The following is a 287,348-nucleotide window of genomic DNA, read 5'->3' on the forward strand; positions in this document are numbered from 1 at the left end:
TGCGGTGGCTCAAGCCTGTAATCCCAGCACTTTGGGAGGCCGAGGCGGGTGGATCACCAGGTCAAGAGATCGAGACCATCCTGGTCAACATGGTGAAACCCTGTCTCTACTAAAAATACAAAACATTAGCTGGGCATGGTGGCGCGTGCCTGTATTCCCAGCTACTCAGGAGGCTGAGGCAGGAGAATTGCCTGAACCCAGGAGGCGGAGGTTGCGGTGAGCCGAGATCGTGCCATTGCACTCCAGCCTGGGTGACAAGAGTGAAACTCTGTCTCAAAAAAAAAAAAAACAAAAAAAGAAGAAAGAAAGAAAGAAAGGATGGAAGGAAGGAAGGAAGGAAGGAAGGAAGGAAGGAAGGAAGGAAGAAAGGAAGGAAGGAAGGAAGGAAAGAAGGAAGAAAGGAAGGAAGGAAAGAAAGAAGGAAGGAAAGAAGGAAAGAAAGAAAGAAAAAGAAAGAAAGAAAGGAAGAAAGAGAGAAAGAAACAGTCCCTGAATCAGAAGACAAAGAGATTTAACCCATGCCTTTTGTTTCTGAAATTCCTGTTTGGTAAGATCCAAACCTAAACAAAAGACATCACTAATGAAATGGAGGGACCAAAATGATCAAAGAATATACCTACACCACCCCAGGACTGAAGAACATGAGCTTGAGACCAAAATTTCCCCAAAAAGAGGCTTATCAAAGCACACTGCTGTGCAATTTCAGAACAGACAGCATGATCCCAAATTTCAGAGAGAACAGACTTTATATGTATACTGGAAACAGAATCCTATCAGCCTTCTCAAAAGTAATACTAAAAGCTTTGAAGCCAAACAACGGCTTCAAAATTCTGAGCAGAAAATGATTTTCAACACAGAATTTCATACCTACCACATTAACAGAGCAATAGTGTTGACCTTGGTCAACTATATTCTTAACCAAACGTGAGGGCAGACATGCAAGGGCTCAAGACATTTATATTCTTTTTTTTTTTTTTTTTGGTATGAGGTTGCGATGGAGGTAGTAGTGAGCTTTTTATTTATTCTTTTTTGAGACACAGTCTCACTCTGTTGCCCAGGCTGGAGTGCAATGGGACGACTTCAGCTCACTATGGCCTCTGCCTCTTGGGTGCAAGCAATTCTCATGCCTCAGCCTCCAAAGTAGCTGGGATTATAGGAGTATCCCACTATGTCTGGTTAATTTCTGTATTTTTAGTAGAGATAGGGGTTTCGCCATGTTGGCCAGGCTGGTCTTGAACTCCTGGCCTCAAGTGATGTGCCCACTTCGGCCTCCCAAAGTGCTGACATTACAGGCATGAACCACTGCACCAGGCCCATCTTTTCTTGGGAAGTTCTTAGAGAAAATGTACTAAAGAAAAAACAGCACAGGCTCTTGGATACAGGGAACCCAATACTGGAAAGTCCCAAGGTTCAACAGGCTTAAAGAGCAACCTGTACAGATGGAGCAGGATAATGCAGAGGGTAGAGGTGGGAGTAAGGGTGCTTACAAACAAATAGAATAAAATTCTATGAGTGTGAGAAATTTAGAATAAAAGATTGATAACATTATGAAAAACCTGTTGGAATAAAATTAAGGCTAGGGAGATTTTCTTTAACGGAAAAAAAATTGAGGAAATCATTAATGCCAGGAAAAATTAAAAACTGTAGAAAAAAAGGGAGTTAATCATACTTTATCACTTTACCCATCAGTGAAAATATGTATATGAACATAAAGAATGCAAATAGTAACTACTGATTTTACTAAAAACTACGTGGAAAAGATATTAAGAAGGATGGAGGTGTGATAAAGCAAGTGTAACAAAATGTTAACTGTGTGATCTAGGTGGTGGATATATAGGGTTTACTTAAAACTCAACTTTTCTGTGTTTAAAATTCTTCATATCAATGTGTCAAGATACAAATGTTAAGGTATCAGGAGGTAGGGAAGTTGAAATGAGTGGGATGATACAAAAAAGTTAAATTCAGATCTACCATAACAGTTAATAACTGTTAAATTCACAAATCAAGAAAGCAGTATACATAGATATTATTTAGAAATATGAAAGAAACAAAAAAACTCAAAAGTGGTTGCCTCTGAGACAAGTGACTTTATTTTTAGGGCTTTTATTAGAACTATGATTTTGTTTAAAAAAGCTAAGTATATCTACTACTGATTAAAAATAATTTTAAAAGTGAGAGTTAAATAAAATATAATACAGGTGGTAAGGAATCTGCAAAAATTGTGAAGGTGGTATCTGGATGATAAAAATTGGAAATACCACAGCAGAACAACTATCTTCTTTTGAACCAAAAGGATACTGTCTTAATAAAAAAGAAAATGTTTTTGCAGTCTGGTGATAGCTAAATACCCATACAATCTGTTACCACTGTTCACTGAGTGAGTACTATACACCAGGCACTATAGTTGGTAATAGGGATAAAAAGTAAATATAAAAAGTAGAGTTCGCCGGGCGCGGTGGCTCAAGCCTGTAATCCCAGCACTTTGGGAGGCCGAGGCGGGTGGATCACGAGGTTAAGAGATCGAGACCATCCTGGTCAACATAGTGAAACCTCGTCTCTAATAAAAATACAAAAAATTAGCTAGGCATGGTGGCACATGCCTGTAATCCCAGCTACTCAGGAGGCTGAGGCAGGAGAATTGCCTGAACCCAGGAGGCGGAGGTTGCGGTGAGCCGAGATCGCGCCATTGCACTCCAGCCTGGGTAACGAGCGAAAACTCCGTCTCAAAAAAAAAAAAAAAAAAAAAAAAAAGTAGAGTTCTAGGGCTGGATGTGGTGGCTCAAGACTGTAATCCCAGCAATCTGGGAGGCTGAGGTGGGTGTACTGCTTGAAGCCAGGAGTAGAGACCAGTCTGGCCAATATGTTGAAACCCTGTCCCTATTAAAAATACAAAAGTAGCAGGCATGGTGGCACGCACCTGTAATCTCAGCTACTCAGGAGTCTAAGACATGAGAATTGCTTGAACCCGGGAGGCAGAGGTTACAGTGAGCTGAGAATGCATCACTGCATTCCAGCCTGGGTGAAAGAGCAAGATACACTGTCTCAAAAAGAAAAAGAAAAAAAATAGAAAAGTAGAGGGGCTGGGCGCAGTGGCTCACACCTATAATCCCAGCACTTTGGGAGGCCGAGGCGGGTGGATCACGAGGTCAAGAGATCGAGACCATCCTGGGCAACATGGTGAAACCCCGTCTCTACTAAAAATACAAAACATTAGCTGGGCATGGTGGCACGTGCCTGTAATCCCAGCTACTCAGGAGGCTGAGGCAGGAGAATTGCCTGAACCCAGGAGGTGGAGGTTGCAGTGAGCCGAGATCACGCCATTGCACTCCAGCCTGGGTAACAAGAGTGGAACTCCGTCTCAAAAAAAAAAAGTAGAGAATTAGACTATAAAAGCTGAGTAAGCAACATTTACAAATAAAAATCTCAATCTACCTGAGCATTTATTTCCATCTAACTCTTTCTGCTCAGCATTGTTAAAAGGTTTCTTGGCCAGGTGCAGTGACTCACACCTGTAATCTTACCACTTTGGGATGCCAAGGTGGGCAGACTGCTTAAGCCCATGAGTTTGAGACCAGCCTAAGACAATATAATGGAACCCTGTCTCCACGAAAAATACAAAAAAGAATTGGCCAGGTGTTGTGGCATGCACCTGTGGTCCTAGTTATTTGGGCGTCTGGGGAGGTTGAGGCTGTAAGTGAGATGTGATTGTGCCACTGCAAACCAGACCAGTCTCAGCAAGAGAGTGAAACTCTCTCTCCAAAAAAAAAAAAAGAAGTTTCTCTATCCCACTCCAGAGCTGTTAAGGGCTGAGTGCAAGTTGAGGTAATCCACCGTCTGAATGAAATAACAGGAAATGCCTATACAGCTAGCTTTCCATATCTTTGGATTCAACTGAGTATTGAAAGTTAAAACGGCCAAACATTTTTCCATATTATTATCCCCTAAAAAATAAATATGTTATTTACAGAGCACTTACACTGTCTTAGGTATTATAAGTAATCTAGAGATCAAAAATAATGAGAGGATATACATAGGCTATGCAAATCTGATGCCATTTTTTATCAAGAACTTGAGCATTCTTTGATTTAGGTATCTAGGTATATCCTGGAACCAATTACCGACAGATACTGATGGGAGACGGAATTAATTTTTTTTTTTTTAAGAAATTGGATTTCTTTTGCTATGTTGCCCAGGCTAATCTTGAACTCCTGATGCAATCCTTCCACCTTAGCCTCTGGAGTAGTTGGGATTTTACAGGCATAAGCTACTACATATTTTTCTTTCCTGAGCCACAGAAGACAGCTGCTGAATCTTTTGAGAACAACCCAGAACATGAAAGCAAGCCACCATAAAAATCTGCAAAGAGCCAGAAAGCTCCACTCAAGAGAAGCACTGACACTTTAATTCATTAGTTTCTTCAAAGGCATAAAGTTTCTTTTGGAGTCAGTCTTCCACATCCCAATCCAGACAGGTGGTTTAGAGTCACATGAATATGAGTATATGAATGTGAGTATTCCTTCTGAAAACAAATGCTTTTTGACATTTTACGGAATTCTTTGAGATAAAAGGCAGATGAATGAAGTCAAGGTCCACTCATAGCAGGATGTCCCAACAGGTAGGTCTCAAATGATAAAGTGATATGCCCGGATATTGTACCCCTCAGCCCTCAAAGCAGCTGCAAACCTGGGATGGTAGATAACCTCTTTTGTTTCTCCCAATGAGCAGCACTAATCATACTACTTGGTTAAAAATAATCATAATCATGAAAAGGCTGGCAATTCCTGAATAAGGATCTAGTAAGCATTAAGAGGACAAAGAAACATGCGGCCCACTTACACAATCCACCAGTACTGCCTAGGATATTCTGATAAGGTGCAGAAATCCTTTCTGCTCTTACCAGCTCTAACTTAAAAACTAAGAGACAAGACTGGATCTAGAATTAAACCTCCAAGAGTCATAAAACAGTAGTATATTCTAGTCACTACTAAAGGTCTGTTGATTTTTGACTGACTCCATTTTCCTATCTCTAAAATGACACGATTCACTCAGATATAAGGCTTAATATTTTAGAAATTTCTATTCAGTTAAAAGTGCATGATAACGGCAATTGCTTTTAGGGCATAAGTCTTGAAAATTATAATTAAGAAATAATTTTATTTACAGTAGTCTCAAAATATGTACCCAACTGAAAATTAACTTGCAAAGAGGTAAGGTTAGCTCCTACTCCTTTTTTATTTTCCTACTCTTATTTTAAACAAAGGAAAGAAAAAGGTTAGTAGCTTATCCATTCTCTATAACCCTGCGTACTTGTATTTGGAGTGCTGGGACTACCAGGTACAACCACTACAGCTTTTAAGGGCTTATAATCAAGAGTATCTGAAATTAAAAAGTGAGTGTGGAGCCCAAATCATTCTTTAGTTAATTTTAGTCATAACAGGGATTTTTTTAAAAGATGGAAGCTGACAGCACAAGGCTTGGGATTCTTTTTTTTTTTTTTTTTTTTAATTTAAGAGACAAGGTCTCAAAAAAAAAAAAAAGACAAGGTCTCATCCAGGCTTGAGTGCAATGGCGCAGTCACAGCTCACTGCAGCCTCAAACTCTTGGGTTCCAGGGATCCTTCTGCCTCAGCATTCCGAGTAGCTGGGACTACAGGCGCAGACCACCATGCCTGGCTAATCTGTTTATTTGTTTGTTCTTTTTTTGTAGAGATGGGGGGGTCTCATCATCTTACCCATGCTGGTCTTGAACTCCTGGCCTCAAGTGCTTGCATTATTCCAGGCATGAGCCACTGTACCCAGCCAAGCTTGGAATTTTTACCATTAACTTCAAGTTATTCTATTTCAATCCCAGTTTTCTTATTAAAAAAGGAAAAGGCATAAAAGAGAAAAAAGTTATACAACACACCTATATATCCCACAATGTTTCTGCTACATCCAGGAGGATAAGAAACCAGATTTATCCCAGAAAACTACTATCCCTGATTAAGTACATCAGAATGAAAGCACTGTAGGGTGAAGACTGCATACACAAAGAACTTTACAGGTGGGTTCTGGACATATTAACACAAAAGCAGAAAGTCTTATTCATAATAGCCACAGATTTTGTTAACTGGTACATAACTTTATTTACACCATCAGTGTCTTAGCAGTATCTAACATTTTCCCAAGATGATGTCACTAAGGTAATAAGAGGGCCAAAATAAATTTTAATGATTTTTGAAAAACAAAACAAACAAAAACAACAAAAATGGTGGGTGGGGAATAACATGCGTGGATTTAAAGACTATTGTTTTGGTTTTTTTTTTTTGAGACGGAGTTTCGCTCTTGTTACCCAGGCTGGAGTGCAATGGTGCGATCTCAGCTCACCGCAACCTCCGCCTCATGGGTTCGAGCAATTCTCCTGCCTCAGCCTCCTGAGTAGCTGGGACTACAGGCACTCACCACCATGCCCAGCTAATTTTTTGTATTTTTAGTAGAGACGGGGTTTCACCATCTTGACCAGGATGGTCTCGATCTCTTGACCTCGTGAGCCACCGCGCCCGGCCAAGACGATCGTTTTACATTAGGTTTGGCAATATATTTTCAGGCCACAGTTAATTGTCATGTAGAATTTAGAGCCACACATTAGCTTTCACGAATGGTATAGAGAGAATGAAATTATTTGATGAATCTGAATCACTGGGACTAGAAATAATTTTATATCAAAGGTGTATAGTTTCAGAGTTTATGGTTAGAAAAGAGGGTTTCAGATTTTTAGTACTTACTGATCATTAGAAAGTATCAAGGTTTTAAAATGTTCTTCTAACATAGATCATGTTTGAATAATAATATGACAGTGAGACAAGCTGTAAAAAATCATTTGGTGGAAATTAATTAAAAAGTTTAAAAACTAGGCCGGGCGTGGTAGCTCACGCCTGCAATCCCCGCATTTTGGGAGGCCCAGGAGGCGGATCAAGAGGTCAGGAGATCGAGACCATCCCGGTCAAAATGGTGAAACCCCGTCTCTACTAAAAATTCAAAATTTAGCTGGGCGTGGTGGCGCATGCCTGTAGTCCCAGCTACTCTGGAGGCTGAGGCAGGAGAATTGCTTGTACCTGGGAGGCGGAGGTTGCAGTGAGCCGAGACGGCGCCAGTGCACTCCAGCCTGGGCAACAAGGGCGAAACTCCGTTTCAAAAAAAAAAAAAAAATTAAAAATTAAAACGTTCAGCATTCATCTAGCATTGAGTTCTTATTTTTGCTTTTCATAAAATATAACTGAGAATCCTTTTTATTTTCAATTATCTAATGTATTTAGCCTCAAAAGATGAAACATGCACAGGCACCTTTAATATGAATGGCAAGGAAATAACCAATTTCAACGACTTGGTTTTAGTAGAGGATCAGTTTCAACCATAACTTACAAAGCTGAAATGAAAACTGATCATTTTTCTCAAAATGTTTTTCAGGTTTAATTTAAAAAAAATCTTTATTAGCTGTATCTTCCCTTGATGACAGGATTCAGAGGCAGGACTTAAGCTAGTCAACTCAGACTGCATCACAGAATGCAACCCGATGCTTGCTCAAATTAATACCATAAAAATGTTTAAACTGTGGGCATTTTTAAAGCAGCAAAACTGCCTAATCTTTAAAAAACTGAGAACTGCCACAGCTCTTTTTCTGAACACGTGCCCCGGATACGCAACCAAGGAACTAATAAGGTTTTAGGCATCGTTTTGTTTTGGTATTACTTTTGTCTGCAGGCTTTCAGCGTTAGGTCTCTCTTTCTAACCCACACCAGGGCCTAGAACTGGAGGCGGTTGCGCGTGAGCAGTATTTCTTTTTTTAACTCCAGCAAAAGCCCCGCAAACGATAAAGGCTGAGTCCGATTTGCATCCTCCTTGCCCTTCCATCTCTCCTTTACGAAGACGGTTATTATTCTGGCGGGACCAGGGGTGGAATATTGTGGTTCCGGAGGGACACAGCGAGTGCGTGGGTGCGTGGGAACACCGCAGGAGGGGGCAGCAAGACGTGACCACGGAGTAGGAGGGAAGGATGTTGCCTCTTCTAGGGCGGGAAGAGACTGCGAGAGGTGCTGTTATGCATGATCAAGGCTGGCACGCGGGGTGGACGGTGACGGCCGCAGAACAGGGTGAATGCGGGGGATTCCCTGTTACGGGGCAGCGTTCGTGGCCGCCTCCCGTGAACGATTCGGGAGCAACGAAAAGGGGGAGACACTGAACCCAGGAATTCCTGACCGAAAAAGAAAAAAGGGCGCCGAGAAACAGGGTTATTATGGGATGGCTGAGGGGGCTCCCTAGGAAAAATTACGGGATCTTCCTCACCCGCCAATTGCTGTACAGTCTCTTCACTCGCCGATAATAAGCGTCTTTGTCCAGAGTCACAGCCATAGCCCCGGACGCCGCTTCTCCTCGGGTTCCGAGAATCACGCGAGGTCCCGGCTCCGCCACCCGCTCTCGGCCCAGGAATCCCGCACTCTCCCAGTGACCCGGAAGTATCGACCTCAAAGGTGCCCTTTCCGCTTCCGGGTCCCGACGGCGTTAGGGATTTTTTTTTTTTTTTTTTTTTTTTTTTAAATTCTCTCTCGGATGAGTAGGGGGCGGAGAGAAAGAAAAACGGGGGGAAATCAGCAAAATGTGCAATGCAAAGAGTCGATTTTCGCGGGGTTTTGTCGACTTCGCCACTGTTGCACGCGAATCGATATCGTCACGTGACGGTCTGCCTCCGCCCTTAACTCTCAGCCCAGCCGCGGTTTCCAGGACCTCAGACTTTTTGCCGAGGCGGCAGCCACTAGGCGAAGCGAAGGCGGTGCTTGCGCAGCCCCACAAGAGCTGCTGCGCGCGGGCGTAATAGCTCCACCCCATCAGCAAAGGAAGTGGAGCGGAAAGAGCGGGATAGCGTGGGATAAAAGTAGAAATACTACAGTGTAAACAGTGTAACTGGGCACGGGCCCCTCCTGGAAACGATGGGGATGCGAAAGCCTTTAACTGCTCCAGGGCCAGAGGAATCCTTGGTGCCAGGATGCTGGGTCAAGCGGTCCGCCGGGACAGAGATCTCATACCAGGGAAATGGAGCCCAGCCTCGCGATAAACTACGACCCAAGCTATGGGAAGGAACCTAGCCTTCGAAAGGAAAATTATATGCCCAGGCTTCATCTGAGCAGTGGGATGGTACAAGTCAGAGGAAACAAATGACTTGCGGAGCTTCACAAACCTTTAGTTCCTTCCCATAACTCCAATCCCTTGAGCACACGTCATGGCAGCATCCTTCCAGTCAGCCAGTCCCCTTGCTGCAGTTCATGAAAAGTAATACTATTCTATGCCTTCCCCCAAAGAACCGTTACTTAAGTGAATTAGAAATAAAATGTACATGGTTCCTGATGAAATCCTTACTTCCTGTTTCTTCTAAAAACTTGGGAGTTTGAATCCAGAAGTTTGCCTTTTACCTTAAATAATTCCCTTGCCATTAGCCAGCTGGACAGTCTACATTTACATATACCCTTTAGAGAAGTACAAATGACTTAATCTTTTAGTATGAATAGTACTGAACTTCAGGAAAGTGGTGCTGCAATTACCCACCTCCCAAAATCAATACTCACATTGGGTTTGAGCAAATAGAGAACAAAGGAAGAGTGGAAAAGGATTAACTTAAATTTATTAATGCCAAGGGGAAGGAAGGTAACAGTTCCTGACCCTCCAGCTGTATCCACAGTTCGGCCAGGAACAGGCTCTGCCAGAGGCTAGGGCCAGCGCTACATAGTCTGTGGTTAATGGAGGTGACTAGGGAGGGGTGAGCGCAACAGCTGCTCTAGTCTCCTTTCCTTCCCCAGAAATGAGGAAGTGGTCATGTATTATTTTAGGAGTTCCCCTGCCCACCCAATCCTCTCGTAAGTGGGAGCAATCAGGTACTTTTTTTTTTCCTTTTCACCTCCTGGAGTCCTGGACTTCCTCACATCTCCCCTGCCCCTCCCACGTTTCCATAGTCCAAGGGCCAGAGTAAATGAAAATACAGCAGCCGCCCAAGCAATGGGGTCCATGCTGGGGCTTCAGTCATCAGCATCTTCACTGGAGTCTGAGTTGGCTGGCATCATAGGATCATCAATGAGTGAGAAGTCCCTTTCTGAGCTATCATAGCCCTGAGATAAATCGTCATCATCTTCTTCATCCTCATCGTCATCCTCCTCAGGTTGCAGTGATGGCAACCGCAAGGTAGTACCAGAGGCGGTAGTCGCTGGTGAAGAGGGGTAGCCAGGGGCTCTCAGGCCTGGATGGTGATGGTGGTGATGGTGGGGGTGGGGGTGGTGGTGGTGGTGATGAAGCATGGTGCTGGAGTCTACATGAGGGGATGATGCTGCACCACCCATCACAAATGGCATAAAAGGCAAAGATGCAGAAGTGGCACTGCTGTGACCCAAAGATGACACAGACTGTAGGCCACTACTGCTGTGTTGGAACGTGTTATGCAGAGATAGAGACCCAGTGCTTCCACCCTGCATGAGGGCCATCATCTTAGAAAGGTCTGGTCGCATTCTACGGGCCCGCTTCTTGCTGCTCTCTGGTGGAATAGGCCCGGGCAAAACCCGGTTGAACACCGTTTCAGTGTGATGACCCTGGAAGGAGGGAATAGAATAAGATAATAAAAAGAAAGAAAGGGGAAAAAGGAAAAGAAACCAAAGCCAACAGAGCCCTAGCTTAAAATGCTTTTTTACTGAATGCACCTTAGAACAGGCAAAACAAGTACAGCCATCCTAGGCTTGATTGGTGGTAATGAGAAGGAGAAAATGCTGGGTTTAGCTGGTTGAAACATTCTGATATTGAAGTTAAGATCAATGATTTGGTACTGAAACTCATATGAGCTAGTTTTTGCTTGAGTACATTGTTATCTTCACTGAAGTCAATCATTTTACAAACGCTTACCTTTGTTATGAAGGGGTCTGGGTAAGACAATGAATGAATTAGTAAATGCACATAAAAAATTCACTGAAGTATCTACTGATGTCAGGTTGTTCACTTTTTCTTATTATGTGAAGTGCAGCACAACTATATTGACATTTATAATAATATCCTCTATTATCACATCAAAGCAGGGTAAATTCAAGACAGGTCAGAAAAAGACTTCTAGATGTCTAGAGCACCAAAAAAAAACAACAACAAACAACAACAATAACAACAGAAACTCCTCAACAAATTTAATAAAATAATTTTTGTTCCACATTGATAAAAAACATGTATCTGAATTTTTAATGGCCTCTCTAGATGTTCTGACTAAAAAATTCTGATTACGTTCATTGAAGCTAGAAGTTATTCCTGTGGGTCCCAGGAATAATGTAGTGCTAGATTCACTACCGATTCTATGTTAAGAATCTGGACTGGGCGCAGTGGCTTATGCCTGTAATCCCAGCACTTTGGAAGGCTGAGGCAGGTAGATCACTTGAGGTCAGGAGTTCGAGACCAGCCTGACCAACATGGAGAAACCCTGTCTCTACTAAAGATACAAAAAATTAGCCAGGCATGGTGGCACATGCCTGTAATCCCAGTTACTCAAGAGGCTGAGGCCAGAGAATTGCTTGAACCCAGGAGGCAGAGGTCGCAGTGAGCTAAGATCATGCCATTGTACTCCAGCCTGGGCAACAAGAGCGAAACTTCATCTCAAACAAAAAAAGAGCTGGGTGTGATGGTACAAGCCTGCAATCCCAGTTACTCAGGCAGCTGAGGCAGGAGAATCGCTTGAACCCAGGAGGCAGAGGCTGCAGTGAGCTGAGATCATGCCACTGCACTCCATTCTTGGTGACAGTGGGAGATTCTATCTCAAAAAAAAAAAGAAAAAATGAAAAAGAAAAAAGAATTCTGTACTAGTCATATTAGGATTTTTCTGTGATTTTCTGATATTTCTCAAGAGTTTCAATTGACTATAGGGAGTAGCAGAAATACTTGGGATAAAAATAAGTAAAAGTGAAGGAAATGCCCTTCTAGTAGGCTGCTCTGCAATGTTAAATTCAAGACAGAGATGGCATTAGCCTTCTAGCCACCGGCCTTTCCCATATCAACCATTCTGTTTATTGCACTCTTGTTCTCCTTGAGGATAACGGGGAAAACAGACACATTCTTCCATAGTAACCCTTCCATCAATATAAAAATAAGCCTCGTAAAGCTACATGTATTATGTGTTTCAAATTTGTTAAATGCATAATTTACTTTAAAATTTTGTTATTTTGCAAATATGCATTGATTGGGAGAAAAAAATTAATTTTGTTAAAAGATATTCCATGTGGTTATATAGACACATAAATACATGTATGCACACAGCCTTCCATATCCATGGATTCAACCATCTGTGGATTGAAAATATTTGAAAACAAAAAAACTAAAAAATAACAATACAACAATAAAAAATAATACAAAATTTAGAACAATACAGTATAATAACTATTTGCATAGCATTTATATTGCATTAGGTTTTTGGGTTTTTTTTTTGTTTTTGTTTTTTTGTTTTTTTTTGACACAGAGTCTCGCCCTGTTGTCCAGGCTGGAGTACAATGGTGTGATCTTGGCTCACTGCAACCTCCGTCTACTTGGTTCAAACAATTCTCCTGCCTCAGCCTTCCAAGTAGCTGGGATTATAGATGTCTGCCATTACACCCAGCTAATTTTTTGTATTTTTGGTAGAAACAGGGTTTCACCATGTTGGCCAGGCTGGTCTCAGACTCCTGACCTCGTGAACCACCTGCCTCAGCCGGTGGTTCACTCCCAAAGCGCTGGGATTACAAGCATGAGCCACCATAACCAGCCTTATATTTGGTATTGTAAGTAATCAAGAGATTAAAGTATATCAAAGGAGGTGTGTAAGTTACATGGAAATACTACATGATTTTGTTTTTTTGTTGTTTCTTTGAGACAGGGTCTCAGATTCCATTGCCCAGGCTGGAGTGCATGATCACAACTCACTGCAGCCTCAGCCTCTGGGCTCAAGCTTCCTCATAACTGAGACTACAGGAATGCACCACCATGCCCAGCTAATTTTTTTTATTTTTTATTTTTTGTAGATCTAAGGTCCCACTGTGTTGCCCAGGCTGGTCTTGAGCTCCTAGGCACAAGTGATCCTCTTGCCTCAGCCTTGCAAAGTGCTGGGATTACAGGTAAGAGCCACAGCATCTAGCCTTACACCATTTTATATATAAAGGACTCGAGCATCCATGGACTTTGGTATCTGCAGGGGTCTTGGAACCAATCTCTCACAGATACCAAGGGATGACTATATATATACAAAGATTTCTATGGAAGATTAAATGAAGGAATGATTAGGTAAGTCAAGTACACACAAGTGCTAATCCATTTTAAATGACTCTACTGAACAATGATTTATGTATGCTTTAAAAATATAACTATTGGCTGGGCATGGTGGCTCATGCCTATAAGCCCAGTACTTTGGGAGGCTGGGGCAGGTGGATCACCTAAGGTTGGGAGTTTGAGACCAGTCTGGCCAACATGGCAAAACCTTCTTTTGTTTTTTTTTAACCTGATTTATTATTATTTTTTAATTAATTAATTAATTAGTTAATTTTTTGAGACGGAGTTTCGCTGTTGTTACTCAGGCTGGATTGCAATGGCGTGATCTCGGCTCACCGCAACCTCCACCTCCTGGGTTCAGGCAATTCTCCTGCCTCAGCCTCCTAAGTAGCTGGGACTACAGGCATGCGCCACCATGCCCAGCTAATTTTTTGTATTTTTAGTAGAGACAGCTTTTCACCATGTTGACCAGGATGGTCTCGATCTGTTGACCTCGTGATCCACCCGCCTCGGCCTCCCAAAGTGGTGGGATTATAGGCGTGAGCCACAGCGCCCGGCGGCAAAACCTTGTTTCTAATAAAAATACAAAAATTCAGCTGGGCGCAGTGGCTCACCCCTGTAATCCCAGCACTTTGGGAGGCTGAGGCTGGCGGATCACCTGAGGTCGGGAGTTTGAGACCAGCCTGACTAACATGGAGAAACCCTGTCTCTACTAATAATGCAAAATTAGCCAGGCGTGGTGGCACACACCTGTAAAACGAGCTACTCGGGAGGCTGAGGCAGGAGAATCACTTGAATCTGGGAGGCGGAGGTTGCAATGAGCCGGTATCATGCCACTGCACTCCATCCTGTACAACAAGAGTGAAACTCCATCTCAGAAAAAACCCACCAAAAACACAAAACAAAAATTAGCCAGGCATGGTAGAATGCACTGGAGGTCCCAGCTACTCGGGAGGCTGAAGCAGGAGAATCACTTGAACTGGGGATGCAGAGGTTGCAGTGAGCTGAGATTGTGCCACTGCACTCCAGCCTGGGCAACAGAGCAAGACTCTGTCTCAAAAAAAAATTAAAAAAATACATATTGCAGAATAGTAAGAAAATAACTATTGCAGAAAGTAAGGTAAGTATAGCCAATAGAAACTTCTGCAGTTATAATTTGCTGGAAACAAGAAATTATGGTTACTTAATCCACCAAATGTCCTATCAACCATCATAAAAGTGTAAGTAAATTTGAAAATATAGAATAACTTAATGGCCAAATTTATTATTATGAATTATAAAACATAGTTTCCTCTGCTTTTTCCATTACTGACATATTATTAGTGATTTTCAACTTTTTATATATTGAGAAATCTCATGACTATTTTCCTTAGTAGACCTCTCCAAACACTTCTGAAATATACAGAATTTGAAAACTAAAGGCTGGGTGCAGTGGCTCACGCCTGTAATCCCATCATTTTGGGAGATCAAGGTGGGTGGATCACCTGAGGCCAGGGGTTCCAGAGCAGCCTGACCAACATTAGGTGAAACCTCGTCCCTAACAAAAATACAAAAAATTAGCCCAGCCTGGTGGCACACGCTGCAATCCCAGCTACTTGAGAGGCTGGGCAGGAGAATGGCTTGAACCAGGGGAGGCAGAAGTTGCAGTGAGCTGAGATCGTGCCACTGCACTCCAGCCTTGGTGACAGAATGAGACCATGTCTCAAAAAAAGAAAAACAGAAAACTTAAGAAATTGCTTTAAAACCCATAATTTTCAGGAAATAAAAACTGAAAAGATTAAATGATTTGTCCAAAATCCCTTAGTTATTCAACAGAACAGAGTTAGCCCTTAATGTTCTAACACATCTTACTAATTCTTATATTTTCATATGCATAAAGTACTAAAGTGGGTTTTTAGTATTTTATGCTCTTCTAGAGACGACGATAGCACAGGACTGCAAAAATACTGATAAAAATACTCTGGGCTAGGTGTGATGGTTTATGCCTCTTGTAATCCCAGCACTTTGGGAGCCCAAGGTGGGTGGATCACAAGGTGAGGAGTTCAAGAGCAGCCTGGCCAAGATGGTAACACCCTGTCTCCACTAAAAATGCTGGGTGCAGTGGCAGGCACCTGTTATCCTTGCTACTTGGGAGGCTGACACAAGAGAATCACTTGAACCTGGGAGGGCGGAGATTGCAGTGAGTCGAGATTGTACCACTGCATTGGGTAACACAGTGAGACTCCATCTCAAAAAAACAAAAACAAAAACAAAAACTCTGGTTTCCTTATAGATGAACTGAAGATAATTCTTCACAGTAACATACATAGGAAAAAAGATAAATAACATTAGTCACAATCATCACTGAAAGCCTTGAAATGTCACATCTAGTATGGGAACAGAGTGGTAATGCTTCAGTTTCTCACCTTTTTCCCATTCCTAGAGTTAGCTGTTTGTACTGGTTCTATTCCCAAACAGTTCAATTCTGCCTTATTATTTTTTTTACATCTTTGCCACTTCTGTTTTCTGCGATCTTCCATATACTGTAATAGAAAAAAAAAAAAATCAGTTATCCTAGAGGAAATCTTCTCTGGAGTAATTATTAGTACTAGTGTCTTTTGTTTGATAATAAATGCTTGTTGCATAAAGGATTAATCCTTGTGGAAAACTGCCATTAATTGGGATCTCTTCATAAAATATTAAGTGGTTTACATAATAGTTCAATAGTAAACATTTGCCTAGCACTTAGTTTAAGTACTTCAACATTATTTTATTTTGGGCATCACAACTGTGAGGTTGGAAGACTGGGCATTATTAATTATTACCCTTATTTTGCAGATACAGAAACAATGATATAATATGTCATGCTTTCTCTTTCTCATGCAGCTTAAGTACCAATGGAATGACTTTAAATCTTGCTGGATGGGACTGCCACTCACCGCTAAAAATCGGGGATCGACAGCAAACTCTGGATGACCCTGTAACCACATCTCCAGTTCAGCCCGGCGAGGGGCATCCTCACCCACCAGCAAAGTACCATCCACCTTATTGATGACAGGGATCCGGGTCTCCAGGTCCACATCAAGGTGATTAGGCTCTTCCATGCACTCCACCTCCAGCTGCAAACCCAGAATCCACCCCCATAAGCACATACTCTTCTTTGAGGGAGGAAGGAAGGGGGAGCAGAGCCAATGGTAGTCACGAAATAGCTCTAGTATCTTTCATCCCCTCAATCCCAAATGCCTTCATCAATTATTAGGAATAAAAAGACAATTTAATTATCACATTAAAAATTTTCTTTACCACTCACCTCTACTAGCTTCTTTCTGTTCCCCTTCTTCTTATGAAACAGTGGATGTCCATCTCCCATTACCCCATTCGCCATCAACTTGTGCTTCTGGAATGTTAACTTCAATCCTTCCTCCTAGGAAGACAACCCACCCGCCCAAGACATCATATGGTACATGTTTTTTAAAAGTAAAGATTAAACTTTGAGGGATGCAGGCTATGGGTCATCCTCTTGCCCAATGATAGCGAGAAGGCCATCTGACTAAAGGGTAAAATTAGAAATACAAGAAAACATATACAATTTTTCCTTAGAAAGATTTCACTTCTTTACCTAGTGCCCCTCAGGATTTACAAAAAAGAGTTTATTTCAACAACACCTAATGTAGGGTAAAACTCCCTAACTGGTGTCTCTGTATTAGCATGACAACTCATCACAGGGGCAAAATCTTCCTATTCCTATGCATACTAATTTAAGAAACTTCTCTTTTTTGATTATTAATAGAATTAATAGTCAATAGCGTTCAATAAGGAAAACCAGGAAAAATGACTCTTCCTAAATGGATCTTTGTAAGCTCTAATAAAAGTTTACTCATTTTTAAAATTAGCTAACCAAATGAGTTTAGTAACCTATTAGTAAAATTAGTTACAGCAAGATTACAGCCTCCTTCCCCACTACCCAATGCCCAAATGCCAAACATACATCTTTGATTTGAACTGTAAACTCCTTTTCATCCATGCCTCGGCGAAGTTTGGTGAACTGGGCTGCTGCTGTGGTGACTGCAGATGCTTCCTCCTCTGCCATGGAAGCTGCACTACTACTTCGTGGTGTGGGGACTGGAGAGTCACCATATTCTCCAGGAGTCAATGAGGGACTGTCTAGCAAGTGGTTGCCTGGCCCCAAAATTCCTCCTGTTATCATTTCCTGGCTCCTACGGCTAGAAGGCCACTTCCCTGAGAGTACAGCCTGGCAGACGAGGTCAATACGGTTTATCAGGACACGATCCTGAATGGGGAAAGAAATAAATACCATTTTTAGGGTCTGTGTGATCCTGTGATACTCAATAGTGCCATCACTACCAGGATGGGTAAAAATCATAAGGCAGAAAGGAGAAAGGTAATACTATTAAGATTCCTAAGTCGACTGGGAAGTTTCCTGAAAAAACATGCAGCAATAAACACAATTTAAAAAAACCAAAACCATATGTTCCTTGTTCCCTGTATATAATGTTACACTGTATTTCTGGACTCTACATGTCCAGAGATGAGGCTGTTTCTTACCTTTGGCCACTCAGAGGCTCTTTGTCTTTCCTGCAGTAGCAGAAGCTCAGGGGTCATTTGTTCTCCGTCTTCATTTGGGAATCCATCTTGGGACATAGTGAGGGACAGGAGACTCTCTTCATCATAGAGTTTTGAGTGGGACTGGTCAGCTGGTAAGAGATCCCATAGAATGTGTGAGAAAAGATGGAAGAATAATGTCATATGGTAATGGTATCATATGAGCTTTGAATAAAGGCCCAAAGAATAACAGGTCTCTTTTGACATTTTATCAAATCAAAATCCAGATCTCTCTCAAGAGGATGCATTTAGAAAAGGGAAAGAGAAGAGACGGGAGAAATAGGAAACAGGGCCAAGAGCCTGTCACATGCACTCACTTAGCTTCTCTTCCTTCTCGTCCTCACTCTCATCAGTGCTGGAGCTGGAGCTGGATGAGGATGAAGAAGAAGAGGATGATGGTGACAGCTTGCTCAAGTCCAGCTCAGAGTCTGAATCATCCTCATCCTCCAGCTTGACTGGTGGAACACTCCGGGAAACCAGAGGGGTAGTATCAGAAGGGGCTATTCGCATCTCATAGTCTTGTGGGGTTGGTCGGCTCCTGGCCACCACCTCATGCTCTAGCTTTAAAGTCAGACTCTCCAGACTGGGGACCTGGGCAGCTGTCTCCTCAGGTGACTTTTCAACAGCAGCATCTGGGCGCAGGGGCAATGGTGAGGCAGTGCGTGAGGTATACTGCTGGTGCAGCAGTGGAGTAGAGCAGCGTGACAAGGATGGAGCTGGTGCTCCTGCTTGATGGTTCTGCATATAATTCATACGGGCAGCCAGAAAAGAGAAGTCTGGGTCCTGCATGATGTTGCAGTCTGTTTGGCTCACCCCATGGCGGGCTGCCCCTCGTAGAAGCTCCCCATCATGCCGAACAGGCTCCCACCATTTGGGCAATTCAGGACCTGGAGGCTGACACAATGCCAGCCGATCTTCCAAAAGGGGGTGGCATAAAACTTGTTCCCTTAAGCGCCGAAGCAATTCGATTCGGTAGAGAGTCCGTGAGGCTCTCTCCTCAGTGATGGGCTCAATGAACAGATTAGGGTCTGGGGGTTCTGCAAGAGACAGGAATAGAAGAAGAAATTAACAGAGTTGGTCCTTTTGGCATGCATCCCCAGCCACTCTGCAATCTTGCTTACCATCTCCAGCTGCTGGGGGAAGGCGGCATACTTGGCGGCACATGGCCACAAAGCCATGGAAGTACTTGGTAAGGCTTTCATCTGTTTTTTTGTCTAGTCGAGCAAAAGTGCGGAAGCGATCCCAATGGAACTGCATGGTGTCAGGGTCATATTCCACACCAAAGGTAGATACCACTCGATAAAAATCAGTTTGTTCACGCCTTGTCCATCTACAAAAGGAAAAGTAGGGCAACAATAATCAGAAGAACACGAGAAAACTGGTTACATTTTAATATGTTTTAGAACATCTGAAAACACAAAAACTTAAAGTAGAGGCAAAAAAAAAAAACGAGGCCGGGCGCGGTGGCTCAAGCCTGTAATCCCAGCACTTTGGGAGGCCGAGGCGGGTGGATCACGAGGTCGAGAGATCGAGACCATCCTGGTCAACATGGTGAAACCCCGTCTCTACTAAAAATACAAAAAATTAGCTGGGCATGGTGGCACATGCCTGTAATCCCAGCTACTCAGGAGGCTGAGGCGGGAGAATTGCTTGAACCCAGGAGGCGGAGGTTGCGGTGAGCCGAGATCGCGCCATTGCACTCCAGCCTGGGTAACAAGAGCGGAACTCCGTCTCAAAAAAAAAAAAAAAAAAAAAAAAAAAAAAAAAAACGAAAGGCCGAGAAGAGGTAGTGAGAGGTTCTCTGTAATGAGGAAGAATTACAGAGCTAAGGGGGAAAATGACACAGGCAAAAACATAAATGAGAATGTCTACACAGGAGACCTGCTTGAGAGTTAATGATTATTGCACACAAGTGAGGTTTTAATTTCTACAGGTTTAACCACCAAGGTAGAAAAGATGGTTCCTCTGCAGAGAATTCCAAATAAATCCTTCCTGAGATGGCTTTCAGCATAGGGACCGTAATTACAGACACAGATCAGCACAGGTTCCCAGCTATGATTTACCGTTGTTGTTTCTCCCGCCGTGCAATTTCTTTCAGCTTGAAGGCTGCTTCACAACGCCGCCTTCGCCGGTCCCCACGTTCTGCAGCCTCTATCTTCATCTGTTCTCTCTTGTAGCTGCGCTGATATGCTGTTACAAGGCGCCGAAGCCTAGCTGTTAGGGCAGAGCCTGGGGGCCAGAATAAATGCCCTGGCTGTTGGGTCACCTGGGCTGTGAAAAACAAAGTGGAATGAATAGGAAGTATAGCAAGGGTAGTAGAGATAATACTAGTATTTAAACCCACCCAAAGGCAAAGCACTTAGAAATCCCAAGACAGGACAGAATTCAGTGAATAATTCCCCAACCCACCACCCCACACAGAATTATACTAGTTGACCTAGAAGTTTACCTTCATCTCCATCAATCACTGAGATCTCCTCATCCATCATCATCAAGGGATCACCCTAGAGAAGGAGATCCACCCCATAGGATGGAGCGGGGAGGGAAAGGGGGGGAAGTTGGCACTCTGAAATCACTTTCTTATACGTGTCCTTCTACAGCACCAAGGGATCAAGAAAAATTTCGAAAGAAAGGAGCCCTCACAAAAACTGGGAAACAACCAACTAAAAGAACAAGAGAGTAGAACCTGAAAGGTCAGTTCTTATTAATGACTTGAAAATAATGCAACTCAGGAATTTATTAGTCAAATAATATCTTTCAATGTCCAGCTAGGGTGCCACCTCCTCCACAAAGTCATCCCTGATCTCCCCAAGCTGCAATTCAATCCTTTCCATTAATACTTTATATACTCAAATGGTATAATTCATTTTCCATTTGTATTACAAATTAACCAATATACTTCAAGATTCAGAGAATGGGAGAAGACTTAAAACCATTTAAGAAGAGAGAAAAGTGAGACTCAAATGAGAATTCCTTACCTCATCATCTTGGTCCTTTGGGGGACCCTGGAGTGGTTTATATTCAGGATCTTCACAATCTTTATCAAAGTCAACCCTAAAATTATCCAGAGGCACAAGAAAGTGTTAATAACATATCTTCTATCACTAAGAGGACCTAGGATGACAATCTAGCCACACACATATCTGGCATGAAATAGTCTTTGTTACTATTATTTCTGGGACAGGGTCTCTCTCTGTCACCCAGGCTGGAGTGTCATGGCCCTATCGTGGCTCACCACAGCCTCAACCTCCTGGACTCAAGTGATCCTCCTCCCTCAGCGTCCTGAGTAGCTGGGACTACAGGTGTGCGCCACCACACCCAGCTAACTTTTATATTTTTTGTAGAAGTGGGGTTTTGCTATGTTGCCCACGCTGATCTCAAACTTCTGGGCTCAAGTGATCCACCCACTATGGCCTCCCAAAGTGCTGGGATTCCAGGTGTGAGCCACAGTGCCTGGCCTAGTTTTTATTTTTTATTTTATTTTTATTTATTTATTTATTTATTTTTTTTTTTTTTTTTGAGGAGGAGTTTCGCTCTTGTTACCCAGCCTGGAGTGCAATGGCATGATCTCAGCTCACCGCAACCTCCACCTCCTGGGTTCAGGCAATTCTCCTGCCTCAGCCTCCTGAGTAGCTGGGATTACAGGCACGCACCGCCATGCCCAGCTAATTTTTTGTATTTTTAGTAGAGACGGGGTTTCACCATGTTGACCAGGATGGTCTCGATCTCTTGACCTTGTGATCCACCCGCCTCGGCCTCCCAAAGTGCTGGGATTACAGGCTTGAGCCACCGCGCCCGGCTATTTATTTTTTTTAAGATGGGGTTTCACCATGTTAGTCAGGCTGGTCTTGAACTCCCGACCTCAGGTGATCCGCCCGCCTTGGCCTCCAAAGTGCTTGGATTATAGGCGTGAGCCACCACGCCCAACCTATTTTTATTTTTTGAGACGGAGTCTTGCTCCATCACCCAGGCTGGAGTGCAGTGTCTCGACCTTGGCTCACTGAAACCTCCGCCTTCCAGGTTCAAGCAATTCTCCAACCTCAGCCTCCTGAGTAGCTGGTATTAGAGGCATGCACCACAATTCCCGGCTACTTTTTAAAAATATTTTTAGTAGAGATGGGGTTTCACCATATTGGCCAGGCTGGTCTCAAACTCCTGACCTCATGATCTGCCTGCCTCGTCCTCCCAAAGTGCTGGGATTACAGGTGTGAACCACCATGCCCAGCCATATATATATACATATGTATGTATTTTTATATGTTTTTTTTTTCTTTTCTTTTCTTTTTTTTTTTTTTTTTGGGACGAACTCTCGCTCTGTCGCCCAGGCTGGATTGCAGTAGCACAATCTTGGCTTACTGCAACCTGTGCCTCCCGGGTTCAAGCAATTCTCCTGCCTCAGCCTCATGAGTAGGTGGGACCTACAGGTGCCTGCCACCACACCAGGCTAATTTTTTGTATTTTTAGTAGAGATGGGGTTTCGCCACATTGCTCAAGTTGGTCTCAAACCCCTAGGCTCAAGTGATCCACCCACCTTGGCCTCCCAAAAACTCCTGGGCTCAAGTGATCCACCCACCTTGGCCTCCTAAAGTGCTGGGATTACAGGAATGAGCCACAGTGCCTGGCCTAGTCTTTAATTTCATGTTCACAGGAATGGCAGGCCAGGTGCTAAACTTTGGGTCAGTCTGGTATAGCGTCCAATGGAATAAAAATAATTACAAGAAATTGACAATGTACCATTCGTAACTGCTTGAATTTGAAACACTTTGATCAACACAGTTCCTTTTTCTTGACAGCCTTTATTATGTAACTCTTCCTCCTCCCCAACTATTTACTTATTATTTCATTTTAATAGTTTATGCTTTTTTGTTTTTATTACTTTGTTCTTTTGAGCAGACAGGTGGCATAATAATGGATTTGCAATGAATAAATAACCCAATTTCCTTTGAGGGTCCTACACTAGGCAAACTGAGGGTGTGTGATCATTAAAGAGAAATCTGTCAGTCATAATGGAATGGGTAGGCATTCATTAATTAAGCCAACTATTTCACATGCCCCTCAGGTATTCATGTGAGAAGTTTTGTTAAACTCACTGGCACCCAAACTAGGGCAACACTGCCCTACCTGGTGGCTCAGTATTAGCATGGCAACTCATCATTGGGACATGTATTCAGGCAAAATGAATGCCTTTATGTACAAGGTACCATTGGGAGATGATAAACCAGGGCTGAAAGTGCCTAAGGCTCTACCACAGAAGCAACATATGAGAGCTGCTGGCTGTTATCTTTCAAGAGACCAGTTATCCTCTTCACTACTGTAGCTGTACATAAGAGTATTGTAAACCAAATCAAACAGAACATCAAGTAAGCCATTTGCAAGTTAACATTCATTTTCACCCTCAGTTGTATCTTATGGCAACATGTGGTTTAGGCAGTTACGGAGTCCTTTCTGCTGGTCCAATTTTTTGCTAAGGATTTATCACTTATGAGTATAATTACAATTAAGAATCCCATTGCGTTGAGTCAAGGCTAGAGTTATGTTATCTCACAGCACAAGTTAGAGCTTTAAAAGAATAAATACTAATGCTTACCCTTCTACTATGTCAGAGAAGTTATCCAACACTCGGTGTTCTGCTGCAATTGCTTTGTCATCTGGTCGGCCAGCCTTTTCTAGGAAACATAAGGCTGGGTCTGCCCTCATAGTATTATATTTCTCATAGCCTAGAAGAAAAAGGGTCATAGCTGAAGAAAATGAGAGATTTGTTTTGCCTTTATGTTTACTTTCTATATTGCTTATAATGCAAAACATAGTTGCAATGTTACCGTGGACAATTACTGGGTTATTATTATTTTGGAGGGGTTAATTATATTTAATATTTTTATAGCAATTTAGGGTCATGGAGAGGTTTTTTTTTTTTTTTTGGAGACGGAGTTTCGCTCTTGTTGCCCAGGCTGGAGTGCAATGACAAGCTCTTGGCTCACTGCAACCTCCACCTCCTGGGTTCAAGCAATTCTCCTGCCTCAGCCTCCCGAGTAGCTGGGATTATAGGCATGCATCACCATGCCCAGCTAATTTTTTTTTTTTTTTTTTGTATTTTTTTAGTAGAGATGGGGTTTCTCCATGTTAGTCAGGCTGGTCTCAAACTCCTGACCTCGCCATTCTCCTGCCTCATCCTCCCAAAGTGCTGGGATTACAGGTGTGAGCCACGGTACCTGGCCAGGAAGTTTTTAAGTAGTGATTGATAGTCTTAGTCTCCCAAACTGTTGGGATTCCAGGTGTGAGCCACCACGCGTTGCCTGCAGTTTTATTTATCCCATTAAAAGTCTCAAAAAAGATGTAGTTTAAGTGCCATTACTTTTTTTTTTTTTTTTTTTTTTTTTTTGAGACGGAGTTTCGCTCTTGTTACCCAGGCTGGAGTGCAATGGCGTGATCTCGGCTCACCGCAACCTCCGCCTCCTGGGTTCAGGCAATTCTCCTGCCTCAGCCTCCTGAGTAGCTGGGATTACAGGCACGCGCCACCATGCCCAGCTAATGTTTTGTATTTTTAGTAGAGATGGGGTTTCACCATGTTGACCAGGATGGTCTCGATCTCCTGACCTCGTGATCCACCCGCCTCGGCCTCCCAAAGTGCTGGGATTACAGGCTTGAGCCACCGTGCCCGGCTACTTTTATTTTATAGAAAATAAAAATATTCTTTTTTAAAAAAGACATTCTTTAAAAAAAAAAAAAAAAGACATTCTAATTCACGAAGTCATTTCGCTAAAAGTTAACGCTCACTGCTTTTTCGTGCCTGGGACTTGTTTATTTGGCAAAATGGCAAAAAGAATAAGGAAATATTCCTACCCCTCACTGCATTTTTTGTTTTGGCTAGTCACTCTCCCTTCTTATACGCTTTATTTCACTCAAACACTGCTGCTCATACCTACAGGAGAGTGAATGCTAAACATTTAGGCAAACAGGACATTTACGCAAATAGATTTTTCAGCTTTCTCTTCAGTGAGGTGGCCGAAGCTGACACAGAGATGCAGATCTCTACAAAGACCCTCACAGGCAAAACTATCACCCTTGAGGGCCAGCCCAGTGACACCAATGAAAATGTCAAAGCCAAGATCTAAGACAAGGAGGGCATCCCACCTGACCAACAGCATCTGATATTTGTGGGCAGACGGTTGGAGGATGGCCGCACTCTTTCAGAGTATAACATCGAGGAAGAGTCCACCTTGCAGATGCTGCTTCGCCTCTGAGATGGCATTATTAAGCCTTCCCTCTGCCTACCCGCCCAGAAATACAACTGCAGCAAGATGATCTGCTGCAATTGTTATGCTAGCCTGGACCAAGAGGAAAGCCATACAAATTAAGTGTGGTTATTATTAACAATAGTGGGGGTATATTACCTGCCCTGATTTGTGGAACAGTGATTAGAGAACAGATGGGAGGCTCCCTACGTTGAGATTTACATATCCAGCTGGTCCTTCTTGAACATCTATTTATAGGAACTAACTGCTCTGGATATTTAAGAACTACTTTCCTACTCAAATTTACTGAAGATCAATCAGGTAACTCAGTTATTTCTCATGAGCATTTTGCTAAATGTTCCATCTGTGAACACAAATCTTCAGTAGAAAAGGAATAGAATAGGAAAAGGTACATACCATGTTTAAAGACTCCAATTAGCAATGACTTGTCAGCCTCACTGTCCCACCATGTTGTTGGAACCTCCAGCTGATCCACTACTGGGAACCATATGTCAATCTCACTGAAGGTATAAAAGGCAGATTTAGCATACAAATGCAGGAAATTAAAGTGAGAATCCTTGCAAAGGTTATTATAGGTATCTTCCTGTATCCATCAATTTAAATACTCATGCATCTACCCTATTTCCTTCTGTTAGTGTCAAGGATAGAATTAAATGCCTGATATATAGATTTAAATTAGATATCCCAAAGATAGCATAAAATGAAATAAGCAAACTCATATTTCCTCAAATAAGGCAGGGCATAAATCAAAAAAACATAGCAGAACTTTACCTGGCAATGGCACCCCCTAACACCTTCTCTGCTTGGTCTCCAATAACCTCCTGCCTCAGGTAGTATAGCATTCGTACCCGCAACAGTACCCTAGAAGGGACAGAGGAAGAGCTGGCTCAGCAACAGTGTAGAAAGTTTGAGGTGGAAAATGTCGTTGCTAAATTCTATCCTTACTTGTTACACTGATGTTTCAAGTGCTTCTTATAACTTTCATCTTGGAACAGAGTGTCAGGATTATATTTCCGGATCCAATCTGCCTTATGGATATCAAAAGTACTTTGTGACTTTACTTTTTTTCCCTTGCGTCCACGAGGCACAGGGATAGATAGACCTGGGAAAGGGGAGACATCAAAGACTTGGATTGAGAAAAACCCTTGGACCTGAAAAGGATTAGATAACCTATAGAGAAACATAAAGGAAAGAGTTGATAATAACCTGAATGATTCTGCAATTCTTTTGTCTTGCCATTTTCAGCTGGGCTAATCAAGTCCCAGATAAAGCCTTTAATATTTTCATCCCCACGGTAATGTAGAAGACAGTACACGAGAATAGCCCGGCAAATTGTCTCCACATCTCGTTCAGTCATACGTCGTTTGAAGCGTCCATGAGATAAAATATCTCGCCATCGTCCCCAACTAAAAAACAGAAAAGGAAATTATATTAACATTTTTCTGGGAAATGATGGTCTCTTGTCCCTCAGAATCACGTCTCTGGAAATGTGTGAAACAGAGGTCTTAAAAAACACAGCAACAGGCCGGGCGCGGTGGCTCAAGCCTGTAATCTCAGCACTTTGGGAGGCCGAGGCGGGTGGATCACGAGGTCAAGAGATCGAGACCATCCTGGTCAACATGGTGAAACCCCGTCTCTACTAAAAATACAAAAAAATTAGCTGGGCGTGGTGGCGCGTGCCTGTAATCCCAGCTACTCAGGAGGCTGAGGCAGGAGAATTGCCTGAACCCAGGAGGCAGAGGTTGCGGTGAGCCGAGATCGCGCCATTGCACTCCAGCCTGGGTAACAAGAGCAAAAGTCCGTCTCAAAAAAAAAAAAAAAAAACACAGCAACAGAATAAACAGAACAAACTCCCTCCAAGGCAAATATTGTTTCACATTATCTCTTCTTTGATCATAGCTCCCAGTTTAAAAGGCAAAGAGTATCTATCAGGATGGAGATGCACTATGCACTACCTCTCATGGCAAGTTGGGCTCTTACCCATATACCAGGAGATGCTTTTCCACCCGAAAGCAGTCAGTGCGCCCATAGGCATGATGACGGTCATGTCTGCGGGAGCGTGGCCGCTCGTCGTCCTCACTTTCCAAATCAGAGAATTCCACCAGATCATCATCTTTCAGAGTGCTGAAGTGGCGTGTCTGTTTTCGTACTCTAGGTGTGTCAATTACCAAATTATTCTATGAAGAGAACAGAAGGAGAAGTAATTCTCTTCCTGATTTGTTCATGGGAAAAGAATAAGACAATTATGGATTACAATGGCCTTGGATGTAACATGTGTAGATACCCAGAGATTTTTTAAATGACATGTAATATAATCTACAGAAAGTAAAATTAGGTGGGAGATACCCAATTATTTTTCTGGGGCCTCTTAGGTAGAACATATCCACAACAGCCGTTGTATACAATACACCATCATAAACCACAATTAGCATCAAATAATCAGAGTAGCTATAAAGACTCCTGAAAGTAGTGTGGTCTTCTGCAATACTTCGTCCCTAAAGTTAGAAGAAACTCACCTTACTATTGAGCAGATCCATGTCTAGGTCTGCCTTTTTGGCCCACTTTTGCCAAAAGTTGGGGTCATCCAAAGAAATATCTGTCCTGTTTTCAGAGGCAACAAAGCTTGCCTAGCGAAAAACAAATGCAGAGGTAAAGCTGACATTTTTTTTTTTAAAGTGGTAAAATTCAGCAACTATATTTTTTAAACTTTTTTTTTTTTTTTGAGATGGAGTCTCACTCTGTTACCCAGGCTGAAGTGCAGTGGCACAATCTCAGCTCACTGCAACCTCTACCTCCCGGGCTCAAGTGGTTCTCCTGCCTCAGCCTCCGAGCAGCTGGGAACACAGGCGTATGCCACAACTCCAGGCTAATTTTCGTATTTTTAGTAGAGAAGGGGTTTTACCATGTTGGTTGGGCTGGTCTTGAACTCCTGACCTCAACTGATCCACCCACTTTAGTCTCCCAAAGTGCTGGGGTTACAGGCATGAGCCACTGTGCCCAGCATAAAAACATAATTAAATCCTAGAGACTCAGGTCTCTATCTCTGCTTTTCTAGCCTCTGGCACAGATAGAACATACCTTGGCAAAGGTAGAACCTTTTCCTTCAGATTCAATGGTGATGGTTGTAGTTCGTCTTAACAAGATCTGATCGATGTCCTCTTCACAAAACTTGGAACCTTCATCATCTTCCTCCATGATGGCTGCGTATGCTCCTTTTCTTAAAAGATCTTCAATCTCTTTCTTAGAGAACTGTTGGATCTATAAAAACCAATAGACAGATGAAAAGACTATCAAGAGAATATTAACTAACTATGCTATAATATTTTAGCTATTATATTTTAAGAATAATTGAGAATCCAAACAAGGTAGTCAAATTCCTGTGTAAAAATAGCTTTTGTTTCCCTCTATCACAATGACTCACTACAAACTTATCTATAAACTAAGACTCACTCCAGTAATGTTGCCATCCCGACCACTCATGGACTGAAGCACAGCCTTATCCAATCCTAACTTGAGGCTGGCCTTATCAAACATCTCTCTCTCATAGGAATTACGAGTGATGAGGCGGTACACCTTCACAGCTTTGCTCTGCCCAATTCGATGACATCGTGCCTGGGCCTGGTTTAAAAAAATAAAAATGAAAGGAGAAACATAACACAAAATTAGCAAGGGAAAGGATACAAAATACCAATTTATGATCCTCTCACTTCCATAGAGCAGCCATGAGAAAAACTCAAAACCAAGAGTCAATTTCAAGATGAAATGATCACGCAATCATGTAGACCAGGGGTCAGCAAACTAAATTCGGTATGGACATCTATTTTTTATAAATAAAGTTCAATGTGGACACAATACTACTCATTCATTTACATATTATCTATGGCTGCTTTAGTGTTGAAGGACTTGGAGGTGAGACAGAGACTTGATAGCTCACAAAGGCTAAAACATTTACTATCCTGTCCTTTACAGAAAACATTTGCTGATTCCCTGACCTAACTGCCACCCTTAACTAAGGAAACAATTCCAAATTCTCTGAAAGTTCTTTCTAAAAGATCCTATTCTTACTAAAAAATCTCACAAGTTAGGTAGTTAGTTCCTAAGACAATGAATTCCTTTACCTGCAGGTCATTTTGTGGATTCCAGTCTGAATCAAAGATAATGCAGGTATCAGCAGCTGTAAGATTAATACCAAGTCCACCAGCCCGGGTACATAGTAAGAAGACAAAGCGGTCTGAGTCAGGTTTGCTGAAGCGGTCAATGGCAGCCTGTCGAAGGTTCCCTCTAACTCGCCCATCAATACGTTCATATAAGTACCTGTATGGGAGTCACAGAAAAAAATGTAAGAGGCCAAGCAGAAGTGAAGACCAAAAAAGCAAGCTAGGATCAATACCAGTACTTCCATATTGAAGCTGGTCAAAAACCAAGTTGAGAGTGAGAATCTTAAAAACTTCTTTTACTGCAATTGGTCAACTCTAATTGGTCAACCCAGGCCCTCCTACTTTTTGCTGCTTTATGAGGATAGAGTAACCACAGGCTGGGATGACTCTTTTCTTACCTCCTCTGGATTAAATAATCCTCTAGGATGTCTAGGCAGCGTACCATCTGAGAAAAGATCAGAACTTTATGGCCACCAGCTTTAAGCTTTGGAAGTAACTTGTCAATAAGGACCAGTTTGCCAGCTGAACGAACCATGGCCTGCAGATGGAAGTCATGAGGTATAATATGGCAAGCTTCACGGAATTCTGTTAGGATTTTTTCTTCCGCACCTACCAAAAGAAAAATCAAATTATGTTAAGATTCAGTGAAACGTATTAGGGTTGTAGACTATTTAATTAAGAAAGCAAAGGGAAAAAAATGTAATTTTACTTAAGACCAACATTTCATACACACAGAATTTCAGCACCAAAAAATCTTAAATCATTTGGGCACGGTGGCTCATGCCTGTAATCCCAGCACTTTGGGAAGACCATGAGGGTGGATCACCTGAGGTCAGGGGTTCGACACCAGTCTTGCCAACATGGTGAAATGCTGTCTTTACTAAAAACACAAAAATTAGCTTTGCGTGGTGGCACGGGCCTGTAGTTCCAGCTACTCAGGAGGCTGAGCAGGAGAATCGCTTGAACCCAGGAGGTGGTGATTGCTGTGAGCTAAGATCGTGCCACTGCACGCCAGTCTGGGTGATGGAGCAAGACTGTCTTAAAAACGAAAAACAGAAATAAACGGCCTAGAATGGTGGCTCACGCCTATAATCCCAGCACTTTGGGAGGCCGAGGCAAGTGGATCACCTGAGGCTGGGAGTTTGAGACCAGCCTGCCAAACATGCTGAAACACCATCTCTAATAAAAATACAAAAATTAGCCAGGCCAGGTGGCAGGTGCCTATAATTCCAGCTACTTGGGAGGCTGAGGCAGGAGAAGAGCTTAAATACAGGAGGTGGAGGTTGCAGTGAGCTGAGACCACGCCACTGTACTCTAGCCTAGGCAACAGAGCAAGACTGTCTCAAAAAAACAAAAAAATAACTGGGCGCGGTGGTGGGTACCTGCAAACCCAGCTACTTGGTAGGCTGAGGCAGGATAATCACTTGAACCTGGGAGGTCGAGGTTGCAGTGAGCTGAGATGACACCACTGCACTCCAGACTGGGTGACAAGAGCGAAACTCCATCTCAAAGAAAAAAAAAGAAACTTAAATCATCCTCAGTTGTGTCATACAAAATATTCCAAGTAAGGCAGGCCTATGATAACCGGGTAAAAAAAGATGTAAATATGTGGACAAAGACTAAGTAAGATGAACACTATCAGCACCCAAAAAAGAGACAGACACAACAAAATGGAGTGTTGATAAGGACATTTATCCAGGGAACAGAATCACCTGAGAATTTTTTTTTTCTTTTTGAGATAGGGATAGCTTCAAACTCATGGGCTCAAATGATCCTCCAGCCTCAGCCTCCTAAGTAGCTGGGACTACAGGTACATGCCACTGTGCCTGGCTAATCTGAGTTCTTATTCATGAAATTCTAAACAGCAAATCTTAATTTTGGAGATTATGCAGGATCAAAGGGGTAGAAAGAACTAGAGGAGACAGGGTCTCACTCTGTCACCCAGGCTGAAGTGCAGCGGTGCGATCTCAGCTCACTGCAATCTCTACCTCTTGGGTTCAAGCAATCCTCCCACCTCAGTCTCCCGAGTAGCTGGGACCACAGGTGCGTGCCATCATACCTAGCTAATTTTTGTATTTTTTTGTAGAGGTGGGGTTTCATCATGTTGCCCAGGCTTAGAATCTCTTTTGTAAAAGGAGAACCACTTCTCATTCCTCAGTCCCCACCCCCAAATTTGGTTGGATCAGTCAATGCATCCATTGTCCCCAAGGAGTATCATCTGGAAGGTAAACACACGTACTACAGAAGTTCAGGTGTATACCAAGAATTCCCTCACCATTGATGAGATATGGGTGGTTGCAGCACTTGCGCAACTCCATCATTGTGTTAAGTAGATTAGGCATGTTGGTATGACCTGCTCCTTTGGAAAGGAAGGAGAAATTCTTCTCCAAAATAGCCCGATAATATTTCTTCTGGATGTTAGTCAGCTCTACTTCAATAATAGTTTCCTGTTTGGGTGCCAAGTTTTTTTCAACATCCTCTTTGAGTCTTCTCAGCATCATTGGCTTAAGAATGGCCTGTAGCTTTTGAACCTGTGGTCCATTACAGAGAGAAAAAGAAATCAGTAACATGAGGACAAACATTCTCACATTATGTGGAAACATGGAAAATTAGAGTTTTCCACTACTAAGAAATGTACGCTTTGATGCCACAAATGATGTAGGCACAAGAATATAAGTTCAGAAGGGCTCTTGAGAGCCCAATGACAACAGATGTCTGCCATGTACAAACTTCATCTTTTTTTTTTTTTTTTTTTGAGACGGAGTTTCGCTCTTGTCACCCAGGCTGGAGTGCAATGGCGCGATCTCGGCTCACTGCAACCTCCGTCTCCTGGGCTCAGGCAATTCTCCTGCCTCAGCCTCCTGAGTAGCTGGGATTACAGGCGTGCGCCACCATGCCCAGCTGATTTTTTGTATTTTTAGTAGAGACGGGGTTTCACCATGTCGACCAGGATGGTCTCGATCTCTCGACCTCGTGATCCACCCGCCTCGGCCTCCCAAAGTGCTGGGATTACAGGCTTGAGCCACCGCGCCCGGCAAACTTCATCTTTTTTGTCCTGAGTTAGTACCTCATCAGATAGATTGCCTTACCTGTTCCTCTGTCTTTAGATCCCCAAAGTCCTTGAGAAACTCTGATTCTGAGGGAAACTGTGACGGTTCTAAGAAATGAAGCAAGCTAAACAGTTCTTCTACAGTATTTTGCAATGGTGTTCCTGTGAGTAACACTTTGTGTTCCTAGAAACGGAGGAAACAAAAGAATAACAAAATTAAAAAATATAAAGGACTTTTGAGGTTTTCTATCAAGTATATAATCTTTAAATTATATAACCTTTAATTTCTTTATGTATAAAATTATGAGAATGGACAAGATCACTGGTCCATTAACTTTTCTTCCACACCCTTTCGATAAACACAAAACATTCAAGAAATCCCTCTGACATTAATGTACTGAAATAACATAAATATTGTAATAAGCAAATCAAAAAACAATAATTCAGATTATGTTTATTCCAATTACATATGTCTCTCCATATTCAACTCCCCACAGATATCCTAAAATCTGCTGTCATCTAGGGAATGTAACTGAGCTGGATTAAATACGGCGATTAATTTTTTGTTGTTCCACCTATCGAGGTTCATCCCGTGAATCTAGGCTTGCCTTGTTACTTACAAGAACAAGAATGTAGCAGAAGTGACACTGTGAGCTTCAGAACCTATCTCAAAGGTTGCTGTTTCTACTTTTGCCCTCTTGGAATACTGCCCTGAGACTACCATGCAAAGAAACCCACTCTGGCCTACGGAGGATGAGAGGCCATGTGGAGGTGCTCCAGATAAAAACCAGCATCAACTGCCAGTTGTAGCAATATTGACTCCAGGCAAGATCATCATAAGAACCAACCAGCTGAGCACAGCCTAAGTGGTTGAGCTAGAAAATCATGAAAAATATAGTTACTGTAGGATACTAAGTTTCGGAGTATTTTGTTATGCAGTAATAGGTAACCAGTGTAGTTTCCTACCTCTTCTTCTGGTTGAGAATCACTAAACTTCCCAGTTCTAAAATTTATGACTTTCAGGTTACCATATCCACAAGCCAGCCCCACTGTTCAATACCATGATTCAGACTTTTTTTCTTCTCTGCTAAACTAGGGTTATTTTAATTCCACAGGGAATTAGGGTTGATTCCAGGTGTTTCAGCCCACAAGTCAGTGTGGAACTCACCAGGTCCATGTGCTTAAGACTATCGAGCAGCTTGCAATTACGATTTTTCAGTCGATGGGCCTCATCAATGATGACACAACGCCATTCAATTTCACGAAGCTCAGGACAGTCTGACAAAATCATCTCAAAAGTGGTGATCAGGGCGTCAAACTTGTATGCACCTGGGATGAGGCGTCCCTAAGCATGAAGGCAGCAAAGTCAAAAAAAGAAAAAATACTACAATGTACCTAATCGAGGAGCTTTTCTGAATTACTTGGCTACTATATGTATTAAGACATATTTAACAGGAAATAGAAACTGTACCACCACCCACCTCCACCGTTGTTTATTCTTCCCGAAAAATAGTGCTGTATCACTGAATCTAAGATATACTGCTTCCTCAACATATTCAGCTTTTTGGGAAAACGACAGACCTCACTGAATGAGAGGCTAGACATTTTTTACTCTGCTGTATGCCTAGCTCATATATCTCTGCCCTAGATATTTTGTTGAGTAACAATGAAATCCACAACTGCTGGACAATGACAAAACATACAAGACAATAAAAATGAAAACAGATAATACAGAATATAATATTGGCTGATGTCTAAAAATTGACAAAAGAATAACATCATTTTTACAAAATTAAGAGCTGCAGGCTGGGCGTGGTGGCTCATGCCTGTAATCCTAGCACTTTGGGAGGCTGAGGTGGGCAGATCACAAGGTCAGGAGATCGAGATTATCCTGGCCAAAATGGTAAAATCCCGTCTCTACTGAAAATACAAAAATTAGCTGGGTGTGGTGGCATGTGTCTGTAATCTCAGCTACTTAGGAGGCTGACGCAGGAGAATCACTTGACTCCAGGAGGTGGAGGTTGTAATTAACCCAGATCGTGCCATTGCACTCCAGCCTGGTGACAGGGCAGGACTCCGTCTCAAAAAAAAAAAAAAAAAAGAGCTATAAATAAAATATGACAGGAAGATCTGATTTGGTAGAAATAAAAAGAAAACTAATAGAAAAACAATAAAATTCATGTTAATACATGATGGATAATTTCAATTTTGTTTTCAAATTTACATAGAAAAAGAAATTTGATTTTTTTTTTTTTGAGATGGAGTCTTGCTCTGTGACCAGGCTGCAGCGCAGTGGCCTGATCTTGGCTCCTCACAACCTCCACCTCCTGGTTCAAATGATTTCCTGCCTCAGCCTCCCGAGTAGCTGGGACTATAGGCGTGTGCTACCATGCTTGGTTAATTTTTGTATTTTTAGTAAAAATGGGGTTTTACTATGTTGGCCAGGCTGTTCTCGAATTCCTGACCTCATGATCTCCCCCAGCCTCCCAAACTCCTGGGATTACAGGTGTGAGCCACTGCTCTTGGCCTTTTCTTTTTTTGAGACAAAGTCTTGCTCTGTCATCCAGGCTGGAATCCAACGATACAAGGCTATTTTAGAAATTTATATTAAGTTAAAAGTGCATGATAATTACAATTGTTTTTAGGATATAAGTTATGAAAGTTATAATTAAGAAACAATGTATTTTATTTGCAGTAGCCTCAAAATATGCACCTAACTGAAAATTAACTTGCAGATAGGTAAGGTTCACTGCAGCCTTCACCTCTTGGGTTCAAGCGATACTGCCTCAACCTCCTGTGTAGCTGGGATTACAGGTGCCCACCACTGCACCCAGCTAATTTTTATATCTTTAGTAGAGATGGGCTTTCACCATGTTGACCAGGCTGGTCTCGAATTCCTGACCTCAGGTAATAAGCCCACCTTGGGCTCCCAAAGTGCTGGGATTACACGCATGAGCCACTATACCTGGCCATTTAGAAAAAGAAACTGATCATGATGAAAATTTCAGTAGACTAAAAAGAGCGAAAGAAATAACCACAGTGGCTGGGCACGATGGCTCATGCCTGTAATCCCAGCACTTTGGGAGGCCAAGGCAGGTGGATCACCTGAGGTCAGGAGTTTGAGACCAGTCTGTCCAATATGGTGAAACCCCACCTCTACTAAAAATATAAAAAATTAACTGGGCATGGTGGCAGGCACCTGTAATCTCAGCTAATCGGGAGGCTGAGGCAGGAGAATTGCTTGAACTCAGGAAGTGAATGTTGCAGTGAGCCAAGATCACGCCATTGTACTCCAGCCTGGGTGACAGAGCAAGACTCTGTCTTTAAAAACAAAAAAAAACCGGGCGCGGTGGCTCAAGCCTGTAACCCCAGAACTTTGGGAGGCCGAGGCAGGTGGATCACGAGGTCAAGAGATTGAGACCATCCTGGTCAACATAGTGAAACCCCGTCTCTACTAAAAATACAAAAAATCAGCTGGGCATGGTGGTGCGTGCCTGTAATCCCAGCTATTCAGGAGGCTGAGGCAGGAGAAATGCCTGAACCCAGGAGGCAGAGGTTGTGGTGAGCCAAGATCATGCCATTGCACTCTAGCCTGGGTAACAAGAGCGAAACTCCGTCTCAAAAAAAAAAAAAAGAAAGAAAGAAGCTCACCACCATATGGATTAAGTGGCTAAAAGAATTTCATTTCTGGAAAATACTGTGATTAAAATTCATTGATGCTGGCAAAATTCTACTTAAAATGTATGTGTTCATTAATAAAATCAGAACTTCTACTGGATCAAATGTCTACTGGGCAAAAAAATAGCAAAGTCAAAAAAAGACATGCATACTGCTATACAAAAATCCCTAAAGCCATAGACATTTTTGCATAAGCATACTGAAGCCTTTCAATAAAAGTCTTCTATTCATATACAGCGCCTAAAATACCAGGTACCTTGTCCAACTTTCTCTAAGCCATAGTATTCCCAAGACATGTAACTCACCCGTGAATCTTTGCAGTACATTTCATATTGTTGAATCATCTGCCTGCTGGCCAGGCTGCCATGGTACACAATAGTGTTCATTTCTGTCCATGTATTAAATTCTCGCTCCCAGTTAGTAATTGTGGACAATGGGGCAATGACCAAGAAGGGGCCATGGATGCCCACATTATATACTTCCTGCAAGAAGGCAATGGACTGAATAGTTTTGCCCAGTCCCATCTCATCAGCCAGGATGCAGTTCTGCCTGCAGATTTACCATGGGGGAAAAAAAATGTTAAAAGATACTATCTTTAAAAAATAATAGAGTATGTAGGAAGAAATTATTTCAATAGAAAACAAACAAAAATAATCCCAAAACTAAGCTTACATCTTACGGGCCCATTCTTTTTTTTTACCTGTTATACCAATTAAACAGCAGCCAATTGACCCCTTCCAACTGATACTCCCGTAACTGGTTTCTGTTTTTATATTCATGTGATAGCTCCAATTTCTTCCAGGCACTTGCCTGCGGACGATTCTAAAAAACACGACATTTGAATAAATGTAGTGGAGACATTAACAAAAAGACTTACTAGGTAAGTTCTAATAGTTAAAGTCAATTCAAAACAACATTGGTTTGGATTAAAACAGGTCAAATATGTTTAAATTCATGAGTTCACAATGTTACTTAAAAAAAAAAAATAAAGAAGAAAAACTCTCGTCACTTTTGGAGAATTTAAGAGAACTACATCATTATTTTGGAACTAGGAAATACAGGAAAATAATAAAGTACTTATCTTTTCTATATGATCTCTACCTTAAGGAAACCAAAGAGTAAGTGAAACAAATTTCTTTTTATAGAAGAATCTGGCTAATAAATGCAGAAATGGTAGAATTAAAATATCACCACTTTCAAATACTTAAAGTATGGATCCAGAATGACAACAAATGACTGACAACATCACAAAACACAACCTGATGTAAGTACACACCACCATCTATGAAGCAGAGTTACTGGCTTCCCTCTCCCATCTGATCAAGCCTGTAGAACAGTGATGTCTAACAGAGCTTTCTACAATGTTAAAAAAAAAAAAAACCACACAAAAAACACATGGCTAGTGACTACTGTATTGAACAGCACAGCTCTAAAATGTTTTATTGGACAGCATTGCTCTAACCTAAGCATTCATGTGAAATATTAGGGACAGAGAACATGTAAAAAGGTACCAAGGGTAATATAATTAGCAAACTTCAGCCTATGGAAAACTCTACAAATCAACTGATTTCTTCAAGAGAAAATTATAAGGCAGGGAGATGAGATCAAGTGGAAAGTTAAAAGAAACTTGAGACGTATGAACTGATAGCAATATATGGACCTTACTGAGAACCAAATTTAAATGATTTAACAAAAATTAAAAGATGATGCAATGATTGGTACCAACTATCTGATGATATTAAAGAATGATTAAATTTTTCAGGTGTAATAATTTTTTTTTAGACACAAACACTGTAATATTTACAGATGAAATAAATGAATCTGGGATTTGATTTAAAATAACCTGGGTAACAGGAATTAATGGGTAGGAAAATATATGACATAAGACTGGATGTGTACTGCTAATTGTTAAGTGGATAATGGGTACATTATACCATTTCTTCAATTTTTATATGTTTGAAATTTCCATAATAAAAAGTTAAAACAACAAAAACTTCCATGGGGGAAAAAATTAAATCATTTCTTACATAGGCCTTTATACTCTAATGCAAACGTACTTACCACCCTTTTGAGTTCTGGGTGCCTTGACTGAATCCGTTTAAATTCGCGAATCTTGCCCTCATCAACATCCTCTTTTAGCTCCCAAGTGCTATCTTCATAGGGCAGAGAGCACCATTTCACCAGGTAGTAAATAACAGGCTAGGAGAGAAGAAACCAAAGTCTTAAGAAACTTATTCTGTGTTCTCTGTTGTGGTTAAAGAATAAGAATTTTGGTGGGGCACAGTGGCCCACGCCTATAATCCCAGGACTTTAGGAGGCCGAGGAGGGCAGATCCCAAAGTTAAGAGATCGAGACCATCCTGGCCAGCATGGTGAAAGCCTGTCTCTACTAAAAACACAAAAAAAATTAGCCAGGCCTGGTGGTGCGTGCCTGTAGTCCCAGCTACTCAGGAGGCTGAGGCAGGAGAATTTGCTTGAAACTGGAAAACAAAAGTCACAGTGAGCCCAGATTGTGCCACTGCACTCCAGCCTGGTGACAGAGTGAGATTCTGTCTCAACAACAACAAAAAAGAATAAGAATTTGATTGTAAAATCGGATCACAAAATATCAATATCTAAAAGGTGTTGAAAAAGGCCAAACACACCGACCAATGGTTCACCTTCTGATGCACTATTCGTGGCTTTGATCATTCTTCAAAGTAATTTATCAGAATCTGTTCTAAAAGGAAAATTTCTACCCAGTAGTTTCTAAAGCACTAAGCACTAAAACATTATGCTCATCAACTACACAGATAAAAAAAAAAAAAAAAAAAAGAGCAATCTTTTCCTATACCATGTTGAAATTAAAAAGACGTGTTTCTGTGCCATACTATTCTCCTGGCACCAAATCTGACACATTGGCCGCTAGGCTATCTTTAGGACGAGGACCACCAGCATATACTGGCTTCTGAGCTCCTAGAGCTCAGTGTAAACGCACCTCAAGAGCACTTACATGGTGGTAAAGAAATGTCCTTGTGAGTCCCAGGAGGCTAGAAGCTAATAAGAAGTTATCAACAAAGGTAATAAGAGTAAAGAAGACCAAATGCTAAAAATTTCAACTACAGTAAGTACTAGTCTAGGTAGGTATACTCTGAAAATGAGAGGGCAGTGATCAATAGCAAATGGCTCCTATTTTCACTATTCAAGATGATCATTGCACTTACTGCATCTCCATTTTTGGCTTATTAAGTATAAAGCATGGATTAGACTGGGTCTAGTGTAATCAACAAGGATCTCTAATTATCAAATAGAAAACTCCTTAAAATAGCCAACAAAATGTGTGAAAGTGCCTCAACATAGTCACAGATGTCGAATCTCTGGAATTGATCCAGCTGCTCTTTTATCTTTTTCTTTATCATAGTAACTCAGGTCATTCTCTATATAAAGCCATTTGTCCAGGTCACACATTTCCAGCATAATATTTACTGTAATATTTATTTCCACTATTAGGTAGTTAATATAAAATGGATCACAAATTGGGCTGGGCACAGTGGTTCACACCTGTAATCCCAGCAGTTTGGGAGGCCGAGGCTGGCAGATTGCGAGGTCAGAAGATTGAGACCATCCTGGTCAACACGGTGAAACCCTGTCTCTACTAAAAACACACGAAAAAATTATTTGGGCATGGTGGCGGACACCTGTAGTCCCAGCTACTGGGGAGTCTAAGCAGGAAAATTGAACCCAGGCAGTGGAGATTGCAGTGAGCTGAGATGGCGCCACTGCACTACAGCCTGGGTGACAGTATGAGACTCCATCTCAAAAAAAAAGGATGACAAATTAAACTTATTTTAGGATAGTATTAGTCAATATTGGGAGCATAAATTATAGTATTAGAGTATGAAAATGTTATCACCTGTCATATCATTTGCAAGACATTCCAAAGGGACCTAACCAAAGGCCAATTGCTTTTAGAAGGGTAAGTATGGTAAAAAGCGTAAGATTGTCAAGGCTGGAAAGGTTGAGATCCTGAAAAATGATGAGAATTTCAGAGTAGCTAACAAACTGCCCTAATAACCGGCCCATTCTCCACTCAATTCCCACAAACGAACACACAATACTACCACCCTCAACCTCAAAAGCAAAATATGTTATCTGAAGCATGTTGTTAAGATTTAAAGACAATAAAGTATACTGGGTCCTGGATATCTAAGATTCTGACTATCTGAGTGAACCTGAAGGCTTATAAAGTAGAGTAAACTTTGGAATTTTATAGAGGAAAGAATTTGACTCAGAGGTCCTGTTATAATGATGTATGGGAGGAGCAAGTCACTTATCTCATGAATAAACCCAGCTCGCCCACCCAGCACTAACATCATAAAAAGGTTCTGCTGTTCTCTACTGGTCACTGTATAAAAAGTGTCAGACAGGCCGGGCGCGGTGGCTCAAGCCTGTAATCCCAGCACTTAAGGAGGCCGAGGCAGGTGGATCACGAGGTCAGGAGATCAAGACCATCCTGGTCAACATGGTGAAACCCCGTCTCTACTAAAAATACAAAAAATCAGCTGGGCATGGTGGCGCGTGCCTGTAATCCCAGCTACTCAGGAGGCTGAGGCAGGAGAATTGCCTGAACCCAGGAGACGGAGGTTGCGGTGAGCCGAGATCGCGCCATTGCACTCCAGCCTGGGTAACAACAGCGAAACTCCGTCTCAAAAAAAAAAAAAAAAAGTGTCAGATGTGATAAAAATGTTCTTTATGTCCCTGCAAAGCTAAACCAAAAAGTGTTACTTGAAGTAAAAATAAACTGACGCAATCTACGAAAATGATGTTTTATAGAGTCAAAAAAATTATAAGTAAATTTAAAAGAAAGTTGAATTCACTGGTGACTAAACACAGATGAATATTTGAAAATGAAGATTATGCTAGGTATGGAGGCTCACGCCTTCAATGCCAGCACTTTGGGAAGCTGAGGAAAGCAGATCACTTGAAGTAGGAGTTCGAGACCAACCTGGCCAACACACTGAAACTTTGTCTCTACTAAAAATATAAGAACTAGCCAGACGTGATGGTGTACACCTGTAGTTCTACCTACTCAGGAGGCTGAGACATGAGAATCACTTGAACCTTGGAGGTGGACGTTACAATGAGCCAAGACCACACCACTGCACCACAACCTGGGTGACAAGAGTGAAGATAGTCTCAAGAAAATTTTTTTTAAATTAAAAAAAAAAAAATTAAAATACATATTCAAATGTAGCAGACTGTTTTTTTTTTGTTTTTTTTTTTTTGTTTTTTTTTTTTGCTGCAGTGGTGCAATCTCAGCTCATCACAACCTCTACCACCTGGGTTCAAGAGATTTTCCTGCCGTGGCCTCCCGAGCAGCTGGAACTACAGGCACATGCCACCATGCCTGGCTAAATTTTGTATTTTTAGTAGAGACGGTGTTTCACTATGTTGGCCAGGATGGTCTCAAACTCCTGACCTCGTGTTCCATCCACCTCAGCCTCCCAAAGTGCTGGGATTACAGGTGTGAGCCACTGCGCCAGCCAGCAGATCTGTTTTAATGACAAATGAAGAGACATTTAATTAATGGTGAGTGCAGGAAGTAGCCCATAGAAGCACTTTTATATTCATAAATTTAAGAATTTGGAATTTTAGCCGGGCGCGGTGGCTCAAGCCTGTAATCCCAGCACTTTGGGAGGCCGAGGCGGGTGGATCACGAGGTCGAGAGATCGAGACCATCCTGGTCAACATGGTGAAACCCCGTCTCTACTAAAAATACAAAAAATTAGCTGGGCATGGTGGCGCGTGCCTGTAATCCCAGCTACTCAGGAGGCTGAGGCAGGAGAATTGCCTGAACCCAGGAGGCAGAGGTTGCGGTGAGCCGAGATCGTGCCATTGCACTCCAGCCTGGGTAACAAGAGTGAAACTCCGTCTCAAAAAAAAAAAAAGAATTTGGAATTTTAGAGAGGAAAGAATTTGACTTGGAGGTGCTGTTATAAAGTATCCCTTTCCCCTGCCCCACACTCTACCTGCAACTTTATGTCAACAGACTATGATTTAAAATCTGAGGAAAACTGAAACCTAGATGAATGACTTTTCAGTACTTAGCTTCTACATGTTGGACTTTACAAAATCTTTCCTTTTAGCATCTCTCTCTACTTCCTTACCTCCCATTATCTAGGGATTCCACAGAAAAATTCAGAAATACCTTTTCAGTCCAAAGGATTTTGCAGCTATACCTGAAAGAGAAAAGACTGGCAAACCAACCTGCAGAAATCTAAGAGGATGTTCATGTTATTTGATGCTTTGACAACTCACCTCCCCATTGTCCTTGTCAATACTGTGAGACTCATCCAATATCCTATCCACCTCTACGTAGTCTGGATTAAAGGGCTCTTCATCCTAGATGAGTTATGAAACCAAACAATAAGACCAAAAGATCACTGTCCAATAAACCCACTTCTCTACCTCACCTTTAGCAGAGAATCCTATTTCGAAATTTTTAAAGAAATTAGAAGCTATCTGATGGGAGTTTTCCTTTTTCATAACATTAAATCCTACAAATGTACCTGGGTCTGTACCCAACTTCTCACTGCTGCCAGTGAGTGTCTCTTTCTCTCTAACAGAGGTCATTCTCTCCATAAAGGCTCTGGTGTCCACTGCTTCTTGCATTCTTAGGAATCCTTCTACTGAGTCATTGCCATAAATACACACGTTTCACATTTCACATTTTTAAAAAAGACCTCCTTTGACTCTACATCCCCTGCAACTATTTTTCTGTTCTGCTTCATACCTAAAGGTGCTTTTTTTTTTTTGAGGAAGAGATTCCCTCTGTTGCCCAAGCTGGAGTGGTGCAGTGGCACAATCTTGGCTCACTGCAACCTCTATCTCCTAGGTTCAAGTGATTCTCCTGTCTCAGCCTCCCAAGTAGCTGGGATTACAGGTGCCCGCCACCACACCTGGCTAATTTTTGTATTTTTAGTAGAGACAGGGATACACCATGTTGGCCAGGCTGGTCTCAAACACCGGAACTCAAGTGATCTGCCCACCTTGGCCTCCTGCAGTGCTGGGGTTACAGGCATGAGCCACTGTGCCTGGCCCATACCTAAACTTTTTCAAGGGTTTAAACATAGGCTATTTCCATTCCTTCGTCTCCTTTACTTGTCCATCCATTCCACTTTTTCTTCTACTTGCAACACACAACCAAACTACTCTTACTGAGGATAAATGTTGCAAATATAACACATATTTCTTCACTCATCTTGCTCCAGTGTTTACCAGTAAACCTGGATATTGGAATTTCAAGCTGCTTTATCCCTATTTCTAGTCATACTGGATTAGAAATTTGAGAAAATAAATGTTCTCTCTTAATATGTCTACAGAGACCATCAATAGCTAAAGAGAGACATTAGAGGAAGAAGAATGCCTCAAGTGGACCAGCAGTCAGTTTATCATCAGTTTTGAAAATACTTCATGTGTATTTAGGAAATCAATTTCAAAATACCCTATAACTAATAAATGAACCATATTTAAACCTAAGAAAAGAAAGCATGGGGCAATTAAGTAAGAAAAGTCAATGGCCAAAATTAAAACTTTATAACCATATGTACAAACCAACTATAAATATTTTGAAGAATCAGCCAAGACTAACAACCCCAGTAATTTCTGCTTCTATGAAAGAAATAATAGGCAATACCTATTCCTAATTACCTCATGGAAGAAGTGTCTCATCTGAGCCATTTTGGTTTTGAAGCGCTTTAATTTTTGATGGATCCTCTTATCCTTCTCTAGTTGGGAGATAGTAGCCCATTCACAGTGCAGATAGGAACTAAGAGGGATGGAAAAAAAGCAGTCATGGTGCAAGTAAAAGAAGGTGGCAGGCTGCTGTCTGAAATTTTGGGATTAGCCGGAAGCAGACATAACAAATACGTGCTTAAACTGGAAGACAGTCTCTTAGGTCACTACTTCTGAAACTCTAATTTGTATACAAACCACCTGGTATGGGATGTGCTTGAAAGCCCACATTTCTAAAAAGTATCCAAGTAATGCTAATTCTGCTGGTCCATGGACCATATTTTGAGTAGCAAGATCTTAGAGCTAGACTAAGGTAAAGAGAATCAAAAGAAATTTCGTCAGGAACCATCTTCACCCCACTTACCTACAAGGAAATACTAAGAGTCATGTCAGTTCCTGAATTTCTCTCTGAATAGCCACTTTCCCAATTAAAAACAGTAATCTGGGCTAGAATACTATAAAAAAGGGACACATTCCCACCCAGCATACTCTACACAGGAGAATTTTTTACCACCCTGTGGAATTTGGGGTGACAAGTTTTTTGCACAGATCACGTACTAGTTCTTGTACTTGACAAAGAATTCTTCTGCTTCAGTATATTGTCCAGAAGGAAGCTGAGAAAAAAGAAAGAAATTAGTCACCAGTTCCTTAATTGCAAAAGAAAGAACTTTTTAATTTTAACCACACATTGCACAACTTCACACCAGTAATCACTGAATATATTAATGATGCAGGGATTAAGGAACTAGCCTGGTACTCCAATAATAGAGGCCTGATAGCTGGAAGAAATAAGCCTTTACCCACTCTATAAACATATAAGTAAAAGCAGCAGCAGTAAAGCAGTTCCTATTTTCTAGCTAACTTTCCTCCATCATCTCTCACAACTTCACTCTAGCAATACATCTGACAGCCAAAGGTGTTCATTAAATAAAGCCTGTGAACATAGCATTACAGGCTAATATTAAGACAGTGAAAAGTCAGGTGCAGTGGTACACAATGGTAGTCCCAGATAGGAGGCTGAGGCAGAAGGACAGCTCAAGCCCAGAAGTTCATAGTGCGCTATAACCACACCTATGAATAGCCACTGCACTTTAGCCTGGGTAACATAGTGAAACCCTGCCTATTTTTTAAAAATTTAAAAAGTCCTCACCTCCTTCTTCACAACCCGCATAGAAAGCACTTTGTCTACAATGGCTGCATCTTCTTCACTGGGATTCTCCTGCAGCAAAAGATGCAGTCAGTCAAGAGATGATTGGAACTAGCAGGCAATCCTCCCAAACTGCTTGAGTTCACAGCTTACCACAAAGAACTGCATGGAAGGCAAAGTCTCGCCATCTGGTTCTTGCACTGGTTCAGGGAGAATAGGCTCAGGTTTTATTGGACCAGTTACATCCACCTCTTCTTCTTCTTCATCATCTGTGATCTTTATATCCAGGTCCTCTGTATATTTTTTTCGTTTAACTTGGCGGTTTGAGCGTCTCTTCTGTAGAGCAAAAAGTAGTAGAGTCACTCATTAGGTCTCTCACAAAGAAGAGTTTTAAAATTATTTGCCCATGGTCATATACTTAGATTTTACTCCAAAATTTTGATGAAAAACAAACTAAAAATGATAGATTATTTGTCAAACAATGTGATTTATTCTATGAATTGATCATATATCAATTGGCTTAACTGCTTTATAAAAGGCCAAGAATCCACTTAGAAAAACCTCTACACTAGTGGCAAGAAGCTCTGGGAAATCCAAACAAGATTCTCAGGCTGCAGAGTGCAATATAATTCACACTAGAAGCAACCATGAAGGGCAAAGGTGCAAGAACATTTCGTTCTAATTTTGCTTTTTTTGTCTTAGTTCTAAAGGTTTTCTTTCTTTTAATAAACAGAATCATACTATGGGTACTGTTCTGCCACTTACTTTTTTACTTAAATGTGGGTGGTGCTGGGCAAAGGCATGCAGCTACAGCACGACCTCCCAGCAGCACACTCTTCACCATCACCCTGGGAGGTACCAGGAACATCTACAACCAGAAATTCCTGATGGAGTGTTGGAACTCAACCATGACCAAAACATCCCCAAGGAAGTAACGCACCCACCCATGACCAAAACACCCCCGAGGGATCTGCACACCATTTCTGGGGTCACCAGCCCTGCCAGTGAGGAGCCCCCAAAGGAAGCCAGCCAGAGCCACTTGTGCAACAGTTCAGAAGATAAGTGGGTGAGCGGTGAAGAATAACAATCTGAGATGGGCATTTAAAGGATCAGCCATCAGATCTCGCATTGCCCACGGGCCCCTCTGGGCCTTCCTGGGAGGAATTACACCAGCCAGGCTTTATGAAAGTTATTACACTGGGCAGGCGTGGGGTGTGGAGTTGGCCACCCCAGCTTTCTCTCCCTTACTCAGGGCACCTGCCCCGTCCTCTTTGTGAAAACCAGCAGATATCTCCTAGTGTGCCTCCACTGATGGGGGAGCTGCTGTCTCAAGGGGAGTGATACCTGCCAGCATACGCTGCAGCACAGTGCCAGGAAGTGGACAAGAATGAGCCCTTCCTTCTGAATAATCCAATGATCCGCTCTTCTATCCCTGTGCTCTAGGGGCACAGCCAACCCTTCTTTAGGTTGATGTGCCTGGGAAAGCTCTCCTCCCCCTCCTTCCACAAGAGAGGAAATAAAAGCCACTTTCATCCTAGAGCCAAGAGTTGGGCCCTGTCTGAAAAATAAAATAAAAGGTGGGCAGGACTAGAGTGGGAGGAAGGACAGGGGGGACTGGGGAGGGGGCCATCTGCTGATAAATACTAAAGTGGGAGAATGGGAATATGTGACTTCATTAAAAACCTACTTTTGTGTATACCTAAAATTTTCCAAATAAAAAAGGAAAATAGAGGAGAAAAATGGGTAGATCTATCTTTTCCACTAAAGAACAACCTCCAAGACACATCATTAGGGAAAACACATAGTAGAGAAGAGTAGGTATGGAATACTAATATTTAGTGGAAGTAGAAGTAGAGTGTTCATGGAAGTAAGAAATATTTCTAGAAGGATATACAAGAAATTGGTAACAGAGGCTACCTCTGGGGAGAACTGGGAGACTGCGAAGCTGGAGTCTGGGAAACATTTTAGTGTCTATCTACTTTATTGCACTGTTATAATTCTTCTCATATATGTATTTTTAAACTAAAAAATGAAACGGCAAATGGTCAAGTTAAAAAAATTTCACACAAAGCCAAAGGATAAAAAACTAAAGTACAATAATCATGACCCACTTACCAACCCTTCTCTTCAAAGTTACATATTCTTATCCATTTCTTGTATATCCTTCCAGGAAAAAATTGATGCATATATATATATGAACACACACAGACACACATACATACTTTAAACATCATAAAGATACTATATAGACCTTTTTTCATTAATAGTAAGTCTTCCTTATTAGCACATCCCAACCTACTTCACTGTTTTTAACTGCCATCTAGTATTCTACTGCATGAGTATTGCCAATTTTACTTAACTATTTCTCCACCAATGGACACCTAATTTTTGGACATTTTTGCTATTGCAAATATTGCTATATCTATCACTGCATTCTTTTTTTCTTTTCTTTTTTTTTCTTGAGCCAGAGCCTCTCTCTGTTGTCAGGCGGCTAGAGTGCAATCGCACGATCTTGGCTCACTGCAACCTCCACTTCCTGGGTTCAAGAGATTCTCCTGCCTCAGCCTCCCAAGTACCTAGGACTACAGAAGTGTGCCACCATGCCCAGCTAATTTTTGGTAGAGACGGGTTTCACCGTGTTGGCTAGGATGGTCACAATCTCTTGACCTTGTGATCTGCCTGACTCAGCCTCCCAAAATGCTGGGATTACAGGCATGAGCCACTGCATCCGGCTCATCACCATCATTGTATTCTTTTGCGAACATATTCATAAGGTAATTTCCTAGGTTGAGGATCACTGAGTGAAATAAAATTAACATTCTAAATTCTGCTATATGTTGAAACACTGACTTGCCAAAAAGATTGTCCCAATCAACACTCCCATCAACCGTGTTAAGTGTCTGTTCCTTAACTGCCAATATTGTCATCCTCACTAGTCACAGGCTGAATTGTACCCCCACCCCAACAAATCTGTATGTTAAACCCCCAACCCCCAATACCTCAGAATGTGAATGTATTTGGAAATTGGAAACAGGGCTTTCAAACAGTCATCAAGTTAAAATGAGGCCACAAGGGTGAGCCCTAATCCAATCTTACAAAAAAAGAAATTTGGACACACAAAAAGACACCAGTGATGTGTACCAACAGGGGAAAGACCACATGAGGACACAATGAGAAGGTGGCCTTCTGCAAGCCAAGAAAATCCTCAGGAGAAAACTTGCAGACCATTTGATCTTGGACTTCTGGCCGCCAGAACTGTAAGGAAATAAATGTCCAGGCCGGGTGCGGTGGCTCACACCTGTAATCCCAGCACTTTTGGGAGGACAAGGCAGGTGAATCACCTAACATCAGGAGGTCAAGATCAGCCTGGCCAACATGGTGAAACTCTGACTCTATTAAAAATAGAAAAATTAGCTAGGTGTCATGGCACATGCCTGTAATCCCAATCACTCAGGAGGCTGAGGCAGGAGAATCACTTGAACCCAGGAGGCAGAGGTTGCAGTGAGCCGAGATCACACCACTGCACTCCAGCCTGGGTAACACAGCAAAACTCTGTCTCAAAAAAAAAACAAAAGAAAGAAAATAAATGTCCCTAGCTTAAGCCACCTAGTCTGGGGTATTGTGTTATGCTGGTCTTAGTAAACTAACAGACCACTTTCTAAATTTTACTAATCTCTGTGTTTTGTATTATGAAAATTTTCCTTCATGTTTTTGTTTAACAAATACTTTATTTGTATAACCCTTTAACCCTTATTTAACCTTTAGTTAAAAAAACATGTTGTTGCAACAAAACATGTCCATTTTGTATTGCTGTAACAGAATACTAGAGACTGGGTAATTTATTTTGAATAGTAAAAAAATGGGCTGGGCATGGTGGCTCACACCTGTAATCCTAGCACTTTGGGAGGCTGAGGCAGGTGGATCACCTGAGGTCGGGAGTTTGAGACTAGCCTGACCAACACAGAGAAACCCCATCTCTACTAAAAATATAAAAAATTAGCTGGGCTTGGTGGTGCATGCCTGTAATCTCAGCTACTCGGGAGGCTGAGGCAGAAGAATCGCTTGAACCTGGGAGGCAGAGGTTGCAGTGAGCCCAGATTGCGCCATTGCACTCCAGCCTGGGTAACAAGAGTGAAACTCCATTCCGCGCCCCCAGTACGAAAAAAAGAAATGTAGTGAGGCACAGTGGCTCCTGCCTATAATCCCAGCACTTTGGAAGGCTGAGGTGGGTGGACCACTTGAGGCCAGGAGTTCAACCATCTAGCCAACATGGTGAAACCCTGTCTCTACTAAAAAATACAAAAATTAGCTGGGAGTGGTGGTGCATACCTGTAATCCCAGGTACTCAGGAGGCTGAGCTGGGACAATCATTTGAACCTGGGAGGCAGATGTTTCAGTGGGCCAAGATTGCACCACTGCACCCCAACCTGGGAAATAGCAAGACTCTGTCTCAGGAAAAAAAAAAAAAAGAAAGAAAGAAAAGAAAAATAAGGCCAGCCACAGTGGCTCACACATTTTGGGAGGCCGAGGTAGGCCTCCCAACTCCTGAGGTCAGTTGTTCAAGACCAGCCAGGCCAGCATGGCGAAACTCCATCTCTACTAAAAATGTAAAAATTAGCCAGGCGTAGTGGGGCCACCTGCAATCCCAGCTACTCAGGAGACTGAGGCAGGAGAATCACGTGAATTGGGAGGCAGAGGTTGCACTGGGCCGAGATCGGGCCATTGTACTCCAGCTAGGGCAAGAGAGCAAGACTCCATCTCGAAAAATTTAAAAAAAAAAGAAAAAGAAATGTATTTCTCACATTTCTGAAGGCTTGTAAGTCCAATATGAAGCTGCCCACATTTGTTGAGGACGTTCTTGCTGCATCACCCCACAGCAGGAAGGTAAGAGGTGAGAGCACAAGCAAGAGGAAGCAAGAGAGGGCCCAATTTGATTTTATAACAAACACACGTTCTCAATGACATTTATCTATTCATGAGGGTAATACCTTCATGACCTAATTGTCTCTTAAGGGTCCCCATCTCAACACTATTGCACTGGGGATTTAGCTTCCAATCCGTGAACGTTGTGGAGTATTTTTGGGGGGCGGGGTAGGGAGATAGTGTCTCATTCTGCTGCCCAGGCTGGATTGTAGTGGCATGATCACAGCTCACTGCAGCCTCAACTTCCTGGGCTCAAGGAATCCTCCTGCCTCAGCCTCCCAAAGTGCTGGGATTACAGGTATAAGCCAGCATGCCTGGCTAACTCATGAATTTGGAGAGCACATTCAATCAACAGCATATGCATATAGGTCCTAATATGTGTTCTTAGTATGATCCAAACACTGTTATATGTGCTTTATAAATGTGTACATGTAATCCTTGTAACAACTCTATTTGATAAGTACTATTACCTACATTTTAGAGGTGAGGAAATTGAGGCACCAAGAGGCTAAGTAACTCATTCAGAGTGACAGTGCTAGTAAATGGTAGAGTTAAGAAAAGAACCTAAGAAATCTGGTTCCAGAGTCTGTGCTCTCAACCACTACATTGTTCATGGAATTTATTTGTTGTTATACCATACATAAATTTTATATTGTCAAGCGTACCAATATTTTCCTTTATGACTTCTGATTTTTAAAATCCTCTTCACAAAGATTACTTGATAATTACTTTAAAATGTATTCATGCCTCTAGAAAGTTCATAAATTTCATCTTTTATATTTACAGCTTTAATTCAGTTGGAATTTATTTTTCAGAAAGCAAAAAATCCAGCTTTCCTAAATGGTTAGCCAGTTGTCCAAATGTACTGAATAATCTTTTTCCCTGTTGATTTAAAATGGTGTTTTAATCATATACAGTAAATTTCCACAACTATTTGAGTTGATTTCTAATGTCTACTGTGTTTTATTAATCTGTTTTTTCTTCTCCAATTTCAAAGTCTTAGTAATCATTCTTTCATAATATATTCTAAAAAAATTTGTTTGGCCTCATTTTCCTTTTTAAAACTTTCTTGGCTATTCTCACATAGTAATTTCCCCCAGAACAACCCAAGCAACAGTTTGTCAATGTACTGAATGTATATTATGAAAGAGGAGAGGCACTTATAAATATTAATAGAGAAACATTTAGGTTCATTTAATCCAAACCTCCATTTACAGATGAGAAATTGAGACTCAAGTACGTTAAATAAGTTGGCCAGACCACAGAGCTACTCAGAAGCACTTATGGGTCTCCTGAATCAGGTTTTCTCTATGGTTAGAAATTAGAGCCAAAGACGAAACCATAAGGCAACAAACCAGAGATGGAAGACTACAGTCTGGTCTGGTTTCTTTTGGTGTCTTCCAATGTCCCTCATCTTCAAAATGAAGGAGAAACTTTGTGCCTAACTACCCTAGTTCATAGAGTCAGAATCCTGAAGTGTGGACAAGGTAAGGCAAAACGGATTCTTGGAGTTCTAAGAGAAAGCCAAGTTCTGACACAGCCAGAAAAGCAATCATGCAGCATGATTTCACATGATTTGTCTAGTATTTGAAACACTGAAATTTTAAAAAATGAGTATTGCTTTTTTTTTTTTTGAGATGGAGTCTCACTCTATCGCCCAGGCTGGATTGCAATGGTACGATCTCAGCTCACAGCAACCTCTGCCTCCTGGGTTCAATAGATTCTCCTGCCTCAGCTTCCCAAGTAGCTGGGATTACAGGCGTGCACTACCATGCCCAGTTAATCTTTGTATGTTTAGCAGAGATGGTGTTTCACCACGTTGGCCAAGCTGGTCTCAATCTCCTGACCTCAGGTGAACCACCCATCTCAGCCTCCCAAAGTGCTGGAATTATAGGCGTGTGCCACCACACTCAGCTAAGTATCACTATTTTTATAGTAATATGCTTTTTGCCTAAGAAGACAAAAACTTTAAAGACATTGACCAGTGGGAGGCCGAGGTAAGTGGATCACTTGAGGTCTTGAGGTCAGCAGTTTGAGACTAGCATGGTCAACATGGTGAAATCCGGTCTCTATTTAAAAAATACAAAAATTAGCTGGGTGTGGTGGTGCATGCCTATAAACCCAGCACTTAGGAGGCTTAAGGCAGGAGAATCATTTTAAACTGGGAGGCAGAGGTTGCAGTAAGCTGAGATCATGCCACTGCACTCCAGACCAGGCAACAGAGTGAGACTGCCTCAAGAAAAAAGGAAAAAAAAAAAAAAAAAAGACATTAACCAGGTGTATTCACCTTTTAGGCCTACGTCCAGTTTAGCAACACTGAAGAAATGTGTATAGACTTATAGTCTCTCAGTATCTTCTTGGCTTGGTTAGCCATAATTAAACATGATTTTCTTCTACTAAATTCTTTTGGGATCCTTTTACCTGAATGCTGCTTTCTTCATCTTCCCGAGGTGATTGTGCAGGCATGACTTCCACATCTGAATTATCAGATGAGGTATTACGTTTTCTCTTCTTACCCACTACAGGAGTGATGGTGCTAAAAAGGAAAAATTAAATTCATTTTCAGTGAAGGCAAAGAAAATTTAGGGGTAAAAAAACATAATTAATCTAAACTATCACATACAAAACTTCCAGAGGGAAGTTTTTAGATAATCAGTCTATGGAACACACAGCTATTAAATAGGGTGTTTGAAAAAAAGAAGATATTAGAATTTGTAAACCACTGACTGACTCTTATAACATACCATATTTGACAAATCCTTGCTACTACTGTGTTCACAAATACCTAAAGGAAAGTAGCACAAGTTAGGAGAATAAATACTAGATTAAGTATTAGAACACCTTGTTGCAATTCCACTTCTGTCACTACAAGGGCATTAATTTCATTATTTGTAAACATTAGAGATAATACCTGTCCTGAGAGTTACTGATGCTTGAATAAAAAATATAAAACCATCTTTTAAAAGCTGAAAAATCTTATACAAATATAAAACATTGTTATAATTGTACCACAAAGCCTGAAGAATCCCAGGGAGTTAAAGCTAGTGAAAAAGAAGATAGAAGGCATGGAAGGGAAAGAGAACACTCAATTATGACAAGAATTATGTAGCAAGCCATCATTTTTCTGTCAACGCTGCTTAAAGCTAACAGTAGATACTGAAATCTCCATTCACAGATGAGATGCAAGAACAGGGCAGCTATGTCTCCAGCAGTTCTCTTTTTACTGATGTGGGTGGTAGCGGGTAGTGAGAAATCTTTCACACTACAGTAATACAAAATCAGGACAAATATCTGAATGCAGAGTCACAGCTTTTAAAGGTAACTCCCAACCCAGTGACTATCTTTCCAGTCCCTTCATGTTTTCCTCTCAAAATATGCTAATTTCAATTTTCCATTTAACAAATCCTGTATGCATTAGGACAGAAAAAAGAAAGGCCTTATTATTTTCTACGTAGATCACCTTGAACTATGTAGCTGATAAATACATCTAAGTTCCTCAACACTTTTTAGAAATGATTATTCTGCCCTCAAATACCCCATCAAAATAGCAAGGAGGACTCACTTTAGCTTACTCTTGCCCTTTGTTTTGGAGGTACCAGATGTTTTGTTCTTCTTTGGCTTTTCCTCTTTCAGCCTCTCCCCAGTGCTCTTCTTCCTGCGTTTCTTCTCACCTTCCTCCTCTGGCCGAACGCTGGGCAACTCATCCTCATTCAAGACTCGAGGTATGTTCTGCTCACCCCGGGCACGGGCCCTTGCAATGGCCTCTGCCACAATCCGATTTGCTTTCTCTTGCTTCTTCTGGTGTTCCAATCTGCGGTTTTCCTCCATTCCTGTCTTTCCCCCAGAATGAGGAGCAGAGCTTGCTGGTGATGACAAAGCTGCCACTTCACTGGCACTTAAAACTTTAACTACAGAGAGCCCAGAAGAGGCCCCTTGGGAAGAGCCAGCCTACAGAAATAAAGACACTAAAATTTCAACTTGCTTGTAGTTAAATGGCCTAAATAAAATCCAGCTCTGAAGCAGGGGTACTAGGGGGTCAGAAACTAGTCCTCAAGAACTAAGCTCAATCTAAATCTTATTGAACCTACACATACTTTTAAAAATTTATTCTTTTAGTGGGAAAGGGGTGAGAAAAAGCAAGAATTCTGCCAAAATAAACTTCAGTATTTTTTACTATGCTTTCATATCAATACACATCTCCATTATTTCAGAAAAATTACAACTAACATAGCCAATATTTGTCTCTGGCCTAACAGTAAAAAAGTTCAAATTCTACTCTTGGCCTATGTTTTATCTGTCTGCAGCGGTGTGAGGAAGACTGGTCACTTGACTATTTCTTTATAACATTTCTGAAATATCATTTAAAGGATGTTACCAATCATTTTTATTTCACAGTAATATTAGGAAAGGATTGTAAATAAAACAATTCAAATACTAAATAATCCCGTATCCCAAACCCAACAATAATTCTCTAATCTTTTAATAACATAATTAAAATAAGGTTTGCATGGATGAAAGAATTAAGTCTACATCTCAGTTTAGAGACAGAAATCTAGAATGGCCCCACATTCAAGAATAAGTGGTTACTGAGGGCAGCAGCAATGGACTAAGTATTTTCGTTTTATTCCTTTTCCTTACTATGTAAGTCTCTCACCTGTGGCTGCAGTACCACCTTGACTGGTACTGAAAGTCTTTGTCCTGGGCTTTGTCCTGGTCCCATTATCTGAGCCTGCTGTACAGAGGATAGAGTCACTGGCTGGGTTGACGGTGGCTGCTGGGGCTGGGGCTGCGATGACGGTGGTTGTGGTACAATCTGGATTTTTTGCTGTGGCTGCTGCACCTGCAGCTGGATAGTTACTACTTTGGCAGGCTGCCCCTGAGCATTCTTGGCTTGAGTCAGGGCTGCCAGCTGGTTGCCCTGTAACACTATCTTGCCTGGTAGACTCCCTAGCACAACATGCCGATGTCCTTGGGGACCTCCAGACTGTGGCTGCTGGAGGACCAGGGTGATGCGTTTCGATTCACCCTAGAATGAAGAAAGGAAATTGCGAGAGGAGTAGAACATTAAAGAATGGTATACTCTGGAATATTTATACCAGTTTTCTTCATGCTAGAATCATAAAAACTGCGCATCAGAAGACACAGTACAATTCACTTTGTTCATCATCCTATCTGTCTTGATAGAATCTTTTTTATTTTTAGAGACAGGGTCTCGCTGTATTGCCCAGGCTACAATGCAGTGGTTATTCACAGGTGCAACCCCACTGCTTATCAGCAAGGGAGTACTGCCCTGTTCCGTTTCCAACCTGGGCCAATTCATCCCTCCTTAGGCAACCTGGTGGTCCCTTGCTCCTGGGAGGCCACCATACTGATGAAAAACTTAGTGCAGACACCTGATGGGCATAGGACACCACAGCCCATAACTCCTGGGCTCAAGTGATCCTCCTGCTTCAGCCTCCTGAGTAGCTGGTACTAAAGGTACATGCCACCATGCCCAGCTAATTTTTGTTTTTTGTAGAGATGAGGTCTATGTTTCTCAGGCTGGTCTCGAACTCCTGGCCTCAAGTGATCCTCCGGCCTCAGCCTCTCAAAGCGCTGGGACTATCAGCAGGCACCACCACACCCAGCTGTCCTGATAGAATCTTTTCTATAATGCTTCTGCTCAGTAGGTATCAATCTATGTTTTAAAAACTCCTGATGAAAGGCTATCTTCTAATGCAGGCAGTCCATTTCTGGAAACCTATTAATACAAAATTCCTTATAATGAATCGAAATCTGCCTCCTTGTAGCTTCTTCCTACTATTCCTACTTCTTTTAGAGATGGGATTTTGCTATGTTGCTCAGGCTCATCTTGAACTCCTGGCCTCAAGCAATCCTCCTGCCTCAGCCTCCTGAGTAGCTGTGATTGCAGGTGAGAGACACTGTGCCTGGCTGGTCCTACTTCTCTCAGTGCTGCCCCACTACCCCCACTAACTCTTTTGGTCCTGTATTCAGATGCTAGAGCCTCTACCTTCTTACTAGAAACTAACCCTTTCACTGAGCAAAGTAGGAGGTGGACAATCTTAGTAATAAGAATACAAGAGAGATATAAATAGCTTTTACAAGTCTTGCAAATATAAAGATAACTCCTCAAAGATGTTTCTTTGTTCCCATAGCATCCCATATTTCTCTTTATATTACACAATGATTGTGAATTCTTGCTTAATATCTTTCCTGGCAGACTGTGAGCTCTGTAAGGTCAGGAACTATGTTTGTCTTATTAGTACCAGCTAGGTACAATGTAAATATATAGTAAGAGCTAACTCAAAAAATGTTAACATTAACTGCTTCCACCCAGCAAGTACTAAGTATGTGGCTGTCACACTAACTTGATAAAAAGCAAAGACGGAATTTAAATAGGCTTTCCCAGAGACAGCTCTCATGCGCTCGCTCTCTCTCTCAAAAAGTTGCTGGGCCCTCTATGAAACCAAAATTCACCTCCCCCTTTCACTCAAGTCACCTGGGTAGGTGTAGAGGTCAGTGTAACTGCAGGCTTCAGTGGGGGCCCTGTGGCCCCAGGGTTTCCAGCAGGAGCTGAACCCTTAACTGGCTGGAGGACCAGCTGCTTTACTGGTCGGTTGGGCTGGACAATGCGCTGAACAGCAGCCTGGTTCCCAGGGACCTTGGCGGCCAACACTGTATTACCAGAGACAATGGAAACACCTGGTCGAAGGGGCGTGCCGGTTAGCACTTTGGTAAAAGTGACTTTTCCACCATTGGCTGTGCCTGCCATCAGGGGCTGAGCTGTGCTGGTGATACCTTGGGCCTGAATTTGTGCCACATGGGCACCAGTGACTGAGGAGCTTGGTGGGGCCTTAAGGATAACAATCTTAGGGGCTGATTGAGGTGGCTGCCCTCCAGCACTACTAGAGGAGACAGCTGTGGCAGAGACACCCATGAAAGGATTCCCTTGGCTCAGGATCTCCTGGTTCTTGGAGACCTGCAAAAGTCCTGATGTTGGCGTCGATGTCTGTAAGACAGGTTGGGCTGGCTGCTCCTGGCTGGCAGGCTGAGTGGTATAATCATGCAAGGTTATGGATTCTGGAGCTGGAGTTGTGGATTCTTTGGGAAGTTCTGTGGGAGCTGTTTCCTCTGGTGGGGGCACCAGGTCACTTGCTGATGAATTCCCCACATCACCACCTCCGCCATCCTGGTTCATCTGATCCAAGGAGTCCAGAGAGCTTGGCAGTCCAAGGGCTTCCTCAATGGGGTCTTGTGTGACCTGGTTAAAGCTGTCATCAGTCAGAGAGTCCAGGCCAAATAAATTTGGGTCATCGAACAGATCCATGATGGGGTCTGCCATCTTGGGAAAGTAATGGAGGGTATTTCTCCAAGGTCTAGGGAGGGAAGGGGAGGGGGGGTACTGGCTCTCCCCTCCCCTCCCCTATTATGAAAAAAATGTACACAATGGAAGAGGATTACTCTTCAAGTATAGAGGCAAGAAACAAGTGCATGTCAGATTGTCCTGACCTTCATGGAGCAAGATGGCTAGGTCTTCAGAAGAAGATGGTGGAACTCCTGTTGTAGGAATACAAATACAAATGAAAAATAAGCAAAGTTGGTGATCTCAGAGAAAATTTTTCTTTCTTAGGTACTGTTCTTAATAACAAATAGCATGAATACAAGAGAATAAGGAAATGTGAGGAAATCTGAGGACAGACATACAGCAGAAAGAAAACTCATATTTCTGCTTCAAAACTGAAAGAGAAAAGAAAACAATGACCCCCTCTTGGGCTCTTACATCTAGAAACTTCAAAGATTCTGTCTGTCAAGAGCATTTGGCTGTCTCTGCCCATTTCTTTTAACGACTACTATTCATTGGTAAAGATCAAAAATTTAATATTCATTTACCTTCTATTTTCAGTTTTTAAGTTAGTAGAACTCAAAAATATGCCACAAGAATTTCAGTGAGTCTATAGATAAATGTTTCTGGATACATTCTATTTTATCAACTTTTCTTGTATATTATATATTTTTACTATTAGCAAAAATAACCACCTTTAACCAAGGATCATAGTACAATCTCACCAAGCTGATCATACAGTTTTACCCAGAAAACTTTATTCTAGTTAACATATTAATCTATAATAGGATTTTTGTTCTGAAGTCCACTCTCAAGAAACCTTTTTAAGATAAAAAATGTCATTTGCAAGGGATTCAACATTTTGTTTCCAATTTATATTCCCAACTTCCTCTCTTACTATCTCTTACAGATGTTACATTCCAGTCCAACTACACTACACAATTCCCTCAATGTGATTCCTACCTGTGTGACTTTGCTTATGATGCTATACTTTCTGCCTGGAACACCTCCTCTCCATCTCAATCACAATAATCTCTCACAGCTAAAATCCTACCAACCCTGAAAGGTCTTCTGCTCCATTAAGTGAGCCCTGAACCTCTGACCCTTTAACAACTGAGCAACTTGTGATGCTTGATCCCTCTACTTCCTTTAAAGACCCACACCATTGTTTATACCTGATTTAAAGCACTTATATTTAATATTTTATTATATTTACCTAAGTCTGTCTATATCCTCTGAAGGCCCAAATAGTTCCTTTGTACAAATTACGAAAAGTTGCCTACTTCTCAAGATGCTTGTCTGTCATCTGCTGGAAAACTGCCATACTAAACATATAAAATTGACTATGAATGTATGCAATGTACACCCTATGCAACCCTATACCATGGCCCAGCTCCTCTTTTTTTGGGAGAAAGTTCTTGGATGGTGGGGACTATGTCTTATTTGTCTGTGGATCCCTCAAGAACCAGTAGGACATAGCACACATAGTAGCTAATCAAAAAAACAGTTAATGAGGCCGGGTGTACTGGCTCATGCCTATAATCCCAACACTTTGGGAAGCTGAGAGGCAGGCGGATCATGAGGTTAGGAGTTCGAGACCAGCCTGACCAACATTCTGAAACCCCGTTTCTACTAAAAATACCAAAATCAGACAAGTGTGGTGGCGCGAGCCTGTAATCCCAGCTACTTGGGAGGCTGAGGCAGGAGAATGGCTTGAACCTGGGAGGTAGAGGTTGCCATGAGCCAAAATCGTGCCAATGCACTCCAGCCTGAGTGACAGAGCGAGACTCCCATCTCAAAACAACAACAACAAAAACAGTTAATGAATTATACTTGCTTACATTTTCTGGACAAAACCATTTGATCCTTACAGAAACTAGATGGCATTCTTTGATTCCAACGTGAGACGGTAGAAAGCTTCCTATCTTGAAAACCTGTCTTACGAATGGCTGAAAGTAGGTTTACAAAATATACGCTTAGGGTTTTAAGTTCATGAAACTAGCGCAAAAAGGAAAAATTATCAAAGACAGGGAATTATATCACCATATAACCCAAATATATGAAAAAAATATATGTTCTTTGTATGTGATGACAATATTTGACAATAGAGGAAAGTCTTGCTTGGTAAGACCATGTCTCCTAACTTTTGGAAGATATCAGATAAGAAATTCATCAGGGGCACAGCAAAGACTTGACTGAAGGAGACTTTTCCATATAACCCCCATGCTATGTTTTTTTCCTTTCCAACCCATCTCACTCTTATCCTTATAAAACAATGTAATATGGGTAAATAACTCAGATACTCCAACACAAACAGAACGAACATGGAATCAAAATTACAAAGTATACATAGTATCTCCAACAATGTTAAACAAGATCTTCCTTGTTTTAGTAACTGTATACTTTTCATATCTCAACCCAAGATCCATACCATTTCCCATTCCTGGCTAGCCTATTCCACCAGCTCATTCCAGCCTCTTGTATCTAACCATTTGCCTCTAAATTACTCAAAATGGCAATCAGAAAAGTTATGTTTCCTGATTTAATGAAAACCTACTCAATAACTTGATATTAATAAATTTCCTTCTCCATTATCATCAATTTTTTTCCAGTATACCTACTTTGACACCAATTATCTTTCATCCTTTATTTACCATCAGAAGTTAAAGTATCTACAGCTAGGAGTAATAAATAAACAACAGTGAAAGTTTCTACTAAATAGAAGGTTATGTTGCAAATAGTTCATAGCCTGACTCTTCTTCCATGGAGTATTTTGTCCCTTCCATGATTCCTTGCTATTTGTTGATTCTAATGCTCTTCTTTCACTCCATAATGATCCAATCTTAGGCACAGTTTTGTTTTTGTTTTTGTTTTTTAAATAGGAGAAACAAGGCTAATGGTTTCTGATGAATTTCCTTACCCTTATATAACTTAAGTATAAGCTTTTTAAAGGTCAAAGCATTATCATTTATTGCTCCTTTCCCAAATTTTCAACCAAATTTCTGCTTCTCCTGGGTCAGTCTATGCCTAATAATTCAAAAATCTTGCCACCATCATTACTTCTCAGTCCCATCATCTCACCTATATTGACCCAATTTATCTCATATTTTTATCCTAGTCTCCTACTGCTTTTCCAGCTCCCATCTTTAAACTGTCCTTGATTCTTACAAGATTAAACCTTTTCCCAACATACATCTCACTTTTTTAAACCCTCCTTCTACTACTACTGTGGGCCACCCTGGCTATATAGACATATGGCCTATTTATTCTACCAAGCTCATCCATCTCATGAATCCTCTCATCCATCTCATGAATTCTTTCCTTGATTCAAACCCTAGTAGAAAAATAAACAGAAGTTAAGTGGGTTTTAAGGCAAAGTAACTGCCTAGACAAAGAAGTCATACCAACTTTTATTATAGTAAGAATGAAAAGCCAGTCTTGGCCCACTATTCCCCAAAAGAGAAAGACATGTATATGCTCAAAAGTAAAGACAAAATTTAGTGGTTGTACTTAGTCACTTTCCATAATTACAAACTAATGACTAGAATCATGTCAGAATCTTGGAGGGCATGTGCAGGGTGAGGGATGGCAGTGGAAGGGAAAAGCAACAAACTAGTCAGTTAAGGTTAAAATCAAAGTCCACCCATCTATAATCTCCAAATAACAATCCAGTTACCTGTATAAAAATACTTCATTATAAATGCCAGTATAGCCCTTCACTTCATCTACTTCTTAAAGGTGAAACTACTGCTTCCCCTTGAGGCAGGTACAAACTGATGTTCTTCTGCAGCTTTACCACCTTTAATATAATTGTTGATTTTTTTTTGGAAATCTAGAATCCCAACTCTCTTGTTCTTATTTTACCTTATTCCTCACCCTTGCCTATTTCTATAATAAACTGCCTGTCCTATGATAAAGAATTTTGTTTTAATTCTACCCTATATTTCTCCATCTCAATCTCTCCATACCTTTTAAGAAAGCCATGATTCTCAACCAGGGTATGGAGACTAGGGCCCTTAAGAAGGGTTTCAGGGAACTGAGGGTGGACATAAATGTGTAGTTCTTAAAAGTGTGTTCAATATTATAATTTTATATTTATCAAATGAAAAAAAAAACACATCTCATTGTTTAGATTATTTGTATTTATTAACACTGGACAAAACATTCTTGGCCAGTGAAGATCCGTAAAAGACACATGTGAGGAATAAGGGGCAGAGAAAGAAACATTTCTTGCTTGGCAGAGTTACCAGTATCTCTGGGATGGGATAAGATTTCCTGTAGTCTCTCAAAAGGAGTTTATCATAATTTACTGTTTATGATGGATGAGAAATACTGCAAGAGGTTACTTCAGTTGTCTAACAGAGAAAATTATGTAAAATGAGCTACAGATTTCTATTGCCCACTTACAGATTTTTCTGTAGTGACATCCTCTTAGAAGACAATGAACGAATGCCGTATTGAGCAATGCTGACCTCTTTCTGTAATATGTACTTTTAGAAAGTACCACTCATGACCACTTAACCTCTAGCTGCTCAGAGGTTCAGTAAAGAAAAGAACTATTTTATTAACTTCAAAGTATAAATCTTGTTGTTGGAAACTGCAGCCTTTCAATAAGATCAGTTGCAGATAGACATAAACACATGTTATTGAAACACAAGATGAGTAGAAGCAGCTTAATTTAAATGAGAAATCTCTTGAAAATAAAATAATCCAAAGGGCTAAAATGAAAATCACTAACATAATTTTAAAAGGGGATTATTTTAAAACTGTATCATAGAGACATTTGTGAGACACAAAGGGTCTCAAATCTTATACAGAAATGAAAAATAAACATCCAAAGTGAATGCAATCACAATTTAGGGTCAGCAAAGGATCAAGATGGAACGACATAGGATCAAATTGGAGCCACTCAGATTTCCTAAGAAGATCAAGATCCTAGGCCATTTTCTTTATCTTCACCATTCTCATTGCCAAATGTGTGGCTACTCTGTTTCTGTTTTCCAATTACTGAAAGAGAAAGCACTCACACCTCAATCAAGGGTATGGACATTTGGGGGAAAATAAGGCTGGTAAAGTAAGACCTTATGAATAAATCGGAAAAGCAAAATAGGCAACTACGAAAGCTAAAGATATATATTCTCATGGGGTAAAGAAGAAACTACAGAGATTCTGTACTCATATGAAAAAAGGGAAAGGGCGAGGTGAGGAAGTAAGGGGTTGATGGAGAGGAAAACGCGACTGGGGGTGGGGGTGGGGGGGACCCGGGTACATTACCTGCTCATACTGCCGGGGTTGGTGCCAGTAAGGTCCATACAGCAGAGGCGGGAGATTTCTGGCAACTGGAGACCCCAAAATGGAAATGAGGTACATGCACTTGAGGAAAGGAGCTAGCAGGGGTGCCCTCCAGGGTGGGGATGGCCAAGACGGGAAGATGAGGGGGGTGGGGGGTGTGGATGCCCGGGGTAGGAGCAATGTTAGGGCGGAAGCTGCAGGCTGAGAGGCCCGACGGTCCCTGAAGGAGAAAAGGAGCTGTACCTCACCCCAGTGGAGGAGAGAGGTGGCTTTACCTGCAGCGGCTGTGGGGGCGGGGGGCCGGTTCGCCCCTCTCCCTGTCTCTCCAGCACCAGTTCCCCCTCCTCCTGCGCAACCTAACTTGATGCTCCCGCCCGCCCCACACCCTCATTGGCTAAAGCCCACTGCCACTCAAGAGAGGCGAAAAGACGCAAAACAGCGTAAGAGGTGGGACTAGAAGGACCTCCCTTCCCACCCCCGTCCCCCGCAGGTTAGGTTGAGAGCGCACGGAGAGGCCTATCCGGTTTCTAGGGCCCAGGCGAAGCCTGCAGCTTGCTTGAAGAAAGAGGGCTGGCCAGAGGAACAGTCTCATAGTGGGCGAAACCAGTACTGGGGGTTAAATTCACTACCGTCTACACTGTATTCTCCACCCTAAAGAGTATAAACTTGGGAGGGAGGGTTCCGCACTAGGCCAGCTCCGCCTCCCTCTGGATCCCCGGCCTTCCAGCAGCCCTGTCAACCCCTCTCCTCTAGTGACTACACCATATCCCACTACTCAATAAAAGGGGCCAAATCTTCCCTCCATCGTGGGAGTCAGCCCAGTTGGAATATGGGGTCTTTTAAAGCACTCTTTTGCCACAACATATAAGACTGCTGTGCATTTTTGACACTCCGACCCTTCGATACGAATATGGCTTTTTAGACACTAACTCCTGGGGCCCTCTAACAATCCCCGACCCTTAATCTGTCCAGAACAAACACTCTTCACCCTCTAAACTGGGTTTCCTGTTCTCCCATCTCTTGAAACTCAGCCCATTTGACATTTTAATCACTGTCCACTTTGCAATGTCACTTGAGATCACGCTTATTCCCAGCGAGACTAGTCAACTCCAGAATGATGGTATGCAAGCTGAAATCAACCAACTATTTTTCTTTCTTTCTTTCTTTTTTTTTGAGACAGAGTCTTGCTCTGTCGCCCAGGATGGAGTGTAGTGGTGCAATCTTGGCTCACTCCAACATCTGCCTCCCGTTCAAGCTATTCTCCTGCCTTACCCTCCTGAGTAGTGGGATTACAAGCACTCACCACCACACCCAGCTAATTTTTGTATTTTTAGTAGAGTTGGGTTTTCACTATATTGGTTAGGCTAGTCTCAAACTCCTGACCTCAAGTGATCCGCCCGCCTTGGCCTCCCAAAATGCTGGGATTGCAGGCATGAACGCCTGTCCCACTGTTATTAAAAACAGCAGTTTAGGCTGGGTGTGATGGTGGCTCATGCCTGCAATGCCAGCACTTTGGGAGGTCGAGGTGGGCAGCTCGCTTGTACCCAGTCTCTTAAAAGAACAAAAGGAAAAGAAAAAGGCCAGGCACAGTGGCTCACCTGTATAATCTCAGCATTTTGGGAGGCCAAGGCAGGCAGATCACTTGAGGCCAGGTGTTTGAGACCAGCCTGGCCAACATGGTGAAATCCTATCTCTACCAAAAATACAAAAACTAGCCAGGAGTGGTGGTACCTGCCTGTAGTCCCAGCTACTGGGGAGGGTGAGGAATGAGAATCACTTGAACTCAGCAGGTGGAGCTGACACTGAGCCAAGATCATGCCACTGAACTCCAGCCTGAGCAACAGAGTGAGACTCTGTCACCAAAAAAAAAAAAAAAAAAAAGCAGCTTATCTCCTTACCATTAATTTCCTCTGAAAGTATCCTCAACATTGAAATCCTATTTTCTTATACTCTAAGGACACAAATCAGAAAAATCAACTTGGCTTTAGATCTCCCATTTTTAAAGATCTTAGCATTACCACTGTTGCTAAAAACACCTAATTACTACTATTGTAAACAGCAATACTGTTTCCCCATTCACTATGGCTCAAAACCTCAATAGTCTCTAAAACCTCCTCCTGTAGCCATCATTCAATCATTTGCCAAGTGTCATTGATTCTCTTGCAATATATAACAAAGACTTGGGAGCTACCAAAGACTCTGTCCACCTTCTTATTGTACAAATGAGAAAACTGAGGCTGAGAGAGTTGAATATTTGACTATGAAACTAAGTGGCAAGTTAGGATTCATATATCTGACTCCTATTTCTGCTCCCATCTCCCTTACTTATGTAGTTGGATTGTGAAAGAGAAAGAAGCCTCATAAATGATCTCTCTACTCAGCCTACTAATCCATTCTGCTACCAGATTAATATCCTGAAACACAGTATGGCCAAATCAGATTTGTGCTTGACAACTTTCAAAGGCTCCCAATTACTTAAGACATAAATCTTAAGACAATATCTTACCTTTCCAGTCTTAGTTTCCACTATTTGTCTACATATACTTGCTAGCCAAAAAATATGACTATTGTCATATTTTTTCTAATCTGAGCCTAATATTGCTGCCTTCAAATTATACACATCTTTAATTTCTTTCTTTGCATTACCAAATCTTACTTATTATCCTCTAAGATAAATCAAATGCCTCCTAATTTATTGCTTCAATATGTATTGAGTATATAATATAGCAAGTAATTTGCTAGTATTAGGGATCCCAAAACAAGTAAGACATAATCCCTACCCTCAACTCACAGAAAGTAAGAGTGCATTTGTGCATGTATGTGGGAAGAGGGTAAAGAGTAGGCAGTATGACAACAGTGACAAATGTAAACAATTACAATACAAGGTGATACATTAAGTAAGACCAGCGGGGGCTTAGGAGGACATCAAGAAAGTAGTTTCCTTTTTTTTTTTTTTTTTTTTGAGACAGAGTCTTGCTCTGTCGCCCAGTCTGGAGTGCAGTGGCACAATCTCAGCTCACCACAACCTCCGCCTACCAGGTTCAAGCCACCACGCCTGGCTAATTTTTGTAATTTTAGTAGAGATGAGCTATCACTGTGTTGGTCAGGCTGGTCTCAAACTCCTGACCTCAAATGATCTGCCTGCCTTGGCCTCCCAAAGTGCTGGGATTACAGGTGTTAGCCACCACGCCCATCCAAGAAAGTAGTTTCTTTTTTGAGACGGAGTCTCCTTTTGTCACTCAGGCTGGAGTGCAATGGTGTGGTCTCAGCTCACTGCAACCTCTGCCTCCCAGGTTCAAGAGATTCTCCTACCTCACCCTCCTGAGTAGCTGGGATTACAGATGCATGCCACCACATCAGGCTAAATTTTTGTGTTTTTAGTACAGACAGGGTTTCACTGTGTTGGCCAGGCTGGTCTCAAACTCCTGACCTCCTGATCTGCCTGCCTCAGCCTCCCAAAGTGCTGGGATTATAGGCATGAGCCACTGTGCCCACCCAAAAGTCGTTTCTTAAACAATGAGGAAGAGTTACCAGGTGGGAAGGAAACCACGTGGGAAGGCTGTAAGAAACTGATATTCAGGCGGCAGGGACAGTAAGAGGAAGGGCAAAACAAAGCATAGCAATGAAAAACAGCATGAAACATGTAGAGGAAACTCTAAGTAGTTCTGTAGTTTAGCCTTGCTAAAGTGTAAATTGCAAAGAAGGAACTGGATGGGGAAGAAGCTGAAGGGACAGGTAAGGGCCAGAGGAGGAAGAGCCTTGAGTAACATATTAAGACATTATCTTACAGGTGGATGAGGAGCCACTGAAACATGAAATAACATAATCAGAATTACATTTTGGTTAGCTAGCTCTGGCTTTAGAGTGTAAGAGGACAGAGGACACAGAAGTAGTTACGAGGCTGCTGTGAGAGATCAGAAAAGAGTTGTATAGTGAATATTTGCTGATTTTTTTTTCTGCTCAGCAACCAAAAGGCCCCTTTCTATATTTTCTATGGAAACCTAGATCTTATCTCCCCATATGGATCCTGGGGAGATTAGGACTCAATCACCTCTTCCCCTTCCTAGCAAAGAGGAAGTATGCACATGACCTAGGCTAGTTTAAGTGGATACTCCTGCTGGGTAAGTCTTGACTTTGCAGGGGTAATGCAAAGACCCAGGACCGAACAGTTAGACAATATCTAGCAATGGCAGACACTAGAGTCCAACTGTAGCATCCTCTACAGACTGATCAGTGGTGTGACCCTGACCTTCTCTTCAGTCTTGCCTCCTTTTGATTTCATACCATTCTCTAAACCAGTTTCTCTAACATTCCCATTACTTGTTTGAGCCATCCAATCTCCTTCCAATAAATTTTCTTTCTGCTTAAGTTAGCCAAAGGATGATTCCTGTTGTTTGCAACCAAGAATCCTAACACAATGATTAGGGCCTAAACTATAGCAATATGATTCAAAGAATAGTGATGGAATTGTTTCTTGGCCTTCTGGCTAAGATTAAGTTTAAAAAACCGTAACGGGAAGGAAAGGACAGAGCCAGAAACACTTAGGGGATAAAAACCAGTAGAACCTGGAGTTCAGAGGGGACGATGAATAGCTTAGCTATACTGAAAATGAGCTGCCTATAGTATATTCAGTAGTGGCATTCAATAGGAGGTTGGCTGTATGAGTCTAAAAGTCTGGCTTGGAGATAGATTTTTGAGAGTTATTAGCAACTAAGTGGTAGCAGTATAAGTGGAGATGACCCGGGGAATGTGAAAAACAGACCAAGGATAAGAAAAACTGCGAGACTGGGAGGCTAAGGCGGGAGAACTGCTTGAGCCTAGGAGTTTGAGATCAGCCTGGGTAACAAAGGGAAACTGTTCTACAAACAAATTTAAAGTTAGGCTGGTGTAGTGGCTCATGGCTGCAATCCCAGTGCTGCGAGGCAGAGGCAGGCGGATTGCTTGAGCCCAAGAGTTCAAGACTAGCCTGGGCAACATGGCAAAACCCTGTCGCTACAAAAATACAAAAATCAGGCAGGCGTGTGGCACATGCCCATAGACCCAGCTGCTTTGAGGGCTGAGGGGCAGGAGGATTCCCTGAGCCCAGGAAGTTGAGGTTGCTGCAAGCCAAGACTGTGCCACTGCACTTTAGCCTGGGCAACAGAGTTTGACCCTGTCTCAAAATAAAAAAATTAGCCAGGCATGGTGGTGCATGCCTGTGGTCTCAGCTACTTGGGAGGCTAAGGCAGGAGGATTGCTTAAGGCTGCAGCGAGCCTTGTTCATGCCACTGCACTACAGCCTGGTGACAGAGACTCTGTCAGAAAAGAAAACAAGGAAGGGAAGAGAAGAGGGAAGGGGAGGGGTGGGGAAGGGGAAAGGAGGGTAGAGGAGGGGACGAAAGAAAGAATGGAAGAAAGAGAAAAACTGCATAAATACTGTTGGGAGAGGCAAGAGAATGTTAATGTCTGTGAAGAACTGGAGAACCCATATCCATTCCAAAGAATGTAGCTGCGATTCACCTCCAATTAATTCCTGTCAAATGGAAACATACATCCAAGGTTGAAAGAAAACTTGATTTTTCAAAAGACGGAAATGCAGAGTTTTATGTAAAAATCTTTTAGATTTTTTTTTTTTTCCAAGACAGAGTCTTACTCTGTCGCCAGGCTGAAGTGCACTGGCATGATCTTGGCTCACTGCAATCTCGCCTCCCAGGCTCAAGCGATTCTCTTGCCTCAGCCTCCCAAGTAGCTGGGACTACAGGCGCATGCCACCACGCCCAGCAAATTTTTGTATTTATAGTAGAGATGGGGTTTCACCATGTTGGCCAGGATGGTCTCTATCTCTTGACCTCATGATCCCATCTGCCCGCCTCGGCCTCCCAAGGTGTGAGCCACCACACCTGGCCAGATAAATAAAACACTTAGCTGGAGACCCAATTGAGATTTTTAGTGAGGTGAGAAAAGCTAAGGAGGAACCCAGGAGAACATCAGAATTTAAGAATCAGAATAATGCCTTTGTAAGCAGGTAGAGAAGAAATAGAGAAGCAAGACAGTGCAGTGTCACAAAGGGAGAGAGAGTAGAGATTTGCAGGAGAAAAGAGTGATCAATTACATCAAACAAAGTAAAAATGTCCAGCAACATAAGAACTTTATTTAATTTTTTGAGACAGAGTTTTGCTCTTGTTGCCCAGGCTGGAGTGCAATGGCGCAATCTTGGCTCACTGCAACCTCTGCCTCACGCGTTCAAGCCATTCTCCTGTCTCAGCATCCTGAGTAAATGAGGTTACAGGTGTGCACCACCAAGCCTGGCTAGTTTTTTGCATTTTTACAAAATACAAAATGATGACTGGGTTTCATCATATTGATCAGGCTGGTGATCTGATCAAACTCCTGACCTCAGGTGATCCGCCTGCCTCAGCCTCCCAAAGTGCTGGGATCACAGGCGTGTGCCACCATGCCCAGCCTACAATATAAGAACTTTAAAATGGCCATTGGATGTAATAATTGAAAGCCTTTCTGATACCTACTTTCCACTGTCAAACCAGAAGTAATCTGTCCATGTGAGTTTTCGTAGCATTTTGTGTGGACCTCTGTTAGGATAATTATCTTTCACTTTATATTTTACCTATATTTGAACCTGGAAATATAATGAGCTTTGAAGTCCAAGGGAGCTGGGTTCAAATTTCTGTCCCATGAAGAAAATTAAACTTATTGGCCGGACATGGTGGCTCATGCCTGTAATCCCAGCACTTTGGGAGGCCAAGGTGGGCGGATCACCAGGTCAAGAGATCAAGACCATCCTGGCTAACATGGTGAAACCCCGTCTCTAAAAAAAAAAAGAAAAAAAAAAAAACAAAAAAAAAAAGAAAGAAAGAAAATTAAACTTTCTGAGTCTAGCTCATTCCTCTATAGAAAGGGGATAACACTATTAAGTTTCAGGGACATTTATGAGGATTAACGAAACAACTGGCACAATACTTGACACATAATAGCTAAGTCCTTGCAGGTACTCGACAAATGATGTTGGATAGATTGGGGAAAGAATTGTTTTTGCCAATATCTGTACCTAGGATAGTAATCAGCCTGATAGAGGATTGCTACCCAGATTAATGGCCTCCAATAGTTTTAGTTGGCTAATACCTATAAGCTTGAGTGCACATTCTAACTCTCTCTACCTTTACATGAAATCTAATTTGAGGTGAACAGGAATAGCTACATTCTAGATTCTAGAGTCTGCAGATCATGTTCAACTAAATGGCTTTGCTCAACCTAAGCCTGCTCTGGATGTTCTATGTCACTAGAACTCAATTTTGAGTGGTAAGACTTCAGACTCTCCCTAAGGATCCAAGGAAGGGTCATAAAAATTGCAAAATCGCCACTCCCACCCTCAAACACATTTTATTCCCATGGCTTACAGGATACCACACTTTTCAAGTTTTCCTTCAACCTTAGTACTTTTTTTTTTTCACCACTTCTTTGCTACTATTTTCCTATACCACCCCTTTAATTGAAGTTCACTTTGGTCCTAGGCCTTCTTGTCTTTTCATTCTATACCATCTTTTCAAGGATGTCTAATTCCAATATATCACTTCAATTATTATTCTTTCTTTTCTTCAATAAATTATATGCTTATATCTCATTTACATCTCAGGGCAAGATGTCACCTCTGAACTCTAGATCTGTATATCTCTCTGCTTACTCCATAGCTTTTCTTGGTAGACTCTCCAGTTCCCCCATCCTCATCCCACCAGCACATGTGTACATACACAAACTGGTCATCATTCTCCAGCATCTCCTATTCAGTCATGGTTACGCAGACCAGAAACCTACTTTACTACCCACATCCAGTATTTTAAATTTCCATCTTTACCTCCTAAATATCCCTCAAATCCATCTATTTCCGCCTTTATTATCCTTTGGCTCAAAAGATGGCTCAATTTACCATCTTCATATCCCTGGACTATTGCAATTACCTTCTAACTGGTTCTCTTCCATTCTGCCAATTTAATTCTTACTTATCCTTCAAGGCTCATTTCAACAAAAAGTTTTCCTTGATCTCCCAGACTAGTAACAACTAAAATTGCTGAATGTACATTACATGCCAAGCACTCTTCTAAGCAATGAAAATGTATGAAAATATTTAATTTTCTTTCTTTTCTTCTTTCTTTTCTTTCTTTTTTTGAGACAGGGTCTCATTCTGTCACCCAAGTTGGAGTGCAGTGGCATGATCTTGGCTCACTGCAACCTCTGCCTCCCAGGCTCAAGCTTTAGCCTCCCAAGCAGCTGGGGCTACAGGCACACTCCAGCAGCTGGGACTACAGGCACACTCCACTGCCCTCAGCTAATTTTTTTTTTTTTTTTTTTGGTGCATTTTTGGTGGAGACGAGGTTTTGCCATGTTGCCCGGCTGGTCTGGAACTCCTGGCCTCAAGTGATCAGCCTGCCTCAGCCTCCCAAAGTGCTGGGATTACAGGCGTGAGCCACCGGGCCTGGCCTCTTATTTTTCTTAACAAGACTAAAATAACTATCTCTATTTCAGATGTGAAAACTGAGGCACAAAGGGATAATACCTTGCCCAACATCCTGCAGCTAGTGAAATGTAGTACCAGATTCAAATTTAGGCACCGTAGCTCCAGAAGATACATTCTTAACCATCTTACTATACTATGCTCTAGGTTACATGCCCCATTATAAATTCTCTTATATAACATCCAGTACTTCCCCTTTGTTGTAGAGATTGAATAACTTATTATAATTAATTGTTTGATGTCTACTCCCTCTCCCCCATTAGAATGCAAGTTCCACAAGGGTAAGGGCTTGTGTATGACTTGTCCATTAAAGTATTCCTTTTGCTTCTCGGGTGGTAATGGGCATTCAGTGTACTTTTGTTGAAGGAATGCACTGAACTTCCAGCTGAAGGTGTGTGGGAGACAGGTTTCTGAGCCAAAGCAATGGCTTCCCTCATTCAGACAGCATGACAGCAAATGGGCAGTAGCAGAGTTTCCTACCAGAAACATTCAGAAAAAGTATTATAAACTCATAAGGCACCTTTACCTTTTAGTAGCTGTAGCAGTCACAGCTTTTACATATAGCTAAAAGGGCTGTAAGGAACTATACATAAAAGACTGTTTCTGCCGGGCGCGGTGGCTCAAGCCTGTAATCCCAGCACTTTGGGAGGCCGAGGCGGGTGGATCACAAGGTCAAGAGATCGAGACCAACCTGGTCAACATGGTGAAACCCCATCTCTACTAAAAATACAAAAAATTAGCTGGGCATGGTGGCGCGTGCCTGTAATCCCAGCTACTCAGGAGGCTGAGGCAGGAGAATTGCCTGAACCCAGGAGGCGGAGGTTGCAGTGAGCCGAGATCGCGCCATTGCACTCCAGCCTGGGTAACAAGAGGGAAACTCCGTCTCAAAAAAAAAAAAAAAAAAAAAAAAGACTGTTTCTTAGAGTGATGTAATTACTATTGACAGTAATAAAATATTAGTTACCCCTTTAAGTTTAGGACCATAATGCCTCAGTGGTGACCAATTCAACCTGTGGCAAGAAGTGAATGGATGATACTATACCCTTTATTTTTTTTTTTCAGGGACAGTTCTCCCTCTGTTGCCCAGGCTGGAATGCAGTTGGTTGCAGTGAGCACGATCTCAACTCACTGCAATCTCGCCTCCCAGTTCAAGCAGTTCTCCTGGGTTCAAGCAATTCTCCTGCCTCAGCTTCCTGAGTAGCTAGGACTACAGGTATGTGCCACCACACTTGGCTAATTTTTGTATTTTTTGTAGAGATGGGGTTTCACCATATTGGTCAGGTTGGTCTCAAACTCCCAACCTCAGGTGATCTGCTTGCTTCAACCTCCCAAAGTGTTAGGATTGCAGGCGTGAGCCACCGTGCCTGGACGGATGACACTATATCCTTATGACTCAAAAACAGAGCATGGCTTATTTTTCTTTGTTTGTTTGTTTTAAGTCAACCTCATTGTAGATTTTTTTTTATCCCAGTAAAACCCTCAAGTTTTTTGTGGCCTAAGTCTGAAGACAGAAAATAAGAGCCTAATCTTTAGGGAACATTAGACGTAGGTCAAGTTTGGACTGTATCTGGAGAAACTGCTCTTCACTGGCTCATGGTCACTAAGGTGAAAATAATACTCTTGTGTTCTAGATGAGAAATCTCTAACTGGGCCAATGTTCATCTTATACTACCACTTCTAGGGATCCAACATAAGTAACAATATATATTAATTTAGGTAACAGATTCCTGTCCTCTTCATGCTCCCTCACATACATTCCTGCATGCTGTCTGTTAAATGAGCCAAGTACATGTAAATGTATTCAGACTAATAGAAAAATACAAATGTTTACTTAATTCGACTAGAGGCTATAAGGGATTGTTTTCATTGCAACAATTATGCTAAAAAAAGTATGTGTGGGAGGAGAAACATCATAAAGCAGTGTGATTATCAGACTTGTGCCTAAAAACTGACCCCAGTGACATGGAATTCATTAAATTTTAATGAACTAAATTGACTTGCATTGGCTGTAAAAGTGAGTTACATGCAAGACTGACCAAGTGATTTTCTCCTCTACAGCTTAAAGTATCTCACATAATCTTTTCTTCAAAATAACTAAGGTAAAAGAAACAAACTATTTATTCTTTTTCCTTTTAACAGAGATAAAAAGACAAAAAGACGGCCGGGCGCGGTGGCTCAAGCCTGTAATCCCAGCACTTTGGGAGGCCGAGGCGGGTGGATCACAAGGTCAAGAGATCGAGACCAACCTTGGTCAACAAGGTGAAACCCCGTCTCTACTAAAAATACAAAAAATTAGCTGGGCATGGTGGTGCATGCCTGTAATCCCAGCTACTCAGGAGGCTGAGGCAGGAGAATTGCCTGAACCCAGGAGGCGGAGGTTGCAGTGAGCCGAGATCGCACCATTGCACTCCAGCCTGGGTAACAAGAGCGAAACTCCATCTCAAAAAAAAAAAAAAAAAAAAAAAAGACAAAAAGAAATGTCACATTCTCAAGGTTCTACAGTTGTTAAAGGCACAGCTTTTTTTTTTTTTTTTTGAGATGGAGTTTCACTCTTGTTACCCAGGCTGGAGTGCAATGGCGCGATCTCGGCTCACCGCAACCTCCGCCTCCTGGGTTCAGGCAATTCTCCTGCCTCAGCCTCCTGAGTAGCTGGGATTACAGGCATGGGCCACCATGCCCAGCTAATTTTTTGTATTTTTAGTAGAGACGGGGTTTCACCATGTTAACCAGGATGGTCTCGATCTCTTGACCTCGTGATCCACCCGCCTCCGCCTCCCAAAGTGCTGGGATTACAGGCTTGAGCCACCGCGCCCAGCAAAGGCACAGTTTTAACAGGCTACTGAATGCCTACCTGTCTAGTGCTGTGGTCAAAGACAGTTCACACACAGGAGTCAGCACTGAAAATTTCTTTTGAGATAAGAGTCTCGTTCTGTCACCCAGGATGGAGTGCAGTGGTTCAATCTCGACTCACTGCAACGCCCACTTCCTGGGTTCAAGCAATTCTCCTGCCTCAGCCTCCCTAGTAGCTGAGGCTACAAGCGTGTGCCACCCCACCCAGTTAAATTTTTTTTTTTTTTTGTATTTTTAGTAGAGACTAAACCTGTATTGGTCAGGCTGCTCTCGAACTCCTGACCTTGTGATCCACCTGCCTTGGCTTCCCAAAGTGCTAAAACTACAGGTGTAGGCCACAGCGTCCAGCCCAGCACTGAACGTTTAAAAGGAGGGAGGCTGGATAATAACTGGGGCTTTGAAATCAGACCAGAGCTCCTCCTATTCTTGATTGTGTTACCTAACCTCACATTAATTTTCCTTGTAAAATGAAACTAGCCACCACATACATTTCAGGGTTACTCTAAATATTAAAAGATAACATACAATGCTTGGCACATAGTAGGCAAATAAAAAGGAATTTATTATTCCCCATCCAGTATTTTAAAACAGTACCACTAAAGGCTTCTCTCAAAGCAAAATTACTCCTCAGAGACTTGGCAGAGCTGATCTGTTAGGCTTAGAATGGAGGGATACCGAAATAGATGTAAAAGTTTCACAATTAGAATAGCAGGACTGCTGAGCAGGATGAAAGGACTCCAGTACTACCGTGCTGAGAAAGCAGTACAAGTCCTTAACATCATAACCATGGAAAAGATTTCAACCAGCACTTATGATGTAGAGTAACATCCCAGGTAATTCAACTAATCACTTTTATGTTTGTAGGAATATGCCAGTGTCTACTTCATAAGTATTTCATTTACTTCAAAATACCTGCCTGTGGTAACTTTTCGTTTCCAACTGACTAGACTGTCCCTTGGTAGTCCACATGACTGGATCCAGCTTACTTAGCTTGTGACTCCCATGACTTTCGGGGGCCAGTGAAAGGAAGTAGTCATTGCCTACACCATATATTTAAAACTTCATTTAAAAAAGGTCCCAACAGGAGGTATATTTGAAAAACAGGCAAAAGCACTACATTTTGTAGGAGAATTGATATGTAAATTAAGGAGGAACTGACTAATGTGCCCCACACCCAGGAAAGGGGGGAAAAAAGAACGACTAGGTACTGAGTAGAAGAAATGAAAAATAAAATACTGAGTAAAAATTCAATGTTCATGCAACTAGCTAACCCCTATTCAAAAATCCATTAATTTGTGCAGCAGCAATACAACATGAAAAAAAAAAAAAAGATTAAAAAAATTAAAAATCCAGAAACATCTTACCATTAATGCTGTTTACTCTGGTAGATGTATATCTGATAAAATCATGTTCCATACACGAAATTCTGCTATGATTTGGGTCTATCTAAATAGGCAAACAAACTACAGAAATCATTAGTTTATTCTAGAACCAACCAAAAAGAAATTTCCAGGCCGGGCACGGTGGCTCAAGCCTGTAATCCCAGCACTTTGGGAGGCCGAGGCGGGTGGATCACAAGGTCAAGAAATCGAGACCATCCTGGTCAACATGGTGAAACCCCATCTCTACTAAAAATACAAAAAAAAATTAGCTGGGCATGGTGGTGCGTGCCTGTAATCCCAGCTACTCAGGAGGCTGAGGCAGGAGAATTGCCTGAACCCAGGAGGCGGAGGTTGCAGTGAGCTGAGATCGCACCATTGCACTCCAGCCTGGGTAACAACAGCGAAACTCCATCTCAAAAAAAAAAAAAAAAAAAGAAAGAAAAGAAAAGAAATTTCCATATCACTAATATGACAATGTACTTCTGAATAACCATGTTCCAAAGAAATAATCCCCAAAGATACAGTGCATCCCCAAAGTACGTAGTGGAAGAAAAAAAGAAAACAGGAAGTTTCGAAGATTTGTATAATGACACAAGAGAAAATCTGACAAACCTTATAGATTTTGAAACTCTCAGCTGAGCACTGTGATATGGGCCAGCCTGTAATCCCAGCTATTTGGGAGGCTGAGACAGGAGGACTACTTGGGCCAAGGAGTTTGAGGTTGCAGTGAGCTATAATTGCATCACTGTGCGCCAACCCTGGGTAATAGAGTAACATCCTGTTTCAGAAAAAAAAAAAAAAGAAAGAAAAGAAAAGGAAAAAAAAGTGTAAGACCTTACAGCTGTTGAGTATCTTTCTCAAACAAAATTAAGAATTCAGTTACTGCCGGGCGCCGTGGCTCAAGCGGGTAATCCCAGCACTTTGGGAGGCCAAGGCGGGTGGATCACGAGGTCAGGAGATCGAGACCATCCTGGTCAACATGGTGAAACCCCGTCTCTACTAAAAATACAAAAAAATTAGCTGGGCATGGTGGCGCGTGCCTGTAATCCCAGCTACTCAGGAGGCTGAGGCAGGAGAAGTGCCTGAACCCAGGAGGCGGAGGTTGTGGTGAGCCAAGATCGCGCCATTGCACTCCAGCCTGGGTAACAAGAGCGAAACTCCGTCTCAAATAAAAAAAAATAAAAAAAATAAAGAATTCAGTTACTATATATTTTTTATTGGAAAGCTACTGACATAGTCTTAGAGGAATTACAGACTCTAAAACCAAAAAGGTGCTTTTAGGAAATTACTAACCACTGGAATATTGAGACAGTACCCAACGGATTGGCACTATCGCATTTAAGGTGCTAACATACAAAGGAGCAATGAAGCACAGTCCTGGAAATTATCTGGTCATTTCAGTAGCATGCCATTTAATTATCTTTTTAAAATTAAATAAACTACAAATAAAATGAAGTCATATAAATTAAATATATATGGAAATATTAATATACAAAGAAAATAAAATCAAGGCTATTTCACTCCTTAAATGACAAGGTCAGCCCTTTCTTAATAATTACACATAACTGTAAATCATTGTTCTAGAAACTCTTTCCAAACAAACTAGTGAGAATAAATTACAGAAGACTCTGAATTTGAAGAGATTAGAATTTGAAGAGATTAGAATGTTGTCTTAAATTCCCTACACTGCTCGACTGCTTGAAATATATTCCTGGATCCTTCCTTCCTGAAGGCTAATGTAAAAGTAATTATTGGCCGGGTGTGGAGCCTCATGCCAGTAATCTGTAATCCCAGCAGCACTTTGGGAGGCTGAGGCGGGTGGATCATGAGGTCAGGAGTTCAAGACCTGCCTGGCCAACGTAGTGAAACCCTGTCTCCAGTAAAAATACAAAAATTAGCTGGCATGGTGCTACGTGCCTGTAGTCCCAGCTACTCAGGAGACCGAGGCAGGAGAACGGCTTGAACACGGGAGGTGGAGGTTGTGGTGAGCTGAGATTGCACCACTGCACTACAACCTGGGCAACAGCGAGAGACTTTGTCAAAAAAAAAAAAAAAAAAGTAATTCTCTCTTCCAGGCTAATTTCTATCTATGCCTTATGCCTGCTGGAATTTTTATTATAGTACACCATACAATTAATTGGTAGAGATTAAGTGTTTTATGTCTCCTGCTGCAATCTGAAGGCAACAAATAAGTATTTTGGAAGTTGACCATTTTGCTTCAGGTGACATTAACAAACTAAGGGCCTAGTGAAGGATGGAAACTACATAACTAATAACAAAACAACAAAAGAAATGTTACCTACAGAACAGCTTAATGAGAAACCTCGGAGATTAAGATACTTTGTAGTTTAAATGTAAAACATTAAGTAACTAAAAGAGGTGGACTTATTTTACAATACAAATACAATGAAAACTTTAAAGTTTCATTTGAAGTTTACTCACAAAACAAAACTGAGAGGTTAAAGGAAAAAAGTTATCCAGGACAAAATACCTACCTAAAACGCAGTAAATTTTTTTTTTTTTTTTTTGAGACGGAGTTTCGCTCTTGTTACCCAGGCTGGAGTGCAATGGCGCGATCTCGGCTCACCACAACCTCCGCCTCCTGGGTTCAGGCAATTCTCCTGCCTCAGCCTCCTGAGTAGCTGGGATTACCGGCACGTGCCACCATGCCCAGCTAATTTTTTGTATTTTTAGTAGAGACGGGGTTTCACCATGTTGACCAGGATGGTCTCGATCTCTCGACCTCGTGATCCACCCGCCTCGGCCTCCCAAAGTGCTGGGATTACAAGCTTGAGCCACCGTGCCCGGCCAATTTTTTTTTTTTTTTTTAAGAGGGAGTCTCCCTCTGTTGGAGTGCAGTGCACCATCTCGGGCTCACTGCAACCTTTGCCTCCTATTCAAGTGATTCTCCTGCCTCAGCCTCCAGAGTAGCTGGGACTACAGGTACAAACCACCACACCCAGCTAATTTTTCTATTTTTTTTTTTAGTAGAGACGGGGTTTCACCATGTTGGCCAGGATGGTCTCAATCTCTTGACCTCACAATCTGCCCACCTCAGCCACCCAAAGTGCTGGGATTACAGGCATGAGCCACCATGCCCAGCCAGAATCCAGTAAATGTTAAATAAACTTTCAGGTAGCTGGGCGCGGTGGCTCAAGCCTGTAATCCCAGCACTTTGGGAGGCCGAGGTGGGTGGATCACGAGGTCAAGAGATCGAGACCATCCTGGTCAACATGGTGAAACCCCGTCTCTACTAAAAATACTAAAAATTAGCTGGGCATGGTGGCTCGTGCCTGTAATCCCAGCTACTCAGGAGGCTGAGGCAGGAGAATTGCCTGAACCCAGGAGGCGGAGGTTGCGGTGAGCCGAGATCGCGCCATTGCACTCCAGCCTGGGTAACAAGAGCGAAACTCCGTCTCAAAAAAAAAAAAAAAAAAGAATAAAAGAGCATGAAAGAGGATATAAAAAGTTAAAGTAAGATAGAAAAAAAACATGATAGTCTATCCATGAATCAAATGCTAAAGATAAAATAGTAAATATACCACAATGGTCACAGTAATGTAAGGGCAGGTAATGCAAAGACCTGCAGATCAAGGACTTGCTCAAATGCAACTCCAGAAATAGAGTGACTTCTAGAGGTGAAAGTGGAGACTCGAATAAAATGTTTGCCTTCTGTTTTCCTCCCAAGTAATAGGCTCAATGTAAGCTCAGAAGATAGCTTAACTCTTCCAGAGCTGTAGACAGTTCACTAAAGCATTTCGCATTCGTCTGAATGTTATAGTCCTTTCGCAGATGAGAATATCAAATCTCATTCCTTCAGTAAGTAAACAGTTTTGACACCCACAAATTAATCTTAAGTGGTAGTTTTGCTTAGAAAGCCTCACCCTTTTCAAAGGAGATATGTACAATGGTGTGTTTTTTTGTTTGTTTGTTTTGAGTGGGAGACTCACTGTGTCACCAGGCTGGAGTGCAACGGCTCGATCTCAGCTCACAGCAACCTCCACCTCCCAGATTCAAGGGATTCTCCTGCCTCAGCCTCTTGAGTAGCTGGGATTACAGGCGCCTGCCACCATGCCCGGCAAATTTTTTTTGGTATTTTTTTGTACTTTTAGAGATGGGGTTTCACCATGTTGGCCAGGTTGGTCTCAAACTCCTGACCTGAAGTGATCCGCCTGCCTCCACCTCCCAAAGTGCTGAGATTACCAGCGTGAGCCACCACGACTGGCCCACTTACTTCAGTATTAAACCTTCTCCTAAGCCTGTCTCTTCACATTTTCCTACCCTCTCTTTGGCCAATGTCTTTCACTTGCCTTTATATCCACTGGCATGCCTTTCTTGCAACAGAAGGCGTTCTTAAATGGAAAATGTTTTTTATCATAACTCTTTTTTTAAGGGTTGGGATAATTCCAAAGTACTTGAAATAAGTTTCTCACATCTCGCTCTATGAAGTTGACTACGATTTGTTATGAAACTATTGGGTGACCAATACAAAAGAAACTCCTAAGCACAAGACCTGATCTAATTAACTAACAGAGGACACTATCCAAATAAAAAACTCACTTTCAATGTGTAACGTGTCCCACACCAGACGACTTCAGCAGATGCTAAAGATAACCTAGGCTGAAAATCCTTGACTGAGTCGACAAACTCAGAAAAGCATGGAGATGAAACGATGTGTGGACGGGTATGATGGTGGGATGCAGCAGGCACTGATAAGGCAGCTCCCTTGGCTTGTGTTTAGGGCGCTCCGCTATGTCTATTCTTTAACAGAAAAAGAGTTCTAAATCTTTGACTTCTGGCTCACTTTGCTCAGTCCATACCAGAGACTGATCCACTATATATTTCTTCTGTGAAGACCCTAATCGCTTCAAGACTGTCCCTTAAAAGGTAAGAGACTGCTGCATTTCCACAGCTGCTGCAGGGAAATTCCCTGCGACACTAGAGACAGGTAAATAAAGAAACTGCATTCGCTCCAAAGCAGGGGGAGGGGTCTTCTATCACTGAAGAGTTTACATAATGCAACGGAAGACCAGTGAGCTCTGCAGACCTGTCAAGAGAGACGGAAGGTTTGAGCCTCTCTCTTCCCGTCATCTCTAAACATTCTCCAACGGCCTGCTCTTCACTCCCAGGAGACCCACAGAACTTACACCTGAGAATGAGTAACAATCCGCATACGCTTACCCCTTGCTTTCCTGCCCACCTTCATTATTGAAATACAGAAGAAAAAAGAAAAATAAAAAGAAGTAGAAAACCCTAACCTCCTATTTCTGAGTCCAAAGTATGGAGTAACGAAACGGGGCCGGGGAGTTTTCCCTTCTGCTAAGAGAGGAGAACAAGGCGCCGCCTCCAATCTACACTACGCCCAGTAATGCAATGACAAGCCCTAAAAACTCCACAGCGTCCCAGGCAGTCCCTTGCGGCTCGGCCCGGCAGCCGCCCTCTCCCCCGGCCTCTCACAAAGGAGACTGGTTCAGTCCGGAGCATCACCCCGCACCTGATCCCTCACAACTGGGGGGCGAGCAAGGGGTGGAAGAGAGAGTGGGAGGAGGAGTTACTGAAATCAAATCTCTGAGAGCCTCAGCTTTTGCTGACTCCTGGCCCAGCACTGCGGAGCGGGTGTGAGCGGGAAGCCTACCTGTACAAGTCCTGGTGCTTCCTTTCCAGGCAGCGTTTCAACTCACCCTCTCCGAGAACAAGGCGCCTTCCGGCGGAGCATGGCCAGCCCTCGCCTCAATCTAGCTTGCTAGTAGTCCATTCTCCCTAGGCTCCGCCCCCCTGCACTCCGATGCGCCAATGGCAGCACCGAAGCCCGGCCTCTTCCAGAGAGCTAGTGTGAGCGCCATCCAGGAAGTCTCTTGCGGGTGGAGGGTCCTAGGAGGATGAGAAGGGAACGTAGGCGACCACAAATATGCCGGATTGAAAATAAAATCTGGCGGCAGCTCGCCTCTGACGGCTCAGTTCACAGGCGGCCAGGCCCTTCGGCATCTTTTTTTTGACCCCCACCATTGGGGGCGCTCTGAACTAAAACAACGCTTAGTTACCTACTTCTGGGAAGCCATCTTGGCTCGGACTGGTGCCTTGGAGGCGGGGACCCGGTGAGACTGCTTAAAGAATCCGAAGCCCCCGTCGGCGTTCTGTCCGGCTATCTAGGTCCCGCCCGAACGTACTCTCCTGCATGCACTGCGGGTGGCCCTCAGTCACCATGTGAAACCCTGGAATAATGCCGTGTGTGGTTACGGGTAACCACCACCGTCTCACTTAACTGTACGAGTAAAGCAGTTTTAACAAACCGAATAAGCAAAAATTAATTCTTCGAATGAGAGTTAAAGCTACACGTTCCTAGGGTAATCCTTTATGGACGCCTTACTCAAAATATCAGGATATGTATCTACTATGTGCTTCTAATCTTTACGATTCACTTGCAGATTTTCCAGAAGGAGCACTCTGAATCAGTTGGAAATAAAAAACAGGACTTAGGGAGGAATTCCTTTTCTTTTTTTTTTTAAGGCCTAAATTTCATCAACATATCAAAACTACAGATATATCTACGCAAATAATAGAGGCCTTAGAGGAGAAATTATATTTAAGGAGAAGGAAGGCCGTTAGGGAGCAGCCCAGGGGAAGAGTAATTTTCTTCCGTATTTAAATTGGAAAGGAAATAATTTCATTATAAGTGAAATTCTCTTGCACTCAACGAGAAAGGTTTTCCTGTACTTCATAGTTTAAATCTCTACTGCTATTACAACTTACTACAAGAATTTTTTGTTGTTGTTGTTGTTGGCATAGTCCCTCAGTCACCCAGGCTGTAGTGCAGTGGGGTGATCCCAGCTCACTGCAATCTCTGCCTCCCAGGTTCAAGCAAGTCTCGTGCCTCAGCCTCCCAAGTAGCTCAGACTACAGGCATCCGCCACCAAACCCGGCTAATTTTTGTATTTTTAGTAGAGACCGGGTTTCGCCATTCGCCATGTTGGTCAGCCTAGTTTCAAACTCCCGACCTCAAGTGATCCGCCCACCTTGGCCTCCCAAAGTGCTGGAATTACAGACATGAGCCACCACTCCCAGCCAAGAAATCTTTTTTTTTTTTTTTTTTTTTTTTTTTTTTTTTTTTTTTAGACGGAGTTTCGCTCTTGTTACCCAGACTGGAGTGCAATGGCGCGATCTCGGCTCACCGCAACCTCCGCCTCCTGGATTCAGGCAATTCTCCTGCCTCGGCCTCCTGAGTAGCTGGGATTACAGGTACGCGCCACCATGCCCAGCTAATTTTTTGTATTTTTAGAAGAGACGGGGTTTCACCATGTTGACCAGGATGGTCTCGATCTCTCGACCTCGTGATCCACCCGCCTCGGCCTCCCAAAGTGCTGGGATTACAGGCTTGAGCCACCGCGCCCGGCCAAGAAATCTTTTTTTTAAAGTTAGGAGTGAGGAAATCCTTCCAGATCATCAAAGGAATTTCTCAAGGAGTAACAATTGCATTGTCTTACATGGTGGGAGCTCAGACACATTAAGGAGTCATATGAGTGATAAGTCTTGGCCAAATACGTTTCCCTGTGTTATCAAAACCTGTCAGCAAAAATTTCACTTGGCTACTGCTGCTATTACATCAATTTGGATTTTAGTATTAAGATTTAGCGGGCCGGGCGCGGTGGCTCAGGCCTGTAATTCCAGCACCGTGGGAGGCCAAGGCGGGCGGATCACAAGGTCGAGAGATCGAGACCATCCTGGCCAACATGGTGAAACCCCGTCTCTACTAAAAATACAAAAAAGTTAGCTGGGCATGTTGGCGCGCGCCTGTAGTCCTAGCTGTTTGGGAGGCCGAGGCAGGAGAACTGCTTGAAGCCAGGAGGCGGAGGTGGCAGGGAGCCGAGGTCGCGCCACTGCACTCCAGCCTGGCGCCTGGTGACGGAGTGAAACTGCCTCAAAAAAAGGAAAAAAAACCTTTGCTCAAAATATTAAAATGATATCCTTTATTGTCTCTGAAAGCAGTAGCTATAGGCAGAATGCTGTCTTTCTTTTGAGACAGAGTCTTGCTCCGTTGCCAGGCTGGAGCACAATGGTACAGTCTTCGCTCACTGCAACCTCCGCCTCCCGGGTTCAAGCGATTCTTCCGCCTCAGCCTCCCAAGTAGCTGGGACTACAGGCGCATGCCAAACGCCCGGCTAATTTTTGTATTTTTAGTGGAGACGGGGTTTCACCATGTTGGCCAGGATGGTCTCCATCTCTTGACCTTGTGATCCACCCGCCTCAGCCTCCCAAAGTGCTGGGATTACAGGCGTGAGCCACTGCACCCGGCCCGCAGAATGCTGTCTTTCATCAATCCTCTAATGCTTCTCAATTGCTGAAGAATTTTTGGGGTGGGAAAAAATAAAAACCTTCCATACAGAAACTACAGTTTTTATCTTTAGTTTTGTCTCAGATGTAAGAGAGCAGTCTAACTCCAAATTCAACAGCTTCAAATCCTTTCTGGAATCGGGTAGGATTTTAAAAAACAAAACATCTGGACGTGGTGGCTCACACCTGTAATCCCAGCACTTTGGGAGGCTGAGGTGGGTGAATCATCTGAGATCAGGAGTTCAAGACCAGCCTGGCCAACATGGTGAAACCCCATCTCTACTAAAATACAAAAATTAGCTGGGCGTGGTGGCGTGCTCCTGTAATCCCAGCTACTCAGGAGGCTGAGACAGGAGAATCACTTGAACCTGGGAGGCAGAGGTTGCAGTGAGCCAAGATTGTGCCACTGCACTCCAGCCTGGTTGACAGAGTGACTCTATCTCAAAAAAACCCAAAAAACAAAAAGCAAACAAACAAACCCCAATACCCCAAATGTCTTCCAACTTCCTGTGGTGCACTGTTAACTATTACTACTACTACTAGGGTCAGAATCCAGTATAAAATTAATCCCAAAGAGGTTTCTTCATTATCTTTGATACAACTGCCTAAGAGGAGAGTATCTACTCATGTTTAGGATACAATCAGAAATGACACATGGAGTATGAACAGCTTTAATACATGCATATATTTAATAATGAAACAATTCATCAACAGCAAAAAGAAAGTAGAAAAATTCATGAGACCTCAGAGCTGTGGAAGAGAATGGGACATCAAGCAAGAAAGATATATATAGCAACTGACCCAGAAGGCTGCATGATGAGTGAAGCAAAGGCAAATTTGGCTAAGATAGTATTAAATGCTCTGAAAAGAGAACAGCTGGATAGGCACTCACTTATCTGACTGCTTGGTAGCAGGCAGCCTTACTGTATGCTGCATGGCATGGAGGCAAAGAGACAAGGAAAGGTGGGAGAGGTGGGAGAGGGGAAGGAAAAGAACAGTATAGAACCCCAGGGTAAACAAATGGGAGGGGCAGAATTACAAAGAGATGACTCTAAAGTCTTTTGTTTCCTATAAAGTGCAAAATAAACCTTAAGTTTTTAAGTATGTCAGTCAAATTCAATGAACACATAATGAGTAGCACTAGGTACAGGAATGGTGGAGGGAGTGATTTATAGAAATAAAGGAATGACACAGATCCTGCTCTCAAGGAGCTTACAACTAACATGGAAAGAAAAGATTCCACACAAAAACAATTGCAAAACATATTTACATAGCAACATACATAAAAATAAATATACATATAAATATACATATGAATAACCAACATATGAAAACTAAGGGATATTGTGTTAATAATTGCTTCAAAGTCCCTAAGTCTGTTACAAAAGAAAAAATTTTTGAACTTTTAAGTATGTAGTTAGTGGAGAGTAGGGCATGTGCAAAGGTATGAAACTAGGAGTAAATATGTCACGTTCAGTAAGTAGATTAGCTTGATTGGAGTAGAAAGTCTAGGTCTATTTAAGAAGTGAGTTTGATGAAACAATAGAAGTCTGTCTGGTAAAAGACACTATAATGTTAGATCTGGTCCCTAAAATAAAATGAACAGGGAACAAATGTTTTCTTTAGGTAATAAGTGGTCACCTGTCCCTGACCAACTCCACTGCTTTCAAAAGTTTTGAAGTTACACTAAGAGATAGAAGCTAACAATAGGATAGTAGAGAAGTACTCAGTGTTCTTGTCCAAGTAGAAGGAACCACCTTCTACAAGAATTCTTAGGAAGTGGCAAGTAGACCCCCAAAGGCAAGGAATTTAAAAACTCAATGAAATTCCTAGGCAGAGGATCTATCATCCAAAGGCCAACCAGATCCTGGTAACTGTAAGTGTTCAAGCAGAATGTCCCTGACCCTAATTCTTAGTGGGGAGTGGATTGTATATGCTTATGAAATAATTTATTTTTTAACTATTGTGATAACCAGCTTTGATCCTAACATTTTAGAAATTAGTACAGGAGGATAAGAAGAGCCCTAATCTATAGGGAATGCTCATGTCCCAGAAGGAGGACAGGTCAGTAAGGGCCCAAGTCCTCCCCTGGTCTTTAGGAGGAAAGGCAAAACATCACACCTTAAAAGAGGTTCCTCTCAGCCAAAGCAAGAAAGACCTCTTTCATTAAGCCTATTGATCTGAAGCTATTCCAGAAAGGAAAAAAAGAGTTCGAGCCAGATGTTCAGCAGCAGCCAGAGTTGGACCCTATGTCACGAGAGTTCCGCTGGGAGGCACTGGGTCCCACTGATGTTGAAATTGACTGTTGGGGCCCAATCTTGATGCCATTGGCCTGTAAAAGAAAAGAGGCAATAGTTCCCACCTCAGTGTTAAAGTAAATGAGAGAGAGGAGGGGGCTATTTCTGCTTGTATCCCAGGGTAGAAAAGAAAAAAGGGGAGAAAGGAGAAATCATTAATTATATCTTCTAAAAGCAGGTTTGACCTCAACAAGTAACCATGTGCCCTAGCCAGAGTACTTTGGAACAATAGTCTATGACAGTAAGAATAAGATGACGGCCGGGCGCGGTGGCTCAAGCCTGTAATCCCAGCACTTTGGGAGGCCGAGGCGGGTGGATCACAAGGTCGAGAGATCGAGACCAACCTGGTCAACATGGTGAAACCCCGTCTCTACTAAAAATACAAAAAATTAGCTGGGCATGGTGGCGCGTGCCTATAATCCCAGCTACTCAGGAGGCTGAGGCAGGAGAATATCCTGAACCCAGGAGGCGGAGGTTGCGGTGAGCCGAGATCGCGCCATTGCACTCCAGCCTGGGTAACAAGAGCGAAACTCCATCTCAAAAAAAAAAAAAAAAAAAAAAAAAAAAAAAAAAAAAAAGAATAAGATGACTACCTGTGGTCTAAATAACGTAGTTGACTAGAAGTGGCTTTTCTGTATTTTTTTTTCCTTGAAGAAACGAGGTCTCGCTATGTGGCCTAGGCTACAGTGCAGTGGCTATTCATAGTTATGATTGTCGTGCACTATTGCCTCAAACTTCTGGCCTCAAATGATCCTGCCTCAGCCTCCCAAGGAGCTGAGACTACAGGTATGCCACTGCACCCCTGTGCTCATTAAAAAAAATTTTTTTTTGAGATGGAGTTTCACTCTTTCACCCAGGCTGGGGTGCAGTGGCGTGATTTTGGCTCACTGCAACCTCTGCCTCCTGGGTTCAAGCAGCTCTCCTGCCTCAACCTCCTGAGTAGCTGTGATTACAGGCATGTGCCATCACGCTCGACTAATTTTCGTATTTTTAGTAGAGACAGTTTTACCATGTTGGTCAGGCTGGTCTCGAACTACTGACCTCGTGATCTGCCCGCTTCAGCCTCCCAAAGTGCTGGGATTATTGGTGTGAGCCACCATGCCTGGCTAATTTTTTAATTTTTTTTTTGTAGAGACAGGGGTCTCTCTTTGTTGCCCAGGCTGGTCTAAAACTCCTGGCTCGGAGCAATCTTCCCAGCTCAGCCTCTCAAAGTGCTAGGATTATAAGAATGAGCCACCACACCTGGCCCCTGTGCTCATTTTTAAGGTACACTATTACACTTTAATGTCATAGCTATGTGCAGAATTAGGGTGTGATTAGGTAAGAGTGGAGGAGGCAAAAAGCAGAAGTAGCATATGATTCTTTTCGTTTTGTTCCAGAAGTTGCTTTATAGAAATGACTCTTCTAAGCAACTATGAATTATACCTCCCTTATGCACTAGAATAGTAAAAAACTAAGGTTGAGAAGAAAATTTTCCATATTGTATAAGTCTTTTAGATCATGAATAGTCTCTTTCAGCATCCTGGGTGTCAGACGAGGAAAACAGAAAATGATGGCAGGTCTCTGTGTACTTACATTAAAAATTAAAAGAAAAAGTTCGGCAGAGCTTTTAAATAGTATAATGATGGAGGGGGAACATAAGGATTCCATTCTAGGGAACCTCTAGTCCTATTCAGAACAAACCAAAGTTAACTGCCAGCACTTCTACTCTTTCTTACCTCATTGTGGACATCAAATAAACCCTGCTGGATCTTCCTATATATTTCTTTGGCTGTGTTAATGAAAGCCTGAAAGAGACATAAATCATAACTTCAGTTTCAAGTTCAGGTAGAGAAATTAAGGAAACAGAATATTAATTATTATTCATAATTGAATTTCTAAAGTGAATTAGGAACCAGTAGAAAGCAGTAAAAAATACAAGTCAGCCAGGCATGGTGGCTCACACTTATAATTCCAGCACTTTGGGAGAACGAGGTGGGCAGACCACTTGAGGTCAGGAGTTCAAGACCAGCCTGGCCAACATGGTGAAACCCCGTCTCTGTTAAAAATAGTGGCACATGCCTGTAATCCCAGTTACTTGGGAGGTGGAGGCACAAAAATCACTTGAACCCAGGAGGGGCAGGTTCCAGTGAGCTGAGATCGTGCCACTGTACTCCAGCCTGGGTGACGGAACAAGACACAGTCTCAAGAAAATGCGCAAACAAGAAGAAGGTCTCCCAAAAGCCATGAAGAGTAGTTAAAAATAAACAAAAGGGATTATGTAACATTCTGGTACTGACCCAAGATGTTCCTAGGTTGGTACCTTCCACAAATAAAACAAACATGCTCTATTCTCCACTAGTTACTGAAGACACCATCAACAGCAGGCCTAGGAATGACTACAGTAGAATCCATTAGACATTCCAACCAGAGTGATTTAGTGATTTACTAGTAACAAGTGTGGTGTCTAATCTTGCCAACTAATATCACCCAAAGCAAAAGTAAAACCTTGGAAATCAAGGTAAAAGAAAATTGGATGATTCCTTTTTTTTTTTTTTTTTTTTTTTTGAGACAGAGTTTCGCTCTTGTTACCCAGGCTGGAGTGCAATGGCGCGATCTCGGCTCACCGCAACCTCCGCCTCCTGGGTTCAGGCAATTCTCCTGCCTCAGCCTCCTAAGTAGCTGGGATTACAGGCACGCGCCACCACGCCCAGCTAGTTTTTTGTATTTTTAGTAGAGACGGGGTTTCACCATGTTGACCACGATGGTCTCGATCTCTTGACCTCATGATCCACCCGCCTCGGCCTCCCAAAGTGCTGGGATTACAGGCTTGAGCCACCACGCCCGGCCCCAAATGATTCCTTTATAAGGAATGACAGATGTGGTCACTATGACCACAAGACTTCCTTTCTTTACCTATTTCTTATAGGAGAAGAGAATTCTGAATAAAACGACAAAGATAATCGTGTAATCTCTTTTTTTTTTTTTTTTTTTTTTTTTTTTTTGAGACGGAGTTTCATTCCGTTACCCAGCCTATTACCCAGGCTGGAGTGCAATGGCGTGATCTTGGCTCACCACAACCTCCGCCTCCTGGGTTCAGGCAATTCTCCTGCCTCAGCCTCCTGAGTAGCTGGGATTACAGGCACGTGCCACCAAGCCCAGCTAATGTTTTATATTTTTAGTAGAGACGGGGTTTCACCGTGTTGACCAGGATGGTCTCGATCTCTTGACCTCGTGATCCACCCACCTCGGCCTCCTAAAGTGCTGGGATTACAGGCTTGAGCCACCGCGCCCGGCAATCTTGTAATCTCTAAAGAGCTTTCCCCACTGTTTTCCAAATAGTACCTCTTCAACATTGCAGGCTGTTTTGGCTGAAGTTTCCATGAATATAAGTCCATGCTCCCTAGCAAAGGCCTCTCCTTCTTCTCTCTTCACATCCCTGCGGGACTCTAGGTCACTGCAAGAGATTAATTCAGGAGAAAACTAAGAAAAGAACCAAGTGAAAGAGGAAACTCTGTTTCTAAAAGAAACTCATCATGGTTTCAACGGTTAGTTATTCCATAAAGAACGTAGACCCTACAAGATACTCTCATATAGAGTTACTGATTTCTGTAGCCCCTTGGAAAATATTCTTCATATTTAGGACAGCTGCCTCATAGTTAAAAGATAATACCTCACTCTATTACAGAGAAAAAAGCTTATCAAGGGTTAGGCTAGTCCCCAGAGTTACACAAAGCTTATGCCCTACTGTTTTTTTTTTTTTTTTTTTTTTTGAGACAGAGTTTCACTCTTGTTACCCAGGCTGGAGTGCAATGGCACGATCTTGGCTCACCGCAACCTCTGCCTCCTGGGTTCCAGCAGTTCTCCTGCCTCAGCCTCCTGAGTAGCTGGGATTACAGGCACGTGCCACCATGACCAGCTAATTGTTTTGTATTTTTAGTAGAGACGGGGTTTCACCATGTTGACCAGGATGGTCTCTATCTCTCGACCTCGTGATCCACCCGCCTTGGCCTCCCAAAGTGCTGGGATTACAGGCGTGAGCCACCGCGCCCGGCCTACTGTTTGTTTTTCTAATGGGATCAAAGAAAGCAAAGTATAGATGATGAAAGGAAAACTTGGCAGGGCACAGTGGCTCACGCTTTTAATCTGAGCACTTTCGGAGGCCAAGGTGGGCAGATCATGAGGTCAGGAGTTTGGGACCAGCCTGGACAACACAGTGAAACCCTGTCTCTATTAAAAACACAAAAATTAGCCAGGTGTGGTGGCAGGCGCCTGTAATCCCAGCTACTCAGGAGGCTGAGGCAGGAGAATGTCTTGAACCCAAGAGATTCCTTGAACCCAAAGTTGCAGTGAGCCAAGATTGTGCCACTGCACTCCAGCCTAGGTGACGGAACTAGACTCTGTCTCAATAAAAAGAAAGCAAGGAAAACTCAGCCAGGTGTGGTAGCTCAAGCCTGTAATCTCAGATTTTTGGGCTGGGCACAGTGGCTCACACCTGTAATCTCAGCACTTTGGGAGGCCGAGGCGGGCGGCTCACCTGAGGTCAGGAGTTCAAGACCAGCCTGGCCAACATGATGAAACCCTGTCTTTTTTTTTTTTTGAGACGGAGTTTCGCTCTTGTTACTCAGGCTGGAGTGCAATGGCGCAATCTCGGCTCACTGCAACCTCCACCTCCTGGGTTCAGGCAATTCTCCTGCCTCAGCCTCCTGAGTAGCTGGGATCACAGGCACGCGCCACCATGCCCAGCTAATTTTTTGTATTTTTAGTAGAAACGGGGTTTCACCATGTTGACCAGGATGGTCTCGATCTCTTGACCTCGTGATCCATCCGCCTCGGCCTCCCAAAGTGCTGGGATTACAGGCATGAGCCACTGTGCCTGGCTGAAACCCCGTCTTTAAAAAAATTAAAATCCCAGAATTTTGGGAGGCCGAGGAGGACAGATCACAAGATCAGGAGTTCAAGACCAGCCTGATCAACTTGGTGAAAACCCGTCTCTACTAAAGATACAAAAATGAGCCAGGTGTGGTGGCATGCACCTGTAATCTCCGCTACTTGGGAGGCTGAGGGTAGGAGAATTGCTTGAACCCAGGAGGCAAAGGTTGCAGTGACCCGAGATCATGCCACTGCACTCCAGCCTGGGTGACAGAGCAAGACTCTGTCTCAAAAAAAAAACAAAGAACAAAAACAAAAAACAAAAAACAAAACAAAAGAAAAACTCTAGTTACTAGAAAGTAGAAAAGTCATAAGATGTCTCATCCAGCAGTGATAAGCATCTTCCTTTTTTTTTTTACACAAGAGTTTCACTCCTATTGCCCAGGCTAGAGTGCAGTGGCATGATCTTGGCTCACTCCCACCTCCGCCTCCCAGGTTCAAGTGATTTTCCTGTTTCAGCCTCCGGAGTAGCAGTGAGCCACTGTGCCCAGTCACATCTTCCTTTTTACTAGAATCAAGACACAAGAAAAGAATGAAGCAGGAATAAGGAAAATGCAGTTGTCTTAATTCTCAGTAGTTTTACCAGTGCATAGAAAAGCAGCTTGCCACCAGGGAATTCAGAGAAAGTGACATTATAAAATCAGGTGATATGGCCAGGTGTGGTGGCTCATGCCTGTAATCCCAGCACTTTGGGAGGCTGAGGTACGCGGATCATGAGGTCAGGAGTTTGAGACCAGCATGGCCAGTATGGTGAAATCTGTTCTCTACAAAAAATATAAAAATTAGCCAGGCATGGTGGTGTGCACCTGCAATCCCAGCTACCTGGGAGGCTGAGGCAGGAGAATCGCTTGAATCCAGGAGGTGGAGGTTGAAGTGACCCGAGACCACGCCACTGCACTCCAGCCTGGGCAACAGAGTGAGACTCCGTCTCAAAAAAAAAAAAAAAATTAGGTGATATGGGGGAAAAAAGATAGAGCTAAGGACTGAGAAAGGGAATAAAGGCCGGGCGTGGTGGCTCAAGCCTGTAATCCCAGCACTTTGGGAGGCTGAGGCGGGTGGATCACGAGGTCAAGAGATCGAGACCATCCTGGTCAACATGGTGAAACCCCGTCTCTACTAAAAAGATACAAAAAATTAGCTGGGCATGGTGGCACGTGCCTGTAATCCCAGCTACTCAGGAGGCTGAGGCAGGAGAATTTCCTGAAGCCAGGAGGCGGAGGTTGCGGTGAGCCGAGATCGCGCCATTGCACTCCAGCCTGGGTAACAAGAGCGAAACTCCGTCTCAAAAAAAAATAAATTAATTAAAAAAATAAATAAATGAAAGAAAGGGAATAAAAACAGCATCAAAAGACCTTATGAAAAACATGATAAAAGGCTGAAGAGTTGGGTGTGGTGGCTCATGCCTGTAATCCCAGCACTGCCAGAGACTGAGGCAGGAGGATCACTGGAGCCCAGGAGTTTAAGACCAGCCTGCACAATACAGTGAGACCCTGCCTTTACAAAAAATTTAAAAATCAGCAGAGCGGCCGGGCGCGGTGGCTCAAGCCTGTAATCCCAGCACTTTGGGAGGCCAAGGCGGGTGGATCACGAGGTCAAGAGATCGAGATCATCCTGGTCAACATGGTGAAACCCCGTCTCTACTAAAAATACAAAAATTAGCTGGGCATGGTGGCGCACGCCTGTAGTCCCAGCTACTAGGGAGGCTGAGGCAGGAGAACTGCTTGAATCCAGGAGGCGGAGGTTGCGGTGAGCCGAGATCGCGCCATTGCACTCCAGCCTGGGTAACAAGAGCCAAACTCCGTCTCAAAAAAAAAAAAAAAAAAAAAAATCAGCAGAGCATGGTGACAGACGCCTGTAGTCCCAGGTACTTAAGAGGGTGAGGTGAGAGGATCTCTTGAGCCCTGGAAGCAGAGGTTGCAGTGAGCTGAGCATGTCACTGTACTCCAGCCTGGGCAACAACAGCGTGATACCTTGTCTCAAAAACAACAACAACAACAACAACAACAACAACAAATCAAAAACAAACAAACAGACAAAAAACCCTGAAGAATAAGGCAAGGTTGGGCTGTTTGTGATTTTTATTTTTCAATTTGAAAATTTTTATTTGGAAGGTTTCCAGTTTTTCAACTCCTTGAAAAAAAAGTGTAAGACTATTAAAGAACAACAAATCAACAATATTTTAATTTATTATACATCAGCTGTGTGAAGACCGGGGAAGAACTATCTAAATGCCAACCCTCCCAAATTTGTACCTCTAGCCCAGATGCTCCACTAAGCACCAGATTTATACATTTGTGAATTCTTCATTTCCACACAGATACATAAAATGCCCTTCAAACTTAGCACATCGAAATGGAACTTATTTTCCCCCAACCTGTGTTTGCTCCAGGCTTCTGTATCTCAGTAAATGGCATAAGCCAAAAACCAAAGTGTTATTGATACCCTTTCCTCCCTACTCCAAATATCAAATCCATCCCAAAGTAAAGTACTTCCAAAATGTACCTTAAAATCATCCTTTTCACTATCTTCCCAGGGTTACTTTCTAGACCAAGCCACCATTCTTTCTCACCTGGACAATTGCAGCTAGGATCCTACTTCGGCCCTTGTTCCCCTCCAGAGTGATCTTTTAAAATCTGATCAAGCCACTTCTCTACTTACAACTTTAAAATGCTTCTAATGTATTTATTTATTATTATTTTTTAATACCCCATCTCCCAAACTTCAATTTCCATGTATTTAGAATAAAATCCAAAACCCTTGCTCAAGCCTGTAAGAGGATGAAATCTGGTCCCTACTTTTCCAACCTCATCTTGCACTATTCCCTCTTGATCGAGTCCAACCCTACTAGGTTTCTTTCCATAACGGTGTCAAGTTTCTTCCAAGTTCAAGGCATTCATATGTTTGTTCCCCCTAAGTAATACCCTTTAAAAAAATCTTTGCCCAGCAAGTTCCTGCCCATCCTTCAGATTCCAGTTTAATATCACTCCTAATCAAAAGTAGATCCCGTTACTCTTTCATAGCACTCCTTTTTTCCTCCAATGCATTTATCACAATTTAAAATTTGATACAAATAATTTTATATTTAACATCTATGCCCCCATTAGACTGTAAGCTCCATGAGAGCAAGGGCATGACTTTTTCCCACCTTGCAAACTCAGAGTCTGGCACAGTAGTTTTCAATAAATTGATTGATCCAATAAAAATAATTAGCCTAGGCTGAGCATGGTGACTCATGCCTATAATCCCAACACTTTAGAGGCCAAGGTGGGCAGATCATGAGGTCAGGAGATCGAGACCATCCTGGCTAACATGCTGAAATCCTATCTCTACTAAAAATACTAAAAATTAGCTAGGGTGTGGTGGTGTGCACCAGTAGTCCCAGCTACCCAGGAGGCTGAGGCAGGAGAATCACTTGAACCCGGGAGAGGTGGAGGTTACAGTGAGCCGAGATCGTGCCACTGCACTCCAGCCTGGGCAACAGAGCGAGACTCCGTCTGAAAACAAAAACAAATAAACAAAAATTAGCCTGTGGCCACAGTTCTCAAATAATGCAGTCTGTGCATTACTACAAACTCACAAGGGTGCCATGGGATACTTTAAACTTCTGAGGAAAACACAGCAACACTCAACAGAAGGATACTATACGAATTACAAACTTAAGATAGTTTGCTGTGTCAGCATCAGGTTATGATAAAATCTGTTCAATATCTTCATATCTCTGAGAAGCTGTTTTTGGCAGTTGCTGTTACAAAAAAGTAAGCAGTACACAAAAATCAGTATGGAATGGAAATCAGAGTAGCAGTGTGCAATTGTGATTCCATGGTTTGAGAAGCCACACAGTGCCCAACAGACACACACAGGTCTTTAGCAGGTAACTGTTGCTATTTAAGAATGAAATACAAATATTTTTTCTTTTTTTTATACAGGGTCTCACTCCTATTGCTGAGGTAGGAGTGAAGTGTACAATTACGGCTTCATTGCAGCCTCAACCTCACAGGCCCAAGTGATCCTCCCACCTCACTTTTAAATTTTTTTGTAGAAACAAGGTCTTACTATGTTGCCCAGACTGGTCTTGAACTTCTGGGCTCCAGCAATCTGCCCAGTGCTAGGATTACAGGCACATGCCACTGCACCTGGCCTTTTTCATTTTCAAATAGTTACTACGTAGTTATAAAAAATACTCATGTTGTTTGGAAATAACTATTTAATAAAACTATTAGGTATTTCTTTTGTCCTATGGGTGTCAAGAACAATTTACTGAGAATAACAAGTGTTGTTAAGGATGTGGAGAAACTGGAATCCTTGTGTCCTGCTGGTAAGAATGTAAAATGAAATAGCTGCTATGGAAAATGGCAGTTCCTCAGAAAATAAAAGACAGAATTGCCATATGATCCAGAAATCCCACTTCTGGGCATATACCCAAAAGAATTCAGAGCCGGGGCTTGAACAGATCCATGTTCATAGCAGCATTATTCACAATAGCCAAAGGATGGCAGCAACCCAAGTATCCATGGACAGATGGATAAACAAAATATGGTATATGCATACAATGAATATTACTCATCCTTAAAAAGGAAGGAAATTCTGACACATGCTATAATATGGATAAACCTTGAAGACATTATGCTAAGTGAAATAAGCCAGTCACAAAAGCACAAATATTACAAGTCCATTTATATGAGGTATCAATAGCAGTCAAATTCATAGAGAAAAACAGGTTGAGTGCGGTGGCTCACACCTCTAATCTTAGCATTTTGGGAGGCCGAGGTGGGTGGATCACCTGAGGTCGGGAGCTCAAGACCAGTCTGAGCAACATGGAGAAACCCCATCTCAACTAAAAATACAAAATTAGTGCGCCGGGCGCGGTGGCTCAAGCCTGTAATCCCAGCACTTTGGGAGGCCGAGGCGGGTGGATCACGAGGTCAAGAGATCGAGACCATCGTGGTCAACATGGTGAAACCCCGTCTCTACCAAAAATACAAAAAATTAGCTGGGCATAGTGGTGCGTGCCTGTAATCCCAGCTACTCAGGAGGCTGAGGCAGGAGAATTGCCTGACCCCAGGAGGTGGAGGTTGCGGTGAGCCGAGATCGCGCCATTGCACTCCAGCCTGGGTAACAAGGGCGAAACTCCGTCTCAAAAAAAAAAAAAAAAAAAAAAAAAAAAATTAGCCAGGTGTGGTGGTGCATGCCTGTAATCCCAGCTACTTGGGAGGCTGAGGCAGGAGAATCACTTGAACCCGGGAGGCAAGAGGTTGTGGTGAGCTCAGAGCATGCCATTGCACTCCAGCCTGGCCAACAAGAGTAAAACTTCCATCTCAAAAAAAAAAAAAAAAAAAAAACAAAGCAACCAAGAAAGTAGAATGATGGTTGTCAGGGACTAGGGGATGAAGGGAATAAGGGAGGAAAGATGGGGAGTTAGTACTGAATGGGTAGAGTTTGAGAAGATGAAAAAGTTCTGGTGAGGGATAGTGATTGTTGCAGAACAATGAATATTCTTAATACTACAGAACTGTACACTTAAAAATAGTTAAGATGGTAAATTTTTTTTTTTTTTTTTTTTTTTTTTTTTTTTTTTTTTGAGACAGGGTTTCGCTCTTGTTACCCAGGCTGGAGTGCAATGGCGCGATCTCGGCTCACCGCAACCTCCGCCTCCTGGGTTCAGGCAATTCTCCTGCCTCAGCCTCCTGAGTAGCTGGGATTACAGGCACGCGCCACCATGTCCAGCTAATTTTTTGCACCTTTAGTAGAGACGGGGTTTCACCATGTTGACCAGGATGGTCTCGATCTCTTGACCTTGTGATCCACCCGCCTCGGCCTCCCAAAGTGCTGGGATTACAGGCTTGAGCCACCGCGCCCGGCTAAGATGGTAAATTTTATGTCATATATATTTGATCACAATAAAACTTTTTTTTTTTTGAGATCGAGTCTCGCTCTGTTGCCCAGGCCGGAATGCAGTGGCGCGATCTAGGCTCACTGCAAACTCTACCTCCTGGGTTCAAGCAATTCTCCTGCCTCAGGCTCCCGAGTAGCTGAGATTACAGGCAACTGCCACCATGTCCAGCTAATTTTTGTATTTTTAGCAGAGGCAGGGTTTCACCATGTTGGTCAGGCTGGTCTCCCAAAGTGCTGGGATTACAGGTGTGAGCCACCGTGCCTGGCCAACATTTTTTTAATGAAACACTATAACCACCATAAACTGAGAAAGTTTGGGACTCAGGATATCAACATCCATAGAGTACCTAGATGAGTCCTGTTAACTATTATTCACATGGATACAATTTTACCTCTTATTCCCAATGAGCATGATAACCATGTTGGAACTAGAGTGCTGCCGGGCATCCTCTAACCATGAGGTCAGGTGATTGAAGGTTTCACGCCTACAGCAGAAAAATTTAGAATATGCGTCAGACACACATTTCAAAAGGCCAAAACAACTCCAAGTGTATAGGAAAAGAGGAGAAGCCATATGTGTAAAGAAAAATATTAGAGAGGCCATTCCTAGTTAACATCCTTGACAGAATCAGTAGATAGAGAAAAAAAAAAACTTTAGAGAATGTAGGGAAGAATCTCCCTCCCATGCACCACGTCTGGCTCACCTTGTAATGTCGTACACCAGCAGTGCTCCAGCTGCTCCCCTGTAGTAGGAACGGGTGATAGAACGGAAGGATTCTTGCCCAGCCTTTCCCACCAACATGGCAACAAAAAATCCCAACAAAACTAGGTTATTTCTGCAGAACTGACTTGATCACATGCCACCCTAATACAAAGAACTTAACTAAAAAAGGAACTTCTATTAAGAAAAGAGAATTAGGGAAAGAAAACATGCCTGCCCGAGAAGAAGCCTAGGGGGAAAATCAGTATTTTTCTATGGGAATGCATTGATATTTTAGGCAAGTCACTCTTCCTAAGAGACTGTCCATCAGATTACTGGATGTTTAGCATCCCTGGATCCCCATCACTAAATACCCATGGCACCCCACAGTCAGCATGATAAAGAGATTTGCATATGTTTTCCAGTATCCTCATGAAAGAACAACTGGAAATAGGACTCGAAACTGAGCGTATGTCATTTTTTCAATCCCAAATATGATGTTGAACCCATCACATTTGGTCTAATAGAAGTTTCATTCCAATGAATCAGTGTAAAAATTAGATTAAAAGCACTTAAACTGAGTATCTTCTAACTGACCTTTAGTGTTCCACTGATACTGTAAGACTACCTAGATGTCTCTTTCTGGGCTCCTGTCATAGGAAACAGGAATAAGGAACAGAGAAAGAAGCCCAGGGCCCAGAAAAGAGCTTTCCTAGAAAAATCCAAATGTTCACACTCTAATCTCATTTCCAGTTGGACAAAGATATTAAGTTCTATCTAAAACTGAGTTATTTATGACCCCATAATACTGGGTCCTTTTGCTTTCTTGATGGAATAGTTCTTTTTTTTTCCTTTATGGAAAACAAAAACATCTTTTAAATTATATGAATACCCTCTACATTGACTCTATCCTATTAAGAAAGTTTTCACATTCTTGAAATAATTCATCCTTATATCCCTACATAAAAGAAGGTAAGACTATGATTTATATTTTACAAGTGGGAGAATCATGATTGAGGACATGGGAAGATGAACAGCTTTCTCATAGTATAATACCACTAATAGTGGTAATACTAATTATAACACTGTAATAGTACTATAAATTGTTTTTTGGCATATACAATGTGTTAAGAAATATGAGACAATTAATATATTATTTTATTCACTTCTCTTAGCAACCCTGGGGCAGATATTATTATTCCTCCCATCTTTTGTTTTTTGTTTTTGTTTTTTAATTTTTTTGAGATGGAGTCTAGCACTATTGCCTAGGCTGGAGTGTAGTGGTGCAATCTTGGTTCACTGCAACCTCTGCCTCCCAGGTTCAAGCAATTCTCCTTGCCTCAGCCTCCCAAGAGGCTGAGATTATAGGTGCCCACCACCATGCCTGGCTAATTTTTAGTAGAGATGGAGTTTCACTATGTTAGCCAGGCTGGTCTCAAACTCCTGGACCTTGTGATCTACCTGCCTCGGCCTCCCAAAGTGCTGGAATTACAGGTGAACCACCATGCCCAGACTATTATCCCCTTTTAAAAATGGGAAAAATGAGTCTCACGCAAGTTTAATAAGTGGTCCAAAATCATAAAGCTTATTAAGTGCTAGAGCCATAATTTAAACTTAGGTCCTTAGTACTTCCTAGGACAAAAGCTTGTCCTCTTAGTCACTATATCATATAACCTAAATTGAGGTTTGTAGGTGAGAAGAGAATTTCAGTATACAAACTCTAAAGTTACTTTTTCAACAACAGAAGAATCTCTTCCTACAAAAACCATAGAAACATGTCAGTGAGTTGCATAGCTGTTAGTGGATCAGAATCCAAAAATAAAAAATAATTCTAAAGTCCTTTGTCATAATACCAATAACATTTTAAGATTAAAAAAATACTTAAAGTTTTATATTACTCCCTAATGTCTTACATTTGGCCTTGTTTTCCTTTTAGCGCTTACTTTTTCTCCTCTCCTGCTATGGTTGAAAGCCTCCCTCTACTTCCCTCACAGCCCTCCAAGAAATAAAAGGAAATGTTTGAGGGAGGCCCACATGATGGTTCAATCACATGGCAGCATTTAACTTTAGCAGGTGAAAATGCTATCAGTGGGTCACGAGAAAACCTTTTAAAATCCAATCACTTGGCTGGGCGCGGTGGCTCAAGCCTGTAATCCCAGCATTTTGGGAGTCCGAGGCGGGTGGATCATGAGGTCAAGAGATCAAGACCATCCTGGTCAACATGGTGAAACCCTGTTTCTACTAAAAATACAAAAAAATTAGCTGGGCATGGTGGCGCGTGCCTGTGATCCCAGCTGCTCAGGCGGCTGAGGCAGGAGAATTGCCTGAACCCAGGAGGTGGAGGTTGCGGTGAGCCGAGATCACGCCATTGCACTCCAGCCTGGGTAACAAGAGGGAAACTCCGTCTCAAAAAAAAAAAAAAAAAAAAAAAAAAAATCCAATCACTCTACTTCATCTCAATCTAGTTCATGAACCAAAGTTTGTGAACTAGTAAGCTAGAAAGAGTGAGCAGTTCAACTTGGGCTTCTCTGAATCAGTCTCAGGCATCCTTGTCCATCCCCAGTAAAATAATCTGAAGCAGCAGGCCGGGCACTGTGGCTCATGCCTACTATCCCAGCACTCTGGGAGGCCAAGGTGGGCAGATCACTTGAGTTCAGGAGTTCGAGACCAGCCTAGGCAACACACTGAAACCTTGTCTCTACAAAAAATTAGCTAGGTGTGATTGGTGCACACCTATAGTCCCAGTCACTTGTCGGGGCTGAGGTGGGAGGATGGCTTGAGCCGCGGAGGTTGATGGTGCAGTGAGTGGAGATTGTGCCACTGCACTCCAGCTTGGGTGGACAGCGAGACCCTATCTCAAAAAAAAAAAAAAATGCAGCAGCAAAGAAGGTTTGATGAGAGAATTAATAGCTTTCTAATCTCTCCCAAGTGCAAGCATCATACTATACTGCTTAAGATATACCGTTTGAAGTATCAACTCCTAGAAAGTCAGATACACTATTTTCCTAATGCATTCCTTCCAATGAAGGGTTGTTCAGGGGGAAAAAATTTTTTTAATGCATTCCAAAGTAAAATTAATTTGATATTTGATCAGTATTTTATATTAATTACAGTACAATATCTACCTCTTCTTTAGCATTATTTAGGAATACGTATACATACACACATACATATATAAAATATTTTTTAAAATATCCTCCTCTAAATCCATATAAATGCCCGAATAAAGACAACAAAAACCTTTGGACAACCTGATCTCTTTAAAATACCTATAATGGTAATCCTCCCTTAACCTTTTCATATAGGATGGCTTTGGAATTAAGTGAGAGAATGGGTCAATAAGGTGGGAAGCTAAGATGGGTAAACAATGGGCAGGAAATCAGGGTTGACAAGGGAGACATGAACAAGCTTACCCAAAAGGCGGCAGACTAGATGGACACAATGTTATAGGTATAAATCTTTTAAAATTTTCAAAATAGCCGGGCGCGGTGGCTCAAGCCTGTAATCCCAGCACTTTGGGAGGCCAAGGCGGGTGGATCACGAGGTCAAGAGATCGAGACCATCCTGGTCAACATGGTGAAACCCCGTCTCTACTAAAAATACAAAAAAATTAGCTGGGCATGGTGGCGTGTGCCTGTAATCCCAGCTACTCAGGAGCCTGAGGCAGGAGAACTGCCTGAACCCAGGAGGCGGAGGTTGCGGTGAGCCGAGATCGCGCCATTGCACTCCAGCCTGGGTAACAAGAGTGAAACTCCGTCTCAAAAAAAAAAAAAAAAAAAAATCAAAATAAATAGAAAACCACAGTATTCTAAAACTGGTTCCTTTTTATGATTTAGCAAATATTAATATCAAAACAATTTTAAGAGGAAAGAGAAAAGAACTAGGCCAGTTGGGTGAACATGTAGTACTTAAGGATTCTGTCCAAAGTAGTGGCTCTCAACTTTCTTTTATTGTTTTTCTTTTCATGCTCTCTCTCAGCAGAATCAAGCTCCCAACTTTCTTACTTTCATTTTCCATCCATGTCTCATATGAGCAATTAAAAGAGAAGGAAAGAAAAAAACCCATTGCCGTGACCATACTACTAAATGGCACTTACTGGGTTTTTTTCCTGGCATCAAAACATTCCATTTTGGCCAGGCACCAAGCTTCATTCCTGTAATCCCAACACTTTGGGAGGCTGAGGAGGGTGGATCGCTTGAGTCCAGGAGTTCAAGACCAGCCTGGAAAACATGCTGAAACCCCCATCTCTACAAAAATTCCCTAGTTGGGGTGGAGAGAGTGGGGAATGTATCTATAGATACAGCTAGCTAGCCAGATAGACACAGACAGACTTAAGCTTCAACTACTTTTTTTTTTGAGACGGAGTTTCGCTCTTGTTACCCAGGCTGGAGTGCAATGGCACGATCTCGGCTCACAGCAACCTCTGCCTCCTGGGTTCAGGCAATTCTCCTGCCTCAGCCTCCTGAGTAGCTGGGATTACAGGCATGAGCCGCCATGCCCAGCTAATTTTTTGTATTTTTAGTAGAGACGGGGTTTCACCATGTTGACCAGGATGGTCTCAATCTCTTGACCTCGTGATCCACCCACCTCTGCCTCCCAAGCCTGGGATTACAGGCTTGAGCCACCGTGCCCAGCCCTCAACTACTTTTAAGACAAACACTTGGGTGTGGTGGAGTGCTGGGGAGAGAAGAAAGAAGGGAAAGAGAGAAAATGAAAAAATAATTTGTGCACTGATGGTAGATATAATGGCTTTAACTCTCAGTTCAGAGAAGAAACAGAATCACATAGTAAGAAGTAGGCAAAAAAATTAAGAGATTTTAGTTGAATATTACAAACTATTTGCTAGCTCCCTTTATCTAGAACGAAGACTAAGGTATTATTTTACTTAGGGGGAAAAAGGTACAAATCAAGTGAGATAATACACATGAAAGCAATTTATCTGGATAGGGCAAAATTACACTAAGCCAAGCTAAATTTTGGCATTACCACATGTATCAAATTTGAAAATATGTACAAGCTTTTGACAGAATTTCCATTTCTGGGAAGACAGTCCACAAACATTCTCAAACATTTGCATAAAGATTTTAGGAAATAAGAATGTTCAGGCCAGGCTCAGTGGCTTACACCTGTAATCCCAGCACTTTGAGTGGCCGAGGTGGGTGGATCACCTGAGGTCAGGAGTTTGATACTAGCCTGGCTAACATGTCAAAACCCCGTCTCTAATAAAAATAAAAAAGAAATTAGGCAGGTGTGGTGGTGGACGCCTGTAATCCCAGCTACTTGGGAAACTAAGGCTGGAGAATCACTTGAACCCAGGAGGTAGAGGTTGCAGTGAGCCAAGATCACACCATGGTATTCCAGCCTAGGGGACAAGAGGAAAACTTTTTCTTAAAAAAAAAAAAGAATATTCAATGAAATTTTACAGCGGGGCATGGTGGCTCACGCCTGTAATCCCAGCACTTTGGGAGGCCGAGGCAGGTGGATCACAAGGTCTAGAGATTGAGCCCACCCTGGCCAACATGGTAAAACCCCGTCGCTACTAAAGATACAAAAATTAGCTGGGCGTGATGGTACATGCCTGTAATCCCAGGTACTTGGGAGGCTGATCATGCCTGTAATCCCAGCTACTTGGGAGGCTGAGGCAGGAGAATCGTTTGAACTTGGGAGACAGAGGTTGAAGTGAGCCTAGATCGTGCCACTGTACTCCAGCCTGAGGGCAGAGCAAGACTCCATCTCAAAAAAATTAAAATAAAAATAAAAATTTTACAATAATGAAAAATTGGAAAACAACCCAAATTTCCATCAATGGGAGGATAGTTAAGTAAATTATGCTACTGACATTCCATGACTATGCAGTGGTTAAAAGGAATGAAGTAGATCGATGTGTATTGATATGGCAAGGTCTCCACAACATAGAGATTGTTTAATATACACTCCAAGTCACACAACTACGTCTACTCTGTCACAATTCTATACATATAAACACTAATAAAAACAAAACTATTACCATATATTTCATTGTGTTTATATTTATGTATCTAAATGCATAGAAAAAGTCTGAAAGCATACACATGGTATCATCAGTAATGATTCCCCTGCAAAAGTAGCAACCAAGAAGGGGAGGGAGAAAGGGTTTATGTATAAAAAGGGGACATTTACTTTCTATTCTATATACTTATATTGTTTGATTTTATTTTTACTAGAATAGATTAATACATTACTTGGATAGTTTACAAGACAAAGATACAGCATTCAGAATTTGTAACTGTTACGGAATCAAAAGCTTCTCTTTGATTTCACCTTTCCCCTACTTCATCCCCACCATTAGTCCCACCCTTAACCACCCTTTTGTTTGTATCAGCTTTTCTTGTTATACTTGGATGTTGGTCAGAGACTAAATTATTTTGTACTCTCACCGTATCCCAGATCTGCAGTTTGATTTGTTTTCCATCAATGTTGACCATACGAGCTCCAAACTCCACACCTGTCAGTAAAGACAGAGAGAAAGAATGTGATGCTCATGAACAGCAGTCATGTGGAGTGGGAGGTTCCTGCTTTTCCTCTATGTGTTATAACCCAGCCTTTGTCTGAACTCAGCCACTAATCCCATTATTGCTGCCTATTTGCTCCAATTAATTTTGTGTTTCTTAAGGTTCTTCATTTCCCTTCTAGAACTTAAAAAATTGTGCTCTAATGGCCTCAGGAATATCCCAAAAAGCAGACATAGGAAAATAAAACGAATTAAGAAGTCAAATTTTAAAAGGTGAATAATTTTTTAGCAATGTTAGTTAATGCTTAAATTTGATTAGGTAACATTTAGTTTTGTAGTGTTTCCAAAGAACTCCTAAAAATTCTGGAAATATTTCCTGACAATTTCTCAGTCACTCTCTGGTCTCTGTTTAAAACAATATTTATTTTTTTGCAATTCCAGGTTTTTTTTTTTTAAGAAAGCCTAAGAGTGCCAGGCGCGGTGGCTCAAGCCTGTAATCCCAGCACTTTGGGAGGCCAAGGCGGGTGGATCACAAGGTCAAGCAATCAAGACCATCCTGGTCAACATGGTGAAACCCCGTCTCTACTAAAAATACAAAAAATTAGCTGGGCATGGTGGCGCGTGCCTGTAATCCCAGCTACTCAGGAGGCTGAGGCAGGAGAATTGCCTGAACCCAGGAGGCGGAGGTTGAGGTGAGCCGAGATCGCGCCACTGCACACTCCAGCCTGGGTAACAAGAGCGAAACTCCGTCTCAAAAAAAAAAAAAAGAAAGAAAGAAAGAAAGCCTAAGAAATAGGTTTTCAAAAACAATACTTTTTTTTTTTTTTTGAGATGGAGTCTTGCTCTGTCACCAATGCTGGAGTGCAGTAACACAATCTCAGCTCACTGTAGCCTCTGCCTCCCGGAATCAAGTGATTCTCCTGCCTTAGCCTCCCAAGTAGCTAGGATTACAGGCATGCACCACAATGCCCAGCTAATTTTTTTTAACAATACATTTTATATCTCCAATAATTTCGAGAGGCACAATTAAGCATTGTTGCCTTGTTAAGCATGTATCATTGGCCCTATCACAAAGTGAGAATTCGCTCAATATTCTCTTTAAAATACTTTTCGGTTGATACTGCCCTCTAAATCCTTTTATGAACCCATCAATTATTTGACTCTAGATAAATTCGTTAGGAACAGTGGTAGCTTCAGATTTCCATACCGGTGGGACTTGGGAGTCGAAATATGCTAAGTGTGGGGATGTAGGGGTTTTATTTAGGAACGCCATTATTTGCATGGCAAGACAGCTAGTTTTGTGTATTTTGTTGATTTGGACTGGGCTTATGAAGATAACGGAGAGGGGGTAGTTAAAAGCCCCTTCAGGTCATGCCTTATCACAAATGTGTGGGAAATGTTAATATTTTCCAGGATTACCAGTGCGTTTGAGGAACTCTAACAGAGTCTTCTATTTAAAAGGAGAGGTTTTAGTTTTATTTGCCTTTTAATTCTAAAGCACGGATGACTCTTCAATTTGCTTCTTCACCAATATAAAAAATGTCCATGTATTGGTGTTTACTTTTTAAAAGTAAGGTTAGTATTAATTTACTGCAAAGCACAGATAAATTTATGAATAGCAGTTACTCTTTCGTGGGACTTTCCATAAACATACAAATTGTATTTGAAAAAAATTCTATGATAACGGGTCTATTCCTCACACTTTAAAAAGTTACCTTTCAACTATATACTCTCCCTTACACTACTCCCCACGTGTCAACGTTTGATTAGTCACTTCATTAACATAACTTTGGACTAGTTTAAAGCAGTGAGGGGTAACTTTTTCGAACACTGAAGGCTGCTAACTTTCCACTTTAGCAATTTAGATTTTATCATCTGTTCTGGAACAAGTGGATGCACTTACCTATTGTGAGGTCGTGAACAGGCTGGAACCGCTTATCTGTAAACTGCAGGAGGAGACATGACTTCCCCACACCTGAAAGAGAAAGAAGCACGCTCTGGGAGTCACGCAACCCTGCAACACCTTCCAGTCTGGACTTCCCAGACCAGGGAAGGGGGCTCCCCGAGCCCCGCCCCTTGCCGCCCCGAACCGCCCAGCCCACTAAGTGAGCCCCGCCCCCGCCACCCAATTAGAGAGCTTCAGATTCCCGCCCCAGCCTTGAAGGCGAACCACCTGCGGGTTACCTGTGTCTCCGATGATGATGTACTTGAAGAGATAAGCATAAGTCATGGTCTCGATTCCTCTGGGTTCCGGGTCCGCCCGAAATCTACAGCCACTTACCTCCGACCTCTCTAGCCACTCAATCCACCGATCTCCTTTTTGTCCCCCCCTCCCCCACTCTCAGGCTCCTCTAGCCCAGATCACGTCTCTATTGCTCTCCCCAGAAATCCTCCTTAGGTCAGGAGTACCCAAAGCCACCTCCAGGGACGCCTCTAGCACTTCTACGTGCCATTATCCCACCAAGCTCCAGGGGGCGACAACCCAGCGCCTGACTCGCTGCAGCCCCGCGGCGCTCCTTCCAATCAGCAGAGAATAACGCACGTCCTTGCGGAAGTGACGGCAGTTCCGTGTCCAGTGAGGGCGGTGGGAGCGATGAGGGTCTGAGTCGGTGGCAGCGGTTGTGTGAAGATGGAGGTAGGAACCTGATCGCTTAGAAGCCTAGCGAGAGAACGTGGCCGACCGGGTTGAAGCAGAGACGGGAAGCCGGGCGGAGAGGCGACTGAAGGGAGAGGGGAGAGAGCGGGGTTTGGGGAGTGTTGTCAGAATGTCGGGGTCAGAAGCCATCGCTCCCGGCTAACTCCCTGCTCCCCTTAACTTATCCCCGCGGCTTTCTTTTGGTTTCCAGTTTCCCGGAGGAAATGACAATTACCTGACGATCACAGGACCTTCGCACCCCTTTCTGTCAGGGGCCGAGGTGAGCAAGAGCTGCCGACGCCGCGTGGGGAGAGGGCCTGAGGCAGCGGTGGGGTAGGGTGATGGGGAGGAGAGCACGGACTCCAGGGACGTGGGCTGGGAACCAAGGGCCGCAATTGGTGTTTAAAGTGGCAGCTGCTTCTAGAGCCTGTGGGGACTATCTGGGGAAGTTCTTGGGAGTTGCTGTCATCAGAAAAGCAGGGTATTGGAAAGAGATAACTTACTTAAAGAGGAAAGTTATTCTGGATTAGAAGACAGTGGAATTGTCTCCTTTCTTTGGGGAGGAAATAGCTACAACAATCTTGAGGGGTCCCAGTAGGAAGAAAATTTTTCAGCCGAAGAAATTGGGGTAAGAGGAAGAGCTTACCTAGCAGAGGGTTAACCGTGGACAACGTGTGTTCATTCTTGAAACGAACTCTCTTAAAGGGGTCTTTTAAATTTTATTTCATTTAAATTTCCTACTTTATTTATTTATTTATTTTTTGAGACGGAGTCTCGCTCTGTTGCCAGGCTGGAGTGCAGTGGCGTGATCTCGGCTCACTGCAACTTCCGCCTCCCGGGTTCAAGCGAGTCTCCTGCCTCAGTCTCCCTAGTAGCTGGGATTACAGGCATGCGCCACCACGCCGGCTAATTTTTGTATATTTAATAGAGATGTGGTTTCACCATATTGGCAGACTGGTCTCAAACTCCTGACCCCAGGTAATCTCCCCGCCTCGGCCTCCCAAAAGTGATGGGATTACAGGTCTGCGCCACCGCACCCGGCCTAAGTTTAAATTTCTATTTTGATAAAAATTTTGTCGTTACCTTTACGTAAACAGGTCAGCTTGTTTTGCTAACGCCAGGAGGAAAGGAAATAGCTGCTAGAGAACGTGAAAAGAGTTGAGTACGACATGTGTTTCAGTTTGCCAGTGACTTAACTTTGGGCAGAATACTTCATCTTTGTATGTCACAGTTTCCCCAGCTGTCAAACAGCTGTAATAATAGTCTCTTATGATGTTTTAAAGTAGAATTAAGGGTTTTGATGAAGCTCTAAAGTATTAGTGAAAAAATTTTGGTGAAATACTGTCATAGAGCCGGGCCCGGTGGCTCATGCATGTAATCCTAGCACTTTGGGAGGCCAAGGCAGATGGGTCACATAGGTCAGGAGTTCAAGACCAGCCTGGCCAACATGGTGAAACCCGTCTCTGCTAAAATACAAAAATTAGCTGGGTATGATGGCGGGTGTCTATAATCCCAGCTACTTGGGAGGCTGGGAAGGGAGAATTGTTTAAACCCAGGAGACGGTGGTTGCAGTGAGCCAAGATCGAGCCATTGTACTCCAGCCTGGGCAGCTGAGTGAGACTCCTTCTCAAGAAAAAAAAAAAAAAAAAAAAAAAACGGAAAGGGAAAGAAATATTGTCATAATATAGGTATGTATCACTTGTTTAGGGGAAGCAAAAAAGAAAGATGGAACAGACAAAAATTTCTGTCTTTGAGAAAATGAAGTTTTGAACCATCTGCCATTTTTCAAGGACTTTTGTATTTATTTTCAAAACTGGTGTGGACCATTTGCATCAGTATTTTTGTACCAAGAATTGTCATAGCTGTCTCATGGGCTTATCCTATAATCCTAACGTTTTCATGGATGAAAATTGGGTTGATAAGGAGCAGTTGCTAGTTTAATTTTTTTTTTTTTTTTTGAGACAGAGTCTCCCTGTGGCCCAAGCTGGAGTGCAGTGGCACAGTCTTGGCTCACTACAGCCTCTGCCTCCCAGGCTTAAGTGATTCTCCGGCCTCAACCTCCCAAAGTAGCTGGGACTACAGGCGTTTGAGACCAGGCCCAGCTGATTATTATTATTATTATATTTTAGTAGAGATGGGGGTTTCACCATGTTGCCGAGGCTGGTCTTGAACTACTGGCCTCAAGTGATCCACCCGCCTCAGCTTCCCAAAGTTCTGTTACAGGCATGAGCCATCGTGCCTGGGCTAGTTTAACTTTTTTTCTTGGTATTATTTATTATTCTCATAAGCAGGGTAAATGTAAATCTAGTATGCAGTGATATAAGTGATATAAAACTTATAAGTGATATAAAACTAAAATCTGGGCCCAGCACAGTGGTTCATGCCAGTAATCCCAACCCTCTGGGAGGCTGACGCGGGAGAATTGTTTGAGACCAGGAGTTCTAGACCAGGTTGGGCAACGTGATGAAACTCTGTCTGTATTTTTAAAATAATAGTAATTAATTTATTAAAATTGCCGGGCATGGTGACTTAGGCCTGTAATCCAAGCACTTTGGAGGCCAATCAAAGTGGGCGGATCACCCGAGGTTGGGAGCAAGATCAGCCTGACTAACATGGTGAAACCCCTTCTTCATAAAAATAATAAATAAATAAATAAATAAATAAAATTATTAAAATAACAGCTAAAATCTGCTTGGTGCTTTGCACTCCCAGTTGCCAGTTTCTTGTGAATGAGATCTCCATTTTTAAATTTCATTACTTGAGTGTTGGAAATCTCACATTGAACTTAAACCTGCATGAAAGTGCCAATTTCTCCTCAATCAGGTCTCCACGTTTAAATTTTGTTATTTAGAGTGGTATTATAAATTTTACATTGGCCTAATTCATTTGAAAGTCCATTTTAAAATTATACAAGTAGCTTTCAAGTTTACCCACGGTTTTTAGTTATCTACCCCTTTAATGAAGAGGTAACCATATAAAAAGTGATTCCGTTCATCTTACCTCATGATCCACTTGGCTTGGCCTCCCAAAGTGCTGAGATTCTAGCCACCGTGCCCTGCATTAATTCATATTTTTAAATGAGGGTCAAGAACAGGCAAAACTGAACTGAATTGTCAAAATAGTGATACCTGTTGTGAAGGGATCAAAATAGTGAAACCTGTTGTGAAGGGAAGGAAGTATTCACTGGAAAGGGGCACAAGGAAGTGTTCTGCATCTTTGATCTTGATAGTGATTACTGAATGTTTGCATATGTAAAAAATCCATTGACCTATATACTTAAAATTTATGTACCTTACATAAGTTACATATCAATGAGATAAGAAATAGTAATTTCAAAAGAGTGGCTGTCTAGAGATAGTATTGCCTGAGATAGGAAAGTTCTTTATCATCTGAAGGCAATTTAATCTTCTCTTTTTCAGGCTGGCTCTTATATAGTGGTGTTATGCTTAGAGCACACTGGGGAAATAATTAGGCATAAAGATACCTATCCTTCATTAGGAAAAGTAGTACTTATAACATATAACTAGTTCGTTATTTCATGGTAAATAGGTAAAATTTTCACAACCTCAGTTTTTTTTCTTTTCTTTTTTTTTTATTTGAGAGGGAGTTTCGCTCTTGTTACTGAGGCTGGAGTGCAATGGTGCGATCTTGGCTCACCGCAACCTCTGCCTCCTGGGTTCAAGCAATTCTCCTGCCTCAGCCTCCCGAGTAAGCTGGGACTACCAGCCCGCGCTACCATGCCCAGCTAATTTTTGTATTTTTAGTAGAGATGGGGTTTCACCTTGTTGAGCAGGATGGTCTCGATCTCTTGACCTTGTGATCCACCCTTCTGGGCCTCCCAAAGTGCTAGGATTATAGGTGTGAGCCACCGGGCCTGGCCCCAGTTTTTAAGAATAGTTATTTTGGCCGGGCGCGGTGGCTCAAGCCTGTAATCCCAGCACTTTGGGAGGCCGAGGCAGGTGGATCACGAGGTCAAGAGATCCAGACCATCCTGCTCAACAAGGTGAAACCCGTCTCTACTAAAAATACAAAAAATTAGCTGGGCATGGTGGTGCGTGTCTGTAATCCAGCTACTCAGGAGGCTGAGGCAGGAGAATTGCCTGAACCCAGGAGGTGGAGGTTGCGGTGAGCCGAGATCGCGCCATTGCACTCCAGCCTGGGTAACAAGAGCAAAACTCTGCCTCAAGAAAAAAAAAAAAAAAACGAACAAAAGAATAGTTATTTCATTGACCCATAGTACCAGTGTGTTGTTGAAAAAATAGGTGTTGGATTAAAATAAATTTCTCTAAAATAAATAATCTATACAGTAAGCTAAAGAAATAATAGATTGTGTGTTTTGGTATCAGAGAATGAAAAAAGGGAGGGAAATGGTATTTTTTATTTTTTATTTTTGGCTCTCCAGATATCTAAGCATCTTTGCTTATAAACTGTAATTCCCAAACCAGCCCCTCCCTCAAAATGGCCCAGGAATTGGACAGAGAAAGGAAGGAAAGCTAAGTTAGAAGGTAACTGCATATCATGTTCCTGTTTTCTCCTTCTGTGTCCAAACCACTTTTCTTTTCTTTTCTTTTTTTTTTTTTTTTTTTGAGACAGAGTTTTGCTCTTGTTACCCAGACTGGAGTGCAATGGCACAATCTCGGCTCACCACAACCTCCGCCTCCTGGGTTCAGGCAATTCTCCTGCCTCAGCCTCCTGAGTAGCTGGGATTACAGGCACGTGCCACCATGCCCAGCTAATTTTTTTTGTATTTTTAGTAGAGACGGGGTTTCACCATGTCGACCAGGATGGTCTCGATCTCTTGACCTCGTGATCCACCCGCCTCGGCCTCCCAAAGTGCTGGGATTACAGGCATGAGCCACCGCGCCCAGCCTCAAACCACTTCTTTCTAACATTTGCTACCGTTTTAGCTTTGTTTTATATTTAACAGTCTAGAGTGTGAAGAGTGTGATCTGGTTATGTAATAGATTCAGTAAAATAAAATAATTTTAGATATTCATTATTGGATTTTACCCATAATTTTATAGATCATTTGTAGTGAAAGTTTTTAGTGGATCTCTGTTTTTACGATAGCATGTGGTTTACCCTTATTTTTTTTATTGTCTGTATTCTTGATAATTGCAGTTATCTAACTAGTCATTAAAGGAAGAAATAAAACAGAACCTAGAAAACCACCATGAAAGCCATAGGTACTGAGTAACAAAGCTTTTCCACATCCCAAGGGGTTGTGTGTAGAAAGAATACCTTGTTGATCCTACATAGTGGAATCTCTCCATGTCTAATTTGTTTTATCATTGTTCAGTTCATTTTATGTAGCCATGTCTGATGTTTTATTGTACAAGGAGAGTATTCAGATGGTTTATGAGGGGTAGTCACTTGTAGAACACTGGTCCCTTGTTTCGGATATGAATTTTTATCATTTTGGGGTCCTCATTAACAAGTACTGTCATTTTTTAATATTCTGACAAAGTTGCTGTTTTCTTTTTTTTTTTTTGAGACGGAGTTTCGCTCTCGTTACCCAGGCTAGAGTGCAATGGCGCGATCTCGGCTCATCACAACCTCCGCCTCCTGGGTTCAGGCAATTCTCCTGCCTCAGCCTCCTGAGTAGCTGGGATTACAGGCACATGCCACCATGCCCAGCTAAATTTTTTTTTGTATTTTTAGTAGAGACGGGCTTTCACCATGTTGACCAGGATGGTCTCAATTTCTTGACCTTGTGATCCACCTGCCTCGGCCTCCCAAAGTGCTGGGATTACAGGCTTGAGCCACTGTGCCTGGCTCAAAGTTAAAGGATAGGCATCTTTGCTTTGCTAAAGCAATCTGTATCTTAAAAAACTTGGACACTACTATTTTACTGTTAGTGTAGTACAGTAAATGTTTCCTTTGATCCTTCTTTCTGTTCCTATAACTTTTTTTCTTTGTATGAAAAGTTGGTAAAAATCTTTGTACCCTCTACCTAAAAAAATGCTCATGTAAACCTAAACTGAAGTATCATGAAGAATCATGGACTGGAAGTTAAAACTTCCACACAATAACAAAAATTATGTGCCGGACACAATGGCTCACACCTGTAATCTAGAACTTTGGGAGGCCAAGGTAGTAAGATCAGTTGAGATCAAGAGTTCAAGGCTGCAGTGAGTGATGATGTAGCCATGCACTCAATCTGGGTGACAGGGAAGACCCTGTCTCAAAATAAAAAGTTAAAAAGAAAACACACACAACATACATAAATGCATGGTTTGTGTACTAATGAGAAAATTTCAGTTCTTGGGGAAAGTTCAGTTTTTCCCATCAAGAACTGCCTGGTATTTTGTTGTTGTTGTTTTTGTGTCCTGGTATTTTTGGTGTTGGTGTTGGGGTGGGTGTGTGTGTGTGTGTGTGTGTGTGTGTGTGTGTGAGAGAGAGAGAGAGAGAGAGAGAGAGAGAGAGAGAGAGAGAGAGAGACCTGACTTAAAGTGATCTGCTCGCCTCGGCTTCCCAAAATGCTGGGATTACAGGTATGAGCCATCATGCCTGGCTGAGAACTGCCTGTTCTTATGCTGCATGTGCTACTTATATCTCAGACAACAACCAAATTTTTACCATACCAAGCAAAATAGTAAGGAGAAGGAAAATACAGAAATGAAACTGTATACGTATCTTTTTGTCTTTTAGGAAACTTTTACAAATGTGATTCAGAAAGATTGGGCATTTCACAGACATACTTTCTTCTCCCTGGTTTCTGCTAGCTGGAAATTTTCTCTCTAGCAATTTTATTTTATTTTATTTTTATTTTTTGGAGACAGAGTCTCGCTCTGTTGCCCAGGCTGGAGTGCAGTGGTGCGATCTCGGCTTGCTGCAACTGCAACCTCTGCCCCCCACCAGGTTCAAGCGATTCCACTGCCTCAGCCTCCCAAGGTAGCTGGCATTACAGGCACCTGCCACCATGCCTGGCTAATTTTTGTATTTTTAGTAGAAATGGGTAGGCCAGGCTGGTCTTGACCTCAGGTGATCTATCCGCCTCATCCTCCCAATGGGCTGAGATTACAGGCATGAGCCACTGCATCCGGCCTTCTTTTTTTTTTTTCTTTTTCCTTTTTTTTTTTTTTTTTAGGCATGGTTTTAATCTGTCACCCAGGCTGGAGTGCAGTGGCACAATCTTGGCTCATTGCAACCTCCAACTCCTGAGTTAAAGTGATCCTCGTGCCTCAGCCTCTTGAGTAGCTGGGATTATAGGTGTTGGCGAGGCTGGTCTCAAGTTCCTGGCCTCATGTGATCCGCCCAGCTGGGCATCCCAAAGTGCTGGGATTATAGGCATGAGCCACTGCTCCCAGCCTAATGTCTTCATTAAACCAGAATTGGAGGCTGAGCTCTGTGGCTCGTGCTTGTAATCCCAGCAGTTTGGGAGGCCAAGGCAGGGTGATGGCTTGAGGCCAGGAGTTCAAGACCAGTCTGGGCAATATGCCAGACCCAATCCCTACAAAAAATTGAAAAATTAGCCTAGTGTGGTGCATGCATCTGTAGTATCAGCTACTTGGGAGGCTGAGGTGGGAGAATCACTTGAACATGGGACGCAGAGGTTGCCGTAAGATTGTGCCACTGCACTTTATCATGGGTGACAAAGGAGATTCTATCTATCTCAAAAACAAAAAACAAAAAAAAAGACCAGAAATGGTCATAATGTGAGAAGAACCTTTCAGGATCTAGAGGAATCTTGAGGTCTGTAAGCCTAGCACTTTGGAGGCCAAGGCCGTAGGATCACTTGAGCCCAGTTCAGGACCAGCCTGGGTAACAGAGAGAGAGCTCATCTCTACAAAAAGTTTTTTTTTTTGTGGGGGGGGGTGGACGGAGTTTCACTCTTGTTATCCAGGCTGGAGTGCAATGGCGCGATCTCGGCTCACCGCAACCTCTGCCTCCTGGGTTCAGGCAATTCTCCTGCCTCAGCCTCCTGAGTACCTGGGATTACAGGCACGTGTCACCTTGCCCAGCTAATTTTTTGTATTTTTAGTAGAGTCGGGGTTTCACCATGTTGACCAGGATGGTCTCGATCTCTTGACCTCGTGATCCACCCGCCTCGGCCTCCCAAAGTGCTAGGATTACAGGCTTGAGCCACTGCCGCCCAGCCAAAAAGTTTTTAAAATTATCTGAGTGTGGTAGCACATGCCTGTAGTCCCAGCTACTTGGGAGGCTGGGGCTGGGGGCTTGCTTGAGCCAGGAGTTCCAGATCAGCCTGGGTGACAGAACAAGACCCTCATTTCAAAAAAAAAGAAACTTTAGCAACTCTATTTAAAGAATGCATTGTTCAGTTATGAAAAGCATGCATTTTCAGTTATGGAAAAAAATGTGGGTACCTATTGAATTTGATCTGAATCAGTTTATATTCACTATACTGGTGTTAGATTGATAGAATTTAAAGTTTCTAAAATTCCAATTACCTGTGATAATTGGTTGGGGCAGGTGAGTAATTGTTATTAGGATATTATCATTCGGCCGGGTGCGGTGACTCACGCCTGTAATCCCAGCACTTTGGGAGGCCGAGGCGGGTGGATCACGAGGTCAAGAGATCGAGACCAGCCTGGTCAACATGGTGAAACCCCGTCTCTACTAAAAATACAAAAAATTAGCTGGGCATGGTGGCACGTGCCTGTAATCCCAGCTACTCAGGAGGCTGAGGCAGGAGAATTGCCTGAACCCAGGAGGCGGAGGTTGCGGTGAGCCGAGATCGCGCCATTGCACTCCAGCCTGGGTAACAAGAGTGAAACTCTGCCTCAAAAAAAAAAAAACAACAACAACAAAAAAGGATATTATCATTCATAACAATTGTTAATCATGGTTATTAAGCCATTATATGTATTAAGCAGTGTGCTAAGCTTTTATGCACTAAATCTCACTTATAATAACCATATAAGGGATTACCATTATAATTCCCATTTTACAGATGAAGAAACTTGTTCCAGGTCTTGTACCCAGGTCTCTCTGACAGCAGTTTCTTGCTATTATTTATAATTATTGCTATAAATGCCTCCATTTAGATTTTAGTGTCAAAACAGAACCATAGCAGTTAACATATCTTAGATCAGACATTGGTCTGTTAGCTCCATGAATGGTGGGTGGCCTCATTCAGAAGAGGAAGAATGTATTATTGACTTAGTTGGACTCAGAGGAAGGGATTGAGTCTTTAGCCAGCTGGAGTAATCCTTTTCTTCCTCTCTTGGAGAGAAGCTTGGTCAGAGAAAGACTAGCATTGTTGGCATTGTTGAGGTTTTCTGAAAATCCTATACAAATGGGAATCTTATTTGTTGTTAACATTATAATTTCTAAAGTAGAGAAGAGGTAGGAAACTCTAAGTGCAAATATGTTAGAGGGGGATAAAGTTCCCATGACAGTACATTTTAGCATCCATTTGAAAGGAACCGGGCCGGGTACGGTGGCTCACACCTGTAATCCCAGCACTTTGGGAGGCTGAGGCGAGTGGATCACCAGGTCAAGAGATCGAGACCATCCTGGTCAATACGGTGAAACCCCGTCTCTACTAAAAATACAAAAAAAATTAGCTGGGCATGGTGGTGCATGTCTGTAATCCCAGCTACTCAGGAGGCTGAGGCAGGAGAATTGCTTGAACCCAGGAGGCGGAGGTTGCAGTTAGCCGAGCTCACGCCACTGCACTCCAGCCTGGGTAACGAGCGAAACCCCGTCTCAAAAATAAAAAATAAAAATAAAAAAAAGAAAGGAACCTAAAACAACAAAGTATAATTGGCTGGCTAACAATGAATTTCTGTGGCCTAACAGTTTAGGTGTAATAATTATGAAACTAACTGTTCTGTATTAGAATCTTTAGAGAGATGTCAAGGATCATAGATAAACAAGTTATAAAGGCTATCTACTAAGTAATGGTACTGAAAGAATTATTCATTAGAACAATAGGCATAATTTAGGACAACAGAGATGCTAATGGTAGAAAAGAGATAAAAGAATTGAAAATTGCCAGGTGAGATGGCTCATGCCTGTAATCCCAGCACTTTGGGAGGCCAAGGCAGGTGGATCACTTGAGGTCAGGAGTTCAAGACCAGCCTGACCAACATGGTGAAACCCCATCTCTACTAAAAATACAAAAATTAGCCTGGCGTGGTGGCATGCGCCTGTAATCCCAGCTACTTAGGAGGCTGAGGCAGGAGAATCACTTGAACCTGGGAGGTGGAGGTTGCAGTGAGCTGAGATCGTGCCACTGGATGACAGAGTGAGACTCTGTCTCAAAAAAAAAAAAAAAAAAAGAATTGAAAATTGTGACTGTTAGCCACCTTGAATGTACCATATGACCAAGAGTATTAGAAAGAAGAGAGATTTGTAAAATTAAATAGGTCCTAAGAAATCAATTACAAAATAGGATCCTAAGCAGAAAAAATGTATCCTGAGAATCTCTAGTACCCTAATATGTTCACTTGTAGTATGCTATTTCTCCTCTTTTCACTAATTCTCTTCCCCCTTTTTTCTTCTACAGACATTCCATACACCAAGCTTGGGTGATGAAGAATTTGAAATCCCACCTATCTCCTTGGATTCTGATCCCTCATTGGCTGTCTCAGATGTGGTTGGCCACTTTGATGACCTGGCAGACCCTTCCTCTTCACAGGATGGCAGTTTTTCAGCCCAGTATGGGGTCCAGACATTGGACATGCCTGTGGGCATGACCCATGGCTTGATGGAGCAGGGCGGGGGGCTCCTGAGTGGGGGCTTGACCATGGTAAGGGGCAAGACATTGTCAGGCTTACCCCAGCTAATGGGCATGGCATTAGAGGAGATAAAAGTTACTCTTTATTCCATACTCCACTTGGGTATTACTTGTTTCTCATTCTTGTGACTAAAGGCTCACCAACTAAGATTTAATTTCACTTGAATAAATGAAATTTACCATGTAGGTAGATTTTACTTGAAAAATAATTTAAAATTGTACAATGTCTAGTTTGAAAATTATTTATTGTGGTTTTTGGGAAAAAGTGTTTTCTGCTTTTATTATGGCCTTTAAATCCTAGGATTCAAAAATTTGAGTGTGATAGCTGGTACATGAAGGGAGTTATTCAGAAATAGTCTGAACCATGTTGATAAGCTAGCAGAAACAACAGAGCTTTTTTTTTTTTTAAAGGTCTGAGCCAAATAGAGTATTAATTGTGGATTAGTATGTGATATAAATCAGTATGCTAGGCTTCCAGCACATCTCAGCAGTAGAACATCTTCATACTCTGTATTTGATGCCAAATTTCTGTAATGATGGGCTTATTTATGCTGATTGCCTGTATATTGCAATTTTAAAAGCTTTTGGGGAGGGTACAGACAGGAAGTTTTTTGTTTGTTTGTTTGTTTGTTTGTTTGTTTTTTTGAGACGGAGTTTCACTCTTGTTACCCAGGCTGGAGTGCAATGGCATGATATCGGCTCACCGCAACCTCCGCCTCCTGGGTTCAGGCAATTCTCCTGCCTCAGCCTCCTGAGTAGCTGGGATTACAGGCACGCGCCACCACGCTCAGCTAGTTTTTTGTATTTTTAGTAGAGACGGGATTTCAACATATTGACAAGGATGGTCTGGATCTCTCGACCTCGTGATTCACCCGCCTCAGCCTCCCAAAGTGCTGGGATTACAGGCTTGAGCCACCGCACCTGGCTAGGAAGTTTTTCTTTACTCAGTGTGTTATCACTACCTATAGATTACTGAATAAGTTGATTGCTCTTTTAACTTATCCAACAGTACAGCTTCTGATTATTTTTATTTCTTCTTTTGAGTGCAAAGAAGTAAATTCATTAATTTCTGTACTTTTTTAAAAAGCTTAGTTTTTAAAAATATTTTTGTTTTTGCTTAATATGTTTTATAAGAAGACAAATTATTTGATGTTTTGTAGTTTAAATGATACAGTCTAGGTAGGCAGGGAATTTATAAGATGTCCTAAATTCAGGGGAGAAAAGTGTTTTTTTTATATTTAGTGTTTAATTAGTCCTTCTGCTTCTCTCAGGACTTGGACCACTCTATAGGAACTCAGTATAGTGCCAACCCACCTGTTACAATTGATGTACCAATGACTGACATGACATCTGGCTTGATGGGGCATAGCCAGTTGACCACCATTGATCAGTCAGAACTGAGTTCCCAACTCGGTTTGAGCTTAGGGGGTGGCACCATCCTGCCACCTGCTCAGTCACCTGAAGATCGTCTTTCAACCACCCCTTCACCTACTAGTTCACTTCACGAGGATGGTGTTGAGGATTTCCGGAGGGTGAGGCATTCCCTGTCAAAATCAACTCTGCCGTGATAGTCTAGGATAAAACTCTTGGCATACAGAGCCTAATCAGTATTCTTTACCCCTGCCCTGCCATCTCCTCTGCTCTTTTCTGGGTATGGGGTTCCACCTCCCAACTCCCAGTTTATAATTCTCCTCTCAATTTGTATTCTTACTGGTTCTCCATACTTGACTAATGTCTTTTAATGCTATCACCACGATTTTTAGCATTTCTGAAAATTCCATACGTTAGCTAGTTTCCAGACATAATAATTCTCATTGTCCATTATGTAATTCTCTCTCTTTTCTCCCCTACAGCAACTTCCCACCCAGAAGACAGTGGTGGTGGAGGCAGGGAAAAAGCAGAAGGCCCCAAAGAAGAGAAAAAAGAAAGATCCTAATGAACCTCAGAAACCAGTGTCAGCATATGCTTTATTCTTTCGTGATACACAGGCTGCCATCAAGGGACAGAATCCTAATGCCACTTTTGGCGAGGTTTCAAAAATTGTAGCCTCCATGTGGGATAGTCTTGGAGAGGAGCAAAAACAGGTGAGCAAATATTGAGGAAGTAGTAGTGAATGTTCCAGAAGTTTTTGTTGTTGTTTTTTGTTATTTTTGAGATATAATCTCGCTCTGTCACCCAGAGTGGAGTACAGTAGCATGATCTTGGGTCACTGCCACCACCTCCTCCCAGGTTCAGGCGATTCTCCTCTCTCAGCCTCCCGGGTAGCTGCGATTACAGGTACGCACCATCACGCCCGGCTAATTTTTGTATTTTCAGTATTGACGAGGTTTCACCATGTTGGCCAGGCTTGTTCTCGAACTCCTGACCTCATGATCCGCCCACCTTGGCCTCCCAAAGTGCTAGGATTACAGGCGTGCGCCACCGTACCCGGCCTGTTCCAGAAGTTTTTAAAGAGATAAAAACTGAGGTTTTCTTTTTTCTTACATGTCCTTATATAGTATCAGCTGTTAATGATACATATATCATCCTTTGTCTTAGAAGTTGCAGCTATATACTGACTCCAGAAAACCTATTTAAAAATTATTAATAGGCTGAGTGTGGTTGCTCATGCCTTTAATCCTAGCATTTTGAGAGGCCAGGGCAGGAGGATTGCTTGAGCCTATGAGTTCGTGATCAACCTGGGCAACATAGGGAGACCGCTGTCTCTACAAAAACTTAGCTGTGCATGGTGGCAGGTGCCTATGGTCCCAGCTATGGAGGCTGAGATGGGAGGATTGCTTGAGTCCAGGATATAAAGGCTGCAGTGAGCCATAATTGTGCCACTGCACTCCAGCCTGGGTGACAGAGCAAGACCTGACCCTGTCTCAAATAAATAATTAATAATTATTATAAAAGCACTGAATCTTTACAATAACTCTGTACAATAGCTACCATTTCCTGCTTTTAAGGTGGAACCTGGAGCCCAATGCCGAGTAAAGGTCATACAACTTTTAACTGGTAAAGTTGAGACACAATCCAGGTTCTTTAAATTCCATGTGCTTTCAAGTAATAGTGTGTCCTATAATTCTTCATTTAGTATCCTTCTACTGTTCCATATTTAGGTATTTAGCATCCTTATACTGTTCAACTTTTAGATATTTAACTTTTCTAAGTCTCTTTTTCCCCCCATTTATAAAGTTAGGCTATTACTTGATAGGCTGCATGCTGTGGCTAACTCTCAAATCCACTACCAAGTTTGGATTTAGAATTATTTATTTATTTATTTATATTTTATTTTATTTTATTTTATTTTATTTTTTTTTTTTTTTGAGACGGAGTTTCTCTCTTGTTACCCAGGCTGGAGTGCAATGGCGCGATCTCGGCTCACCGCAACCTCCGCCTCCTGGGTTCAGGCAATTCTCCTGCCTCAGCCTCCGGAGTAGCTGGGATTACAGGCACGCGCCACCATGCCCAGCTAATTTTTTGCACCTTTAGTAGAGACAGGGTTTCACCATGTTGACCAGGATGGTCTCGATCTCTTGACCTCGTGATCCACCCTCCTCGGCCTCCCAAAGTGCTGGGATTACAGGCTTGAGCCACCGCGCCCGGCGCTATATTTTATTTTTTGAGATGGAGTTTTACTCTGGTTGCCCAGGCTGGAGTATAATGATGCGATCTTGGTTCACTGCAACCTCTGCCTCCCAGGTTCAAGCAATTCTCCTTTCTCAGCTTCCCAAGTAGCTGGGATTACAGGCGTGTGCCACCACACCCGACTAATTTTGTATTTTTAGTAGAGATGGGTTTTACCATGGTGGTCAGGCTGGTGTTGAACTCCTGACCTCAGGTGATCCACCCATCTTGGCCTCCCAACGTGCTGGTATTACAGACATGAGCCACCACACTGGCCTATTTTTTTTTTTTCTTTCATTTTCTTTTTTGAATTTACTTTTTAGAGCTAGCCCAGATTCAAAGGAAGGGGAAATAGGCTTCAGCTATTGATGGGATGGGAGAAAGTCTTGTGGCCATCTTTGCAAACAATTTATCACATTCCTTAAGGGAAAATAAACTGGTTAGACAGTGTCCCAGGCTAAGCCAAACTATTGATCTTACACAGTTTTGGGGTTAGGCTTTATTTTTGTTACAGAAGTGAGCATGGGTAGCTCTTCTTGCAAGACTCCTGTTGATTAGTGGGCTTTCAGAGGTATGCTTAGTGGAGTGAGTCTGCAATGAAGGTTGTCTTGACTGTTAGCTTTCAGAATTATATTCACTGAAAGGGGCTGTCAGTGATTAGACTAAGATGAATTGTCATTCATTGATAAATAATACAGAACTATCAATCTTTCCTAGGAGTATGGGGAGTCTTTTTTTTTTTAAAGTCTGTTTCTTACAGGTATATAAGCGGAAAACTGAGGCTGCCAAGAAAGAGTATCTGAAGGCTCTAGCTGCTTACAAAGACAACCAGGAGTGTCAGGTAAGAGGGACAGGGTAGAAGAATATTTAAACCAGTAAGACATTTTTGGGAACTGTTTGTTAGCAGTAAATACCACATACCACCAAGTGTTTGTTTTGTTTTGTTTTTGTCTTCTTTTAGGCCACTGTGGAAACAGTGGAATTGGATCCAGCACCACCATCACAAACTCCTTCTCCACCTCCTATGGCTACTGTTGACCCAGCATCTCCAGCACCAGCTACAATAGAGCCCCCTGCCCTGTCCCCATCCATTGTTGTTAACTCCACCCTTTCATCCTATGTGGCAAACCAGGCATCTTCTGGAGCTGGGGGTCAGCCCAATATCACCAAGTTGATTATTACCAAACAGATGTTGCCCTCTTCCATTACTATGTCTCAAGGAGGGATGGTTACTGTTATCCCAGCCACAGTGGTGACCTCCCGGGGGCTCCAACTAGGCCAAACCAGTACAGCTACTATCCAGCCCAGTCAACAAGCTCAGATTGTCACTCGATCAGTGTTGCAGGCAGCAGCAGCAGCTGCTGCTGCTGCTTCTATGCAACTGCCTCCACCCCGACTACAGCCCCCTCCATTACAACAGATGCCACAGCCCCCGACTCAGCAGCAAGTTACCATTCTACAGCAGCCTCCTCCACTCCAGGCCATGCAACAGCCTCCACCTCAGAAAGTTCGAATCAATTTACAGCAACAGCCACCTCCTCTGCAGATCAAGAGTGTACCTCTACCCACTTTGAAAATGCAGACTACCTTAGTCCCACCAACTGTGGAAAGTAGTCCTGAGCGACCTATGAACAACAGCCCTGAGGCCCATGCAGTGGAGGCAACTTCTCCTGAGACTATCTGTGAGATGATCACAGATGTAGTTCCTGAGGTGAGTCTCTATTTTTAAGTCTGTCTTCTAGTCTAGTGAAAAGGTGTAAGAACATTTTTGGTTGACCCAATAAAAATGGGGGTTGCTTCAGCAAAAACTTGGTGTGTGAGGAAGGAAGGGAAGGAGGGGAGGAGGAGAAGAAAGAGAAAGAAAAGAAAGAGAAATAAATAGATAAATGGGGGTTGCTACTAGCATTTAATGCCCAGCAACCAGTAGCACAAAACATCCTGCAGATGGGAGTTCTTTGCAACAGTGACTTGTCTCAACCACGGTACCCATAGTGTTTTCAATGAAACACATTAAGACAGTCTTCTGTCCCAGACCGCTCCATAACTAAGCAGAGGACACTAGTTCAACTAGACAGGATATAGCCTAAACAAGTTATTTTTCAGAGTTGTTTACCCAAGGATCCTAAACTTTAAAAATACAAAGCTTCTCATTTCTCCTAGATCTTAAGTTCCTTCTTAGCTTGATGTTTTCTTTTCTTTTTTTTTTTTTCAGCTTCCTCGGGTTGAAAGCTTGATGTTTTTGTGTGGGGCAGGGAACATAGCAAAAAAAATTTAACTGGTTCATACCATTGTTTTTTAAAAGAGACATAAATATGGCCAGGCATGGTGGCTCACACCTGTAATCTCAGCACTTTGGGAGGCTGAGGTGAGCGGACCACGTGGTCAAGAGATCAAGACATCAAGACCACCCTGGCTAACATGGTGAAACCCCGACTCTACTAAAAATGCAAAAATTAGCTGGGTGTGGTGGCATGCACCTGTAGTCCCAGCTACTTGGGAGGCTGAGGCAGGAGAATCACTTGAACCCAGGGAGGCAGGGGTTGCAGTGAGCTGAGATCATACCAATGCACTCCAGCCTGGTGACAGAGTAAAAAACACACACCAGAAAAAACCCTTCAGCAGGAAACTTTATGAATCTCCCTTTTTTTTCCTGTTTCTAACAGCACCACATTTTGACTTCTCATAGCCCTCAACTAACTTACTTGAGGTGACTTAGTCTCTACTCACACTCTACTTTTGATTTGATACTGTCAGGAATATTAATGTGTGGCATAAAGCCATTGACAGGTTAGATTAAAATTAAAAGCAACTACCTTTCCACTCCCACTACTTCACTTGATTAGCCAGGCTTAAGGGGAGAAAAAAGCATTAGCGTATGCCCAGCTTTCTCCTGATGGGGAAGAATCTTCATGTCATTCTGCTTGGCAAAGTTCTGAAGCTGGACTATAGAGGGGGAGACCAAGAACTCACCTTCTGCAGTTTTGCCACCACTGTGAGGAATTGTAATACCTGTTGTTTCATTGGTTTCTACAGATAATTTAGCTAGCTAGCTAGCTAGGCAGGGAGCAATCTAATCCACCTTGATGCTGTCTTCCTATCGTAGGTTGAGTCTCCTTCTCAGATGGATGTTGAATTGGTGAGTGGGTCTCCTGTGGCACTCTCACCGCAGCCTCGATGTGTGAGGTCTGGTTGTGAGAACCCTCCAATTGTGAGTAAGGACTGGGACAATGAATACTGCAGCAATGAGTGTGTGGTGAAGCACTGCAGGTGAGCTTACCCTTCCCCTTCTTGTAATTCAGACACTGCTAAATTAATTTTATTGGGAAACATGGCAATCTTGAGCATAAAATAGGTAGAGTAGGTTGCTGTTTATCTGGTCTACTAGAAAACCTCCCCTGCTTAAGACCTTAGATTTGTCACATAGCCAAAGATGACATAATCAGCAGTTCACATTTTTCAGTTACCACATAACTATGTATGCTCTTTAAAAACATGGTAACACATTAAGCTGTTAGTGTATGCAAATACTAGCTTTTGAATCCTTAGTGCAAATCAGACTACTTAGGGAATTAGAATTTGGGGAAAGCGGAATAGTAGCACACAATAATTTGCTATTTGTGAGGGAAATCGGAGAAGTTCCTAAGATTTTACCCGTCTCCCCAGATTTTCCTGGGAATTACCTATAGCTATAGAACAAGGCATTTCTATTTCCTATTTCAAAAACTACAGTAAATCAGCATTCCCTCTACTTCTGACAATTCTTATATTTCTGATGTGATACTATGTCACTATGATGCTGCAGAAAATTATTTGGGAACCTATTTGTTTAAGACAGATAAAAAGAGGGCCGGGCGCGGTGGCTCAAGCCTGTAATCCCAGCACTTTGGGAGGCCGAGGTGGGTGGATCATGAGGTCAAGAGATGGAGACCATCCCGGTCAACATAGTAAAACCCCGTCTCTACTAAAAATACAAAAAATTAGCTGGGCATGGTGGTGCGTGCCTGTAATCCCAGCTACTCAGGAGGCTGAGGCAGGAGAATTGCCTGAGCCCAGGAGGCGGAGGTTGCGGTGAGCCGAGATCGCGCCATTGCACTCCAGCCTGGGTAACAAGAGCGAAACTCCGTCTCAAAAAAAAAAAAAAAAAAAAAAAAAAAAGACAGATAAAAAGAATATATCTAGGCTATAATTCTGTTTATGTATGTCTTTTTCTCTCTTAGGGATGTATTCTTGGCCTGGGTAGCCTCCAGAAATTCAAACACAGTGGTGTTTGTGAAATAGTCCTTCCTGTTCTCCAAGCCAGTGAAGAGTTATCTGCTGGGAATATGTCCAAGAGCCTGTTTTTGAAACACAAGCTGGGCTTCTGGTAGTGCCTGATCACAACCCATGATGGCCGTTCATGTTTCCCCACTTTTCTCCTTTCAGCAGAGCCACGCTATGGAGCAGGGCTACTGAATTTGCTGTCATCTGGAGATGCTTTTTGCTTTCAACCACAGGCAAAAATGCCCGTGGTAATAGCAGAGGAATGGGTGAAGGGAGTATGGGCAAGCAAAACATAGAGATGGTAAGGGGTGGTGGTGGGGTTGAAGAAACTTGTTGGTGTAATTGTCATAGGACTTGCCTAAAATATTATTAAAATGATGGGAGAGTACTCAGCTTTGAGCCTAGGAGAAAATACTGTGTGCATCCATTTTAAAAGGGTTAAGAAATTACATTAAAGGTTCCCCCTTTAAAAAATATATTATTCCCCATTATCACATCAATACACTGCTTTGAGAACAAAACTGTAATACAGGCATACTGGGCTACATGGAAAATGATACCACCCAGGAGGTTCTTCTCTTTACAAATATTATTTCTGTAGTTACCATCCTTATCTGAGTTATCACAGTTTATGAATCTAAGAGGCGGAACTCTACATCCTTAAGAAATTCCACCAAAGTCTAAAGTTGTATTCACTTTTGTTTGATGAAATATCTTTAAGAAGCCATAGATCTATCATTATTTATTGGAAACAATCTAAAGAAAAACAGTCTAGAGAAGCCACCTACTCGTAAGAGAGTAAGTGATAACCTTAAATGGAACTCAAATTTTTACTTTGAGAAACGCTGTCCTAGAGAACCTCCTCCTCAATGAACCATGTATATATTACTAATTAGTTTGATCCTATGCATTCCTGTGTTTTTAATGTTTTTAGAGGCTGGGAGTAGAGATGGGGTCTCACTATGTTGCCCAGGCTGGTCTTGAACTCCTGGGCTCCAGTGATCCTCCACTTCAGCTTCCCAAAGTGCTGGGATTACAGGTGTGAGCCACTGCGCCTAGCCTATGATCATTTTAATGTTTCCCATGCACTTGTTTTGTTTGAACACTCACAGCAACCCAGTGAGGTAATACTCCCATTTTAAATATAAGAAATACTACTGAGAGATGAGTTGCACAAGATTACACACTGATAAGTGGCAGAGCCAGAATGGACTTCAAAATCTCATCTACAATACAAATGTTTATTTAAATAAAGAAGAAAGCTATTGTACAAATACCACTCTTCAGGTTTGGCTTACAGAGCCATCACTATGGATTCTTAGCTGTATAAGGAAGTGCTTCTATAAATTCTTAGGTTTAGAGATGATACCATCTGGGTACCTTTGCTTGAACCGTGCAACCACATCTGGGTCTAGTAGGTGGATCCCATCCAGTTGGTTTCCAAGGGTGATCCTGAAACGGGAAAAGGAGGGGCAAACCAGAAATCCTGGAATTAGTTAATACTGTTAAAAGATGCATACCAAATGAAGACTGCCTATCCTATCAAATATTCCAATTATTCTAAAAAGAGCTTAACATTACAATAGTATATGGTAGAATGAGTAGTTCAGAATTGACATATATTCTGGTATTAAAATAGACTGGATCTGAGCCAGGCATGGTGGCTCATTCCTATAATCCCAGCACTTTGGGAGGCTTAAGTGGGCAGATCTCTCGAAGTCAGAAGTTCAAGACTAGCCAGGCCAACATGGTGAAACCCCGTCTCTACTAAAAATACAAAACATTAGCTGGGCACGGTGGTGCAAGCCTATAATCCCAGCTACTCAGGCGGCTGAGGCAGAAGAATCACTTGAACCCAGAAGGCAGAGATTGCAGTGAGCCAAGATCTCATCACTGCATTCCAGCCTGGGCCAACAAAGCAAGACTCCATCTCAAAAAAAAAAGACTGGATCTCTGTTATTGGATGGTTAGTAACTAATGCTTAGCCAGGACTGATTCAGAGTCGCTACCAGGGAGTGTTCTTTGGATAAGCAAAATGCTAGCAGCATGTGCTTTAAGCTCTATTAAAGGTGTGAAAGATAAAATAATTGACAGATTAAATAGATAACTTCATAACCACCAGGGGGCAGATTCAATACATCACACAGAATGGCTGAGGAAGATCCTTAGGTTGTGAGAGTAGAAACCCTAGTGAGCCGCGCTTTGGATCCTAGAACCTGTTGAGTTTTAATGAATATTTGTAAAATCTCATAAAAACAGTTTAAATACAAGCTTAAGTGGCTTATGAATTCTCTGATACTCATTTATAGACTCGTGGAATATAATGTGAAGTTCTACTAAGTTCTGTATTTAATCATAAATAATAGCCCCTTGAAGACTAGTCTGTTCTCTGGTCACCTTACCAGTTGGGTTGCACATTATGTGGTCGTCCAAATAACTCAATCTTGCGAGTGCCAGGAGATAGTCTTTCAATCATGCCATAGATTTCATCTGGTTTATGACTGGTGGAACGAACCTAGGAGATAAAAACTAGCTGCTTTTTAAGTTACGTAAGATTGCAATCCTAGCCCTTTCTATTGTGTTTATGATCTAAATGGTAAAAATCTGGGATGAGAATACACGTGACGTGAATAACTGATACCAACAACAATGTGGAAGCTTTGGAGGCCTGGGGAAGCACATACCTCAGCTACGATCACATCACAATCCAGACCCTGGTTGAAGCCTTGGGGATTTCCTTTGACACCAACCTGCTCACCACAGATAACAGATTACCTTATGAAATCACACCTTTTGAACTTTTTTGCAATAAAAAAATCAAATGATTCTTTATGCTCCACCTATTGAATTGGGCCCCACTGCTGCTCACCAAGCAGTGTTCCTTCCCATGGTTCAACCAGTGACCTGTACGGCCCGTCCGAATGATGCGTTGCAGTTGATTTGTCTTCACCCAGATAATTTCATCTACTCGTTCATACCTGTGGGGAATAAGAAAAAACTAGAGTTTTAACCAAACTTACAATGTTGTTAAAAGGGGTAGTACCATAAAGCAAGGAATCACGGAACACTATGGGAGAGAACATTTATCTTACTGTAACAGTATTACCCTTAAAAGCAACACAACTGTTACTTACCCCCAGAGGTTTAGACATTCTCTGCCCAACTCCATGGCCCTAGGAAGAAATGAGTTAAACAACTACTTGTATGCCCATATTTTTTACCCTTCAAGACATGATATGTTAAAAAGACACTTTTAACAGTATATAACAGAGAAAGTCTTTTTTTTCTACTGAGTCCTAATGCCTGTGTATAATGCAAATTATACCCTGAATATATATTTAATTCTACATTTGTTCTTTGAGAAAGGTAAGGTTGTTGAGGATACTGTTTCATCTTTTCATTCTTAGATCCACCTTGCTGCTTTAATGGTATTGTGCATGTAAATGTTCACTGACTGTCTACTGAAAAAGTGTAGACTGGGCTAGGAAAACCCAGGATTTTATCTCCCACTCAGTATTCACTGTACTGTAACGTCCATACCTATGTAACTTTGAATTGCATTACCTGCCCGTGACCCAGAGAAAGAGAAAGCCATCATCCTGTAGTACGGGTATGTTGAGCCTGCGCATTTCATCATCTGTCAGGGTCCCATAGGGCAGTTCCATGTGAATATCCCAGGGTGGGTCAGCCATCACAACTGCAAACTTGCCCAAGATACTGACGTCCAGGTAGCGGATATCACAACAGATCCACTGCATAAAGTGGTATTTGGTCATCTTCTCTACTTTAACTTTCAGATACATAGCCCGAGTCCCTTTTCCATTTGATTTTTCCTATTCCCTTACAAGCTTATGTATCCCCCTCCATTCCCAATAGTCCAGACAAGATTGCTGAATTATGTATGCCCTGCTTTCCTACATGTATGGCTGCCCTACTCAAACATAAGTCCATAAGTTGAGACAAGTTTTCTGAGCAGAGAAGTACCTGAGGTGGGAAGAGTCGGTCTGCACTAGAATCACCTCCGACACTTTGTGTAAGAGCAAGCTCCTGGCTTGGTGTGTGGTCTTTGCTGCCAGGGGCCTCAGAATCCATGCAAGCATCAATTTCATAGTGAACATACTTGCAGGTATCCATGTGGAAACATGTATTAAGGAAAGAGCAGTCACCTAAAGACTCATCAGTGTGTTTGTTGATAATTCGTCTGGGAAAATAAAAGGGAGAATCAATCAATATGGTGCTCCAGATGTAGATCCAACAGTTCAAATTCCAAATGGTTTCAAAGTATCTCCTATCTTATTACCCTCCCCTAATTCTATCGTTAGAGCTTCCTCCAAGAGTTTTAAGGGAGGCAGGTAGCATGGAAATAATTCACATTACAGAATAATTAAAATTCCTCTCTGAGTAAAGCCTTGGTTTCCTCTTTTACCACCGGAAGGCAAGCAGTGCAGGACACTTAGTTGATTAGAACAGAATGAAACATTGACCTAAGAGTTCAGGTTCTTGTTTCTCCTAAGAGTATGCTCCTTTCAGAGAACTCTTAACTTTCACTCTGGCTCAGAGACAGACATACCTATTTAACTTTGCTATTGTAAGGGGGAGGTTTAAAAAAAAAAACAAAAAACCTCAGTTATTTGGGAGTACAGCCTGTATTCTTCCCACACAATGTACTTCTGAAAGTACACCTATAGGGTCTAGAGGACTTACACAAACCATAAACTAAATAAGATTGCAGACAGAACCCCAATGTCTGGAAGGGATATGCTGAAAAGGAATGGCTGCTGCTGACACACCCATCCCACCTCATTCCCTTCCAAAAGACCTGAAGTGCAGCTTGCGACAGGGTCGATCAGCATCACTGGCTTTCATGCACTCCTCCTTGGTTCCATAGTCACAGAATTCTTGCACTTGGGCCCGACCTCGAGAGCGAAATTTTTCAACAATGGATTGTTCCTTGGCTGTTGTAGTATTTAATAGCTCTAGGATCTCCTGACTGACCTGTGACAGAAGTAGCCTTGGACTTAAAACGTCTTGTAGATCAAACTGGCTCTTAGACCAACTCTGCAAATTCTGACATTAATGTCTTACAAGGGATAAATCAGCTAACATTTTTTTTTTTCAGAGATGGACTCTTGCTGTCACCTAGGCCAGTGTACAGTGGTGTAATCATAGCTCACTGCAGCCTGGAACTCCCAGGCTCAAATGATCTTCCCAGCTCAGCCTCCAACACAGCTTAAGAATACAGGCTTGCCGGGCGCGGTGGCTCAAGCCTGTAATCCCAGCACTTTGGGAGGCCGAGGCGGGTGGATCACGAGGTCGAGAGATCGAGACCATCCTGGTCAACATGGTGAAACCCTGTCTCTACTAAAAGTGCAAAAAATTAGCTGGGCATGGTGGCACGTGCCTGTAATCCCAGCTACTCAGGAGGCTGAGGCAGGAGAATTGCCTGAACCCAGGAGGCGGAGGTTGCGGTGAGCCGAGATCGCGCCATTGCACTCCAGCCTGGGTAACGAGCGAAACTCCGTCTCAAAAAAAAAAAAAAAAAAAAAAAAAAAAAAAAAAAGAATACAGGCTTATGACACCACGCCAACTAATGTTTTAATTACCTTTTGTAGCGGTATGGTCTCACTATGTTGCCCAGTCTGGTCTCAAACTTCTGGTTTCAAATGATCCTCCCACCTCAGCCTCCCAAAGTGATGAGATAACAGGAATGAGCCATTGTGCCTAGCCCTAAATTAGCTAACATAATATTGGAAAATTGGGAGCCGTCAGATAAGACTTGTGTTAGGCCGGGTGCAGTGGCTCAAGCCTGTAATCCCAGCACTTTGGGAGGCCAAGGCGGGTGGATCACAAGGTCAAGAGATCGAGACCATCCTGGTCAACAGGGTGAAACCCCGTCTCTACTAAAAATACAAAACATTAGTTGGGCATGGTGGCGCGTGCCTGTAGTCCCAGCTACTCAGGAGGCTGAGGCAGGAGAACTGCCTGAACCCAGGAGGCGGAGGTTGCAGTGAGCCGAGATCGCGCCATTGCACTCCAGCCTGGGTAACAAGAGCGAAACTCCGTCTCAAAAAAAAAAAAAAAAAAAAAAAAAAAAGACTTGTGTTAGTGGTTCAGTCTTCCTCACAAATAGCATTTGGGATGAAATTAAAATGGAAGAGGCCTGGTTCCTACTGCTAAGCATTATGCTAAATGTCCCCTCCCCAGGAAGGCATTCTTTCTACAAAAAAACATATTTACTGGGTACTGAACTAAGTTATAGCGCTAAACACTTTACTGTTTAGCTCACAGTCTATTCAACAATTCTGTAAGGCAGGATATGCTGGTATTATCTTCATGTTACAGATGAGAAGACTAAGGCCCAAGAAAAGTTAATTACCTTGTTCAAACTAACACACTAGAATTACCAAGCAGATGAGAACTCATGTCAGGCCAGTACTTATACTCAGAACCAATTCACATTATTTAGTCAGTTTCCATAATTGGTCTAGTAATCCTCTCCTTTCATCTCCCTATATTTCTATATATTGGATTCTTCTTCTTTTTTTTTTTTTTGAGACGGAGTTTCGCTCGCTACCCAGGCTGGAGTGCAATGGCGCGATCTCGGCTCACCACAACCTCCGCCTCCTGGGTTCAGGCAATTCTCCTGCCTCAGCCTCCTGAGTAGCTGGGATTACAGGCACGTGCCACCATGCCCAGCTAATTTTTTGTATTTTTAGTAGAGACGGGGTTTCACCATGTTGACCAGGATGGTCTTGATCTCTCAACCTCGTGATCCACCCGCCTCGGCCTCCCAAAGTGCTGGGATTACAGGCTTGAGCCACTGTGCCCGGCCCTTCTTTTTTTTTTTTTAAGATGAGTTTCACTCTGTTGCCCAGGCTAGAGTACAATGGTGTGATGTTGGCTCACCACAACCTCCACCTCCCAGGTTCAAGCGATTCTCCTGCCTCAGGCACCCGAGTAGCTGGGATTACAGGCATGCGCCACCATGCCTGGCTAATTTTGTATTTTCAGTAGAGACGGGGTTTCTCCATGTTGTTCAGGCTGGCCTTGAACTCCTGACCCTGTGATCCCCCGACCTCAGCCTCCTAAAGTGCTGGGATTACAGGTATGAGCCACTATGCCCGGCCATGGATTCCTCTTCTCTTGATCTGATTCTTTCAAACATTCAATGACAGATTACCTAAATCAGTATTTGTCAATATTGGCAATATTGACACTTTGGGACAGACAACTGTTTTTTTTTTTTTTTTTTTTGAGACGGAGTTTCGCTCTTGTTACCCAGGCTGGAGTGCAATGGCGCGATCTCGGCTCACCACAACCTCCGCCTCCTGGGCTCAGGCAATTCTCCTGCCTCAGCCTCCTAAGTAGCTGGGATTACAGGCACGCGCCACCACGCCCAGCTAGTTTTTTGTATTTTTAGTAGAGACGGGGTTTCACTATGTTGACCAGGATGGTCTCGATCTCTCGACCTCGTGATCTACCCGCCTCGGCCTCCCAAAGTGCTGGGATTACAGGCTTGAGCCACCGCGCCCGGCGGGACAGACAACTGTTGTAGGGGTTTGTCCTACTATTCACTGTAGGATGTTTAACAATATCCGTGGCTTCTACCCACTAGATGCCAACAGCACTTCTCCATGTGTGAAAATAAAAATGTCTCCAGACATTACCAGATGCTCTGGGAAGTTGGGCAGTAGGGAATCATCCCCAGTTGAGAACAACTGCGATAAACCCTCAATTCTAAAAATGATTCCTTACCCTAAGGGTAAATCCTTATCAAACAAAGCTATAATTAAGAGCATATTGTGAGAGTCTTTTCACATGACCCCTACCTTCTTGCTCTGTTGTTCCTTAGTGGACTGTTGGTTCAGAAGGCTTTCTATCTCCAGATCAACATCTGAGGCAGCATGTTTCCTTGATTTCTTGGCTGGCTCCTTTGCTGGTTCTGATGCTGAAGAGTTCAGACCAGAGGCTAATGAACTGGCAAAGGCAGCTACTGTAGTTGAGTCTTGTTCTGCACGCCGCTTCTGCCCTGTGACAGTCCCTGCTACCTCCCCAGGGCCCTTCTTTTCTGCCACAGCACCCATCATGGCAGAGAGCTTGGAATGGTCAGCATAGGTCACAAGAGTAGGATGTGCATCGTCTTGTAGGAGACCTCGCTTTACCTCAATCAACTCCTGAGCGGCAAACTTTTGTAAGAGGCTTTCTACCCCATCTTGAGTGGCAGGAGCATCTGGCTAGAGAAGGAGGGGAAGTAGGGGCAATAAGACACTGACCATGAACTGAAAATAAGTGGTAAATCCTAACTCTATCAGGTCATTACCGTGGAGATGGCAAGACAGATGGACACAGCATCGGTAGGCAATGTTAAGGCCAGATCAGAGAGGTGGTGTAGCAACTTCTTCTCTAACTCAGGATCTGTAGCTAATTCAGGAACTGCTGAAGCTGTGCTGGGCTTAGAGCCACCAGAGGTGGGTGCAGTCGGCACTGGGCTGTCACTACGGAAGGTTGGAGACAATGCGGCTTCTGGATTCCGTAGATCTAAGAATGAAGAGAAGTGAAAATGAAAAAAGGCAACCACTGCTGGTCTATATATTTCTGAGAAGTCAAATCTCTAGCATTCCCATGCATAGACCTTTTATTTTGTGTAAGAAATTCTCTGACCAACTTTAGCACTAGATTATCCTCAACCATATTTAAGCATTCACTGCTTTGCCAAGATAATACTAGATTTTTTTTTTTTCTTTTTTTTGAGACGGAGTTTCACTCTTGTTACCCAGGCTGGAGTGCAATGGCGCGATCTCGGCTCACCGCAACCTCCGCCTCCTGGGTTCAGGCAATTCTCCTGCCTCAGCCTCCTGAGTAGCTGGGATTACAGGCACGTGCCACCATGCCCAGCTAATTTTTTGTATTTTTTTTTTAGTAGAGACGGGGTTTCACCATGTTGACCAGAATGGTCTCGATCTCTTGACCTCGTGATCTACCCACCTCAGCCTCCCAAAGTGCTGGGATTACAGGCTTGAGCCACCGCGCCCGGCCTCTTTCTTTTTTTTAAAAAAAGATGGGCTTTCACCATGTTGGCCAGGCTGGTCTTGAACTCCTGACCTCAGGTGATCCACGCACCTCGGCCTCCCAAAGTGCTAGGATTACAGGTGTGAGCCACTGTGCCCGGTGATAATACTAGATTTTCTGTCTACCTTTTCTCTATTGGGTGGATAATGATTTCCTAATTTCCTAACCTTGCTGTGCTACAAAGGAAGTAAATTGGCAGCAAGATAGATTTAAATAATCCCTATCACCTTTCTGTCAACCTATATTTTAATAAAAGTCAGAAATACACTCAACAACCTAGGCTGGGATCCAATATTCTTTTTGAGGCATGTTGTGTGGATTTTAATGAATCCAGCCCATTGATTAACAAAGTATACAAAATGACAATGTTGGGGGCCAAGTGTTACCTATAACACTCACAAACACAAAACTCTTAATACTTTGCTGAAGCCTTGGTTACCAAATGATGTTTCCAGACTATATTATGATCAACTATTACTTAAGAAGCTTGGCAGCTATCATAACCTTAAAATTAGGACAAAATGTTACCTTTGAGAAAGCCTAATATCTGTGGTTATTTAACTAAAATATAGATGATATATTAAACTTCTAGGACCTGAACTGAAATTACCAAGTAAAATACGTAGGCTATTAGTTTACGTTTAGAAACATTCTGTTTACTTAAATATTTCCACTCTCGTCAGGCACAGTGGCTCACACCTGTAATTCTAGCACTTTGAGAGGCTGAGGCAGTTGGATAACTTGAAGTGAGGAGTTTGAAACCAGCCTGACCAATATGGTGAAACCCCATCTCTACTAATATACCCAAAAAAAAAAAAAAAAAAAAAAAATTAGCTGGGTGTGGTAGCACAAGCCACCACAGCTACTTTGGAGGCTGAGGCAGGAGAACTGCTTGAACCTAGGAGGTGGAGGTTGCAGTGAGCCAAGATCATGACACTGTACTCCAGACTTAGCAACAGAGCAAGACTCTGTCTCAAAAAAGAAAAAAAAAAAAAAAAAAAAATATATATATATATAAATTTGAAAAATTTCCACTCTAATGGAAACTGAATTTATTAAAATCTGATTCGGGGCTGGGTTTGGTGCCTTATACTCTGGGAGGCCAAGGTGGGAGGATCACTTGAGCCCAGGAGTTCCAGACCAGCCAGGGCAACATGGCAAAACCCAGTGTCTCTACAGTAAAGTTTTAAAAAATTAGCCTCACATGGGGGCCTGTGCCTGTAGTCCCAGATACTGGGAAGGCTGAGGTAGGAGGATTCCCTGAGCCCAGGAGGCCAAGGCTGAAGTAAACTGTGATTGTGCCACTGCACTCCAGCCTGAATGACAGAGTGAGACCCTGTTTCAAAAAAATAATAATAAAAAAGGCCCAGTGCAGTGGCTTACGCCTGTAATCCCAACACTTTAGGAGGCCAAGGTGGGTAGATCACAAGGTCAGACTGATACCATCCTGGCCAACATAGTGAAATCCTATCTCTACTAAAAATACAAAAATTAGGCAGGCGTGGTGGCGTGCACCTGTAGTCCCAGCTACTCAGAAGGCTGAAGCAGGAGAATCGCTTGAACTCAGGAGGCGGAGGTTGCAGTGAGCCTCCAGATCATATCACTACACTCCAGCCTGGGCAAGGGTGAGACTCTGTCTCAAAAAAAAAAAATTGACACAGAGGTTCCAAAGAAAACAGCTGAACTACACCAAATACCTTGTAATAGTTACATTTTATTAAAGTAAGTTATTGTGGAAAATGGACTCCATAATTCCATACTAGCTAGAAATGTTAGATCATTGTTAGAACTTTCTTCACCTTGCTTACTTCTTACAATCATGTTTGGCTGAATCTTGGATTTTAACTTTTGCCTGCTGAATATAATTGTTTTGTCAAACAGGTATTGTACACATGAAAGGGTCATGGAAGCACTCTGGTCTGTATGAGAAAACGTTTAAGAGTAATTGAACTAGGCCGGGCGCGGTGGCTCAAGCCTGTAATCCCAGCACTTTGGGAGGCCGAGGAGGGTGGATCACGAGGTCAAGAGATCGAGACCATCCTGGTCAACATGGCGAAACCCCGTCTCTACTAAAAATACAGCCATTGCACTCCAGCCTGGGTAACAAGAGCGAAACTCCGTCTCAAAAAAAAAAAAAAAAAAAAAAAAAGAGTAATTGAACTAAACTAAAAATATGTAAGAAATTTAAGTGATGATTACTATTTAGCTGACTTATAAGACTATAAACAAAATTCCTGCATTGAACAGGACTGAACTGATGGTGACTTTTTTTTTTTTTTGAGACAGAGAATCTTACTCTGTTGCCCAGGTTGGAGTGCCGTGGGATGATCTCAGCTCACTGCAACCTCCACTTCCCAGGTTCAAGCGATTCTCCTGACTCAGCCTCCCAAGTAGCTGGGATTACAGGCGCCCGCCACCATGCCCAGCTAATTTTTGTGTTTTTAATAGAGACAGGGTTTCACCATGTTGGCCAGGCTGGTCTTGAACTCTTGACCTTGTGATCTGCCCACCATAGCCTCCCAAAGTGCTTGGATTACAGGCATGAGACGGTGATTATTAAAGTCCCTTGCAGCCTGGCACAGGGGCTCACACCTATAATCTCAGCACTTTGGGAGGCCGAGGCAGACGGATCACCTGAGGTCGGGAGTTCAAGACCAGTCTGACCAACATGGAGAAACCCCATCTCTACTAAAAATGCAAAAAATTAGCCAGGCATGGTGTTGCATGCCTGTAATCCTAGCTACTTGAGAGGCTGAGGCAGGAAAATCGCTTGAACCAGGAGGTAGAGGTTGCAGTGATCTGAAATCGTGCCACTGTACTCCAGCCTGGGCAACAAGAGCAAAACTCCATCTCAAAAAATAAATATATATATAACAAAAATGCCAATCTAACAATGGTCTCCCAATATTTTGACCATAGTATTTTCCACTATTAACGATATAGATACCTTTTAGTTCATTTTATATCTGTCTTTTGACATTGAGTTCAGTAGTCAATAATTACCAGATTTCAGTAATGCTATAAAAAATAAGATGTGGTAGGTGAGAAACAAATGGAATAATCTAAGCTTTTATCAAGCCTTGGGTTATATCTTACATGACAACATGATTAATAAATTTACAATAGAGTATGTTTCACAAGGGTTTCCTAAGAATCCTAAAGCTCAACAAAATACATTTTTTGAAATAATCAAAATAACACAGAAAGAAGACTGACATTCTGATTTAATTTGTGTCTTTCATCTTTACCTACTACCACAGTACCAAATGATGGGTCAGATCTAGCTCTGGGTCAGAAGACAAGACACATTTAATTACAACCCCAAAAATACTTTTATAAGCATCTTAACTAGGCTTGGATTACGCCTGTAATCCCAGTACTTTGGGAGGCCAAGGTGCGAGGATAGATTGAGCCCAAGAGTTCAAGACCAGCCTGGGCAACAGGGCAAGACCCTGTTTCTACAAAAAAAAAAAAAATTAAAATTAAAAATTAGGCGGGCATTGTGGCACACAACTGTGGTGCTAGCTACTCAGGAGGCTGAGGCCAGAGGATCGCTTGAGCCCCAGCCGGGCGCGGTGGCTCAAGCCTGTAATCCCAGCACTTTGGGAGGCTGAGGCGGGTGGATCACGAGGTCGAGAGATCGAGACCATCCTGGTCAACATGGTGAAACCCTGTCTCTACTAAAAATACAAAAAACTAGCTGGGCGTGGTGGCGCGTGCCTGTAATCCCAGCTACTCAGGAGGCTGAGGCAGGAGAATTGCCTGAACCCAGGAGGCGGAGGTTGCGGTGAGCCGAGATCCTGCCATTGCACTCCAGCCTGGGTAAGAGTAAAACTCCGTCGCAAAAAAAAAAAAAAAAAAAGACTGTGGTGAGCTGTGTTCATGCCACTGAATTCCAGTCTGGGTAACAGAGCGAGAGTCTACATACACACACACACACACACACACACACACACAATCAAGAGCGGTTGCTTACGCCTGTAATTCCAACACTTTGGAAGGCCAACGTGGGTGGCTCACGAGATCAGGAGTTCAAGAACAGCCTGGCCAAGACAGTGAAACCCAGTCTCTACTAAAATACAATAATTAGCCAGGTGTGGTGGCAGGCACCTGTAATCCCAGCTATTCAGGAAGCTGTGGCAGAGTTGCTTGAACCCAGGAGGCAGAGGCTGCAGTGAGCCAAGATTACGCCAGTGCACTCCAACCCAGCGAGAGACTGTCTCAAAAAAAAAAAAAAAAAAAAAAAAAAAAGTATCTTAGCTATATTATATTAGCTAGTTATACAAGCAGGGAGAATACAGACTTATTGTCAAATATATTAAACATGTTTAGCAAGGATCTTGATGAAAGTATCAAGGTTAGGAGGCTGAGGCAGGAGAATTGCCTGAACCCAGGAGGCGGAGGTTGCAGTGAGCCGAGATCGCGCCATTGCACTCCAGCCTGGGTAACAAGAGCGAAACTCCGTCTCAAAAAAAAAAAAAAAAAGAAAGTATCAAGGCTCTAGTAGTTAGGTCTGCATACAGCACAAAGTTTGGTTAATATGAAAATGTAGTTAGTATTAAGGAAAAATGAAATGAAATTTAAAATGACCAACAGCAATTAGAATCATCCATTGAAAAGAGTATGAATTTAGAAATGGAAAAGTATAAAGAAGTATGATGAGGAACAATTAAAACCAAAAAACAACAAACACCACCACAGATAGAGGATGGCTTGTCACCAAAACGACAGAAAGATGAACACAAAGTAGCCAATAATATAGTACACTGATATAGTGGCTTTTCAAAAGCTAATTTTGTAGGCCAGGCGTGATGGCTCATGCCTATAATCTCAGGACTTTGGGAGGCTGAGGCAAGTGGATTGCTTGAGCTCAGGACTTAAGAGACCAGCCTGGGCAGCATGGTGAAATCCCCTCTCTACCAAAAATACAAAAATTAGCTGGGCATGGTAGCACATACCTGTCCCAGCCACTTGGGAGGCAGAGGTGGGAGGATCACTGAAGCCCAGGAAGTCCAGGCTGCAGTAGGCCATGATCATGCCACAGTACTCCAGCCTGGGTGACAGAGGGAGACCCTGTCTCTAACTAAATAAATAAATAAGTTAATTTTGCAGATCACTTTGCTGAAACAAACAACTACTGAATCCTCAGATCTCCTTTTCCAATTGCCATTGCCGAAGGGGAAAGATTCCACAGGAAAATTAAACGGGCTGGATATGGTGGCTCTCACCTGTAACTCAAACACTTTGGGATGCTGAGGCAAGAGGACAGCTTGAGCTCGGGAGTTCAAGACAAGATTGGGCAACATAGTGAGACCTCATCTCTATTAAAAATTAGCCAGGCATGGTGGCATGCATCTGTAGTCCTAGCTACTCAGGAGGATGAGGCAGGAGGACTGCTTGAGCCCATAAATTAAAGGCTGCAGTGAGGGGCTCCTACCATCACACTCCAGCTTGGGCAACCGTGACAGACCCTGTCTCAAAAACAAAAACAGTCACTGGCGTCATTTACACACGTTTAAAAAGTTTCAAAATGGGAAACCAAAGAATAGGGGAAAAACAAAACAAAAAATTGTATCTCTAAAGAAATCAGGCCAGGCACGGTGGCTCACGCCTGTAATCCCAGCACTTTGGGAGGCCGAGGCGGGTGGATCACAAGGTCGAGAGATCGAGACCAACCTGGTCAACATGGTGAAACCCTGTCTCTACTAAAAATACAAAAAATTAGCTGGGCATGGTGGCGCGTGCCTATAATCCCAGCTACTCAGGAGGCTGAGGCAGGAGAATTGCCTGAACCCAGGAGGCGGAGGTTGCGGTGAGCCGAGATCGTGCCATTGCACTCCAGCCTGGGTAACAAGAGCGAAACTCCATCTCAAAAAAAAAAAAAAAAAAAAAAGAAATCAGGCCAGGCACGGTGGCTCACGCCTGTAATCCCAGCACTTTGGGCGGATCACCTGAGGTCAGGAGTTCAAGACCGGCCTGACCAACATGGAGTAACCCCATCTCTACTAAAAATATAAAATTAGCCAGGTGTGGTGGTAGTAGTATGCTCAGGAGGCTGAGGCAGGCAAATTGCTTTAACCCGGGAGACAGAGACTGCAGTGAGCTGAAATCAGGCCATTGAACTCCAGCCTTGGCAACAAGAGCAAAACTCCATCTCAAAAACAAAACAAATCGGTGAAGTTTATAAAGCAAGAAGAAAAAATTACCCCTCTTGGGGTAATTCAGGAACTACTCCAAGGCTTGACTACTAATTATTGGCTGATCATATAACTTGCACTTCCTACTCTACTACCCTTCCCTCTTACCTCTGTAATTATCTAGGTCCAACATAGCCATAAAGGCCAAATTGAAATGCCAGCTCCACTATGATGGCTTTGATGGCTTCACTACCTACACCAGCTCAGTTACTTCTCTTCACTGTGCAGACTGTAGATTCATTCAATTTCTCATATATATGTATATATATACATACGCACACACACACATACATACACATATATCCTATCATATTCCTGACTTTTTGTAAGCATCTACCCTTGAAACCTATGCTTTTTTTTTTTTTTTTTTTTTTGAGACGGAGTTTCACTCTCGTTACCCAGGCTGGAGTGCAATGGCGCGATCTCGGCTCACTGCAACCTTCGCCTCCTGGGTTCAGGCAATTCTCCTGCCTCAGCCTCCCGAGTAGCTGGGATTACAGGCACACGCCACCATGCCCAGCTACTTTTTTGTATTTTTAGTAGAGACGGGGTTTCACCATGTTGACCAGGATGGTCTTGATCTCTTGACCTCGTGATCCACCCGCCTTGGCCTCCCAAAGTGCTAGGATTACAGGCTTGAGCCACCGCGCCCGGCCTTGAAACCTATGCTTTTTAAACTAAAGTAAAGGGGCAATTTCTTACTTATTTTTGTCTAATTAGACCCACGTATACTGTAGATAAGAAAGGATACTTGGGCTGGGCGCAGTGGCTCAAGCCTGCAATCCCAGCACTTTGGGAGGCCGAGGCGGGTGGATCATGAGGTCAAGAGATCGAGACCATCCTGGTCAACATGGTGAAACCCCGTCTCTACTAAAAGTACAAAAAAATTAGCTGGGCATGGTGGCATGTGCCTGTAGTCCCAGCTGCTTGGGAGGCTGAGGTAGGAGAATTGCCTGAACTCAGGAGGCGGAGGCTGCAGTGAGCCGAGATCGCCCAATTGCACTCCAGCCTGTGTAACAAGAGCAAAACTCCGTCTCAAAAAAAAAAAAAAAAAAAAAAAAAAAAAAGATACTTAATTATGGGAGGATCCCGCCAGTGCACTTTCTAGTTCTAGGGGGTCAGAATATGAGCACCTGAACCTAATATCATTGAGACAAGATTGAGAGATGGAGTTCAAGATACTGGCAAATATTGGAACAATCTGCCACAAAGGTGATATTGAAGTCACTATTTTTGCAGAGCTTTGTTACTAGCTTGCCTTAAATAATTCAGAGTTTGTGGTGGCGGTAAGGAGTGGATAAGAGTTAACTTAACCACCTTTTAAATTTCCTTCAAAGTTTTTTTTTTTTTTTTTTTTTGAGACAGAGTTTCGCTCTTGTTACCCAGGCTGGAGTGCAATGGCGCGATCTCGGCTCACCGCAACCTCCGCCTCCTGGGTTCAGGCAATTCTCCTGCCTCAGCCTCCTGAGTAGCTGGGATTACAGGCACGTGCCATTATGCCCAGCTAATTTTTTGTATTTTTAGTAGAGACGGGGTTTCACCATGTTGACCAGGATGGTCTCGATCTCTTGACCTTGTGATCCACTCGCCTCGGCCTCCCGAAGTGCTGGGATTACAGGCGTGAGCCACCGCGCCCGGCCTCCTTCAAAGTTTTATGATCGTGACATGGGGCAAAAGGAGGGGAGAAAAAGTTTAGAAATCAAACACAAATGTTTTCAGATTTGTGCTAGGTATGTAAATGGCTAAGTCAATGCCGGTAGGGGTACTCATTCAGAAACACGGAATGCCACTTTGTACGGGCCACTAAACTGGTCACTGTGGATATGAAGGTTCATTCCTTGCTCACTGCCCACAGCTGCAAAGAAACGACCACTAGAAAGCAGTCGTTATAATCGAGGGAACAAAGCGCCATAGCAGCAACAAAAAAGGAGTCTTGCTGTTTCGCAGGATAAGGGGGCTGAGAGGCCTCACAAAGGCGACGCCCTCGCAGTCTGAAGAGGAGTGGGCAAGGCGGACGGGGGTGGGGCTCAAGCTTCAGTCGATAAAAGTGAGCTGGAAGAACCGAGGCCCAGGGTGAGGAGGAACCGCGAACTACTTGCAGAAGGGCGAAGGTCTGTGCTGCTGAAGGGGAAGAGGGAGTAATCCCAAGTACGAGGCTTTAGAGAAATAGTCGCTTGGTAAAGGACATTGACTCTGGAGCTTTTTCTCTAGGGATCCCTCCCATACTCCCCGGTTGAGCCTCGACTCCCAACAGCCCCGTGCCTCACCCAAGTGCCCCGAGTCCTGCTTCCGCCTCCGCTGCAGCCTTTCCCGCAGAGAGTCCAGCTGCTTCTTGTGGGCCTGGATAGAGCTCCACGTGTCCGACATCCTAGTCTCCCAGCCCTGACGCCTCTCGAATAAGGCGCGCCGGACTAGCACCTCCCAGCACTCGCTCCAGGATATAACCAATTCTCACGCGGGCACCCGAAGGCTAACCGGAAATGACCCCTAGAGATGAGCAAGACCGAAAACTCATTTCCGGTGTCGCGCTTTCTTGGAAGCTATAAAGAGAGCCACGTTAGGTGTTGGCATAGCGGTCGGTATAGTCCTTATACCCGCTCTCTCATGCTTCCGGCCACAGTGAGGCTGTGGTTGCCATGTTGGTGACTGGCAGAGCGGCCATATTGCTTGCAGATGCGCATGCGGCCATGTTGAATATTCGGAGACGAATTCTGAGAGTTGACCCATGTTAAAATAGCACTCGTAGAGAGCAACACCATGTAGTACAGATTTTTTTTTTTTTTTTTTTTTAATTTTGAGACGGAGTTTCGCTCTTGTTGCCCAGGCCGAAGTACAATGGCGCGATCTCGGCTCTCCACAACCTCCGCCTCCCGGGTTCAAGCGATTCTTCTGTCTCAGCCTCCCGAGTAGTTGGGATTACAGGCATATACCACCACGGCCGGCTATTTTTTTTTGTATTTTTAGTAGAGACGGGGTTTCTCCGTGTTGGTCAGGCTGGTCTCGAACTCCGACCTTAGGTGATCCGCCCGCCTTGGCCTCCCAAAGTGCTGGGATTACGGGCGTGAGCCACAGCACTCTGCCGTACAGAATTTTAAGATGAAGGATCCCTTGTTCCTTGTGACAGTTTGGTACTAACGTACCTTTTCCACTGAAGACATGGTTTGTTTCCATTGCTTCATTTACAAAAAAATAGCTGTGGTCCCCAATCTGAGGTGGGGGGCCCTAGGGGGTGTGCGCATGCTTCTTTGTGTGCGGGAGAGGCGTGGGGAAGTGAGGAGGGCTGTTGAAGGAAAAATACGAGAGGTCTTCAAATACGTGATCTCCCTCTTAGGCTAAATTTACAAAGTACGTATAATCGATTAAAATAGAGTTCCGACACTAAGAGGGCTTTGAGGTCCTGGTTGCGTTTTTTTTTTTTTTTTTTTTTCTTTTGAGACGGAGTTTCGCTCTTGTTACCCAGGCTGGAGTGCAATGGCGCGATCTCGGCTCACCGCAACCTGCGCCTCCTGGGTTCAGGCAATTCTCCTGCCTCAGCCTCCTGAGTAGCTGGGATTATCGGCACGTGCCACCATGCCCAGCTAATTTTTTGTATTTTTAGTAGAGACGGGGTTTCACCATGTTGACCAGGATGGTCTCGATCTCTTGACCTCGTGATCCACCCGCCTCGGCCTCCCAAAGTGCTGGGATTACAGGCTTGAGCCACCGTGCCCGGCCACGTTGTGTTTTTTTTGTTATGAGAGCTACTTGCATGAGTGTGTTCAGTTTGTGAAATGTAATTGAGCTGAACATTTTGGTATGTGCACTTTATGTGTAGTAAACTTAAATACAAGGGTTTTGTTGTTTGTTTGTTTTTTGTTTTCCCTACAATCCTTTTCTTTCTTTCTTTCTTTCTTTGACACAGAGTTTCATTCATGTTGCCCAGGCTGGAGTGCAGTGGTGTGATCTCAGCTGACTGCAACCTCCACCTCCCAAGTTCAAGCTATTCTGCCTTGCCCTACCTGGTAACAGGTATTACAGTCGCCCACCACTATACCCAGTTAATTTTGTGTTTTTAGTAGAGATGGGATTTTATTCACCATATTGGCCAGGCTGGTTTCAAACTTCTGACTTCATGATCTGCCCGCCTCAGCCTCCCAAAGTGCTGGGATTACAGGTGTGAGCTACTGTGTGTGACCGTTTATTTTTATTTTGAAACAGAGTCTCACTCGGTAGCCCAGGCTGGAGTGCAGTGGCCTGATCTCAGCTCACTGCAACCTCCACCCCTCCGGTTCAGGTAATTCTCCCTGCCTCAGCCTCCCGAGTAGCTGGGACTACAGGCACGTGCCACCACGCCTGGCTAATTTTTGTATTTTTGGCAGAGATGGGGTTTCAATATCTTGGCCAGGCTGGTCTGGAACTCCTGACTTCGTGATCCACCCAACTCAGCCCCCAAAGTGCTGGGATTACAGGCATGAGCCACTAATCCCAGCCTTTTTTCTTTCTTTCTTTCTTTCTTTCTTTTAATGGAGCTCCCTGAATGGAAACATTTCAGGAATCATTGATGTATCCAATGTCTGCCTGATGCCATATACTGTGTCCAAAAAAATAAGTTGACTGGCATGGCTCAGGTGTTCAAACAGTTTATAACCTGGTAAAGGACCCAGTTTTTTTTTTTTTTTTTTTTTTTTTTGAGACGGAGTTTCGCTCTTGTTACCCAGGCTGGAGTGCAATGGCGCGATCTCGGCTCACCGCAACCTCTGCCTCCTGGGTTCAGGCAATTCTCCTGCCTCAGCCTCCTGAGTAGCTGGGATTACAGGCACGCGCCACCATGCCCAGCTAATTTTTTGTATTTTAGTAGACACGGGGTTTCACCATGTTGACCAGGATAGTCTTGATCTCTTGACCTCGTGATCCACCCGCCTCGGCCTCCCAAAGTGCTGGGATTACAGGCTTGAGCCACCGCGCCCGGCCAGGACCCAGTTTATTAATATCAAACCATCTTTACAGCCTGAGGTAGCGTGAGCATAGATTCTTAAAACAAAAACAAAAACAAAAACAAAAAACCATGATTTCAAAGAAGAGGAGGACTCCAAGTCCAGTGACCCAGAAAGGCATTGGAAAGAAGCTAGCATCAAGGTTCAGGCTTGAAATGACTGACCAGGTTTCAGTAGGTGAAGATATAGGAGGGGATTCCAGGTCTGGAATACCATAAAGGCAAAGAGCTAGACTAGAGGTAGGAAAGCATGGTGTGTGTTACGCCAATCCAGATTAGTTTGCCAGAATATAAAAATTTATATTTGGGAATATTAGGAGAAATTTTAGGTTTCCAAATTTGAGGTCAGATTGCAGAAGGTACAAGGTACCCGAATAAAGACTTGGCAGTTTATTCAAAATACAATAGGAAACACTTTGAGTTTGTAAATAAGAATGTTTCAAATTTGATCTGCTGTTCTATAAATTGAGGTGAGATGGAAGGAGATTTTGGAGAGGAGGAAGATGGTTAGTAGTCCATTGTAACTAATTGATGAGAAGAACTTTAACTAAAAGCTGGTTATGAACAGTAATGAAAAGGAAGGGTTGAATATGAAGGGAGCTATTGAAAGATGTATGTATAACTTTTTTTTTTTTTTGGTAGAAAGTGATTTATTTAGAGAGAGAAACAGGAGAAGGAGAGAGAAAGAAACAGTTAACTTTAGGCCGGTCACGGTGGCTCGTGCCTATAATCCCAGCACTTTGGAAGGCTGAAACAGGTGGATCACCTGAGGTTGGGAGTTTGAAACCAGCCTGACCAACATGGTGAAACCCCATCTCTATTTAAAAAAAAAAAAAGAAAGAAAGAAAGAAAAAGAAACAGCTAACTCTCACACTGAGTGAGAGAATCCAGAAAGATGGAATCCAGGAGAGGGAAGCAGCTTCCACATTGAGTGCAAGGGAATAGAGAGAGATGGAGTTTAGGAGGGGAAGACGGGCTTCCATGAGAGAGTGTGGAAGGGGACTCCAGAGGGAAAATCCAGGATAGAGAAAAATGGCTTCCATGAGAGTGTTCATGGAAGGGGATCCAAACATGGAGTCCTATTATAATATAACTTTTATCTGTTTATTCAGTAAGTATTGAGTGACTACTATGTGCTAGATACTATGGAGATTTAGTAGTGATCAAAATACTAATTTCCATCTCATTTTCTGAACTTAATTTACTTTTAAGGAATTTAAACTATCTTTGGGGATGTGTAACTTTGTTTTGTTTTTGTTTTTGTTTTGTTAAGACAGTCCTCATTGTTTCACTGCTGGAGGGCAGTGGTACAATCATGGCTCACCATAACCTCCAATACCTGGGCTCAGGCCATCCTCCCACCTTAGCCTCTTGAGTTGCTAGGAATACAGGTACACACCGTCCTTCCCATATTATACATGCAGCCCAAATGAAAGAAAAAAAGCAAAAAGAGGCTGTTGATAACCTTCCTGAGGGCAACTGTGAGACCCAGGTTATTAAAGAAAGAAAACATCCTTGGGTAGAGCAATACGCTTGAGTAATCTTCTGTGACTTCACATCAGCCAAGTAGTTCAGTATATATATATAAAAATTATACATAAATTATATATAAATATATACTTATATAATATATATTGTAAAACATATTATATATAATTATATAATATATTATTAAATTGTATATAAAATATATGTAATTATATATAATTTTTACTTTTGTAGAGTCAGAGTCTCTAGATGTTGCCCAGGTAGTCTTGAACTCCTGGCCTCAAGCAATCCTACCTTGGCCTCCCAATGTGTTAATTTACAGGTGTGAGCCACCATGCCCAGCCTGAGATGTATAACTTTGTATATGAGCACTGAAGTAGAGGACACCAAAATAGATATAGACAGCCAGGCGCATTGGCTTACACCTGTAATCCCAGCACTTTGGGAGGCTGAGGTGGGTGGATCATCTGAGGTCAGGAGTTCGAGACAGCCGGACCAACATGGAGAAACCCCATCTCTACTAAAAATACAAAAAATTAGCTGGGTGTGGTGGTGCATGCCTGTAATCTCAGCTACTCAGGAGGCTGAGGTAGGAGAATCGATTGAACCCAGGAGGCGGAGGTTGCGGTGAGCCAAGATCGCGCCATTGCCCTCCAGCCTGGGCAACAAGAGTGAAACTCTGTCTCAAAAATAAAAAAATAAAAAATAAGCCGGGCGCGGTGGCTCAAGCCTGTAATCCCAGCACTTTGGGAGGCCGAGGCGGGTGGATCACGAGGTTAAGAGATCGAGACCATCCTGGTCAACATGGTGAAACCCCGTCTCTACTAAAAATACAAAAAATTAGCTGGGCATGGTGGCGTGTGCCTGTAATCCCAGCTACTCAGGAGGCTGAGGCAGGAGAATTGCCTGAACCCAGGAGGCGGAGGTTGCGGTGAGCCGAGATCGCGCCATTGCACTCCAGCCTGGGTAACAAGAGAGAAACTCCGTCTCCAAAAAAAAATAAACAAATAAAAAAATAAAAGATATATATGTATACATATATATATATGTATATATATACTCATATGAGCATCTCTGGGCATATAATCATCAGGGTTACATTTAACAGAAAGCAAAATACTATTTTCCAGCTGGATGCGGTGACTTAAACCTGTAATCTCAGCCCTTTGGAGGCCGAGACAGGAGGATCATTTGAGCTCTGAAATTCAAGACCCTCCTGGGCAACATAGCGAGAATCCAAAAATAAAAAAATTTACCCAAGTGTGGTTACATACACTTACTGTATTTCGAAGGCTGAGGTGGGAGGATTGCTTGAGCCAAGAGTTTGAGGCTGCCGTGAGCTATGATCATGTCACTGCATTTCAACATGGGTGACAGAGTGAGATCCTGTCTCAAAAACAAAAAACAAAAAACAAAAAAAACAATTCCTCTACTGAAATAGGAGAGTTGGCTGATGTGAAGTCATGGAACATTACTCAAGTGCACTGCTCTACCCAAGGATGTTTGCTTCCTTTAATAACCTGGGTCTCACAGTTGCCCTCAGGAAGGTTGTCAATAGGCTCTTTTTGCTTTTTTTTCTTTCATTTGGGCTGTATCCTGTGTGACCCTATGTTTAGACATATGTATTATTACTGAAATGACATAATCCTTTTATTGAAGTAGTATAGCACTGTTAAGAGTTAATTTTTTACAGATGTGGTTCTTTCCTTAATGAAATCAATATTCTTTGAAAGTCCTTAACACCCAGAAATGAAATGTATAGGTTATATAGCAATAAAGTTAAATAATCTTGGTGGGGAAAGAGTACTGGACATAGCCTCACAGAAGATGAAAGTTGATTAATATTAAAGACAGGATTTCAGCCGGGCACGGGGCTCAAGCCTGTAATCCCAGCACTTTGGGAGGCCGAGGCGGGTGGATCACAAGGTCGAAAGATCGAGACCATCCTGGTCAACATGGTGAAACCCCGTCTCTACTAAAAATACAAAAAAACTAGCTGGGTGTGGTGGCGCATGCCTGTAATCCCAGCTACTTAGGAGGCTGAGGCAGGAGAATTGCCTGAGCCCAGGAGGCGCAGGTTGCGGTGAGCCGAGATCGCACCATTGCACTCCAGCCTGGGTAACAAGAGCGAAACTCCGTCTCAAAAAAAAAAAAAAAAGACAGGATTTCAAAGGTCAAGCCTCTAAATGTAGGCATTTTTGTTTAGGAAAGCAAGGATTTTCTAGTGGAAGAGAGTTAATCTCTGATAGAATTTGTGATACCTGCTAGGCCCGGTGGCTTACACCTGTAATCCCAGTACTTTGGGAGGCCAAGGTGAGTGGATCACTTGAGGCTCGGAGTTTGAGAGCAGCTTGGCTAATGTGATGAAACCCCATCTCTACTAAAAATACAAAAAAATTTGCTGGGTGTTGTGGCACATGCTTGTAATCCCAGCTACTGGGGAGATTGAGGCAGAAGAATCACTTGAACCTTGGAGGTGGAGGTTGCAGTGAGCCAAGATCACGCCATTGCACTCCAGCCTGGGTGACAAGAACAAGACTCCATCTCACAAAAAGAAAAACAAACAAACAAAAAGAATTTGTGATACCTAAGATTTGGATTGCTGCCTCTCACATACAGAATACAAAGAAGTAGCACAAGTACTCCTGAAAGTCAATTAAATCAAGGGCAGCTCCCAGAAGTCTTTGCCTTCACATTAACTCTGGGTAAATTACTACAGTGGTATATTGGGCAAATTTTAGAAGTAGAGGAAGGCCTCTTAGCATGATCTTATTACAGAGAGATTCTGTTTAGACTCCTCTTGACCAGTTTGCTGCTCGAAAGAAAGACATTGCTGCCGGGCGCGGTGGCTCAAGCCTGTAATCCCAGCACTTTGGGAGGCCGAGGCGGGTGGATCACGAGGTTGAGAGATCGAGACCATCCTGGTCAACATGGTGAAACCCCGTCTCTACTAAAAATACAAAAAACTAGCTGGGCGTGGTGGCGTGTGCCTGTAATCCCAGCTACTTAGGAGGCTGAGGCAGGAGAATTGCCTGAGCCCAGGAGGCGGAGGTTGCGGTGAGCCGAGATCGCGCCATTGCGCTCCAGCCTGGGTAACAAGAGCGAAACTCCGTCTCAAAAAAAAAAAAAAAAAAAAGTATCGGCCGGGCGCCGTGGCTCACGCCTGTAATCCCAGCACTTTGGAAGGCCGAGGCGGGTGGATCACAAGGTCAAGAGATCGAGACCATCCTGGTCAACATGGTGAAACCCCATCTCTACTAAAAATACAAAAAAAAAAAAAAAAAAATTAGCTAAGCATGGTGGCGCGTGCCTGTAATCATAGCTACTCAGGAGGCTGAGGCAGGAGAATTGCCTGAACCTAGGGGGCGGAGGTTGCGGGTGAGCCGAGATGGCGCTATTGCACTCCAGCCTGGGTAACAAGAGCGAAACTCCGTCTCAAAAAAAAAAAAAAAAAAAAAAAAGTATCTGTTTACATTTTTCCTCCGAGACTGAGCTCTCCTAAGGGCAGAAGTTTCTCTTACAGTCAAACATCACATAATGATGTTTTGGTCAACTATAGACCACATGCACAACAATGGTTCCATAAGATCATAAGGGAGCTAAAAAATTCCTATCATCTAGTGATGTTGTAGTTGCTGTAATGTTGCAGCACAGTTACTTTGTTTTAAATAAATTTAGTGTAGTCAGCCGGGCGCAGTGGCTCATGCCTGTAATCCTAGCACTTTGGGAGGCCAAGGTGGATGGATCACCTGAGGTCAGGAGTTCAAGACCAGCCTGGCCATCATGGTGAAACCCCATCTTAAAAAAAAAAAAATTAGTGTAGTCTAAGCATACAGTGTTTACAAAGTTTATAGTAATGTCCTAGACCTTCACATTCACTTACCATGCACTCACTGACTCACCCACAGCCACCTCCAGTCCTGCAAATCTATTCATGGAAAGTGCCCTATATAGGTGTACCAGTTTTTAATTTTTCCTATTGCATTTTTACTTCACCTTGTGTATGTCTAGATACACAAATACCATTGTGCTAAAATTGGCTACAGTATTTAGTATGGTAACATGTTGTACAGGTTTGTTACCTAGGATCAATAGGCTATGTCATATAATCTAGGTGTGTAGTAGGCTATAACATCTTGGCTTGTGTAAATACACTCTATGAGGTTTGCACAACAACAAAATTACCTAATGATACATTTCTTGGAATGTGTCCCAGTTATTAATTGAGGGATGACAGTATTTATCTTTATACCTAACCAGCACTTGGTCTCTTAAAAAAAATTTTTTTTTTCTTGAGCCGGAGTCTCCATCACCCAGGCTGGAGTGCAGTGGCATAATGTTGGCTAATTGCAACCTCTGCCTCCCAGGTTCAAGGGATTCATGCAATTCTCCTACCTCAGCTTCCCGAGTAGCTGGGATTACAGGCCACTACCGCCCGGCTAATTATTGTATTTTTAGTAGAGATGTTGGCCAGGCTTGTCTCGAACTCCTGCCTGCTTCGGCCTCCCAAAGTGCTGGGATTGCAGGCCTGAGCCACTGTGCCTGGCCTAAAAACTATTTTGACTAGGAATTGAAAACACCTGGTCAGGGCTGGGCGCGGTGGCTCAAGCCTGTAATCCCAGCACTTTGGGAGGCCGAGGCGGGTGGATCACGAGGTCGAGAGATCGAGACCATCCTGGTCAACATGGTGAAACCCCGTCTCTACTAAAAGTGCAAAAAATTAGCTGGGCATGGTGGCACGTGCCTGTAATCCCAGCTACTCAGGAGGCTGAGGCAGGAGAATTGCCTGAGCCCAGGAGGCGGAGGTTGCGGTGAGCCGAGATCGCGCCATTGCACTCCAGCCTGGGTAACAAGGGCGAAACTCCGTCTCAAAAAAAAAAAAAAAAAAAAAAAAAAAAGAGATCGAGACCATCCTGGTCAACATGGTGAAACCCCGTCTCTACTAAAAATACAAAACATTAGCTGGTCATGGTGGCGCGTGCCTGTAATCCCAGCTATTCAGGAGGCTGAGGCAGGAGAATTGCCTGAACCTAGGAGGCAGAGGTTGCGGTGAGCTGAGATCGCGCCATTGCACTCCAGACTGGGCAACAAGAGTGAAACTCCGCCTCAAAAAAAGAAAAGAAAAAGAAAACACTTGGTCTCTGAAACAAAGTAAATCCTCAAAAGTCAACTAAATGAATGAGCAAAAAAACTGTCTCTTGCTTCTTATAATAGCAATGACTTATTCATCCAGTTTGAACTAGATCCTCTGTGTCATGTAAAATAAGTGTTTTACAAGCTGCATTTCTTTACATACTCATTCCTGCAGGTTAGGAATTCAACTTCCAAAAAAATTGTCCAGCAAAAAGTTACTGAGAGTAGGAAATGGGGCTGAATGTAGAGATATGGTCAGTTGTAAGAAGGAAGAAATTAAAGGCTCTAAGAAGAGAAAGAATAAATTAGGGATGAAGGAAGAAAAGAAATAGAAATCAAAGCTATCAAATAAGAGGAGGTCAACGAAAGGAGAAAAAGCAGGAGAGGGAAAAGAATGAAAAGAAGGCAGAGAGAAAATAGAGCTGTGAAAAGGGGGGTGGAGATTCAGGCTTAGTGCTGGCCTGCCCAAGGAAGTATCCGTCAATAGAAGCCTCACTGACAGCTGTTACCATAATGGGAACTGGCACCTAAAGAGAGGGCAAGTCTGGTTTAATTAGTTAAATGGCATTATCTGTGTCCAGTGGGGGTGGGAAAGGTTAAGGGGATGGAAGGATTGGTGACCCACCTCCTTCCACAGGCTGAGAGAAAAAGTAGACCTACAAAGCTTTGCCAGAAATTAAAGATTCCCATGTGTTCCTATTCACCAGTTACATTTTAAAGGAGGCTTGTAGTGCTCTCGTGGGGGCAGCTAGAATTAAACATTGGCTCTTTATCTTAAATTAAGAATAGGTTTACACCCAGTGCAGTGGCTCATGACTGTAATCCCAGTACCTTGAGAAGCCGAGGCAGGCAGATCACTTGAGTCCAGGAGTTTGACACTAGCCTGGCCAACATGGTGAAACCTTGTGTCTACAGAAAATACCAAAAAATTAGCTGGGCATGGTGGGGCACACCTATAGTCCCAGCTCCCTGGGAGGCTGAGATGGGAGCCTGGGACTATATTTTTATATTTTTATATTTTTAGTAGAGATGGGGTTTCACCATGTTAGCCAGGATGGTCTCAATCTCCTGACCTTGTGATCCACCTGCATTGGCCTCCCAAAGTGCTGGGATTACAGGCATGAGCCACTGTGCCCAGCCTCCAGAGTCTTAAATGATGTGGCAGGAAGCAAGCGCCATCTCTGATCAGTGAAAGTAGTGCCATGACTGGAATTCTGCCTAGCTGGGTTGTTTTGTTTTGTTTTGTTTTGAGACAGAGTCTCACTGTCACCCAGGCTGGAGTGCAGTGATGCTATTATAGCTCATTGCAGCCCCCATCTCTCACCTCAGCCCCTCGAGTAGCTGAAACTACAGTGGAGTAGCTGGGACTATAGGTTCTTGCCGCCATGCTCAGCTAATAATTATTTTTTTGAGACAGAGTTTTTTTTTTTTTTGAGACAGAGTTTCACTCTTGTTACCCAGGCTGGAGTGCAATGGCGCGATCTCGGCTCACCGCAACCTCCGCCTCCTGGGTTCAGGCAATTCTCCTGCCTCAGCCTCCTGAGTAGCTTGGATTACAGGCATATGCCACCATGCCCAGCTACTTTTTTGTATTTTTAGTAGAGACGGGGTTTCACCATGTTGACCAGGATGGTCTCGATCTCTTGACCTTGTGATCCACCCGCCTCGGCCTCCCAAAGTGCTGGGATTACAGGCTTGAGCCACCGCGCCCGGCCCCGAGACAGAGTTTTGTTCTTGCTGCCCAGACCGGAGTGCAGTGGCACAATCTTGGCTTACTGCAACCTTCACCTTCCAGGTTCAGGCAATTCTCCTGAGTCAGCCTCCCTGAATAACTGGGATTACAGGCACATACCACCACACCCAGCTAATTTTTTGTATTTTTAGTAGAGATGGGATTTCATCCTGTTGGCCAGGCTGGTCTTGAACTCCTGACCTCAGGTGATTCCACCTGCCTTGGCCTCCCAAAGTGCAGGGATTACAAGCATAAGCCACCTCACTCAGGCAGCTAATTACTTTTTGCACAGACAGGGTCTCACTTTGTTGTTCAGGCATGTCTTGACCTCTTGGGTTCCAGTGATCCCACCTGGATTGGCTTCCCGAAGTGCTAGGATTACAGGTGTGAGCCACTGTGCCTGACCATACTTGGGCTCTTAATCCAACTTTGCCACTGAGTGACTTTGGTCAAATCATTTTACCAGTTCCTTCCTTTTAGCACTAAGAGTTAATGATATTACAATCTCACAAACCAAGCTCCTCAGACTCAGGTGATCCTCCCACCTCAGACTCTTGTTTAGCGGAGACCATAGGTGTACACCACCATACCCAGCTAATTTTTGTTTTTGTAGAGGCAGTGTTTTACCATGTTGCCCAGGCTGGTCTCAAACATCTACCTGCCTAGACCTCCCCAAATGTTGGGATTACAGGCATGAGCCACTATGACTGGCACACACACACAAAAATTAATACATGTTTTATTTATCCCCACCCCTATATGCTTCCTCTGCATTCTTTTTTTTTTTTTTTGAGACGGAGTTTCGCTCTTGTTAACCCAGGCTGGAGTGCAATGGCGCGATCTCGGCTCACCGCAACCTCCGCCTCCTGGGTTCAGGCAATTCTCCTGTCTCAGCCTCCTGAGTAGCTGGGATTACAGGCACGCACCACCATGCCCAGCTAACTTTTTGTATTTTTAGTAGAGACGGGGTTTCACCCTGTTGACCAGGATGGTCTCGATCTCTTGACCTTGTGATCCACCCGCCTTGGCCTCCCAAAGTGCTGGGATTACAGGCTTGAGCCACCGCGCCCGGCCCTCTCCTCTGCATTCTTTTTTTTTTTTTTTTTTGAGACGGAGTTTCGCTCTTGTTGCCCAGGCTGGAGTGCAATGGCGCGATCTCGGCTCACCGCAACCTCCGCCTCCTGGGTTCAGGCAATTCTCCTGCCTCAGCCTCCTGAGTAGCTGGGATTACAGGCACACGCCACCATGCCCAGCTAATTTTTAGTATTTTTAGTAGAGACGGGGTTTCACCATGTTGACCAGGATGGTCTCGATCTCTTGACCTCGTGATCCACCCGCCTCGGCCTCCCAAAGTGCTGGGATTACAGGCTTGAGGCACCACGCCTGGCCCTCCTCTGCATTCTTAATACTAAGAATCCTCCTTTGTCTTGGTAGAAATTTTTAAGGTTGAATCACATCTTTTTTTCTTTCTGACTGTGACATCAGAACTCAAAGATCATAAAGTTTAATTCCCTTTGGTTTTACAGATTCACTGATGTCAGAAGGCTGATCTGTGGTTTGAGAAAGACCGAAAAGAAAGTTTCCAACCTCCAAACAAAACCCACACAAAAGCCTAGTGATGGAAGGTTCTCGGTAGAGAAAATCCAGACAATGACTGGACACAGTGGGCAAATGCCTACCTTTTGGGAATACCAACTCCACAGGGAGCAATTTCCACAGGGAAGTTACATTAACTGAAGGTTGTCTTAGGACAAGGCTGAATAAAGTAAAGATTTCAACACCATATGCTCAGCTTTGGCAGGAGATGTAGGTGGGAAGGGAATCTCAATGTTGGAGAATGCCCATATCACACCCCAGCTGGCTATGTAATCATGAAATAAGGAGAAACACATAAATATTTGGTTAAAACACCTTTAATGATAGAGGGAAAGACACTAATATCTCCCCTGTCTGTTCTTGACATTTTACTATGTTAGGAAGCTCTGGAGCCTACAGCTTGAGGAGAAGCAACCGTTCAAGTCAGTCAGTCGCAAAACCCTCGCTCTCTCCTCCTCAGAACTCCTGTTCCAAATGATCCTATGTTAAGAGTAAATACTACATCTCATTACAAGACAGAGAAGCAGGGAGGACATCACCTGGAGCTGGTCTCCCAAAGTCTGGGACTCTAAGAACCAAACAATGGCAAAGACACAAGCCCTAGCCTATGGATAGGCAAAATGGGGAGGATAGGGGTCTTGAAAGAGGAAGGTAAGGAAAATACAAGGGGCCAGGGAATAAAGGAGGGAGCTATCTAAAACTAGAAGCATACTAGTGCTAGGAAATCCCCCATGATCCCTGGTACACCTCTGCACACTATGTCCACTATTAGCCCGAAAGAATATTACCCAGAATGCCCACATTCACAAGAATTTGAGGCCCTTTCCCTTACATCATGTACCTTCTTAGTCACATAGGTGTCAGCAAGCCCTGTTTTAGCAACATTCCTTAACGCTCCTCTCATCATTACTTCATCAACCATGCTGACCAACAATGCTCCTTAAAGATAGGAATTAACTTCACATTTCCCAAATATCTTCTGGAAGACCTCTTGGCAAAAAAATTTTTTTCCAGCTTTGAGAGGCCATGATGAATGAGAAGCTGGAGAGGTCTTGGCACACCCAACACCTTTGCCTTAATGTGACCATCAAGGGATTTACTGGGAAAATTGTCCTGCGCCCTTCATTTCTCCCTACTTGCTAGGGTTATGTCACTAATTACTGGAGCATCTTCAGTACCGGCACCTTCTGGAGCAGGGGGAGGGAGAAGGGATGTACAGTTTGCTACTTCTTGTCTACGATGGGCTTCTCAGGCACTGCCTTGGGTGCAGGAGGCTGAAATAGGAGGGGGGCTGTCTTCTCCTTGGCCTCTCTGGATCCCATTGTTGGAGGTGCCTTCCCAGCCACAGTTCCTAGGCCAAACAGCACTGGTGGGGCCGGGCTTGGAGTGGTAGTGGAGGTGGAGCTAGAATTCCAGGGCTTCATGGGCAGGCCACTTAACAGGAATGCCACGTACTGGTTCTAGAAAGATAGGGGACCCACACCCACCAGCTGAGCAGAAAGGTCACCCCAGAGGAGTGGCACTGGGTCCTCCAGAGACAGCTGCCAGCCCTTTTGGGTTAGGCTGCAATTCCAGCTGTAGGTGCTCAGGTGCACCTGCCAAAGGGAAAGGGAGAGGGACAGAGGAGGGGAAGAGGGTCATACCAGGGAAGCTGAAGAGGGTTCCCTTGAGAAAGCTGTAGGGAATCTATTTTCCTCAGGTACAAAGAAAGAGGAGGGAAGAAAAATTCCTTAGGGGGACATCCCCTTGTAAGCACAGTAATTTCCAAGCTCAGGGACTAGAGAAAAGCCACTAGGGACACATCATGTTAAGAACTAAGAGAAAAAAGTCAAAATCAGGGCTCATAAAGCGGGGAGGTCCTTCTGTGAAGCTGTTTCTGCTCTGTGGGACAAAGAGGAGCAGGTACAGAAAAACAGGCTCATGGAATCGTGGGGTCGTCTTTTCGGGAAAAGGGGGAGAGCCCTGGGGAGCTGATGGAAGGTGAACAGCCAGGGACTAAAGACAGAGCAGCAATATTCTGAGGGCCATGAGGGGCAAAGGGCTGTACCTGGTGGTGTGTCAGTAGCATATGCTTCTTGAGGGTAGCCCGCTCAAGAAAGCCCTGCCTGCAGAAAACACAAGTGAAGAGCGGCCCCTCCTTGGGATGGGTCTTCTGATGCTCCTCCAGAGCTGTCTGGGAGGGAAAGGCCTGGCCACAAACTTCGCAGGCCTTTCTGCTGCTGCTCTCTCCTGGCTCCTTTCTCATTGCCTCCTGCAGACTTAGCTCCTCCACCAAGGTCACGCTGGTGCCTTCTCCTTCTGGGGTGAGTGCTGATGCTGGGCTTGAGCTTCTCTCTGGTTTGCCCCCCTCTTCCTTGCCTCCTGAAACATCACGGCTTCCCTGCTCCATTGGCTGAGGCTGATCCAGGCTGTCAGGTGCCGGTGGTGGTGGCAGAGAAGACTGTTGAGGAGCTTTCTCATTACTGTCCATCTCCTTCCCAGCTGTGGCTGCTGTGGACACTGTCCCCACCTCCTCCTCTGGCCCAGATGCCTCTTCTGAATCACCTCTCACTGATATTGCCTTCTCACCTCCACTCTCTGAGCCTCTCCCTGCTAGGGAGTCTTCATCAGTCACATCTTCCTCTTCTTCCTCATCCTCCTCTTCCTCCTCCTCGGACAACTCCTCTTCCGGTGATGGCTGCTGGGACTGCTGCTGGGGGAAGCTCCCTGCCCCGGAGACTGTAGATTGCTCGGAGCCATTCTCCTGGGCAGCTCCTCCACCTTCAGGGAGTACAGTACCACCGTTGGGGATCTGGCCTCCCAGGTGCATCCGAACGTGTTGCTGCAGAGTGACAGCATTGGTGAACTTCTTCTGGCAGATGGGGCAGGAGTTCTGTGCCCGGGCAGCTGGACTGGCCTTGTGGCCCACGAAATGTGCACGCAGATTACCCCTGGTGGAGAAGGCTCGGCCACACACTTTGCATTTGAAGGGCCTCTCACCTCCATGTTGGCCATAATGAAGGCGTAGGGCCCGAGGACAGCTAAGCACCCGGAGACAGATGACACACTGGTTAGGTCCAGAAGAGGCTGAGGATGAAGGTGCAGGGGCAGAGGTGGTGGGGGCTCCTGAGGCAGTTGAGGTCACTGCCACGGCTCCTTGTCGGTCAATCTTTTCTACCAGTTGCTGCAGCTTTGATGTCTCAGAGGGTGAGGCCCCCAAGGGCTCTAGCACATAGGGGAAGGGGAAGCTGCCAGTGGACTTGAAGTGGTTGGTAAGCAGTGCCCAGCTTGGTAGTGAAGTCACCAACTTACTTAGCTGCATGCGAGTGGCTGTGCTACTTTCTGCCACTCCACTGATGGCTGAGCCCTCGCTCCCTGGGGGGGTGTTTTCATCAGCTTTATTCTTGGGTTCCACTGCTTTCATGAGCACAAACTTATTGAAAGCAGGGAGTCCTGGGGCAGTGGCTGTGCCTGCACTGGTGGAGAACAGAGTCAGGCTCTCTGTGGCACTGAGTGCTGTGGTAGAGGCCACCAGAGGCTTGCGCTCAACACCTCCACCTGGAGTGGCTGCCTCCTCCTCAGCCTTCTCTGGTGGCACGGACATACCATAAGGCAAGCCACTGCTGGTGATGACGTAGTCTAGGTGCTCTGGTACTGGGTGTGGGTTCATCTGCACATGTGGGTACTTCTCACGATGCCGGTGGAAATGCACTTTGAGGTTGCCACGGGTGGTAAAGCGGTTTCCACAGACATTGCACTTATAGGGTCTCTCACCTGTGTGGGAACGAAGGTGGATCTGCAGGGCACTGTCACTGCCAAATACTTTGGCGCAGAAGCGGCATTTGTGCCTTCCACCAGGCTTCTCCAAGGGACCCATCACTTCTCCATAGCCCAGCTCACCACTTCCATTCTTTGGCTTCAGGAGCCCTGGGGAGGCAGTGGCCTCAAGGCCTCGGGCTGCCCCAAGACACTGTGCTGCCAGTAGTCCCGTGGTACTTGGGAATGCCAGATGAGGTGAGGCAATCAGCTGATCTGTGCTGCCTGGCAAGGCTGGGGAGGGGGCAGTGGTGGGTTTGTGGTTTCGCCCAACCCCTCCAGCAGAAAAAGGATGCTGTGACCCCAGCGGGTGGTAAAGGTGGAAGAACGCCTGCTTAGGTGTTTCTGCTCCCGAAGAGGAAGAGGAGGAGGAGGTGGTGGAGGAAGACGCCAGTGTCTTGCTGGTTTGGACAGGCTTGATGGGGCTGAAGAGGGGTAATAGGGGCTTGGTGGAAGAGGCAGTCCCTGTCCCAGGTAGCTCTGAGGGACTGGCAGGGGCACCCACCGTCTGACCTAAGGAGCCAAGCAACAGCACCTGCCTGCAGATTTGCTCAGTCATCTGCATCTGATGGATCTGCCGCTGCTGTAGCACCCGTAGCTCTTCTAGGATCAGGGGGATGTTCAAGTGGCCGCTGCCTACACCTGGGGGCGGAGGGGGTGGTGGAGGAGGAGGGGGTGCAGGGGTCGATTCTGGAGGTAATGGGGTTGCTCCCAGCTTTGGACTGGCCAAGATCAGGCCCCCACCTCCCCCAGCCGCTGTACCTGTGGCAGCGACCAGGAAATGCCCGGAAGACTCCTCTCCTCTCCTCTCTGGGCCCCAGGTGGGATCCGTGGGCATGGAGGACCCAGAATCTGAGGGGTTGCTATGCTCTGTGTCCATGACCTGAGGATTATTGTGACCCTCAGGCCGGGGTTCAGAGGAGGCCGAAGAGCTGTTGGGGTTCTCCTGGCCCCCAATTATCACCATTACAGGAGGGTCGGTAGAACATGCATTCTGGTGGGCGAGGAATTCAGTTGGGTCAGTGAATTGTGCGCAGCACTTGGCACAGACTTGGGGGTGATCCTCCTCGCTAGCATCACCTGGGGAGAAGACAAGGAGAGAGAGCGTGGGTGGCGCAGTTGGGTTGGGTATGCCGAGCTCTAATTAGCAAGGAGCCCAGTAACTGCTAGTTGGGGGTGGGGAGATGAGCTCACCGTCAGGCCGTGAAGGCTAGAGCTCAGGCCTGATCAGTGTGGACAGGAGACAACCCGGCATGGGGCAGGGTTGGGGGCGCAGAGGAGGGAGGCACGCACATGCTACTCCCCTCCTCAGTCACCCTCCCTTTCCCCGGGGCACCAGCGAGTTCAAGGAATAGGTGTGAGGCCAGGGGCCTATGCAAAGAATCATGCATTTTCTCCCGCCCACCGAAAGTCTTCACCGCCTGGTGCATCCCCTCCGCCCCCACCCCTGCCCAGCCCGGCCCTACCGCACCTCCGAGCTCTGCCGGCTCCCCGCAGGGCACCCCAAGACGAGAGCTCCTCCCGGATTCGTGCGCCATGGTTGTGGGGGAAGTGGAGGGCCAGGTGGGGCGGGAGACAATGGATACTGGGATTGAGGGAGGCGGCTGTGGCCGCTGGGTCTGCGGCAGCGTCTGCACCCAGCGGCCCAGACTGCGGAGACGGAGATCCGCGGCGACGGCGGGGGCAGGGAGCAGCGGCGGAGGGGGAGGGGAACGAGGAGGCGGGGAGGAGCTGGAGCGAGAAAGCGGGGAGAGGGGAGATCTGGGAGGAGCTGATGAGGAGGGGAGTTTATGGGGAGGAGCTGCTGAGGAGGGAGGCGGGAGCTAGAGGAGGCGGGAGACCGAAGCGCAAGCGGGGGCTTGGGGGCGGGAGCCCAGAGCTCGGGAGAGTTTCCGGAGGCGCAGTGACAGGTGCGGTGAAGCACTGCGGGGGTCCACCTTTCCCCATCCCTGGCCAGCTCCCCCCGTCTGCAGATGCCTTTGCCCAAGCCTACCCTCCTCCCCCCGCCCTCCCCTCCTAAGCTCTAGGGGCACAGTGGGAAACGTAGCCCTACTCAATAGAGCAAGGCGATAGGCTTCTCTTATTTTTCTCTGGATAAAGGATCCGCTGAGCTTGGAAAACGTGGATTCCAGAGAGGGTTGGCTGATCTCCTCAGAGGTCTGAGGGCCAGAGGAAAGCGGGGAGCTCAGAACATCCACTCTTCACCAGCACACACCCCCCAAAATACTCCCAAGTTTTGTCCCGTCTTTCTCACTTCTATTCCCACCCTACCCCCATTCCTCTCCACAAAAGAAGTTTCTCAGGGTGGGCGGCTGCAAGGTAGAATTTCCAAGGAAGTCATTTCAGGACTCTGCGGAACACTAAGCCCCTTCACTCACCGCCCTTCCTCCCCCAGAATAATAGCTGAATGCAGGCTACTCTGCGGATCGCCCGGCCTACACAACACCTAATTTATAGGGTCCATGCTTATTTAATACGCCATCTCCTATTTGGTACCCTCTTTCCTACCCTATTCCTCCTCTATTCTCCTCTTGCAACATTCCTCACACTGTCACTATTAAAGACAGTGGGTTTGGGGAGACGCTAGCCAGCCGAGGCCTAGGAGGCCCACCCAGCTCTAACCTGGGGGGAGGGGAGCCCTCTTGAAACAATGCGGTAGGAGCTTCCAGGCAGCCCTCAGTGTCTAAAGCCCTTTCAGCTCCAGCCTGGTTTGAATGTTTAGGAATACCTAACACCTGCTCACCATCACAGAAGCAGCCTCCCATTCAGAGAGGATAAGTAAGGATAAAATGCTTCCTGGACCAGGTATTCTGCATTCTCTTTTTACCTTGAAATGAGTCTTAAAGCGCTTCCCACCTCCTAAAATACTTTCTTTTTCTCTTACATGCAGAAAGTGACCACAAGTCCTTGGTTTGGTAGTTTCCCTGGGCGTCAGTAAACCTAAATTGTTCTAATCCCAGTTCTATTCTTGCCTCGCTGAAAAATTGAGACACGGTAGTCAGTCACACCATGATATACCACCATTTCCCTCTTCATAAAGTAGTAATATTGTAGCTGCATTATCTTACTCAGAAAAATATCGTGGGGACAAAAGATTGAAAAATTTGACAATACTAATGTGTAAACCAGTTATGGTGGTACACACCTGTAGTCCAGCTACTTGGGAGGCTGAAGCAGGAGAATTACTTCAGTCCAGGAGTTTGAGGCTGCAGCGAGCTATGATCACACCTGTAAATAACCACTGCCCTCCAGCTTCAGCAACATAGCGGGACCTCATCTCTTAAAAAACAAAAAAGTCTAAAAATTTAATGTGTACATGTGAGACTTTTTTTTTTTTTTTGAGATGAAGTCTCACTCTGTCACCCAGACTGGCGTGCAATGGCATGGTGTCTGCTCACTGCTACCTCCACCTTCCGGGTTCAAGCGATTCTCCTGCTTCAGCCTCCTGAGGCACCTGCCTACTGATCAGCCTGCCTCAGCTTCCCAAAGTGCGGGGATTACAGGTGTAAGCCACTGCACCCAGCCACATGTGAGACTTAAAGTTTGGGGAGTCCTGAATTGTATCAATTAGAGAATTTACATTGTTGGTAGTAAAATAATCAAGGTAACCTTAAATACATATATACTAAAATTAGATCTGTTTTTCATGTTGCTTGTTAATCTTACTAATTTCTGAAGTAACATATTGGCTAATACCAGCGGCATATTTCAAAGGTAGGAGGTCTTTTTTTTGTGGGAGGTGGGAGCTGAAACAACCTATTTAAAATATTAGTAACTTCTACTTTTCAACAAAAATTTTGCCTGTGTTTTTAAATTTAAAACATTTTACTGAATTGTGTTTTGAAACTTCAGATAATAAGGCTCTTAGCATTGTGAGTCATGACTGTGAAATGGATGGGTTCCGTGCCTCCAGGCCTGACCTTACAAATGAGGGAGGGGGGTTCTATTTCAGTTTATGGCAAGTCACAGTTTTGTGCAATGCGGTTTATTTTTACAGATAAGGAAATTGAAGCTTGGAGAGGTTAAGTGACTTTTCCAAGTTCACACAGTAATTCAGTGAAGCAAGCATTCAGAATTTGGACTCCTGTCCAGTGCTTTCTCAAGCACATCAACAACGTATGGTTTCCCTAATGCTAAAGAAAGGGCCCTGTGTGGCTTCTACCTGCCATTTGCTCCCTGGCCTTAGTCAGGGAGAGGGAATCAGATGGAGCCTTTCTACTGAGCATTTGTTAATTAGCATTGAACATTTGATATCCAGTTGCTGTTTTGTCAAGTCTTCTGACAAGAAAAGAAATCCTTTTCTTTTCATCTTCTCCTGGGAAACACTGTCCCCTTTCTTGCTCTTTAATGAAATGTGCTTTCTGATGCGTAATTTGATCTACGCTCTTCTTTAAGGTAAATTTAGTCCCTGGTGAAAGGTGACTGGATCAACAGCCACCTGTAAGAGGAACCCTCCATTTCTCACCACTTTGCACTCACTGCCTATCCTGAAAAGGGGAGCAGGATTCTTACATAAACATGAATGAAGTCACAAATGCAGGGATAAACTAAACGGGTGATGGTGTCCCTAGATAGCAGATAAGGTGAGGTAAGCTATCCCCGGTCACATGCAAAGTCCAGGGTGGATATGGAACTAAGACGTGGACAAGCTTGCTTAAACTTACAGAAAGCTGAAATGACAAAGAAAAAGGAAACCAGGTGGCTTCCTCTCTAAACCTAGCGTCCCATCAAATTGCTGCTTTAGGCTTGAGAGACAACTGTGGAGGAGAACAAAGAGAAAAATAGGTGGTTCTATGTAGCAGGGTCATACATTTGAACAGTGGTTCTCAAATTTTGCTGCCCATTAGGATTACTGGGAGAGACTTTTTTTTTTTTTTTTTTTTGAGACGGAGTTTCACTCCTGTTACCCAGGCTGGAGTGCAATGGCACGATCTCGGCTCACCGCAACCTCCGCCTCCTGGGTTCAGGCAATTCTCCTGCCTCAGCCTCCTGAGTAGCTGGGATTACAGGCATGCACCACCATGTCCAGCTAATTTTTTGTATTTTTAGTAGAGACGGGGTTTCACCATGTTGACCAGGATGATCTCGATCTCTTGACATCGTGATCCACCCGCCTCAGCCTCCCAAAGTGCTGGGATTACAGGCGTGAGCCACTGCGCCCGGCCCGAGTTTTTAAATTTTTATGTTGAGGTACAGTGGCCTGTGCCTTGTAGTCAGCTACTCTGAAGGCTGAGGTTGGAAGATCACTTGAATTCAACAGTTTGAGACCCCATTTCAAAAACAAAAAAAAAAAAAAAAAAAAAAAAAAGACAGAGAGAGAAAATAACATTTAGGCACAGTGGGTAGCTTGTGCCTATAATCCTACTATTTCTGGAGGCCAAGGCAGGAGGATCGCTTGAGGCCAGGAGTTTGAGACCAGCCTTCATAACATAGTGAGACCCCCATCTCTACAAAATAAACAAATCAACCAAACTTAAATCCCTGAGGATAGGATCCAGGCATTAGTTTTATAAAGCTCCTCAGGTGAGGCCGGGCGCGGTGGCTCAAGCCTGTAATCCCAGCACTTTGGGAGGCCGAGGCGGGTGGATCACGAGGTCGAGAGATCAAGACCATCCTGGTCAACATGGTGAAACCCTGTCTCTAATAAAAATACAAAAAATTAGCTGGGCATGGTGGCACGTGCCTGTAATCCCAGCTACTCAGGAGGCTGAGGCAGGAGAATTGCCTGAACCCAGGAGGCGGAGGTTGCGGTGAGCGGAGATCGCGCCATTGCACTCCAGCCTGGGTAACAAGAGCTAAACTCCGTCTCAAAACAAACAAACAAACAAACAAACAAACAAGCTCCTCAGGTGATTCCAATGAAAACACAAAGATGGTGACACAATGATGAGACCACAGTGTCAGAAGACTGGACTGCCCTTTCCATCACACCTTCCACCCTGCTCCTCACAAATCTTATCTGAGGTAAACTTGGCCACAGTTGCGACACAGACAAAATGAACTCTCAAAGCTAAACCCTCCTGTCAGTTTCCCTCCCTACAGTGCCCACAACCACAATTAGCTTCCTTGTATCCTTTCCCAGTGAAAAATCTGCTTCCATGAATAGAATTTGATATAATTTACACCATACTGTAAGGTGTTTTCTTGTTTTTTTTGTTTGTTTGTTATTTTTTTGAGACAGAGTCTTGCTCTGTCACTCAGGCTGGAGTGAAGTGGCATGATCTCAGCTCACTGCAACCTCCGCCTCCCAGGTTAAAGTGATTTTCCTGCCTCAGCCTCCCAAGTAGCTGGGACTATAGGCATGAGCCACCACACCCAGCTATTTTTTTTTTTGAATTTTTTGTAGAGACAGGATTTCATCATATTGGCCAGAGTGGTCTTGAACTCCCAACCTCAAGTGCTCTGCACCCACCTTGGCCTCCCGAAGTGCTGGGGTTACGGGCATGAGCCACTGTGCTCAGCACATTACTGTAAATTTAAACGACTGCATTTATTTCCCAGATATGGGTATCTTGAAGCATATATTTTTTTTCTTTGATTTTTGAACCATATATTTTTTTATTTCTTTTTCTTTTTTTTTTTTTAAAGATGGAGTTTCACCATGTTGGTCAGGCTGGTCTTGAACTCCCGATCTCAGGTGATCCGCCCACCTTGGCCTCCAAAGTGCTTGGATTACAGGCGTAATCTATGCCCAGCCCATATTTTTAATTGTAAGCTGAAAGGTTTTGTTCTACAGAGTTCAAGCATCATCCCTCCATTAGGGGAACAAAGCACACTATATAAGCACCTGCCTAAACTAACTTACTCTTTTTTTCTTTTTTTTTGGAGATAGTCTCACTCTGTTGTCCAGGCTGGAGTGCAGTGGGACAATCACAGCTCATTGAAGACTCGATGTCCCAGGCTTAGGTGATCCTCCCACCTCAGCCTCTTGAGTAGCTGGAACTACAGGCATGCACAATCATGCCCAACTAATTAAAAAAAATTTTTTAGGCCGGGCGCGGTGGCTCAAGCCTGTAATCCCAGCACTTTGGGAGGCCGAGGCGGGTGGATCACGAGGTCGAGAGATCGAGACCATCCTGGTCAACATGGTGAAACCCCGTCTCTACTAAAAAAAATACAAAAAAATTAGCTGGGCATGGTGGCACGTGCCTGTAATTCCAGCTACTCAGGAGGCTGAGGCAGGAGAATTGCCTGAACCCAGGAGGCGGAGGTTGCGGTGAGCCGAGATCGCGCCATTGCACTCCAGCCTGGGTAACAAGAGTGAAACTCCGTCTCAAAAAAAAAAAAAAAAAAAAAAATTTTTTTGTAGAGACGGGGTCTCACTATGTTGCCCAGGCTGTCTGGAATACTTGGGTTCAAAGGATCCTCCTGCCTTATCCTCACAAAGTACTGGGATTACAGATGTAAGCCACTGCACCTAGCCCACTTACTTATTATTAACACTGAACAATGCTTATTGGTAGCTTCCATAATTATGAATTGATTCTGTAACTATTTCTACTGACTACTTCTTAGAGAAATATCTCATCTTATCCTCCTTACTCCTGTCTCCTAAATGTAGACACATAACAATCCTTTGCCACCCAGACCTGCTAAAGTATCTATGGCCCGTGTAACATAGTAGACTAACAGGCACAATAATTTGTACACCTAGTGCTGAGAAAAATATATTTGTTTCCAGAACAGAATATCTTAGCTCAAACATAAGAAAACTCTTTTTTTTTTTTTTTTTGAGACGGAGTTTCGCTCTCGTTACCTAGGCTGGAGTGCAATGGCGGGATCTCGGCTCACCGCAACCTCCGCCTCCCGGGCTCAGGCAATTCTCCTGCCTCAGCCTCCTGAGTAGCTGGGATTACAGGCACGTGCCACCATGCCCAGCTAATTTTTTTTTTTGCACTTTTAGTAGAGATGGGGTTTCACCATGTTGACCAGGACGGTCTCGATCTCTCGACCTCGTGATCCACCCGCCTCGGCCTCCCAAAGTGCTGGGATTACAGGCTTGAGCCACCGCGCCCGGCCAAGGGGATTTATTTTTAAATGGTTACAGAGTTTCTGTTTGATGATGAAAAAGTTCTTGAAACAGATAGTGTTAATGGTTACATAGTGAATGTACTTAATGCCACTGAATTGTATACTTAAAAATGGTTAAGTGCCGGGCACGGTTGCTCACGCCTCTAATCCCAGCACTTTGGGAGGCCAAGGAGGGTGAGGCTCAGGCAGGAGAGGCTGAGGCAGGAGAACTGTTGGAACCTGGGAGGTGGAGATTGCAGTGAGCTGAGATCATGCCACTGCACTCCAGCCTGGGTGACAGAGCAAGACTGTCTCAAAAAAAAAAAAAAAAAAAAAAAAAGGTTAAAATTGTAAATTTTATTACATATATTTTACTACAATTAAAAAAATTTACGCCGGGCGCAGTGGCTCAAGCCTGTAATCCCAGCACTTTGGGAGGCCGAGGCGGGTGGATCACGAGGTCAAGAGATCGAGACCATCCTGGTCAACATGGTGAAACCCCATCTCTACTAAAAATACAAAAATTAGCTGGGCATGGTGGTGCACACCTGTAGTCCCAGCTACTCGGGAGGCTGAGGCAGGAGAATTGCTTGAACCCAGGAGACGGAGGTTGCAGTGAGCCAAGATCGCGCCATTGCACTCCAGCCTGGATAACAAGAGTGAAACTCCGCCTCAAAAAAAAAAAAAAAAGGCCGGGCGCGGTGGCTCAAGCCTGTAATCCCAGCACTTTGGGAGGCCGAGGCGGGTGGATCACGAGGTCGAGAGATCGAGACCATCCTGGTCAACATGGTGAAACCCCGTCTCTACTAAAAATACAAAAAACTAGCTGGGCGTGGTGGCGCGTGCCTGTAATCCCAGCTACTCAGGAGGCTGAGGCAGGAGAATTGCCTGAACCCAGGAGGCGGAGGTTGCGGTGAGCCGAGATCGCGCCATTGCACTCCAGCCTGGGTAACAAGAGCGAAACTCCGTCTCAAAAAAAAAAAAAAAAAAAAAAAAAAAAAAAAAAAAAAAAAAATTTACAAAAAAGAAAATTTTTTTTTGAGATGGAGTCTTGCTGTCACCCAGGCTGGAGTGCAATGGTGTGATCGCGGCTCACTGCAACCTCCACTTTCCAGGTTCAAGAGATTCTACTGCCTCAGCCTCCCAAGTAGCTGGGACTACAAGGGTGTGCCACCACACCTGGCTAATTTTTTTTTTTTTTTTTTTTTTAATCTTTAGTAGAGATGGGGGTTTCACCATATTGGCCAGGCTGTTCTCGAACTCCTAACCTCAAGTGATCTGCCCACCTTGGCCTCCCAAAGTGCTGGGATTACAGGCATGAGCCACTGCACCCAACCCAAAATTTTTGCTTTAATTATTAATGTAATAATAAGGAAGTTGAGAGGAAAAAGAGGAAATGCAAAAAGGGCCTAGCACAGTGCCTGATTACTCCAAAAATATTGGTGATGAGTGTTAGTTGTTACTGGAATGTCAAAAGCTGAATGAAGTCCTAGGAAAAGGAAGGTCACATGTGCCCAAGGTCACATAGCTTCAAGGTCCACACTGGATTGAAAACCAAGTTTTCTGTTTTCTTTTTTTTTTTTTTTTTTTTTTTTTGAGACGGAGTTTCGCTCTTGTTACCCAGGCTGGAGTGCAATGGCGCGATCTCGGCTCACCGCAACCTCCGCCTCCCGGGTTCAGGCAATTCTCCTGCCTCAGCCTCCTGAGTAGCTGGGATTACAGGCACGCGCCACCACGCCCAGCTAATTTTTTGTATTTTTAGTAGAGACGGGGTTTCACCATGTTGACCAGGATGGTCTCGATCTCTCGACCTTGTGATCCACCCTCCTCGGCCTCCCAAAGTGCTGGGATTACAGGCTTGAGCCACCGCGCCCGGCCTTTCTGTTTTCTTATCTAGTGCTCTGTTACACCAGGCCTGAGATAACTCTCTCTTCCGAAATGTGTTTTTCTGATCTGGGGATACCTAGGATTGAGTGGCCCAGGGGTCAATAACCTGAGAGATGAGGCTCTCTACTTCCAAATGTAAACAGAGCCCCCCAAACCCTACTTTTGCCTTCTTTCCTCTCTTGCTGTTCTTGCTGTCTGCCAACTTCCATCTAAAGTACTCCCCTCTCTCCCTCTAGATCTGTTTGGCTGCTGTCCTGGTTTCTCCTTCTCACTAAATATCTGGGTTTCTGATTGTTCCTTCATTTCCCAGATGTGCTGATTTGCATTTTTCCCCAGTCACATCCTTTATGTTCTGTAATCCAGATTTCTTGACTCTGTAAGGGAGAGAGAATTTTTTTTCCTCTCCAGAGTTTTTAAGTAAATGGAGTATTTCCTGCCCATCACTTACATGCAATAACTATTCTGTTAGGTTTTGATGTTCTGGTCAGGGAATCTGAGCAAAAATGGCTAGAAAACAGATTTCTCAGACTGTTTCTTGGTGATGTCTCAGGTCACTGCAGCATTGAGGCTTTTAAAATGTGTAACAAAGGCTCAGCATTTGCTTGTTGTATATGGTACATACTGCTTAAAAGAAGGCAAAAGACTCCTGAAAACATTACTGGCACTCTAGACTACTAAATAAATGTCTGCTGATACTCATGATGATATCCATAATTTCACAGGTGCACCAAAGGACACAGTGTGCTCCTAAATAAGAGCCCTTCCTACTTAACTGTGGGGCATGCCCTGGGATAGAAGGAAGTCAGATGCCTGAAGATCACATAAGTGAATAGAAACCCTGTCTACAAAAGATTAGGGGAAAGGAGAGCTCTCGTTGTATTTTGCAGAATGGATGCTGCCCCATGCATGAAGAAGAAAATTTATTAGTTTAAAAGAAAAAAAGGACCCAGCATGGGGCTCACACCTGTAATCTCAGTACTTCGGGAGGCCAGGCTGACCAGATGGCGAGGTCAGGAGACCATCCTGGTTAACATGGTGAAACCCCGCCTCTACTAAAAATACAAAAAATCAGACAGGCGTGGTGGCAGGCACCGGTATTCCCAGCTACTTAGGAGGCTGAGGCAGGAGAATTGCTTGAACCTTGGAGGTGGAGGTTACAGTGAGCCAAAATCCTGCCACTGCGTTCCAGCCTGATAGAGCGAGACTCCATCTCAAAAAAAAAACAAACCAAAACAAACAACAAAGCAGGAAATGTGAAACTTATATATTATAAGCTTGTAAGATCAAGAAAGAATTTTAGATATGATCAAATAGAGCCACCTCATCTTGCTGACAAGGCCTAATGACATCCAAGACATCTAAATCGTAAGTAGCCTTGGACCTTCCACTCCAGGGGAATTCTGATGAGAGAACCCTTAGGCTTTCTTAAGGTAGATCTTAACAGAGGGTACTACCGCTTTCTCGCTCCTTACGTTTGTTTCTGCCTTTCATCGCTCAAAGGCAAATTTTCATCAAAAATGTGTTGATGCCCTTTCCTGTTTCTATGGGGATGGCTTTGTAGCAGCATTACCATGCCCCCAAGTGGGAGCTATATCTTAAAGGGCTTGAAAATCCATTCAGGACAGCTGTTAAAGATAGCTTTTGACTCCCTCACAGAATAGTTTTCCTCAGCTGTGGTATGGGGAATGGGTGAGCAGATGGGAGAAGTAGGAAGAAGAGGAGAGGGTGCTTCTTGGCGCCTTGGAGGGGTGTTCAGCAAACTTCCACAGTCAAACCAGCAGGGGAGCAGAACTGAGAGGCAGCTCTGGAAAAGAGTTGGGGCTCTAGGGGAAGTCTCCTGTAGAGCACAAGTAGGAAACATCCGGCCTATAGCAGCATTAAGAAGGGTTAATGTGTCTCAGGAGGGAAGGATGCCGTCACCACAGAACCTCTAAACATGGGCACAGTAGGATCCCAGAAAAGCAGTGATTTGGGGAGGATGTGTTCTGCCCCAAACATAATATGTTAAGGTTATTTCATAGCACATGGAGCACTGATTTGACCTCAGGCTTTTGTTTTTGTTTGCTAAGGCAAGTTTAATCTATAATTAATTTTAATTACCACCAATACACTACCTTAGAGCTTTTCATGGCACATGTCTCATAAAGAAATGCTGACATTTGCCAAGAGGTTCCTGAGTTTTGGTCTTGCAGGAAGTGCCACTGCATTCACAAATGATATTAAGAATATTTACAGGCCGGGCGTGGTGGCTCAAGCCTGTAATCCCAGCACTTTGGGAGGCCGAGGCGGGTGGATCACGAGGTCAAGAGATCGAGACCATCCTGGTCAACATGGTGAAACCCCGTCTCTACTAGAAATACAAAAAATTAGCTGGGCATGGTGGCGCGTGCCTTTAATCCCAGCTACTCAGGAGGCTGAGGCAGGAGACTTGCCTGAACCCAGGAGGCGGAGGTTGCGGTGAGCCGAGATCGCGCCATTGCACTCCAGCCTGGGTAACAAGAGCGAAAACTCCGTCTCTAAAAAAAAAAAAAAAAAAAAAAAAAAAAAAAAAAAAAAAAAGAATATTTACAGCCGGGCGTGCGTGGTGGCTCAAGCCTGTAATCCCAGCATTTTGGGAGGCCGAGGCGGGTGGATCACGAGGTCAAGAGATCGAGACCATCCTGGTCAACAAGGTGAAACCCCGTCTCTACTAAAAATACAAAAAATTAGCTGGGCATGGTGGTGCGTGCCTGTAATCCCAGTTACTTAGGAGGCTGAGGCAGGAGAATTGCCTGAACCCAGGAGTCGGAGGTTGCGGTGAGCCGAGATGGTGCCATTGCACTCCAGCCTGGGTAACAAGAGCGAAACTCCGTCTCAAAAAAAAAAAAAAAAGAATATTTACACATATTAAACACTTATTTATGCTAGGTACTTTACTACACGTATTAGGCACTTATTTATGCTAGGTATTTTTCCAAGAGTTTTACACATATTAACTCATTTAGATTTTCACAACAACCTAATGAGGTAGCTAGTATACACATCTCTGCTTTACTTCAGATGAGGAAACTGAAGCATAGAGAGGCAAAATAAGCTAGCCATGGTCCCACAGCTAACCAAGTGGTGGAGCTGGGATTTGTCTGAAAGTCTGGTTTCAGAATGCTTGTGCTTAATTCTATACTATATTGTTGGGTGTATCAACTGTATGCTAGAGTTGCCTCTCTGGAGCCAGGATAGTGTGCACATATGGAGCCATATGACTGACAAGTATGTCCAAAACTTCTTTGATCCTAAAAATTACTTGGACACTTGCAAAATATATAGATTCCCATACCCTAGCTCAGATATACTCACAATCAAGCAAGCTTTTCAAACCCCGGTTTAGTGGAGTGAGCACCACCAGCCCTGAGCATTACAAAATTTAAGTTTTTGCCCTCATTTTCCCTCTGTCTCTCACACTCTGGACAATTTCACCCTTCAATTCCCTGCCTGCTCTACTGTCTGCCAGTCACTTAATGGAAGAATACATTCAGGGGCCAGGCGTTGTGGCTCACACCTGTAATCTCAGTACTTTCGGAGGCTGAGGCAGGCAGATCACCTGAGGTCAGGAGTTGGAGACCAGTCTGGCCAACATGGTGAAACCCCACATCTACTAAAAATACAAAAATTAGCCGGGAATGGTGGCGGGTGCCTGTAATCCCAGCTACTCAGGAGGAGAATCGCTTGAGCCTGGGAGGTGGAGGTTGCAGTGAGCCGAGATCATGCCATTTTATTCTAGCCTGGGAAACAAGAGTGAAACTCTGTCTTAAAAAAAAAAAAATCACCCATGCAATTTTTTTCCCCTCATAAGGGACACCTGTTGCTTCAAAAACACGATATTCTCATAAAACGATATGCATGTAGTAACAGGTGTGTTCCCTTGCACCTTTTTTTTTTTTTTTTTTTTTTTTTTTTTTTTTTTTTTGCTTTGCCTTCCTTTAAGCACAAACCCAAGCCCCTCATCCAGACCCGTCCTTCAGCTCTCCTCCAGGTGACACGCATACACACCCCAAAGCAGGCTGCATTCTGACCAACATTAGCTCTCTCCCTCTGGGAGCTCTGATCGGCTCTCAGTTCAGCCCAACAATGAGAAACTTTTCTCTCGTTTCCCTCAGGGGAGCCTTCACGTTTGTCCAATTCATTCTCTTGCAACCCAACTCCCCAGAAAGAAAAGGGGGGAAAATCCCACCCCTAAGAGACGGTCTTCAGGTCTGAGGACGTTACTTAGCAACGGCACAAAGACCAGTGAGCAAAGGGAGACCTGAGGAGAAAACTCTTGGGTGGGGAGACAGAGCCAGTTTGAAAACTCCATTTCATCCAGAGAAAAACAAGGAAAACACAAACAGAATCAATCCCGAGTAACAAGCGGGGCTTCTTCCCAGCGTGGGTCATCTTTTTACTCCCTGCATCTCAACTCCTTCAAACCCTCAGTGACCAAGTCCGCCCCCGTCTGGTTTCGCCCATGGCCCGAGTGCCCTCCCCTTGCCCTGGCCTGACCCACACAGGCTTGGACTCAGGGGCCCCCCACCCCTCCCCAGGCACCCACCGTTCTCAGACGCGCTGGGACCTTCGCAGTCCGAGATTAACTGTTGGGGTTTCCGCTGCTTTCGCCGAGACATTCCCGGGTAGAGTTGGGAGAGGGAGGGGCACGCTCACTTAGTCTTAACCGGGGCGACCTGGTCTCGTCTCCCCTTTGGGTCCGAAGCCAATTGATGCCTCTCCCCCAGTGCAAATCACTGTGAAGCAGAGATGTTCTCCTTTCCCAGAGACAGCCTCTCTCTCTCTCTCTGATTCTCTGTTCTTGACTCTCTCTCTCTTTCTCTCTCAATCTTTGCAAGTCTTTAAAGGGGAGACGCCCCCTTTTTTTCTTCAGCTTCTTCCCTACGCTTCTGCAGCTCCCATTGTAAAAGCAAAAATCCTAATCTTTCCGCACACTCTTTTCTTTTGTACTGCAGAGGAAAGGATTTAACCCTCTCCTCCCTGCAAGGGCCCTGGGCCTCTCCCTGTGCTGTCTGTTAAGAGACTGTCCCTGGCTTGTTTTTCTAACTCTTCTCCAAGATCTGCACTGTGCTTTTTGGCTCTGTCATATTTCTATGTCCTTCTGTTTGATAATGTGGCTGCTTCTGGGATATAAACTGAAATAACCTTCTGATGTATCCTGATTATGAGTAATATATGTATAGCTCTTTATAATTTATAGAATATTTTCACTTGCGATGTGTTTTGAATATTACAACTCTGAGATAAGCACAGTAGGCTTTACTACTATTTATAGCTGATCCCCTTTAAGATGAATCAAAAAGCCCAGTGAAGTTAAGTAACCTCTCCAAAGGTGCACAGCTATGATGTATCAGACACAGGCCTGGAATCCAGGTGTATCTGACAGTAGTCTAACATTGTTTCCTTTATATCAGAAAAGATACAATATGCCCCCAGACTGCTATCATGGAAAAAAAGTGATTGATCTCGAGGCTGGGCGCAGTGGCTCAAGCCTGTAATCCCAGCACTTTGGGAGGCCAAGGGGGGTGGATCACGAGGTCAAGAGATCGAGACCATCCTGGTCAACAAGGTGAAACCCCGTCTCTACTAAAAATACAAAAAATTAGCTGGGCATGGTGGTGCGTGCCTGTGATCCCAGCTACTCAGGAGGCTGAGGCAGGAGAATTGCTTGAACCCAGGAGGCGGAGGTTGCGGTGAGCCAAGATCATGCCATTGTACTCCAGCCTGGGTAACAAGAGTGAAACTCCGTCTCAAAAAAAAAAAAAAAAAGAAAAAAAAAGAAAAAAAGTGATTGATCTCAAGGAATCTCATTTAAAATAGTCAGGACCAGGCTCAGTGGCTCATGCATTCACTCCCAGCACTTTGGGAGGCCAAGGCAGGCAAATCATGAGGTCAAGAGGTAGAAACCATTCTGGTCAACATGGTCAAAGTCTGTCTTTGCTAAAAATAGAAAAATTAGGCCAGGCATGGTGGCTCCCGCCTGTAATCCCAGGACTTTGGGAGGCTGAGGCGGGTGGATCACCTGAGGTCAGGAGTTCAAGACCAGCCTGGCTAACATGGTAAAACCCTGTCTCAATTAAAAATACAAAAAAAAAAAAAAAAAAAAAAAAGCTGGGCATGGTGGTGAGCTCCTATAATCCCAGCTGCTTCGGGAGGCTGAGGTAGGAGGATTACTTGAACCCAGGAGGTGGAGGTTGCAGTGAGCTGAGATGGAGCCACTGCACTCCAGCCTGGGCAACAGAGTGAGACTCCGTCTCAAAAATAAATAAACAAAATAAAGTACCCAGAAGGCCAGGGCCTTTCTGTCTCTCCCAATCCTCTGCAGTTCTCAGGGTTGAAGGGATGCCTCTGCGAATATGACTTAGATGAGTCCTGTAGTACCCCAGGCTGGATGCTAAAAGGAGGAACTTTCAGCTCACTATAAAGGAGCTTTCTAATAATGTGATGGACTCCTAGTGAATTTTTGAGCTCTCTGTAATGTGTTCACACAGAGGCTGAAGATAATTGTCAAGAATTTTGTGTAAAGAATTGCCTTGTAGAGATGAGGTCGGACCTTTAAGAATTCCTCCATCTTGGGCCAGGTGCAAGGGTTCACGACTGTAATCCCAGTACTTTGGGAGGCCCAGGTGGGCAGACCACCTGAGGTCAAAAGTTTGCGATCAGCTGGACCAACATGGTGAAACCCATCTTTACTAAAAATACAAAAATTAGCTGGGTGTGGTGGGCACCTGTAATCCTAACTCCAACTACTCTGGAGGCTGAAACAGGAGAATCGCTTGAACCCAGGAGGTAGAGGTTTCACTGAGCACCACTGCACTCCAGCCTGGGTGACAGAGATTCTGTCTAAAAAAAAAAAAAATTCTTCCATCTCCACAATACATCGTTTGGCAAACAACCAGGTATCTCCTGCTCGGCCTGCACACTGAAGGTGATTCATTTATTTTTCTTTAACTTCTGGCTGTGATGTTCCTACCTAAATTGAGTACTACTGAGCTACTGGGCATAGAATATTCCAGATATACCTTATCTTCTGGTTATAATGCCTGGGCCCCTTTCTTTTAGTGTTATTTTTCTTTTACTCTTCCGGCTGAGATAGCATCTGAAACACCAACAGCTGTTAAAGTGGGAAGTATTTGCCCCCCCCCCCCTTTTTTTTTTTTTGAGATGGAGTTTCGCTCTTGTTACCCAGGCTGGAGTGCAATGGCGCGATCTCGGCTCACCGCAACCTCCGCCTCCTGGGTTCAGGCAATTCTCCTGCCTCAGCCTCCTGAGTAGCTGGGATTACAGGCACGCGCCACCATGCCCAGCTAATTTTTTGTATTTTTAGTAGAGACAGGGTTTCACCATGTTGACCAGGATGGTCTCGATCTCTTGACCTCGTGATCCACCCGCCTCGGCCTCCCAAAGTGCTGGGATTACAGGCTTGAGCCACCGTGCCCGGCCGGTATTTTCCCCTTTTAAGGTTAGTGATATAAATCTCTGATAGCTGTATCTTCAGAGAAAAGCAAAATAAAGCTCACTCACAGGTTAGGGTGCAAATTTGAAGGTTTATGCATTTCTTCCCTTACACAATTCCAGGCGCAGGGGGGCTGCTGGTGATAATCGAGGCAGGTATCCTCAGTTATTCACATTACATCTGAAGAGTTTTGGAAAATGCTGTCATCTTTGTTTTGGAATTCACGGAAATCTTCGTTATTTTTCCAGTCCTTTGGTGTCAGGGCCCTTTGTGGCTTTCTCAAGTCTACCCTTGGAACTCTTGTGGGTGACATTGTCTAATTCATCCTGTTAATTTCCCTGGGGTGGACAGGTGGCATTATTTATTACTAGACCATCGTAGGAGAAATGGGGGCACTGACTGAGCCTAGAAAAACTTCTAATTCCTTCATGGAATAGACTGGGTCCTGTCATTCTCCCCGCTCCCTGTTTCCATCATTTATTTCCTTCTAGGAAAGGAAAGGGGAGAAGGAAAATAGCTTTCTGCTGTTCTCAGGATTCTGAAGTCTCCAAGGGAGCAGATTTCAGGGTCCACATTTGTCTTTTTTCCTGAATCTTGGCTGTCTTCATCTTTTCCTATTTTTCCCCCTCCTTCTTGTGGGTCTTATTGTGAAAGGAAGAACTCTTTCCCCTCCTCTTCTTTCTTCCGCCCTCCCCAGTTTACCATTTTTTTTTCCTTTTACCTCTCCACTGTGGCCTCTTGACCTCCCCACAGAGTTACAAAAGTAAAATCCTTGAAGAGATGCTGCTGTGGGAATGTTAATGAGCCTTCCCCACAAAGGGGCAAAGACTTTACTTCACTGAGTTGGAAAAAAGCCCCTTTGAAAAGGGGTTTCTGTGTGTGGTGAAGTGGAGAGGGGAGGGGAGGGAGAGGGATAGAGGGAAAAGAAGGGAGGGAGAGAAAAAGAGCGAGAATGAAAGGAGGAGAGGGAGAAATGGAAGACAGAGACTCAAACTGAATATTAGAAGAGAATATTAAAAATAATAACACTTTTCTTTCTTCAATTTGTAATCTAATTTTTGGAAAATGTTCCTTGGTCTTTGACCTTGTAAATGCGGGACTTACATTCCCAGGAAACTGAAGAGGCACTCAAGAACATTGGAGATACTAAAAGATAGGAAAAAGGGACTTATGGCATTCCGCCCCCAGTTCCTTCCCTTACACAGGAGCCAGAGCTACAGAGGCTCTGGGGCGTTTGGGGGGTGTGTGAAATATTCCGGACTGGGGAGACAGGTGGTGAAGATGGGCTCTTTCTTCTGGATTTATGGTTCATTCTAATGATACTTTCTAATTTTATCAACATTTCTTATTTTGGCTTCCCTATCGGGTGTTGGTCTAGTCATTTCTCTATCTTCAGGAATAGTTTACAGCCCTGCTGACGTGTTTACGTCATGGAGTCAATTTTCAAGCCAGGCCGCTTGAGCACAATCTGTTGCCTTCCCTTGTGTGCACAGGTTGCCTCTGGATTAGTTAAAATGAATGTTAAGGTATTTGAGTGTCAAAATTAAATTCTTAAAAAGAAAAGATATGTTGTTGCTTTATTTTTATTTTTTTACCCTCATCTTTTTTTTTGAGACAGAGTCTCACTCTGTCACCCAGGCTGGAGGGCAATGATGCTCACCTGTAGTCCCAGCTACTTGGGAGATTGAGGTGGGAGAATTATCTGAGCCCAGGAGATCAAGGCTGCAATAAGCCATAATCAGTAATCAGGCCAGTAAACTGCAGCCTGGTGTGGAGTGAGGACCTGTCTCAGAAAGTAAAATAAAATAAAATCGTTAAAAAAAAAAAAAAAGCCATTGAGTTTCCTACATGCTGTTTTGTGATATCAGCACAACACCCCAGTTATTAAAAAAGCCAGAAACTGTGAGGAGCAAAGAGAAGGTGATTGGAGTGACATCTCAGGAAGAGAAAGATGAGGAGCCAATCAAGAATGCTAATTCCCAGAGCTCTCTACTCTTTTTTGGTCTAGTGACTCCCAAACACCACAATCACGTGGGGAATTTAGGGAGAATTCACATTCCTGGTCTCCACCCCAGATTTACTTAATCAGAATCTCTGGAGGTGGAACCTAAGGTATTTAAACATTTTCTTATCTTTTTTTTTTTTTTTTTTGAGACTGAGTTTTGTTACCCAGGCTGGAGTGCAATGGCACGATCTCAGCTCACCGCAACCTCCGCCTCCTGGGTTCAGGCAATTCTCCTGCCTCAGCCTCCTGAGTAGCTGGGATTATAGGCACGCGCCACCATGCCCAGCTAATTTTTTGTATTTTTAGTAGAGACGGGGTTTCACCATGTTGACCAGGATGGTCTCGATCTCTTGACCTCGTGATCCACCCGCCTCAGCCTCCCAAAGTGCTGGGATTACAGGCTTGAGCCACCGTGCCTGGCCTTAAACATTTTCTTAAATGATTCCTTTGCAGAGTTAAATCTGAAACAATTATGTTTGCCAGGCCTGTAATCCCAGCATTTTGGGAGACTGAGGTGGGCAGATCATGAGGTCAGGAGTTCCAGACCAGCCTGACCAGCATGGAGAAACCCTGTCTCTACTAAAAATACAGGGCCGGTGGGGTGGCTCATACCTGTAATCTCAGCACTTGAGGCTGAGGTGGGCAGATAACCTGAGGTTGAGAGTTTGAGACCAGCCTGACCAGCACGGAGAAATCCAGTCTTTACTAAAAATACAAAAAATTAGCCGGACGTGGTGGTGCATGCCTGTAATCCCAGCTACTTGGGAGGCTGGGACAGAATTGCTTGAACCTGGGAGGCAGAGGTTGCAGTGAGTGGAGATCGCACCAGTGCATTCCAGCCTGAGAAAACAAAACTCCGTCTAAAAAAAAAAAAAAAAAAAAAAAAAAAAATTAGCCAGGCAGGGCTGGGCACAGTGGCTCACAACTGTAATCCCAGCACTTTGGGAGGCTGAGGCAGGTGGATCACCTGAGGTTAGGTGTTTGAGACCAGTCTGGCCAATATGGCCAAACTCCATCTCTACTAAAAATACTGAAAATTAGCCGGGCGTGGTGGCAGGTGCCTGTAATCCCAGCTACTCAGGAGGCTGAGGCAGGAGAATTGCTTGAACCTGGAAGATGGAGTTTGCAGTGAGCAGAGATTGTGACATTGCACTCCAGGCTGGGCAACAAGAACAAAACTCTGCCTCTAAACAGATAAATAAACAAATAAGTAAGCAAGCAACCAAGCTTCTGGTCGGGTGTGGTAGCTCACTCCTATAATCCTAGCACTTTGGGAGGCTGAGGTGTGTGGATCACCTGAGGTGAGGAATTTGAGACCAGCCTGGCCAACATGATGAAACCCCATCTCTGCTAAAAATACAAAAATTAGCCAGGTGTAGTGGTGCATACCGGTAATCCCAGCTACTCAGGAGGCCAAGACAGGGGAATTCCTCAAACTCAGGAGGTAGAGATTTCAGTGAGTTGAGATCCTGCCACTGCACTCTAGCCTGGGTAACACAGTGAGACTCTGTCTCCAAAAAAAAAAAAAAAAAGCTTCTAAGCATATAGGAGTTTTTTCCCAACGATAGTCAAGAAGTTCAGAAAACTTTTTGGCATTTCATTCTATTTCTTTTCTCTCAGGACAACACTCTGCTCTTATTCTTTTTCTAGTTTGTTCTTAGAAATGCAGGTATTGTGGAGGCATTTTCTCTACTTTCCAAAGCATTAGAATCCTATGATCTTGTGCCTTGATTTTATTGCAAGAGAACTGAACTAGGAACTAGTAACACACGTACTGTTTCTGTTGATAACAATAATCATAGCTGTGGTGCATTCTGTGCACCCTGCCCTTTGAACACATAATCTCATTAAATCTTTAAAATAATTTTGCAGCCGGGCGCGGTGGCTCAAGCCTGTAATCCCAGCACTTTGGGGGGCCGAGGCGGGTGGATCACGAGGTCAAGAGATCGAGACCATCCTGGTCAACATGGTGAAACCCCGTCTCTACTAAAAGTGCAAAAAATTAGCTGGGCATGGTGGCACATGCCTGTAATCCCAGCTACTCAGGAGGCTGAGGCAGGAGAATTGCCTGAGCCCAGGAGGCGGAGGTTGCGGTGAGCCGAGATCGCGCCATTGCACTCCAGCCTGGGTAACAAGGGCGAAACTCCGTCTCAAAAATAAATAAATAAATAAATAAATAAATAAAATAAAATAAAATAAAATAATTTTGCAGCCGGGCGCGGTGGCTCAAGCCTGTAATCCCAGCACTTTGGGAGGCCGAGGCGGGTGGATCACGAGGTCAAGAGATCGAGACCATCCTGGTCAACATGGTGAAACCCTGTCTCTACTAAAAATACAAAAAATTAGCTGGGCATGGTGGCACATGCCTGTAATCCCAGCTACTCAGGAGGTTGAGGCAGGAGAATTGCCTGAACCCGGGAGGCGGAGGTTGCGGTGGGCGGAGGTTGCGGTGAGCGGAGATCGCGCCATTGCACTCCAGCCTGGGTAACAAGAGTGAAACTCTGTCTCAAAAAATAAATAAATAAATAAATAAAATAAAATAAAATAATTTTGCAAAGGGAGCATTATATAGTCCTCATCTCACACATGGAGAACACCCCAATTTACAAATAAACTGAGGCTTAGAAAGGCAAAATAGTGTTATTGCTCAAGGTCCTGTAGCTAATAAAGTGCAGGGTTGAAATTTGTGCAAGCAAGCCAGGGGGTGGCATGTAATCCCAGCACTTTGGGAGGGTGAGGTGGTGGTGGTAGTGGTGGGGGAGGATCTCCTGAGGTTGGGAGTTCAAGACCAGCCTGACCAACATGAAGAAACCCCATCTTGGCTGGGCGCGGTGGCTCATGCCTATAATCCCAGCACTTTGGGAGGCGGAGGTGGGTGGATCACGAGGTCAAGAGATGGAGACCACCCTGGTTAACATGGTGAAACCCCGTGTCTACTAAAAATACAAAAATTAGCTGGGCATGGTGGCACACACCTGTAGTCCCAGCTACTCGGGAGGCTGAGGCAGGAGAATTGCTTGAACGCAGGAGGCGGAGGTTGCGGTGAGCCGAGATCGCGCCATTGCACTCCAGCCTGGGTAACAAGAGTGAAACTCCGTCTCAAAAAAACAAAAACAAGCCGCGCGCGGTGGCTCAAGCCTGTAATCCCAGCACTTTGGGAGGCCGAGGTGGGTGGATCACGAGGTCGAGAGATCGAGACCATCCTGGTCAACATGGTGAAACCCCGTCTCTACTAAAGATACAAAAAATTAGCTGGGCATGGTGGCACGTGCCTGTAATCCCAGCTACTCAGGAGGCTGAGGCAGGAGAATTGCCTGAGCCCAGGAGGCGGAGGTTGCGGTGAGCCAAGATCGCGCCATTGCACTCCAGCCTGGGTAACAAGAGCGAAACTCCGTCTCAAAAAAAAAAAAAAAGAAAAAAAAAAAGAAAAAAAAAAAAAAAAAAAAGAAGATAGAGACTCTCAATCTGGGCTCACTGCTGCATGGAATGCCAGAGTGGGATTCCACTGCATTCTTTTTTTTTTTTTTTTGAGACGGAGTTTCGCTCTTGTTACCCAGGCTGGAGTGCAATGGCGCGATCTTGGCTCACCGCAACCTCCGCCTCCTGGGCTCAGGCAATTCTCCTGCCTCAGCCTCCTGAGTAGCTGGGATTACAGGCACGTGCCACCATGCCCAGCTAATTTTTTGTATCTTTAGTAGAGACGGGGTTTCACCATGTTGACCAGGTTGGTCTCGATCTCTCGACCTCGTGATCCACCCGCCTCGGCCTCCCAAAGTGCTGGGATTACAGGCTTGAGCCACCGCGCCCGGCATCACTGCATTCTTTACATTGTTGTTGGGGATCCTAATTATAGTTTACTTTGCATATTCAAATTTAACTTAAAATATGAAAGTCCATCAAAACCTCAGGTCTACTGACCTCTGTGACCTCCATAAGTAAGTCCAATCAAAAACCAAAGCAGCTTAAACATTCGTGATTCTGTATCTCCAGATGGCAGAATCACCTCAGGATTTAGCCCAGGCCAGAGAAATCCTTTCCTTCTTTTGGGACATAAGCTCCAAGGTAGATCTTCCAATTTGTTACATTTTCAACAAACATTTGGCAAATGCATTTGAGATTTCTCTTACTAGGCCCGCATTTAGGGGGAAAAATAGAATAAAAGAGTAGACATTTTTCAACAGAATCATATTCATGCTCATATGAAGAGAGATAAGAGAACTGGGATGGTGGGGTTACAAAGGCAAATAAGACATGGGCCCTGCTTCTCCCTGAGAAGAGGGGCAATTTTGAACAGATAAAGATGATACAGTATAAGAAACTGCTGTCTAGGGATGCATAAAGTTCCCTGGGAAGAAGGGAGACTTCAATACTAGTACCTGCATGAACTGAAGAGATTTTCTGAGAGATTTTCACATGTAAGATGGATGTTTTGCACAATATGGTTTAGATGAATATAGAAATGAGTCCGGGTGCAGTGGCTCACACCTGTAATCCTAGCACTTTGGGAGGCCGAGGTGGGAGGATCACTTGAGCCCATGGGTTTGCAACTAGCCTGGGCAACATAGCAAGATACTGTCTCTACAAGAAATACAAAACTTAGCCAGATGTGGTGGTACATGCCTGTAGTCCCAGCTGTTCAGGAGGCCAAGGTGGGAGAATTCCTTGAGTCCAAGTGATTGAGGCTGCCATGAGCTATAATCAGGCCACTGCATTTTAGTCTGGGAGACAGAGCAAGACTCTGTCTCAAATTAAAAAAAAAAAAAGAAAAGAAAAGAAAAGAAAAGAAAAAAGAGTAGAAATGTGTGTATAGGGAAAGAAAGTTTGAAAAGAAGGTTGGGGAAGTGTAAAGACCATTTATGCTATGTCAGCAAACTGGAATGCAATGAGAAGACACTGGAAGTTTTAAAACAAATAATAGAGCCGGGCGCGGTGGCTCAAGCCTGTAATCCCAGCACTTTGGGAGGCCGAGGCGGGTGGATCACGAGGTCGAGAGATCGAGACCAACCTGGTCAACATGGTGAAACCCCGTCTCTACTAAAAATACAAAAAATTAGCTGGGCAAGGTGGCGCGTGCCTGTAATCCCAGCTACTCAGGAGGCTGAGGCAGGAGAATTGCCTGAACCCAGGAGGCGGAGGTTGCGGTGAGCCGAGATCGCGCCATTGCACTCCAGCCTGGGTGACAAGAGCGAAACTCCGTCTCAAAAAAAAAAAAAAAAAAAAAAAAAAAAAAAAAAAAAAAACAAATAATAGAGCTGTATTTTATTATTACAATTTTTTTTTAATTTTAATTTTTTTTTTTTTTTTTTTTGAGACGGAGTTCCGCTCTTGTTACCCAGGCTGGAGTGCAATGGCGCGATCTTGGCTCACCGCAACCTCCGCCTCCTGGGTTCAGGCAATTCTCCCGCCTCAGCCTCCTGAGTAGCTGGGATTACAGGCACGCGCCACCATGCCCAGCTAATTTTTTGTATTTTTAGTAGAGACGGGGTTTCACCATGTTGACCAGGATGGTCTCGATCTCTCGACCTCGTGATCCACCCGCCTCGGCCTCCCAAAGTGCTGGGATTACAGGCTTGAGCCACCGCGCCCGGCCTAATTTTAATTTTTTTGAGACTGTGTCTCACTCCATCTCCCAGGCTGAGTGCAGTGGCGCAGACTCTGCTCACTGCAACATCTGCTGCCCGAGTTCAAGTGATTCAACTGCCCTGGCCTCCCAAGTAACTGGGATTACAGGTGCCCACCACCACGCCTGACTAATTTTTATATTTTTAGTAGTGGCAGAGTTTGTCATGTTGGCCAAGCTGGTCTCCAACTCCTGGCTCAAGTGATTTACCAACATCAGCCTCCTAAGGTGTTGGGATTGCAGGCATGAGTCACTACACCTGGCCTAGAGCTATATTTTAGAAGGTCATCTTCTACTTTGAATGTGTGGAAGATGATTTAAAATTGGAAAGAGACGGAATGGACAAAAGAGACACCAGAAACCCAGGCAAGAGATGAAGAATGCCTGACTGAAGACGAAATAGACTTGAGGGAAAATGTTTCAGGATTATCTGGATGGGAGGAATCATGTCCATCATTAGTAAAGTATCCATCCATCTACCCATCCATCCTGTCCTCTATCAAATATCTGTGGTTAGTTACTAAATAGAAAGCACTGCGGTGGGTGTCATAAATGCAGAGAATGAAAGCAGACCATTCTTGAAGGAGCATTAATCTGGTATAGGAAATAAAATAAGTAAGCAGGTAATGCTGAGAGTTACTGTTTATGAATTGCTTTTTCTTGACAAGTCCCACCTCAGGCTCTTTAGTAATATTTTCTTTTACAGTAATCTTAGTTATATTATTATTCTCATTTTATCAGTTAGGAAATTGAGGATTAAGAGGCTAATAACGGCCGGGCGCCGTGGCTCACGCCTGTAATCCCAGCACTTTGGGAGGCCGAGGCAGGTGGATCATGAGGTCAAGAGATCGAGACCATCCTGGTCAACATGGTGAAACCCCGTCTCTACTAAAGATACAAAAAAATTAGCTGGGCATGGTGGCGCGTGCCTGTAATCGCCGCTACTCAGGAGGCTGAGGCAGGAGAATTGCCTGAACCCAGGAGGCAGAGGTTGCTGTGAGCCGAGATCGCGCCATTGCACTCCAGCCTGGGTAACAAAAGCGAAAACTCTGTCTCAAAAAAAAAGAGGCTAATAACTTGCTGAAGATTACGCAGCCTTGAATTATGGGACCAAGGTTCTAACACATTTATTTTACAATAGTGTTTTTTTTTTTTTTTTTAGATGGAGTCTCTGCCACCCAGGCTGGAGTGAGTGCAGTGGCATGATCTCAGCTCACCACAACTTCTGCCTCCTGGATTCAAGCGATTCTCTTGCCTCAGCCTCCTGAGTAACTGGCATTACAGGTGCCTGCCACCATGCCCAGCTCATTTTTGCCCAGAGGTGAGTGCTATAAGCAATGCGGATCAACTGTGCACAAGTTCAGAGGAAGGAAAGGCCATTTCTAGTTGGAGGGCAGGAGAGTGACAGATTAAATGAGAATCATGAAGAAGTCACTTAAATTGGGGATTTCAAAAGAAGGTAAGGGCTGGGCTCTGTGGCTCACACCTGTAATCCCAGCACTTTGGGAGGCTGAGGTGGGTGGATCACAAGATCAGAAGATCGAAAGCATCCTGGCAAACATGGTGGAATCCCATCTCTACTAAAAATACAACAATTAGCTGGGTATGGTAGTGCATGCCTGTAATCCCAGCTACTCGGATGGCTGAGGCAGGAGGATCGCTTGAACCCAGGAGGTGGAGGTTGGGTGAGCCGAAATCTGAGATCATGCCACTGCATTCCAGCCTGGCAACAGAGTGAGACTCCGTCTGAAAACACAAACACATATAAGATGAACATTTAGACTATAAAACTTAGAGAAGGCAGCCGGGCGCGGTGGCTCAAGCCTGTAATCCCAGCACTTTGGGAGGCCGAGGCGGGTGGATCACGAGGTCAAGAGATCGAGACCATCCTCGTCAACATGGTGAAACCCCGTCTCTACTAAAAATACAAAAAATTAGCTGGGCATGGTGGCGCATGCCTGTAATCCCAGCTACTCAGGAGGCTGAGGCAGGAGAATTGCCTGAACCCAGGAGGCGGAGGTTGCGGTGAGCCGAGATCACACCATTGCACTCCAGTCTGGGTAAGGAGCGAAACTCTGTCTCAAAAAAAAAAAAAAAAAAAAAAAAAAAAACTTAGAGAAGGCTTAGTGAGGAAGAAAGAAGCTTGTCACCTATCATTTGTAGGAGTGACAAGCAATAAAAATGTAAGCCAATAAATAACTACAGAATGATAAACAGGTTAGTGGGTCAGAAAGTGAGGAGGAAGAGTGGGGATGGTGGGTAAGGAATTAAGAGGGAAGACTGCATTCCATCTCAAGGTAAAAAGCTGTTCATATGTAGATCAACTGCTATCTGTGAATGGATACTGGAATATTGTCACAAACAAACTGAAATGCAAATACTCTTAGAAACAGGGGTATTAGTAATGCAAATACGAAAAACATCTGATTTAAGCAGAACAACAACAGCAAAACACCCTAATCAATCTTTGAATGACTCCATCTGTGAATGAAAACATTCACATCCTCATGATTCTGATGACAGAATAGATGATTTTTCTTTGTGCTGAGTTTGTTATCTCAAGCTGGAACTAAGTCAGGCTAGTCAAGGCCATCTGATTCTTATTGCTCATTCATTTCATTCATTCATTCAATTCATTCACAAATTCAATATTTTACTGAGAGCTTGCTGTATGCGGCACTACGCCTTGCCTGGAGAAAGCAGTGGAGGTTGTTTCCTTGGAGTACCTCTCTTACTCCAGAGCGTTTTGGAACAGGAGTACACAGGAGAAGAACCTTGGGCAGGTTCTGACACTCGTCTATTGATGTTTTTTGTTTTGTTTTGTTGAGACAGGGTCTTGCTCTGTTGTCCAGGCTGGCAACAAGATAGTAGCTGACTGTTGTCCTGGGCTAAGGCAGTCCTCCCCCTGCAGCCTTCACGGTAGCTGGGACTATAGGTGTGAACCACCATGCCCAGCTAATTAATTAATTTATTATTATTATTTTTTGTAGAGATGGGATCTCCCTCTGTCACCCCAGCTGGTTTTGAATTCCTAGGCTCAAGTGATCCTCCTGCCTTGGGTCCTCCCAACGTGTCAGAATTACATGTGTGAGCCACAGCGCGTAGCCTAGTAATGTTCTTCTGGATAAGAGACAGAGAGGACCTGGTAATATACAAGGCCCAGAGTGTCCCCTAAGATGATCTATGGGGAGAGAATAGAGTACCCCTGACTGAAGTGTTTTGGAAACGATTTTAATGTTCCAAATTTTATTTGAACTAAAAAACATGGTCTGCCTTTCACATTCCTTTATGCACTCCACCTCACTATTCCTCCCCTGGCACCTGTTGGCTTCTTTTGCTATCCAAATTTACCAAACAAATCTTCCCCCTTTTTCTACCCATCTGCTGTTCTTCACAGCTTGTCTCTGGGCTCAGCCCCAAGCCTGGAGGGGCAGTAAATGGATTCAGAGTTGCTGCTCAAACATGGATTCCCATGGAAACCAAACGACTAAGAAAACAAATAAGGAGGAAGAGGCAGCCACTGCCTGACCTCTTACCCTCCCCCTCCAAATTCTTTTCGCTTTTCAGCATGAAGGCAAGTGCTTATTTGTATAACTAGCAGAAGGAAATAACCTGACCCCTCCCCCAACCCCAAATTCCTTAAGAGCCTCTCTTTCGACAATGGGTAAATGAAAGACAGTGGAACATCTCCACCTGGTGGTAGAAATGCCAAATTACCTAAGAAGAAAGAAATTAACAAGTGAGAGCCTGCAATACAGGCCAATAAGTATACAAAGAACTAACATTCAGATACAAAAATATGATACAAAGAAGTAACATTCAGATACAAAAATATGATACAAAGAAGTAACATTCAGGAGCACTCCCAGGAAAGTGTTTAATTGTGATGTGGTTAGTACTTGTTCCTTCTCACCTATGCATATTTTTCAACATTTAAATATCGTCTTTATGGTGATGAATTTTGTTTTTGCATCCAACCCAAATAAGGGAACATGAGGTTTAATATTCTCTGTCCCAACTCCATACTAGATTTTTTTTTTTTTTTGAGACGGAGGTTTCGCTCTTGTTACCCAGGCTGGAGTGCAATGGCGCGATCTCGGCTCACCGCAACCTCCGCCTCCTGGGTTCAGGCAATTCTCCTGCCTCAGCCTCCTGAGTAGCTGGGATTACAGGCACGTGCCACCATGCCCAGCTAATTTTTTGTATTTTTAGTAGAGACGGGGTTTCACCATGTTGACCAGGATGGTCTCGATCTCTCGACCTCGCGATCCACCCGCCTTGGCCTTCCAAAGTGCTGAGCCACCGCGCCCGGCTCTTCTTTTTTCTTACAGTCTCACTCTGTCACCCAGGCTGGAGTGCAGTCGTGTTATCATCGATGGCTTACTGCAGCGTCTAATTACCGGACTTGAGCAATCCTCCTGCTTCAGCCTCCTGAGTAGCTGGGACTACAGGTGCACATTACCATGCCAAGGTAATTTTACTTTTTTAAAATTTGTTTTCTTTTTTTTCTTTTTTTGAGACAGAGTTTCACTTTGTCGCCCAGGCTGGAGTGTAGTGGCATGATCTCAGTTCACTGTAACCTCTGCCTCCGGGTTCACGTGATTTTCCTGTCTCAACCTCCAGAGTAGCTGAGATTATAGGCATGAGCCACTGCTAATTTTTGTATTTTTAGTAAAGATGGGGTTTTGCCACATTGGTCAGGCTGGTCTTGAACTCCTGACCTCATGTGATCCATGTGCCTTGGCCTCCCAAAGTGCTGGGATTATAGGGGTGAGTCACTGCACCTGGCCTTTTTTTTTTTTTTTTTTTTTTTTTTTTTTTTTTTTTGAGACGGATTTTTGCTCTTGTTACCCAGGCTGGAGTGCAATGGCGCGATCTCAGCTCACCGCAACCTCCGCCTCCTGGGTTCAGGCAATTCTCCTGCCTCAGCCTCCTGAGTAGCTGGGATTACAGGCACGCGCCACCATGCCCAGCTAATTTTTTGTGTTTTTAGTAGAGACGGGGTTTCACCATGTTGACCAGGACAGTCTCGATCTCTTGACCTCGTGATCCACCCGCCTCAGCCTCCCAAAGTGCTGGGATTACAGGCTTGAGCCACCGCGCCCGGCCTTTTTTTTTTTTTTTTTTTAAAGACAGGTCACAAGATAGTGGCTCCTGGCCGGGCGCGGTGGCTCAAGCCTGTAATCCCAGCACTTTGGGAGGCTGAGGTGGGTGGATCACGAGGTCAAGAGATCGAGACCATTCTGGTCAACATAGTGAAACCCCGTCTCTACTAAAAATACAAAAATTAGCTGGGCATGGTGGCGTGTGCCTGTAATCCCAGCTACTCAGGAGGCTGAGGCAGGAGAATTGCCTGAACCCAGGAGGCGGAGGTTGCGGTGAGCCGAGATCGCGCCATTGCACTCCAGCCTGGGTAACAAGAGCGAAACTCCGTCTCAAAAAAAAAAAAAAAAAAAAAAAAAAAAAAAAAAAAAAAAAAAAAAAGATAGTGGCTCCTGTCTGTAATCCCAGCACTTTGGGAGGTTGAGGCAGGTGGATTGCTTGAACTCAGGAATTTGAGACCAGCCTGGCCTATGTGATAGAACCCTGTTATACAAAAAATACAAAAATTAGCCAGGTGTGTTTGTGTGTGCCGATAATACCAGCTACTTCAGAGGCTGAGTCAGGAGAATGGCGTGAACCCCGGAGGCAGAGGTTGCAGTGAGCCGATATCAAGCCACTGCCCTCCAGCCTGGGCAACAGAGTGAGACTGTCTCAAAAAACAAAAACAAAATAAAAGAAAGAGAAGACGGCCGGGCGTGGTGGCTCAAGCCTGTAATCCCAGCACTTTGGGAGGCCGAAGCAGGTGGATCACGAGGTCAAGAGATCGAGACCATCCTGGTCAACATGGTGAAACCCCATCTCTACTAAAGGTGCAAAAAATTAGCTGGGCATGGTGGTGCATGCCTGTAATCCCAGCTACTCAGGAGGCTGAGGCAGGAGAATTGCCTGAACCCGGGAGGCGGAGGTTGTGGTGAGCCGAGATCGCACCATTGCACTCAGCCTGGGTAACAAGAGCGAAACTCCGTCTCAAAAAAAAAGAAAAAATTTATTTGTTTTAAGATGGGGTTTCACCATGTTGGCCAAGCTGGTCTTGAACTCCTGACCTCAGGTGATCCACCTGCCTTGGCCTCCAAAGTGCTTGGATTACAGGCGTGAGCTACCACGCTCGGCCAAAAATTTTTTTTTTTTTTTTTTTTTGAGACGGAGTTTCACTCTTGTTACCCAGGCTGGAGTGCAATGGCGTGATCTCGGCTCACCGCAACCTCCGCCTCCTGGGTTCAGGCAATTCTCCTGCCTCAGCCTCCTGAGTAGCTGGGATTACAGGCATGCGCCACCATGCCCAGCTCATTTTTTTGTATTTTTAGTAGAGACGGGGTTTCACCATGTTGACCAGGATGGTCTCGATCTCTTGACCTTGTGATCCACCCGCCTCGGCCTCCCAAAGTGCTGGGATTACAGGCGTGAGCCACCGCGCCCGGCCAAAAAATTTTTTAAAAGAGACAGGATATACTAAAAACGCAAAAATTAGCTGGGAGTGGTGGCCATCTGCTGTAGTCCCAGCTACTCATGAGGCTGAGGTGGGAGGATTGCTTGATCCTGGGAGGCCGAGGCTGCTGCCCACAACATTCCAGCCTGGATGACACAGCTCTCTAAAGAAACCTTTTTTTTTTTTTTTTTTTTTTGAGACGGAGTTTCGCTCTTGTTACCCAGGCTGGAGTGCAATGGCCTGATCTCGGCTCACCGCAACCTCCACCTCCTGGGTTCAGGCAATTCTCCTGCCTCAACCTCCTGAGTAGCTGGGATTACAGGCATGTGCCACCGTGCCCAGCTAATTTTTTGTATTTTTAGTAGAGACGGGGTTTCACCATGTTGGCCGGGATGGTCTCGATCTCTTGACCTTGTGATCCACCCGCCTCGGCCTCCCAAAGTTCTGGGATTACAGGCATGAGCCACCACGCCCGGCCAAGAAACCTTTCTTTAGACCCTATTTAAAGAAAACAAAACCAAACAAATAAATGACTGGAATTGTTCCCTTTAGTCCCCAATTCATATGTTAAAGCCCTAACCCCCTCGTGATGGTATTTGAAGATAGGCCTTTAAGGAGATGATTAAAGGTAAATGATGTCATGAGGATGGAGCTCTAATCCAATATGATTACTGTTTTTTGTTTGTTTGAGATGGAGTCCTGCTCTGTTGCCCAGGCTGGAGTACAGTGGTGCCATCTCTGCTTACTGGGTTTCTGCAATTCTCCTGCTTCAGCCTACTGAGTAGGTGGGACTACAGGCATACACTACCACGCCTAGCTAATTTTTGCATTTTTAGTAGAGACGGGATTTCTCCATGTAGGCCAGGCTGGTCCTGAACTCCCGACCTCAGGCAGTCCACCTGCCTTGGCCTTCCAAAGTGCTGGGATTACTGGCATGAGCCACCATGCCCAGCCTGATTAGTGTTTCTATACGAAGAGATGAAATGCCAGGAATATGTGGGCATAAAGGAAAAGTCATGTGAGGGCACAATTAGAAGCTGGTACCTGTAAATCAAAAAGAAAGGCCTCAGGTTGGTTTCCAACCCTGCCAGCACTTTGATCTTAGCCTTCCAGCCTGCAGACTGTGAGAAAATAAGTTTCTGTTGTTTAAGTCACCCTGTCTATGAGGTTTTGTTACAGCAGCCCTGGCAGACTAATACCCGGGCTTCTGTACCATAAGCTCCTTTTCCTATATAATTTGCAGCAAAGAGAGGCTCAGAGAGTGGAGACAAAGTTGTCCTGAAGACCCAGGAGTCCAGGCTGCCTTGCCTTTGCCTCATTTCACACTTCAGGCTGTGTGAAGTCTAGCCCTAGAAAAATTCATCTGTCATTGTTTGGATTCATTAAATGAAGAATAGAATATGATCTGATTTGGGTGTCAGGCCAGAAATTTTCAGCATCTTGCCATGTCAGAAAATAAGGGATCTGTACCCAAGTTACTCAGTCTGACGCCATTCAGTCTGTAGGTGGGTACACCCCATATAGTACTCCCTACAGCTGGGTTCTATAACAAAAATCATAAGAGAAAACGGGCTCAGAGACTTCTTCTTTTTTCTTTCTTTTTTTTTTTCTTTTTTTTTTTTTTTTTTGAGATGGAGTTTCGCTCTTGTTATCCAGCCTGGATAACAAGAGCGAAACTCCGTCTCAAAAAAAAAAGAAAAGAAAAGATTATTGCATAAAAATAAAATCCTTGGGATGAAAAAAGGCAGCATAAACACACATACAACAATTAGTAGAAAATATTTATACCCATACCATCAATGGATGAATTTTCTAACATACAAAGACCTAGAATTGGAGGAAAAAGTCAACAACTCAATAGAAAAAAATATGCAAATAACATAAACAGACAAAGGCAGGCAAGCAATTCTGAATGGTAAATAACTCGAATAAAAGCTACCCAGTCTCAACTGAGCATGGTGGCTGACATTTGTAATCCAGCATTTTGGGAGGCTGATGCAGGTGGATCACTTCAGGTCAAGAGTTTGAGACCAGCCTGGCCAACATAGTGAAACCATGTCTCTAAAAAAATACGAAAATTTAGCTGGGCTTGGTGGCCTGTGCCTGTAATTCCTGTGCCTGTAATTGGGAGGCCGAGGTAGGAGAATTGCTTGAACTAAGGAGGTGGAGAATCGCTTGATCTAGGGAGGTGGAGCTTGCAGTGAGCTGAGATTGTGCCATTGCACTCCAGCCCGGAGAACAGGAACAAAACTCCATCTAAAAAAACAACCTGCTGGGCGCGGTGGCTCAAGCTTGTAATCCCAGCACTTTGGGAGGCCGAGGCGGGTGGATCACGAGGTCGAGAGATCGAGACCATCCTGGTCAACATGGTGAAACCCCGTCTCTACTAAAAATACAAAAAACTAGCTGGGCGTGGTGGCGCGTGCCTGTAATCCCAGCTACTTAGGAGGCTGAGGCAGGAGAATTGCCTGAACCCAGGAGGCGGAGGTTGCGGTGAGCCGAGATCGCGCCATTGCACTCCAGCCTGGGTAACGAGTGAAACTCCGTCTCAAACAAACAAACAAACAAACAAAAAAAAACACAAAAAACAAAAACAACCTGCCCAGTCTTTCTATTCATCAGGAGAAATTAAAACAAAAATTAACTGCCCATTAGATTGACAAAAATTAGTTAATGAGATTCAGTGTGGGTGAGAATGTGGAAATAGGCATTCATATAGACACACACACAAACACACACACAGACACATTTGGTTGTTGGGTGTATGAATTAGGAGCATGAATTGTGCCACTGCACTCCAGCCTGGGCAAAGAGAGTGAGATTCCATCTCAAAAAAAAAAAAAAAAAAGAAAGAAAAAAAGGAAGAAATGCTTCTAGAATTTTTTTCTTTTTTTATCCCTCCTTCTCTCTCTTTTCTTTTCTTTCCTTTCTTCCTTCTTTCTTTTTCTCTCTTTTTTTTTTTTTTTTTTTTTTTTGAGACGGAGTTTCGCTCTTGTTACCCAGGCTGGAGTGCAATGGCGCGATCTCGGCTCACCGCAACCTCCGCCTCCTGGGTTCAGGCAATTCTCCTGCCTCAGCCTCCTGAGTAGCTGGGATTACAGGCAAGCGCCACCATGCCCAGCTAATTTTTAGTATTTTTAGTAGAGACGGGGTTTCACCATGTTGACCAGGATGGTCTCGATCTCTCGACCTCGTGATCCACCCGCCTCGGCCTCCCAAAGTGCTGGGATTACAGGCTTGAGCCACTGCGCCCGGCCCTTTTTCTCTTTCTTTCCTTCCTTCCTTCCTTTCTTCTTTTCTTTTCTTTTCTTTCTTCTTTCTGACATGGTCTGGCTCTGTTGCCAAGGCTGGAGTGCAGTGGTGCTATCACAGCTCATTGGTGCCTTGGCCTCCCAAGCTCAAGCGATCCTCCTGCCTCAGCCCTGTCTATATAAAAACAACAGGGCCAGGCGCGGTGGCTCAAGCCTGTAATCCCAGCACTTTGGGAGGCCGAGGCGGGTGGATCACGAGGTCGAGAGATCGAGACCATCCTGGTCAACAAGGTGAAACCCCGTCTCTACTAAAAATACAAAAAGTTAGCTGGGCATGGTGGTGCGTGCCTGTAATCCCAGCTACTTAGGAGGCTGAGGCAGGAGAATTGCCTGAGCCCAGGAGGCGGAGGTTGCGGTGAGCCGAGATCGCGCCATTGCACTCCAGCCTGGGTAACAAGAGCGAAACTCCGTCTCAAAAACAAACAAACAAACAAACAAACAAACAAACAAACAAAAAACAACAAAAAGAATGCAGCTCAGGGACATAGGGACACATTGATTTCAACCTTGTGAGACCCTGTGCATGGACTCTTGACCTATAAATCTGTGTGCTAATAAATTAGCTCACAAATGTTAAGCTCAAGTTGTTTAAGGTGCTAAATTTGTGCTGCTAACACATTACCTATTATTTAGTTTAAATCCAAACTTCCTACATAGTTTCTCAGCCTTTACAGGATCTACCCTTCACATGTAGTGTGGTCATGTAACTTTTCCCCGATATATTACGTTTCAACAACACCAGCTTTCCATTCAAAAGTGCCAACCTTTATTTTTTTTTTCTTTTCCATTCTAGAGCCTTGTGTTAGCTTTCCCTCTATTTGGAAATTTTTTCCTGAGATTCTTATGGCTATGGCTTTGAAAAAGTCTTTTTTATTTTTCTTTTCTTTTATTTTTTGAGATGGAGTCTCTCTCTGTTCACATGATCACAAGGTCCCGCAAAAGGTCACCTGAAGGTTGAGGAGCAGGGAGAGCTAGTCTGAGTTCCAAAGCTGAAGAACTTGAAGTCTTTTTTTTTTTTTGAGACGGAGTTTCGCTCTTGTTACCCAGGCTGGAGTGCAATGGCGCGATCTCAGCTCACCGCAACCTCTGCCTGCTGGGTTCAGGCAATTCTCCTGCCTCAGCCTCCTGAGTAGCTGGGATTACAGGCACATGCCACCATGCCCAGCTAATTTTTTGTATTTTTAGTAGAGACGGGGTTTCACCATGTTGACCGGGATGGTCTCGATCTCTCGACCTCGTGATCCACCTGCCTCGGCCTCCCAAAATGCTGGGATTACAGGCTTGAGCCACCGCGCCCGGCCGAACTTGAAGTCTTATGTTTGACGGCAGGAAGCATCCAGTGCAGGAGAAAGATGTGGGCTGGGAGGCTAGGCCAGTCTTTCTTTTCCCATTTTTCTGCCTGCTTATTTTCTAGTCTCACTGGCAGCTGATTAGATTGCACCCACCCAGATTAAGGATGGGTATGCCTTTCCTAGCCCACTGACTCAAATGTTAATCTCTTTTGGCATCAACCTCACAGGCACACCCAGGATCAATACTTTGTATCCTTCAATCCATTCAAGTCGACACTCAGTATTAACCATCACAAGTCCACCCCTTGTCAACTTGAACCCATACACACCTCCTGAGATCATAAATACGGCATTTGATCTTAGCCAAAAGGCCAAGAAGTGATCCTGTGATCATACAGAATCTTCAAATAAAAACAGCAATAAGGTCATAATTACACCTAACATAATACAACCGGAAATGCACCAATTCCCAACTCAAATACTATTATATAAAGTTAACAATACTTAAATGCTGATGTGAAGTCAGTAAATCTTAAGTCACATGATAAAAGAGAAAGGCAATAAAATGAAGATATTTTCTTAGTACAAGTATATGCATCACAAACATGTTTCTAACAAAAGAAGGAGGAAATGCTCATAATTACAGTCATCATTTCTACAACTGGTCATGTGGTCATGGCTGATATTGATGACTACCTTTTTCTACCCATTCTGTATTCCTTTTGCTTCAGCAAGCATCTCAGCAGGTTGGGTTTTCTCCTGGTGGAGTGGCCCAAACCTTCATTTCTGAAGAGTCTGGGTCATATGTAGTCCTGCCTGGATTGGGCTGTTGTAGTTTTCCATTGACCTTAACCACAGGGCATGATAATACTAAGAGATGCCCTGCCGGGCGCGGTGGCTCAAGCCTGTAATCCCAGCACTTTGGGAGGCCGAGGCGGGTGGATCACGAGGTCAAGAGATCGAGACCAACGTGGTCAACATGGTGAAACCCCGTCTCTACTAAAAATACAAAAAATTAGCTGGGCATGGTGGCGCGTGCCTGTAATCCCAGCTACTCAGGAGGCTGAGGCAGGAGAATTGCCTGAACCCAGGAGGCGGAGGTTGCGGTGAGCCGAGATCGCACCATTGCACTCCAGCCTGGGTAACAAGAGCGAAACTCCGTCTCAAAAAAAAAAAAAAAAAAAAAAGTCTCTTCCTAATCTGGCACTCACCAAGGAGAAAGCCACGTTCAGTTCCAGCCCCAAGACTGTGAAGCCAAATGGTGAGAAGCTAGACAAATTCAAGTCCGGCATCTCCCAGGCTCTTCTGCAGCTGGAGATGAACCGGAACCTCAAGGCTCAGCTCATGGAGCTGAATATCATGGCAGCCAAGGAAACTGAAGTTGGTGGTGGTCAGAAAGCTATCATAATTTTTATTCTTGTTCCTCAACTGAAATCTTTTCAGAAAATCTAGGTCCAGCTAGTATGCAAATTGGAGAAAGATGGTCCGCCTCAGTAGCGGCGAACTGTCTCAGTAATGACGGACCGGACAGCCTCAGCAGCGAACTGCCTCAGTAATGGTGGACCGGACTGCCTTGGTAATGGCGGACGCCCTTCTCACAGAGCTTGACCGTCTGGGGTCCAGCTGTGCTTGCTGCGAAGCATTTCAGATAGCCAGTCTTTGTAGGGGTGGGACCCTCCGAACCAGATCACCGGGCTCCCTGCTTTCAGCACCCTGTTTTTCAGTTGAATGGGTGGCTATGTCTCCCAGGCTTTCCAGGAGCCAAGTTGAAATGGATGCCCAGATTTGTGTGAGTTTTTGTGCAGAAACCTGCAGCGCTGGCTGAAACAGCTGAGCTGGAAACTTCTGGTGCTTTTTGGCCAGGGGAATCTCCTGGTCTGCCGGCGGTTAAAAACTGCGGGAGAGGCGCAGTATCTGAACCGGAGTGCTAGAGAGGATGGAAAAGCCCGGGATGGCCTCCCCTGGGAAGGGAGGGGCGTCCTCCGGGGATTGTACTTCCCAGGTAAGGCAGCGCCTCACCCTGCCTTCTCGCCCTTCCTGGGCTACACACACTGTGCCATCAGTCCCACTGAGATGCACCTGGTACCTTGTTTGGAAATGCAGAGATAACTCACCCTCTGCGCGGTTCACTGCGCTCCAGAGCTGCTCCTCTTCAGCCATCTTGCTCTGCCTCCCCTCCCACTTCATTTTTTAATTTTTTGTAGAGAGGAGGTCTCACTATATTGCCCAGGCTGGTCTCAAACTTCCAGGCTCGAGCAATAATCTTTTCTTTTCTTCTTTCTTTCTTCCTTTCTTTTTCTTTTCTTTCTTTCCCTCCTTCCCTCCCTCCCTTTTTTTCTTCCCTTCCTTTTTTCCTCTTTTCTCTCTCTCTCTTTTCTTTTCTTTTTTTTTTTTCAAAGTGCTAAAATTACAGACGTGAGCCACCACACCTGGCGTATTTTCTTTTTTAACTGGGTCTCACTGTTGCCCAGGCTGGAGTGCAGTGGTGCAATCTTGGCTCACTACAACCTCTGCCTCCCAGGCTCAGGTGATCCTCCCACCTCAGCCTCCCAAGTAGCCGGCTGGGCTCACAGGCTGGTGCCACCACACATGGCTAATTCTTTTGTGTTTTTGTAGAGAGAGGGTTTGGTTATGTTGCCCAGGCTGGTATCAAACTCCTGGGCTCACAATCCGCCCACCTTGGCCTCCCAAAGTGCCAGGATTAGTGTGAGCTACCATGTCTGGATATCCTTTTACTTTCAACCTGCCTGTATTGTTAAAGTGAATTTTTAGCTGGGCACGGTGGCTTACAGTTGTAATTCCAGAGTTCAAGACCAGCCTCGCAGGCCGGGCGCGGTGGCTCAAGCCTGTAATCCCAGCACTTTGGGAGGCCGAGGCGGGCGGATCACAAGGTCGAGATCGAGACCATCCTGGCCAACATGGTGAAACCCCGTCTCTACTAAAAATAAAAAAATTAGCTGGGCATTGTGGCGTGTGCCTGTAGTCCCAGCTACTTGGGAGGCTGAGGCAGAAGAATTGCTTGAACCCAGGAGGCAGAAGTTGCAGTGAGCCGAGATTGTGCCACTGCACTCCAGCCTGGCGCCTGGTGACAGAGTGAGACTCTGTCTCAAAAAACAAAACAAAACAAAACAAAACAAAAACAACAACAACAGAAAAAGAAGCTCATGGGCAAGGATGTTAATTTTGAATTCCCAGAGTTCCAGTTGTAAGCAAAATGACTAAATAAAATACATATTCGCTGTAAAAAAACAAGATATTTTAAAAATATTCTAGTTTGAGGAAGTTGATACTTAGAGTATTGTCTGTTCTCTGGACAAAAATATCAAGAAATTGTGTGGATCAGCTTTTATCCCAGGGAGAATGGTTACTTTTTTGTCTCCTATATAAATTAGGAAAATGTGTGAGTCCTTCAGTTAAGCCCCAAGTTTGAACATTCGTGTGATCAAACTTGACTGTTTACCATTTCCAAGAGACTTTACATAAAGATAACATGATTTCATCACATGGACAAAGCAACCATCCAATTTAGAAGGCAGAAGCATAACGGAATGAGATTGGAGGTGTGAAGGAGTTGAAACCAGAGATATTTGCGCCAAAGTTGTCCATATTTATTAGGCCTTGGCCAACTCAGTGAAACGATGTCAACCTCACAAATCTAAATTGCTATGAAATACTGTCTTGAATAAATTATCCCAGTGCCCTGATCAATGGCCCTCTTTTCTTTCAGTGGGAAATATCGTATTGAACTTATGTTTTGGTGTGGGGGAATTTATTACTGAGACATTTGAAAACACATTATTGCAGTCTTTCTTCTGGATTGTTTAATGTGGTTTAGTTTGTGAGAATTTGGTCTCATTCTCTACTCTCGTAGCAGTATTTTGAGCTATCTTTCCTTTTTTTTTTGAGACAGAGTCTCACTCTGTCACCCAGGCTGGAGTGCAATGGCACGATCTCGGCTCACTGCAACCTCCACCTCCTAGGTTCAAGCGGTTCTCCTGCCTCAGCCTCCTGAGTAGCTGGGATTACAGGCGCGTGCCACCGCGCCCAGCTAATTTTTGTATTTTTAGTAGACACGGGGTTTCAACATTTTGGCCAGGCTGGTCTCGAACTCCTGACCTTGTGATCCACCCGCCTCGGCCTCCCAAAGTGCTGGGATTACAGGCGTGAGCCACCGTGCCTGGCCATTTGAGCTATCTTGAGAGGATACTAAGGCACTGTTAGAAAGTTAATATTTTACCTTAAACTGTGTTTGATTTTGCATTGTTATGATATGGCTCTGTAAACGAGAAAAAGCAAGAAGAAAAAAATGTCACCGAAGTCTAAACATTATAATAAATTCTAAATGTGGCAGCTTTCCTAGTGGGAGAAAGACACTTTCAAACCTCACTCTTAGTTCTTGGGCCTCTGAGCATTCTTTTCAGGGCCAGCTTCACCTCTTGGTTCCGTAGAGTGTAGATAAGGGGGTTGAGGAAAGGAGTGATGACCGTGGGGAATAGGGCGGCTGCCCCATCCAGGGGGCTGTTGGTTTCAGGCCTCAGGTAGATGAAGGCACAGGGTCCGTAGTACACAGTGACCATGGTTACATGGGCTCCACAGGTTGAAAAAGCCCGGCACCGCCCTTCAGCTGTATGGATTCTCAAGATAGCTTGAAGGATTTGTATGTAGGAGAGGAGGATTAGGGAGAAGCAACTGGCAACTACCACCCCAATGTCCACAAAAGTCACCAGCTCGTTGACTGCTGTGTCAGCACAGGCCAGTCTCAACACTGCAGGAATGTCACAGAAGAAGTAATCCACGTGATTGGGCCCACAGTAGGGCAGGTGGAAGGTTAGGATGGCCTGGAGAGCCCCATGGATGGATCCTGCCACCCAGGCTCCGGCTGCAAGCAAGGCACTCAGCTTAGCAGTCATGAGCACAGGGTAGTGCAGAGGCTGACATATTGCCAGGTACCTGTCATAGGCCATCAGGGTGTAGAGGAAGCACTGAGTGCTGCCCAGGAAGTGATAGAAATAGAGTTGAGCAACACAGCCACCAAATGGGATGGGTTTGATGCTCCAAGTGAAGTTCATTATGAGGCGAGGGACGATGATGGAGGAGATGCCCATGTCAATGACCGAGAGAACACCAAGAAAGATGTACATGGGGCGGGCATGGAGCCTTGGGTCTGCCCAAATAGTAATTAAAATAAGCATGTTTCCCAGCTGAGTCAGGATGTAGATCAGCAAAAAGAACACAAAAAAGAATGTCCTTAGCCTGAGTGGATAAGGAATTCCTGTCAGGATAAATGCAGTCAACAGTGTGGTGTTGACCCTTTCCATCTCCCAGACACTTTTACCTGGAGAATGGACAAAACAAGAATTAACATAGGTGAGAAGCAAGTGAGGGACAACTAGAAAAAGAGACTGTAGAAACTAGGGGCAAGGACAGAGAAGTTTCTTTCTTTCTTTTTTCTTGAGATGAAGTTTTGTTCTTGTTGCCCAGGCTGGAGTGCAATGGCACAATCTTGGCTCACTGCAACCTCCAGGGTTCAAATGATTCTCCTGCCTCAGCCTCCCAAGTAGCTGGGATAATAGGCATGTGCCACCATGCTTGGCTAATTTTGTATTTTTATTAGAGATGGGGTGTCTCCATGTTGGTCAGGCTGGTCTCGAACTCCTGACCTCAGGTGATCCACCCACCTTGGCCTCCCAAAGTGCTGGGATTACAGGTTTGAGCCACTGCACCCAGCAGAAGTTTCTATCTTTCTTTCTTTCTTTTTTTTTTTTTTGAGATGGAGTTTTGCTCATTACCCAGGCAATGGCATGGTCTCGGCTCACCGCAACCTCTGCCTCCTGGGTTCAGGTAATTCTCCTGCCTCAGACTCCTGAGTAGCTGGGACTACAGGCGCGTGCCACCATGCCCAGCTAATTTTTAGTATTTTTAGTAGAGACGGGGTTTCGCCATGTTGACCAGGATGGTCTCGATCTCTTGACCTCGTGATCCACCTGCCTCGGCCTCCCAAAGTGCTGGGATTACAGGCTTGAGCCACTGCACCCGGCCACCCAGAAGTTTCTTTCTTTTTTTTTTTTTTTTTTGAGACGGAGTTTCGCTCTTGTTACCCAGGCTGGAGTGCAATGGCGCGATCTCGGCTCACCGCAACCTCCGCCTCCTGGGTTCAGGCAATTCTCCTGCCTCGGCCTCCCGAGTAGTTGGGATTACAGGCACACGCCACCATGCCCAGCTAATTTTTTGTATTTTTTAGTAGAGACGGGGTTTCACCATGTTGACCAGGATGGTCCCAATCTCTTGATCTTGTGATCCACTCACCTCGGCCTCCCAAAGTGCTGGGATTACAGGCTTGAGCCACTGCGCCCGGCCTAGAAGTTTCTTTCTTATGTGGAAAGATTACAAGTAGGGAGAAACAATGTTCTCTGGCAGGTGTTTTATAAACAAGATGCTACTGGAACACAGCCTTGCTCATTTACCTATATACTCTCTGCAACTGTTTTGGAGCTACTATGACAGAGATGCGTGGAAAACATACACTATTTACTCCCTGAACATTTATGAAAAAGTTTTTATCTAGGGATCTGTACTCAGAGCACTTTTTCCAACAACTTTTGGAAAATAATCATTGACTGTTGTATTAGTACAGGCCACGATTTCCTGGAAACATGGCCTATATGAGAAAAGGTATTTGTTTCATTAGGTTTTCTGACGGCTCAGAATCTTCCAGAGGCCAATGGCTGACTCTTATCTCTGCCAGGACATAAACATAGAGAATGGGGAATATGCAGAAAGGAAATGCAGAAACCCATTTCTGTATAAAGAGTGAAATAGAATTTTGATTAAATGGCTAATCAAAATTTTTATGTGTGACAATGCTTGATGCTGTGCAGATCTACTTTCCAAGTTCTCATGTTGGCCAGGCTGGTCTCGAATTCCTGGTCTCAAGTGCTCCACCCGCCTTGGTTTCCCAGAGTGTTGGGATTACAGGAAAGAGCCACCATACTCGGATCAATTGGCACTTTTCAACCTAAAGGAAAGGGTTGGAGGAGGGGCGTGGTGGCTCGTGCCTGTAATCTTAGCAGTTTGGAGGCCGAGGCAGGTGGATCATCTGAGGTCAAGAGTTTGAGACTAGTCTGGTCAACATGGAGAAACCCTGTTTCTTTTTCTTTTCTTTTCTTTTTTTTTTTTTTGAGACGGAGTTTCGCTCTTGTTACCCAGGCTGGAGTGCAATGTCACGATCTCGGTTCACTGCAACCTTCACCTCCTGGGTTCAGGCAATTCTTCTGCCTCAGCCTCCTGAGTAGCTGGGATTACAGGCATGTGCCACCATGCCCAGCTAATTTTTTGTATTTTTTTTTTTTTTTGAGACGGAGTTTCGCTCTTGTTGCCCAGGCTGGAGTGCAATGGCGCGATCTCGGCTCACCGCAACCTCTGCCTCCTGGGTTCAGGCAATTCTCCTGCCTCAGCTTCCTGAGTAGCTGGGATTACAGGCACACGCCACCATGCCCAGCTAATTTTTAGTATTTTTAGTAGAGACGGGGTTTCACCATGTTGACTAGGATGGTCTCGATCTCTTGACCTTGTGATCCACCCGTCTCGGCCTCCCAAAGGGCTGGGATTACAGGCTTGAGCCACCGCGCCCGGCCAATTTTTTGTATTTTTAGTAGAGACAGGGTTTCACCATGTTGACCAGGATGGTCTCAATCTCTTGACCTTGTGATCCACCTGCCTCGACCTCCCAAAGTGCTGGGATTACAGGCTTGAGCCACCACACCTGGCAGAAACCCTGTTTCTATTAAAAATACAAAAATTAGCCAGGTGTGGTAGTGGATGCCTATAATCCCAGCTACTCAGGATACTAAGGCAGGAGAATCACTTGAATCCAGTGGGTGGAGGTTTCATTGAGCTGAGATCACAATCTGGGCAAAAGGTTGGAATAATGAGCTTTTAAATTCCTTCTAGTACTATAATTTTTAGATATCCAAACTCATGGCTTGGCATCTTTTTTGAAAATGAACTGACCTTAAATCGGTGGATTGACTTCTGGGCTCTGTATTCTGTCATTGGTTGATGTGTTGTGTTTGTTTTTAAGATCAGTGCCATGCTGTTTTGATAACTATAACTGTATAATATATTTTAAGGTAAGATGATGTTATGCCTGCAGCTTTTTGTGTGTGTGTGCAAGATTGCTTTGGCTATTTGTTCCACAGTGGGAAAAGGACAGTCTCTTCAATAAATGGTGTTGAGCAAACTGGATATTCATATACAGAAGAATGAAATTGAACCTTTATCTCATACCATTAGCAAAAATCGACTCAAAATGAATTAAAGACTTAAACATAAGACCTGAAATTAACATACTACTAGAACAAAATGGGAAAAGTTCTACATTTGTCTGAAAAATGTCATATATATACAACAGAATACTATTCAATCCTAGAAAAGAAGGAAATTCTGTCATTTATGACAACATGAATGAACTTGGAGGAGATTGTATTAAGTGAAATAAAGCAGGCATGGAAAGACAACATTGCATGATCTCAGTTATATGTGGAATCTAAAAAAATTGAACTTACAAAAGTAGAAAAGAGAGTGGTGGTTACTAAAAGCCAGGGATGGGAATGGGGTTGGGGAATACAGAGATGTTGATCAAAAGGTACAAAGTTTCAGCTGGCTGCAGTGGCTCATGCCTGTAATCCCAGTGCTTTGGGAGGCCAAGGCAGACAGATCACTTGAGGTCATGAGTTTGAGACCAGCCTAGCCAACATGGTGAAACCCTGTCTTTACTAAAAATACAAAAATTAGACCAGTCTGGTGGCACGCACCTGTAATCCCAGCTACTCAGGAGGCCAAGGCAGGAGAGTTGCTTGAACTCAGGAGGCAGAGGTTGCAGTGAGCCGAGATTGTGCCACTGCACTCCAAACTGAGTGACAGAGTGAGACTCTGTCTCAAAAAAAAAGAGCACAAAGTTCCAGTATAAATTTTCAGGACCTGTTGAACAGCACGGTGACTATAGTTAACAATAATATATTATATACCTCAAATTGCTAAAAGTATATTTTAAATGTTCTTACTACAAAAAATGACAAGTATGTGAGGTGATGAACATGTTAGTTTGATGTAATCATTCTACAATGTACATACATCTATCAAAACATCACATTGTGCCCCACAAATATGTATAGCTATTATTTATGAAAATACAAGTTTAAATAAAATAGGCTCACCGGGCGTGGTGGCTCAAGCCTGTAATCCCAGCACTTTGGGAGGCCGAGGCGGGTGGATCACAAGGTCAAGAGATTGAGACCATCCTGGTCAACATGGTGAAACCCCGTCTCTACTAAAAATACAAAAAAATTAGCTGGGCATGGTGGTGCGTGCCTGTAATCCCAGTTACTCAGGAGGCTGAGGCAGGAGAATTGCCTGAACCCAGGAGGTGGAGGTTGTGGTGAGCCGAGATCGCGCCATTGCACTCCAGCCTGGGTAACAAGAGTGAAACTCCATCTCAAAAAAAAAAAAAAAAAAAAAAGGCTCAATGAAAATTTTTACTGAAAAATACTCATGGCTTGATGTGAGATGTCAAAGAAATTGAAATTGCTTGGTTGATTTTTTTTCTCTGGACTGATTTCCACCCACTCAGAAGGAGGAGAGTAAGAGTAATGGTGAATGTCAGGAGCTTTCTGATTAATGATTCCCTCTACCTTCACTCCTGAGCAGGGCAGCATTCTGCCTTGGGTCAGGGGACTGTGGAAAGCAGGGAACTGGCAACCTTCATGAAGAAGTAAGTCATCATAGACAGATGGTCCTGCTGCTGGCTGAGAGCCACAAATGTAAACATTATAATGGATCTTCATCGTCAGCTTGCCATCGTAATGGATGTAGTCCTTAGCTCACTTCTTGGTTCTGAGTGAGTCTCAAAGCTCCTCTGGGACTGGATGCAGTGGCTCATGCCTATAATCTTAGTACTTTGGAAGGCTGAGGTGGAAGGAAGGATTGCTTGAGCCCAGAAGGTCAAGGTGATCTGAGATTGCACCACTGCACTCTAGCCTGGGTGACAGAGTGAGAGACCCTGTCTCAAAATAAAAACACATATAACACCCAAAAAAGCCAACTCTTCTGAGTTTCAGTTTCCTCACTGGGGCTATGAGGTTGTGGACCCAATTTTGGCAAATAGTGAAAAACAAGGGATAGAGGTGAGGGGGGCAGAGCAAAAAACAAAAAACAAGACCAGGGATAGTTATATTCAATAGGCTTTATATTAAACACTTAGCTTTAAAACTGCTGTACCTAAGCTTTTTCAGAGCTTAGCTCTCATCATTTAACCACCTCTGTTATGAAACTTAAAGAAAGAAGTAGTAAATACTGGCACCCCATGCCATTTCATCCTCTTTCAAGTAAATAAAATGCAGTTTATAAATTCTTTAGTTTTAAACATTATAGTCACAGGAACACAGCGATGGTTGAACTTCAAAAAGCTGACCACAATTCTCTTCCATATGCAAGAGCTACAGATGCTGGCCTCCTCCCCACATTCCTTGACTTCAGAAAGTACAGGAGCTCCAGTTCCCACACAGGTTCCTTGGGAAATTCATGGCAGTGCACAATGGTAGTCCTAGGCTGAAGGAGCTCAGGAGGCTGCTCTGGTCTGGGTGTCATGGGATGCTATAGTTTTCTGGGGTCGCTGCGGTCTGATGTTAAAGTGTTCCCATTTAGAAGCCTGATTTGGTTAGGTCTATCCGGGGGAATCAGACTGTGGGAAATCAGCTGACACTATTGAAGTACCTGAGAGAATGACTTAAAAACCAAACAAATAATTTATTATTTTACAGTGGGAGATCTTGCTCCCATGACTGAAATGGTGTGTCTGCTATCCAGGGCACCCACTTATTAATACTATCAAGGTCCCTGGAAATCAAATTAGGAATCGAATATGTATTTCTGAGTTTTGAATTACAGCACGGGGAATTTCATGAAGCACACTTAATTTAGGTCACAATGAATTACACTTAGCAAATCACACAGCATCTTTATCTAAGGGAGTACTTCAATTTTCCCTTCAGATACAGTTATCTTTTTCTCTTGGGCAGTAACAAAGATACATGAACAAAGTTTTATTCTAATTATTATTTTCTTCCTGAATTTCTATCTTTTGTAGATTGCCTTAGTTGTTTCCATTTTCTCTTTTCAACATTTTCCTAACTTTTAAGAGTTCTTTAATTATTTTCCCCTGATTTATTTTTCATATTGTTTTCTTGTTTGCTTTGGAGAATATTCTATGATTTATTCTCTAAAAGGTGTTATTTCTTTTGGAAAATTTTCCATTGATAGGGTATGATGATTCTTGTTTTATTCAACCAGAGAAAACAGTATTTTGTTTTTTTTTTTTGAGACGGAATTTTGCTCTTGTTACCCAGGCTGGAGTGCAATGGCGCGATCTCGGCTCACCGCAACCTCCGCCTCCTGGGTTCAAGCAATTCTCCTGCCTCAGCCTCCTGAGTAGCTGGGATTACAGGCACGTGCCACCATGCCCAGCTAATTTTTTGTATTTTTAGTAGAGACAGGGTTTCACCATGTTGACCAGGATGGTCCTGATCTGTCTACCTTGTGATCCGCCCGCCTCGGCCTCCCAAAGTGCTGGGATTACAGGTTTGAGCCACCGCGCCCGGCCCTTGAAAACAGTATTTTCTAACTTTGTCCTTAGATTTTAGAACCATATTAATGGGAGGAATGAGAGGAAGGAATGCAATTTTATTTGTAATACCGAGTATCTTTATTGGGTGTGATTTCACCCCAGTAACCTCTTTTTGTTTCTCTAGTTTCACTTTCTCCTCCTCATTAAGTTAGAAATATTAACAGGAAAACTTCCCTTTACCTCTGATCTGTTATGACCTTTCTCTCTGTGTCACTGCCATTATCATCAACCTCCAAGGAGAAAGCTTAGTATTTGCTAGGTAACCACCCTTCTGTGTTCTCTCTGGTTCATTAAAATCCCACATGCGGCTCCGAGACACTTTACTTAAATGCTTTCAAAAATAAGAGAGAGAGAGAGAGAGAGAGAGAGAGAGAGAGAGAGAGAGAGAGAGAGAGAGGTGGGGGGGGGGGCAAGGAGAAGGAAACATGGCACCAATGAAACCTCAGTGGACCAGAGTGACAAAAAGTCATAGAATAGTGATGGTATTTTGCACCAATATAGGGTTCTTATAATCCTTAGAGGTTAAATGACAGAAGAGTCTCACAGCTGTATAATGCTGGCGTAAGGACTCCAAGCAGATTATACTGTTTCTATTCCAGCAGTCTTTCTACGTTTTACTGAAAATTCCTTCCCAGAAGTAACCAGATCAAAATAATGTAGTAAATCATGTGAGAATAACAATTTTAAGCTTATGGGGCCGGGCGCAGTGGCTCAAGCCTGTAATCCCAGCACTTTGGGAGGCCGAGGCAGGTGGATCACGAGGTCAAGAGATCGAGACCATCCTGGGCAACATGGTGAAACCCCATCTCTACTAAAAATACAAAAAATTAGCTGGGCATGGTGGCGTGTGCCTGTAATCCCAGCTACTCAGGAGGCTGAGGCAGGAGAATTGCCTGAACTCAGGAGGCGGAGGTTGCGCTGAGCTGAGATCGCACCATTGCACTCCAACCTGGGTAACAAAAGTGAAACTCCGTCTCAAAAAAAAAAAAAAAAAAAAAAAAAGATCATCTAAAGGCCAAGCACAGTGGCTCACACCTGTAATCCTGGCACTTTGGGAGGCTGAGGTGGGTGGATCACCTGAGGTCAGGAGTTCAAGACCAACCAATGTGGTGCAACCCCGTCTCTACTAAAAACACAAAAATCAGCTAGGCATAGTGGCATGGGCCTGTAATCCCAGCTACTCAGGAGGCTGAGGCAGGAGAATCACTTGAACCCGGGAGGCGGAGGTGGCAGTGAGCTGAGATCCTGCCACAGCACTGCAGCCTGGGTAACAGAGTAAGACTCCGTCTCAAAAATAAATAAATAAATAAATAAAATAAAGATCATGTGGTACAAGAATGTTTGAAAAATATATGAGAAATATTAAGGGACCACAAACTAAATATAATTGTATAATTTTGATCAACCAGAAAGATTAAGCACCTTTTCTAATGAGGCAAAGGGCACATGCTTAACCCCATTTCAGCAAATGAGTTTTACTTAATTCTGGTCCCAAACTGTATTCCTACCTCATCTTTCAAATGGCCATGAAGAACACTTTAAAAATTTTATTATTTTCTGAAAACCAACTCAAAGCACACTTTTTTATTTATAGAAAGCATTTCAAATATGTAGAAAGCTAATACAATTGATTGCCTTTTTTATGAATTTCACAGTAAGACATATGAAACAAAAAATAAGGCCGGGCATAGTGGCTCACACCTGTAATCCAAGCACTTTGGAGGCCAAAGTGGGCGGATCACCTGAAGTTGGGAGTTCAAGACCAGCCTGATCAACATGGTGAAACCCCGTCTTTATATTAAAAAACAAACAAACAAACAAACAAAACGAAAGATGAATAATATTGGAACAAATATATACATAAGAAAAGTTTGAGTTATTAAATTGTGAGACATGAGAAAGTTTCCATTAAAATGTAAAATGCTTCTTAGCAACAAGTTTGAGTTGTCGGTTTAAAATATTTGTCAACAAAGAAATCGTATTATAGCTTTACTCACATTCATTTTTCAAATTTTGGCAGAGAACTTGTCTTAGAGGTGGTAGAAGGAACCTGGAGAGGACCAAAAGAACAGAGCAAGGGTGGCACCACCACGGAACTCCAAGATGCTCTTCCTAGTCTGGTTGGTATTAAAACTAGGCAGTAAATGAACCTTTCATGGAGAACAGCTTTGAAGAAAAATGTAGCCAATTGAAGGCCTGGGGGAAATAGTGTTATCCTACTATTAGCCACTTTTTTTTTTTTTTTTTTTTTTTTTTTTTTTTTATAAAGAAGAGGAAGAAAGAGAAAGAGGAAGAAGGAGAGAGGATGGGGGTATTGCTTTATTGCCCGGGCTAGAATGCAGTCTAAATATGGGTATGCCTATAATTGTCCTTAATAATGGAGACATGAAAGAAAATGAGGGAAGAGAATAGCAAACAAGGAGCCAACCAAGATTTCTTTTAAACTTCTAAGTTGATATGATGTGGTACTGATAAGAGTGTATGTTTTGTATATTTAAAGTGCAGAGTTCTATAAATGTTAATTACATTTACTTGTTCCAGATCTGAGTTCAAGTCCTGAATATCGTTGTTAATTTTCTGTCTCATTGATCTGTCTAATATTAATGTTGAAGTCTCCCACTATTATTATGTGGGAGTCTAAGTCTCTTTATAAGTCTTGTATGTCTGCGTATTCCTGTATTGGGTGCGTATATATTTAGGATCTTTAGCTCTTCTTGTTATTGCATTGATCCTTTTATCATTATATAATGTCCTTCTTTGCTTCTTTTGATCTTTGTTGCTTAATTGTAACTTCTGCTTTTTATTTATTTATTTTAGCTCTCTGTTTGGTTGGTAAATCTTTCTCCATCCCTTGTTTGGAGTCTTTGTGTATCCTCGAATGTGAGATGGATCTGGATGCAGCATACTGATGGGTTTTAGTTTTTTATTCAAATTGCCTGTCTTTGGATTGGGGGATTTAGTCAATTTAAATTTAGAATTAATAATAATATATGTGAGTTTAATACTGCCATTAGCTGGCTATTTTGTCCATTAGTTGATGTAAATTCTTCATTATATTGATGCTCTTTTTGATAATTTTTTTAGAAAGGCTGATACTGTTTGTTCCTTTCATATGTGTAGTGGTTCTTTCAGAAGCTCTTGTAAAGCAGGCCTGGTGGTGATGAAATCTCTGAGTGCTTGCTTATTCACAAAAAACTTTATTTTTCCTTCACATGTGAAGCTTAGTTTGGCTGGATGTGAAATTCTGGGTTGAAAGTTCTTTTCTTTAAGGATGTTGAATATTGGCCCCCACTCTCTTCTGGCTTGTAGGGTTTCTGCTGAGAGATCTGCTGTAAGTCTGATAGGCTTCCCTTTGTGGGTAACCTGACCTTTCTCTCTGGCTGCCCTTAGTATTTTCTCCTTCATTTCAACCCTGGTGAATCTGACGATTATGTGCCTTGGAGTTGCTCTTCTTGAGGAATATCTCTGTGGTGTTTTCTGTATTACCTGGAGTTGAATATTATCCTGCCTTACTAGGCTGGGAAAATTTTCCTGAATAATGTCCTGAAGCGTATTTTCCAGCTTGGATTCATTCTCTTCGTCACATTCAGGTACACCTATCAAGCGTAGATTAGGTCTTTTCACATAGTCCCATATTTCTTGGAGACTTTGCTCGTTCCTTTGTATCCTTTTTTCTCTAATCTTGTCTTCTTGTTTTGTTTCATTGAGTTGGTCTTCGACCTCTGATATCCTTTCTTCTGCTTGATCAATTCGGCTGTTAAAACTTGTGCATACTTCACGAAGTTCTCCTATTGTGTTTTTCAGCTCCATCAATTCACTTATATTCCTCTCCAAATTGTGTATTCTTGTTAACATTTCGTCAAATCTTTTTTCAAAGTTCTTAGTTGCTTTAGATTGGGTTAAAACAAGTTCTTTTAATTCACAGAAGTTTCTCATTATCCACATTTTGAAGCCTGCTTCTGTAATTGGAACACACTCGTTCTCCATCAAGCCTTGTTCCGTTGCTGATGAGGAACTGGGATCCCCCGCTGAGGAAGAGGCGTTCTGATCTTGGGCATTCTCAGCCTTTTTTGGCCGTTTTCCTCCCTTCGTTATAAATTTATCCATCTGTGGTCTTTGAATTCACCGTCTTTGTAATTAGGTTTCTGAGTGGACGTCCAACTTACTGATTCTCAGCGCCGAAATCTGAGCAACCCACTGCACCGACTAAATCAGCGGCGTTAAGATTGATGGTGCTTTTCCGACTCTGCACCAAGAACCGTCGCTCCAAGGCGCCAGCAAAACCGCCTCGCCGGTCACCAGAGTCGCGCTGGTGACCCGTGGGGCTCCTCCGCTGGGAATCTCCTGGTGCGTGAGCAACAAGAATTCATGTGAAGGTGTGGCGTCCTCTCATTCTTTGCGCTTTCACTGGGAGCTACAATCCCGAGCTGTTAGTGATCAGCCATCTTGGATCTCTCTCCACATTTTTTTTTTTTTTTTTTTGGAGATGGAGTCTCGCTCTGTTGTTCAGGCTGGAATGCAGGGCCACCATCTCAGCTCACTGCAAGCTCTGTCTCTCAGATTCAAGCGATTCTCCTGCCTCAGTCTTCTGAGTAGCTGGGATTACAGGCATGCACCACCATGCCCAGATAATTTTCTATTTTTAGTAGAGACGGGGTTTCACCATGTTAACTAGGCTGGTCTTGAACTCCTAACCTCAGGTGATCTGCCGGTCTCAGCCTCCCAAAGTGCTGGGATTACAGATGTGAGCCATCATACCCGGCCTATTAACCACTATTTATAAAAAGGCTAAATGGTAGTTGCAGAGTCATATGATGAGCAGGACAGTAAAGAAAATTTTTGTGACAGCAGAAAGAGAACTATAAACAAGGAAGGATGTTGAGAGATAAAGTGACTCAGAGTAGAGAAACCCCTTAAACAATGTTTGGATTTCACATTTATCTCTGAAAAATGGGATTACAACAGTGACAGGTGGTATTTGGAGAGAAGGAGAGTACTCGTACCTGGAGGTGTCAGCATCCATCAAAAATTCTTCTTGCAATCTGGGAGAAAGGATACAAATCTATTCCCAGAGAAACTTGAATATCTCATAGGGTTAGCAGCGATTACTGTGAGGAGCTTGTGGCGGAAGACCCAACTAATTACTTTTGCCTGGATCAAAGTAAAGGGTCAAACTACGGAAACTTAATTTATTATTTGCTTGCTTATTTGTAGATATCCACTTCCAGCTTCCTTATGAATGGGGGAAGAGCTGTGGCTCTTCATGAAGGTAACTGCTAAGGTTGGTCTCCTTGTGTTCTACTATTTCTTTTTATTTCCCTCAGAGTCAGTTTCTATGTGTGAGACTTTTAGCTTGGGGAATACTGTAATAGCACTCCTGTGATAGGCAAGACTAATATCCATAGTTTGTTTCCTAGGAGACTCCCTGGGTTTCTAGCTTTTTCCAATTTTGTAACAGCAGGTGGGACAAAGTCTGTGGGGCTTAACAGATCTTGCTGAAATCTTCAGATCTGTGGTTCTCTTTCTGTTCCAAAATAAATTTGGAAAAAAAGAGAAAAAAAAGCTAACATGGTTGTTACTTGTCAAGAGATTTTTTTTTAATTGGTGCATTAACATTTTATGAAATTCACTCTTTGAATTACCAAGGTGCTAACGTAGATCTTCACAGACTAGAAGAAACATAGAATTTCAGAGTTGGAGAGACATTAGAGGTCATCTGATCCAACTATCATCTGTAATGCTTTAAGTCGAGGTCCCTGAGCAGTATTTATTTATTTATTTATTTAGAGACAGAGTTTCACTCTTGTTGCCCAGGCTGGAGTGCAATGGCACGATCTTGGCTCACCATAACCTCCACTTCTTGGGTTCAAGTGATTCTCTTGCCTCAGCCTCCCGAGTAGCTGGGATTATAGGCATGTGCCACCACACTTGGTTAATTTTGTATTTTTAGCAGAGAAAGGGTTTCTCCATGTTGGTCAGGCTGGTCTTGAACTCCTGACCTAAGGTGATCTGCCTACCTTGGCCTCGCAAAGTGCTGAGATTACAGGTGTGAGCCACCGTGCCTGGCCTGATTTTTCTTTTTTAATTTTACAATTTTATTTATTTATTTTTTGAGACAGGGTCTTGCTCTGTTGCTCAGGATGGAGTGCAGTGACATGATCAGGGCTCACTGCAGCCTCATCCTCCCAGGCTCAAGCAATTCTTCCACCCCAGCCTCCCAAGAGGTTGGGTCTATAAGCACACCTACCACACCTGACTAATTTTTAATTTTTTTATAGAGGTGAGGTCTCATTAGATTGCTCAGGCTAGTCTTGAACTCCTGGGCTCAAGTGATCCTCCCGCATCTGCCTCCCAAAATGCTGGGACTACAGGTGCAAGCCACCATGCCTGGCCTGTTAGTTTTCTTAGTATTTCTTGGTCTTGTTTCTTTGAATACTTTGAGTTTGGTCTAACTTATTTTCTTCTAGACTTACATCTGATGTTGCCTGAATGCTTTTCCCAAACTTTCTTGAAATGTCCAAAGATGATCCATGTTGTAAGAGGTCACATTGAATGTGGTATAGTTTTATTATTTTTATCACCAAACTTTTGTGGAGGTCTCTATAGCTTCCAAGACACATTTGTGTTAAAGCGTCTAGAGAACAGGTAAGCAAATTTTCTCTCTAAAGGGGCAGATAATAAATGTTTTTGGCCTTGAGGACCATACAAGCTAAGAGGCATGGCTTTATTTACATGCAGTAGATAGCCAGTAGATATTTATAAGGACAGGAAATAAAATATTTAGTTGAATGTTTTGGAAAGAAAACTCTGGTAGTTGTATGGAGGAAAGTGGAGGTGATAAGGAGACCACTTAAGAAGCCAGAGAGACATTTCTGAGGCAGAGTGAACAGGATTTGATGACTTACTATATGGAGGAAAGTGAGAGGCTGAAAGGAAACACAGATGAGCCACATAGAGATTCTAAGTACTTTGAAGGATGGATTTGCCTTGATGTGAGCAAAGCAATTCTGAATGCCTAGAGGCTTGGGAAATTAGGAGCAAAGCAAATAAATGTAGAACCGTATTATGTTGGTTTTCCCAAGATTTGCCTGAAATAATTTCCCCTCCTTCTAGAAGAAAGCATAAATTTCTTAGTTAACATGTGCTTTCTCTTGAGAGCTGAGTCAGAAAAGGGTAAAACAAAACAACTATGGATAATTTCTTTTCTTTTCTTTTTTTTTTTTTTGAGACAGAGTTTCGCTCTTGTTACCCAGGCTGGAGTGCAGTGGCACGATCTCGGCTCACTGCAACCTCCGCCTCCTGGGTTCAGGCAATTCTCCTGCCTCAGCCTCCTGAGTAGCTGGGATTACAGGCACGCACCACCATGCCCAACTAATTTTTTGTATTTTTAGTAGAGATGGGATTTCACCATGTTGACCAGGTTGGTCTCGATCTCTTGACCTCGTGATCCACCCGCCTTGGCCTCCCAAAGTGCTGGGATTACAGGCTTGAGCCACCGCGCCCGACCTGATAATTTCTTGAGGTTGAATATAGCACTAGAAGTTTTGTCCTAGTAGAATTATATTCATTTCAGGCTGGGCACAGTGGCTCATGCCTGTAATCCCAGCACTTTGGGAGGCTGAGGTGAGCGGATCACGAGGTCAGGAGTTCGAGACCACCCTGGCCAACACAGTGAAACCCCGTCTCTACTAAAAATCCAAAAAATAAAAAATAAAAAATAGCTGGTTGTGATGGTGGGTGCCTATAATCCCAGCTACTGAGGAGGCTGAGGCAGGAGAATTGCTTGAATCTGGGAGGCGGAGGTTGTAGTGAGCAGAGATCGCACCACTGCACTCCAGCCTAGGCGACAGAGCTAGACTCCATCTCAAAAAAAAAAAAAAAAAAAAAGAATTATATTTATTTCAGCTGAAATTAACATCTATTTATTGAACATTTGTCACATGCAGCAGTAGCTGAAGAGAGTAGCAGTGATGGTGATGCAGATGTAGTTACTTATTTTCGTTTACAGTCCCCCAACTTGCTGTTACCCTCTTCAGAGCAGACTTCACTTCCTGGTTCCTCAGTGTGTAGATGAGGGGGTTCAGTAACGGAGTGACAACAGTGTAAAACACAGCCACTGCCCCATCCAGGGGGCTCTTGGAGCCAGCCCTAAGGTAGATGAAAATACATGGGACATAGTAGACTGTGACCACGGTTAGGTGGGAGCCACAGGTGGAGAAGGCCCGGCACCTCCCATCAGCAGTGCGTATCTTCAGGATGGCATGGACTATGTTGGCATAGGAGAGCAGAATTAACATGAAGCAACTGGTGGCCACTACCCCGATGTCCACAAAGGTCACAAGCTCGTTGACAGTTGTGTCAGCACAGGCCAGTCTCAATACTGCAGGGATGTCACAGATAAAGTAATCCATTTTATTGGGCCCACAGTGGGGCAGGCGGAAAGTCAGGATGGCCTGGATAGACCCATGGATGGAGCCGGCAACCCAAGCTCCAGCCACAAGGACTGTGCATAACCTCCCATTCATGAGCACTGGGTAGTGCAGGGGCTGACATATTGCCAGGTACCTGTCATAGGCCATCAAGGTGTAGAGAAAGCACTGGGTGCTGCCCAGGAAGTGAAAGAAATACAGCTGAGCCACACAGCCGCCAAATGGGACAGCCTTGCTGGCAGGAGTGAAATCCAGAATAAGCCGAGGAACAATGACTGCGGAGAGCCACATGTCCAGGAATGAGAGCACTCCCAGAAGAATGTACGTGGGGCGAGCATGGAGCTTTGGGTCAGCCCACACGGTGAGCAGAATGAGCAGGTTCCCCAGCTGAGTGAGGATGTAAATGAGGAGGAAGACCAGGAAGAGAAGGCTTCTTAGATTTGGGGGGTGATACAAGCCCAGGAGAATGAAATCTGTCACCACAGTATCCAGCGATGTGTTTTTGGTCTTTCCCATGTCTTTTTGTAGTCTGCTAAGATGAATGGTGAAATTTGACAAGAGAAACACAGCACAATGATGTAAGGGAATGCTTTTGTAGGATGATTGATGCCTAGGAGTTATGAGATAAAAAGATAGTGTTAAATTGTTTTTTAAAAGAGGAAGTGGTGTCACCATTGATTACTTAGGTTTGCTTAATAGGAGAAATATGTAGGTTTGCTTAAATATTTAGGTTTGCTTAATAGGCTGGTTAGTTTCCTAGATGGGTGGAAACTCTTGTCCACTGAGAGATACTGAGAGGCAGGATTTGCCAGATGAAGAAAGAAGGACGCATGTGAGTGATACAGAAGCATTGAAAACTCCAACCAAAAAGAGAGTTTGCCAAAGAGGGGCTAAGGTAGACGCAGAATAGTGTGGAACAAATACCCTACATTACTGCATCTACTTTTTCTTCACCTACTATCATTGTCCCTTTTGTCCTCAGCTAAAATCTCATCTCACCATAGCATGCAAAAATATTCCTTATCTGGCCCTTATTTATGTCCCTATTGTACCACTCGTAATTCCTTCTTATTGCTGGGATGTGTGACACCCCCCAAGCTTCTCATAGTAGCATGCTCTAAGTTGGGACTTATGCACACATTACCTTTTCTGCTCCCTTTGCATAGGTAGTGCCCACTTTTCCTTCAGGATTCAGTTTGGGTGTCTTCTCTTTAAGAAGCTTTCCTGGCCGGGCGCGGTGGCTCAAGCCTGTAATCCCAGCACTTTGGGAGGCCGAGGCGGGTGGATCACAAGGTCGAGAGATCGAGACCAACCTGGTCAACATGGTGAAACCCCGTCTCTACTAAAAATACAAAAAATTAGCTGGGCATGGTGGCACGTGCCTGTAATCCCAGCTACTCAGGAGGCTGAGGCAGGAGAATTGCCTGAACCCAGGAGGCGGAGGTTGCGGTGAGCCGAGATCGCGCCATTGCACTCCAGCCTGGGTAACAAGAGCGAAACTCCGTCTCAAAAAAAAAAAAAAAAAAAAAAAAAAGAAGCTTTCCTGATTCTTGAGGACAATGTTTATACTTTTCAGAGCACATACACTATGTTGCATTGTCCAATTCCTTTTTTTCTCCCTTAGTAGTCATCCCATCTAGCACGTAAAAGTGACAAATACCGTAATTATTTTCTGAATGACTAAGGCAGATTGAATGGATGTTGCCAAATCCCCCGGACTGAATACCTTGTTTGTCTGCTCGATCTCGTTTGTCTGAACCTTGTGCCCACCTGGCTGGGACTTTTAGGTCAAGGGACCATCTCATTCATTATGTAATATAGGTGTAGTTTCATTATTAAAAAACTCCAAGAAACATTCACGCCTATTATTGCTCCAGGATATCATTTAGATTTAGTTGGTGATTTATATGGTTTATTGGTTTATTGGTTTGGGATTGGATTTTTTTTTGGTATGAAGTCACAGAGGAATTTTATTGTTTGTTATAAAATCATTGATTAATGCAGGACTTGAACTTTAGTGTGCTTGTGTGTAATATCTGTGTATTGCAGTCTATCAAGCAACAACTTTCTCTAAAGACCTTTACTGATTTTCAAGTATCTGAATCAGATGGTAAAATAGATGGAGGGATGGAATGTGTTTGTTTCACTCTTTTTGTTGAATAGGTTGCTTGATAAAGACTTTCGCTCTATGTATGGTTTCAGATGCTTTTATCTTTCATTTAACCTCAAAGTATCTTTGTAATGCTAATGACTATTTTCAGAAAGCAATTAAAATGGCAATAGATTAATTATAAATAATGTGAATATTAATAAGTTTAACTGTTTAATCTCTATCAGAAATTCTCCAAAGAGATTTTTATCTTAAGTATTCTCTAAAGTAACAATTCATATGCTAACATTCAAGAGTTATTAGTAGTAATAATAATAATACTGGATATATCTGACTCTTTGAGGTCTGTGGAAAATGTTAAATTTGTCCTTTGCCCACCAAAAATGAAGAAATAGCCGGGCACGGTGACTCACGCCTGTAATCCCAGCACTTTGGGAGGCCGAGGTGGGTGGATCACAATGTCAAGAGATCGAGACCATCCTGGTCAACATGGTGAAACCCCATCTCTACTAAAAATACAAAAAAAAAAAAAAAAAAAATTAGCTGAGCATGGTGGCGCGTGCCTGTAATCATAGCTACTCAGGAGGCTGAGGCAGGAGAATTGCCTGAACCCAGGAGGCGGAGGTTGCGGTGAGCCGAGATCGTGCCATTGCACTCCAGCCTGGGTAACAAGAGCGAAACTCCGTCTCAAAGAAAAAAAAAAAAAAAAGAAAAAAAGAATGAAGAAATATCAGACTTTTATTGCCTGAGTTTCAGGAAGACACTTCGATATATTTGAAAACGGATGGGAAAACTAAATCTTATTTCTGCGGTTAGAATATAGAGAAAAGAGGCCAGGCACGGTTGCTCAAGCCTGTAATCCCAGCACTTTGGGAGGCCAAGGTGGGCGGATCACAAGGTCAAGAGATTAAGACCATCCTGGCCAACATGGTGAAACCCTGTCTCTACTAAAAATACAAAAAATTAGCTGGGCATGGCGGCATGCACCTGTAGTCCCAGCTACTTGGGAGGCTGAGGCAAGAGAATTGCTTGAACCCAGGAGGCGGAGGTTGCAGTGAGCCGAGCTCCAGCAGCCTAGTGCCTGGTGACAGAGTGAGACTCTGTCTCAAAAAAAAAAAAAAAAAAAAAAGAATATAGAGAAAAGATAGAAAGCATTGAGATTAAAATTGTGCAAAAAATACTAATTTTGAACTAAAGTAATTTTCTTTTGTCAATACAGACATATAAACCAGTGTGCTTCTACTTAGGCAAATTATATATTCATGAAATGTTTTATGAAAATCATTTTTTTATATTTCAAATCAGATAGAACTGTACCACTGGGGCAATTATTTGAAGGACTTTCATGATGCATACTTACTTACAGTGAAAAGTTTCTTCCTAATTTATCTACTTTGTCAGTCCGATTTTCCCTCTTTTGTTGTGCATAAGTTTGATTTCATTTCTCCCAGGCTCCCTGTTGAAAGAAAGCTCTTTTTACTCTTCTAGGTTCTGGGTGCCTGCCTGGAAGGAGGCAGGAAACTGAAGTGTGTTATAGCTGGTGGGTTTGAGGACAGGCTCTCTTTCCAGGCAGACTTGTAAAGAATGATGATTTTAACTTGGGGTTTGGTGTTCAGGGATTTCAGAAGATAGCTTAGACTTCCAGGAGGTACATTTTTGGAGGAACATTGTGTTTACAGAAGGATTGGCTTTCTTGGCAAGAGAGACAAACAGTCTTGGACCCTCTTAGAGGAGACAAAGGCTGAGCATGGTGGCTAATGCCTGTAATCCCAGCACTTTGGGAGGTTGAGGCAGGAGAATTGCTTGAGCCCAGGAGTTTTGAGACCATCTTGGGCAACATATTGGGACCCTGTCAGTTCAAAAAATTTAAAAAATTAGCCAGGTATAGTGGTGCATGCCTGCAGTCCTAGTTACTCAGGAGGATCACTGGAGCCTGGAAGGTCAAGGCTGTAGTGAGCCATGATGGTACCATTGTACTCCTTCCTGGGTGGCAGGTTGAGACCTTGTTCCACTCCCCCCACAAAAAAAGATGAATGTAGAGGCCATATTTGTGCATCCTCCTATCCACCTCCCTTATCTTCTAGCTTTGTGTCATTTTATTTTAGGTCTGTTCCTCTTTTTTTAGCTTTTGAAACTTAGGATATTTAAGATAAAGAAAGTTAAATGCAATTTTAGTATATCTATCCTGGCTAATTAGATAAGCAAAATATTCTAAAATTTCCCAGGTTTTAGACTGTACTGGATATTCTCCAATTGGATAGGTCAGAATTTAAAAAATCAAAGCACATGAAAATGACAAAAAGTTAAGTCTAATATAGAAAGCATCTGAAAATAAGAGCCCAGTGACATCAGAGAATAAACAATATATTTTTACAAAGCAATTAGCCTGGAAACTCTAGGAAGAGACTCTGGGAATGGGGAGAAAGAGTGGCATTGAGAAGGTAAGGAGAGGGAGGGGCAAGAACACTTCCAAGGGACCTCTGTGGCATTATGGGATCACAGGATAAGCTGCTTTCTATGCCCGTACCCTGGCCCAAATCAAGCTAGTTTGATGTGAGCACATTTCTTACAATGTATTTCCATTTAGAGAGGTGCCGAGAAGGGCAAGCCTCTATCCAGCAATTTGAAAGTTTAGATTTCTACAAGTGACCTTTGGGATCTGGACTACTACTCAACAGTCACGAAATCCTGAAGATGAGGAGTGAAGGCTGGTCCAGCATTATGTTGGATATATTAGGATCAAAGGACTCCTGTTTACCTTTGTGACAAGACCCAACCCACATCTGCTTTCAAAAAGAAGTTTCACCTTCCGTCATCCTTCATTCAGAGTTAGACATCCCGGTAGAGCGAGGGCAGAGTAGAGGAAATGGATAGAATTTGAGGTGGCCTAGACGTATTTTATTGAATTAACAAGAGCACATTCTTTCCTATTACCAAAGGGTTAAACAAAAACGAGCTTGCTTAAGAAAAAGTACTTAGTACCCTCTTCACTGGAGAAGGAAAAGATGATGAATCCAGCCTTTCTTTGTGTTTGCACAATCACTGAAGCATGTTCTTCATGATCCTTGTGACTGTATCACTGCCCAGCTCTGCCCTTTGTCACCACCCTAACAAAATGAGAACATGGAAAGAAAATAGTGTTGTGAGGTTTTTTTGAGTCGTTTTCTCAACACAAAAAGAACTTCCCAAGTTTGAAAAGAGGGAACTTAATTCTAGCAGTTTGGGAAAGAGTTGAGGAAAAAGATGAAGAAAAAAGATGGATTAAATTAACACTTGGACAAAATAACAGAAAGTCTTAAAGTTCCAAAATTAGTCTGCAGCCTATTTTGAACAGAACTGGTATCAGGGCTGCTTTTTCCATTAGTTTAGACTCACATGTACAGAGCTGCACAATTGTGGAGGAGGCTGGCTGTCCCTGAGTGCAGCGGTCCAGCGGATAGAGAAATGGTCTTCAGAGATTCAGTCTAGCCTACTATAAAAGGCTCCCACATCTGTTTTGGAAAGGCTTTAGCATTTTTTTTCTTTAGGAGTTTGGCCAGACAAATAAGTGTTCAGAACCTGGGAGAGCACCTGGCTTTTGGGGCTCTTAGACGTGTGTGACTTCTGCGTATATTCAGTCATATTTTATATCAGTTTCCATCAGCTGTTGCTTTTTATGGATTAAAAGGAAAAAAGACACTGCCAAGAGATTTGAAGAAAAATTCTAACCTCGAGGGAAACCCTGCTCTGAAGTATTTCCCCAGTGAGGTCGTTCCTCCCCAAATCCTCATTATTTTGTTTTGAGAGAGAGCTGGAAATGTTTCTAGTAGGATCCCTGGAAAGGGAACGGGGGCAGGGGGAACCTCATTTGTATGTTATTTGGATGACCTCTAATTTCTTAAGGTGTTATGAAATCTCAGCTGATCCCTTTCCCTCCCTAAATATTCATCAGGATTCCACCATCATCTTCAGGTTTCTGTTCAGGCATCACCTAATCAGCGAGGTTTCTGTTGACCCTCTCCTTCCCCTTCCCTATTTTATTTTTCTCTCAGCACTTGGCACCATCGGACACACTGTATTTACTTGTTTGTTTACTGTTCGTCTCCCTTCACTAGAATATGGGCTTTGCTTAGCTTAGAATTCCCAGCACTGCTAGCATAGTACCTGGAATGTAATACATTCTCGATATGTACTTCTGAATATATTAATAGTCAAAAGTGCCACACATATTAAATATTGTGAGCAGAAAAAAAGCTATGGTTTCAAATACAAATCTAACATTTAAAATTACCTGGAGTAGATCTGACATCAAATTGGTCCTCTATTGACTTGCATATACTGGGGCAAGTAGCTTCAGAAATCCATTTATTCATTTTACAAATTTAATGTTGGGCTGGGCACAATGACTCATGCCTGTAATCCCAACAATTTGGGAGGCTGAGGCAGGAGGATCACTTGAGGCCAAGAGTTCAAGACCAGCCTGTACAACATAGCAAGACCCCATCTCAACAATAAAATACAAAAAATTAGCTGGGTGCCTGTAGTCCTAGCTATCTGAGAGGCCGAGGCAGAAAGATCGCTTGAGCCCAGAAGGTTGAGGTTATAGTGAGCCATGATCTCGCCACTGCACTCCAGCATGGGTAACTGAGAGAAACCCTCTCTCTCTCTCTCTCTCTCTCAAAAAAATTAATGTTAATCTAAATAACATTGGGAACTTGACTATAAATAAAGATATGAAGACTGGAGCGTGATAAAACCTTTAAGAGTTTCAAGAACTTCCCCTGTAAAATGATGGAGCTGGACAAAGACTGGATGATTTTTTTTTTTTTTTTTTTTGAGACGGCGTTTCGCTCTTGTTACCTAGGCTGGAGTGCAATGGCGCGATCTCGGCTCACCGCAGCCTCCGCCTCCTGGGTTCAGGCAATTCTCCTGCCTCAGCCTCCTGAGTAGCTGGGATTACAGGCACACGCCACCATGCTCAGCTAATTTTTGTATTTTTAGTAGAGACGGGGTTTCACTATGTTGACCAGAATGGTCTCGATCTCTTGACCTCGTGATCCACCCGCCTCGGCCTCCCAAAGTGCTGGGATTACAGGCTTGAGCCACCGCGCCCGGCCTAGACTGGATGATTTTTAAGTTTCTTTTTAATTCTAAAGAAAGAAAATGTTAGGCTTGTGTGTGTGCATGTGCCTGTGTGTGTGTGTGTGTGTGTGTGTGTGTGTGTGTTGTGTGCGTGAGGTTGCACTGCTACATTTCACCACAAGATGACAGTATCATCTTTGTTGAAACAAAGTTCAATTGCTGTATGGAGTAAATAGAAATAAATCCAGAGAGTTCATGAGGGTTACAAATTACTTTGGTAAAGATATATGTGAGACATTCATTAGTTTGGGAAAATTATGTATCAAAAAGAGTTAACTTCCTTTTGTAACACATAGGAAATAGTTTGAAACATAGGTTTTTTCCTCCCTCCCTCTTTTCCTTTCTGTTTTACACCTAGTCTTCCGCCTTCCTTTTTGTTCCTTCTTTTTCTTTCTTCCACATTCTCAGTTTATTATGTAACAAATTTCAAGTCTAACAAAGCAGAGATATACCAGAAAAGGTTAACATTTCCACTATTTTCTTTTAATTTCAATCCTCTGAAGCAACTAATTTTTTTTTTTTTTTTTTTTTTTTTAGACGGAGTTTTGCTCTTGTCACCCAGGCTGGAGTGCAATGGTGTGATCTTTGCTCACTGCAACTTCTGCCTCCCAGGTTCAAGTGATTCTCCTGGCTCAGCCTCCCGAGTAGCTGGGATTACAGGCATGCACCACCACAGCCAGCTAATTTTGTATTTTTAATAGAGATGGGGTTTTACCATGTTGGTCAGTCTGGTCTTGAACTCCTGACCTCAGGTGATCCACCCACCTTGGCTTCCCAAAGTGCTGGGATTACAGGTGTGAGCCACCACGACTGGCAGTAACTAATGTCAATAGCTTCTTTTTTCTCATTTCTTCCTGTATATTCATACATATACATACACATACAGACATACATTTCTTTTGAACTTTAATATCTGATCATCTGTTGGTAGATAAATTTAGATGGTTGAAAACTCTGTCTCTTCCTTATTGTCACAAACACCACCACCACCATTATCACCACCAACACACACACACACACACACACACACTCTCTCTCTCTCTCTCTCTCTCTCCACCTGTAATTACACCCTTGTTTCCATTTTTTTCTGTCTTGAGAAGAGAAACGCTTATGATGGGAAATTGAATACTTTAACTTATGTTATTCCTATTTGCCTTCTCTGTTCTTTATACATTATCCTTTTTCAATCTTCACCAGAATCACTTGGATTAAAACCTGTGAATTTCTCGGTAGGAAATGTTCATCTGAAGACGCTTCTGTAGTAACAGAACCTATAGCTGCTCCTGTAGAAGGAAATTGAAAGTCATCCCTTCACGAAAGGGGCCCTCCCCTTGAGATGCTACTGGGTTTTACATCCAGACTGAGCTTCCTTCCCTCACCCACATGAAGTGACTACCTTCTGCAGACTCCAGTGGCTCAGGAACTGGGGATGCAGTGCCAGGCTCGTGGTATCCTGCAGCAGATGTGGGGAGTTTTCCTTCTTTATGTTTCCATGAAGATGGGAGGTAAGTCTCATTCTAATAGCAAATGCTGCTGGGAGTTTTCAGAACAATTTTCTTTCAGCTAAATGATTGCCACTTTTGACATTTGTAACAAAAGAGTCTTTCCTGATAGATATTTTCTTTATGTGGTGCTAATTGTTATTGGATATCAAATAATATCTATTGCTGCTGCTACTTTGCTGTCATTTCTTTCTAAGAAACTCCCCTTAATGGCAGTTCTTTTGTGACCACATGGAGGCAACATTTTTAATAATGATGGGGCTTCCGGGAGCGCTGCCCTAGTAACAGTCATATGTCTTGTCATAGGCACTGTAGGGCAAAACATTGACCAGCCCACGGAGGTGACAGCTATGGAAGGAGCCACTGTCCAGATCAATTGCACATACGAGACAACTGGGTTCAACGGGCTGTCCTGGTACCAGCAACGTGATGGCAAAGCACCCACATTTCTTTCTTACAATGTTCTGGATGGTTTGGATGAGAGAGGTCATTTTTCTTCATTCTTTAATCGCTCTAAAAGGTACAGTTACCTCCTTGTGAAGGAGCTCCAGATGAAAGACTCTGCCTCTTACCTCTGTGCTGTGAGGGACATGGTGGCTATGAGGCCTCTTTAGCTGCACCAAAATTCAAGAGGCAATCAGAGCAGCGAGAAGTTATGTTTCCTGAGTGTATGTCTGCTGTAAGTTAAGACTGGGGACTTTGGAACCAGACTGCCTGGATTTGAGTTTGCTACTTTCTAGTTGGATGGTCTTCAGCCAGTCACTATATTTTTATTTCCTTATCTATAAAGTGAGAACAATGAGAGTATCTACCTCACAAGGCTGTTGTGAGTTATGATTCTCTATTTATATTAGCTATGTCAATATCTAGTGTTACTGAGAGCCGTAGTGGCACACAGTAAGCTCTATTCAAGTTTAGTTATTTCAATTCTAGTCTTGAATTTTCACTAAGTTTTGTGTGGCAGGGCCTCTGGGACTGGAACACAGTATTTCTCTCCCCTTGTTTTGTAGAAGGTGAAATCCTGACCACTATTTGTATCTTGTGGATCTAAAGCTGTAAGATGGGGTTTGTCGTTGGGGTGGATTGTTGCCCTGGAGGGATCATTTTCTTTAAGGAGATTCTGAACTTTGGAAATCCAAATGTAAATGCTTCCGAGTGAGATGTTAAGTATTCTGGTTAATTATGTAAGGCTATCTTCATTATGTGCATCCTCGATAAGTAAATGTAATCTTAACATATTTTGGAGGTTTATAACTCAGGTTAGAAGTGAAGTTTAGCCGGGCGCGGTGGCTCAAGCCTGTAATCCCAGCACTTTGGGAGGCCGAGGTGGGTGGATCACGAGGTCAAGAGATCGAGACCATCCTGGTCAACATGGTGAAACCCCGTCTCTACTAAAAATACAAAAAACTAGCTGGGCATGGTGGCTCGTGCCTGTAATCCCAGCTACTTAGGAGGCTGAGGCAGGAGAATTGCCTGAGCCCAGGAGGCGGAGGTTGCGGTGAGCCGAGATCGCGCCATTGCACTCCAGCCTGGGTAACAAGAGCGAAACTCCGTCTCAAAAAAAAAAAAAAAAAAAAAAAAGAAGTGAAGTTTAGGGGCTTTAGACTTGGGGAGCATGAACATAATCAGGGGAGTCAATAGAGGATGGCAAAGAAGAGTGAACATAGCAATTTGGTGGCAAATCTGGGTAAGGCAGGAGAGCCAGCAGGGGATTTCTATGGCAAGAGGTAGTCAATAGGCATTAATCACAATACAGACCTACAGTAAATGTTAAGATTTTCCTTTCTTGCTTTAAAATTTCCTTATGTTCTCTTCCAATTTTTTTAATGAAATCTGTTAAATGCTACAGCCGGCTGTCAGCTGTGTTTAGAGAGTACATGATTGTTGTGTGGCTGCCTCCACATGAGAAAAAGTTGACCAGAGAGCAGATGCTCAGATTATAGGTTATTGGGACATCGAAAGTGAGGGCTGCTCCAAGTTAACACAGGTTTATGATGAGTCATGTGTTACATATATATATATATATGTGTGTGTATATATATATGTATATATATATGTGTATATATATATGTGTATATATATATGTGTATATATATATATATGTATTTTAAATCAAGGATTAAACAAAATTCTCTTCAGGTGAGGTAGGAGTGCTTTTTCATTCTAAATTACAAAATGAACATTTGAGATGGAATTTGAACAGACATAGTCATGTTTGAAAGCAATCTTGACAGTATGAATCCAGGCCTCTAAAACGTTCATGTTCCTTTTGTCTGATGATTCATTTGTTTTGAACTCTCATTTAAATAAATATAGGCTAGAAATCAGGTTTTTTTTTTTTTTTTTTTTTTTTTTTTTCCCAGTTTACAAGGAAACCTAAGAAACCATAGAAATGAGATTTAAGGGCTTTGGACTTGGTGAGTATAAATTGTTCATACAGTGGCTTTATTAATTAGGGAAAACAATATTATGCAAATAATATTATGAATGCTATGATCAATGGAATATTATAAAGTTGTCTTAGTTTCTATTGCTGCATAACAAATCACCACAATACTGATATATTAGTTTATGGTTCTGTAGGTCATAAGTCCAAGTAAGTTCATCTGAGTTCTATGCTTGGGTCATAACCACAGTAAAGTCAAGGCATTGGTTGGGTGAGTACTCAAGTGGAGTTCAGAGTCCTCTTCCAAGTTAATTCATTAGATTAATTAAAAAATTTTTTTTTTTTTTTTTGAGACGGAGTTTCGCTCTTGTTACCCAGGCTGGAATGCAATGGTGCGATCTCGGCTCACCGCAACCTCTGCCTCCTGGGTTCAGGCAATTCTCCTGCCTCAGCCTCCTGAGTAGCTGGGATTACAGGCACGTGCCACCATGCCCAGCTAGTTTTTTGTATTTTTAGTAGAGACGGGGTTTCACCATGTTGACCAGGATGGTCTCGATCTCTTGACCTCGTGATCCACCCGCTTCGGCCTCCCAAAGTGCTGGGATTACAGGGGTGAGCCACCGCGCCTGGCCTAGATTAATTAAAATTTTTAATAATTTTTTTAAAATTTAGAGACAAGGTGTTTCTCTGCTGCCCAGGCTAGAGGGAAGTGACATGATCATAAGGTCACTGTGAGATCAAACTCCTGGGCTCAGGCAATTTTCTCACCTCAGTCTACCAAGTAGCCCGGGCCATAGGCACACACCACCATACCCGACTAATTAATTTTTTTTTTTTTTTTTTTTTGTAGAGACAGGGTTCTGCTACGTTGCCTAGGCTGGTTTTGAACTCTTGAGCTCAAGCTTGCCTAGGCTGGTTTTGAACTCTTGAGCTCAAGCAATCCTCTGACCTTAGCTCCCTGAGTTGAGGTTACAGGTGATTTATTTATTTATTTATTTCTGAGAGATGGAGTCTTGCTCTGTTGCCGAGGCTGGAGTGCAGTGGTACGATCTTGGCTCACTGCAACCTCTGCCTCCTGGGTTCAAGCAATTCTCATGCCTCAGCCTCCCGAGTAGGTGGGATCACAGGCGCCTGCCATCATGCCTGGCTAATTTTTCTATTTTTAGTAGAGACGAGGTTTCATCTTGATGACCAGACTGGTCTCAAACTCCTGACCTCAAGTGAGCCGCTAGCCTTGGCCTTCCACAGTGCTGAGATTACTGGTGTGAGCCACCATGCCCAGCCAGTTCTTATTATCATCAGAATTCCAGTCCATGCAGATGTGGGACTGAAGTTCCCATATTCTTAATGTTTTGGGGCTGGGGGCATTTCTGAGCTCCTTAAGGCAATCTGCATTCCTTCTTATGTGATTCCCACCATCCTCAAACCAGCAGTCACATGTCAAGTTCTTCTCATGCTTGGAATCTTTCTGGCTTCATCTTCCAGAGAAAGTTCATGTGTTTTTAAGGTCTCATGTTATCAGGCACATAGCTATCTCCCTTTAAAAAAGTCAACTGTTGGCTGAACACAGTGATTCACACCTGTAATCCTAGCTGTTTGGGAGGCAGAGTTGGGTGGATCACTTGAGGTCAGGAGTTCAAAACCAGCCTGGCCAACATAGTGAAACATTTTCTCTACTAAAAATGCAAAAAAATTTAGCCAGATGTAGTGATGGGTGCCTGTAATTTAGCCAGATGTAGTGATGGGTGCCACTAGGGAGGCTGAGGCAGGAGAATTGCTTGAATCCAGGAGGCTGAGGTTGCAGTAAGCCAAGATCGTGCCACTGCACTCCAGCCTGGGCAAGGGAGCAAGACTCTGTCTCAAGAAATAAAATAAAATAAAATACAAAATGTCAACTGTGCCATGGAACCCAACAAAATCGCCAGAGTAATATTGCATTACATTCAAGATTCTGGGGATTAGGGCAGGGAATCTTGGGTCTATTCATTGAAATTTTATCTACCACATAGCAAATAAAGGATGTTCATTAAGACTGTATAAAAATGCTGAACTGCTTATGATACAATAATGAATAAGGAAAACCCGGGTGAATAATTGAATATACAGAATAATCACAGCTGTGTAAAAACTTTTAGGCACACAAAAAACACAGAAAGGAATTACAATACTCCCTTTACTGCATTTCCCTTACTTAGAGTCTAGTATGGGTAGATTTTCTTCTCTCTCTCCCTTTTTAGTCTTTTGACTGGGTTTGGAGGGTGTACTTTTTTTTTTTTGAGACGGAGTTTCCCTCTTGTTACCCAGGCTGGAGTGCAATGGCGCGATCTCGGCTCACCGCAACCTCCGTCTCCTGGGTTCAGGCAATTCTCCTGCTTCAGCGTCCTGAGTAGCTGGGATTACAGGCACGCGCCACCATGCCCAGCTAACTTTTTGTATTTTTAGTAGAGACGGGGTTTCACCATGTTGACCAGGATCGTCTCGATCTCTTGACCTCGTGATACACCTGCCTCAGCCTCCCAAAGTGCTGGGATTACAGGCTTGAGCCACTGCGCCCGTCTGGAGGGTGTACTTCTAAGAGGGCTTGCTCACATAGCTGTTGGCAAGAGGCCCCAGATTTTTATCACATGGCTTTCTTTCTTTCTTTCTTTCTTTTTTTTTTTGAGACGGAGTTTCGCTCTTGTTACCCAGGCTGGAGTGCAATGGCGCGATCTCGGCTCACCGCAACCTCCGCCTCCTGGGTTCAGGCAATTCTTCTGTCTCAGCCTCCTGAGTAGCTGGGATTACAGGCACGCGCCACCATGCCCAGCTAGTGTTTTGTAATTTTAGTAGAGACAGAGTTTCACCATATTGACCAGGATGGTCTCGATCTCTTGACCTCGTGATCCACCCGCCTCGGCCTCCCAAAGTGCTGAGATTACAGGCTTGAGCCACCGCACCCGGCCTTCACATGGCTTTCTTTATAGTGTATGAAGAGAGTGAGAGAAAGAGAGAGAGAGAAAGAGAGAGAGAGAGAGAGAGAGAGAGAGAGAGAGAGAGAAACTATCTTTTATAACTAGACTCAGAAGTGTTAGACCATCACTTCTGCTGTTTTGTTTTTTTACTCCCAGCTTCTAATATTTTTCTCCTTTTACACATAACAAAGTAGAAGATATAATACAGGATTCAAACTGCAAAGGTAATCAATAGAACATGTATACACACACACAAAAGTCCTGATAAGAAGTAAGAACACAGGCTTATTTACAATGAAGAAACACATGTAAATTTAAGATGGTTCTCATATAAAACATTTGAAAAATAAAACATATGCTACAATGGCCACCACTGTTTACAGCAATATTAAAGGGGAGAAAATAACATTCATTTAATAGGGATAGATATACCACAAGGTACAGCATCAGTGCAGTACATTCACAAAACTATATTATAGCTTGTTAATCCATTTAAGAATTGTTCCAAATATGTCATAGTTTTGGCCCTCAGAGGTACATTCCTACAGATTTCAACTACTCTAAATTTCTAGCCACTGAGAGGTAGAGAATGATTACTATCATGACTATAGTGATTATATAGAAGCACATACACACTGAAAACTCACCAAGGAGTTACAAAATCTGTGGAGACCAGAGGCCAACAATCATCAACTCATGTCTGCTCTTACCAATAGCCTTGCCTTTTTCAGAGAAATACCTAAAAAAAAAAAAAAAAAAAAAAAAAAAAAGGCAGACACCAGTGTGGTTACTATCTCCTCTGCCAAACCTCTTGGAACTGAAATAGCCAGCGTTATCATAAATGAGAACCTTGAGGTTTACCTTTAAAGGCTTATTCTGGTCTCAAAAATTAGTCAGATAAGATTATTTTCTATTGAAATGAATTTTGATTAACATAAGAGAATTGTCTTTTACTAGCTGATCTTGGAGTAAAGGTCATACATGTGAGTCTTAACATACTCTCTGTTATAGCTAAAGTCAGCTGAAAATCCAAAATTAAAACTATGCCAAAACTCCTAAGTACAATCTGTTGGAAGTCTGCTATTAAAAAGCCTTGTGAAGGATGTACTAACTTGAAGTCTAAGTGCGAGGGCGCAAGAACTCTAACGCTGTTAGATCGTCCTCATTTGGGAGAAAGGACCAATGTTCCTCACAAAATGATAAGTTTTGTACAAGGGAGAAATCTATATATACTAGGGCACAGAATTAATTTAATTTTGTTACATCAGGATCCTTTTTCCATGGTAAAAAAACAGAATGAGGAATGAATCTTAATTGGTCTCTTCATTAGAAGTGGTAAACTTGGTCTCTGTATTCATGAAGCCAGACAGTTTTTTAAGCAGGCAGTGGAAGCAGACAGTAGAACAGACCTGTAGCCACAGACCACTACCCGGTATCAAACTAAAGCAGGGATCAACCTAAACAATTATTCAAAGTCACTTTAACTGTACTAGAGTGTAAAGTTCACCACTGTATTATTTTAAAAAGGAAGTTGTCTAAATGTAAGAATTCCATTAACCCTGGGTGAGAAAAATCAAAACAAGTCACATGTAAGACCACCAATGAGAATGCATTTAACTATATTTAACTCAAAGACACTTAGTTGGCAAGTCTGAATTTCTTTTTCTTTCTTTCTTTCTTTCTTTTTTTTTTTTTTAAATAGAGATGGGGTGTCACCATGTTGACCAGGCTGATCTTGAACTCCTGACCTCAGGTGTTCTGCCCATCTCGGCCTCCCAAAGTGCTGGGATTACAGGCGTGAGCCACCGCACCTGGCCCCCTCCTTTTTTTAACCTTTATTGGATTTAGACTATTGAATAATTAAGGCAGAGTGAGGGAGAAAAAAGAGCTACTTCTTTTTTTTGTTTGTTTGTTTTTTTGTTTTTGTTTTTGTTTTTTTTTTTTTTTTGAGACGGAGTTTCGCTCTTGTTACCCAGGCTGGAGTGCAATGGCGTGATCTCGGCTCACCGCAACCTCCGCCTCCTGGGTTCAGGCAATTCTCCTGCCTCAGCCTCCTGAGTAGCTGGGATTATAGGCACGCGCCACCATGCCCAGCTAATTTTTTGTATTTTTAGTAGAGACGGGGTTTCACCATGTTGACCAGGTTGGTCTCGATCTCTCGACCTTGTGATCCACCCGCCTTGGCCTCCCAAAGTGCTGGGATTACAGGCTTGAGCCACCGTGCCCGGCCAAGAGCTACTTCTTTAACATTTTAGTATCCAGATAGTATAGTAGAAACTGTTCCTAGGGCCAATGTATATGCCATTAATCACATTGAATAAAGCAGATGAATTATTCATTTTTATTTTCCTTTTGTTTGAGAAGCTTGCTTATCTTCCTTTGGCCTTTCCAGTGTGGTTTGAAATGAGTCCGTGTTGGTTTAGTTGAGGAAGCAACAGTGAGAAAGTCACCATCAGGTAGATGAGAAGCAGGTTGTGGACTTGCTGTCCTACCCAGGCAATTGCAGTGAGATAAACGATCATGGCCAAGAAACGCATTTCAGGCTTTTCTTCCTTCAGTGTAAAGATATGTCTCTACCAGTCCATAGTTCGGCATCGAGTTTTTAGTAGATTGGTGCAAATTTCATGGAATCTTTGCTGTTGATCACTGGTGCATTTATTGGAGCCAAAAATATTAGATGCTAGAATGGGAGCAAGGTATTCAGCCAAGCACCAAAATATAACAAAAGAGGAAATAGCAGACAGAATAGATGATCTAGATAGTAGATAATTCAAACACCAAAGAAACCAAGTCCAAGATGGCAAGTGAAACCCATAATAGGTTTTCAAGTTGTTTCCCATAATAGTACCTTATCCACTATCAACATTACTTTTCCCCTTTCTTGCAGCTATTCTCTAAACCTGTAGTCTCTGCAGCCTGCAAATTGTGATTACCTCCCTCTGTCATCATCCCTGAGGTGCTGTCTCAGCAAGCACCAACCGCTGTCCAACTCAACCTTCCTCCTGAGACCCACAGGGCGACTCCAGCGACTTCTGCTGTATTCTGTTGGTCACACAGACCCACCCCTATACAGTGTATAAGGAGACTGCCCAGTGGCATGAATACAAGAGATGTTGGAGATCATTGAGGTCACCTTGTTGACTGGCTACCAGTCAGCGCGGACAGTTGAAAAGTTGGGCCAGTGTGCTAACACATGAAAAATGTTAATAGGTTATGCAGGGGAAGGTATTGATAGTGTTGGTCAGCTCTTCCACTGCTTTGATACACTCTTACCCAACCTTATATTTGCTTTGTCCTGTCAGTTATTCCTCAGTGTGGTGGCTGATTACAGTTTCTTTTTTTTTTTTTTTTGAGACAGAGTTTCGCTCTTGTTACCCAGGCTGGAGTGCAATGGCGCAATCTCGGCTCGCCGCAACCTCCGCCTCCCGGATTCAGGCAATTCTCCTGCCTCAGCCTCCTGAGTAGCTGGGATTACAGGCACGTGCCACCATGCCCAGCTAATGTTTTGTAATTTTAGTAGAGACGTGGTTTCACCATATTGAGCAGGATGGTCTTGAACTCTTGACCTCGTGATCCACCCGCTTCAACCTCCCAAAGTGCTGGGATTACAGGGGTGAGCCACCGCGCCCGGCCCCTGCAGTTTCTTAAAAAAAAAAAAAAAAAAAAGACTGAAAACCGAAGAGTTAGTCAGATAAGCATAGTCATTGTGCTGCAGTTGGTCCCAAGACCATTATAGTTATCTATTGTCTCCCTCTTCTACCACTCATTCTAGGCTCCTTCATTCAGCATTTCTGGTAGGTCTTAGTTTCTTGCTCTTTGGTGACTCAGACCTTCATTCCTGAAGGGCCTAAGTCCCTGGTTACTGTACATTTTTCAGACCTTGGTTGATGCAATTACCTCTTCAGTGCTATCACCAAGCATGGAAACAAGAAGACATGTTCCAATAAATCTCTGAGTTCCATTCATACTTCTCTCTATCCCCATTATATAGTAGCAACTCTATATCCTCATGATTATAGTCAATCACAATCTGCTCTATAGTTTTGCCAAATTTGGAGAGTTTTCAGGTGTTATTTCTTTGAATAGTTTTTCAGTCCCACGGCTTTCCTCTTATTCGAAAACTCCAATGATATGAATTTAAATCTCTTGTTATTATCCTATAGGTCTCTGAAACTGCTCATTTTTTTTTTCAGTCTATTTTTTCACTGTTTTTCAAACGGGGTAAATTCTATTGATCTGTTTAAAGTTTACAGGTTCTGTTCTTCTGGTATCTCCCTTTTATATTGAATCTATCCAGAGAGCTTTTAAATTTCAGTTACTGTAGCTTTCAGTTCTCTGGACTCACTGCTGTCTCAAATTCCTGGGCTTAAGAGCTCTTCCTGCCTCAGCCTCCTGTGTAGCCGGAACTACAGGCACTCACCAACACCTGCTAATTTTTAATTTTTCTTGTAGAGATGAGATCATACCATGTTGCCCAGGCTGGTCTCAAACGCCTGGGCTCAAGTGATCTCCCTACGTTAGCCTCCCAAAGTGATGGGATTATAGGCGTGAGCCACTACACCCAGCCTCACTGAAGCATTTTTGTGAGAGTTGTTTTAAAGTCCTTTTCCAATAATTTGAGCATCCGATTCATCCTGGTGTTGACATCAGTTGATTGTCTTTTCTCATTAATGTTCTGATTTCCTGATTCTTTTTTTTTTTTTTTTTTTTTTTTTTTTTTTTTGAGACAGAGTTTCACTCTTGTTACCCAGGCTGGAGTGCAATGGCACGATCTCGGCTCACCGCAACCTCTGCCTCCTGGGTTCAGGCAATTTTCCTGCCCCAGTCTCCTGAGTAGCTGGGATTACAGGCACGCGCCACCATGCCCAGCTAATTTTTTTTTTGTATTTTTAGTAGAGACGGGGTTTCACCATGTTGACCAGGATGGTCTCGATCTCTCGACCTCGTGATCCACCCACCTCGGCCTCCCAAAGTGCTGGGATTACAGGCTTGAGCCACCGCGCCCGGCCTCTGATTTCCTGATTCTTGTAATGAAAAGTAATTTTTGAATGTAGCCTGGACATTATTATTATTTTTTTAATTAGGAAACTCTGGATCCTGTTTAATCTTTTTTTTTAGAAGGTAGTTTTCCTGTAGAGGTGTAGTGTAAAGTTTGGTGGATGTATATGTTCAGTTTCCTGTTGGGTGCCACTGGCACCACCCCAGCAAAAAGGGGGCCACTAAATCACAGTGCCTTATTGTCTCTGAATGGAGATGATCAGCTTTCTGCTGGGCCAGCTGAAAGTGGGGAAAGGAGAGGGCCAACTAGACTTACTTCTTGCCTGGTTGGTATGACAGGAGTGGAGGCTCAGCTCATCACTGGGCCTTGCTGACAATGGGGTGGAAACATGAACTCTGATTAGCCCTGCTTTTCATTGCCTTGTTCAGTTACACGGCCACTGGGTGGGTGTGGAGGCTCAGCTCCTCACTGGGCATTGCTGACATTGGGGTGGGGGAAGCTGAGTGTTGACTGCCTCGTCTCACAGCACCTCATTCTACCTCGTTGTTTCTAGGTAGAGATAGAGGCTCAGCTCATTGTTGGACCCTGCTGACACTATCTTGCTGGGAGATTGGTGCACCCCTGCTTCTGCCATCTGGGGAATGAGAGACCAGCTCCCTGTTTGGCCTGTTGACAGTACCAAGCAGGAAACCAGAGTACACAGTTGGCTTCTACTGGGAAGGAAGGTGGGGTGGAAGATCAACTTCCCTGCTCACTGACTGAGACCTGGGGGTGTGGTTTATTTGTTGGTGTTTAGCTGGAGCAGCAAGGGTACTGCCAGAAAGATTTTCTGTTGTTAGGCCACCACCTTTTTCCTTGTCCTTTGGCTAGAAGGAAAGGGCTTTCCCTGGAGCTTTTGTTATTTATGCCCATTGGTGGCTCTGGGTTGGAGGTTTCTGCAACATCCTGTCCAGAATTTATTTTGATAAATGTTAGGGTGGTATATTATTTTTCCTTTTTAAAAAATTCTAATGTAGTTATTGATATGGTTGGGTTTAAATCTACCATTTTGTGATTTTTTTTCTATTTTCTCCATTTGTTCTGTGTTCATTTTCTTTCCTTTTTGGTCTAAGTTGAGTTTTTTTTTTTTTGTTTGTTTTTGGGTTTTATTTTAGTATTTTAATTTTATTTCATCTTCACTATAATCTTATTAGTTATACTGCTTTACATTAGCTGTTGCTCTAGAATTTAATTATCTATTTTAATACAGTATAACTTCAAGTAATATTATATCATTTCCTATACCATATAAGAAACTTTCAAGCTTCTGTTTTTCTCCTCCTGGGCTTTTTGGTATTACTTTAATATATTTTACTTATACATGTTATAAATTTCACAGTATATTTTTGCCTTACATAGTCAAAATATTTAAAAAGGGATTTAAAAACTGATTATAAAACAGCTTGAAATTCTTTTCTTACTTATAGAGATTACCCCTTACCAGACAATCTGTAAAGTGTGGAGAATATAGATTTTTATGTATTTGCTTTGAACATATCCCCAAGCAGTAAAAGAGGCAAATTAAGAAGTGTTTAGCAGGCCGGGTGCGGTGGCTCAAGCCTGTAATCCCAGCACTTTGGGAGGCCGAGGCGGGTGGATCACGAGGTCGAGAGATCGAGACCATCCTGGTCAACATGGTGAAACCCCGTCTCTACTAAAAATACAAAAAATTAGCTGGGCATGGTGGCACGTGCCTGCAATCCCAGCTACTCAGGAGGCTGAGGCAGGAGAATTGCTTGAACCCAGGAGGCGGAGGTTGCGGTGAGCCGAGATCGCGCCATTGCACTCCAGCCTGGGTAACAAGAGTGAAACTCCGTCTCAAAAAAAAAAAAAAAAAAAAAAAAAAAGAAGTGTTTAGCAAGATAATTCTGGAAGCTAAGTTAGTTCTAGGCTGTATATCAGGCATCCTGGGTACCCATTGATTGGTACCAATTTACTTAGTGTTCCTAGGTGAGGTTTCACTTGTTTATGGACTTTGAATCCCTGGTGAATATGGCAGTGGGTATTACAGTGGCTATATAAACTGATGTCATGCTAATTGCAAAGGTTTGGAACTCTTCCATATTTGAAGGCTGCTGGATTTGTTGTCCACTTATTAAATGGCTAAATGAGTGAGACTAATAACAAAAATGCATTGGAATGGAAAACTTTTAATAATACCTCCGAGTATTCATTGATGGCAAATTCAATGATGTCATGTGATGATTATGTCATGTGATTTCAAAGTCCTTTGTCAGACAGATAAAAATTCCAAAGCTTTCAAGCCTAAAGTTTACCCCAGAGTGCAGAATTTTGAGTTTCATGATTTTACATCCCAGGCTTCTATAATAGGCTATCAGAGGAGAATGAAATCATTAGAGGAGAAACAGAGTAGATGGTAAGTGTGTGATATATATTAAGAAATTTATTTTAAACAAATAAGATATGTAGTTTTTATCTATAAGCAAATGTTACTGATTTTACATTGAAGAATATTGCTTTAGACTTTAGAAGAGAGCCTAAGTTTAATAGAGCTCCTGGGTTGATTGATTTGATTTCGTGACACTGAGTTTTGCTATCCTCTTGCTGCCTTACCTTTATAATGTGATCATGATTATTGTTACTTATTTAAAGTGGGTGCTGAAGGAGGGAGAGAGGAGATAATAGGCTCTTCAAGAAAAGTTTATCTCCTGAGAGTGATAAATGTTCAGTGGTCTTCCTATGTATTTCTAAATTCACCACAATCCCATCTTGAAGATCATTGCAAAGAAGGCAATTATATTAGAGTTCTCCAGGGAGGTGGAACCAAAGATACACACACACACACACACATACATGCACACATGTACACACACACATATGCACACACATATAAATTAGTCCCTTGGTATACATGGGGGGATTGGTTTCCGGGATGCCCCCCCCCCGCCAATAGCCAAACCCACAGACCTCCCTGCAGAACTGGCATATACTAAAAGTTGGCCCTCCACATACATGGGTTTTGCATCCTGTGAGTGCTGTATTTTCAATCTGTGTTTGGTTGAAAAAAAAATTTGCGTGTAAGTGGACTCAAACAGTTCAAATTCATGTTGTTCAAGAGTCAACTATGTGTATATACATTATATATATAATGAGAGAAAGAGAGAGAGAGACAGAGACAGAGACAGAGACAGAGGGAGAGAGATTTATTACGAGACTGTGGGCTGTGGGTTTGGAAAGTTTAAAGTCTGCATGGCAGGTCTGCAGTCTGGAAAGTCCAGCAGGAGTTACTGTTGCAGTCTCGCATCTAAAGACAGTCTGGAGATAGAATTCTTTCTTCTTCTTGAGACCTCAGTCATTTTTCTTAAGGCCTTCTACTAATTAGATGAAGCTTCCCCACATTATGGAGGGCAATTTGCTTTACTTGAAGTCTACTGATTTAAGTATTAATCACATCTGAAATATACCTTCAAAGCAACAGCTAGATCATTGTTTGACCAAACAATCATGGCCTAGCCAAGTTGATGCATAAAGTTAACTACTATAGTAATTAAAGGGATAATATTATGACCTGTATTCCATAATGAAAATAAAGTTAAAAGACTTGCCCATACTCAGAGATATATGAGTTGGTTAAAGAGCAAAAAGAAGCAGAATCCAAATTTTTACATACAATGGCTCACAAAATCTGCTTTTATTTGACAATCTTTATTAGTTCTGATGCATAACAATAGAACCTAAGACTAACTGGCTTTGATTTGACACAGACTCCTTAAAAATTTTTATATTTTCTTACTGGGCACAGTGGCTTCAGCCTATAATCCTGGCTATCCCGGAGGCTGACGGGGTAGGATAGCTTGACACCAAGAGTTCGAGGCCAACCTGGGAAACATAGTGAGATCTCAAAAAATGAAAAAACCCAAAAAACTAGCCAGGTATGGTGGCACGGGCTTGTAGTCCCTGCCACTGGAAATGCTGAAGCAGGAGGATTGCTTGAGCCCAGGAGTTTGAAGCTACAGGGACTTATGATTACACCACTGCATTGCAGGCCTGGGTGACAGAGCAAGACTCTGTTCCTAAAAAAAAAAAAAAAATAGGTGTAGAGTGTTTTTTTTTTTAACACTTTTAACTCAGCATGTGGTGTTGAAGTATTACTGTAGATCAAGTTTATGCACTAAGATGTGAGGAAATTGTGATTTGTTCTCTCCATCACAATAGAATTATACTTTTATTATCTTCTATCATTTTGAAACACTGCATTTTACCATGGGACACTGCATATATTTCTTGCCATGATGGTAAATGACTGGTTGATATATTTAAGAATTAATAAATTTGTGATTTCTGCTGACAAAAAAAATTAAACATTTTTCTTAATGCAAAACTTTAAGCTTAATGTTAGTATCAAGTTATATCCTCTAAAGTGTACGCTTTCTATTCATATTAACTAAAAATGAATACTTTCTTTCTATAAAAAAATGTGTTGAATGAATGAATCACATTTGCGTGATAGATTTCTAGATGTCTTAAAATGCAGTTCTAATGGTGCCCATGGCAGTTACTGACTAAAGCGGTAATGGCAAGGAGACTTAGTTCTGTCTTAGTTGGCCAGAAAGAAGTAAAAGTATTGAAAAGGAAAAATACAAAATTTGCAGTGAAGAAAAGGAATTTTAAAAATTCAAGGATCAATATTAAAAAGGTGAAACTGCTGGGTGTGATGGTTCATGCCTGTAAACTCAGCACTTTGGGAGGTGAGGCAAGAGAATCACTTGAGCCTAGGAATTTGAGACCAATCAGAGCAACATGGTGAAACCCCATCTCTAAAAAAAAAACCAAGAAACTGAAAAATTAGTTAGGCATGGTCGGTGTATGCCTGTAGTCCAGCTACTTGGAAGGTTGAGATGGGAGATTAGTGTAAGCCCAGGAAGTTGAGGCTGCAATGAGCTGTGATCATGCCACTGCACTCCAGCCTATGGGACAGAGTGAAACTTTCTCTCTCTCTGTCATACACACACATACACACACATTCTCTCTCTCTCTCACATACAATTTAAAAAAGACAAAACTGTTCAAACAGAAAGCCAGTTACCAATATCCAAATTAGAGTGTATTTTATTTCATGTTTTTTAGTATTTCACTTTTTCTGTTTCATTTCTAGAAACAATTATGAAAAAAGTGAAAGAAGAATGTTATAGTAACATTACAACAATTAGCTAAAGCATACCTGTACCATTGGAGAAAATTGGTAAGTTTTACCACTACTTGCATTGCTTCTCATGCTTTTTGTGGGTTTGCACGTGATTGCTCAATCGTGCATGGTACTGAACAAGACTCTGTCTCAGCCACTTGTCTGATATCTCACATAAGTGTGTGTTTAGAAGTTTAACAGAAGGCCTTTTAATTTATGAGAATTTTTTAAACCTCTTTTCTGTGTAAGAAATCAGAATGCTTTTTAAAATACGTTGCTGTCCATGAAGGCACCTATACACACAGACACACACAGACAAAGCACAAATATGCACATCCTCCAGGATTCCTCAAGATGCCTGGGGTATGACTTGTCACCTTTAGATTTTGCCACAACACCTGCTTCTTTTTCCTATTTATTGAACCCTCAATGTTATGGAGTCTTGAGGTTGGAAGGGATCAAGACCATCACTTCTCTCTGCATTTTTAGATTTGAATACCTAGCACAGTGCCTGGAATATAGCAGACACTCACACACAACTATGGGATGAATGTTGAATGTTGAAAAGATGAAGTCTTTTTTTTTTTTTTTTTTTTTTTGAGACAGAGTTTCACTCTTGTTACCCAGGCTGGAGTGCAATGGCGCGATCTCGGCTCACCACAACCTCCGCCTCCTGGGTTCAAGCAATTCTCCTTCCTCGGCCTCCTGAGTAGCTGGGATTACAGGCACGTGCCACCATGCCCAGCTATTTTTTTTTTTTTTTTTGTATTTTTAGTAGAGATGGGGTTTCACCATGTTGACCAGGATGTTCTCGATCTCTTGACCTCGTGATCCACCCACCTCGGCCTCCCAAAGTGCTGGGATTACAGGCTTGAGCCACCGCGCCCGGCCAATGAAGTCTTTTTTTAGTGGCAGATGGCCATCCAGCCTTTGTAAGAGCACAGATGTCCTTATGCAGCAAAAGCCTGTGCTCTAAAAGTCAGCATACAGATTAGTTTTGGATTGTTCTGCAGATTTGGAGGACTACAGTTGAGCCATGAAAGCTCTGCTCCTCTGGGATTTCCTACCCAGGGTCACTCTTTGGGACATAACTCACCATGACTATATCATTGTAATGTATGGAGTTGTGATGTTAAATGCTTTCTATGTATGCAGAAGCAAGGATGTCATTTTGTTCTTATCCTAAACAACTTTCAGCTCTAAAACTTCACAGCAGTTTTTTTTTTTTTTTTTTCTCAGAGATTTCTTTCCCAGTTTTATTTAGTAACTTAGAAGGTGGTCGTGAAAAATCGAATCTTTAAAAAAGAAACTAAATTTAGTATACTGAAAAAGATTTAGGAGTTAATCTAACTCAGCTCTCTGCAGCCAACTATTGAGTAACAGAAAGGCCTAGGAATAGGAGAACTGGGACAGAATTCCAATTTGCATGGCTATGCTATTGCCACGCAAAAGCTGGGAAAGCCCAAAACACCTCTGAAGCTTACCTACATCCCATTTTATTAGGGAGATGAAGCTGTCAATGGTTACAGCATGTTCCTGTGAACTTCTACATTGTCTCTTCTTTGGGGTTTAAGCCCTGGCGTTCGATCAATATAGGCAGGACTCATATCAGATCTATCTAAGCAAGACCTTGGAAGCTTTGGATTTTACAAATCCATTTGAGGCTAACACGATAATGGTCTACTGTGATGGAAAATCACGTTTCTCTTGGCAAAAGGAGCCTTCTCTAAAGTCACACTTCTCTGAGTGTGTCCTTGCCAAGGATTGAGCCTTTAGTGCTGAAAGAGGGATCAGGTAGAAACAGAGAGGTGAGGCAGAGAATGATAGGGTAGGAGGTATCATTGAGTTAAAGCAAAGACGAATAGGCTGAAACTGGGGTCAGGGAGTAGAGGTCACTGATGTCTGCAAAGTCACTATACTCTGCAGAGGAGTGACTTCAAAAAGGGGAAACTTGTTGCTGTCTACATTGTGGAGCTGCTGTGGGAACTCTAGAGCTCTTGGAAGAAAGGCAAAAAAGGTAGACAAAGGGCAGAAAGAGATAGATTTCATTGCCCTTCAGTTTTTTTTTCTTTTAATGAAGAATTCTAATATGTATACAATATACAATGCTTATGTCTAGTGGGGATGCTGGTGCTTTTAGCTCAATTGCCCCTTTGTAGGTAAGATTTCTGCTGATTGCCTTAAAAAATGGGTAATTGTTTTGGTGCACAGATCAACTTCCCCTCAAATTTTGGGATTTTTCATGATTCTTACTTGCAGTGTTACTTTAAAAATATCTTTAAAATATTTATTTATTATTTATTTTTAGACAGAGACTTGATCTGTTGCCCAGGCTGGCGTGCAGCGGCATGATCATAGCTCACTGCAGCCTCAAATTCCTAGGCTTAAACGATTCTCCTGCCTCAGCCTCTAGAGTAGCTAGGACTATAGACATGTGCCACTACACTCAGCTAATTTAAAAATTTTTGGCCGGGCGCGGTGGCTCAAGCCTGTAACCCCAGCACTTTGGGAGGCCGAGGCGGGTGGATCATGAGGTCGAGAGATCGAGACCATCCTGGTCAACATGGTGAAACCCCGTCTCTACTAAAAATACAAAAAACTAGCTGGGCGTGGTGGCGCGTGCCTGTAATCCCAGCTACTCAGGAGGCTGAGGCAGGAGAATTGCCTGAGCCCAGGAGGCAGAGGTTGCGGTGAGCCGAGATCACGCTGTTGCACTCCAGCCTGGGTAACAAGAGCGAAACTCCGTCTAAAAAAAAAAAAATTTTTTTTTGTAGAGATGCAGTGTCACTACGTTGTCGAGGCTGGTCATAAAACTCCTAGCCTCAAGCAATCTTCCTGTCTCAGCCTCCCAGCACTTTGGGAGGCTGAGGCAGGAGGATTGCTTTGTCCTATTTTAAAAATCTTAAAAAAATTAATTCGGTAAGTATGCGGTGAGTTCTTCCTTTATGCCAGTTACTTTGCTCCATGGATAGAAAAATGAATGAGATATTTCCCTTCCTTAAGGGAGTGCATAGTTGGATCTTATTGTCACTTAAAGCCCACTTTATGCTTTTTTCTTTTAGTTCAATCTGTTGAATGAAAGCAGAATGGCACATGGTTAAGAATGTGGGCTCTGAAAAATTCAGATTCATTTCAGCCAGTTGCTGAGTGCCCCTGGGTGAATTATTTAATCTTGCAAATATTTTGGGAAGCAATTTGATAACAATATATTTTGATAACAATAACAATCTTTAAGCTAGTAAACTCATTTCTAGTAATCTATTCCTAACAGATTATGTTAGAGAATTCATAGTCATTTAAAAACATTTATTGAGCAACTACTATGTTCTATATACTTTCCTAGATAATTTGGATGACTCATTGAACAAAACAAAGATCCCTGTCCTTTTGGAATTTATATTCTAGAAGCAGGAAACAGAAAATAATAAACAATAGACTAACTAAATAGGGGAATTATATAGTATGTTAGAAGGTGATCAGTGCTTTCAAGAATTAAAGACGTCCGGGCGCGGTGGCTCAAGCCTGTAATCCCAGCACTTTGGGAGGCCGAGGCGGGTGGATCACGAGGTCAAGAGATCGAGACCATCCTGGTCAACATGGTGAAACCCCGTCTCTACTAAAAATACAAAAAACTAGCTGGGCGTGGTGGTGCATGCCTGTAATCCCAGCTACTTAGGAGGCTGAGGCAGGAGAATTGCCTGAGCCCAGGAGGCGGAGGTTGTGGTGAGCCGAGATCGTGCCATTGCACTCCAGCCTGGGTAACAAGAGCGAAACTCCGTCTCAAAAAAAAAAAAAAAAAAAAAAAAAAAAAAAGAATTAAAGACAGTAGATCACGATAAGGGTGATCAGGAGTGCTGGAATTCTGGGTCAGTTTCAGTTTTATGTATGTTCATCAGCATAAGCCTTGTTGAGAAGGTGATGTTTGAGTAAAGACATCAAGGGAGTGAGGGAGTTAATTATGCCAGCGGTCCCCAACCTTTTTGGCACCGGGAACCAGTTTCATGGAAGACACATTTTCCTACAGACTTGGGGTGGGGGGGATTGGTTTCAGGATAAAACTGTTTCACCTTCATCATCAGACATTGGTTAGATTCTCACAAGGAGCGCACAACCTAGATCCCTCGCATGCGCAGTTCACAACAGGGTCTGCACTTCCATGAGAATTTCATGCCAAGGTTGATCTGACAGGAGCAGAGCTCAGGCGGTAATGCCGAGGCACTCACTTTCTGCTGTGCAGCCTGGTACCCATCTGTGGTCCATGGGTTGGGGACCCCAGAATTACGGATATCTGGGGAAGACCTTCTAAACAGAGGAAGCAACCAGTGCAGTGACCCTAGAGTGGAACTATGTATTTGAGGAATTTGAGTATTTGAGGAATACCAAGGAGGACGATATGATCGGAGCTGAAAGGAAAATGGGTAGGAGACAAGGTCAGAGAGGAAGTGGGAAGCTGTGTCACTGAGGGCTTTGCAGGCTAATGTAAAGACTTCATTTATAATGTGTGAACAGGGAGCCATTGAAAGTCTTTGATTAGTGGAATAATTTGATCTGATCTACTTTTACGTTTTTTAGAGACAGAATCCTGCTGTGCTGCCTCGGCTGGCCTTGAACTCCTGGACTTGAGCGATAGATCCTCCCTACACTTCAGCCTCCTAAGTATTTGGGACTACAGTTTAAAAACTGTACTTTTGTTTAAAAACAAAGTAACCCATGCTTATTATACAAACTTAAACAATTCTGAATTGCCATGAAAAAATTAATAAAATCCTATTTTTTTCTTCAATTCCATACTTCTAGAGGTAATTAATGTTAAAATTGATGTTTGTTCTTCAACATCTATCTTGTGTCCTTCTAGGAATGAATATATACAAACACAATTCATGAATATGTATATATTTGAATATGTATAAATATTAACATGTTGAAGCATATGCACACACATATATGCATAAATATATATGCATACACACCAAATCTTTTTCAATTCCTTTGTTCCTGATTTCATTTATTCCTTTGTCCCTTCCTTCCTTACTGTTTTCCTTCCTTCTTTCCTTCAAGGTTCATAATATACTCGTAATGGGTTCTTTTGCTTAACAATATATTATCGACACTCCATGAAATTAGTAGTTTGTAATCTGGGCTGCACACTGGAATCTTCAAGGAGCACTAACAGTGCTGATAGGTCTAATTCTCAGAGATTCTGAATTGTTTGCCGTGAGGCTTGGTTATCAAAATTTATAAAACTTCCTTAAGTGGTTCTAATGTGCAGCTACATTGAGCACCACTGCCTCAGGTTATACATATAGATCCAAGTCATCATTGTTACTATTAATAACTCAGAGTATCCCATATTATGGCTGTACCAAAAGTTATTCATCTAGTCCTCTACTGATACACATTTGGTTTATTTCCAGTATGCTACTCTACTAAAAAGTCTTTTTTTTTTTTTTTTTTTTTTGAGACAGAGTTTCGCTCTTGTTACCCAGGCTGGAGTGCAATGGCGCGATCTCGGCTCACCGCAACCTCCGCCTCCTGGGTTCAGGCAATTCTCCTGCCTCAGCCTCCTGAGTAGCTGGGATTACAGGCACGCACCACCATGCCCAGCTAATTTTTTGTATTTTTAGTAGAGACGGGGTTTCACCATGTTAACCAGGATGGTCTCGATCTCTCGACCTCGTGATCCACCCGCCTCGGCCTCCCAAAGTGCTGGAATTACAGGCTTGAGCCACTGCGCCCGGCCAAGTAAAAAGTCTTTAAACGTGTATCTTCAGTTCTTCAGTTACTGGTTCCTTTATTTCTATAGAATACTGTCGGATCAGTGAAGTTCCTGGGTTTAGAGGTATGAGCTTTAAAAATTTTAATTGGCACTACTAGATTATTTTCCCAAAAGATCTCAATAATAATACATATTTCTAGTAGCAGTGTTAAGAGTACTCCATTCCTTATATCTTTGTTAATCTGATGAATGACTAAAAGCATTTGATTTTCTTTTTAATCTGTTACTAATTGAGCATATTTTTATTCATACTTATTTATTATTTGCACTTCTTTCTCTGTGATTTAAGTATATTCTTTGCTCTTTTTTTTTTTTTAGACGGAGTTTCACTCTTGTTACCCAGGCTGGAGTGCAATGGCGCGATCTCGGCTCACCGCAACCTCCGCCTCCTGGGTTCAGGCAATTCTCCTGCCTCAACCTCCTGAGTAGCTGGGATTATAGGCACGCACCACCATGCCCAGCTAATCTTTTGTATTTTTAGTAGAGACGGGGTTTCACCATGTTGACCAGGTTGGTCTCGATCTCTCGACCTTGTGATCCACCTGCCTCGGCCTCCCAAAGTGCTGGGATTACAGGCTTGAGCCACCGCGCCCGGCTTCTTTGCTCATTTTTAATTGAGTCGTTTGTCTTTTCTTATCAAGTTTTAAGAGATCTTTGAATAATAGGAGTATTCTCTTTTTTTGGTCATCTATGTTACAATATTTTCGTCAAGTTTACTATTTGTTTTTTTTGATAATTTATATAGCACTATATAGTTTAAATTATGGAGAATGTTTAACATATTTAACATGCTATCTCATTTTTATTCATTATGTTTTAGTATTTTTTTCATATTGGTAATCCTTTGTCACTATTGTTTCTTTTCTTTTTTCTTTTTTTTTTGAGGCGGAGTTTCGCTTTTGTTACCCAGGCTGAAGTGCAACGGCACGATCTCGGCTCACCGCAACCTCCGCCTCCTGGGTTCAGGCAATTCTCCCGCCTCAGCCTCCTGAGTAGCTGGGATTACAGGCACGTGCCACCATGCCCAGCTAATTTTTGTATTTTTAGTAGAGACGGGGTTTCACCATGTTGACCAGGATGGTCTTGATCTCTTGACCTCGTGATCCACCTGCCTCGGCCTCCCAAAGTGCTGGGATTACAGGCTGTCACTATTGTTTCTAATTGAAGCCCCATGACATTGTTTCTAAGTGTAACCCCTATGAACTATTGTTCCTAATGTAAACCCCTAATGTAAGCCTCATGTTATTTTATTTTATTTATTTATTTTTTTTTTGAGACAGAGTTTTTGCTCTTGTTACCCAGGCTGGAGTGCAATGGCACGATCTCGGCTCATCGCAACCTCCGCCTCCTGGGTTCAGGCAATTCTCCTGCCTCAGCCTCCTGAGTAGCTGGGATTACAGGCATGTGCCACCATGCCCAGCTAATTTTTTGTATTTTTAGTAGAGACGGGGTTTCACTATGTTGACCGGGATGGTCTCGATCTCTTGACCTCGTGATCCATCCGCCTCGGCCTCCCAAAGTGCTGGGATTACAGGCTTGAGCCACCGCGCCCGGCGCCTCATGTTATTTTAAATAATACTATAGTTAACATTTCCTTGGATTTAGCTTTTCTCATAGTTTGAATGCCTACAAGTGAAACATTTGGATCAAGAATATAAATTATTTTTGTGGTTTGTAATAATTATCTCCCAACTGTTATAGTTTTTGGCCAGCCATCAGTATAAAAAGTTAGGGTAATATAACTTTGGTATTTATACAATAATATCATATTACAAAATTTAAAGAAGTAAGTTTTTTTGATTTTTAAATTTTATTTATTTATTTTTTATTTTATTGCAATTTAGGTTTTGGGGTACATATGAAGAACATGCAAGATTGTTGCATAGGTACACACATGGCCTATGTGTGATGTGTGATGTGCTGCCTTCCTCCCCATCACCTATATCTGGCATTTCTCCCCATGCTATCTCTCCCCAACTCCCAACCCTCTGCTGTCCCTCCCCTATTTCCCCCCAACAGACCTCAGTGTGTGATGCTCCCCTCCCTGTGTCCATGTGTTCTCATTGTTCATCACCCACCTCTGAGTGAGAACATGTGGTGTTTGATTTTCTGTTCTTGTGTCAGTTTGCTGAGAATGATGGTTTCCAGGTTCATCCATGTCCCTACAGAGGACACGAACTCATTGTTTTTGATGGCTGCATAATATTCCATGGTGTATATGTGCCACATTTTCCCTGTCCAGTCTATCATCAATGGGCATTTGGGTTGGTTCCAGGTCTTTGCTATTGTAAACTGTGTTGCAATGAACATTTGTGTGCATGCGTCCTTCTACTAGAATGATTTATAATCCTTTGGATGTATACCCAGTAATGGGATTGCTCGGTCAAATGGAATTTCTATTTCTAAGTCCTTGAGGAATCGCCACACTGTCTTCCACAATGGTTGAAATAATTTACACTCCCACCAACAGTGTAAAAGTGTTCCTGTTTCTCCACATCCTCTCCAGCATCTGTTGTCTCCAGATTTTTTAATGATCGCCATTCTAACTGGCGTGAGATGGTATCTCAATGTAGTTTTGATTTGCATTTCTCTAATGACCAGTGATCATGAGCATTTTTTCATATGTTTGTTGGCCTCATGTATGTCTTCTTTTGTAAAGTGTCTGTTTATATCCTTTGCCCACTTTTGAATGGGCTTGTTTGTTTTTTTCTTGTAAATCTGCTTTAGTTCTTTGTAGATTTTGGATATCAGCCCTTTGTCAGATGGGTAGACTGCAAAATTTTTTCCCATTCTGTTGGTTGCCAATTCACTCTAATGACTGTTTCTTTTGCTGTGCAGAAGCTGTGGGGTTTGATTAGGTCCCATTTGTCTATTTTGGCTTTTGTTTCACTTTTGGTGTTTTGTTCATGGAGTCCTTGCCTATGCCTACGCCTATGTCCTGAATGTTTTGCCTAGATTTTCTTCTAGGGTTTTTATGGTGTTAAGTCTTATGTTTAAGTATTTAATCCATCCGGAGTTAATTTTAGTGTAAGGTGTCAGGAAGAAGTCCAGTTTCTGCTTTCTGCATATGGCTAGCCAGTTTTCCCAACACCATTTATTAAACAGGGAATCATTTCCCCATTGCTTGTTTCTGTCAGGTTTGTCAAAGATCGGATGGTTGTAAATGTGTTGTGTTGCCTTCGAGGCCTCTGTTCTGTTCCATTGGTCTCTATCTCTGTTTTGGTACCAGTACCATGCTGTTTTGATTACTGTAGTCTTATAGTATAGTTTGAAATCTGGTAGTGTGATGCCTCCAGCTTTGTTCTTTTTGCTTAGAATTGACTTCGCTATACAGGCTCTCTTTTGGTTCCATATGAAGTTTAAGGTGTTTTTTTTCCAGTTCTGTGAAGGTCATTGGTAGCTTGATGGTGTGATAGTGTTGAATCTGTAAATTACTTTGGGCAGTATGGCCATTTTCACAATACTGATTCTTCCTAACCACGAACATGAAATGCCTCTCCATCTTTTTGTGTCCTCTCTTATTTCTTTGAGCAGTGGTTTGTAGTTCTCCTTGAAGAGGTCCTCTACATTCCTTGTTAGTTGTATTTCTAGGTATTTTATTCTCTTTGTAGCAATTGTGAATGGCAGTTCATTCTTGATGTGTCTCTCTTTAAGTCTGTTATTGGTGTATAGGAATGCTTGTGATTTTTGCACATTGATTTTGTAACCTGAGACTTGCTGAAGTTGCTTATCAGTTTCAGGAGATTTTGGGCAGAGACGAGGGGGTTTTCTAGATATACAATCATGTCATCTGCAAATAGAGACAATTTGACTTCCTCCTTTCCTATTTGAATATCATTTATTTCTTTTTCTTGCCTGATTGCTCTGGCTAGAACTTCCAGTACTATATTGAATAGGAGTGATGAGAGAGGGCATCCTTGCCTAGTGCCACATTTCAGAGGGAATGCTTCCAGTTTTTGCCCATTCAGTATGATATTGGCTGTTGGTTTGTTGTAAATAGCTTTTGTTATTTTGACATACATTCCATAAATACCTAGTTTACTGAGGGTTTTTAGCATAAAATGCTGTTGAATTTTGTCAAAGGCCTTTACTGCATCAATTGAGATAATCATGTGGTTTTTGTCTTTGGTTCTGTTTATGAGGTGAATTACGTTTATAGACTTGTGTATGTTGAACCAACCTTGCATCCCTGGGATGAATCCTACTTGATCATGGTGCATAAGCTTTCTGATATGCTGTTGCAATCGGTTTGCCAGTATTTTATTGAAGATTTTTGCATCTATTTTCATCATGGATATTGGCCTGAAGTTTTCTTTTCTTGCTGAGTCTCTGCCAGGTTTTGGTGTCAGGATGATGATGGTCTCGTAAAATGATTTGGGAAGGATTCTCTCTTTTTGGATTGTTTGGAATAGTTTTAGAAGGAATGGTACCAGCTCCTCTTTGTATGTCTGGTAGAATTTGGCTGTGAACCCATCAGACCTGGGCTTTAATTGCTGCCTCAATTTCAGACCTTGTTATTGGTCTATTCAGGGTTTCGACTTCTTCCTGGTTTAGGCTTGGGAGGATGCAAGTGTCCAGGAATTTATCCATTTCTTCCAGGTTTACTAGTTTATGTACATAGAGTTGTTTGTAATAATCTCTGATGATGGTTTGAATTTCTGTGGAATCTGTGGTGATATCCCCTTTATCGTTTTTTATTGCATCTATTTGATTATTCTCTTTTTTCTTTTTTATTAATCTAGCTAGTGCTCTGTCTATTTTGTTGATCTTTTCAAAAAACCAGCTCCTGGATTTGTTGATTTTTTGAAGGGTTTTTTGTGTCTCTTTCTCCTTCAGTTCTGCTCTGATCTTAGTTATTTCTTGTCTTCTGCTAAGTTTTGAGTTTTTTTGATCTTGCTCCTCTAGCTCTTTCAGTTTTGACGGTAGGGTGTCAATTTTAGATCTCTCCTTCTTCTCATGTAGGCATTTATTGCTATATATTTTCCTTTACACACTGCTTTAAATGTGTCCCAGAGATTCCGGTATGTTGTGTCTTCGTTCTTGTTGGTTTTGAAGAACATCTTTATTTCTGCCTTCATTTCATTGTTTATCCAGTCAACATTCAAGAGCCAGTTGTTTAGTTTCCATGAAGCTGTGTGGTTCTGCATTAGTTTCTGAATTCTGAGTTCTAACCTGATTTCACTGTGGTCTGAGAGACTGTTTGTTATGATTTCCATACTTTTCCATTTGCTGAGGAGTGATTTACTTCCAATTATGTGGTCAATTTTAGAGTAGGTGTGATGTGGTGCTGAGAAGAATGTATATTCTGTGGATTTGGGGTGGAGAGTTCTGTACATCTATTAGGGTTGCTTGGTCCAGGTCTGAGTTCAAGTCCTGGATATCCTTGTTAATTTTCTGTCTGGTTGATCTGTCTAATATTGACAATGGGGTGTTAAAGTCCCCCACTATTATTGTGTGGGAGTCTAAGTCTCTTTGTAAGTCATTAAGAACTTGCCTTATGTATCTGGGTGCTCCTGTACTGGGTGTGTATATATCAAGGATTGTTAGCTCTTCTTGTTGCATTGATCCTTTTACCATTACGTAATGTCCTTCTTTGTCTCTTTTGATCTTTGTTGGTTTAAAGTCTATTTTATCAGAGATGAGAATTGCAACTCCTGCTTTTTTTTTCTCTCTATTTGCTTGGTAAATCTTCCTCCATCCCTTTATTTTGAGCCTTTGTGTATCCTTGCATGTGTGATGGGTTTCCTGGATACAGCACACCCATGGATTTTGACTTTTTATCCAATTTGCTAGTCTGTGTCTTTTGATTGGGGCATTTAGTCCATTTACATTTAGGATTAATATTGTTATGTGTGAATTTGATCCTGTCATTTTGATGCTAGCTGGCTGTTTTGCCCATTAGTTGATGCAGTTTCTTCATTGTGTTGATGCTCTTTACCATTTGGTATATTTTTGAAGTGGTTGCTACTGGTTGTTTTTTTTCTGTGTTTAGTGCCTCTTTCAGGAGCTCTTGTAAAGCAGGCCTGGTGGTGATGAAATCTCTGAGTACTTGCTTGTTCGCAAAGGATTCTATTTTTCCTTCACTTACGAAGCTTAGTTTGGCTGGATATGAAATTCTGGGTTGAAAGTTCTTTTCTTTAAGGATGTTGAATATTGGCCCCTACTCTCTTCTGGCTTGTAGGGTTTCTCCTGAGAGATCTGCTGTGAGTCTGATGGGCTTCCCTTTGTGGGTAACCTGACCTTTCTCTCTGGCTGCCCTTAGCATTTTCTCTTTCATTTCAACCCTGGTGAATCTGATGATTATGTGCCTTGGGGTTGCTCTTCTTGAGGAATATCTTTGTGGTGTTTCCTGTATTTCCTGGACTTGAATATTGGCCTGCCTTGCTAGGTTGGGAAAGTTTTCCTGGATGATATCCTGAAGAGTATTTTTCAGCTTGAATTCATTCTCTCTGTCACATTCAGGTACACCTATCAAAGGTAGATTAGGTCTTTTCACATAGTCCCATATTTCTTGGAGACTTTGTTCATTCCTTTTTATTCTTTTTTCTCTAATCTTGCCTTCTCGTTTTATTTCATTGAAGTGATCTTCAACCTCTGATATCCTTTCTTCTGCTTGGTCAATTTGGCTGTTGAAACTTGTGTATGCTTCATGAAGTTCTCATGTTGTGTTTTTCAGCTCCATCAATTCACTTATATTCCTCTCTACATTGTTTATTCTCATTAGCATTGCATCAAATCTTTTTTCAAAGTTCTTAGTTTCTTTGCATTGGATTAGAACATGTTCTTTTAGCTCACAGAAGTTTCTTATAACCACCTTCTGAAGCCTGATTCTGTCAATTCATCTCACTCATTCTCCATCCAGCCTTGTTCCCTTGCTGGTGAGGAGTTGTAATCCCTTGTAGGAGGAGAGGCATTCTGGTTTTGGGTGTTTTCATCCTTTTTGCACTGTTTTCTTCCTATCTTTGTGGATTTATCCACCTGTCATCTTCGTAGTTGTTGACTTTCAGATTGGGTCTCTGAGTGGATGTCCAGTTTGTTAGGGATGAAGTTATTTCTTTGTGTTTCTTAGTTTTCCTTCTAACAGTCTGGCCTCTCTGCTGTAGGCCTGCTGAGGTCCATTCCAGGCCCTGCTTGCTTGGGGATCACCTGCAGCGGCTGCAGAACAGTAAGGGTTGCTGCCAGTTTCTTCTTCTGCTATCTTTGTCCCAGAATGACACCCAGCAGATGTCAGTCTGAGCTCTCCTTTATGAGGTGACTCTTTGGATATACAGGGGTCAGTGAGCTGCTTGAGGAGACAGTCTGTCCTTTATAGGAGCTCAAGTGCTGAGCTATGAGCTCCATGTTCATTCAGAGCTGCTGGGCAGGAACGTTTATGTCTGCTGCAGCAAAACTCATAAGCCCCCACTCCCTTTTTTTTTCCCAGGTGCTCTGTCCCGGGGAGTTAGGGCTTTGTTTATGAGTTTCTGTTGTGCTGCTGGCTTTTTTCAAGGCTGTCCTGCTCCGCAAGGAGGCAGCCTAGTCACTGTCTGCCTGCAGAGGCTTTGCTGAGCTACTGTGGGCTCTGCCCAGCTGCTGTGTGAACTTCCCTGCAGTCCTGTTTATACGGGTGTAGTTAGAACTGCCTCAGCAATGGCAGCCCTCCTCTATTATGGCAGACTCTCTCTGTAATGGTGGGCTGCCTCAGCAACGGTGGGCTGCCTCAGCAATGGCAAACTACCTCCATAGTGGTGGAGTGCCTCGGTAATGGCAGACGCCCCTCCCCTACAGAGCTTGACTGTCCTGAGTTCAGCTGTGCTTGCTGTGAAACTCTCAATCCAGAGCATTTCTGATGGCTGTTCTTTTGCGGGGGTGGGACCAGCTGCTGAGCCTGATCACCTGGCTCCCTGCCTCAGAGCCTTTTTTTTTTTTTTTTTTTTTTTTTTTTAGTTGAATGGTCAACTCTCCCAGGTGTTTCAGTCGTCTGTTGAAAAGGTGCTGGGATCTGTGTGATGTTTCCATGGAGCGACCCACAGTGCTTGCACTGGCTAAAACAGCCAGGCTGAGATTCATGGCGCTTTTTTGCCCGGGAATCTCCTGGCCTGGCTCCCTGGTTCAGTCCCCTTTTAAATCAGATGAATGGGTGACTCTGCCTTCCCAAAGCTCCAATCACCAGCTAAAATGGCGCCCGGACCCATGTATTTTGTATGGAGAACCGCTGTGCCTGGGTGCTGGCAAAACAGCGGCGCTGGTGAAAACAGCCGTGCTGGCCAAACCAGCTGTGCTGGTGACCCATGGGGCTCCTCTGCCTGGGAATCTCCTGGTCTGTGGGCAATAAAAATCCATCTGGAAATGTGGCATCCACTCACTTTCTGTGCTTTCACTGGGAGCTGCAATCCTGAGCTGCTCCTAATCAGCCATCTTGGATCTCCTCGGAAGTAAGTTTTTAAAGTATTTTCTTAGCTCCACTGTGACGGAAAACTTGAGTTCTTTTTCAGGCTGCCTAAGAAGTTTGGTTCAGTTTAAGTAAAATTATTTTTGTATACTCATTATGTTCAAGGCACCTACTAAGTGCTGTGAACGATAAGTCCTGTGTGGTTATTACTCTTAAAAAAATTTTAATTTAATGGAGAGCAAAAATTAACATCTTATTTTACTTTATTTTACAGACAAGGATCACGAAAGAAGCCTGAAAGCGAATAGGTAGGCTTTGATTGGATCAGGAAAGTTTTCTTAAAGGTAGCACTCTTTGAAATAGTCAAAGATGAAGTGAAGAATAAATAACATATTTTTTCTTCAACTTTTAAGTTCGTGGTTACATGTGCAGGATGTGAAGTTTTGTTTAAGAGGTAAATGTGTGGCATGGTGGTTTACTGCAAAGATCCTCAGGTATTAAGCCCAGACCTCCACAGGTGTAGAGTGTGTCCATGTGTTCTCATTATTCATTTTCTTTATAAGTGGGAACAGGTGGTGTTTGCTTTTCTGTTCCTGAGTTAGTTTGCTGAGGATAATGGCTTCTAAGTCCATCCATGTCCCTGCAAAGGACATGATCTTGTTCCTTTTTATGACTGCATAATATTCCATGGTGTTATGTACCACATTTTCTTTAATTGATGGGCATTTAGGTTGATTCCATAACTTTGCTGTTGTAAACAGAGCTGCAATGAACATACATGGTGCATGTATCATTATAATTGAATGATTTATATTCCTTTGAGTATATTCCTGGTAATGGTATTGATGGGTTAAATGGTATTTTTGGTTCTAGATCTTTGAGAAATTGCCACACTATCTTCCACAATGGTTGAATTAATTTACAGTCTCATCAACAGTGTAAAAGTGTCTCTTTTATTCCACAGCCTTACCAGCACATGTTCGTCTGTTGTGTTTTGACTTTTTCATAGTAGCCAGTGGTATCTCGTTGTGGCTTTGATTTGGATTTCTCTAATGATCAGTGATGTTGAGCCTTTTTTTTCCCCTTTTTTTTGGCTGCATAAATGTCTTCTTTTGAGAAGTGTCTGTTTGTGTCCTTTGCCCACTTTTTAATGGGGGTTGTTTGTATTTTAATAGGCAGCAATGAGGTGAGGAGAGTACACTTGAATAGAGTGTATGTTTTCCGAGCAGAGGGAAAAGAATAACTAAAGACAAAGATTTTGGAAAGTAAGTAAGCAGAGGTAGGATGCCTGGAGGACAGTGACTTGCTTGGCTGGAGAGAAGAATTAATAGGGATAATAAGAGGACACTTACATTGAAAAAAATGAAAATGTGCAGCAGACTGTTGCAGGCTTTGAATGTATATTTAATTTGATAGGAAGGGTCAAATTATTTAGTTGGGATTTATATTGGAATATTGGCTTAATGTTATCAGTGCATCAGTTTGAAGTGAAAAGAGCCAAATAACTAATGGATAAAGGTTTTGGGCAATTTATTTATTCTTGTAAAGACTCACTGATCTCCGAGACCATCCTGGTCAACATGGTGAAACCCCGCCTCTACTAAAAATACAAAAAATTAGCTGGGCATGGTGGCTCGTGCCTGTAATCCCAGCTACTCAGGAGGCTGAGGCGGGAGAATTGCCTGAACCCAGGAGGCGGAGGTTGCGGTGAGCCGAGATCGCGCCATTGCACTCCAGCCTGGGTAACAAGAGCGAAACTCCGTCTCAAAAAAAAAAAAAACAACAACAAAACTCACTGATCTCATCTGCAAAGTGGAAACAATTGATTCCTGTGCCATGGTGTGGTTGTGTTTAAATAGAAGTGCCTGGCATGGCTTCTGGTAAGTAGTGGGTATACTGTAACAACTATTGTTAAATTGATTTTGTAAGCTATATGCTCTGATGATAGATAAGCAGTTCAGATAGGAACACAAGTCATTTCAATTAGTTCTCTTCCTATAACAATAAAAGTAAATTAGCTTTCATTTTTCTCCCCCAAGCTCATTGAATGGACACTCTAAACCAAACAAGAGTGACTGAATTTGTCTTCTCGGGACTCACTGATAACTGGGTGCTGGAGATACTGCTTTTCATGGCATTCTCAGCCATTTATGTGCTAACGCTTGTGGGGAACATTCTCATCATCATTGCCACAGTCTTTACTCCACGTCTCCATACCCCCATGTATTTCTTCCTGAGCAATCTGTCTTTTATTGACATCTGTCACTCATCTGTCACCGTGCCTAAGATGCTGGAAAGTTTGCTTTTGGAGAGAAAGACCATTTCCTTTGACAACTGCATCACACAGCTCTTCTTCCTCCATCTCTTTGCCTGTGCTGAGATCTTTCTGCTGATCATTATGGCGTATGATCGTTATGTAGCTATCTGTACTCCACTCCACTACTCCAGTGTGATGAACATGAGAGTCTGTGTACAGCTTGTCTTTGCTCTCTGGTTGGGGGGTACTGTTCACTCACTAGGGCAGACCTTCCTGACTATTCGTCTACCTTACTGTGGCCCCAACATAATTGATAGCTACTTTTGTGATGTGCCTCTTGTTATTAAGCTGGCCTGCACAGATACATACCTCACAGGAATACTGATTGTGTCCAATAGTGGAACCATCTCCCTCACCTGTTTCTTGGCCGTGGTCACCTCCTATACAGTCATCCTGGTTTCTCTTCGAAAACACTCAGCTGAAGGGCGCCAGAAAGCCCTGTCTACCTGCTCGGCCCACTTCATGGTGGTTGCCCTCTTCTTTGGGCCATGCATCTTCATCTATACTCGGCCAGACACCAGCTTCTCCATTGACAAGGTGGTGTCTGTCTTCTACACAGTGGTCACGCCTTTGCTGAATCCTTTCATTTATACCTTGAGGAACGAGGAGGTAAAAAGTGCCATGAAGCAGCTAAGGCAGAGACAAGTTTTTTTCATGAAATCATATACATGATGGGCATTGGGATTGCAGACAATTGCAGCCAGATCCTTAACAAAAGAGTGAAAGTAAAGAGTCAAAATCAACTTTTATAACTTGGTAAATTAGGTAAAATGACATGGAGCAGGTCAGATTTCTGCATTGAAGATAAGAACTTATTAACTGTTATTTAAATAAATTGAAAAATCATAGTGGATGATGTAAGGAAAAATAACCCAGGAAAGTTTAAAGACACCAGTAAAAGAATACAATTTGGGGAACTCAGTTCAGTCTCAGTTTCAGGAGCAGGTAGAGTGCAAAGGAACTCTCTTGATTTATACTGTTTTGTGGGCTATTGCCTCTGGGAAGCTATACATCACTCCTGTGATTTATACATTATGGTGGTTTCAATCTTGCTTTCCAATATATTTTCAAGTGTATAAATAAGCCTTTACTTATTTACATCGAATTAAATTTTTATTGCTTTTGAATGTAATTCTCTCATGTCTAGATCTATTTTGTGCTTTTTCGCAGACAGAATTTTTTGTACTATTCCTGCAACTTCCTGTAAGTCTGAAATCATTGCCAAAATAAAAAGTTAAAACGAAACAAAGCTATACACCCACCAGAATGGTAAAAATTAAAAAGTTAGAAAATGCCAATTTTTTTTTTTTTTGAGACAAGTATCACTCTGTTGCCCAGGCTGGAGTGCAGTGGCGTGATCTCAACTTACTGCAACCTCCATCTCCTTTTAAGCAATTCTCCTGCCTCAGCCTCCCAAATAGCTGGGATTATAGGCACATGCCATCATGCCTGGCTAATTTTTGTATTTTGAGCAGAGAAGGGTTTCACCACTTTGGCCAGACTGGTCTCAAACTCCTGACCTCAAGCCGCCTGCCCCTCTTGGCCTCCCAAAAGTGCTGGGGTTACAGGTGTGAGCCACTGTGCCTGGCCTATTTTGTACTTCTTGTAGTACTTTATTTTGATGAAATCAAGACAAATATATATAAATTCATATACAAATACACTTTCTTAAGGTAAAGAAACCTTACATAGAGTGTACTTATTTTAATCGTACAGTTTGATAAGTGTTGACAAAAGTATACATATACTCATGGAACCACTTCTCCAATCAAGACAAAAACATTTTCACCACCCCAAAAAGTTTTCCTCAGTTCCCTCCCAGCTAATCCCAGTTTCTCCACCCAAGCATCCAAAGATCTGATTTTTGTCACTATAGGTAAGATTGATCGTTCCTAGTTTCATATAAACTGAATTACGTAGTATGCACTTTTCTGTGTCTGGCCACTTTTTGCTCTATGTGCTGTTTTTGAGATCAATCCGTGTTTTTGTGAGTATCAGTAGTTTGTTCCTTTTTATTGTTGAGCAATATTTCATTGAATTGGCACAACAGAATTTGTTTATTCTTTCACGTATTGATATTTGGGTGTTTCCAGTTCTTGATGGCCATCACTAAATTAGCTATAAGTGAATATATACAGGTTATTTTGGGCACACTTTCACTTTTTTTGAGTAAATACCTATGTAGAATTGGATCACATGGTAAATGTATGTTTGACTTTGCAAAAAACTGCAAGACAGTTTTTCAAATTGGTTGTATGATTTTATACTCTCATCAGAAGTATGAGAGTTTCACATCCAACAATTGGTATTGTCAGTCTTTAATTTGAGGCATTCTAGTGAGTATATGGTTTTAATTTTCATTTCTCTAATGACTGATAATGCTGAACATCTTTTTTGCTTATTATCTCTTCATATATCTTGTCTTGTGATGTGTCTGTTCAACCATTTTGTTAATTAGTTTTATTATCACTGCATTATATATTTTGCATACAAAACCTTTGCTAGATATGTCTTACTATTTTCTTTTCATATCTTGCAATTTCATTTTCTTAAAGATATATTTTGAAGAGCAGAAATTTTAAATTTTGATTAAACTAAATTTTTAATTTTTAAATTTTTATGGTTGATGCTTTTTGTGTCCTAAGAAATCTTTGTCTATCCCAAAGCCTCAAAGATTGTCTCGTGCTTTCTCTGGAAATTTTATAGTTTTAAGTTTAAATTCTAGATCTATAATCCATTTTGAGTTTACTTTTTATGTATGATGTGAGATAAAGGTTAAGGTTTATCTATTTTTTTTTTTTAATCTATCTAGTTGATCCAGGATCATTGATATGATTCTTTCTCCATTAAATTTTTTTGTTTTTTTGTTTTTTTTGACAGAGTCTTGCTCTGTCGTCAGGCGCCAGGCTGGAGTGCAGTGGCGTAATCTCGGCTCACTACAATCTCCACCTCCTGGGTTCAAGCAATTCTCTTGCCTCAGCTTCCCAAGCAGCTGGGGTTACATGCATCGGCAACTACACCTGGCTAATTTTTGTATTTTCAGTAGAGACAAGGTTTCACCATGTTGGCCAGGCTGGTCTCGAACTCCTGACCTTAGGTGATCCACTTGTGTTGGCCCCCAAAACTGCTGGGATTACAGGTGTGAGCCACTGCACTTGGCCATGTATCTTAGTTTATTTGTAGCTATTGTAAATAAATGGGATTACTTTTTTGATTTCTTTTTCAGATTATTCACTGTTGGCACATAGAAATGCTAGTGATTTTTGTAGGTTCATTTTTTTATCTTGCCATTTTACTAAATTTGTTTACTAGTTCTAATAGTTTTTTTGCAGAGCCTTTAGGTTTTTCCAAATATGAGATTATATCATCTGCAAAAAAGGATAATTTAACATCCATTCCAATTTGGATGTCCTTTATTTCTTCCTCTTATCTGATGGCTCTAGCTAAGACTTCTAGTACTATGTTGAATAACAGTGACGCATTTTTATTTGTGTTTTTTTTTTTTTTTTTTTTTTTGAGACGGAGTTTCGCTCTTGTTACCCAGGCTGCAGTGCAATGGCGCGATCTCGGCTCACTGCAACCTCCGCCTCCTGGGTTCAGGCAATTCTCCTGCCTCAGCCTCCAGAGTAGCTGGGATTACAGGCATGTGCCACCACGCCCAGCTAAGTTTTTTGTATTTTTAGTAGAGGCGGGGTTTCACCATGTTGACTGGGATGGTCTCGATCTCTTGACCTCGTGATCCACCCGCCTCGGCCTCCCAAAGTGCTAGGATTACAGGATTGAGCCACTGCTCCCGGCCACAGTGACGCATTTTTAAAACGCAAGTTTCCATTGAGTAGGTCTGGATTGAGGCCTGAGATTCTGCATTTCTAACAGGATTCCAGAAGATGATGTTCATGCTGCTGGTCCAAAGACCACAGTTGGAGTACAAGTTTCTAGGAAATAACCATCCAGCTTCTCCCTATCATCCCATACTTGAAGCTTGTACATAATGCTTTTGAGGTTTCTACATGGTTTTTACTATTAGTAAGGTGAATGAAATAACTGGGAGTAAAAATACACTATTCCCCACCATTTTGTAAAAACGTGATTTGTGTCAATTTATAGTATCAAAACTTAAGACATAGTAGGGTTAAATAAAATAGAAATCAGAATTTATGGGAATTGGATTGGTGGTTTTCAGAGGCCAGGAAGGGTAGGGGGAGGAGGGATGAAGAGAGGTTGATTAATGGATGTTAAATATATAGTTTGATAGAAGAAATAAAACCTCGTGTTTGATACATCAGTAGATTATAGTTTACAGTAATCTACTGTACATTTCAAAATCACTGGAAAAGGATAATTCAAATGTTTCTAGCATAAAGAGAAGACCAATATTCCAGGTGATTAATGTCTCAATTACGCTGATTTGATCTTTACAAATTATATGATTATATTAAATTACCACACGCACCTCCAAAATATGTACAGCTACTTATGTATCAATAACAACAAAAATTTAAAATCTATGAGAATGACTACAATTTTCTAAAATAAAAGTTATTGAACACCAAAAAAAAAAAAAAAAAAAAAAAAAAAGAATTGGAGCAATGCATGTATCAATAATAGTGATGAGCTAGTTATTGCAATTAAAAACTAAACTTAGATGCAGATGATGTGGTAGGCAGAGTAATGGTCCTGGGAAGGTGTCTGTATCCTAATCTCCAGTACTTGTCAGTATGTTAGGTTGCACAGCAGAGGAATTAAGGTTGCAGGTGGAATTAAGTTTGCTAATCAGCTGACTGAGATAGAGCTAGTAGCCTGGATGATCCAGCTGGATCCAATGTGATCACAAGGACTCTTAAAGACAAGAGAGGAAAGCAGAAAAAGAGAATCAGCGGAAGATGTGGTCACAGAAGAAGCCAGAGAGATTCGACATTGCAGGCTTTGAAGATGAAGGAAGTGAGCCACTAACCCAGAATGTGGGTGGCCACTAGAAGCTGGAAAAAGAAAGGAAATGGATCCTCCCCTACAACCTTCGGAAAGAAATGCAGCCCTGCTGACACCTTGATTTTAGCCTGGAACTTCTAACATTCAGAAATGTAAGAGTAGATTTATGTTGTTTTAAGCAGCTACATTTGTGGGTAATTTTTTACAGTAGCAATAGAGACAACACAGATTTGTTTACATGCATTGTTTTTTGAAATAAACTCCAATTGAAAAAATTGCCTCTGAAAAAAACTACAAAGCTACACTGAGAACACTTGAGGAGATGGAGATGTATACATTTTCCTGCATAGGAATAAAATTAGCCTTCTTTTTTTTTGAGACGGAGTTTCGCTCTTGTTGCCCAGGCTGGAGTGCAATGGCGCGATCTCGGCTCACCGCAACCTCCGCCTCCTGGGTTCAGGCAATTCTCCTGCCTCAGCCTCCTGAGTAGCTGGGATTACAGGCACGCGCCACCATGCCCAGCTAGTTTTTCGTATTTTTGGTAGAGACGGGGTTTCATCATGTTGACCAGGATGGTCTCGATCTCTTGACCTCGTGATCCACCCGCCTCGGCCTCCCAAAGTGCTGGGATTACAGGCTTGAGCCACCGCGCCCGGCCAAAATTAGCCTTCTTAATTGATTTATATATTTAGTGTACTTAACAATCCCACAAGATTATTTTTCTACACACACACACACACACACACACACACACACACACTTCTTTTTTTGAGTTGGAGTCTCATACTGTTGTCTGGGCTGGAGTGCAGTGGCATGATCTCCGCTCACTGCAACCATGCCTCTTAGGTTCAGGTGATTCTCCTTGCCTCTGCCTCCCAAGTAGCTGGGATTATAGGCACCTGCCACCACATCTGGCTAATTTTCTTCTTTCTTTTTTTAGTAGACACAGGGTTTCACTATGTTGGGTAGGCTGGTCTTGAACTCCTGACCTCATGATCCACCTGCCTCTGCTTCCCAAAGTGCTGGGATTACAGGCATGAGCCACCATGCCTGGACAAATTACCAATAGTATTCCAAAATTTAGTTTGAAAAAATAAGCAGATGAAAATAGTTAAGAGGAGTACCTAAAGTTATATAATTTCATAGCTGTTGATTTCCTGAGTTAACTAATATCACTCATTGGGCTGAAGTATATCAATTTATTGTGGAATGTCCATATGAAGGGGTATCCATGACAAATTTCTTAGGTAATGATGATATTCTGTGGCTGAAATGAATAGGATTACCTGTAAATGAAAATCTTATAGATGGTCAGAGAGCTACCATGCAATGTCAACTTTAATGGAGCTAATGGAATGAAATGAAATATGGTTAGTAATAAAAATGTTAAGTATAAATAGCTTTATTTGCTTATTCTGAAAAGAATGTAGAATTGATTGGGGTCTTTGTCACTATTTTCCGGATGATCTGTCAGCTTATAGAAATAATGCTTGAGTATTCTGGAGGGCTGGAGAGCAGACAGCATGGCCAGCCACACACAGCAGACATACACAGAACAGAGTGAGTGACCCACTAACTCTAACTAAAGGGTAATACATGATTACCTTTTAGCAATCAAAAGGACAAAGCATCAGAAGCAGGCCATTAATTAAACTGGAAGGTGTTCATGAAAATATCTAAATATCATTACTTCAAGTTGACAAACAAGGGTAGAATATTGTCAGCCCCCTGCAATTCTAATATATAAAACTTGAGTCAAAACAGGTATTTTATATATCTATGATGAAATGAAGTCCAGATATCACTACTATGTACATATTAAAAACTTAGAAAAATGATCTAATTATGCCTCTAGTTTCTGGACCTTTATGTGCATGGGTATTCATACTCAGTATCTTTTTTTTTTTGAGAGGGAGTTTCACTCTTGTTGCCCAGGCTGGAGTGCAGTGGCACAATCTTGGCTCACCACAACCTCTGCCTCCCGGATTCAAGTGATTCTCCTGTCTCAGCCTCCCAAGTAGCTGGGATTACAGGCATGTGCTACCACCCTTGGCTAATTTTTTGTATTTTTAGTAGAGATGGGGTTTCTTCACATTGGTCAGACCGGTCTTGAACTCCTGACCTCAGGTGTTCTACCTGCCTTGGTCTCCCAAGGTGCTGGGATTACAGGCATGAGTATCTGTTATACAGAAATAAATCCCCACTGTTTTATTTGTTTATTTGTATTATGGCACTATTCATCACTTTACCGTATAGAACATGGTTGTAACCTGAAGAATTCAGTTGTTGAATACATTCAAGTTGCTGAACAAATTCCTATATTAATAAATAATGATTCTTCTCTCCTTGCTAAAGTAAACCACAGAGCCAAGAGTCAAGATCTTTTATTTTTATTCTTTAAGACTATTTATTTAGTAATTAAATACTCTGAAATTTTTAAAAATCTTGTCTCTGACTCTGAAAACGTTTTCTTCTGTAAAATGGAGACTAAATGTTTTATTTTTACCTCCTCAGAGAGTTGTAAAGATTAGTGTGATTGAAAATGGGTAGTGTCAGAAATTTTGCTTGCTACTATGAAAAAAGTAAGCAAACATCACATCACTGTTCTGTTATAGTTTTACCAGCTACAATCTTAACGACTACCTTGAAGCATTGTCTTGTTGACAGACAATATGACAGTTTTGCACATTTTCCTTTGTATGACTGATTCCTGCATAAGCAGTTCTATTTGGGCTTGTTGGAAAGATATTTATGTATTTCTCTTTATTGTCTGCCACTGTCTATAATAAAAGGGCATTTATTTTATGTAAATTTTGTAATTCTTAAATTCAGCTCAATTATTTCACCAACAAGTTCAAATAAATATTATTTTATACCTTCCAGGGAGTTATCTTTGAGAAAGAAACTACTCTATTAATTATTAGATTTGTCTGTTGGATAACTTATGATACCCAGAAAGCCCTACATAACGCCTTTTAATAATGCCTCTCTATAACTGAAATGGCTTGTATCACTTGAATATCCTTCCTGACACATTTCCTGGCAAATAAAAATTTTCCTCCTAAAAATAATGATAAGTGACACATTTCCTGGCAAATAAAAATTTTCCTCCTAAAAATAATGATAAGTCTTTTGGCTCACAAGTTTATTGATCATATGTTCACTGAATGCCTAGGAAATCCAAGCTGCATTTTTTTTTTTTTTTTTTTTTTGAGACGGAGTTTCGCTCTTGTTACCCAGGCTGGAGTGCAATGGCGCGATCTCGGCTCACCGCAACTTCCGCCTCCTGGGTTCAGGCAATTCTCCTGCCTCAGCCTCCTGAGTAGCTGGGATTACAGGCACACGCCACCATGCCCAGCTAATTTTTTGTATTTTTAGTAGAGACGGGGTTTCACCCTGTTGACCAGGATGGTCTCGATCTCTTGTCCTCGTGATCCACCCGACTCGGCCTCCCAAAATGCTGGGATTACAGGCTTGAGCCACCGCGCCCGGCCAAGCTGCATTTAAGTATGCCTTTCTCAGTGATGGAGTCAGAATGAACTGATGATTCCCAGTGTGCCATGCTCTTTTGTATGCATGAATATGAGATACCATTATCTGGGATATCCTCTTCATATTCCAATTCACTCACCACATTCCATTCTGCTACACTATGTGCCACCACAACGAGATTTAAGATGTTGGTTTATAGACCATGGTTTATCCAACTTGGTGTTCTCTACCGAGTTGTTTTCTAAGTATTTATTACTAAATACTTAATCGTCATCCTTTATTGCTCTAAGAACAATATCGGATGCTATTGCTTAGTTGAGTGAATTCTCTACATAATAACTAAAATAATTTTATTGAAACATAAATTATTTAATGCCACACCTGTGCTTAAATCATTCTGGCGGCTTCTCATTGTATTGGAAAAGATTCCAAACTTCTTGAGAGAATATGGAAAGATTCTTTTTAGTTCTCTCATAGCACTCTCTTGCCATTCTCTGCCTTGTAGTCTAAGCTGCAATCACACTAATCATTTACTTCCCTGAACAAGCCAAGGTCTATTCCCAGCATAAATCTTTGCACTGGCCATTTTCCCTGCCTAGAATGTTCATCACCTTTCTTTTCTCATGGTTGGCTCCTTTCAATCTTTCTCATCTTAGCTGAAATATAACTTCCTCAGAGAGGCCATCTTTGACCACTAAAACAAGTCTCTTCCATTGTCTCCAATAGCACCCTGCTGTTTTATAGCGTTTATCAAAATCTATGGTTAAAATTTATTTGTTCATATTTTTGTTTTCTATTTTCACTAGACCTTAAATTCCATGAAAGCAGGACTGTGTGTATGTCTTATTTATGGGTATAAACCTAGTATCTGGTACATAATAGGTGCTCAGTAAATATTTGTCAAATGAATGAATAGTAAGATATCCCCATTTCATTGCTCTGATGGCAGGTTTTCCCTGGATACTTGAGAGTGTCAGTAACTTCACCTGTTCAAAGTCTTCCTTCTCTGTCACCAAAGTTATGTGGAAACTCACTTCATCTGCTTCACTAGTGTTTGCTTAGCTGTTTTGAGAAGCACCTGAGTGAATGATGCAGGCAAGGGCTGCCCAGAAATCTGAAGGTTTGTTTAGACCTTGGTTATCACTCCAACAGAAAAGCAGAAAGACACAGCATGATGTAGTGAAAACAGCTTGAGTTTGTGTTGACACACTTGGGTTTACACGCTGCTGTCATTGTTGTCTAGCTGAGTGACTTTGGGCATGTTATTTGTTCTCTTCAAGCTTTAATTTCTTCATGTGCAAACAAGCATAATAATACCTACCTTTCAAAGTTGTGAGAAGTAATTGTACAGTGACTAGAACAATTTCCAGCACAGAGAAGATATTAATAACCATAGTGATTGCTATGACTGTTAGATATTAGACCAAGGATAATTTTAGAAGGCACATAGTCTGTTAAATAAGGTATGTAACTTATTCTTTGTAAGGCATTTCTTTGATTTGGAGCACCAATCATCCTAAGGATGTAGACATTTTCATTTTTCTTCTTTCCTCTCCTTTCTACCCACTAACTTGTTCAGGGCATTCTTCATTTCTTCATTCCTAAGGGTATAGATAATGGGGTTCAGCAGAGGGGTGACTGCAGTGAAAAACACAGATACCACCTTGTCCTCTGGGAGGCTGGTGGATGGGCGAGAATAGATGAAGATGCAGTGTCCCAGGAATAGTGTAACTACGGTGAGGTGGGCTGCACAGGTGGACAGGGCCTTCCGCCTGCCCTTGGAGATCCGCTGCCTCAGACTCACCAGGATGACTGCATAGGACACCACCAGCACCACAAAACAGACCATGGAGATCAGTCCACTGTTGGAGACAATGAGGATCTCAATGATGTGGGTGTCAGTGCAGGCCAGCTTGATCACCTGAGGTACATCACAGAAGAAGTTGTCAATCACATCAGGACCACAGTAGGGCAGCTTGATGGGGAGGGAGGTGAGGGCTACGGAGTGGATGGTTCCTCCAGTCCAGAGGGCCACAGCCAGCATCACGCATACCTTCCAGTTCATCACTATCATGTACTGCAAGGGCTTGCAAATGGCCACATACCGATCATAGGCCATGACAGTGAGGAGGAAGATCTCTGTGCAGGCAAAGAGGTGCAGGAAGAACATCTGGGTCACACACGCATCAAAAGAGATGAGCTTTTCCTTTGACCAGGTGTCTGTCAGCATCTTGGGGACAGTGACAGTGGAGTGGCAGACATCAATAAAAGACAGGTTGCTGAGGAAGAAATACATGGGTGTATGGAGCCGGTGGTCATAGATAATAGTTATGACAATGAGAATGTTCCCAATCAGGGTCAAGACATAGAAAATGAGAAACATGGAAAACACAGCTATCTGTGCCTTCTGATTTACAGATAAACCTCTAAGCTGAAAATATGTCACTAAAGAAGTTTGATTGAGTAAGACAACCTCTTCCATTCTGTTAGATAATCTATAAAGAATTAGAAAAAAAATTCAATATAACATTTAATATCTGCATCAATCATTTGGTCATTTAACTTCTTGTGTGTTTATGCCTTTTCTCTCTGGAATTTATGGTAAAATATCTTGCATTTCTTTTTTTTTTTTTTTGAGACAGAGTTTCGCTCTTGTTGCCCAGGCTGAAGTGCAATGGCGTGATCTTGGCTCACTGCAACCTCCGCCTCCTGGGTTCAAGGGATTCTCTTGTCTCAGTCTCCCGAATAGCTGGAATTACAGGCATATGCCACTGTGCCTGGATAATTTTGTATTTTTAGTAGAGAACAGCTTTCTCCATGTTGGTCAGGCTGGTCTCAAACTCCCAACCTCAGGTGATCTGACCACCTTGGCCTCCCAAAGTGCTGGGATTACAGGTGTGAGCCACTGCGCCCAGCCATCTTACATTTCTTTTGAAAATCCCCGTTAACATCTTATATCATGATACACTCATAGTAGGTGCTTAAGATACACTTTTGGAATAATAGAGAATTTTCATTCATTAAGAGATATAAAACAATCTTGCAGAGAGAGAGAAAGAGAGAGAGAGAGAGAGAGAGAGAGAGAGAGAGGGAGAGATAAAACAAGTTATTTCTCCCTTAATGTAGTAAGATACCAATGGTTAGATTTAGGTTATGGATTTTTTCAGGAGAAGAAGTTAAGATTCTCTTTAACCTAAATACATAATTTGTTTGAGGCTACACAAATCTGGCCCCTGAACATAGCTTTTTGTTTTTTTTAAATCGTCCTGTAGACTGCACTTTTCATTAACCCAAACTACTTGCTCTGTTGTTGGCTTTACCATGGGACTCTGAGACTGTAATTTCCACAATATAACTTTTAGATGGCAGAAGCTTCGCATCAAGCTCCTGGACAATTGGCAATGTGGCCATGATGTTTTTGAACAATTGTTTAGAGAAGGCAGGATAAGAACCCTGGAAACCTTGGAAAATGTGGAAGTTCACCTCTCCTCCACCTCTCAGCTGATGGCAGACTTATTCTTTTTTTTTTTTTTTTTTTTGAGATGGAGTTTCGCTCTTGTTACCCAGGCTGGAGTGCAATGGCGCGATCTCGGCTCACCGCAACCTCCGCCTCCTGGGTTCAGGCAATTCTCCTGCCTCAGCCTCCTGAAATGGCAGACTTATTCTTAAACTGGAGGTCAAGATCCAAGCCTATACCATTTTGATTAGATTACTCGGGCTCTTTTCAAAGTCCCATTCTGTTGTCTGACTTACTGCCCCACAAATGAAACGAAAATAGTTGTTTTATTTTCTTTTAAATCAGCCTATGACTTAAGCACCTTTTTTAAAAAAATAATTTTAAAATAACAAGTTTTTTTTTAAAATAACAAGTATATGCATTATAGTCACAGGATTTTAGCTCTTAAAGGGACTTGAGAGTTGATGTTTTTTTTTTTTTCATTTTACAAATAGAGAAAATGAGGCACAGCGAGGCAAATCAACTGGTTCAAGCTTACATGGAACTGGAGTCACAGCTGGGTCTAGGGCTCAGGTCTTCCGATTCTGGGTCCAGGCTTTCTCTGCTCTACCACCACTCTTATCTGAATTTTTGTGGTGGTTGGTAGAATCAGGGAGTGAAGCAGAATATGTCTTAGTGGACTCTCTCTTCCTCTCTTTGACCTTCTGAGCCAGATTGTGGGCAGGTTGGGAGGACTATGAGGCGCCTCTCTTTTCCAGCTTTCCTCTTTCATGCTGCTGCCCTGACGCTCACAATCTTCCAAAGGTTGCCCACTGAAGGAAGCTGTCTCTCTTGGTTGCTCGGTCCCCATAATCCTTGCTACTTCCTTCCTATCACAGGTGACTACTGGTGATTTATATCATCCCTCAAGATCAGGCTCCCTGGCAGACTAATTAGTCAACACCACACTGCTTGTGAAAATAGGCTAGAGAAGGCTCTTCATCTTCTCCTAGCTCTCTCTTTCTCTTCAGATATCTCCTATACCTTATCATGCTGGCCTTCTGAGATAACAGTCGTTTCTGTTGTCCATGTCAGAGGAATGACTAATAGTAGTGTCAAATCAAGGAACTGGAAAAGCAGTTCTGTGCTAAAGCAGATATTTTTGGAGCAGAGAAGTCTTTCAGTTAACACTTAAAAATTAAACTCACTGTGTCCAGTGTTTGGATTAATATTTACAGCAGCATCTAAATGTAGCTGTAGATTAATTTACTGTTTAGAAATTTTTTCTTAGCAGCCTTTTTTTTTTTTTTTTTTTTTTTTTTAAATTTGAAGCTTTTGCTCCAAGAAGTGATTTTAAGTGTTACCGATTTACACCTGTTTTCATGGTTGCAAAATTCAAAGTTGAAGAACTGGCCAGGAATGGGGCTAGGATTTTATTCAGTATGGGAAATTTCACCTGCACAGACTGAAAAGGGTGTGCAGATCAAGAACTAGGTTTGAAATGAAGACGCCAATTCTCTCCTCATAGAATATGAATATGCATTTTAAGCTAAACTTTTCAATCATTATCATTTTTTTTTTCTATTTCTCTGGAGCCACAGGAAAAAATGCTTTGAAAAATGGGGCTGTGTTCAACTGCAGTAGAAAGAATATGGTGCCCAAGAAGAAAACCTAATGTTTACTGCATGCATTTAAGGGAAATAGGGAAAGATGATTAAGAACAAAAATAAAATCTAAATCCAACTAAAATATCTCTAAAAGTCATCTGGGTTGTTTCTGATGCTTTTAGTACCTCCAAAAGTAACAGAAGTGTCAGTCTTGTACTTTCAGTATCAAGAGTTTTATCTTCCAGTAGAAATAGCAACTTATTTGAAGTTGGACAAGTCAGATAACCCCATTTACCTTGATTTTTCCATAAGGCAAGAGCCCCTGAAGTTCCTTCCTTAGGTCTTGTTCACAATTTTCGTGATAAGTCACAGTAGACGTATTTGGTGATATTTTCTGGTAAAAGATACTATTACTGGCTGTCTATAAAAGTCACACCATTGTACCTATATTATCATATTTTTCAGTATTTCAAAGTATGAAACTGCAGCAAGGTTTTCTAGGATTGGTTTCTAGTTAACAGAAGATGTAGTATATAAATCATTTTTTTTTTCACTTTTCCAGATTGTTGTGGTCAGTAGAGGGGATTAAAAACCACAATCAAGCCTGGGCAACATGGCAAAACCCCATCTCTGCAAAAAATACAAAAAATTAGCTGGGCATGTTGGCTTACACTTGTGGTTCCAGCTGCTCAGGAGGCTGAGGCAGGAGGATTTCTTGAACCCAGTAGGCCAAGGCTGCAGTAAGCCACGATTTTGCCACTGTACTCCATCCTGAGTAACAGAATGACCCTGTCCCAAAAAGAAAAAAAAAAAAAATCACACAATCAGCCACTTTTGCAGTTATTAAGACACTCCTAACACAAAACTTGACCTAATTATTCAGAAAACCAGTGTGGCTGAAGCATCCTATTTCCTTTGCAGCACACTGTTTAGGTGCAAGTTTTGTATTGCTAGTTTCAGGTGGATTATTCCATCTTCAAGTACTGAAGGGGAATCTGTAGAGAAAGAAGCAGCCAGCACTGGCAGCTGTAGTGTTGCTGTTGTTCTATCTGTGTTATATAGGCTTTATGTTCTTGGGGACTTCTAAGCAATGACATCAGCTTGCCCTACTCACTAATTAGGAAAAGCTAATTCTTTGGGAAATGAAGTTACAGACTTTGCAATCATCACCAAGGTAATTTAATGAGAAAGCAGTACTTAAATGTCTAAATCTTTAGGATGTATTTATATATGATTAAATTAGCTACTATTTAGTGATTGCCTACTATGTGCTAAGTATTAGGTGATGGGCTTTCATGTTTTCTTATTTAATTCGTATAAAAATACAGAGATGAGAGAAGGGTAATGAAGTTGAGAGTTTAGTCAGCTCTATGACAGAGAGATTAAGTGCTTTGACTCTAGAAAAGAATGGGTGCAAATTCCAATGTCCTAGATGTATTAATTGGAGAAAGTTACTTAGCTTTAGGTTTTCTGGTCCTCTGTTTTTCCATCCATAAAGCACGAATAATAATAGTAAAACTTTTTAGAACTCTTGAAATCTTTGTAAAGCATGTAGCTCTTAGCATGCTACCTATATTAATATAATTATGTTAAATGCAAATCAAGGAAAAAAAAAACCCAGCCTACCACCAACTACCAGCCAACGTTTTTGGCTTCAGTTTTTCATTATTTTGGATAACAGTGAAAATTTAGAACCTCTTGTTCCAATTCTCCTTTTTCTTTCTCTCTTTAGATAGATGAGCTCGGTGGTTTAAATTGGTGAAAGAAGACTCCAAAGGAGAGGTAGAAAGATTATACTTTCAGTTTGAATTTCAAGATTGAATAGTTTTGTGGAATGGTTAGAACATGTGAAATAAAGGATATGGAGCATAAAATAAGGCTTATAGCCAACTCTCCGAGGGACAGTGTGTAGAAAAGAAGATGGTAATAAGTGTGAACATATCAGAAGTTACAGAAAATGCTTACTCCTAAGGCCTTGTGGCTTGGGCATCTTTTCCCTAGTTTTCTTGTTTGATTCATTATCATTGATTAGAGGCCAGACTTGGCTGCAATGAAGAACGTGAAACTTCAAGAACTTTACAAAATATTGCCACTCGGTCACTGTTGGACTTGTGTTATCACTATAATAGCCCTGGAAATCAGGGGACACATTAAGAAGAGGGATGGCCGGGCACGGTGGCTCAAGCCTGTAATCCCAGCACTTGGGGACGCTGAGGTGGGCGGATCACCAGGTCAAGAGATAGAGACCATTCTGGCCAACATGGTGAAACCCTGTCTCTAGCACTTTGGGAGGCCGAGGTGGGCGGATCACAAGGTCAAGAGATCGAGTCTATCCTGGCCAATATGGTGAAACCCCGTCTCTACTAAAAATACAAAAATTAGCTGGGCATGGTAGCGCGTGCCTGTAATCCCAGCTACTCGGGAGGCTGAGGCAGGAGAATTGCTTGAAACCAGGAGTCGGAGGTTGCAGTGAGCTGAGATTGTGCCACTGCACTCCAGCCTAGCGCCTGGTGACAGAGTGAGACTCTGTCTCAAAAAAAAAAAAAAAAAAAAAAAAAAAAAATACAAAAATAATTAGCTGGACGTGGTGGCCTGTGCCTGTAGTCCCACCTACCCGGGAGACTGAGGCAGGAGAGTTGCTTGAACCCAGGAGGCAGAGGTTGCAGTGAGCCGAGATCGCGCTGATGCGCTCCAGCCTGGTGCCTGGCGACAAATCGAGACTCTGTCTCAAAAAAAAAAAAAAAAAAAAAAAGAAGAGGGATATGCTGGCCATACTAATTGCCTGTTAAAACAAACTAAATATGGCCTAAGAAGAACTCTGTACTTCTTTTTTTTTTTTTTTTTTTTTTTTTTTGAGACAGAGTTTCGCTCTTGTTACCCAGGCTGGAGTGCAATGGCGCGATCTCGGCTCACCGCAACCTCCGCCTCCTGGGTTCTGGCAATTCTCCTGCCTCAGCCTCCTGAGTAGCTGGGATTACAGGCACGCGCCACCATGCCCAGCCAATTTCTTGTATTTTTAGTAGAGACGGGGTTTCACCATATTGACCAGGATGGTCTCGATCTCTTGACCTCGTGATCCACCAGCCTTGGCCTCCCAAAGTGCTGGGATTACAAGCTTGAGCCACCGCGCCCGGCCAGAACTCTGTACTTCTATATTTGAGTCCTTGTGGATGACCTGTAACCTAGCCTAACAGGCAGACAAGATTGAAAACCTAATTTAGGAGTGTGCACCTGTAACAATAGCTGAGATTTGGCCAACCCCAGTGGCTATACTTCAACCACTCATAGACTACTAAGCGTTCAAACTGTGTTCGAATAAGGCAAATGTCAACCTTGTACACCAATCCAGCTGTTTATATACCTCACTTCTGATTTCTGTACTTTATTTCCGCCCCCACTTTTTTTTTTTTTTTTTTTTTTTTTTTTTGTCTGTAAATCTTCTTCCACCACGTGGCTGTGCTAGAGTCTCTCTGAATCTGCTGTGATTCAGGGAGCTACCTGATTTGTGAATCATTCATTGCTCAACTCAACTTCTTTAAATTTAATTTGGCTGAAGCTTTTCTTTTAACAAATTGTGTCAGAAGTAGGATCCAAAATAGACCTTCTGATGACCTGCAGGATCAATGAGTGAACAAGCAAGGTACCTGATTAATGCACTTGTGTCCATTGATGTCTCAGAGTGACTGAGGATTGTGCTAGGTTCTCTCTCAGATTTTGGAGCTCCACAGATTTATGCTTTGAGCTTTCCAAGTTTCTATGAGCAAATTTCTGATCCAAACTGGGTTTGAAAGTCATGACAGAAACTGGACTGGGTTCAGAATCAAATTAGATCTGATAATTAACTAGCTTGGATTCAGTTAGAGGCTTCGGACATCTAACTGGGTCAGAAAAAAACTGGTAGTAAGTGGTAATATTGCAGGGGTTATACAATTTTGCTTTAAAAAGTTCATGGAAATTTTTGTGTTCTACCCCTTTGCTTCATTTTTCTTGCACACTTAGGTAGGAAAGATTATTGCCTAAGTTAATCAATGAAACCTAGAGCAAAGCCAATATTTCAGATAAAATTGGGATCCTCAATTTCTGAAAAACTGAGTTCCTTCTAGCTTATCCATGAGGCCTGGGAATCAGCAAAGTCTTACAGAAACGGTGAAATCTTACTGAAGATAACTTACAGTGAAACATTCTGAATGAACAACAACACATTGAAGTACATTTAAAAATGAGAGCTCCCAAAAATTAAATATGCTAACCTTTTAATTTCATTACTCTCCTGATTCAAAGAAAACAGACTACAGCACCAATAGACTGACTTTGGTTAAATAACAGGGTATATTCTACCTTAGTAAAGGATGGGATTGGATTGGTGGCCCTCCCCTCAGTAAAGTCCCTCTTGGTTAAAAAGATAACAGGGTTCAACCTGGGCAAGTTTGAGATTTGCCAGTTCAATATTGCATGCTACGCAGAGTGGCTAATGTCTGTTTTGTCTCATGTATTTTGCTCTGGCCAGAATGCAAAATGTTAATTTGGTTACCCCATGCAGCCCCTTGGGCAGCATCCTGCAATATTGAGAAGAATTTTGCTTGTGGTTCTATAACTTTTCCTGTGTGTTGCGACTTGGCCCCCTGGGACTATATTGTGGCTCAGGGAAGGGGAATCCAGGAACATAACATGCTGGCAAAAGGGTAAGAATTTCTTACTAGTCAGACTTCTGGCCTCTCTTTCCCTATGCAAACTGGTTGAATAAATGGTAAAAATCACTGTTCATCTCCTGTCAAGGAGATAATGGAAGAAAGGATTTATTAGGCTAGTCTTAAGCTGTAGCCAATCTGGTATGCTTTATGTATCTTCCTGTATCATTCTGTCATAAAGAGGAAGGGGTACCTTAAGATAGAACATGGGTTTAAAACCCCATAAGCCAACTGCTCAAGATGGCCCAGCAACTGCTCAAGATGGTCAGTAATAAACTTTGCTGCAGGATCCTGAAACAAACTAAAAAGCTGGATAAGGGTCTCAATCTTGTTTTATGTCCTTGGGAACTTGATCTTGTGACCATGTGGTGGTACTTTCTCTTGGTCTCTGCCTTCCAGGGAACAGGAATTTTACAGCTCATGTCATAGCTAGCTCTAACAATTATGTTGAGTAGTTAAAAGGCTTTGCAAGCTCAAAATTAACTACTCTAGATTCCTTCTGGAAAGGGCAATGGAGATTCCCCAGTGCTGTAGCTCAGTAGCTAAGGTTTTGTTCTTTCTCAGTGGTGCTTGGATTCAATCCTGGCTTAGGAGATGAATACTTTCTGGTTGATATCTCTGTGACCTTTATCATTTGTTAATTCTCTTCCTCTCCATGAACAACTTCTGGCTTCTCTTCTTGAATTTTCCTCTCTTCAAGCTACCTTTGAATACTCTAGATTTTGTAAAAACTGCATATTTTCCCAGCCCTGTTTCTTGAAGGGCTCCAAACTGAGGACAGAATTAAGAAACTGGCAAATAAACAATCTAACAACTACTGGATCTTCTTCCATCTGTCTGTGTAATTATGTATGTGTTGTATGTGTGTTATGTTTATATAAAAGAGCTCTAATTAATTGGTTTAAAAAATAAGCTATTAAATTTCCTGAAAGAAAAATAAAAACCTTAATGTATTTTAGTTCCTGTAATTTTAGTAATCTTTGAGAAATAAAAACAGCTTTAAAGATTATTGGTAAAGTAAAGGCATTTGGTCTAAATTAAGCAAGTCGGATATTAGGTTTACTAAATGCTTTAAGGTCATGAACTGTTTTGACTTTTGAAATTGTTCAATTTACCTACCTCGAATGAGTAGTGAAGCAAAGATAGCCCCAATATTAGTTTCTATTTCTCACAGATAGGGTTTTGTTGTTAGGATTATTATGACCTCAGAGGTAGCATTTTGTTGTTACGGTGTCAAAATCCAATTTTTTAAAAGACAGAAATTTTGGATTAATTATATGAGAAAAGTAAGTACCAGAGCAGATATGTATAAGGAAATCTACTTTCTGGAATATTTAAAGAAACAACAATTACATTTTCATCAGCAGGATTAGGTAGGGCATTACAAATCTGGCAGTCAGTTGAAACAGAATAGTAGCTACGGTTTAAGAAAGACACACCTGAATTTTTTTTTTTCCTAAGTGGTAGAAGACCAAAGTGTATCAAAATCAGCAGGATGCAGACAGGAGAGATTATCTTGATGCATCTTTTACTTAGGTAATAAAGGAGGTTAGATTAGTTGCAGATCCAAAGGAAAAAAAAAAGGGCTGAGAAGTTAGAAAACGAATCTTGTTTTGTGGTCTTGGGTGACAGCTATCCACTTCTGCAGTCATCAACTTCTGGAGAATTTTTAAGAATCCTTAATTCAGGGGCTTCCAGTTGAATGGATTTCCAGGCTTTGTAAGAAATGGATGTAGCTTTTTAGTTAGAAAGCATAACTTGCATTACTGGATATATTCATACCCAAAGAACAAGGAATCATTCTACCAAAGGACACCTGCACTTGCATATTTATCACAGCATATTCAAAATAGCAAAGACATGGAATCAACCTACGTATCCAACAATGGTGGGCTGGATAGAGAAAATGTGGTACATATATACCATGGAATACTACATAACCATAAACAATAATAAAACCATGTCCTTTGCAGCAACAAAGGATGCAGATGGACATGTCACTGAAATCATTATTGTAAACAAATTAACACAGAAACGACAACAAAAAACAAATACTGCACATTCTCACTTGTAAGTGGGAGCTAAACCCTGAGTACACACAGACACAAAGATGAGAACAGCAAACACTGGGGAATCCAAAAGTCAGGAGGGAGGAAAGGGGGAAAGGGTTGAAAAAAACTTCCTATTGGATACTATGTTCACTAGCTGAATGATGATTGTCAATAGAAGGCCAAACCCCAGGATCATGCAATATGCCCTAGTAATAAACCTGCACGTGTACCCCTGAATCTAAAATGAAAATAAAAAATAGAAAAAGAAAGCATGACTCCAAGGAGCAACACCTTGAAGTTTTACTGTTGTGTTAGTTGTTCATAATACCTGCCAAGGTTCTTCTCACTGGGGCTCAAGGGCAGTTTTTCTCTGACGTCTTTTCTAGAAGACTGGGTCTCCCAATTTCAGATCAGACAGTGGATATTTTTGAAAATGTAAAGAAATAAAGCAGAGTAAAGAAAAGAGGGACCAACATAGGGTGATAAGTATTCAGCCTGCAGGAAATTTAGAAAATGTTGCCAACTTTTAGAAGAAAAACCATAAGCACGTTTCTATCTAATTCATGAGGGGAGAAAAAGACTAAGTATGCAAAGCATTTGTTATGGAATTATTTATTAAACTAAATCTTGATGTCCAACAGCAAGAAAATTATGATTTTCATCACAATACGTTTTACTCCATGGACTGGTTTACAACCAATAGCAGGGTTAATTATGAAGGGATGCAGCAACTGAGGAAATAGTTATAGCAATGTTAAATACATAAAACTAGCAGAACCAGAAAAAAAAAAAAAAAAGAAAATGTAGCTTGAACGTGTTTATGTTAAAGCTGGAAGCATCATATATGTCTCATGTGATATTTAGTCACATTAACCTGTAGTAGGTCAAAATCCAGGTTTAGAAGTAAAATTTTCAAATGAACTGGGTAACCTATTATTAGCTCATAAGGAGATCACCTGTGGGTCCCAGAGAAGGTAGATCTCATTGTCATCAAGGCTAATAGAAGTCTAGTGTTTTTGAGAGCTATGCTAATTTCAGTTTTAGAATTCCATTAGTTCTTTTTACTTTTCTTGATGTTTGTAGATGGTAAAGATAGTGAAGTCTTAAGTAAAAGATACAGATATACAGAGTTATTTGGTAACAGTGTAAGTGAAATATATGCCCCTATTTCTAGAAAGATAAGTTGAAATTTCCCATATTAGAGAAATAGAAATTAAACATTTTGGTCACAACTGGGCCATAGCTATTTGTCAAGGACAAGCGTCAACTCATCTCGAGAATAAATAATAATGAGAACATATTTATAGCCTATTGATGGGGCATTTATATCAAATCCATTCGGAGGTGGTCGAAGTGGCCTTGAGCCATTGGTTCCTGTCAATATTCCACTTTTGCAATCCTCCCAGGATGATCTCATAGAAGGTAGGACATGCATGAGAAACGTCTTTGGCAATATTCCTAAAATTATTCCACCATGCTGGTTAAATATTTTTGTCAATGCATCTTTATTACTTTGGATAATATTGTGAAGCATTTTTGTCAAATGCACTTTTATTATGGCTATGTCCTTAGGTAATAGCATACTGTCTGAAAGTTCCTTAATTCTCTGTTCATTTTATAGAGATTCCTAAAAAGATGAGGAAATTTGCTTGTTTTCAAAGCATTTTAAAGTAATAGACTAACTCAAAATTATATCTAATATCATTATAAATATTTGTTTCTTTACTGTTTTTCATCTGGCCAGTGCAGGCAAGGGCAATGAATTTACCCATCAAAGCTGATTTAATTTCTGAGAGAAGCTTATATTTCAAGAGTAAATTCAAGCTCTTGAATTAAAGCTCTTGAGATAGCATGACCTGCTTTGCAATTTTCAGCTTTTAAAAAATAATAAACTATTAAGTAATATTGAATCAAGAATGTACAAGGGAGTCTCTTGGTCTGTGAAAGGTATGAGTTGTTCTCTAATTTCAGTAAGCAGGCATGGGCTTCTGCTTTGGATGGGGTAAAGAGGTGACTGGGGTTAAAATATTAAACTAATAGACAGTGATGTGTAAGTGTTAAAGTAATGGACAGTGACATGTAAAAGCAAAGAAACAACAATTTCTAATAAGTTTGGCTAATAGCTGAGAAGCTTGAGGGATTTTTGTCATTTGAAGGGCCTGTGAAGTGTGAGGAAGCATTAAGTTCAGTATAAATCCTAGAACTAAATTAACTGAAGCTTTTCTTTGCTGATACAGGTTTTAAGCAAGGTGATGTGTCTTGACTATTATACCATGAAAAAGACTGAAATTAGCAATAAACTTCTGAGGATTCCCCTGTATTCGAGTCAGTATTCTTAGGCTTATCCAGATTGTTCATGAACAAAGAGAAAAAAGGGTTTGCGAATTTTGATAACCGGAAGCAAGTTTTTTGCAGATAGTTGTCATACCACTGTTTGGGCCTAAATAAAAATATTCTGCCTTTAACTAGAAAAGAGCAGTTTTAGTTGGAGAAGAACCAATTAGCTGCCTCCTATGAGAAGGCTCTGATGTGAAACAGGAATAAGACTGTGGTAATCTCTAATAAGAAAAGAGAAGCTAAAGTTTCAACATTTTATATATATATATATATATATATATATATATATATATATATTTACTAGTTAGAAATATTCAAGGATGGACCCATTTCTTCATTAGAATTAAGGAAGAATAGTAAACATTTAAATCAAAGCCTAGACTATCATTTGTTTAAAATACTTCAGTAAGAATTTAAATATTATTTGGACAGCTAGAAGAAATTATTCGGGCTATTTAAACCCAAACACTATATGAGTGCACAAAAGGCTCCAGTTGTAAGGTACAAGTGAATATTCTGAAAAGAAGGGCCCTTTCTGTGCTTCAAAAGACAATCATGTATATTTATGGTTTCGTTAATAAACTCAAGAGAAAGAGATGAACAAAAGTGGCTGGTAGCTTTCTATTAGGGTTAAGAGAAAAAGGGAACTCATATTTATTGCATGTTTATTGGGTGCCAGTAAAATAAAAGGGAGATGCTAGAATTTTTTTTAATTCCAAATTTCTATACAGCAGTATACAGTTTACCAATAGAAAAGACAGACAATTTGAAAAAGTAATCGTTTTTATTAAACCTGCTTTATTTTCTACCAAGTCCTGGCAGGATGAGATTCAGGATTAGAACAGAAAGTTTACCTCATTCATAAGATACATCTAAATGAAGGTGTGGGAGGAGAGCGCTAGAACTGAATGTTAAGAAGTATATAAGTGTGTAAACCTCATACAACTCTAAACCTAAGAGTTGAAGTGTAAGGAAGTGAATTTGGATGAGATTTCTTTAGAGCAAAATAAATATTTTTCTTAATAAATACTACAGATTGCTTAATCAGAATGACAAAACTGGTAAAGAGGCAAGGAGGTCATGATGCCGTGGTATTAATTTCATAAAGCTATTTGTTGCTTTGGAGGCATGGGCTCCACTCTTAGAATACTTGTACTTGAGTTCTAGTATTTTCATTTTATCTATTTCATTATTCACAACATGAGAATTAACCATACTTATTTTAATTATTCAAATTAATAAAATGTATGTGAAAAGCCTTTGTAAGGTGTAAGACACTATGAAGTGTTTGTTTTGGCAAAAATGACATTATCCAGTAAGAGTCTTATTCTGCTGGGCATGGATATGCACGGGCAACACTGGCTCTCTGTGTTGCATCATGAAGCTTGAGAGGAATGGATTGATTGATTGGTCCCATTCCCCAGCTCCAGTAACAGACTTGACCCTAGCCCATATCTCAATAGAGTCATTGAGATATATTGCATATATTGGGCCTAAATAAAAATATTCTGGGCCTAAATAAGCCTTGCCTGAAGCCCTACTTTCTGTCTGCGTGTTCTAGTTTCATGAGCCAATAAATCTCCTTCAGCTTTAGTTGAAATGTTTGTTTCTTGCAATTGAAACAATCTTGATTGAGAAAACATTTAATAACTTTTGACTCACTGACAATTTTGTTGAAAAGAATGTAATGGAGACAATGAAGAACACTGTTACTCTGATCCTAATTGATGGAAAAGATCTTGTTAAGATCATTTAACCTACCAGACATGTTAATAACATGTCTGGTAGGTTAAATGAGGCTCCCCCGAAGATGTTCATATCCTAACATGGGAAACCTTTGAATAGCTGCCTTACATGGCAAAAGGGACTTTGCGGATATGATTAGGGTATGACCTTGAGGTGGTCATATTCCAGATTATCCTGGAATATCTGGGTAGGCCCAATGTAATCACAAGTATCCTTAAAAGTGAAAGAGGAAGGCAAGAGAAGCAGAGTGAAGAAGTAGGAGAAGTGAGGTTGTTGACTGGGGGCCACAAGCCAGGAGATATGGGTAGCAACTAGAAGCTGGGAAATTCAAGAAAACAGATTCTCCCCTAGTGCCTTCAAGGAAATGCCGCCCTGTCGACACTTTGATTTTAGCCTTGTGAGACCCATTTTGGATTTCTGACCTACAGAGATATAAGATAATAGATATGTGCTGCTTTAACCACCTAAATTCGTGGTAGTTTGTATAGGAGCAATAGGAAAATAATGTATTTTGGAAGTCTCAGAAGCTTGGAGAGAACATGTGTCAATATAATTTTGGAGTTTGCAACAACGGGGGAGGAACTGCTGGGCATAGCTAGATGTTTCCTGGATATTAGGAAAGTTAATCTAAAAAAACTAAAAAAGAAAAAAAAGTACAGTTTCATGACCTGAAACACTAAAAAATAAATATAGATTATCATAGATTTTACTTTTTTGTAGCAAGGTCTCTGTCACCTAGGTTGGACTGCAGTGGCACTGTCATATCTCACGGAAGCCTCAAACTCTTGGGCTTAAGCAAATGCCCTGCGTCAGCCTCCTGAGTAGATGGGACTGTATGAGCACACCACCATGTCTAGCTAATGTTTAAAATTTTAGTTTTGCAAAGAGGGGGGTCTCACTATGTTGCCCAGATTGGTCTTGAACTCCTGACCTCAATCAACCCTGCTGCCTTGCTTCCAAAGTGATGGGATTACAGGTGTGAGCCTCCATGCCCAGTCCCCTAGGACTTTTTAAGTGAAATTATGACAATTTGACAATCTCGTAAAGGAAGAAAAGGCAAAGGTACCTAAAGATATCATATGATTGTATAAATGATTTTCAGTTAAGATCAAATCTTAAAAGGCAAAAGTGTGTGTATGTGTATGTGTACTTGAAGGTTGTCACTGGTAATCAATAATGTATATATTGGGTTATTTCTTGAAGCTGTGGGAATAAAGAAGTTTAAAGCACAGAATGAGCCAAAGTAAAACATGTTACAAATAAGAGGAGATGGACTTTGGCATACTTTCTTAATTTTGGCTAAGCTTCCACATCTAAATCAAAGCTTGGTTCCTGATGTGCCCCGCAACATTAGTGTATCTTGCTGTGTTATAAGGATTCAGAGATACTGGTCCGTCCATCAGGTCTAGGGTGGCTGAAGTCCTTACATCAGTTGCCCCTGGTTGTATTCTGTTTGTTTCACAACAGTGGGCTGTTAAAATGTTGTTATTTTCTACATGTGTCATGATGCATAAAGTTTGAAAAGCATTGTTCCAAATCAGGTATAATCATTCTAAAACTTAAAATAGCAAAATAAACATGATTATTAGAGTTGTAAATTAAGAGAAAAATCTAGTAACGTCTATCCATTTAAAATGGCTCTGTCATCAGGACCAGATGAAATGGACCCCAGAGTAGTAGACTTGTTTGCAGAGAAACAGTTTTTTGGTTATCTTTGAAAAGTCCTACAGAACAAGAGAGACGTAAGAAGAGCAGAGTTAGAAGAATATCTCAAAATTCAAAAAAGCTAGAAGTTATAACCAGTAAGTCACAAATAATTAGGTTGACATCAGTTGTTCCTGTATTTCTAGAATGGATACATTGGATAAAGATTTGTGAATAGTTAGCCAAGAAAGCAGTGACTGCTGGCAAGGAAATAAGAAAACATATTGGAAAGGAGGATGTATGTTTGGAGTCAGGCAGAGTTCATGTTAGAGCTGGGTTTAAATCTTGTGGATTGTTAGTCGCAGCTTTTTGAAAATGACAATAGTCTAAGATGGTGGTTCTCAGACTTTAGCATGCATTGGAATCATGTGGAGGACCTGTTAAAACACAAAGTTCTGATTCAGTAGGTTTAATATGAGCCTCAGAATTTGTAATTATAACAAGCGCATGCTGTTTTAGGGACCACAATTTAAGAACCAATGGATTAGAACAATGTTAGAATGTAGAATTAGAATATCAATTTTCCCATTGCTTTTGGAAATCTTTTCTTGGAGGGTGTTCGGGTGTCATTTGCCTTAATTCTAGTAAAAAAATATATGATCCTAGCCAATTTGTACAGTCATAAGGTAAAGTCTCACAGTCCAAAGAGAGACATAAATTCTGCAGCTGTATCCCCATCAGTTCACTTCTCCCACATTCACAAATTCTGAAATTCTAGAGAGGGAAACCATGACAGTGAAAGGTGTGAAAATGAGGCAATGTGAAAATGATTACAGGAAGACAGATATTTCCTATAAAAATAAAATAATTAGTGGCACAAAAACATTTTGAGCTTTCTCCTGTAAAAAAGGGATTAGATAAAGGGTCATAAACTCAGATATGTCAGGCAGGTAATATAACTGAATCAAGAGAACTGGGTAGGGACTATTGCTATGCAGGGAGTAAATGCAACTTCTCAAATAAAAGACTACTATTAGGGCACACTAAGTACTATTGTGTGCAAACTCTAGCCCAGTGCTGCTAAATCTTCTGCTTTTTCGAAAGGTGATGGAAATCCTGAGTTGTTTAAAAAATTGCCCAGGTTTTAAATATTGTTGATTGAAAACACTTAAAATTCATTGTGTGTGGCAGGCAATATATATCTGCAGTTTCAATTTGATCCTTGACCCTAAAGCTTGCTATCTTGGAGTTAGACTGCCCCAATGTTAACTCGAGGCAGACCTGGGAGGGAGACTATAAGCTAACATTAAGTTAAAAAAAAAATAGCATAGTAATTGAAAGTAGCTTTGGAATCAAATGTATTTGGGTCTAAGCCCTGATTCCAGCATTTGTTATCAGTGTTCCTTTAAGAAAATCACTTACTGGCCGAGCGCGGTGGCTCAAGCCTGTAATCCCAGCACTTTGGGAGGCCGAGGCGGGTGGATCACGAGGTCAAGAGATCGAGACCATCCTGGTCAACATAGTGAAACCCCGTCTCTACTAAAAATACAAACAATTAGCTGGGCATGGTGGCACGTGCCTGTAATCCCAGCTACTCAGGAGGCTGAGGCAAGAGAATTGCCTGAACCCAGGGGGCGGAGGTTGCAGTGAGCCGAGATCGCGCCATTGCACTCCAGCCTGGGTAACAGGAGCGAAACACCGTCTCAAAAAAAAAAAAAAAAAAAAAAGAAAATCACTTACTGCCTTTCGGCTTTAGTCTCTTCATCTATAAATTAGATGTAATAATAATGCGTATATCATTGGAGTGGCAATTAGGATTAATAGATAATTAATAGATAATGCACGTAAAATATGCCATGGGACATATTAAGCATTCAACAAGGATTAGGTTTGCAAAACCAGAAATGAAAGATGCAGAATAAAGACTCAACTGCCCATTGCCCTCTCTGTAAAATAAACTGAAGACAATAAGGCGAATGAATTAGAAAGGGAGAAACGTCATCTTTTTAAATTAAAAAGCAACACTTTCAGTATGAAAATACGCAAAGAAGAGCTAATGAGTGCATTTGAAATTAGATCAGGGTAAAGGAAGATGCCAGGAGAGGATGAGTAGGTTATAGAGTTTGGACAGAGTCAGCACAGCATAGATTTCTCCATAGGGGCCGATGGTTAGCTGTACTTTGGAACATAATCATGGAAGGCTGTAAGTCTCTGTAACCTACTTGGTATTACAGTGTAACAGAAGAGGCAAGGTTGAATGAGGAAACTTTAAACATACTATCTTTAAGTTATCTTTAGTTAGAGCAACAGCACTAACTATGAAGGCGACTCTGTGCCTGAAAAGAAACTCTACAGCTATTTACCTTTGTTAACCAATGAGGAGAGAAGGTCAAATCACTTTGCAATCTGACAGACACAAAAGATATACTATCTAGGGCTTCGTTGTGAGCCAGGGAGTATCCTTACTGGCCTAGAATATTCTTCTGAAACCTAACCCACACTGTCTTCCTAAAAATAACCATGGGAAAAATCACTTAATTTAAAAAGAAATATTATTTAAAAAGCAACAGAGGATTTATATAAAACACTACAATGAAATAAGAAAACAATTTCATTTACATTGCATATAAAATACTTAGAAGTATATTTAATTATTTAATTAAGGATATATAAGACTTGTACACTACAAACTATAAAACATTGCTGAAAGAAATTAAAGAAGACCTCAGTAACTGTAAAGACATTCTGTGTTCATGTACTGGAAGACTTAATGTTATTAAAATAGTAATACTACCCCAAATGGTTGACAGACTCAGTGCAATTTCTATCAAAATCCTAATGATCTTTTTTTCCCCAAAGAAATAGAAAAGTTGATCTTAAAATTTATATGGAATTGCAAGGGACCCAGAATGGCCAAAATAATCTTGAAAAAGAAAAATAAGATAGGAAGACTCATACTTTTATATTTCACAACTTACTATAAAGCTATAGTAACAAAGGCATTATGCTAATGGCATAAGGATAGACATACAGATCAATAAAATAGATTGAGAATCCAGAAATAAACCCAATAATAATAAGCCCAAGAAATAAACTCAATAGAATAGATTGAGTGTCAAGGTATAAGCCATATACCTGTAGTTAATTGATTTTCAAAACAGGTGCCAAGACATTTCAGTGGAGGAAAGAATGATCTACTTGACAAATTGTCCTGGGACAAGTGGATATTCATATGCAAAAGAATGAAGTTAGACGTTTATCTCATACCATATGAAAAAATTAACTCAAAGTAGATCAAATATCTAAATTAAAAGCTAAACTACAAAACTCTTAGAAGAAAACATAGGAGTAAATCTTTATGACCTTGGATTTGGCACTAGATTCTTAGAAAGAACACCAAAACCACAAGCAATACAAGGTAAAGTAAATACATTGGGCTTCTTTAAGATTAATAACATTTGTGTGTAAAAGGATATGTCAAGAAAGTGAGTAGAAACTCTAAAGGATGAGAGAAAATATTTATGAATAATTTATCTGATAAGGGTCTAGTATCCAGAATAAAGTACTCTTACAACTCCACCACAAATAGACAACCTGATTAACAATTGGCAAAGGACTTAAATAGACATTTTTACAAAGAAGATGTACAAATGGTCGACAAGTATATAAAAATACACTCAACATTTTTAGTCATCAGGGATTTGCAAATTATTCTACTTCACACTCAACTAGGATGGCTGTAATTCAGAAAAAAGGAAAATAAGTGTTGGTGAGAATGTGGAGAAACTGGAAAGCTCATACACTGCTGGTGGGAATGTAGAACGGTGTAGCCATCGTGGAAAACAGTTTGGCTGTTTTGCAAAATTTAAATACAGAATTATAATATGATCTAACAATTCCAATCCCAGATATATACCCAAAAGAATTGAGAAAAGGTATTCTAATAAATTCTTACATAAGAATGTTTATAGTAGCATTATTCACAACAGCCAAAAGATGGAAACAACCCAATGTCCATTGGTGAATGAATAAACAAAATGTGATAGAGCTACAAAAAGAATATTATTCATCCATAAAACAAATCAAGTACTGATTGACCTTCAAAAGCTTTATGCTAAGTTAAAGAAACCAGACATAAAATGCCACCTGTTGTATGATTGTATTTATATTGAACATCCAGAATAGATAAATTTGTAGAAAATTAGAAAGTAGACTAGTGTTTACCAGGGGATGAGGAGGAGAAGTGGAGAAAGACAGTTTAATAGGTATTGGGTTTTCTCATAGTTAGTGTTGTTGCAAGGATAGTATGTTTAATCTTACCTAGAGCTGAGACAAATTTACAGAGTCAACCAAAATACAGGGGTAGAAGAAGCAGTGGGAAGAGCCTTGTGGGTAATCTCAGTCTCTAGGGAAGCCATTTTTAACTTTGTTCCACAGAGGTCCTTGGGAGGGCTGCCAGAGGAACTGGGAAAAGGCTACAGGCAGGAGGAAACATCCAGCTGAACTTTGCAATAATTTAGACTGAACTCAAAGTTTCTTGGGCAGAACTCAGAGGAGAGGGAAACTGAGAGTGCAGACACAGCACAGAAGCAGAAGCAGGTGGGAAGGTGCAAAACCTGAAAACCCTGTTTGCTTTCTCAACCAGGAGGGGCTGGTAGCTTGGGGTAAGTTCTCAGCTCTGCTCACCCACTGCCTGGAAATAAATCTGTTGCTGTTATGGGGGCACCAAAAGCACTTGGTGCTGTTTTGGGGGCTAGGCACCAAAAGGCTGGGAGTGAGACCAGCCTTTAGGGCTTTGTGAGAGCTGGGTGAGGCCAGTAGTTGCTGTCTTTTCCCCACTTCTCTGGTGACCTGTATGACTTAGCAGAGGCAGTCATAATTCCCCTGGGAACATAACTTCATTGGCCGCAGAACCACGATCCCATCTCAGAAGCCTCAGCAAGCCCCACCCGAGGACAGTCTGAGTTCAGACATGCCTAACCCTGCCCCCACCTGATGTTCTTTCTCTACATGCCCTGGTAACTGAAGACAAAGAACATATTCTCTTAGGAGCTCTAGGACCCTGCCCACTGCCTGGTCCTCCCTTTACTACCTTAGCTGATGCTCTCTTGAAAACACCACCTCCTGGCTGGAGGCCAACCAATATAAGACTAGTACCATGAGCAAAACCGTAACTAAGGACCTTCACAGAGTCCATTTCACCCCCTGCCAACTCCACTGGAGCAGGTGCTGCTATCCACGGCTGAGACTCCTGAAGATGGTTCACATCACCAGACTCTGTAGACACCCCCTAGTACCATCTCAGAGCGCAGTAGCTCCACTGGGTGGCTAGATCCAGAAGAGAAATAACAATCACTACAGTTTGGTTCTCAGGAAGCCACAACCCCAGGGGAATGGAGCGAGTACCATATCAAGGAA

General features: G+C 42.7%; 10 protein-coding genes and 2 non-coding genes across 24 annotated transcripts in view; 2 read left to right on the forward strand and 10 right to left on the reverse strand.

The window, feature by feature from the left end:
* The window catches only part of SUPT16H (SPT16 homolog, facilitates chromatin remodeling subunit), a 36,003-nt gene extending 27,504 nt beyond the window's left edge, over window positions 1–8,499 (reverse strand). The window contains exon 1 of the mRNA XM_003924354.4: window positions 8,322–8,499. Coding sequence (XP_003924403.1) covers window positions 8,322–8,387 — 66 coding nt within the window. The 5' untranslated portion in view covers window positions 8,388–8,499. The remainder of the gene's footprint in view (window positions 1–8,321) is intronic.
* A 1,127-nt stretch (window positions 8,500–9,626) lies between these two features.
* CHD8 (chromodomain helicase DNA binding protein 8) lies at window positions 9,627–80,977 on the reverse strand. Of its 9 annotated transcripts, none has more exons than XM_010335082.3 (39): window positions 62,774–62,870; window positions 62,481–62,545; window positions 56,364–57,421; window positions 54,519–54,890; window positions 53,427–53,812; window positions 52,286–52,400; window positions 45,095–45,277; window positions 44,945–45,013; window positions 44,353–44,408; window positions 43,711–43,828; window positions 42,319–42,402; window positions 38,084–38,221; window positions 36,723–36,844; window positions 36,328–36,571; window positions 33,513–33,689; window positions 32,385–32,528; window positions 31,571–31,826; window positions 29,694–29,904; window positions 29,257–29,452; window positions 28,589–28,756; window positions 28,217–28,396; window positions 27,655–27,765; window positions 27,119–27,315; window positions 26,345–26,544; window positions 26,084–26,264; window positions 25,910–25,999; window positions 25,535–25,638; window positions 23,473–23,602; window positions 20,864–20,939; window positions 20,335–20,389; window positions 19,949–20,156; window positions 19,007–19,215; window positions 18,203–18,922; window positions 17,829–17,977; window positions 17,251–17,553; window positions 16,573–16,686; window positions 16,202–16,381; window positions 15,689–15,805; window positions 9,627–10,606 (listed from the first exon to the last, which is right to left on the reverse strand). In XM_010335082.3, exons 3-39 carry the CDS (start codon window positions 57,204–57,206, stop codon window positions 10,043–10,045), a joined length of 7,770 nt encoding a protein of 2,589 aa, XP_010333384.2. In that variant the 5' UTR covers window positions 57,207–57,421; window positions 62,481–62,545; window positions 62,774–62,870; the 3' UTR covers window positions 9,627–10,042. The 9 variants fall into 9 exon arrangements, with proteins under 9 accessions (XP_010333384.2, XP_074249305.1, XP_010333387.2 ...); XM_074393204.1 differs by having other exon boundaries at window positions 57,374–57,421; window positions 62,774–62,869; XM_010335085.3 differs by lacking the exons at window positions 62,481–62,545; window positions 62,774–62,870 and adding an exon at window positions 80,872–80,977 and having other exon boundaries at window positions 57,374–57,421.
* On the reverse strand, window positions 16,887–16,990 carry LOC120364158 (small nucleolar RNA U6-53/MBII-28). The gene has a single exon (XR_005579501.1). It is a non-coding gene; the product is annotated as a small nucleolar RNA U6-53/MBII-28 (small nucleolar RNA).
* On the reverse strand, window positions 22,936–23,045 carry LOC120364157 (small nucleolar RNA U6-53/MBII-28). Its single transcript, XR_005579500.1, has one exon. It is a non-coding gene; the product is annotated as a small nucleolar RNA U6-53/MBII-28 (small nucleolar RNA).
* Window positions 80,978–84,224: 3,247 nt separating the features above from the next.
* Window positions 84,225–106,202, reverse strand: RAB2B (RAB2B, member RAS oncogene family). Its single transcript, XM_039469421.2, has 8 exons — window positions 106,039–106,202; window positions 105,758–105,829; window positions 103,781–103,848; window positions 97,369–97,451; window positions 97,057–97,149; window positions 89,186–89,297; window positions 87,580–87,648; window positions 84,225–85,896 (listed from the first exon to the last, which is right to left on the reverse strand). Exons 1-8 carry the CDS (start codon window positions 106,082–106,084, stop codon window positions 85,789–85,791), a joined length of 651 nt encoding a protein of 216 aa, XP_039325355.1. The 5' UTR covers window positions 106,085–106,202; the 3' UTR covers window positions 84,225–85,788.
* A 187-nt stretch (window positions 106,203–106,389) lies between these two features.
* TOX4 (TOX high mobility group box family member 4) lies at window positions 106,390–125,475 on the forward strand. Its single transcript, XM_010335080.3, has 9 exons — window positions 106,390–106,489; window positions 106,701–106,769; window positions 116,964–117,206; window positions 118,466–118,726; window positions 119,048–119,278; window positions 121,564–121,644; window positions 121,765–122,514; window positions 123,907–124,070; window positions 125,021–125,475. The coding sequence occupies exons 1-9, from the start codon at window positions 106,484–106,486 to the stop codon at window positions 125,079–125,081; spliced, it is 1,866 nt and encodes a 621-aa protein (XP_010333382.1). The 5' UTR covers window positions 106,390–106,483; the 3' UTR covers window positions 125,082–125,475.
* Window positions 125,476–126,285: 810 nt separating this feature from the next.
* Window positions 126,286–142,814, reverse strand: METTL3 (methyltransferase 3, N6-adenosine-methyltransferase complex catalytic subunit). The gene is made up of 11 exons (XM_010335079.3): window positions 142,597–142,814; window positions 133,384–133,601; window positions 132,893–133,297; window positions 129,883–130,058; window positions 129,048–129,264; window positions 128,628–128,815; window positions 128,198–128,236; window positions 127,933–128,041; window positions 127,748–127,813; window positions 127,466–127,578; window positions 126,286–126,515 (listed from the first exon to the last, which is right to left on the reverse strand). The coding sequence occupies exons 1-11, from the start codon at window positions 142,694–142,696 to the stop codon at window positions 126,404–126,406; spliced, it is 1,743 nt and encodes a 580-aa protein (XP_010333381.1). The 5' UTR covers window positions 142,697–142,814; the 3' UTR covers window positions 126,286–126,403.
* Window positions 142,815–154,778: 11,964 nt separating this feature from the next.
* SALL2 (spalt like transcription factor 2) lies at window positions 154,779–173,775 on the reverse strand. 5 transcript variants are annotated; one of them, XM_074393207.1, is made up of 3 exons: window positions 173,507–173,775; window positions 157,298–160,125; window positions 154,779–156,710 (listed from the first exon to the last, which is right to left on the reverse strand). In XM_074393207.1, exons 1-3 carry the CDS (start codon window positions 173,577–173,579, stop codon window positions 156,474–156,476), a joined length of 3,138 nt encoding a protein of 1,045 aa, XP_074249308.1. In that variant the 5' UTR covers window positions 173,580–173,775; the 3' UTR covers window positions 154,779–156,473. The 5 variants fall into 5 exon arrangements, with proteins under 5 accessions (XP_074249308.1, XP_010333379.2, XP_074249306.1 ...); XM_010335077.3 differs by lacking the exon at window positions 173,507–173,775 and adding an exon at window positions 160,517–160,845 and having other exon boundaries at window positions 154,780–156,710; XM_074393206.1 differs by having other exon boundaries at window positions 156,605–159,687; window positions 159,808–160,125.
* Window positions 173,776–199,549: 25,774 nt separating this feature from the next.
* On the reverse strand, window positions 199,550–200,491 carry OR10G3 (olfactory receptor family 10 subfamily G member 3). Its single transcript, XM_003924346.1, has one exon. The coding sequence runs from the start codon at window positions 200,489–200,491 to the stop codon at window positions 199,550–199,552; it is 942 nt and encodes a 313-aa protein (XP_003924395.1).
* A 14,298-nt stretch (window positions 200,492–214,789) lies between these two features.
* OR10G2 (olfactory receptor family 10 subfamily G member 2) lies at window positions 214,790–215,893 on the reverse strand. The gene has a single exon (XM_003924345.4). The coding sequence runs from the start codon at window positions 215,796–215,798 to the stop codon at window positions 214,842–214,844; it is 957 nt and encodes a 318-aa protein (XP_003924394.2). The 5' UTR covers window positions 215,799–215,893; the 3' UTR covers window positions 214,790–214,841.
* A 39,837-nt stretch (window positions 215,894–255,730) lies between these two features.
* Window positions 255,731–256,993, forward strand: OR4E2 (olfactory receptor family 4 subfamily E member 2). The gene has a single exon (XM_003924344.2). It carries the CDS (start codon window positions 255,731–255,733, stop codon window positions 256,670–256,672), a length of 942 nt encoding a protein of 313 aa, XP_003924393.1. The 3' UTR covers window positions 256,673–256,993.
* Window positions 256,994–265,955: 8,962 nt separating this feature from the next.
* On the reverse strand, window positions 265,956–266,903 carry OR4E1 (olfactory receptor family 4 subfamily E member 1). Its single transcript, XM_003924343.1, has one exon. The coding sequence runs from the start codon at window positions 266,901–266,903 to the stop codon at window positions 265,956–265,958; it is 948 nt and encodes a 315-aa protein (XP_003924392.1).
* Between the last annotated feature and the right edge of the window lie 20,445 nt (window positions 266,904–287,348).

This window comes from Saimiri boliviensis, chromosome 2, assembly GCF_048565385.1.
Source record: "Saimiri boliviensis isolate mSaiBol1 chromosome 2, mSaiBol1.pri, whole genome shotgun sequence".
NCBI lineage: Eukaryota > Metazoa > Chordata > Mammalia > Primates > Cebidae > Saimiri > Saimiri boliviensis.

Bases quoted from the DNA above. Each gene is read 5' to 3' on its own strand.
- CHD8 (XM_010335081.3), bottom strand. From the start codon at position 57,206: ATGGCAGACCCCATCATGGATCTGTTCGATGACCCAAATTTATTTGGC. The intron at 42,403-43,710 runs GTAATTAGGAAT...TAACTCATCTAG, and splicing joins TGAGACACTTCTTCCATGAG to GATGAAGAGCCCTTTAATCC. The intron at 27,316-27,654 runs GTGAGTTTCTTC...TTCTCTTCATAG, and splicing joins TGGATCTGCTCAATAGTAAG to AATAATTTGGTAATTGACAC.
- TOX4 (XM_010335080.3), top strand. The intron at 118,727-119,047 runs GTGAGGCATTCC...TCTCCCCTACAG, and splicing joins GTGTTGAGGATTTCCGGAGG to CAACTTCCCACCCAGAAGAC. The intron at 124,071-125,020 runs GTGAGCTTACCC...TTTCTCTCTTAG, and splicing joins TGTGTGGTGAAGCACTGCAG to GGATGTATTCTTGGCCTGGG.
- OR4E2 (XM_003924344.2), top strand. From the start codon at position 255,731: ATGGACACTCTAAACCAAACAAGAGTGACTGAATTTGTCTTCTCGGGA.
- RAB2B (XM_039469421.2), bottom strand. From the start codon at position 106,084: ATGACTTATGCTTATCTCTTCAAGTACATCATCATCGGAGACACAG. The intron at 105,830-106,038 runs GTAACCCGCAGG...TTTCTCTTTCAG, and splicing joins CATCATCATCGGAGACACAG to GTGTGGGGAAGTCATGTCTC. The intron at 85,897-87,579 runs GTAAGAAAGAGT...TTTCTTTTACAG, and splicing joins TATTTGATGTCCACAATGAG to GCCAATGGCATCAAGATTGG.
- OR10G3 (XM_003924346.1), bottom strand. From the start codon at position 200,491: ATGGAAAGGGTCAACACCACACTGTTGACTGCATTTATCCTGACAGGA.
- OR4E1 (XM_003924343.1), bottom strand. From the start codon at position 266,903: ATGGAAGAGGTTGTCTTACTCAATCAAACTTCTTTAGTGACATATTTT.
- SALL2 (XM_074393207.1), bottom strand. From the start codon at position 173,579: ATGTCTCGGCGAAAGCAGCGGAAACCCCAACAGTTAATCTCGGACTGC. The intron at 160,126-173,506 runs GTGGGTGCCTGG...TCTTCTCCCCAG, and splicing joins TCCCAGCGCGTCTGAGAACG to GTGATGCTAGCGAGGAGGAT. The intron at 156,711-157,297 runs GTACAGCCCTTT...CTATCTTTCTAG, and splicing joins TGCTACTGACACACCACCAG to AACCAGTACGTGGCATTCCT.
- OR10G2 (XM_003924345.4), bottom strand. From the start codon at position 215,798: ATGGGAAAGACCAAAAACACATCGCTGGATACTGTGGTGACAGATTTC.
- METTL3 (XM_010335079.3), bottom strand. From the start codon at position 142,696: ATGTCGGACACGTGGAGCTCTATCCAGGCCCACAAGAAGCAGCTGGAC. The intron at 127,814-127,932 runs GTGAGCAGCAGT...TGTGGTGAGCAG, and splicing joins ATGGGAAGGAACACTGCTTG to GTTGGTGTCAAAGGAAATCC. The intron at 126,516-127,465 runs GTAAGGTGACCA...TTCCCGTTTCAG, and splicing joins CATAATGTGCAACCCAACTG to GATCACCCTTGGAAACCAAC.